This window comes from Paroedura picta, chromosome 4, assembly GCF_049243985.1.
Source record: "Paroedura picta isolate Pp20150507F chromosome 4, Ppicta_v3.0, whole genome shotgun sequence".
Lineage (NCBI taxonomy): Eukaryota > Metazoa > Chordata > Lepidosauria > Squamata > Gekkonidae > Paroedura > Paroedura picta.
Window position 1 is genome coordinate 1,536,236 of NC_135372.1, and position 215,254 is coordinate 1,751,489.

The following is a 215,254-nucleotide window of genomic DNA, read 5'->3' on the forward strand; positions in this document are numbered from 1 at the left end:
CTGCATTCCCTCCTGCGCTCTGGAGATGAGTCTGGGCTGTCCAGGGGTGTTGCTGCAGGTGGAGGTAATGCTGGTGCAGAGGGCATGGTGCTTGTCCGGCTGGGACCTGGTTGTGGCTCCCTATCGGGACTTGCCTCTCTAAGCAGCACCCTGCTGCTTTGCTCCAGCTCCTCCACGTCTTCCTCCGAGGGAGCTGGCAGAATGAGCTCAGGCAGTGGTGCAGAGGCACCCTCTGGAGACGGGGCCATGACACCCTGCTTCCCTTTTACACATGATATAAAGAGGAAAGGAACCCCTCTCCATTAAAAAAAAAACAGCTGGTTTTGCTGTTATTTTCTTAGTAAGAACAGAGATTTTTTTCTTTCTTTTTTGTAAAGCTCATATTTGCTACTGAATTTTGTAAAGCTCATATTTGCTACCGGCCCTCTCAATTCCTGGCAAATAGATGGGGAAGAAATGGAGATAGTGACAGATTTTATTTTCCTGGGCTCCAAGATCACTGCAGATGGGGAATGCAGGAAAGAAATTAAAAGATGCTTGCTCCTGGGGAGGAAAGCTATGGCAAATCTAGACAGCATCCTAAAAAGCAGAGACATCACCCTGCCAACAAAAGTGCGTTTAGTCAAGGCTATGGTCTTCCCAGTTGCCATGTATGGCTGCGAAAGTTGGACCATAAGGAAGGCCGAGCGTCAAAGAATTGAGGTTTTTGAACTCTGGTGCTGGAGAAGACTCTTGCGAGTCCCTTGGACTGCAAGGCGAACAAACCGGTCAGTCCTAGAGGAGATCAGCCCTGACTGCTCCTTAGAAGGCCAGATCCTGAAGATGAAACTCAAATACTTTGGCCACTTCACGAGAAGGAAGGACTCCCTGGAGAAGAGCCTAATGCTGGGAGCGATTGAGGGCAAAAGAAGAACGGGACCACAGAGAATGAGGTGGCTGGATGGAGTCACTGAAGCAGTCGGTGCAAACTTAAATGGACTCCGGGGAATGGTAGATGACAGGAAGGCCTGGAGGATCATTGTCCATGGGGTCACGATGGGTCGGACACGACTTCGCACATAACAACAACAAGCCTGTTTGCAAATGACTTTCCTTTTCTCGTTCAGTTTTTCTTCCAAAAGGGCCCCTCGCTTAGGTTGCAAGGCTGAAAAGCTCTTGGTTCAGCCGGAAGCTGCTGCAAGCAGCTGAGAAGGGGGGGTGTGGGGGAGGTACATTATGCACAGGCTGAGCACACCTGGGCCTGAGGGAGTTCCTGGTACAGAGCAGGAAGTGGGGGTGGGGAGGGGGGAGCAATCTCTCTCCCTTCTCACTGCGGGAGATGCTGGCTCTCTGTGACTCCAGCTGAGGGTGTGCCCTCACACCCAGAAACTAGGAGTCTGTGGCAAGCAGGGATCGCTTCAGCTGTGCATTTGTGTGGTAAATCATGCCCCAACACACTAAGGGAAGAAATGCCAGACACCCCAGTTTGGCCTGGACTGTGCCCCCAAAGGGATTGAGCGAGACCATGCTTTCCATGAAGGGAAGGGAAGGGAAGAGGGGAACTAGGGGGCAGAAGAGAGATTTCCTTGCCCCCTCTTTTTCTATAATGTCCGGGGGGTTGGCTTTTTCACTGCTTCTTTCCCATTTTAATGTCTTGTCATTCAGAGAGGCAGGAGGGCTTTTTGCCAAAGAAACAAACTGTTCTGTTTATGCAGTCTAGAGCATAACAGGCTGTAATCGGGATGCCAGCCTCCAGGTGGGACCAGGAGATCTCCCAGAATTATAGCTCATCTTCAGACTACAGAGATCAGTTCTGTACCGTATTGGCTGTCGGGCTGTTAAGGGTTAATTGAGCAGGGGTGTTCCCTCACTTTGGTGGGAAATGCATATGGAAATAGTGCCAGTTGCTACAGAGTGTTGTTGTGTGAGTTATTAAAGGTTCCTGCATTATCGACCTCGGCTGTGCCTTGTTCTTGGTATACACTTAAGGAGAAGAAGAGTTGGTTCTTATATGCTGTTTTTCTCTACCCAAAGGAGGCTCAAAGGCTGCTCAAGGACCGAGTGTTTGATTATTTGTTCCAAAATTTTGCCAGCTACAGATGTCAAGCTGGTGGGTTGATAATTACCCGGATCCTCCTTTTCCCCTTTCTTGAAGATGGGGACAACATTTGCCGCCTCCAATCGTCTGGCACCTCACCTGTTCTCCAAGAAGTGTCAAAAATAATGGACAGAGGTTCAGAGATGACATCTGCAAGTTCTTTTAATACCCTTGAATGCAGTTCATCTGGCCCAAAAGACTTTGTTTCATTTAAAGAAATTAGGTGTTTGTGGACCGTTCCAACAGTGATCCTAGGCCACCATCCCGTCCCCCGTGTTGTGTTACGTTTTTGCCACATTGATCACTATTTCCCTCACAAGAGAAGACGGAGGAGAAATAGGAGTTAAGCAGTTCATCCCTCTCTTCATCATCTGTTCTAATTTCACTTTCTTGTCCTCGTAGTGGTCCTATGGTGTCCCTATTCTTTTTCTTGCTTGAAATGTAACTAAAGAAGCCTTTTTTGTTATGTTTAGCCTAAGCTCATATTGAGCTTTAGCTTTTCTAACACTCCCCCTATAATTATTGATTATTTGTTTCTACTCATCCTTGGTAATAAGGCCTTCCTTCAATTTCCTAAATTACTTTTTTAAATTCCTCAAATAATTTGACAACTGTTTATGAAGCTACCTTGGCTTCCTTAAACTCTTTCCATCTTTCCTTCTCAAGCGAATTGTTTGTGATTGAGCCTTTAGTATTTCACTTTTAAGAAACTCCCAGCCCTCTTGGACTCCCAACTCTTTAAGTCTTTCTGACCACGGGACTTTACGCAACATATCTTTAAGTCTGTGAAAATCAGCTTTCCTGAAGTCCAGTCTATACTAAGGTGACCAGATAGTAACATTGGTAAAGCGGGACACCATTGACTGGGGGGGTTCTGGATTAAAAATTTGGTCTATACGGAGCAACAAATTTTTCATAGAACGCATAGAATGCAAAAATAGTATTGTAATATATATATACTAGTAAAAAAGCCCATTGTATGTCTTAAATACAATGGGCGCTAGCAGCGGTGCCGCTGGGGCCAGATCACTCACCGGGAGCCTGGCGTCGAGCTGGGGCTGCTGCAGGTCGGTGAGGAGCCGGTAGGTGTTCTGGCCCCGGCTGCCGGGCGGCTCCCAGGGTTCATGTGGCAGCGGCGGCCTCTGGGGGTGATTCCCGCCGGGCGGCTCCCAGGCCTTGGGCGGCGGCGGCGGGTTCTGCAGCGGGCTGAGGCGTCGGGTGGCGCTTCGCGGCTCTGGCGGTGGCGCGGCTGGCACTGGGCCAGCGTGGCAACTGAAAGCGGCGGCCGGTGGGCGGCAGGCGAGTGTGTCAGCGGGCGGCAAGGCGGCCCGCTGGCGAGAGGAGGAGGCGCAGCTCCTGCCGGAGATGCGTCCAGCTCGGCGGCAAGTGGGGAAATGGTGGATGTGGGCGGCGACTCCAGGGCGGGCCAAGTGGCCAATAGGGAGGCGCACTCCCAATTGGCCACTTGGCCCTCGAGTGGCACTCGGAGTTTTTATCCCGGACTGGTCCCGCCCTAACTCCTCCCCACAACCTCTTACTCTTTTATATAGTCCGTGGCGCCCGCGGCGGTGTACAGATATAGATATATATATATATATATATTAGTTACCAAAAGAAAGGGTCAAGCCATGTAATGGGTGTCACACAGGAAAGGACATCTTCACAACTGTAGTTTCCCCGCCCCCCCCTTTGCTCCCTCCAAATAAATTGGGATAGCAGTTTCCTTTGCCACATAGTGCAGCTTCAGACTTATCCTTCTCTCTGTCTGAAGAAGTGTGCGTGAACACGAAAGCTTATCCCCAGAATGAAACTTTGTTGGCCTTAAAGGTGTTCCTGGACTCAAACTTTGTCCTATTGCTTCAGACCAACATGTCTTTTGCAGCCTCAGTTTTCCCATCTGTAAAATGGGAATATAAGAGACCCACTGAGCTTGACATGTCATGAAAACTAAAGTCCTGGTTCTCTCCTGCACCCACCCTCTGTGTTCCTCAGGCTGACTGTGTGTGTGTGTGTGTGTGTGTGAGGGTTTGTTGGGGTGTGACTACAATCCTTTAGAAGGAAGGGGGGCTTTCTTCGGCGGTGGTGGGGAACCATATTGCGGCCTGCCCCTTGGAGATCTTCTGGCATGTCTCCAGCTGAGCCAAGAAGAGAGCCCAAAGAGGGAAGCAGCTCTTTGCCTTCTCTCTGTGGCAAAGGCTTGTGTGAGCATGGGTGGGTGACTGCGAGGTGTGCAGGGTGGGTGGTGCAAGAACACTCTGTTGACGCTACGATGGGTGTGCGGGGGCACACGACAGACATTCCTTCCCCCTGCCCATGTGCTTCACAGTCAGATCCTCTGCATCCCCAGGCACTTCATCAGGACTCAGGTTCCGTGCAGGGCCTTCCTTTGCTGCATCAGCCCAAGGTCCAGCTAGAAGAAGAAGGAGAAGAAGAAGAAGAAGAAGAAGAGGTGGTTCTTAGATGCCGCTTTTCCCTACCCGAAGGAGGCTCAAAGCAGTTTACAGTCGCCTTCCCATTCCTCTCCCCACAACAGACCACCTGTGGGGTGGGTGAGGCTGAGAGAGCCCTGATATCACTGCCCGGTCAGAACAGCTTTATCAGTGCTGTGGGGAGCCCAAGGTCACCCAGCTGGCTGCATGTGGGGGAGCGCAGGATCGAACCCGGCATGCCAGATTAGAAGTCTGCACTCCTAACCACTACATCAAACTGGCTCCCTAGGTCAGCATCCTTTCCCAAAGAGCACCCAGACCCCAAAAGCTCACATCCAAGGCAGGAAAACTGTCACTTTGTGCTTGCTGCAGGCATTTGGTTCTCAGGGGTACACTGCCTTTAGACATGGAGGTTCCGCTGAGCTTTTGGTTCCCGTGATGAGAACTTGTTGAGAGAGGCTTATCCCAGAAAAATCCCCTTTGAAAGCATCGTGACATTGTATCCCTGCTCGGCTCTGGAACGCATGAAAAGGAGAGTGCATCTGTTCATGCGCAGAGTGCCTTTCCCTTCCAAACCCATGAGATGAAGAGGGAAACTGCAAGGACTCCTGGGGGCCCCCTGGCTTTCTCCTCCCCCACTACCCCCTCCTTCCCTTTCCTGAAAGACCCCACAGCTTCTCCCCTTCCCCCGCTCCTTTCTCCAGTGGCCAACTGCTGGAGGGGATCTCCTGGAATCACGGCCTCCCAGATTCAGAGATGGATTCTTCAGTTAGAGGTGCCAGATTGGGAAGGGAAGCAATCTCAAGAGGGTATAAGGGCCATCCTGCAAAGCAGGCCTTTGCTCCACGGGAACTGGTCTCTGCCATCTGGAGATGAGCTTAATTCCGGGGACCCCCAGGACGCCCCTGGAGGCTGGCATCCCTAGTTCGAGTTCTTTCAGGTTGGTAGAAAGGTATGTCTTGCCGATCCCCAGCTCCAGTCGCTGGATTTAAGCATCCGAAGATATAAGGACATAAAAACAAGAGGCAGACTATTGTTCTTATTCCTGTATCACATTTCTGTCCTGTCCTTGGCCAACCGAAACCCAAGTGCCCGGACTCCGCTGGGAGAATATAGAAGAGATTTCAGGCTTGCTTCAGTTCTCTTGCTGGGCTGCAATTCTCAGGCCTCCCTCCCAGAAACAGCAAATGCTGGCAGGGGCTCATGGGAATTGTAGTCCATGGACATCTGGAGGGCTGCAATTTGACTACCCCTGGTCCACAGGCACACTGATGGTTCCTCACAGAGAAGGAAAGCGGCTCGTGTGCCCTTCTGGAGGCTCAGTGTGATGTATGCCTTTGCATGTCCCCCTGTGTGCAGATGTGGTCTGGAATGTGCAATAGAGAAAGAATTTGTCAGTGCTGTCTAAGGGTACATGTGTTTACGGGCAAGCTTTTAAGATTTCCCGTGTGTGGCTCCGTCATCAACCAAAAGGGAGGCTGCAAACAAGTCAGGAGGAGACGGAGGCTGGGAAGGGCAGCCAGGAAGGGCTTGGGAAGGAGTCTTTGGTGTCAGATGTGCGGCTGGCAACCAAGATCAAGGCAATCCATGTCCGAGTATTCAGCATTGCTATGTCTGGGTGTGAAAGTTGGGCAATTAACAACGCGGACAGGAAGAAAGTTGATTCCTTTGCAGCAGGCTGTTGGAGGAACGTTTTGCAGAAACCATGAACTGCCAGAAAGACAAATACGTAAATGGGTTTTGGACCTAATGCAGCCTGAACTTTCCTTTTGTAGATAACTTGCCTCTTTAGTTCCCATTTCTGTTGAAATATTCCTGAAGACTTAGATTGAAATCAGTTGTATCCCGAAGTTGCTTGACTTTATTTCTTGTGAAGTTACTTAAGAGCCTTCTATGCCAATGTAATTAACTTGTCTGATAAGAAACCTTTGTTATACAAGCTTTATGTGTGCCTTGCATTCATACCATGGGAGGGTATTTCCTAGTGTGAAGTGCTTAAGTTTGAAAAAAGAGACAGAACTGGGCTCAATAGAATTATATATTAAAACTACTTTGGGGTTTTGTGGCTTAATTTTGTTTTTTTTTGCTATTTTTGAACTCCGAGAAGCTAAGATAACCCAACTAAAATGATCATGCTTTGGTCACATTATGAGAAGACAAGAGTCACTGGAAAAGACAATATTTCTAGGGGAGCTCAACGCCTCCTTAGGCAACCCATTCTCTGTTGAATTACTCTGAAAAAAAATTCCTGATATCTAGCCAGTACTGTTCTACATGTAGTTTAAACCGATTATTGTGGGTCCTGTCCTTTGCTGCCAACAGGAACCTTTCCCTGCCCTCCTCCAAGTGACAGACTTACTGTCCCCTTTCAACCTCCTCTTCTCCAGGCTGAGCATTCCCAAGTCCCTCAGCCTCTCCTCCTAGGGCTTGGTCCCCAGGCCCCGATCACCCTCAACGCTCTCCTCTGTACCCTCTCAGTTTTGCCCACATCCTCTTTGAAGCAAGGCTTCCAGAACTGCACACAATACTCCAGGTGTGGTCTGACCAATGTGGCATACAGTGGGACTATGACTTCTTGTGATTTCAATGTGATCCCTCTATGGATACACTGGAGAAAGATACATACTCTGTGCATGCCCAGAGGGACTCTTCTTTGCTCCTCTGTGCTGTTTCCCCCACGGCTGAAATGTTCCAGGGCTGGCCCCCGAGTAAAATAAATAGCGAAATGCTTCTCTGTGTGAAATACACAACACACAAAGTCAGCCATAACAGAAGAAGGGGAAAATCTCCCCTGGAGGAGCAGCTTAGTCACTGAGTACCACTTGGCTGCCTCCCCAAATTCCTCCAGGGGTCAAGGAGCAGGCCCTTCTCCCTCCCCACCCTTTCCTGCTCTTATGCAAACAACTCCCGAGGTGCCAAATGTGGACAGAAACATGCCCTTTGCCAGTCTGGGAAGGGAAACCCTCTCCTGAGCTGACCCTTCCAGGGCCCCACACAGCAGCCGCTGCCCATGCGCAGACAGGCCTCAAACAGACCCCTGTTTTCAGCCACCCCGACTGTTCTGGAGACGTCTATCTTCAGAACAGCCCTGGAAATCCGATACTTGTCTGTCATGGTGGCAGGTTTTAATCTATTAATGCTGCTCGTTTGATTTATTAATGTCTGCAGAATTAATTGAATCACATGGCCCCTGAGTGGGGGTGGAAGTAGCACACTTGTCCTCACCCTATGCAACCAAGAGAAAGGACTCCTCCCCTGTGCAGGGAAAAAAATATTTCTGTAAATAATGGGGTGGGGGTAAAGAACTTTGACTTTATAAGGACTGATTCTATGTCGAGAGAGCTGAGAGTCAATTCGAGGGGGGAAAGGGGCAAGAAGGGGCAATCCATCTCCTCCCCTCTCCTTTGGGCCATGATGTCTGTGAACACCTTTTCTCCCAAACATTTTCAGAAAGTGGGTGGGGCTTTTGCCCTGCAAGGATCCCCATCTGTGGGATCCAGTTGGTTTAAATCAATCACAGTGGATTTAGCCAATCGTGCATGACCTCGGGTGATGCCTTTGTCTGCTTTCTGCATATGTTGGGGTTTTCTGAAGGGTTTCTCAGGCCCATTCCACACAAGGACCAATGTTGCCAATTGGTTCCTGAAAGCGGAAACGCTATTTTTAAAAGTGCAATCTCGGCGTTACGCATACCCGCCTTTGTAGTGGAATCCAGTAGCGTTTCAATCGTTTCTCACAGGTTTCCGGTCTCGCAAAAATCACTAGAAAGGAAGCGATTTTTTTCTGTGCTTTGTCCTGCCCCTGGCCGTCGATCAAGCGAACAGCCAATGGGCAGCTGTTATCATGCTCCCGAAAAGCCCCTTTCCCTTTAACAACAGGGTTTAAAAAAAAAAACAACAACACACGTTTCAACGAATATGCCTTGATTCCTCCTAACGTAGAGACCCATCTAGCTGGCGTGTGAGCTGGTGATTCATCGTTACCACGCTCCCCTGAGTGAAAAGAAAAATCCCCCCCCCCGCACGGGCGTGATTTTCAGCCAAAAATAAAGGGAACTTGCGAACAGGGGGCTGTGTTGTGCTTGGGGACTTAGGGGAGCTTTAAAGCACTTCTGTGGAGGGACTGTAGCCGGAGAAGCCTCGCTGGGTGAATGAAGGCTCGCCGGTTCGTTGCTTTCTGCTCGCTCCGAGAAAAAAAAAATGGCGATCGCTTTGCCGGAAGTTCGGAGGAGAGAGCCAGGGGGAGGGACTTTGCTGGAACCGCAACAATGGGAACGCACAGGTCTTTTTCACTAGTGTTGCAGATTGTTTGCAAGAGTGTATCGCTTTTCGGAGGGTGAATCCACTTTTCCCGATTTCCCTTTAAGCTCTACAACGAATCGCTTCTTGCGGGACTGTTTCAGGAGTGTGGCAGATTGTGTGCGACATCATGCGGAACTGCAAATTAGTAGCGTTTACAATTTGCAAGCCTTTTGCAACATTGAAGTCGTGCGGAATGGACCTCAGTCTTGCTGTCACCTGCTACAATATGTTCTCACTGCTGGGTTCAACGAGCTATTCCTTTGTCCTCTAGCCTGGTGTTCCACCATGGACCCATGGCTATGACACTGCGCATAAGCGGTCAGTTTGCACACAAAAGTTTATACCTTGAATAAAATGTTGTTGGATTTAAAGTTGCCCCTGGACTGAGACTTTGTGCTTGATTACTAGATGGGCCATTGGTTGGATCCAGCAGGGCTCTTGTGATATTCAAGCACTGAAGAAACATGTATCACAATGCATCAAATTCATCCACATACAAAAGACTTGTTTAAAACTGAGGGGGGCAAGATTAAAGGTTTGCAATGAATCCTACACATAAATAACCTTCCCCTTGCTCTGCTGTCCAATGAAATGGGCCAAGCCATGCCCTGAATTGCTTCTCTCTCCCCTTGTTGTTGTTGTTGTTGTTATGTGCGAAGTCGTGTCCGACCCATCGCGACCTCATGGACAATGATCCTCCAGGCCTTCCTGTCCTCTACCATTCCCCGGAGTCCATTTAAGTTTGCACCGACTGCTTCAGTGACTCCATCCAGCCACCTCATTCTCTGTCGTCCCCTTCTTCTTTTGCCCTCGATCGCTCCCAGCATTAGGCTCTTCTCCATGGAGTCCTTCCTCCTCATGAGGTGGCCAAAGTATTTGAGTTTCATCTTCAGGATCTGGCCTTCTAAAGAGCAGTCAGGGTTGATCTCCTCTAGGGCTGACCGGTTTGTTCGCCTTGCAGTCCAAGGGACTCGCAAGAGTCTTCTCCAGCACCAGAGTTCAAAAGCCTCAATTCTTTGACGCTCGGCCTTCCTTATGGTCCAACTTTTGCAGCCATACATTGCAACTCTCCTCTAGGTAATAATAATCCATTGAACTTTACATACATTCACAACAGCCCTGCAAGGTAGGGAGATGTTCTTTTCTCTGTAAAGTAGTTTGAGAGCATCCAGGGTTGTAAGCTAGACCAGGGCTCTGCTCTTTCATGCAGATGGGAAACCTGAGTCCTGCTGAGCGGTGACTGCAGCAAAGTCACCTGGGGCAGCTGCACATAAGCAAATATAGGCCCCGGTTCCTCCATAGTCAAAGCTAGAGCTGGGGGCGGCATTCTTTGAACACGGCCCGGGGGGGGGGGCACGGGCTGGCAGGCTGTGTCACAGTTCCCCAGACAGGCACCTGGCACCCGTGCTGGAGAGGTGGGGGGAAACCGTTCTGTGCCAGGCGCCCTGTGGGTGGTTGCGAGTTGCTAGCAAAGAACAGGCCGTATGCTCGAAAAGCGGGCCATTCAGGGTGAGAGCAGGACCGGGTATTGTGCACCCCTTCCTTTGTTCTCAGAGGGGCAAGGACTGGGCGCGGTGTCTCCTGGCAGCACATGGAGCGCATGGATGGGCCCCGCAGTTCCAGGGCCCCCGCAGTGCTGGACCATGATTGTTAGGGGGTCCTTCATACTTATGTGGCTTGAGAACTGCAAGAACGAAATAAGGGCAAGACGCATGGCCTGTTGCTAACCGAGCAGGCGCATGGCTCGTTGGGCCTGCATGCAGACCACAAGCTGCAGAACTGTGAAGGTCCCCTTAGACCAGTGGCTCTCAACCTTCCTAATGCAGCTCCTCATGCTGTGGTGCATAAAATTACGCAAGGGCTCTTTCACAGAAATTAAACCAGAACTGACCAATGGCGTGAAGATCCATGGTTCATGTTTGTCTTTAAATTGGCTTTTTTCCGGGGAGTCTCAGTTCAGTCCTGCCTCTTGTCCCACTATGCTGATCTCACTATTTTCCGCTGCTCCAGACAGACGAATGCTCTATCTCGATCTACCCCACAAGGCTGTTGTGTGGATGGTGTCCCCCCCTCCAGCCAAGCTGCTTGCCCTGCCATGACCCCTGTGAAAGGGTCGTTCAACCCCCCAAAGTCAGGGGTGGGCAAACTGTGGCCCTGCTGGCAGGAGCTCATGGGAATTGTAGTCCATAGACATCTAGAGGGCCACAGTTTGCCCACCCCTGCCCAAAGGGGTCCCGACCCCCAGGTTGAGAACCACTGCCTGAGATAATGGAGCATTGAGTCACCAAAATTCCTCCTCTCCCTGGCAGGGCAGCCCCACAATTCCTTGTGCAGCACAATGAACTGTGCCACTTCTGCTCTGTGCCACTTCTGCTCTGCTAAGCCCCATGAATCCTTGAACCTCAACATCCTTGACTTATTATGATGTATTATTATTTGACTGATTAACCAGGCCAGTCAGCTCATGGCGTTTCACAACAGAAGAATAAAATACAAGAAAACCATCCCAGCAACAATAAAAACCACAACCCCCCTCCCCAACCCCTTTGGGCCCATTAATATCACTGATTTATTGGTTTATTTGTTTTACATATTGGCCCCCCAGGGACCGGCTCAGGGCGGTGTAGACCAGAAAGAATAACAATACAAACAGAATTAGGTCACTATAAAAACATCTAAACCCATATTTCGTGACCAGCAGCAGCATCCAAATAGACGTTGTTAAAATAATTTCTATTCAGTGATTTTTTTCATGGGGTATTCTTTATGGGGGGGGCGGTTAAATCTGTGGGTTCATTTAAGCCCTTTATTGATCTCAGCGCTAAGGTACAGAGAACTGGGAAATCCCCCAGAAAACACCCCAATATATATAAACCTCAGACAACAGAAAAGTTCCACCTGTGTGTGCCATTGGACACTTTCACTTTAAACCAACTAGATCCCTCTGTTGGATCTGGCCACGCATCAGCCAACTGTAAAATCTACAGTCCCCGGCAAACCCACAAACACAATAGGGACGATATGATATTATGGGCCCCGCAAATCCTGAAACTCTGCTTAAAACCACCACAGCCAAGCTTGTGTGGACAGGGGTTTCCAGATACCAACAAGAGTTCCCCTGAGCATATGTCAAGTGCTGTCTAGCACTTATAGTCAATCCTTGTTCCCAAGAACCAGGATGACAGGTGTGGCTTTGGGGGGGACACATTTCAGCCCCCTGCACCGCCTCCTGTTTTAGAAATAACTCTGCCGGGGGTAGAAACTGCCCTCAAGCCTCCGCTAACTTACCATGACCCTCATGGGCTTTTCAAGGCAAGCGACAGTCGGCGGTGGTTGGCCAAGGCCTGTGTAGAAGAAGAAGAAGAAGAAGAGTTGGTTCTTATATGCCGCTTTTCCCTACACGAAGGAGGCTCAAAGTGGCTTACAGTCTCCTTCCCTTCCTCTCCCCACCACAGATGCCCTGTGAGGTGGGTGAGACTTAGAGAGCGCTGATATTCCTGCTCGGTCAGAATAGTGCCGTGGCGAGCCCAAGGTCACGAGCTCAGTGCCGTGGCGAGCCCAAGGTCACCCAGCTGGTTGCATGTGGGGGAGCGCAGAATCGAACCTGGCATGCCAGATTAGAAGTCCGCACTCCTCACCACTACACCAAACTGGCTCTGTAGTTGCGGACTCCCTTGGTGGTACTAACCAGGGTCGGTTCCTCTTGGCTTCCCAGGTCGGGCTAGCCAGCCTAGGCCATGCAGATCCAGATGAACTGTCTGGCAGAGGTGGTCCAACACGGTTTGCTCTCCCGTCGTGCTCTCCCACCCAGATATTTGCCTTGCTTCAGCTTCCACAATCTGATGAGAGCAGCCTGGCCTGGCCATGCTGATGTTGTCCGTGAGGGGTCCTTAGAGGCCCTTCTGTCCCACAGTGTGTTTTCCTCTGAGCAGGGAAGTGCTGCAGGTCTTGCACCAGCACCAGTCGGAGAGACAAACGTCCTTCGGCACACCTGTGCAGCATCCCTGCAGGGAGTCGCCCTGGTCTGTCCAAGCAGGACTGGCCCCACACTTGGACCGGAGACCCCAAGGAAGCCCACGGTTGCAACACAGAGGCAGGCCATGGCAGCCACCGTGGAAACCCCCTGCGGTGGCCATGAATCGGCAGCAACCTTCCCACCTCCTCCACGGAAACTGCAGGCTGCAGGTCAGTATGGTGGCCAAGCTCCAGGGCAGGCCTGGAGACGTCCCAGAATTGCAGCTGATCTCCAGATGACGGAGATCGACTCCCTGGAGGAAACGGCTCTTTGGAGGGTGCCCCCCACCCGGTCCCTGCTGAGCACCTTCCACAAAGCCTGCCTGTTGCACGGCACAACCTGGACCTCCAAGAATTCCCCACACCAGAGCTGGCGACCCTCTGGAAGAGTCTGGTAGCTCTGGGGGTACTTCTTTCTCAAGCTGCCCTGCGGGGATAATCAGGGTAGACACAAAGGAGGGGAGGGGAGGGGAGGGGGATTTTGAGCAGCAGGGATGGCAAGTGGGCCAATCTCCGGCTCCCCCTCAGTGGGGGGAAGCCAGCCTAGAATGCCATGGTGATGAAGTCAGAGCAGGGAAGCCCTCCCCCTCCCCAGCCTCCCCCCCCACGCATTCCCTGGGTAGGTAAAGGTCACCCACCGCCTTCCCCATGGGTGCCAGCCACAAGACGCTCTTTGTGCCAGGGCCCTGTGGCGGAAGACTCCGCCCCCCAGCACAAGTGGGGAGAAGGAAGGGGAGGTTCAGAGTCTTCCAGATCCCGGGAGGGGGGTCCCTGTCCTGCTTTGGTGTCTGGAGACCAGATGTGGATCAAGGCACAAAGAAACAGGCCCTGGGTTTTCTCTCTGCTCTCCTCGAAACACATGCCGTCTCATCCCTGGCTGGGCCGTGCTTTTGCACAGGGTTGTCAACTCCTGGAGGCTTGGAGGGGGGCCTGTGGGGGGACGTCAAAAGGGTGCAATACTATGGAGTTCACCCTCCAAGGCAGCCGTCTCCTGCAGGGGGACTGATCTCTGCAAATCCAGGAGCTCTCCAGGCCTCCCCTGGAGGTTGGCAACCTTAATTCTTTAGGACAACAGCAAGGCCCTTCTAGTCCTGCCTGCCTGCCTGCCTGCCACTGGCCTGGAAGCGTCTGCCCAACCGCAGAACTCTCAAAGGAAAGGGGGGAACGAACCCGCAGGAGAAATTACTCCCTATCTGTCCAAATCAGCTCTGTTTGCCTAATTGATGCCGGTTGCAGAGTCAGGCTTTTCTGGTTGTGGGTATGTCCAACACTGGTTGGGTCAGGGTTGTGGGTCAAACCAAAGAGGGGCGGTCTTGTGGCTGCCCCGTGCATCCTGCATCCAAAGGGAGACCGCTTGTGCAGCGGGAGGCCGTGTTCCACCTGCTGAGTGCTCTGTTCTCGCCCGCCCTTTTGCAAACTCCGGCTGGGCCTTTAATTGCAGCCTCCCCCGCCGAAAGGGGCGTGCACAAAAAGGTGGAGGGAAAGCGTCACCTGGGAGGTGTTTGTGCTCTCCTTTTGCGAGGCACGAGGGCAGAGCGGGGGTGGGGGGTGGGGGGTGGGGGGGGAGGCACAACTCCAGCAACGGGGACAGAAGGCCAAGCGGGAGGCAGCCTGGAACGAGATGGCTCTTACAGGACTTCAGAACCCGGGCCAGAAACACAGCACCCCAGGGCAGGGGTCCTGGGCACCCACCATCTTTCCTGGTGCCCAGATTGTTTTCAGAAAGCGGGGGGACGACCTGGTGGGGCGCCTGTCCAGTGATCTGAAGGGCTGGGCAGATCAAAAAGTGACAACTATTAACTCTAATCTCTCTGACTCCTCTTCCCCAGTGTGCTTTTGAAAAATATTCCTGGAGAGCCCTCTGACGGAGAGGCTGATGCTGTGAAGGTGCAAGGGGGTGGCAGGGGACAGTGGAGGAGCAAGAGGGTTAGAATCCTGGGGTTGGAAGGGACCTCCTGGGTCATCTAGTCCAACCCCCTGCACTATGCAGGACACTCACCACCCTATTGGGTGGTGAGTGTCCTGCATAATGCAGGGGGCTGGACTAGATGACCCAGGAGGTCCCTTCCAACTCTGTGATTCTATAATTCTGTGATTCCTCTTACCCCTTGCATGTGCTTTCTCTGTGTGGTTGGCTCTGCCTCCCACGTGGCCATTTTGGGGTTGTGCCTACCACCCAAGGTCAGAATTCAAAAGGTGCCCCCAAGTTCAAAAGGGTTCTTGCCCAAGAGGAAGGCCCTGGGCCAACAGAGAAAACCCTGTGCAAACCAGGGGGGGAAAACCCGTGTGGCTCCATAAATCCTGCAGGGTACAGAAAAATTTGTAGATTCCGGCTGGGGGGTCAACATTAAGCACAAAGAACAGTTCTTGTCTGCAGAATCTGCAATAATCATCAAGCCAACCCAAGACTAGTATCCGAGGTAATTTCTAGTTTCGTTGTTAGACTTCCTCAGTTTTGTAATGATGATTGCACATGACCAAAAAATTCAAGCAGAACTCAAGGTCTCTTGAAACAGTGCCCAAGGCAGCCACTGGCAGCCACTAATGCCTGGTGCTTTTCCAAAACGGTGGTCTCCCCTCCTTGGCTCTCTCTTTTGTCAAGGGGGCCAAAGCAGCCTCTGAAAGAGGGTAAAGGTAAAGGTATCCCCTGTGCCAGCACCGAGTCATGTCTGACCCTTGGGGTGACGCCCTCTAGCGTTTTCATGGCAGACTCAATACGGGGTGGTTTGCCAGTGCCTTCCCCAGTCATGACCGTTTACCCCCCAGCAAGCAAGCTGGGTACTCATTTTACCGACCTCGGAAGGAGGGAAGGCTGAGTCAACCTTGAGCCGGCTGCTGGGGTCGAACTCCCAGCTTAATGGGCAGAGCTTCAGACTGCATGTCTGCTGCCTTACCACTCTGCGCCACAAGAGGCTCTCTGAAAGAAGGTAGACATGGCTTAATGACCCAATTGCTCCTTAAGGCAGCAGCCCAGGGGGAGCTACCCATACATTCTGGACCTGGAAGGCAAGTGCTTAATGCCCACAATCGCCTGCTCGGGGTATTTCATGGCACTCTGCACATGTTCAGGGCAAACTCTCGCTTAATTATTCTTCACTTTCCACCTTCCAGTGGTTCTGGGTCTCAATTCCAGTGAGCCCCCCCCCACACACACACACATTCTCCTTTTGATGGGAAGAGCCATACAGGCTACATTACTCCCCACTCCTCCGCCCCCCTCTCTTTTTTTGTAAGGCCCGGGAGTGGGCACGATCAGGAAGCAGACAATCCTCGGCTTGGAGGCAGATGGGCAGCAGACCCTCTTCCGTGGCTTCGATCCGTGGCTCAGTTTACAGAGAAGATGGGAGAAGGAGCCTGTACCTCCTCCCTGGGTGGCCCCTGTAATTTCACAGCTGGATCCCAGGGAAGGCTGAAAGATCAGCCTCAGGCAGCTGGAGGTGGGGGCTCGAAGCTCAGCTGGGTCCCAGGGCTTGGCAGGGGGAGAGTCAGCCCTGGAGTGTCCATTTGGGGGGATCCCTCGGCAATCCTGGAGTCAGAGCTGGCCAGGAGGGAAGTGCCCAGTCCAAGGTTACTTTTTGGATTCTGACATTACCCCTGGACTCAGGCAGGCCACCCCACCATGTACCAGCTGAAGAGCCCCCCCCAAACTAAGACTGCCCCCTCCCAGGACCAGCCACTGGATCCTGCAAGGGCTCCGGCCTGACCGATCCCCCTGGCCAGGGGCCGCACCTGGGCAGTGTCCCCACCCAGGCTGGAGGTCACGGCTAGCTGACAGCTCCACTTCCAGGAACCTTCAGCCAGCCAGCCGAGGGGGGGAGGCGCCCCCCCCCCCGCAATCTGGAGGCCCCTTTGCAAACTGGCTCAAGGCCTCCTGATTTATTCTGCATGGGCACCAAAACAGCAGCCAGCCTAACCTTTCTGGGGCCACATCTGGAGCCAGTTACTGGATTTACGGCCTTCCATGGCGGGGGTGGGGGGGTGAAAGGTTCCTTGAAACCAAGCCAAGGTGGTGGGTGCCCGCCCACCCCCACCCCCACCCCCACCCATCCGCTCCAGATTGCCCTTCGCCTCTGGAACTCTTTTTAGCCAGCGCAACAGAGGTGGGGGAGAGGAGGAGGAGGACGGCTGGCTGGGGCTATATATATCTCGGATCCACAGGTAACGCCAATGCGTCATGTGCTCGCCTCGTGACGCAGCTGGCAGCGCAAATCCAAGTTTTGGGTGCGCATCAGAGGGTGTGTGTGCCATCTCTCGCCCTCTTTTGCAAATTCCGCTGGGCTCCCCCTGGCAAACAGTGTTCGAAGCCTGGCCTAGAGACCCTGCCTGGGAGAGCTGCCAACTTCGCCCCCTGCCCTGCTCTTGTGCTGTTTACTCTCTTCTACTCCTTTTTTTCCTGTAAGGAAGTCTTCTCCCTGGTCCGTTTCTAGGTGACCTTTGAGGGCATTTAAGCCGGTGGTGACACCAGTGCCAGAATCCCTCGCACCACCGTGGTCTGTTCAGGGCACTCTCAGGGGGGGGGGGAATGCACCGCCATTCTTTCTTTGCTCCCCCCCTACACACACCAAGGCTGGACTAGGATGCTGGAGACCACCTGGGTTCAATTCCCAAGGACTGAGCAAGGTTGGACGAGGCCCTCACTCAGCCTAAGCTACCTCTCAGGGTTGTTGTGAAGTGCACATGCTGGTAGGAGGGAGAGAGAACAGTGCATGCTGCTCTGAACTCTCTAGAGGAAGAAAGGTGGGGAGGCTGAGAACCCATTCCCATGACCTGTTCCGGTTGCCAGCTTTACTGCTCTGCCAGGGCGTTTGCCTTTCTAGCCCCTGCATAACCCTGGGACAAAAACCTTCACCAGCCAGATTTCTCTGACTCTGTTATAAGGAAGGAAAAGCATGACTTGGTAACACTTTTGCACATGAATGTATGTATAAATTGTGAGGTTCAAATGAGTAGCCGTGTTGGTCTGAAGTAGCACAATAAAATCAGAGTCCAGCAGCACCTTTAAGACCAACAAAGATTGATTCAAGGCTTGAATAAATCTTTGTTGCTACTGGACTCTGATTTTATTGTATAAAATGTGTCATCTTTTTTGGTGGGTTGCCTTTAAATTTTGAACCAGACCCCTACTGCAGGATGTGATCTGCAGGATCCAGTGACAAGCCTGGTCAGTGGATTTCTGTCGAATTGCATGCCATTAACTGAGCAGGCCCTTGCCCAAGGCAGGTAGGTAGGTTGGGTCAGTAGGCAAGACCTCTCCCGGGGCCCGTGAAGAGACGGTGGCAGGGGAAATTGGTTAACTCAGCCCTCTTGGGAGAAATGAGGCAGCATGTTGTGTAATTCTCCCCCCCCCCCTCCCTTCTGTCTGTCCCAACAAGAAGGTCCTTCCTGGGCCATGGTATGTGGAAAGAACTGTGGGGAGGGGCCAGCCCCCCTCCCCAGCCCAGGAACAAGCTGTTCTGGTTACAGCCTGACTTGGAAAGCCAAGGCTTCACCCCACCCCGACCTTCTTGAAGAGGGCGGAGGACATGGAGTGATGCGCAGGCCAGGCGAGTGTGTGTGCCTGTGCAAGGAAAGGCGGGCAGCTGCTCATTCTTACTCCCAGGAAGGGGCACTGAGGATGGGGGAAAGGCCTCCTGCTTTTCTGCCTGCCCCCACCCAGTTTTTGATCGAGGGTCAAACTTATGCACATGCTCAAAGCACTCGTGAGTCACAACACCAAGCCATTTTGGCCTGAGGCCCAGAACTCTGCACATGCTCAGAAGGATTTCTAAGTCACAAAGTGCTCCGGGACACCCCCTGCAATCCACTGGACCCTTAAGGCCCCTACTGTCCTCAAATGGCCACCCACAGAAACTTCACTAACACTCAAGGGGGGTGTTTGTGTGTTGTTTTGTCAGCTTGTCTGTCAGAGGCTTTGGGGTCTGCCCTTTCTCTGGGTGCTGGAGAGCCACCTATAACCTGGGCTGCCCACTCTGCATGCCAGTCAAGAAGGCCGGGCTGCTGGGCATGATCCAGTCTTCATCTCCCTGACTCCCCTGAAGAGCAAGCCTCGGCCTTAGGGGGTAGAGCAACGCTGATGCGACCTAGAGCATGTGCAGAGTGCCTCTCTCACCACCGGAGCAAAGCCTGAGCCCAGTGTCACCTAGAAGGCCGACTGCGCTTACCGCTGGCCGCAAGCTGTCCTGTGCATGGCTCTTGGGGGATTCAGTGCCCTGGGGCCGGCCACCCCCTGGGATCTCCGCATTGTCACCTGCGGTTGCACCCAGCACCCACCTGCACCCATGCAGGGCTGCCAGGCCAGGAGCCGGGGCTCTACCCAGCTCCGGGAGATTTGGGGGCCGAGGAGGCCGAGACCCTCAGTGGGGTGCGAAGCCGCAGCGCCCACCTTTCCTCCCGGGGAACTGAGCCCTGCAGCCTGGAGATGAGCCGTAATCCTGGGAAGGGGTCCCCGGGTCCCCCCGGGAGGCTGGCACCCCGCCTGAGCCTCTGAGCAACGCAGCTTTCTCTGGGTGCTGGAGAGCCACCCTCCGCGGGCGCGAGAGGGAGACAAGGCAGAAATCCAACCGGGGCAGCTTCCTTCCCAGCCGGGAGACCAGAGGCGCAGGAGGGGGCGGGGGCAGAAACGGGGGGGGGGGGCGAGGAGGTGTTCCCGGCCCGCCCCCCGCCCAATAGGAGCCGCAGGAGCAGCTGCACGACCGCGGAGCCGTTCCCATGGCAACTGCCCGGGGGCGACCGACGGCGGCATGAATGGGCGCGAGACGAAGGGAGGAAGGAATGAATGAATTTTCTGTACGGCGCAGCAAAGGAGGCGGCAAAACCCGCACCGGATCAGCCCGAGTAGGATCCGCAGACAAAGGGCTCAGCTTTAACGGGGGGGGGGGCAGGACGGCGCCTTTCGGGTGCCTCGGCTGACAGTTCGTCCGGAAGGGTTTTCTCCCGGTGCCTTTGAGGGGCATCTTGGAGGGCAGAAGGCGAAGCTTTTCCCAACAGGTCGTGGACGGAAGAAGGCAGGTGGGTCCCCCTCCGCCCCCCCCCCAAAAAAGGTGGCAAAGATGATTTCTTTAAGTCGTTTAGATACAGAACCGGGTCTTTAGAAACTGTGCAGGACCCACAGCCTAATCCTCTCGGTAATCCGCTTCGGGTTTTCCGGCCGACTTCAACAGACAGGCAATAGAGGGGGCGGCTGCGGCTGCCTTGGCGAGGCAATGCGGAAAACCAGGACCGGATAGCAGGTGCAGAGGAAGGGAAACCCGTAGCAAGGGATGCAGGATCATCTCCGGAGAATTATTGATCGGGCCCTCTCAGAGCACGTGGCATCTGACAAAGGGAATGGCCGCCTGCATGGAAGACCGGGAGGGAAAACAGGGTTGCCAGCCTCCAGGTGGGGCCTGGAGATCTCCCGGAATTACAGTTTATCTTCAAATTGCCGAGACCAGTTCCCCTTGGAGTAAACGGCTGCTTTGGAGGGCAGACACCGAGGACCCCGCCACCCCCAAACCCCCAGGGATTTCCCAACCGGGAGCTGGCAGCCCTAGGAGAGGAGTTACGAACTCAAGGCACTTGGCTTGGCTCAGCCTGGGGTCATCTCCAGGTAAACAAATCTGAGGGCCAGAAGAGAGCCACGAGGCCAGCCTGACCTTGTAAAGGCTCCTTCGTGTGTTTGGAGCTGAGGGCAGCACATATGTTTTTCATTGCGTCATCCTCCCAACAGCCCTATAAGGTAGGCCAGGCTGAGGGAGAATGACTGGCCTAAGGTCCCCCCCTGGAAAGTGTCATGTCAGGTGGGGATTTGAACCTGGTGCAGCCACCTCACCATCCTGCTGTGTCCCTGCTGGGACCGCTGTACCTTGTGCGTTATCCAGAGGCACAACCGCCGCCCTCCCCCCCATACACACAAATCTGAACATTTTGCCAGCATCTCTTGGCCTTTTGAACATGTGCTGCCCTTGAGGACTATTCTGATCGCCAACTTCCCATCTGCAAGATGCAAACTGAATAATAATTATTATTTTATTAATGCAACATGCAAAGGTGTTTGTTTCTTTCCTGCCTCGCCTTTCACCCCAGTGGGGACACAAAGCTGCTCACATTTTTCCCTTGCCTTCCGTGGCATTCTCACCGCCACCCTAGCAGGCAGGGCACAGGCCAATTGGGGACCCTCGCTGATCTTCCATGGACCCTGTGGGGATTCGAATCTGGGTCCCCGATCTACTAGCCTCACACGCGTGGTGATGGTCCCGGGCAGGAAAGCAGGCAAAGCATGGAAGCTGTAATGCAGCCCCCCTCCCAGCTGTCCCCAGGCGTGCGTGCGTCAGAGGCAGGCTGCCAAGATCCGTGGCCCCCTCTTCCCAAGCCTGCCCCTTCTCAGAAGACCTTCATCTGCAGCCTGCCGCCACCTCCGGAGGATATTTTTAGACGAGCCAAAGTCAAGCACTAAAGGGAAGGGAAGGGGGGGGGGAGAAGCGCACAGCTGGGCCTCCCCTGGGCAGCTGCAGTGCAAATTCTTCCCCTCTGCTGTGACCCTCTCGCCTCCCGGCATCCCAGCCCGGGCACAGGGCCACGCTGGCACAAACGGCCCATTCTCGCTGGAGCCAGGGCTTCCCAGCTGGAATTGGCCCCCTGAAAATGATGAAGGGAACCGTGGCAACGAGGAGGAGGACCTTTGAGCGTGGTTAGAGGGTCCTCCGTATCACCACCATTCCTCAGGCTGGGCGTTGACAATCTCCAGGTGGCAGCTGGAGATCTCCCGGGAGTAAAGCTGGAGCGATCAGTCCCGCTGGAGAACGTGGCTGATTTGGAAGATGGACTTTGCCCTCATGCCCCATTGAGGCCCTTCTCTTGTGCTCCAAAATGGCTCCACGGAACCTTTGGCTGGACTCACCCTTGCCGCCTTCAGGGTCCCACAGGATTCTTTTGCTATGACATACAAACTGGGATCAGAGTCTTAGATCAGAGCCACCAGCCGCCCCCTCTGCTCCCCGTGACGGTACCCAAGTCTGCTGCTGCCGCAGCCTGCTCTGTGAGGAAGGCCTTTCCCCCTGTCTCGCTGGTGGAATTGCAAACGCGGGTCCAACTCGCTCGCTCATCCTGTCTCATCCTGCCTCCAAAGCCTGCTTTTGTTTCCAAAGTCTAACCTTGTGACAAAGTGGGAAAGGAGTTCCTCTGAGCATGTGCAAAGTCCCCAACTTTCACCACTTACTTAAGTAAGCAGAAATGGCGGTGTGTGTAGCCTGGCTGGAGAAGCGCCAAGGTTCAAATCCCCCTCCAAAAAACAGCTCCCTGTGCAAGGGGTGTTGTGAGGATCAGGGCAGGGCAGAACCAGGCTCACCTCCGCCCCGAGATTCCTGGAAGAACGGTGGGGCTAAAGCCTCTTCTGGCCCGGAGGCTGGAGAAACACGGCTTTCGGGAATGGAGCCCAACCTCTGCCCCCGTGCTCTGCTGGGGAGCGGACATGGAACTCACGGAATCAACAGACTTGGGTAGGGAAGTGTCTCTCCAACCAGTGATACCTGGGAGAAAAGTGCCACTGCATCAGCAACACTGGATGACGCCTCGCCCCTCCCCTTTTGCTATAGGAGAGGGCCAATTGCCTGGCCTGCTACCTTTCTGCTTGCAAAGATAAATTGGCACCCAAAGTGAGGGGCTCAGGAAGTGCTTAATACTGACCAACAGGCAAGAGTTGGTGGGTGAGGTGAAGGAGGTGGGGACCCTAGGGGGAAGTGACCATGTCCTCATAGAATTCCTTTTGAGATGGGGAGCCAAGGAAGCTTGTAGCCAGACGCGGATGATGGATTTTTGTAGGGCAAACTTTAATAAACTCAGAGACATGATGTCATACCATGGACGAGAATGCTGGAAGGGAAGGGAGCATGTGAAGGGTGGGCGCTACTCAAACAAGAGCTATTGCATGCTCAATCAATGACTATTCCAGAAAGACGAAAACACTGCAGGAGCTCTAAGAAGCCTATTTGGATGAACAGAGAACTTCAAGAGGAACCAAGAAAGAAAAGGAAAATGTTCAGGAAATGGAGGGAAGGACAGAGCTCTAAAGAAGAGTACCTACAGGTTACTAGGCACTGTAGATCAATCATCAGAAAGGCCAAAGCTGAGAGTGAGCTAAGATTGGCCAGGGAAGCCCATTGTAACAAGAAAAGATTTTTCAGTTATGTGAGGAGCAAACGTAAAGTAAAGGAGGCAATAGGCCCACTGTTGGGTGCGGATGGACAAACTCTAACGGAAGATGCAGAGAAAGCAGAAAGGCTTAGTGCCTATTTTACATCTGTTTTTTCCCACAGGTCAAAGTGTTTAGGCACATCTAGAGATGGCCATAGCCAAAGGACAGTGTCTGGGTGGCAGGTTAACATGGATAGAGAGGTTGTCGAGAGGCATTTAGCTGCACTGGATGAGTTCAAATCCCCTGGTCCGGATGAAATGCACCCGAGAGTACTCAAAGAACTTTCCAGAGAACTTGCACAGCCCTTGTCCATCATCTTCGGAACCTCTTTAAGGACTGGAGATGTCCCGGAGGACTGGAAGAGAGCAAACGTTATTCCGATCTTCAAAAAAGGGAGGAAGGATGACCCGGGAAACTACAGACCAGTGAGTCTGACCTCTGTTGTGGGGAAGATAATGGAGCAGATATTAAAGGGAGGGATCTGCAAACATCTGGAGGACAATTTGGTGATCCAAGGAAGTCAGCATGGATTTGTCTCCAACAGGTCCTGCCAGACCAACCTGGTTTCCTTTTTTGACCAAGTAACAGGTTTGCTGGATCGGGGAAATTCGGTTGATGTCATTTACTTGGATTTTAGTAAAGCTTTTGACAAGGTTCCCCATGATGTTCTGATGGATAAATTGAAGGACTGCAATCTGGATTTTCAGATAGTCAGGTGGATAGGGAATTGGTTAGAGAACCGCACTCAAAGAGTTGTTGTCAATGGTGTTTCATCAGACTGGAGAGAGGTGAGTAGCGGGGTACCGCAGGGCTCGGTGCTCGGCCCGGTACTTTTTAACATATTTATTAATGATCTAGATGAGGGGGTGGAGGGACTACTCATCAAGTTTGCAGATGACACCAAATTGGGAGGACTGGCATACTCCGGAAGATAGAGACAGAGTTCAACGAGATCTGAACACAATGGAAAAATGGGCAAATGAGAACAAGATGCAATTTAATAAAGATAAGTGTAAAGTTCTGCATCTGGGTCAGAAAAATGAAAAGCATGCCTACTGGATGGGGGATACGCTTCTAGGTAACACTGTGTGTGAACGAGACCTTGTGGTACTTGTGGATTGTAAACTAAACATGAGCAGGCAGTGTGATGCAGCGGTAAAAAAGGCAAATGCCATTTTGGGCTGTATCAACAGAGGCATCACATCAAAATCACAAGGATGTCATAGTCCCATTGTATACGGCACTGGTCAGACCACACCTGGAGTACTGTGTGCAGTTCTGGAGGCCTCACTTCAAGAAGGACGTAGATAAAATTGAAAGGGTACAGAGGGGAGCGACGAAGATGATCTGGGGCCAAGGGACCAAGCCCTATGAAGATAGGTTGAGGGACTTGGGAATGCTGAGCCTGGAGAAAAGGAGGTTGAGAGGGGACATGATAGCCCTCTAAGTATTTGAAAGGTTTTCACTTGGAGGAGGGCAGGATGCTGTTTTTGCTGGCTGCAGAGGAGAGGACACGCCGTAATGGGTTTAAACTTCAAGTACAACGATATAGGCTAGAAATCAGGAAAAGGTTTTCACAGTCAGAGTAGTTCAGCAGTGGAATAGGCTGCCTAAGGAGGTGGTGAGCTCCCCCTCACTGGCAGTCTTCAAGCAAAGGTTGGATACACACTTTTCTTGGATGCTTTAGGATGCTTAGGGCTGATCCTGCGTTGAGCAGGGGGTTGGACAGGGGCATCGCATCAAAATCACAAGATGTCATAGTCCCATTGTATACGGCACTGGTCAGACCACACTTGGAGTACTGTGTGCAGTTCTGGAGGCCTCACTTCAAGAAGGACGTAGATAAAATTGAAAGGGTACAGAGGAGAGAGACGAGGATGATCTGGGGCCAAGGGACCAAGCCCTATGAAGATAGGTTGAGGGACTTGGGAATGTTCAGCCTGGAGAAAAGGAGGTTGAGAGGGGACATGATAGTCCTCTTTAAGTATTTGAAAGGTTGTCACTTGGAGGAGGGCAGGATGCTGTTTCTGTTGGCTGCAGAGGAGAGGACATGCAGTAATGGGTTTAAACTTCAAGTACAACAATATAGGCTAGATATCAGGAAAAAAATTTTCACAGTCAGAGTAGTTCAGCAGTGGAACAGGCTGCCTAAGGAGGTGGTGAGCTCCCCCTCGCTGGCAGTCTTCAAGCAAAGGTTGGATACACTTCTTGGATGCTTTAGGATGCTTATGGCTAATCCTGCGTTGAGCAGGGGGTTGGACTAGATGGCCTGCATGGCCCCTTCCCACTCGAGGATTCTGTGATTCTATGATTCTAAGTGACTTTGGGAGGGGGCCTCCTGGACCTGCCCAGGACTTCTTCCAAAAGCAAATCTTGGAGCTGCACAAAACTCTTCTGGCCGTATAGGCAGGGCAGGGAAGGAGGAAGGGGAAATGGCTTAGCTGAGGTTTCCCACATACAGTAAGGTCCTGGAGATCTATCTCCTGGGGCTACAGTGGCTCTCCAGACTACAGAGATCTGCCCCCCTGGAGAAGTGGCTCAATCCTGGAGCCAGACGGATGGGACAAGCATCTTGCAGAAACTTCAGGCTGTGATGGAGCCCTTCCCGGATGGCAGGCAGGCAGCCTAGGGCGTGGCGTGGGGGGCTGCCCTCCTCCTGCCTTTACGGACAGCCGCCCCACCCTGAGGCTGCTGGTCCTGGGGCCCGCCCAGCAGACCAAACCCCAAATGAGGTGGTTTTAATTACAGACCAAATCAGCCCAGGACGGGCTCCGCAGAGTGCTGACAATTCCTTCCCTGTTCTGCTGAAAGCCTCCGCTCTCTTCCCTTGGCACATACCATGCCACTGCACTGCAGGGAGGGCTGCCAACCTCCAGGCAGCACCTGGAAATCTCCCACCGTCACAGCTGCTCTCCAGGTGACCAAGGTTAGTTTTCCTGGAGAAAAGGGCTGCTTTGGAGGATGGATTTGAAGGCATTAGACCAGAGTTTAGGTGGGAGCTCCCGAGGGGCTACACGGTCTCTCCCAAAAGGTCAGACGGCCGCTGGCATCACTGGAGCCCCCGTCCCTGTTTTGATACAGGCCCAGCCTTTTTCTCCACAATGGAAATGATAAAAGATCAGTCTACTGATGGGCTGGCTCCCACATCTTCCCTCCACGCCCCACTTCCGGGGCTTCTCAAAGCCTGGAGAATATTTCAGGACAGAAGGTTGGGAAGGGCTGCGTTAGGCCCTGCTGAAGTCCGTCCCTTCCCCAAATCTCCTCTTCCCAAGTTCCATTCCCCAAACCTCCGGTATTTCCCCAACCCAAAGCTGGCAGCTTGGCACGCACACGTCCGCAGGACAAGCTTGTGTCATCTCTTGGCCAGGAGGGAAAGTTTCACCTGCTCAGTTTCCACGCCAGGTTCTGACTTCAGGGTGGTTTCAAACCAGGAATGCCCACTGATGCAGGGGTAGTCAACCTGTGGTCCTCCATGGACTACAATTCCCATGGACTACAATTATATAAAGCATTTACAGAAAGGTAAAAGAGAAAAAAGCGATCAGCTGATAAGTAATTATTTCATTGTCTATACATTGTCTATACAAGTATACCATACGTAGTGTAGTCTAATATTATCTAAAGAAATATATAGTCAGTTCCCATTGCATATTGGTCCTAACCTAACAGTTACTGCTGTCTTTCTTAAGAAAGTCCAGATAATCACTCCACTGTTCATCATATTCTTCCGGTGGTTTCTTCTTAACCATGTTAGTGAGTCTTGCCATTTTTGCTAAGTCCGCTAATTTGTCAAGCCATGTAGAGATAGTTGGAGTCTCAGTCGCCTTCCAGTGCTTTGCCCACACCAACCGTGCCGCCGTAGTTGCATGGAAGAAGAGGATTCTAGAATTTGATAAAGCACTTGGGTGGAAACTTAGCAACATAGATTCAGGCTTCATTGGGTATCGCATTTTAAATATTTCCTGTAACACCATATGTATTTTAGCCCAATACTTTTTTGCCTTCTCACAATTCCACCACATATGATAAAAGGAACCTATTGCTTTATTACATTTCCAACATTTATTATCAAACCTATCTGAGATTTTTGCAATGACCTTTGGAGTAATATACCATCTATAAAACATCTTATACCAGTTTTCCCTTAAAATCTGGCTGTTGGTTTGTTTAGGAATTTTGGTCCAAACTCGTTCCCATTCCTCCATAGCAATTATGGAGCCCAGGTTTTGCATCCATTTAATCATACAATTCTTTACTTGTTCGACTCAGTCTCGTATTTCAAAAGAAGTTTATAGATCTGGCCCTGTAGGTGTGGTTTTTTGAGCAGTAACATGTTTTCGAAATCACTAAGACGCGAGTTTTTGTCCACTCGAATCTCAAAGTCTGTTTTTAGTCTGGCTTTCAGTTGGTTGTACTCCATCCATCGTAGCTCATATCCTTCTTTGTTTAATTCTTGCAGACTCTTGAGCTCACCTGTTCTCGTTAACAAGTCCTTGTACATTGGGCATGTTATTCTTTTTTGTTGCTGTCTGGAAAAATACGCCTCTATTGGCGATTTCAATAAATATGATGAGGAGCAAAGTCTTTTTTTTGTATTTATTCCACACCCATGAGCCCTTGCTGATGCAAGAAATGCACACCTCTAGGCCATGCACCTCAACGGCAGAGTTTGTTTTTTTGATACAGATTTTTTTTTACAGATTGCATGTCTTCCATGGACTTATGTGCAGAAGTGCTGGGGTGTAATGCCAAGCGGGAAGTGTGCACATCGCACAATTGCCGGGCTGTTGCTCTAGTGCTCGTCCCAGGGTGGCCCACAACCCTTGCCTCTGGCTTCCTCCTCCGTCTCTCGCTGTGCCACTGGGTGTGACTCACGGGCCCACGGAGTTTGTGGTGAATCAGCCCTGGATCTCAGCCTCCCCGCGGCCACTCAGTGCAGGGCTGGCTTCTCCTCCGCCTCGCAGCGGCCGAGACCTCAGCTCACCCCCACGGTGGGAAGGGCTCCTGGGCCACAAGGCACGAGCACAGCCTCTGCGCAGAGACCCTGGACAGCCTTGCGTGGTCTCCCCTCCAAATCCTCACCGGGGCTTACCTTGCTTAGCTTCCAGGATCTGGGCCATCCTGCTCAGGACCCCCTTCCCACTAATTCAGGCCCCTTTGCAAACAGGTGTCATCTGCTTGCCTCTGCTTGAAAAGTGCCTCTGGGCGTACGCAGAGTACTTGTCTCCCCAGTGAGCAACCTAACAAATGTGGGACTGGGATTGGCCAAGCCGCAAGAGAGCAGTTCCAACTCTTGGCTTCGTCTTAAAAGAAGACGGGGACCGTTCCCGTGCAGCAGCCGGTGGAAAGGGGCTGGGAAGGCCTGGGGCTCTTGAAGGGCTGCCCACGCATGTGGGAATCCTCGTGCTCCTTGTCCTCCCTCTTCCCTCCCTCCCTCCCTCTCGGTCTGTCTGTCTCCCTCCTTCACGCACACACACTCACACACGCACTGCCGCCCACCCCGCCCATCTGGGTGTTGCCCGGCCTGGCAGAGGCACAGGGGAGGGGCGCTCTTCAAGAGCGTTTGGGGTGTATTGCCACAGGACCAACTGCTTCGCCATGGGAAATCTGCCCTGGGGTGGGGCGTCGGCACCGTGCCCTCACCCACAGCCCACATCCTGCGCCCGCTCCACTCCCTCCTCCTGCCAAACAACACCAGGGCAGACCTCGGCAGACAGACGGAGCTCCCCAAAGGCACCTCGGGCCACAGGGCGAGATTGCTGCAGACGGGCGTACTCGGGGTGCGCTCAGAAACACACCCGCTTCCTGGAGCTCCCTGGCTTATTGGTTGTACTTGTGGCCAAATGGGTGCTGTAACAGGCAACTTTCTACTGGGATAAGCCAGCTTGGTGTGGTGGTTAGGAGTGCAGGCTTCTGATCTGGTGCACCAGGTTTGATTCCTCCACATGCAGCCAGCTGGGGGACCTTGGGCTAGTCACAGCACTGATCAAGTTGTTCTGACTGAGCAGGAATATCGGCTCTCTCAGCCTCACCCACCTCACAGGGTGTCTGTTGTGGGGAGAGGAAGGGAAGGCGACTGTAAGCCGATTTGAGCCTCCATCGGGGAGAGAAAAGCAGCATATAAGAACCAACTCTTCTTCTTCTTCTTCTTCTTCTTCTTCTTCTTCTTCTTCTTCTTCTTCTTCTTCTTCTTCTTCTTCTTCTTCTTCTTCTTCTTCTTCTTCTTCTTCAGTAATCTTAGGGCTCTCTCAGCCTCCCCTCCCTCACAGGGTGTCTGTTGTGGGGAGAGGAAAGGGAAGGTAATTGTAAGCCGCTTTGAACCTCCTTCGGGTAGAGAAAAGTGGCATACTCTTCTTCTTTGTGGGCTCCTTGATGCACCGTCCTCTCTGATCCCCCCCCCACACACACACACTCAGCAACCATCTTCAAATGGGCCGTGGGGCAGTACAAGACCCTGCCTGGCTCCAGTCCAGACTGCTGCTGAGCGGAGCTTAGGGTGCCCAAGGGTGGCCGCTCGCGTGCACAGTTAAGCAGGGCAAGCCAAACTGTGGCTCTCCAGACATCCCTGGGGATTGTAGCCCTTGGGCACCTGGAGAGCCACCTCTGGCTTAGAGGGAATGCTCCTGAGAGACTCAACCCAAGCAGAGCTAGCAGGGGCTTAGCTAAGGTTGCCAACACCCAGGAGGGCCCTGGAGACATATCTGCTGGAATGACAACAGATCTCCAGAGATCAGCTCCCCTGCTTTGGAGGGAGGGCTCTGGGGACCGAACTCGCTGAAATTCCCCCACCCCCCAGATCCCCAGGAGTTTCCCGAAACAATGAGAAACCCTATGTACAACCCATGGTTCCATCGAGGGGGTCTCTGGGCAGGCTTCATTGTGTCCTGTGCCCAAGCCTTGCCTCTCAACGGGCAGTGGCTAAGAGCCTCTGACTCTCGCCTGGAAGCCCTGGGTTCAAATCCCTACTCTGTGCCATAGAAGGTTGCTGGGTCAGAACTAGAAATCCTTTACTGGCATGCAGAAGTAACACAATCAGTGTAGGATAAAAAGATGTCAAGGTCAAAGTTGAATGAAATGGCGGAATGAAAACAAAGAACAAGGAAGGAAAATATTAATTATGCTGCAATTGCCCCTAACACTTACCCTGGAGCAACTTCACTTTCTGTCATTTCCAAGGAAAGAAACTTTCAAAGGATTACGAAGCCTCGTCTTCTTCTTGCTTAACAAAACGGGGTTTAAGTATTTTGTTTGGGTGTCTGTGTAAACTGGACAATTTAAAAAAGACACCTGCCAGATAGTTTCAATGTGGCTTGTTTTTCATATTCTGTCTGAATATGCTACTTTTTGAAATCTTCCTGAAAGGTGACCCTGGGCCGACTTCACAGGGTTGTTGTGTGGATAAAGTGGAGGCAAAGAGAATAATGTAAGCTGCTCTGGGAGAAAGTCAGGATATAAATGAGTTAAATGATTGGCTGTGATTCCTGGCGGTATCAAAGGCACTTGGTGCATGCTCAGAAACACCTACTGACAAGGCCTGAAGATTGTCCTTCGTTGCAGCCCATCTCCTCCGCTCTACCCGCCTTTTCCCCCTCCTCCTCCTCCTCCATCCCCTCTCCCCCCTGCCCCTTCTCCTTTGTCTCTGGCCGCTTCAAGCTCAAGGGCGGGGTGGGGGGCTTTGCCCCCTTCCACGTCTCTCTCAGACGGACGACGGGGGTCCCTCAGCCTCTGTAGAGCTCCAGGGAGGGCTTGGGGCTCTGGTGGTGTCAGGCCAGCCGTGGGAGTCAGCTCGCACGGACGCACTGAGGCGGGGAGCCAAGGAGCCGAGGGGCACAATACCCTTCCCTTCCCTTCCTCTCCCCCTGCGGGGAAGCAGGAAGCCAAAGTCACTCCCCCCCCTCCTCCTCCTCCTCCTCCTCTCCCTCTCCCTTGCCCTTGCCCTCCCTCCACATGGGAGAGCGATGCTGACAGACGGCTGCATTTAAACATCACCGAGAGGCTTGTGCGCATGGAGGCCTGGGCTCTCAGGCACGTCTCCTGGAAGCGACAGGCCCCAGCACTGGGCTCATTCATCCTCCTCAGATCGGGAGCTTCGTTTCCCCAAAAGTGGGTCACCATATTTTAAAGCAAGGACGGCTTGTCAGCAGCCAGCCCACTGGAATGTCGCTCGGATTTTAATCGCGATGCTGTCAAAAGAGGAAACTTTGCTGCCATCTCATTAGTAAGGAAGGCAAAGGAGAAGGTTGTGCTTGTCTCTCCTCCCCCCCCCCCCGCCCCTCACTGGGTTTCATAGCCAAGGCTCTTGCTCTGCTAGGACTCGCAGAAAATCAGAGAGCCATAGCGTTGGAAGGGACCTCCCAGGGTCCTGTAGTCCACCCCCCTGCAGAATGCACGAAATTCACAACTACCTGCCCACCCACAGTGACCCCAGTTCCATGCCCAGGTGATGCCGCCCCCCCCAAAAAAAAACCATACTCTATGGCCAACCTGGCCTGGAGGAAATTCACCTCCTGGCCCCAAAGTGTTGATTGGCATTTCCCTGGGCATGCGAGAACTGAGTCAGCTTGGCCACGTTTTCTGGCTCTTCACGTGAGGGCTGGTCAGTGTTGCAAAGTACCTTTGTGGCTTTGGACTACAGTCAAAAGAACGGAGTAGCCCTGAGAGCGTAGAGCAGCGGTGGCCAGACTGTGGCTCTCCCAATGGCCGTGGACCACCATTCCCAGTTGGCGCATGGGAATTGTAGTCCGTGGACATCTGGAGAGCCACAGTCTGGCCACATAAAGTGTGGCCAGTTTTTAAGCCTAAACCCTATATTAGATCAGGGGTCCCCCCCCCAACACATGTTCAGTCATACAGAGCAGCATCTTGAATGGCAGGGGCAGCTGCTGCACAAGCTACATTGTGATAAATCTGCATGGCCAATCAGACGTCCAGTGGCCAGTTGGAATCCTTGCTGGGATATGGCCTCATTCGCTTTCACGTTGGATGGTCACTGGCTTGGGGATCCTGTTTGAACGGAATACATTTTCCCTGCGAAAATCTAGCATTTCTCTCCCCACCCCTTCTCCGGGCATACCAGGCAGGGAGGGGGAAGTCAGTCCAATTGCTGACCTTTATGTTAATGCAAATTGTTCTATCTGAAGACAATGGAAGGGCCAAGCTCTCCTCCTTCCTCCGAGCAGGAAATAGAGCCTGGAAAACTTTAGACCAGGCAGCCTCCGGGTATAATCTCTAGGAAACTCTTTGACTGAGCTTCACCTGGGCAGTGAGTGTAGGAAGAGAACTCGGGCCTGGCGGGGGCAGCCGTTTTGACCATGTGATTGCCTGGAGAGCTAGAGATCTGTAACTTCTTCTGCTAGAGGAGACTGTACTATATTTTAGCATCTGATCATGTATGTACGGCGAGAGACGGATTTGCATCTTTACCCAGTTCTTTTAATCCCTTGCTCAGTCTGGTGCTGTGCTGAAAGTACGCTTGTAAACGTTTTCCTTTTAATACATACTTTATGCTGTTAGTGGGTCCCTGTACCACACTGACCCCGACCATCTCAGAATCACTATTGTAAGAGGGACCCCAAGAGGAGGACGGCTGGAGGGGCAAGAAGCGATTCCTCCAAGGGTGCACCAGAGAATAAATTGTCCCCCGTGGAGGCCAAGCTCTGGACAGCAGGAGACTCAGCGGCAAGGCTACAGAACTGTAAAAGCTGAGAGTCCTGACTCTCTCAACAGGCAATTCTCCGTAAAGCTTACCTGAGAGAGAGAGAAAGAGAAGCTGGGGACCTCTTGTAGTGGGCAGCTTGCAATATGGCTTGCAGGCCCATTCTGCCACAGGGTGGAAAGGGGCATAGGAATGTTTCATATGAAATCATTGTTCCTGCTTCTCAAACCGTGCCAGCTTTGTCAGCTGTAAATCGTATTCCTCCAGCCTTTGAAGTGTACCCAGCCCCGGCCCTTGTGTTTACAAGCCTCTCCTCATGTCCTTGAAGGCTCATGGGAAAACAAGGCATCCGAGGGGCCTGGGTCCCGTGGCCTTTTTCACCCCGTTTGCGACTGCTTCAGACCAGAGGTGCCGACCCCATTTGCGAGGCTGAGCCCTGGGAGCCACAGAATGAAATGGCCGGTGCCAGAGTTAAAGGGCACAGGCAAACTCAATTCATGATATTATTCTTACTCAAAATACAAGCACAAGCGATTGATTCCCAGGAGTGAAAGCCACTGATGTCCTGAGGAACACAGGAGAGCCCCCAAAACTATTTAATCACACACAAGACTAGTCTTTCCCCCAAGAAATATAATAAAAGTACAAATTAGTTACTTCCATACAAATTAGTTACTTTTGGTATATACAGCAATTTTAGAAAGCGAGTCAGTGTCCTTGCAAGTAAATAAGGTAGTTTTTCAGCCTCAGCAGCTGAGCACAGCTACAATCTGCTTTTTTTTGTTTCTTCTCTTTCCCTGCCCTGCCTCTGAACGTCTCAAAGGAGCACACCAGGCTCCCCCCTCCACCGCCCCCTTCCCACCACCATCCATGACCCTGTGAGGTGGTCCAGGCGGAGGGATTGGCCCCAATCACTGTGGGCGGGCAGGTAGTTGTGAGTTCCTGCCTTGTGCAGGGGGTTGGACTAGATGACCTTGGATGTCCCTTCCAAGGGGGGTGGGCTTCTGATCCTGGCTTCCCCCCCATCCCCAGTTTCCACCCCTCTTGCATTTCCCACAAGAAGTGGTGGGGCTGAGGGGAAGGCCAGATGAGGAGTCTGCTTCTGAAACACCCAATGGGTGCTTTTTGTCCTGTTGTGACCCCTTCTCTTTCATGGGCTGAGAACAAGTGGGGGGAGAAGGGAGGCCACCATCCCCCCCCCCCCACACACACACACAGATACGTTATTTTACCATCACATCTTCCTGGGAAGCAAGATATGCCCACAAGTCTGCGATGGATGGGAAATAGTTAGAGGGCTGCCCTGCAGTCACATTCGGGGCCTGACGTGTCACGCATTCAAACGAGGTTTGTGCAGCTGCCGAAACCTGTTTGTAGTCCGTTCAACATCGCCCATATTTACATCGCAAGTTTTAATGCTTGTTTTTAAATTTCAACATGCAGAGAGATGTTTTTAATTTGTTATTACAAATGCTGTAAGCCACCATGAGCCCTTGGTGAAGGGTGGCATATAAATTGCGGGGAAGGGTGACATATAAATTGGGTAGATAAAATACATAATAAATAAGTCAAATCCACAGGTTTCTCTGAGAGGGTGACTGGCCCAAGGTCATCTGCGTAGCTTCATGCAAGAGCATGGACTGGGACATGGGTTTTAACCCCTACTCCTCACAGTCTCTCTCTCTCTGTAAATTCATCCAATCCCATTATAAAGCTAAGTAGACTAGCGACGGACAGAGGGACGGACGGTGGATAGTAGGTAGGTAGGTGGGTGGGTAGGTAAGTCCTCTTTATTACTTCCTCTTAGTACTTCCTCCTATTCCCTGGAGATGATCAGTTCAGTTTCTTTTCTTTTCTTTTTGGAGGAGGAGGGGAAGTATCAATGATGAAGAGATTTGTGGGACTACATCTGCTGAGTCAGGCTTGCAGAGAAACCCTGACTCAGCGGCCTGTCCTTATAGGCTGTGCAGGGGGTTTCCTTGTGTGAACACAAGATGAATGGAAGGGTGTTTCACATTTCCCCTGCGCCCTCAATCTTAAACAACCTCTTCCTTCTTTAATTTTGGAAAAGAGGGCGTGGGCGTCTTTCTCTCTGCCTGGGAATGACAGCCACAGCCTCTTAGGGTTTCTTCGGGCAGGGTCCAAACAAACTGAAATTTGCAAGCCTGGAGAAATCTGATGGGTTAGGCAGGTCAGCTAAAAAGTACCATGCCCCCCCCACACACACACAAAGAGACCCTCTCCCACTTCCAATTCAGACCTCATCAGCAGGAAATTTTCTGTGTTCCCCCCCCCCCCCAATTTATGTCAGAGGGCCTGGACATCACTCTAAGGGTGTGTAGGGGTTGTCTTCTTTCCCTCCTTTTACCTTTTTAGCAATACGCTTTTTGAGAGATTCATTTACAGCACTCAGGATCATGTCTCTCTGACTGGGCAGGACTCTGCTGTACCAACCAAATATCCCAAGGATTCCATCCACTCCTTAAATGTGTATGCTGACCTTCCCCCAAGGCGTTCAGGGTGAGGCCTCCCGTCAGCCTCAAACAGCCTGTGAGGTAAGCAGAAATGTTTAAGATCTGCATAGTTTTTCTCTGATGCCTTACAAGCTGCATTAAGAACAGCTTTCCTGGTGGCTTACTGATTTTTTTGTTTGTTTGCTTACTTTAAATGATGGTCCATTGCTCATGGCTTTTTAATGGTATTTTGTAAATTTTTGACCCCCCCCCCCCCCAATTTTTTCCCCAAGCTGCTCAAACAAGTGGTTTGGGGCAGCATAGAAATGGCCTACCCAAAAGAATCAGAATTTGCACTGAATGCTCCCTCCTGCCCCCATTTGAAACAACAGCCACCTTGGGACAGCTGCAGAAACAGCCCTGCAAGGGTGGCTTTCTCATCGCAGAAAAGATTTAAAAAATGCTAATCCCCATCATGTACATCAGGAAGCAGCGCATCTTCCGGAGGCGACGACCCTGACCGGCACTCCTGCCTCCCTCCGTTCGCAGGTCCAGATCCTGAACATGCTCCCCCAGGCTGACTCACGAGGTGCCGCCCCAGTTGTGTGGCCAGAGGGTGTGTCGCTAGGACCGTGCCCCTCGAACACGCAGATGCGCCGTTTGTGTTTCAGTCCATTGCCTGGAAATGTTCCGGCCTGCGGGGGGGCCGGCGGGGCGTGCGTCATTCAGCCCCTGCCCTGCTGCTGCCAAACGTCCCCAAACAGCCACACGATGGTGGTTTCGAGTTTGTTGATGTGAACAACACCCCCCTCCCCTCCCCAGCTTCCTTCCCTCTTCAGAGCACCACGCCCGGCCGGCCGGCGGCTGCAGGGTCTGCTTCCCACTAGGGGGTTGTGCAAGAAGAATAGGGTTTTCGAGAAAAGTCACAGGAACGCACACGGGCGGGGGGGGGGGGTGAGTCAGTTGGGTCTTGACTTCCCATGACTGTCACCTCGGCTGAAAAGTCAGACCAGCCCCAAGAGTTTCCTTCCTGTTTATAGCTTTGCCTCCCGCCCTGTTCTCAGGATGTCCTTTTAAAGCTGTTTTCAAAAGCAGGTCTGTACCTGGGAGCCTCTGAACACGTGCAGAGTAGTTTCCTGCCCCCAAATAAAAAGTTCTCTTGGGAGGAATAGGCACATTTAATGAGTAAGGACTTCTCCCCACACTAAACACACAGGCCTAACTGAAGCGGAGACCTGCATCGTGGAACTAAGAGACATGTAGGTTGCCAACCTCCAGGTGGGACCTGGAGATCTCCTGGAATTGCAGTTGATATCCAGTGTACCGGATCTGTTCTCCTGGAGAACAGAGTGGCCTTCATAGCATTATGCCCCACTGAGGTCCCTCTTCTCGCCCAACCCTGCCCCCCTCAGGCTTGACCCCCAAACCTCCAGAATTTCCCAACTCCCTCACTCTAGGTTGGAGAAAGAAGGGAGGTCAGCAAGGAAAGTCCAGAAGGTTCATCCTCTGGATCAACTATTTTCTTTAGGGGAACAGATTTAGCCATAGTCCAGAACCCCACTGCAATTCTGGGGGAACTCCAGCCCCCACCTGGAGGTTGGCAACCCTAGGCCTAGCCATTGGTATGACCTGTGGTGGCTAGGTGGAACCTCCATGTCTAGGGGCAGGAGATCTCTGAATGCCAGCTGCAATAACCTCTGCCAGGGAGTTTGCTGGGTGATCTTGTGAAAGGCACTCTCTCTACCAGCTTAACCTACTTTTGCAGGGTGGTTGAGCTCCCGGGAGAAATATGTACTAACTAGACGGATCCATTTCGCTCTCGAGGCGGCAAGCAATGCAAGATGCCTGTTCCTATGAAGGGGAATTGGGAGCTTTGCTAGACCTGAGCTGCTAGATAGCTCATGTTCAAAGGCTTGCAAGACATTGGCTAGCAGTTCACATTATCTTCTCTGGCTCTTCCAGGACACTCAGCTGGTCGCAGTCTTGCCCCAGCAGCCCCTAAGCCTCGGCTCCTTTGTTTGGCTGCAAGTCCTGTGGATGCCAGCCTCCCGGTGGGGTCTGGAGCTCTGGAACGATGACTGACCACAGAGATCTGATGCCCCGGAGGAAATGGCCGCTTGGGAGGTGGCGTCTGTGGCCTTCTGCCCCGTGAGGTCCCTCCCCCTCCCAAACCCCATCCTGGCGGGGATGTGAACTCCAAATCTGGAAATACCTGGAGGCTTGAGGGTAGAGCCTGGGCGAGTGGGATTTGGGGGGTGGAGGGGCCTGGGTGAGGCATCGTGCCACCCACCTCTCCAGGAGGAGTGGAAGAAACAGCTAACTCAAGGTCCAAGCCTTCCTGTGCATGCACATTGTATCGGAGGAAACATGTACCCAGAATTAAACTTCTTTGGTCTTAAAAGTGCCCCTGGACTTGGACTTTGCTCTCTAATAAAAGGGGGATGGATGCAGTCAGAATGGCCATAATCCCCCACTTGGTCTCTGGACCACCCCCCAAATCTCCAGGAATTCCCACTGGAGAACTCCATGGCCCCAATTTCCCAGTGGGCTGGAGGGGGCCGGCAGGTGGTGAAAAGGGCCTGGTTTGTGTCGGAGAGTTGCCGTGGAGACGCCACGGGCGGCCGCAGCCGTTGTGCGGAATGCAGGCCTGACGTAAGCCCCGGCCCCGGCAGCTGCGGCTCCCTTTGGCCCCTGCCTTTTGGGCTCCCCACCTCCTCTTTAGGCTCAGGGCTGCCTCCAAGCGCCTGCAGGAGCCTCAGCCGACCAGGCAGCCGACAGAACAGAACAACAGCGCCAAACTGTGTAGTTCCCTTTGGTGCCAGCCATGCGCCCTGGATCAGACCCCAAAGTAGCGCTGCCAGGGAATGGGGAGAAGGTTGCCTGATCCCAGCTGGGGAGGGAGCCCGGGAGGACCCAGCAGGGCCTCAGTGGGCTCCAAGGCTCAGAGTCCCCCCTCCCAAGCAGCCATTTTTCTCCGCCTTCTGGGCTGAGCTGAAATTCTGGGCAGTCTCCAGGCCCCACCTAGAGGACATGCCGGACGTGTCGGCTGTGCCACCGTTCCTCGGCCCCCTGCAGAAAAACGATCGGACAATAATGGCCCTGAAACTGCCAGACGTTTCTGATGTTTTCTACGGGGAGCACCAAACTATGAAGGTGTGGAAACATCGTTCATATTATTTTTGTCACTGGAAATGTGTTATTAACTGGTCCACATTCCGGCAAAATATTATTTGGGAATGAAGTTGCTACTTTGTGACTCTGGTTTTCCTGGTTGTCGCCTCCTTCTGCTTCTCTGCTGGGCCCTGGAAGTTGGTAACCATGAGCCAAAGTATTCTCCCAAGAGCCTCCTTGGGAAGAATGGCCGTCTTCAAGCAAAGGTTGGAAACACACTTTTCTTGGATGCTTTAGGATGCTCTGGGCTGATCCTGCGTTGAGCAGGGGGTGGGACTAGATGGCCTCCATGGCCCCTTCCCACTCTGGGATTCTAGGAGTCTAGTTCAGCAGTGGAAGGGGCTGCCTAAGGGGGTGGGGAGCCCCCCCTCACTGGCCGTCTTCAAGCAGCGGCTGGACAGATCCTTCTCCTGGATGCTTGAGGCTGATCCTGCACTGAGCAGGGGGTGGGACTGGATGGCCTGCATGGCCCCTTCCCACTCTGGGATTCTAGGAGTCTAGTTCAGCAGTGGAAGGGGCTGCCTAAGGGGGTGGGGAGCCCCCCCTCACTGGCCGTCTTCAAGCAGCGGCTGGACAGATCCTTCTCCTGGATGCTTGAGGCTGATCCTGCACTGAGCAGGGGGTGGGACTAGATGGCCTACATGACCCCTTCCCACTCTGGGATTCTAGGAGTCTAGTTCAGCAGTGGAAGGGGCTGCCTAAGGAGGTGTGGAGCTCCCCCTCACTGGCCGCCTTCAAGCAGCGGCTGGACAGATCCTTCTCCTGGATGCTGGAGGCTGATCCTGCACTGAGCAGGGGGTGGGACTAGATGGCCTACATGACCCCTTCCCACTCTGGGATTCTAGGAGTCTAGTTCAGCAGTGGAAGGGGCTGCCTAAGGAGGTGTGGAGCTCCCCCTCACTGGCCGCCTTCAAGCAGCGGCTGGACAGATCCTTCTCCTGGATGCTGGAGGCTGATCCTGCACTGAGCAGGGGGTGGGACTAGATGGCCTCCATGGCCCCTTCCCACTCTAGGATTCTAGGAGTCTAGTTCAGCCGTGGAAGGGGCTGCCTAAGGAGGTGGGGAGCTCCCCCTCACTGGCCGTCTTCAAGCAGCGGCTGGACAGACCCTTCTCCTGGATGCTTCAGGCTGATCCTGCCCTGAGCAGGGGGTGGGACTAGATGGCCTGGTTGGCCCCTTCCCACTCTAGGATTCTAGGAGTCTAGTTCAGCAGTGGGATGGGCTGCCTAAGGAGGTGGGGAGCTCCCCCTCACTGGCCATCTTCAAGCAGCGGCTGGACAGACCCTTCTCCTGGATGCTTCAGGCTGATCCTGCCCTGAGCAGGGGGTGGGACTAGATGGCCTGGTTGGCCCCTTCCCACTCTAGGATTCTAGGAGTCTAGTTCAGCAGTGGAAGGGGCTGCCTAAGGAGGTGGGGAGCTCCCCCTCACTGGCCGTCTTCAAGCAGCGGCTGGACAGACCCTTCTCCTGGATGCTTCAGGCTGATCCTGCGTTGAGCAGGGGGTTGGACTAGATGGCCTGGTTGGCCCCTTCCCACTCTAGGATTCTAGGAGTCTAGTTCAGCAGTGGGATGGGCTGCCTAAGGAGGTGGGGAGCTCCCCCTCACTGGCCGTCTTCAAGCAGTGGCTGGACAGATCCTTCTCCTGGATGCTTTGGGCTGATCCTGCGTTGAGCAGGGGGTTGGACTAGATGGCCTCTATGGCCCCTTCCCACTCTAGGATTCTATGATTCTAAGAAGGAACATAGAATCTTAGAATCATAGAGTCGGAAGGGACCTCCTGGGTCATCTAGTCCAACCCCCTGCACTATGCAGGACACTGTCAAACGTACAGAGAACTCACAACAGGCTTCTTAATGAAAGAAAAGACATATGTGTAAAGAAAACAGGAATTCATTCTCACAACCTTGAAGAGGTGACAACATTCCCGAGAGCCCACAACAAGATAAGGTTAACATAACAAAACTATTCACTTTTATAGCTAGCAAGACTACAGGGCCTGGAGCAAGCAGGCGCCAAGCAATATAAAGCAATATAACTGACATGGAGGAACTCAAGCTAATTTATGACAGAGATTCTACAATCCTGACAGACACTCCCAACCCTCTCGCTCCTCCACTGTCACCTGCCACCCCCTTGAGCCTTCACAGAATCAGCCTCTCCGTCAGAGGGCTTCTTGGCTTCCAAACTGCAGTGCTAGGAAAGAGCTATCCAAGATCAATGCAAATTTAATCGAGCCCAAATGTGAGCTTGTCTAGGCCGGGTATGCGGCTGGAGGGTGGCAGCTGGGTGGGACAGCTCTTCTGTGGACACCCTCTTCCCTCGTTCATTTTCATCCTGCCATTCCATCTCCCATGATTCCCCATTTTATCCTCATGACAACCTTGTAAGGTAGGCTAAGTGACAAACGTGTGCCATGCATGGGAGGGTCTGATTAGTATGTGAGGGATGGGGTTGGAAGACTTTCCCTCTGTACTGTTTTTTTGCTCTGAAACAAATCCAGGGGGACCAAGCTGCCCTTCTGGTGTGACCCTGAGAGGGTGGACCCAAGGTCCAAGTTCACTAGTTTTATTATAGTAACTACTACAACTTCTACTACTTTATTCTTATAGCCCGCCCTTCCCAGTTGGATCAGGGTGGTTAACAACTGGAATTGGATCAGGGTGGGTTGTTGTTGTTGTTATGTGCGAAGTCGTGTCCGACCCATCACGACCCCATGGGCAATGATCCTCCAGGCCTTCCTGTCCTCTACCATTCCCCAGAGTCCATTTAAGTTTGCACCGACTGCTTCAGTGACTCCATCCAGCCACCTCATTCTCTGTCGTCCCCTTCTTCTTTTGCCCTCGATCGCTCCCAGCATTAGGCTCCAACATGCAATTATGGCAGCAAAGATTTGAACCTGTCTTCTATTTATTTGTTTGTTTGTTTGTTTGTTTATTATTTAAATTTATATACCACCGTTCCCAATTGGACTCATGGCAGTTCACATAATAAAAGAATAAAAACACAATAAAGCCCATAAAAACCCATAGGTCGTCTTGCTACTATATGAGACTGTGGTAGGAAAAACCTTCCCTTCACCTTCAGCGTGGAGCAGCCATACCCTTTCCTGAAGCAAAATAGCCTAGCTATGGTAAAGACTAGACTACTATAGTGTGGTCTACATGGGGCTAACCTTGAAGACCTCTTCAAAATGAAACCTACAGCAGGTTCAAAATAAAGACATGACCCAGTGATCAAGTGGCTCCTATTTTGCAAGACTGAGGTTGGCTTCGGTTATGTTTTTAGACCCAGTTCAAAGTGCTGGCCTTGTTCAGACAACCAGGCTGTCTCTAGGGAATCCAGGGCTTCTGTCCGCATGCCTGTTCACTGACATCTTTGGAGAATCCCCCCAGTGCCCCCCCAACACAGCTGTGGTGGGTGTCCTATTCTGCAGGAGTGCCAGGTTTGTGGAGAAACCCCCCCCCCTGAGAGATTCGCTTGGCACTGCCCATTGAGATGCCAGGCCCAGATGCCAGGCTCTCTTGACAGGCATCGGGGATTGTCTGTTTTTGCCCCCCGTGTTGGATCATCCTGAGTTCACTCAGCCCCAGTTCTGGTCCCTTTGTGCTACACATTTCCCACAAATCTAAAAAGGCAGGGAGGGAATATTTTAGTACATTTACCCTCTCCTTTCTCCACGAACCAGATAAAATTATCTTTATTTTTTCCTGGGAGGATCTGTCTAGTACGTTTGTACCCATCACTGCACAGCGCTGGAAGAAAGGCCCAACGTGCCCCTCCCTTTCCCCATTTTTATCTTCACAGATACACCAAAGGTCGGTTAAACTGATTGGCCTACGATCACCCCGTGCTTTATGACCAAGGAGGGGTCTGAACCCGGGTGTCCTAGACGCTCTCAGCCGGTCTTCTGCCCGTCATGGTACGACTGACGTTAGCCTACCAGGACAGCTCTGGATTTTACGCAGCACCAGGGGAAATGCCCTCCGAGGGCCCCCTCTCTTAGGCATTGCCAGGCCTCAACCACGTCTGTCTCCCAAGCAGGCCTTGTAGGGGCATTTGGGGGCAACGTCTAATTTGCAGGTGGGAACCGGAGGGCCCAGTGTCTCCCATTGGAGCAGGGAGCTATTAGACAAGACTCCACCCATTTCAGCATTTCTGTGACCTGAGGTGGGAGATTGTCCCATTGCAGGAGAGGCAAAGGTGATCTCCTTTTTCCGAGCAGCAGACTTCTCTGAATCCATCCCTAGAAGAGCCTTGCATTCTGCTAATACACAGAGACGAGTGTCCCCCAGCCCCAGAGAAATTCAGCTTGCCAGGCTGGGCCATCAACATCAGCCTCAGATTGGCCTCCCTTCTGCATCGCACCCCCACCCAAGATTCGGGCTCTATGCCCATGGGTGCAACCTGTAAGATTGGTCTCTAGAATGGTTTTAACCCCCCTGAGTCTGCTCCGGCAGGGGGCGTGGCTTATGTGCCAAGAAATGAAATAAAGACCTCCCTGGGAGCTGCAGGGACCCCTCAGAGGCGTTCTAGGTGGACCGGACCTCTCTCGTCGGCCACTTCGGCAGGTGCCGTCTGTGGCCAAAGCTTCCTGCTGGCTCCGGCCTGCCTCAGCCTCCTCGGCCCTCTTGGTTCCCCACAGTCCGCCAGAAGAAGGCTCCTCTAGGCTGCAGGGATGGCGGCCTTTTCCTCCAGGCGGCTTCTTCCTTATCCTCCGAGCTGCCTGCGGGGGAGACGGGGGAGACGGGGGGCTCAGGACGTCCAGCTTCTGGGAGGGAAGAGGGTGTCGTTGGCGGGGCCCGAAACCTCACACCACGGGCGCAAAAGCCGTGGAAAGAGGTCCTGGGGCGGGTGAAGGAAGGGTGCAGCAGGAGGAACAGAGAGTAGCCTGGGAAAGTCTGTTACATCTAAAATCCTGCTGACCCCCCTTTCCAATCACCTAATTACATCTTGTTAATTATTATCGGACACCGCTTTGCCTCCTCTCTGAGCAGGAGACAGCCTAGACAAATTAATTTTAGTTTAATTCTGGATTTTAAAACATAACTGAAATTTTAACTTGTATATTTATATTATTACATATGTATACCACCCTAAGCTCCTGGGGAAGAACAGTATTTAAATACAATAATATATAAATGAAGAGGGGCTTCCTTTGAAGAAAATCCCCAGGTCAGGAGAGGAGGCACGGAGGGTCAAGTAGGGAGGCAGGAAGAAGGTCCATGGGGACCTGTGCGGGTGGGAGGGGGAGGCAAGGAATTGCTAAATCCAGAGATCCAAGTTGTGTCTTGCTTTGTCCCAGCATTACACATCAAGACTTAAAATAGCCCTATTATTATTTATTATTATTTGAATTTATTTCCCGCCACTCTTGGCGGAGGCGGCTCGTGACAGGTTGCAAGATAAAAATAACGATACACAGTACCCTAAAAATCCCACAGAAATTACAACAATTAACAGAGATTCAGAGTCCAATAACAAGCGTGGTGGGAAAGCAACCCCCCACCTACCCCTGCTGGGGGCTAGGGGAGAACTGCTGGCCACCACTATCAGAATGTGGTGGAATACCTTCCTTTGGGGGCCCACAGATCTCCTCTCTGCACTGGCCTCAACCGTAGACCTGATGGAAGAGACCTGTAAGGTTGGCCAGTGGTACAACCATTCCCCATGGGGCAATCTAACGAGATAATATGGGGTGAGAGAAAATGGCTGCATCTAGGGCCATCCTCTGGGGTTGGATTTGAACTCTCAGCTTTCCAGCTGGAGCCCCAGCCACTTGGAAGAGAGTCGCCCTTGAAAGGCCCCAGGGCCGGGCCCCGTTGCTCCTTTTCAGCTCCTTTATCTGCCGACCAACGTTTTGGAAGCATTCCTGGCAGAGGGCAGGGCTTAGGTTTCTTGTATGCAGAAAGCACTTCCCCCTGCGTGCATCTCCCAGGCAGCCAAGGGACGTGGCCAGGCTGGGCCAGCAGGATCTTGGGGAACCTGCTCCAATCCACCAAGTTTCTTTCCCTTTGGCTGCAAATGCCATGCAGTTGGTTGGGCCTCTGAACACATTTTTGAAAACCTCTCCTTCCCTCTGACATTTGTAGGGATAACACGAGAGAGGTCCAGAGGGGACCTGGGTGGAAACCCACACCTCTGGGGAAGGGGAGGCAGAACTAGAGAATCATCAGAGGACGAGATATACCCAAATCAGGACTTTTGCCCACTTGATTCCCTGTGTGAGGCCTGGCTTATGCTCTGCACGTCTTCACTGGATCTTAGCTGAATTTTAGGTCCTTTCTCTTCTCTGGGTACAAATCCCAGTCCTGGACTCGGGTCCCTGGAGATGATTTCATATTTATTTCTAAGTAGTATACTGTTGGATCTTAACATAAGGACAGCCCTGCTGGGTCAGTCCAGGGAGGGCCCGTCTAGTCCAGCCTCCCGTCTCCCCCAGGGGCCAGCCAGTCCCCTTACAGGGCGAGCCACAGGGTAGAGAGACCGAGGCCTTCCCCTGAGAAGACCCTCAGAAGAGCCCTGCTGGGTCAGTCCAGGGAGGGCCTGTCTAGTCCAGCCTCCCGTCTCCCCCAGGAGCCAGCCAGTCCCTCTGCAGGGCCAGCCACAGGGCAGAGAGGCCGAGGCCTTCCCCTGAGAAGACCCTCAAGAGCCCTGCAGGGTCAGGCCAGGGAGGGTCCCTCCAGTCCAGCCTCCTGTCTATCCAGCCACAGTCAGCCAGTTCCTCTGCAGGGCCAGCCACAGGGCAGAGAGGCCGAGGCCTTCCCCTGAGAAGACCCTCAGAAGAGCCCTGCTGGGTCAGGCCAGGGAGGGTCCCTCCAGTCCAGCCTCCCCCCTCAACCAGGGGCCAGCCAGTTCCTCTTCAGGGCCAGCCATGGGGCAGAGAGGCCGAGGCCTTCTTAAGGACCTCAGCAGAGCCCTGCTGGGTCAGACCAGGGAGGGTCCCTCCAGTCCAGCCTCCCGTCTCACCCAGGGGCCAGCCAGTTCCTCTGCAGGGCCAGCCACAGGGCAGAGAGGCCGAGGCCTTCCCCTGAGAAGACCCTCAGAAGAGCCCTGCTGGGTCAGGCCAGGGAGGGTCCCTCCAGTCCAGCCTCCCATCTCACCCAGGGGCCAGCCAGTTCCTCTGCAGGGCCAGCCACAGGGCAGAGAGGCTGAGGCCTTCCGCTGAGAAGACCCTCAGAAGAGCCCTGCTGGGTCAGGCCAGGGAGGGTCCCTCCAGTCCAGCCTCCCGTCTCACCCAGGGGCCAGCCAGTCCCTCTGCAGGGCCAGCCACAGGGCAGAGAGGCCGAGGCCTTCCCCTGAGAAGACCCTCAGAAGAGCCCTGCTGGGTCAGGCCAGGGAGGGTCCCTCCAGTCCAGCCTCCCGTCTCACCCAGGGGCCAGCCAGTTCCTCTGCAGGGCCAGCCACAGGGCAGAGAGGCTGAGGCCTTCCGCTGAGAAGACCCTCAGAAGAGCCCTGCTGGGTCAGGCCAGGGAGGGTCCCTCCAGTCCAGCCTCCCGTCTCACCCAGGGGCCAGCCAGTTCCTCTGCAGGGCCAGCCACAGGGCAGAGAGGACATCAGAAGACTCCTCCTGGATCAGACTAGTGGTCCATCCAGTCCAGAAATCCTGTGCCACAAAGTGGCCAGCCAGTTCCTCTGGCCAGCGAAGAACAGGGCAGAGAGGCCAAGAACCCCTGGCTCTGGGATCCAGAAGATTGCTTCCTCTGGCTCTGTCGGATCACCTTAGTCACTAGGGCTCGTAGTCGCTGATCCTTGTCCTCCATCAGCCTGTCTCATCCCAGGCACTTGAGTGTGCCCAAAAGGGAGATTTTGCATGGGAGGGACCGTGGCTCAGGGTTAGGGCATCTGCTTGGCTTGCCAGAGGTCCCAGGGCTCAATCCCCAGGATTTCCAGAAGAACTGCTGCCAGTTAGAAGACAGTTCTGATCTTGATGGCTCCAGCGGCCGATTCAGGATAGTGCATTGTGGCAGGCCCCTCTGTGGCCAGCATGCACAGCTGCAGTGCATGGGGTGGAGAGATCAGATTGTATAGGGCTGCAGAGGAAAGGAATGGGTTTCAACTACAAGTATAACGATATAGGCTAGATATCAGGAAAAAAATTTTCACAGTCAGAGTAGTTCAGCAGTGGAATAGGCTGCCTAAGGAGGTGGTGAGCTCCCCCTCACTGGCAGTCATAGAATCATAGAATCATAGAGTTGGAAGGGGCCATACAGGCCATCTAGTCCAACCCCCTGCTCAACGCAGGATCAGCCCTAAGCATCCTAAAGCATCCAAGAAAAGTGTGTATCCAACCTTTGCTTGAAGACTGCCAGTGAGGGGGAGCTCACCACCTCCTTAGGCAGCCTATTCCACTGCTGAACTACTCTGAGTGTGAAAATTTTCTCCTGATATCTAGCCTATATCGTTGTACTTGAAGTTTAAACCCATAACTGTGTGTCCTCTCCTCTGCAGCCAGCAGAAACAGCATCCTGCCCTCCTACAAGTGACAACCTTTCAAATACTTAAAGAGGGCTATAATGTCCTCTCTCAACCTCCTTTTCTCCAGGCTGAACATTCCCAAGTCCCTCAACCTATCTTCATAGGCTTGGTCCCCTGGCCCCAGATCATCTTCGTCACTCTCCTCTGTACCCTTTCAATTTTATCTACGTCCTTCTTGAAGTGCACACTACGTCCTCCAGAACTGCACACAGTACTCCAGGTGTGGTCTGACCAGTGCCGTATACAATGGGACTATGACATCTTGTGATTTTGATGTGATGCCTCTGTTGATACAGCCCAAAATGGCATTTGCCTTTTTTACCGCTGCATCACACTGCCTGCTCATGTTTAGTTTACAATCCACAAGTACGCCAAGGTCTCATTCACACACAGTGCTACCTAGAAGCGTATCCCCCATCCAGTAGGCATGCTTTTCATTTTTCTGACCCAGATGCAGAACTTAAATTGCATCTTGTTCTCATTTGCCCATTTTTCCATTGTGTTCAGATCTCGTTGAACTCTGTCTCTATCTTCCGGAGTATTTGCCAGTCCTCCCAATATGGTGTCATCTGCAAACTTGATGAGTAGTCCCTCCACCCCCTCATCTAGATCATTAATAAATATGTTAAAAAGTACCGGGCCGAGCACCGAGCCCTGAGGTACCCCGCTATTCACCTCCCTCCAGTCTGATGAAACACCATTGACAACAACTCTTTGAGTGCGGTTCTCTAACCAATTCCCTATCCACCTGACTATCTGAAAATCCAGATTGCAGTCCTTCAACTTATCCATCAGAACATATTGGGGAACCTTGTCAAAAGCTTTACTAAAATCCAAGTAAATGACATCAACCGAATTTCCCCGATCCAACAAATCTGTTACTTGGTCAAAAAAGGAAACCAGGTTGGTCTGGCAGGACCTGTTGGAGACAAATCCATGCTGACTTCCTTGGATCACCAAATTGTCCTCCAGATGTTTGCAGATCGCTCCCTTTAATATCTGCTCCATTATCGTCCCCACAACAGAGGTCAGACTCACTGGTCTGTAGTTTCCTGGGTCATCTTTCCTCCCTTTTTTGAAGATCGGCAGTCTTCAAGCAAAGGCTGGATACACACTTTTCTTGGATGCTTTAGGATGCTTGTGGCTGATCCTGCGTTGAGCAGGGGGTTGGACTGGATGGCCTGGATGGCCTGGATGGCCCCTTCCAACTCTATGATTCTATGATTCTCTAGTCTGGAGAGGAGCTGTCATTCCAGGGGATCCCCAGGCCCCACCTAGAGCCTGGCACCCTTACTTGGTCTGTGGTGTGTGTCTGCACATCGTGCCAAGTGCTCAACCCTTGCTTCCCAGACAAGGCCAGCTCCACCCAAGGTGTGGCCCAGCCCAACACACTCTAGGTGCCAGCCCCCCTCGTACACAAGACACTTCCAGGAAGTCCAGCAGGGTGGTTCTCCCTCCTACAGAACACCAGGCAGGGATGGGTTCTGCGCGCCTCCCCCTCCAATTCCCCAGCAGATTACTCTCAACCCCCCTGCAGAGAACCACTCCCCCTTCATGGCCTTTGTGTGTTTTTCAGATGAGTCAGTGGCACCCCAAGCAGGGAGGGCCCTTGGCAGTGGGAGAGAGACAGCCTGCCACCTCTCTTGGCTGGCTTGGCCAGACTCCCATCATGCACTGCTTAGTTCTGGCCAACCTTTTAGGCGGCAGGCTGCCTGGTGGGGCAAGCATGACCTTTGTAGAGGGAAGCACGGATGGGAACCTCAACCGAGAAAGGCCTGCCCTGAGGAACTGGCAGTGGAAATCTCAGCTAGGTTCTCGGGCTCTTGTCTCCGCGATCTGGCTAGAGTAGGCATTCTGCTCACACCGGCTGCCTGCCAAGGGCCCCGAGACACTGGAAGGGCTGGGCAGGTCTCCGGCCAAGCAGGGCTTCGGGTTGGCCTGAAATGTTGAAGCGGCACTATTAGCTTACTGCCTGACCCTCGCGATTGGCTCCACATTCCACGACGGCCATTCCTTTATTTCCGGGGCAACGGGATGCAGAACCTGCATTCTTGGGGCTTGGGAGGCACCATTAACCCTGCACCGTCCTGACTCCCTGAGGCAAAGCTGAGGCAGCGCAGTGCGATGGAGAGAGACTTGGCCCCGGGAGAAGAGTTTATGGCCCGAGATGATTCTCCTCTGTTTCAATTTGCTTTATTCATTCATTATATTTATATACCACCTTCCCTTGCAGCTCACAGCGGTTTACATGGGAATAGGTGCAACACAACTTGATGTAGGATATGGGAACAATCACAACACAGCAATGGTGAGTAAATACAACAATAGCAACAGTGATCTGAGCCCCCGGGGAGTGGGGTATATAAATATATAATGAATAAATAAATAAATAATAAATAACCTTGCAACTCTCCAGCAGCATTTTCATAGAGTCCCACAGGTGGGTCGATTTGGATTTCGTTCATGGGGAGGGGTTCCTGGGGGCCCAGCGGATGTTGGTTTTTTGGTCGACCTCAGCCAAACGCCTGGCGGAAAAGCTCTGTTTTGCAGGCCTTGCAGAACTGCGGTAGCTCTGCAGGGCCCTGATCTCTTCGGGGAGCTCGTTCCGCCAGGTGGGGGCCAGGACAGAGAAGGCTCTGGCCCTGGTTGAGGTCAGACGGGCGTCTTTAGGGCCAGGGACCACCAGCCAGCTGGACGTGGCAGAGCGTAGAGCTCCTTGGGGGCACAGACAGGGCGCTTCTGGCCAGAGCCAGCTGGGCGGGCAATTCCGAACCAGAGGAATCATCGTTTCGATTCTACACAAGGTGTGAGCTGGATTTCATAAGCTGAAATCGACCGTTCTGTGTTTGTGCTTTTAGCCACAGGGCTGGAAGCAGAGTGGTCGAGCACGTGGCTTGCACAGAAGGTCCCCGGTTGAATCCCCAGCATCTCAAGGGAAGGAACCTCTGTCTGAGACCCCGGAGGTCACCCAGAGAGGACAGTACAGCTAGTGTTGTGGTTGGCCAAATTTAGGGTGGCCAACTCTGAAGCCTGGGGGGACAGGTCTTGGGAGCCGTACAGTATCCCCTCCCTTGTCTCTATTAGAATCAATCTCTGTAGTTATAATGCCAGGAGATGCTCAAAAGGGCATTGCAAAGCAGGAAATACTATGCTGGAGTGCACGATTGGGGGTCAGAGCTGAAGAGCCTGGGGATTTTCCATTTAGAAGAGAGAAGGCCAAGGGGGGTTTATAAAATTATGCCTGGGGTGGAGAGAGCTGATCATTTTTTCCCCTTCTCCCAAAGGCCTAGAACTCCAGAGCTCCCTATGAGGCGGATGGGCAGGAGGTTCAGGACAGACAAAAAGAAATGCTACTTGACACAGAGAGCGATTAAAATCTGCTGCCAGAGGAATAGACAGCCTCAAAGGGGGAGAAGACAGATTCATGGCCGATCAGCCCCTCCATAACTACTAGCCATGGGGACTGAGGGGAACCTGCACGCTTAGTGGCACTCATCCTGTGCATGCTAGAACCAGGAGGCAACCTCAGGGCAAGGCCTCGGCCTCCCTGCCCTGCAGAGGAAACGCTTGGCTCCTGGGAGAGGCGGGAGGCTGGACTAGATAGGCCACTGGTCTGACCCAGCAGGGCTCTTCCGAGGGTCTTCTCAGGGGAAGGCCTCGGCCCCTCTGCCCTGTGGCTGGCCCTGCAGAGGAACTGGCTGGCCCCTGGGTGAGACGGGAGGCTGGACTGGATGGACCCTCCCTGGCCTGACCCAGCAGGGCTCTTCTGAGGGTCTTCTCAGGGGAAGGCCTCGGCCTCTCTGCCCTGTGGCTGGCCCTGCAGAGGAACTGGTTGGCCCCTGGGTGAGAGGGGAGGCTGGACTAGAGGGACCCTCCCTGGTCTGACCCAGCAGGGCTCTTCTGAGGGTCTTCTCAGGGTAAGGCCTCGGCCCCTCTGCCCTGTGGCTGGCCCTGCAGAGGAACTGGCTGGCCCCTGGGTGAGACGGGAGGCTGGACTGGATGGACCCTCCCTGGCCTGACCCAGCAGGGCTCTTCTGAGGGTCTTCTCAGGGGAAGGCCTCGGCCTCCCTGCCCTGTGGCTGGCCCTGCAGAGGAACTGGCTGGCCCCTGGGTGAGACGGGAGGCTGGACTGGAGGGACCCTCCCTGGCCTGACTCAGCAGGGCTCTTCTGAGGATCTTCTTGGGGGAAGGCCTCGGCCTCAATGCCCTGTGGCTGGCCCTGCAGAGGAACTGGCTGGCCCCTGGGTGAGACGGGAGGCTGGACTGGTGGGACCCTCCCTGCCCTGACCCAGCAGGGCTTTTCTGAGGGTCTTCTAAGGGGAAGGCCTCGGCCTCTCTGCCCTGTGGCTGGCCCTGCAGAGGAACTGGCTGGCCCCTGGGTGAGATGGGAGGCTGGGCTGGAGGGACCCTCCCTGGCCTGACCCAGCAGGGCTCTTCTGAGGGTCTTCTCAGGGGAAGGCCTCGGCCTCTCTGCCCTGTGGCTGGCCCTGCAGAGGAACTGGCTGTCCCCTGGGTGAGGAAGGAGGCTGGACTGGAGGGACCCTCCCTGGCCTGACCCAGCAGGGCTCTTCTGAGGGTCTTCTCAGGGGAAGGCCTCGGCCTCTCTGCCCTATGGCTGGCCCTGCAGAGGAACTGGCTGGCCCCTGGGAGAGACGGGAGGCTGGACTGGAGGGACCCTCCCTGGCCTGATCCAGCAGGGCTCTTCCGAGGGTCTTCTCAGGGGAAGGCCTCGGCCTCTCTGCCCTGTGGCTGGCCCTGCAGAGGAAATGGCTGGCCCCTGGGTGAAACGGGAGCCTGGACTGGAGGGACCCTCCCTGGCCTGACCCAGCAGGGCTCTTCTGAGGGTCTTCTCAGGGGAAGGCCTCGGCCTCTCTGCCCTGTGGCTGGCCCTGCAGAGGAACTGGCTGGCCCCTGGGTGAGGAAGGAGGCTGGACTGGAGGGACCCTCCCTGGCCTGACCCAGCTGGGCTCTTCTGAGGGTCTTCTCAGGGGAAGGCCTCGGCCTGTCTGCCCTGTGGCTGGCCCTCCAGAGGAACTGGCTGGCCCCTGGGTGAGGAAGGAGGCTGGACTGGAGGGACCCTCCCTGGTCTGACCCAGCAGGGCTCTTCTGAGAGTCTTCTCAGGGGAAGGCCTCGGCCTCTCTGCCCTGTGGCTGGCCCTGCAGATAAACTGGCTGGCCCCTGGGTGAGACGGGAGGCTGGACTGGAGGGACTCTCCCTGGCCTACCTAGCAGGGCTCTTCTGAGGGTCTGCTCAGGGGAAGGCCTTGGCCTCTCTGCCCTGTGGCTGGCCCTGCAGAGGAACTGGCTGGCCCCTGGGTGAGGAAGGAGGCTGGACTGGAGGGACCCTCCCTGGCCTGACCCAGCTGGGCTCTTCTGAGGGTCTTCTCAGGGGAAGGCCTCGGCCTCTCTGCCCTGTGGCTGGCCCTGCAGAGGAACTGGCTGGCCCCTGGGTGAGACGGGAGGCTGGACTGGAGGGACCCTCCCTGGCCTGACCCAGCTGGGCTCTTCTGAGGGTCTTCTCAGGGGAAGGCCTCGGCCTCCCTGCCCTGTGGCTGGCCCTGCAGAGGAACTGGCTGGCCCCTGGGTGAGATGGGAGGCTGGACTGGAGGGACCCTCCCTGGTCTGACCCAGCAGGGCTCTTCTGAGGGTCTTCTCAGGGGAAGGCCTCGGCCTCCCTGCCCTGTGGCTGGCCCTGCAGAGGAACTGGCTGGCCCCTGGGTGAGACGGGAGGCTGGACTAGATGGGCCCTCCCTGGTCCGATCCAGCAGGCCTCTTCTCTGCCTCCGATTTGGGCAGCCCAGTTTCCAATCCCCTCTCTGCCTGCTGGGGGACCCTGGGGCCAGTCACGCGCCCTCACCCGACCGGGAGGGGGGGGGCTAAGTCCGCCTGGAGCTGCAGCCAAGAGCCAGAGTCCGCCTTGTGTGCCAGGCCATCTTGCGGTGGAGGGGCGAGGGGGGGCAGCAACCAGGGTCTTCGGGGAACGGTGGTCTGGCGCCTGCCCCTGGCCATAGGGTGTGTGGGGGGGGAGGCGGTCATCCTCGTCAGGCAGGGGCCAAGCGGGATGCCTTCCCGGGTGCAAAGCTCCGTCCCGGCTGCCTCCTCCAGCCCCCCAGCCAGCCGGCGCCCGGCCCAGCCAGCCTGGGGGGGGGGGGGAGACCCCGGGCGAGGCCGCGGGGAAGGGGCGCGCAGGATCGGGGACGGGGGGAGGGGGGTCCCTGCTCGGGCCCCTCCTGGCAAGAGCGCGGCCAGCACCGCACCGGCCCCTCCTGCGTGCCGAGCAGACGCGCCCCACCCAGCCGGGCCCCGGTGCCAACCCCTCGGGAGCGCAGGGAGGGCACATCCCACAGCCCCTCCGCACCCCCCCCCGGGAAGCCCACCCGGCGCCTCGGCCCACGACCCCGCACGATCCGCCGGCACCAGGGCGCCCCCTGCCAGCCAGCCGCGGGGACGACGCGACAACGCCCCCTGCAGGGCAGACCGCCCGCCTCGCCCTCCGCCTCCCTCCCTCGGGCACGGGGGCTCCTTTCTCCAGGGGCCGAAGCCCCCGCCTGCTCCCACTGGCTGCCATTTGCTCCTCCGAACAGCCATTGCTGCCCACCTGGGCAGGTGAAGGCGGTGCCTGGCAGAGGGGAGGAGGAGGAGCCATCACCCCCCTCCTAGTGGGCCTCCACCTGCCCCTCCATCCGGGCGTCAACCCCTCCCCCCCTCTGCCCCCTCCTAAATTCCCTCCTATTCCACCCCCCCCCCCCGGGTGATCGCAGTTGCCCCTGGTGCCTCCAGCTCCCCCCTCAAGGCCTGCAGAGGAAGACCGGTGGGCTCTCCATGCGGGGCGTTTTTAGGGGGAGGCGCCCTCTGCTCACGGGAAGGGGGACTTGCCATGTATGTATTTTAAATAAATGTTTGTTCCCCTTGCCAGAATTTTTTTCTACTCTCAGAACCAAGTCAAAAAGCTACAAAACCATGATTAAGAATTCCACATATTTCACCAAGATCTCAAGCAGCTGCAATAAGCCTCTAACCAACCAAGGAGCTGACTGCAAAATCAGCCTCCAGAGACTGACCCGTAAGCAGTGTCCCCTTCTCTCCTGGCCGCCAGACTCCGGCCACTGGCTTGGAATTCGGAGGTTTTCCTGCCAGGTGACGACTTCTGCTCCAAACAAGAGCTGTGATCCCTCTCCCAGCAATTTTATTTCAACCACTGCTTGAGCATCACTGGTCAAAATGCGGGCTATTTTTTTTTTAGGGTTTGTTTTAGGGTTCCACTTGGATTTAAATTAAGCTCTGGCTCTTCTGTTAGGAATTATGTGCAGGAGAAAAAAAATCAGAGGCACTTTGAAAATAGTTTTGATCAGACAGACTGAATTTTCCTTGAACTCGTTTTTGTGGATCTAGTCACAGTCCTGTTGGAACTGTTCTCAGAACAGTTCTCTCAGAGTTCTCTCAGCCCCACCTCACACACAGGATGTGGGGAGAGGAAGGGAAGGTGATTATAAACTGCTCAGGGACTCCCATGGGTGTTGAAATCATCATCTGTTTATTTACCCATTCATCTGAGCCCCTCTTTTCTTTTCCATGGGGACTCAAACAACTTCCATCGCTCTCCTTTCCTCCACGTTACCCTCCCCTGCGAGGTACGCTAGGGCCTGCGAGAGTGTTTGAATGGTTTGTGGCAACCCAGTAAGGGCCCAGGACACAAATGTGAGCAAGCCAGTTCTCTACACAACCACACTTAAAGTTTGCTTTTCAAAAATCCCTGGAAGCACAATGTTTTCAAAACTCAGACTTCAGAATTCCCCCCCACCACACACACACACACACACACACACACACACACACAATTGGTCTATATCCCTCAATCCCATCTAAATACTCAAGAGAGAATCCGGAATGAGTTGACACGGGCGCACACGGGTGTACGTGCACACATGCACTCTCCCTCTCTCACACACTGTGTGCAAACCCCACAATCTGAGCGCTCATATTTAACCTTCCAAAGCAGCCCTTTTGCCCAGAGGGGAACTCATCTCTGTAACCTGGAGACCAACAGTAATTCCAGGAGATGTCCAGCCACAACCTGGAGACTGGCAACCCTATTTGTTGCAGGCATTTGGGAGGCCCCGGTGTTGACGCCCTGCTATTTCCAAATCCCCCAGAGATGCTGTCGAGGCCCCCAGCATTGCTTGGCTACTGCAGCTGAGTGGCTCTGGGGAAGCTAGTTCCAACTGGACCCTGGTGAGATGAGGAAGGTGACGGAGGACGGAGAGAATTTCCACTTGAGGAGACATACCTCGTCTCCAGAAGGCTGGCCAATCGGCAGAGTTACGCGCAGTTTGAATAGAATCCCAACGCTTCTGGTAGAAAATTGCTACTTTCTGTTTGGCCGAGTGATATAGAAGAGCTCTTTATCTCCTTGAGATTCGGAGATAAGGAAGGATTTGAAGGCATTTCTCAACATTCTTTTCATTGGTAAACAGTCGATATCCAAGCAGGAATGGAAAGGGTTGGCCTGTCTAACGCTCACTCCCTGGAAGAGTAGCAAGGAATCAATTCAGGGAACAGAGAAGGGTGACACACTGGTTGGCTCTTTCGGAAATGAAGCTGACGGGGAGTTCAGGAATTTACTCGTTTGGACTGCCAAAGAGGGAGCAAAAGGAAGAGTTTTCAAAAGAGGGCCAGATGAGTTGGGAATAGGGGCAGCATCAGGCAGTAGCAGAAGCAAACTCAGGGCCATTCCGCACCCGATAAATATAGTGAAATGCTTACCTTATGAAGACGCCATATTTTTGGCATTTTGCATGACATGGGCAACTTCCTGTGTCCATCCAGCAAACCTCAAGCAACATCTGCCATTTTAAAGTGCTAGTTGGGGAATCGCATAAAGTGGATTCCCCAACCTAAAAAGCGCAAACTACAGGAGAGCAACCAGCAGGCTAAAGAAATGGATGGGGGTGAAGAAGCACTATCTCCACCTCCAATGTCCTCCCCTCGCACCTGTCTCCCTCTCCCATCTCTTGGGGACTTTTTTTTAGAGCAAACTGCCTGGAGCAACGAATAGGCATTCAATTGTTCAGGCAAAGCCAAACATTACTTTCCCCAAAAGTTTTTGCACAAAGCATGTCTCTCTAAAGTCCCCCCCCCAAAAAAAATCAGGAACAAGATTTTTTTTAAATTTAATTCCATAAGGGATGGAAATAAAAAAGCACTATGCATATGCGATTAGATGCATAGGCGCTTCAACAGAGAACTGTTGATTAAAAAAAAATTAGCAGGCATCACAGGCCCTTGAAAACATTGCGAAAGGGGATTGGCTGCCTGGCTTGATTGACAGGTGGAAGACAGTTGTGTGTAAAGTGCATTGCAAGCATCACTTGCAGAGTGTAAGAAGCGCAAGAAGGCAGCAGATGAAAGTGAGAGAACCAGAAGGTGAGGAATGGCCAGAGGCGCGATAATTTTTAGCATTTCGCCATTTTGCTGGCATAACACTATATTTTTCAACGTGCGGAAATGCCCTTGTAGTTCTTTAAAAATTACTGTGAGGCCCCAATCCAGACAATATAAACCAAAGCAATAAATAAACCTCATGTAATTAAGACGAACAAGCCAAGGAATTCAGAAGGCTGATAAATTAAATATTGCTAGTGCGGAAATGGTTTGAGAAGAAGACAGATTGGGAGGGCTGGGGTCTTGAAGGGCATGACACTTATTGCCTTTGAGGGCATCCAGCTGCTGACATGCTTAAGAGCCATGATCTCATACTTGACCCATTGAGGCAGGAGAAAGAAGGTAATGCTGTTGCAAAAGACTTGGTTCCTCCTCACTTCGTGGACCCTGGAAGGAGGCCCCAATCCGGACACTGCTTATCTGCCCACAGGGTTCCAGACCAGGGCAATCACAAGGCTAGACTAATGGAATACTACTTTGCATGCAGAAGGTCTCAGGTTCAATCCTCGGCATAACCGGTTAAAAAGAAAAGAAAGGAAAAGGCAGGGGGGTTAGCAGAGGCCCTGTTGTCATAAACTGATAGAACCATAGAGTGGAAAGGGGCCACAGAGGCCATCTAGTTCCACCCCCTGCTCAGTGCAGGATCAGCCTCCAGCATCCAGGAGAAGGATCTCTCCAGCCGCTGCTTGAAGACGGCCAGGGAGGGGGAGCTCCCCACCTCCTTAGACAGCCCCTTCCACCGCTGAACTAGACTCCTAGAATCCTAGAGTGGGAAGGGGCCATGCAGGCCATCTAGTCCACCCCCCTGCTCAGTGCAGGATCAACCTCCAGCATCCAGGAGAAGGATCTGTCCAGCCGCTGCTTCAAGACCGCCAGTTAGGTGGAGCTCCCCACCTCCTTAGGCAGCCCATCCCACTGCTGAACTAGACTCACAGAATCCTAGAGTGGGAAGGGGCCATGAAGGCCATCTAGTCCCACCCCCTGCTCAGTGCAGGATCAGCCTCAAGCATCCAGGAGAAGGATCTGTCCAGCCGCTGCTTGAAGACGGCCAGTGAGGGGGAGCTCCCCACCTCCTTAGGCAGCCCCTTCCACTGCTGAACTAGACTCCTAGAATCCTAGAGTGGGAAGGGGCCATGCAGGCCATCCAGTCCCACCCCCTGCTCAGCCCCTTCTACTGCTGAACTACTCAAATTGTGAGAAAATCTTCCTGATATCTAGCCGGTATCATTCTGCTCGTAGTTTCAATGTATTACTGTGGGTCATCTCCTCAGCACTGGATCTTCCAGAGGCACCAACCGTTCCTAGCAGCACAGAGAGATCTCTCCCATGGGGTCTGCTGCAGCCACAAATACAATATCCCCCCACCCTCCAAAACATGTCATTTGAATTCTTGCCACCAGGTGGCACCTTCCACCAGTTCCCCCCTCCGCCCTCTCTTTCCGAGTCTGAGGGAACGGAGTCCAGGGACACCTTTAAGACCCACAAAGCTTTCTTCTGGGAAGAAGCCTTTGTGTGCCTGCACAGGTCTGCAGATACAGTGAAACACAAGTCCATAGAGATGGCTCCTGTCCCAGTGAGGTCCACGCGTGCTCAGAGAAAGCTTCGACCAGAAGAAAACATCGCTGGTCTTAAAGGTGCCCCTAGGCTCCAACTCGGTCCCCTTGCAACACGGCTGCCCCCCTGAACCATGACCCCTGAATCAGTCTCCAGATCTGGGGCTACCTTCAGCTGGCCAGATTAGCTGCAGCACTTTGCATGTAGTCTGCTTTCTCATCTACAATCCCACACTGCTGCTCCTCAGGAGGAATCAATGAACAGGATTATCAAAGGCTCCTGCAGACTTGAAGTGCCCCAGCCAAAGAGGAGGCTGCCCAGACTCTTTCTGCATGGTGGACGGGTCTTGCCTATTCCCACCTGACTCATTCATTCATTCATTCATTCATTCATTCATTCATTCATTCATTCATTCATTCATTCATTCATTTGATTTTTAGCCCACCACTCCCAAAAGGCTCGTGGCGGGTTACAGCAGATAAAAAAATCCCAATAACATAACCCTAAAAATATACAATCAACCATATCCTATCCAGCATCCAGGACAAGTGCAGCGACATAAGACAGCTACCCCCCCCCCCCAATAGCAACTCCGGGGGTGGACGTGGGAAAAGCGGATCTCGAGCCTCCAGCAGAAGGATCCAGGAGGGGCTCCAGATCTTCCTGGTGCTCTGGCCTCAACCATAAACCAAGCCTTTTGTTTGGGGGGGAGGTGTCTGTCTGTCTGTCTGTCTGTCTGTCTGTCTGTCTGTCTGTCTGTCTGTCTGTCCATGTGTGTTTAGGGATACATGTCCCTTCTCTCCACGGTATCAGATCGCTCAGCTTTCCCCCGGTATCCACAGAGGCCGTGGAAATAGCAGCCCCTGGGGACGAATGCCTGATGCCTCTCTGTAGGAGTTGCTGCAGGAGCCACATCCTGGCTGGTGACTTATGAAAAGCAAAGGGGGATTCTCCTCTGAGACCGGGTGGTCCTCTTGCATGTCTTGAAGGCAAAGCTTTATTTCAGGGGGGGGGGGAAGTGCTCTCATTAGAATTCAGAGGGGAAGCACGCCTCAAAACTACAGCGCATTCTGTGCAGCATTTGTGGTTTCGAGTAATTTTGAATAGTTGTGTTGCCTGACCTCTGCAAGGCTGTTGGGCTGGCAGCCTCATTATTGCGCGTTTTTAAAAAGATATTATAGCATTGGAAAGAGTGCGGAGAAGGGCAGGTGAGAATGATTAAGGGGATGGGACACCTTGACGGTTGGGGTGCTTCAGCCTGCAGAAATGATGGTTATGGGGGAATGTCAAAATCAGGCATCGTATAGAGAAGGCAGAGAAGAGGTACTTTTCCCCCTTGCCTGCAGGACTAGAATTCCCTGGATACACGATGAAATTAATTAGCCATGGACTAGGAATAGGTACATGGAACTGCTTCTCCACCTAAAGAGTCATGAATACATGGAATTCCTTGCCGAAGGAAGTGGTGGGAGTTCGTTTGTTTGGTTCATTCATTTCTAGGCAACCCTCCCTGCAGTGCAGGCTCGGGGTGCCTTACAAGATAGAGTTTATACAAAGTTAAAATCATTTTAAATAGTATAATGTTGTTGTTGTTAGGTGCGAAGTCGTGTCCGACCCATCGCGACCCCGTGGACAATGATCCTCCAGGCCTTCCTGTCCTCTACCATTCCCTGGAGTCCATTTAAGTTTGCACCTACTGCTTCAGTGACTCCATCCAGCCACCTCATTCTCTGTGGTCCCCTTCTTCTTTTGCCCTCGATCGCTCCCAGCATTAGGCTCTTCTCCAGGGAGTCCTTCCTTCTCATGAGGTGGCCAAAATATTTGAGTTTCATCTTCAGGATCTGGCCTTCTAAGGAGCAGGCAGGGCTGATCTCCTCTAGGACTGACCGGTTTGTTCGCCTTGCAGTCCAAGGGACTCGCAAGAGCCTTCTCCAGCACCACAGTTCAAAAGCCTCAATTCTTTGACGCTCGGCCTTCCTTATGGTCCAACTTTCGCAGCCATACATTGCAACGGGGAATACCATAGTATAATAGTGCTTCCATAAATAAACTAGCATGGCTATTCAATTATTTTGAGATCTGATTTCCCCCTGGTTGAAAAGGGGAGAGGGGGGGGCTGTTTTGAGGTCTGCTTGCCTCCCCTGGAAGTTGGTAACGCTACCTTGAGCACTGTAATGTCACAGCCAACGGCTGAGTTCCTAGTAATATTTGCACATAATACTGGGTACGCACAGAATGATACTCGATTCAAGTTATGTGCTTTGGAAAAGATGGGCTCTCAGAATCATAGAGTTGAAGGTTCATAGAATCATAGAATCACAGAATCATAGAGTTGGAAGGGGTCATAGAGGCCATCTAGTCCAACCCCCTGCTCAACACAGGATCAGCCCAAAGCATCCTAAAGCATCCAAGAAAAGTGTGTATCCAACCTTTGCTTGAAGACTGCCAGTGAGGGGGAGCTCGCCACCTCCGTAGGCAGCCTATTCCACTGCTGAACTACTCTGACTGTGAAACATTTTTTTCCTGATATCTAGCCTATATTGTTGTACTTGTAGTTTAAACCCATTACTGCGTGTCCTCTCCTCTGCAGCCAACGGGAACAGCATCCTGCCCTCCTCCAAGTGACAGCCTTTCAAATACTTCAAGAGGGCTATCATGTCCCCTCCTTTAAGACCGCTGCTTGGAGACTGTAAGTGAGGGGGAGTTCGCTGCCTCCGGAGGCAGGCGATTCTAGTGCTGAAGTACTTGGACTGTGAAAATTATTCTCCTGATATCTAGCCCTCCTTCAAGTGACAACATGGCAGATACTTGAAGAGAGCACTCCTGTCCCTTCTCAACCTCCTCTTCTCCAGGCAGAAGACTTCCAAGTCTCTCAGCATTTCCTCCTTGGGCTTGGTCCCCAGGAGGCCCCGGATCCTCCTCCTCACTCTCTTCTGCCCCCTCTCCATTTTGCCCACGTCCTTTTTGAAGTGAGGCCTCCAGAGCTGCACACAGCCCTCCGGGTGGGGCCTGACCAATGTTATACTAGGACATCCTGTGTTTTCAGTATGGTGCCTCTGCCTTCGCCTTCTTTACCGCCGTATCCCACTGCCTGCTCATATGTAGCTTAGTCCACAAGTACTCCAAGATCTCTTTGTGTCTCTCCCACCCACTTCTCTCCCTCCTGCTTCTCATTTCCGTGACCCAGATATAGAACTCTGCCCTTCTCCTGACTGGGTTGCATCTTGCTCTCATTTGCCCGCTTTGCTCTACCTACTCAACAAAACATAACATGGAAAACGTCCCTGAGCTTTCGTCCTAATTATTGTCTCCCATCTCCACTTTCCATGCAGAGCAGATGCCACCGGGAGGCATGCGTAGGAGTCCTGGATTTCAGCAATTCTGCACACCATCAGCAAGACGGGGGGGTGGGGGGGAACAATGTGCTTACTGGCAAACCTTGGTGGATTTAATTAGTGCGCCTCTCCGATCCTCTCGCCAGCCAGAGATGAGATGTTGCGGGCTGAAAGAGAGCCTGCAAGGTAGTATTCAAAACTGCCCTGGGAAACCTGGGGGTGGGTGACGGGGAAGACAATTAATCCCTGCCTTAATTACTAAAATGGGAGATTCCTGAGTTACACCCACATGTAAACCGCTTCCTACAACCTAGAAATTATCATCTAACACCTAGTGGGGATAGAGGACGTGAAACTGCCGTCTATGAAATTGAGCTGTTGGGCCGTCAGCGTTTTGGCATTGCCTACTCTGACTGACTCCCCAGGGTCTTGGGCCTTCTGCATCCCCTACTGACTGGTGATGCCAGGGCCTGAACCTGGGAGTTCCGGTTTGCCAACCAGAGGCTCTGCCACTGACCCACCGCCCCTCATGAATCCTTGCCATGTTCCTTGTAAGTGAATCATGGGCACACAGGAACAGACAGGAATCTGCCATGTACCAAATTGGACCATCATCAGGGTCAGGATCCCACTAAAAGAAGAATCCACTGGTTTTTAGTATGTATGTTTTGAAGAGTCACTGGCCCTGGTGGCCTTCGTAAGGGCAGAAAGGTGGAATGTAAATTTTGCAAGTTAGGGTCGAGAGAAGCTCTAGAACAGAAGTAGTCAAACTGCGGCCCTCCAGATGTCCATGGTCGACAATTCCCAGGAGCGCCTGCCAGCGTATGCTTAAAGCGTCTGCTGGCAGGGGCTCATGGGAATTGTAGACCATGGACATCTGGAGGGCCGCAGTTTGACCACCCCTGCCTCTTTCTCCATGGCCAGGCTGCCCTCTTGAGGACTGGCAGGCAAAAAGAGCTAGGCCTGGGACGTGCCCAACATTTCCCAGAGCAGTGGCTGCCACCCTCCAGGCAGGAGAAGTCCAACAAAAAGATCCCAACGAAGCCAAAAATGGAGAATAGGTCCAAAGAAATGACAGAACAATAAAAGTTTAAACCTTTAAAATCCAGGGTAGACTTTTTTTACAGGTTAGTGGTCTCAGGGTGGGAGCTGGAGGATGTTGGAGAGAGAGGATGCTTGGCTTTGCAAGGCGCCTGTTAATCCTTTCTTTGAACACATCTTATTTTATCCTCTATGCTTTTATGGTTTTTGGTAGGGATGAGCACTTCAGCGGCCAGAAGCCCCAGAGCTGGCATTGCGTGAGCCTCCTTCGGCTGCTCTGACCATGGACGTCCCAGAACTGGCAGAGCCTGTTGCAGCCCCCGATCCCTCCCCAGTGACCCCGACTCCTGCAGAAACGTGTCGTTCTCAGTGGGTCAGGACAAGACCCCGTCATTTGCAGGGCTTCATCAACTGCAATTCAAACAGCGGGGGCAGTTAACGCTTTGGGCGAAGTACGCATGATCCTTCCTGTCACTGGAACTGGCCAATGAGTTCTAACCAAGGATCTCACAAGGAGCCCATCGCAGGCTCGGGAGGGGGGGGGGACCTGGGATTGTATAGAAGTTTGGGTGGAGGGCTCTGTTTTTCTCAGTTCAGGTGGGGTGATCTAATAAAGAGCGGAGGGTTCATTCCACGAGCGGATCTACACTATTCAACAGAGGTCTTCCCCATCAGTTACTGCCTGGTTCTTTTAACTGGAGATGCCGGGGATTGAATCTGGGACCTTCTGCTTGCTGAGCAGCTACTCTGCTAGTCAGCCATGGCTCCTGGAGAGAAAGAACCAGGTGAATGTTATTCAGTACAGTTACTGGGCAGGGGGGAGAGAGCACAGACATTTGGGGGTCCGAATCTTTTTTGCCTTCCCCGGGGGCTCACATCACAGCTGTGCTTCCTCTAAAACTGGCATTGCTGGGGGAGGGGGTGTCCTCCTCGTTGCACTGTTTCCTGTAAGGATCTAGATGGCCCCTTCCTCCTTCTTTGCCATGAGAGCCAGCCTGGTGGAGTGGTTAGGAGTGCGGACTTCTAATCTGGTACACCACGTTCGATTCTGCACTCCCCCACATGCAGCCAGCTGGGTGACCTTGGGATCCTCACGGCACTGATAAAACTGTTCTGAACGGGCAGTGATATCAGGGCTCTCTCAGCCTCACCTCCCTCACAGGGTGTCTGTTGTGGGGAGAGGAAAGGGAAGGAGAATGTCAGCCACTCTGAGCCTCCTTTGGGTAAAGAAAAGCAGCATCTAATAACCAACTTTTCTTCAGTAATCTCAGGGCTCTCTCAGCCTCACCTCCCTCACAGGGTATCTGTTGTGGGGAGAGGAAAGGGAAGGTGTACGGAAGCTGCTTGGAGACTCCTGGTAGAGAAAAGTGGCATATGAGAACCAACTCTTCTTCTTCAGTAATCTCAGGGCTCCCTCAGCCTCACCCACCTCATAGGGTGTCTGTTGTGGGGAGAGGAAGGGAAGGCAAATGGAAGCTGCTTTGAGCCTCCTTCGGGTAGAGAAAAGCAGCATATAAGAACCAACTCTTCTTCTTCTTGCCTGTGCAGAAGCGTAGAGCAAACCTCTTCTCCTTCCCACCCATTTCTTTCTTTCCTTCTTGGACTACGGCCAAGCTGATTATAACGAAACAGCTGGGGCAGCGAGTCTTTGCCATTCTATATTTGACAACTGCTTGACCTATTTAAGAATCTTTCAGCTGTTATACAGCCAGGCAGGGGCAGCTGTTCCAGTACATATATTTTAATTTTTTTAATGTTTGCTTCCCCCCCCCCCCACTCTTTAAGATGAAATCGAATGTTGTGGTCTGGTTTACAAAATAGCGATGATGACCCCTTCAGATAAATTCTGGACCACAGAGAATGGAAACTGTAGGAAGCCAGGAAGTTCGGAGCAGGTGTCTCCTTTCCTTTGCTAATTTCCCCACTCAGCTCTGCAGAAGAGAGAAGAGATATAGGAATCCCCCCCACACACACACACACAGACACTCTAAAATCCATCTGCTGATGCTACAGAGAGAAAGAAGGGTATGTGGATGCTCCTTGTGTTCTGTCAGTGGAGGGGCCTGGGGATACAGCAAGAGAGCTCCTCCAGGGATCTTGCCGGAGGAACTTCTACTGTGGCTGCTTTTTTCTTCCACCCCCCCCCCCCTGCATGTCCCAAAATTAAAACTCTGGCATGTGGCCATCATGTTGCTTCAAATGAAATTCACATGGCCATGGATTTTATTGAAGATTGACTGATGATTTCTGTTAAGCATGCATGGTTTTTGAGTTACACAGAGCTCTTTCACAAATCATAGTGTTGCCACCTGTATGGAAATGCCTGGAATTTTTTTTTTTTTTTGGCGGGGGGGGGGGAGTAGAGCTTAAGAGGGTGGAATTTGGGGAGCGGGTAGAAGGACCTCAGTGGAGTAGAATGCCATGGAGTCTGCTACCCAAATCTTCCATTTTCTCCAGGGGAACTGATTTCTATAATCCAAATGTAAATCTGGGAGATTTCCAGCTGCTACTTGGAGATTGGCAACCCTATGGCATGTTCCAAGCTAAAATAATGGTATGGGCCCTCTTTATAGTTCTGAGTGTGCATGGTTTTAATTGTTGTTTTATTATTTAAACTCTGTTTTTAATTGTTTACATGTTTTAATGTTTGCCAGCTTGTGAACCCTTGGGTGGAAAGGCAGAGTAAAAATATTTTAAATTAAATACATTTTAAAAATCAAATTAGAGACCTAGCATGGTGTTGTGGTTAACAGCAACAACCTCTAATCTGGAGAGCTGGGTTTGATTCCCCACTCCTCCACGTAGAGTCAGCTCGGTGACCTTGAGCTAGTCACAGCCCTGTTCAAGCTGTTCTCAGAGCAGTTCTGTCAGAGCTCTCTCAGCACCACTTACCTCACAAGGTGTCTGTTGAAAGGAGAGAAAGGGAAGGCAATTGTCTTTAGGTAGTGAAAAGCAGAGTAAAAAATCAGCTTCTTCAAAATAAAGGAAGTGGAGAACAGATTTTTGAAGGGGTGCATTGAAGAGATAGAAACCGGCCTTTGTAGTCAAGCAGGGCAAAGTTAAAGCGGAAATTAAACAAAAATCTATCATAGTAGAGCTTACAACATTCCTGAGGAATGGAGCAGGGGGAGAATAAAATGTTCAGCCATGAAAAACAAAGCTGGAGGAATGAAATAGGAATGCAGAAAGAGACTCGGGTGGTTCTGTTTTATAGAAGCCAGAACTGTTGACGCTGCAAATTCAAGAACCTTTTTCTTTCTCTCTCCCCAGATTCAAAGGCCTCGTCCACCCATGCCTAGACTTCTCTTTCTGGAACTAGCCTTAGAGGCCTGGGGGTTGGAGCGAGGGCCACGGCATGCCTGGACATGAAGAAGGGGGCTACGTCCCTCAAGGGGTGTCTAGGGGCTCTCTCCTTGAATGTGAAGCCTCCCTTTGTCTGAGACTGGGATCTGCCCTTTGACCCTCCCTCTCTCTACATGGCCTTCCGTGGCCTCTTCGACAGAGACTGTGCCCTCCTGCTCACACACGCTTGATGGCAGACAGAGGGGCAGTTCTCTTTAAACTGGGCTTTGGACTGCGACACGGGTGTGAACTTCAAGAGGTTTACTTACGGTTCAGTCCATAGCCTGTCTTGCTGGGCCCTCAAATCAGACTCCTGAAAAACACAGAGGCAACCATTCTAAACATTTATTTAAAGACAATCACTAAAAAGGTAAAGGTAAAGGTATCCCCTGTGCAAGCACCGAGTCATGTCTGACCCTTGGGGTGACACCCTCCAGAGTATTGGCAGACTCAATACGGGGTGGTTTGCCAGTGCCTTCCCCAGTCATGACTGTTTACCCCCCAGCAAGCAAGCTGGGTACTCATTTTACCGACCTCGGAAGGATGGAAGGCTGAGTCAACCTTGAGCCGGCTGCTGGGATTGAACTCCCAGCCTTATGGGCAAAGCTTTCAGACGGCTGCCTTACCACTCTGCGCCACAGGAGGCTCTAAAAGACAATCACTAGAATAGATTAAAAGCAGCCATTTTTAACCCCCAATTTCAAGGCTGGATTTAAAGTGCAAATAGACGCCCTAACTGAGTTTGAAAACATCTTATTCCATGATAACCTCATTTACAAGGGCAAATGTATAAGCTGTTGTTAAAATATGAAACGGAAGATGAACAGGTTAAAAATTGTATGATCAAATGGAAACATCCCACAGAAACATCCCACAGGATGTGGGAATTATTGTGGGGCGAAACGATAAAACATGAAAAGATGTTAAATATTAAATTTCCGATGTATCCTGACTACATGCTATTAAGTATCATGCCTGTTCATATTCCTTGGAAGGCTGAAGATTTATTTCCCCATGCAACTACAGCGGCAAGAATAATTACAGCTAAGAATTGGAAACATCAGGATTCACCAAAAATAACAGGATGGCTGGATAAACTAAGAAAATTGTCTAAAGTGGCAAAGCTAACCAGCCTAGTGAATGGCAGACCAGAAGAAGAATTTAAAGAACTATGGTATTACTACATAGACTATATTCATAGATAGTGAGTGAATGAATGAATGAATGAATGAATGAATGAATGAATGAATGAATGAATGAATGAATGGCAAACTGTAACCAATGGAGGTCAATATTACTGTACTCTATCTTTCCACCTTTTTCTTTTATGTTATAAAATTAATAAACTCTCTCTCTCTCTCTATCTGTACATACATACATACATACATACATACATACATGCATGCATGCATGCATGCATACATACATACATACATATTCCACAGTGTAGACCTGCAGGGATAGAGGAGGCTGCTCCTGTAGAATTTCTGCCTACTGCAGGGCAGTTTAAAGGCAGAAAACTCAACTTCCCCTGTTTTCCTGCCTCCCACCCCATTTTGCATCATCCCAGAAGGCCAAATTTGCTCTGCGTGGGCATATTCCTCTATTTCTGATTGTATTAAGATTCAACAGTCTACAAGCCTGTTACTTGGGCCCACAATGCCAGGGGCCGAGCTTTTGCCTTCCTTTTCTGATGCCCAGCATCCAGTTCTGAATCCTGGGGGGAAAGTTGCCAATTCTACCTTTCCCCTGCAATATCCAGGAGCAGATATAATTTGCTACATTTGAGAAAACTGCTCCCAAAGCATAGAATCATAGAATCAGTTGGAAGGGATCTCCTGGGTCATCTAGTACAACCCCCTGCACTATGCAGAACACTCACATCCCTCTCGCTTCATCTACTGTCACCTGCCACCCACTTGAACCTTCACAGAACCAGCCTCTCCATCAGATGGCTCTTCAGTCTCTGTTTAATGCTACAGAAGCTCTGTGAAACCGCAAGCGTCACCTGTCACCTGCCACCCCCTTGACCCTTCACAGAATCAGTCTCTCTGTCAGATGGCTAGTCAGTATAAAAATTTCCAAAGATGGAGAACCCACCACCTCCCGAGGAAGCCTGTTCCACTGAGAAACCGCTCTGTCAGGAACTTCTTCCTGATGTTCAGACGGAATTTCTTTTGAATTAATTTCATCCCATTCATTCAGGTGGGGCAAGAGAGAACAACTCTGCTTGGCACCCTTTTATGTACTTGAAGATGGTTCTCAGATCCCCTCTCAGTCGCCTCCTCTCCAGGCTAAACAGACCAAGCTCCCCCAACCTTTCCTCCTACGTCTTGGTCTCCAAACCCCTCACCATCTTTGTTGTCCTCCTCTGGATATGCTGTTGTTTCTCTACATCCCTCTTCAACTGGGGTGCCCAAAACTGCACACAGTACTCCAAGTGAAGCCAGACCAGAGCAGAGTAAAGCCCCAGTATTAAATGTAGATGTCAGCATTCTGCCGGATTAACATCCTTCCCTGTGCCTCCAACGCTGATGTAGCAAAGCAGTCAGTTGCTGATTGGTCAGGGCGTCAGTTCAAGGGCTGCCTGGTTCCCGGTTGCCATTCCTTCAGAAGACCTATTTTTGCCCTCATTTTAGGATGTGTTTTAAAGTGACAGCGCTTCAAAAGCCCACACTTCTCTGAGCAGAGATTTGCCTCTTGGATTTACTTTCCCCTCCTCGTTCTCTGTGAGGCTGCTGCCTCCCCTCCCCTCCCCCTCCCCCTCCCCCTCAACGAACATGACTGTTTTGCACATCCTGTGGAACAACAGGACCACGAGAGCCGTCCTGGCCTCCTCAGGTGGGAGCCATCCCCAAGAAGGCACATCAACTGCTAAAGCTCTGTCTTATCAGCTTTACTTGATTTATATGCTGCCTACCTACATTGTTCTCCTCTCTCCCTTAATCGCAACAACCCTGTGTGGTAGGCTAGGCTGACTATGAGCAACTGGCCCAAGGTCACCCAGGGAGCTTCTATGGCAGAGAGGGGGCTTCCCAGTTCTGACTTCTCACTTCCCAGTTGGCTTTTCTATCTTTACTAGTGACAACTGACCGGTTTCTCCTAATGTCTACAGTATACCATAGGACAAGTGGAAGTCCTAGAGCGGAATGTCAGGATTGCTGCTGAACCCTGCCATGAGTTAGCATGAATTTCTCCATGATTGTTTGTCTGATCTTTTCCCTGCTTTGTTCTTGAGGCCCCAGGCCCATATATTATGCTTGCATGCCTGAAACTGTAACTATGTTCCTGCATCCTATTATCACAGGGAGCTGAGAATTATTTGTCTTTTGAACCTCTCGGCCGGGTCTGCCTTTTGTAACCATAACATCTTATCTTGTCCGGAGACGACCAAGGACGTGCGAATTGTAACACTATGGTTCATGGCACCTGCAGCCTCCTTTCCCCCCTCCCTTGGGAACTTTCAAGTTTTAGGCGGGAGAACTGCCTTGATAAGGGGAGGCAAATCTGTCCTCAGGCAGATTTGACTTCTTTAGCTTAGGTGTATGAAGTAACTTCTCAATAAACACTTTCTTTATTAAAGAAGCATTGTTGTGAGTTCTTGCAACGCTTGACATTAAGTCAAATCTCACAACACCTTTCCCCTGCCAACATGCAGCACGAAGGCAACACCTATGGTGAGCAGGACGAGGACCTGTACGGGGATTACAATCAGGACGAACTGCCCGCAACGGGCTTGTTTGGCTCGGGAATGGCAAGAGCCTTGAGTGAAGCGACCCCTGGGCCCTCAGAGTTCCTGGAGAGACACATCACCGAGCGCAGGCAGCTGTCGAAGTACGACCACCTGACTGGGGATGAGCTGTGGCCAGACAAACTGCCCGCGGGGGTCCCAGACCGTGGAATGGTGGTGACCCTGGAGGTGCAGGAGCTGCAGCAGAGAATCAGCCGGGTGACCGACTGGTTGCACACGGTGTTGGGAGAGCTGGCACCGGAATCGCAACGTGAGGCGAGGCGCCTGTTGCGGGAGCTGCAGGCAGACGCCCGAGGGCCAAACGGTCGTCGTTCGGGGGGGCACCCGACTCTTCGAGAACGCTTGGTGGCGGCTGAAGGCACCACGGCTGGGGCCGAAGCCGCAGCCCTGGCAGCAGCGGAGGCGGCGGCGCACTCCTCGGACGAGGAGGACGAAGAGGTGGACCTCGGAAGTGCTGCAGCCAGACGGCAAGAAGAACCCCAGGTGGGGGTTCGAGGAGAGGCCCAGGCCGGGGCAGATGGAGCCGGGGCAGCGCGAGCGTTGGTGGCGGCCGGCGCAGCGGCTGCAGGTGGCGGGGCGGCAGCAGCCGGCGCCGCAGGAGTGGCGGCGGCAGCAGGAGCAGCCGCGGGAATGGGGCACGGGGTGCACCCGCGCCCCCGTGGAGCGCGTCCAGTGGGGGATTAGGGCCCTGGCCGTCTACCCCCTCATCTCCGTGGAGTTGAAATGCGGAGCACTTACAAATTCAAGGCTCGCTTTTCGGGATTCCTGGTCCACCTCCAAGCCTACATGATGGACATGGGTTTTACGTTCCAAGACGCCGCCGAACGCATCCGGTTCGTGGGCGGGTGCTTGGAGGGAGAGGCCGCGAAGTGGTTTATGGATCTCTACCGCTACAACCCGAGGGCGGTGCGAAACTACAATCACTTCTTGAGAACCATGCGCCTGATGTATGTGGAACCGTTCGAGAGGGAGACGCCGGAAAAGCAGCTCAAGGCACTCAAGCAAGGGTCGAAGACAGTGGCAGAGTACGCCCGGGAGTTCAGGAAATGGTCTGCGGCGGTGCCGGATTGGACGGAACCCCAGAGGGTGAATGCTTTCGTGGGGGGACTCTCCGGGAACATGGCCAGCAAATGCCTCCACCTGGACGACCCAGCGACCGTGATGGGTTGGGTGCACCTGGCAGGGGAGATGGAAGGCCGTCTGCTCAGAGCAGCCGAGTTCAGTGGAAGCAAGGAGAAGGTGGGGGGAAAGACCTCAACCCCGAAGAAACCCAAACCGAAAGCCAAGGTGGACTCTAGCGAGCGGACTCACCGCCTCGAGAAGGGATTATGCCTGGGTTGCGGCCAGGCCGGCCACTTCCTTGCCCAATGCCCAACCAAAGCGGGGGTCGCAAGCCCAGCCGAAACCAAGCCGGCGGGAGGGGCGCCTGTTCAAGGGTCGGCGACGAAGAAATCAGTCCCCAAAAAGACCGTCAAGTCCCTACTGGCCCCGGCGGGGGTGGAGCCCGCGGTAGGTGATTCCAGCGACAGTGGCCCGGAGGACGGATCGCACTCCGGAGAGCCGTCGGGAAACGAAGACGACCTGCTGTGAAGGCGCCCCACCGGCAGGTCCAAGGCAGGGGCAAACGTTCGGTGAGTGACTCTCCTTTGGTTCTTTTGTCTGCCACCCTCATGGAACCCAACTCGGGGAAACAATTGGGGGTGCGCTGTATCGTGGACTCGGGTTGCACCAAAGCCCTGGTGAGCCCAGCGCTGGCCGAGACTTTGGGGGTCGGAAAGGTGCCTTTGAGGGAGCCCCTACCCATTACCCAGCTTGACGGGGAGTGTGCCCCGGGGGGGGAAGCAACAGTAAAAACGCTCCCCATGGACTTGGACATTGACAAACACTGGGAGCAGATTCAACCCCTTGTGGCCCCCCATTCTGCCTTCCCTTGCGTGCTGGGTCTGGACTGGTTGCGAGAGCACGATCCCACGGTGAAATGGAAAAAAGGGATTGTAAAGTTCTCCTCTCCGGGATGTAAGCGGCACCAGCGGCCCCCACCGGGCCCGGATGGGCTGGCTGTGGCCGCGGTAGCAGGGACTGGGGTGCCAACGCTCCCGAAGGAGTATCGAGGGTTTGAGGATGTGTTTGCGGAAGCAGAATGTAATCAGCTGCCCCCCCATCGCAAGACAGACTGTGCGATCGAACTAAAAAAGGGGGAGCCTCTACCCAAAGCCAAATTGTACTCTATGAGTCCGCGGGAGATGAAGGAGCTCAGGGAGTTCTTGGACAAAAACCTGGCTAGAGGTTTCATTCGGCCGGCCACCTCCCCCCTGGCGGCCCCGGTTCTTTTCGTGAAAAAGAAAGACGGTTCCCTCCGCCTTTGCATGGACTATCGCGGGCTGAACGCCGTTTCCACCTGCAATGCCTACCCCTTGCCGCTCATCAAAGACTTGTTAGGGCACTTGGGAAAGGCGAGGATTTTTACAAAGTTAGACCTGAGGGAAGCTTACTACTGGGTCCGTATAAAGAGGGGTCACGAGTACCTGATGGCGTTCAACCCCCCCCTGGGCCAATTTGAGTATACTGTCATGCCGTTCGGCCTAGACGGCACTCCGGGCATGTTCATGAATATGATAAATGAAATTATGCATGATTTACTGTACCAGGGGGTGTTGGTGTACATTGATGACATTTTGGTGTATTCAGACAAGCTCGCTGAGCACATGAAACTAGTCCAGGAGGTGCTCAGTCGGCTACGGAAGCACCAGCTGTTTGCCAAACTGTCCAAATGCGAGTTCCATCGGGAGGCGATGGAGTTCCTGGGGTTCAGAGTCTCCAAGGCAAGGATTGAGATGGATCCGGGGAAAGTGAGGGACCTATTGGCCTGGGAGCCGCCCAAAACGCGTAGACAACTCCAGAGCTTCTTGGGGTTCGCTAATTTCTACAGAACATTCATCCCCAACTTTGCCAAGGTAGCCCTGCCCCTAACAGACTTGTTAAAGACCAAGGAGGGGGGAAAAGCGGCGGGTAGACCGAGCGCCCCGCTCCAGTGGTCTCTGCTCTGCCAGGGAGCGTTTGAGAGACTGAAGCAACTTCTCCCTTAAGCATCTGCCTGGCAAACTGAACTTTTTAGCAGACACCCTTTCGCGCCTGCCGCAGTACAACAGCAAACGAGACCCATTGGTGGACACAGTGTTCATGCCCGCCCAATTGGGGTTGGCTGCCGTAACTCGCAGCAAAACAAAAGGGGGCAGTCCAGTACCTGGAGGGTGGGTCCAGAAGGAGGTTCTACAGGACGTGGAGTTTACTACACTGCGGCCCGCCCTGATCGACAAGGGGGGCCTATTTTTCAAAGACGAGCACCTTTACGTCCCCGCCGCGGTGTGGGGAGAGGTTTTGAAGTTGTGCCACGATGCAAAGACCGCGGGGCATTTTGGTTTTGTAAAAACTCTGCACTTGGTCAGGAGACACTACTGGTGGCCATCACTGAGGGGGGATGTGGAGAAATACGTGCAAGAGTGCCCCACCTGCCTCGCTTCCAAACCGCTGGGGGGCAGGAAGCGGGGGTTACTGCAGCCCCTGCCCACTCCTTCCTGTCCCTGGTCCAACGTGACAATGGACTTTATAACGGATTTGCCCCTGAGCCAGGGAAAAAACGTGATTTGGGTAGTGGTGGATGCTTTTTCGAAACAGGCTCACTTCGTCCCCTGCGTGGGATTGCCTTCAGCATCCAAACTTGCCTCCATGTTCATTACCCACGTTTTTAGACTACATGGTATCCCTAGGAGATTGCTCTCGGATCGGGGCCCCCAGTTCGTTGCCAAGTTCTGGCGGGAGCTTTTACAATTGTTGGGGGTGGAACAAGCCCTTACTTCAGGCTACCATCCAGAATCCAATGGGCAGACAGAACGAGTGAATCAAATACTGGAACAATACTTGCGCTGTTTCATCAACCATCAGCAGAACGATTGGGTCTCCCTCCTGCCTTTGGCCAAGTTTGCTTATAATAATGGGGTTCATGCTTTCACTGGGGTGTCCCCGTTTAAGGTGGTCTATGGAACTGACCTACTCGCGGCTCCCACCTGGGAGCTAGTTTCCCACCAGGCCCCTGATGTGACCAAATGGGCAAAAGACATTTGTGACGCCTGGCCATCCATTGTCTCCAGCCTGGAGGAGGCTAAACGGTCTTATAAGACCCATGCGGACAAGCGGCGTGCTCCTGCTCCGGCGTGGGTTGTGGGGGACCAGGTCTACCTCTCTACAAAAAACCTTCGCTGCCAACAGAAGTCCCGCAAATTGGGCCCCAAATTCGTGGGACCTTTCCCTGTCAGTAGAGTGATCAATGCTGGGACTGTTGAACTAGGACTACCAAAAACATACAGGAATGTGCATCCGGTTTTTCATTCCAGCTTGCTGCGACATGCCCCCCTGCCGGACGCCTGGCACCCTCTGCACTCAAAGCCTGTTCCAGTCTTTATCGACAAAGACACCCACTACGAGGTCAACCAAATCTTGGACTCTTGCATTCATAAGGGGAGGCTTCAATACTTGGTGGACTGGAAGGATTTCCCTTCAGGGGAGAGGGAGTGGGTGGAGGCTCCTGATGTAAAAGCCCCTCGCCTGCTTCGTGCTTTCCATCATGCCTTCCCGCTGTGCCCTCGGCCAGTTGATGCGGGGCGAGGGGTGGGGGCTATTTTTAATGCGGAGGAATGTCAGGATTGCTGCTGAACCCTGCCATGAGTTAGCATGAGTTTCTCCATGATTATTTGTTTGATCTTTTTCCTGCTTTGTTCTTGAGGCCCCAGGCCCATATATTATGCTTGCATGCCTGAAACTGTAACTATGTTCCTGCATCCTGTTATCACAGGGAGCTGTGAATTATTTGTCTTTTGAACCTCTCGGCCGTGTCTGCCTTTTGTAACCATAACATCTTATCTTGTCCGGAGACGACCAAGGATGTGCGAATTGTAACACTATGGTTTATGGCACCTGCAGCCTCCTTTCCCCCTCCCTTGAGAACTTTCAAGTTTTAGGCGGGAGGACTGTATTGATAAGGGGAGGCAAATCTGTCCTCAGGCAGATTTGACTTCTTTAGCTTAGGTGTATGAAGTAACTTCTCAATAAACGCTTTCTTTATTAAAGAAGCATTGTTGTGAGTTCTTGCAACGCTTGACACCGTTATAGGACTTGCATTTCTCCTAGACTCTATTGCAGCCATTCTCAAACTTTGTTTGGCTACGATCCTTTTAGGATCTTCTCAGTTTCCTCCCATCAAGCAAGGATATAACACAACACAGAGACAGAAAATTATTTATTATGAACACCAAGAAATCTTGAATGTTACGACATCCTGCAAAATCTTTTTAAAAGACTGCATGACATTAAAGTTTAAACATCTCCCTTGACCTTATCCGCGAGTTTCATGATATCGGGCTCCAGATTAGACAATGACAGTCTTGTCGCAATATCAGTTCTCTCCCTGGGTTTTATCCAGGAAACTGCCTTGCTGAATCTTCACTCAATCATGAATGTTGAGGGAAAGGCAATAAAAAAATTGGGGGGCTTTCCCCCCATAGTGCTGGAAATGCATTTGACAGACCTTAGGCTAAAAAAGGCCCAAGCTAAGAGTGAGTGAATTATACTCAATGTACTTTGCCTTATATACACACAAGACTTATTTTGAGCTCATTCGACCAGCAGAAGCATGGGTGTTCATTTTTTCCCTTGAATGCATTTGTGGTAACCCCCCACCCTGCTCTTTCAAAAGACAGTTGTTCCCCTCTGTGCTGTGGAGAGAGGGGAGGGGCGCCTAATCACTTCCTCACCCCCTTTCAAATGCTAATTGGCAGGCAGTGGAGGGGGGGGGAATACTTCCCAAAATTCCCTAGGCAAAAGGAGCTTCCTGTGGAAGGGGACAGGGAAGTCTCTGCTGCTGACCACAGAAAGAAAAGGGTCTCTTCTGCCTGCTGACCATCCAAGTAGGAGCTTGATCAGTCTTATAGGAGAAGAGGTGAGCAACCACCTTGGGTCATTTTGTCCTGGGTGAAACCTCCCACCGTGTTTTTATTTTGAGTATCCCATGTCTCTTGGCACATGGGGTTTAGCTCATCCCCTTCTCCCCCTCCAGCTATGGCGGTTACAGAGGTTACATCAGCAAGCAGCTGGTTTTTGGAGGGAGGTGAAGGTGCTGGTCCTTTTGGAAGACCAAAAGCAATGGTGCTGGAGACAAGTCACTGTGGCTTCTTTCCTGGATCATTTGTTATGTCGTTGTGAAACTGAGAGTGGGGTGTAAGGAGTGACCCTCACTGACCTCCACACGTCAATGGAGACCAACTTCAAAACGGATAACGTGCAACTTGTCCTGCCTTCTGTAACGTAGTTGAGTGTGGTGCTGGGAAAGGAGGGGAGCAGGGTGGAAATCATGTGATTTGGCCACCCCCTTTGCGATTTGGCCACCCCCAAGAGCATCCTTTGCGATTTGGCCACCCCCAAGAGTGTCAAACAATTGTGCATGGCCCTGGGAGATTTTAACTTCTGCATTCATGTTCTGGACTTTCTGGACTCTTTGGAAGCTCTTGAAAAAGGAGACTGTGTGAGACTGGTGTCTGGAGGAGGGTCATGGATTAATTCTTACACAGGAGGACAGAGAGTCTGTGGCCAAGGGGATTCTATAGGACCTGTACCACTGGGCCAAAGATGGGTGGTGGTTGGTGGATGGCAATCCCCTCCAACACCATCGTGAGCAGTACATTTTGCACCGGGCTGCATATCTTCGGATAGCTTAAGGTTCACATGCCTGCTGCGGATGTCAACTGGCAGACCTCCTAGTGTTCTCCCCTTCTGTGGGAGGTGGCCAACCTGGTCCTCCTGGGCTGAGAAATCTTGGTCTTTGACCTTCAAAATTGGGCCCAAGGGGGTGGAGGAGACTTTGTGTGAAGTTCAGCAAATAGTGGTATGGAAAAGACTCTGGCACTCTGTAGACTGATCTCTCTGGTACGTGATGCAGAGCCAGACCCCCCCCCTCCCCAGGCCTCTGTTTTGGGTCACAGGAGCCAAGGTCCTTCGTAGGTTGTTGACATAGCTTGAGTGCAACTAAGATTGGGAACGTGAGTGCCTTGAGGCCCAGGAGGTGATTATTCGGTAGTTCCTATGTATCCATGACCACGTCTAGCACAGGAAACGGCTCCTGCATCTCCAGTGCAGTGGTCCACTATGGCAGTGGGATGCTGTAGAAACTGTGGCCAAACTGTACTTTCTTCATAGGGAAGGAGCTCCTCATCATCTTGGTTGCTCTCTTCTGTACTTACGGAAGACCCCTCCACAGCTCAGTTTGCCAGACAAGTGCCCTCAGACCCAGTCATCCAAACAAATCCTGGAAACTCATGTTTTAAAAGGTTGTAGAACTTTTGCAGATCCCGTGAGAAATAGGCACAACTGTTTGTATGGCTTGTATAAAGCAATGTCATGCTTTCTGCCTGGGGGTACAAAAAGCCATGTCATACTTCATATCTGAGCACTAGATACAGATGAGAGATATTTGGATAACAGTCCAAAACAATAGTTATTAGAACCTCCCAAAACAGGGCCCTTAACCATTTTAAGTCTGTGTAGGTTCCTTTGCCATCTCAAGAATCACACTGATTTACACTTTTTATATTTTTACTGCAGCAGAAATATAGACACAGGGGCATATCCCAAATCTGTGTAACAGAACAAAGGACTGCATGAGGCTTTATAATATTCCATTGAAGGCAGGGAAGGATGATGTCCTTTGGGTCAAGTCAATAACCTGGGGTCTCCACCCCTTGCACATCCCACAGGACCATCCCATTGCCATTATGCTAAGTCACCGTGAAAAGGTTATAAAAGTTCTCTTGTTAATATAAACAATTACATCCGGCCTTGAGAATAGAACATATCAGCCTTGGTAACACCTTAAAACCGCCCGCGGCGCCACGGGCCCCTGTGGACGAAATAAAGCAGTAAGGGCTGTTGGGGAGGAGTTAGGGCGGGACGTGTCCAGGATAAAAACTCGGAGAGGGCCAATCAGGAGGCGCGAAGCGGCTCCTGATTGGCCCCCTCCGAGTGCCACTAGGGGGCCAAGTGGCCAATTGGGAGGCGCACGTAGCGCGCCTCCCTATTGGCCACTTGTCCCGCCCCAGACTCCGTGCCCATACTCCGTCCCCACATGGCTCGCTGGTGGGAAAAGAGCAGCCGTATCGAAGACCACCACCACCGAGCCATGGCCCTTCCCTACCGAAAAGCACTCCCCCCCAAGACTGGCCCTGTACCCTCGCCGCCGCCCAGGACCTCCCGCGCCCTTCCCAGCCCAACGACGGTCGGCCGTCCCACGCAGCCGCCGCCCGCAGACCCACATCGCCCCGCAAACAGCCACGCTGCCACCGAGCCGCTCCGCTGCCAGCCACGCACCTCCGCCTCCGCCGCACAAGCCTGCCCGGAACAAGGTTAGTCTCGCCGCCTCATCGCTGCCTCATCGCCGCACCTCCGCCGACCACGCTCACACCCAAAAATCACGGCCCCGCCCCGTCCGCTCGGTACCGCCTTCACAGCCGCCCAGCTGGACGAGGCCTTCTGCAGGCCCATCCGTGCCGTGGCCCCTGCGACCCGTGCGGCTGCCACACCACCAAATGAATGAATCACGCATGAGCACAGTTCGCCGCATGCGTTGCTTCCAAGCAAAGGTTGGATACACACTTTTCTTGGATGCTTTAGGATGCTTAGGGCTGATCCTGTGTTGAGCAGGGGGTTGGACTAGATGGCCTGTATGGCCCCTTCCCACTCTAGGATTCTGTGATTTCATTATAAATTCAGCTGGGTCCCTCCTCTTTTGCCACTTGACATTAGCCCAGTGTGCTTCCTTCATTCGTGCTGGGAAAGATGTCTCGCAGAAACGTGTGAAAGGGAAAGCAATCCAAGGGCATGATTCACAAGGAGCCACAAGCATGATTCAGCCACAACACAGGCAGCGTTTTGCATACGTTGTTCACAACAATCAGTAGGCCACTGAGGCCTTCAGGCAAAGGGTGCTCCAGAGACTGGCTTCCGAAGGGCCAAGGTATCTGAACATTGGTCAAAAAGTGCTTCCATACCTGTCTTGTGATGCATATTAATTTCTCATAATTTTAACCATCCTTCAGCAATTAGGATGTATCACACACTGGTACTTCGTTTTGGTGACAATTCCCCCCCTCCTCATTTTTCCCTTTTGAAGAAGATGCTGGGGACAAGGATGCAATTTTCAAAAACATTCCTAAGATTTCAGCCCTGAATTTTGGAGATCAAAATGATAAATATCTCTGTATAACAAAAATGCCCCCAGAGTGGGTGTTCTAGGACAAATCGTGCTGGAGTCATGGAAATGAGATTCCAGATATTAATGGTGCAGCTGAAGCGGAGTTTTACATTGCCCAATGGACTTAGAAGAATATAACTCTGTTTTAGGGCTGCATCCTTACACTGTGTTTAGATGTCACAACAAACATAGGTTTGTCTGCCATTGGCACAAAGGCTCTTTGCCCTCCTGCTCCTTCCTGCCGCGAATGCAGGTGCCTGAAAACACTGGAGTCTTTTTTCTCACTCACAAACCGAACTGGGATCCAAGTGAAGTTGAGAATCCTCTCCGATTTGCCCATTCCGAGTTCACAGCAAATGCAAACTTGATGCCAAGAATGCTAAATCTGGAAGCCTTCAATTATGCACCCCCACACATGATGAGAGGAGAGAGAGAGAGGCGAGATTGTGCCCAACGCAGACAAACAGAGTGCAGATATATTCACGTGTTTTATTGTGTTTAACACCATTCTAAGTGGCAAGGCAAGTATGTATGTAATCCTGAGAAAAAATGCAGAGAAACATCAGACAGGAGATACAAGTACACATCCCTATCCTGTTCTCTGAAGAAAGATGTATCCTATTGTGTATCTGACCACGGGTACAAAAAATGTTCATGTGTTATACAGTCTGTATTACTTGCACTTGAAATCCATGTTTTCTGACTGCTCACAGCCAGGGCATGGCTTTTGTTTACTCTGCTGGAGTAAATCTTAGACATGAATTATTTGAATTATTTGTGGACTTATTTATATATTTATAATTAAATTTCTATTTACATGGTTACTCAACATTTTATGAGATCCAGGCCCTGCCTATTTCCATATTTCTGCTGTTGTTTTTCCCCATCATAGAGTTGGAATGGACCTCCTGGGTCATCTAGTCCAACCCCCTGCACTGTGCAGGACACTCACAACCCTCTCGCTCCTCCACTGTCACCTGCCACCCCCTTGAGCCTTCACAGAATCAGCCTCTCCATCAGATGGCTATCTAGCCTATGTTTAAAAATCTCTAAAGATGGAGAACCCACCACCTCCTGAGGAAGCCTGTTCCACTGAGAAACCACTCTGTCAGGAACTTCTTCCGGAGGTTTAGACAGAATTTCTTTTGCATTAGAATCAAAGAATAATGTAGTTGGAAGAGACCTCATGGGCCATCTAGTCCAACCCCCTGCACCATGCAGGACACTCCCAACCCTCTCGCTCCTCCACTGTCCCCTGCCGCACCCTTGAGCCTTCACAGAATCAGCCTCTCTGTCAGATGGCTCTCCAGCCTCCTGAGGAAGCCTGTTCCACTGAGAAACTGCTCTAACTGTCAGGAGCTTCTTCTGGATGATTAGACGGAATTTCTTTTGAATTAATTTCATCCCATTCATTCTGGTCTGTCCCTCTGGGGCAAGAGAGAACAATTCTGCTCTATCCTCCATATGGCACCCTTTTAAATACTTGAAGATGGTTGTCAGATCCCCTCTCAGTCGTCTCCTCTTTAGGCTAAACAGACCAAGCTCCCCCAGCCTTTCTTCATATGTCTTGGTCTCCAAACCCCTCACCATCTTTGTTGCCTTCCTCTGGACATGCTCCAGTTTGTCTACATCCCTCTTCAACTGGGGTGCCCAAAACTGAACCCAGGACTCCAAGTGAGGCCGAACCAGAGCAGAGTAAAGCGGTACCATCACCTCCTGTGATCTGGACATGATACTGTTTGATACAGCACAAAATACCATACATGGGAAATCCCTGGAAATCGGGTAGTGTCTGTGGGTAATGAGGCAAGGACCTCATTGGGGTGTAATGCTATGGAATTTACCAAAGTAGCCAATCCTTATCCATTGTTCTTTTTAATATTTGTGAAACAGCCCTGGGGGTGGAGAGTGTCATGGCTGTCCGAGGTGCAGCTCTGCACCTATAGCTCCTGCCCTCCTTCCCTGGACGCTAACCAGATGCTGCAGGAGCCAGCATGTGAGACATAGAAAGCCCTGCCTAACCGCAAACCAGCCCTGATTACGTGTTATGACTCCTGCTGCGAGGGAGAGAGACAGAGAGAGCTGCCCAAAAGAGCCCTCATTCCCTGCTACAAACAGCCCTGATTACCTCCTATGGCTCCTGCTGCGATGGAGAGGGGGAGAGAGGGAGAAAATAGCCAAGCGTCAGGACCTTGTCATCATGGGTGACTTCAATTTCCCAGATGTGTGCTGGGAAACAAACTCTGCGAAGCGTCCTCAGTCATGCAACTTTCTGACCTGCCTGGCTGACAATTTCATTTATCAAATGATAGATGAACCCACAAGAGGTTCAGCCATACTGGACTTAATACTGTCCAACAGGCAAGAGTTGGTGGATGAGGTGAAGGAGGTGGGGACCCTAGGGGGAAGTGACCATGTCCTCATAGAATTCCTTTTGAGATGGGGAGCCAAGGAAGCTTGTAGCCAGACGCGGATGTTGGATTTTCGTAGGACAAACTTTAATAAACTCAGAGACATGATGAGTGTCATACCATGGACGAGAATGCTGGAAGGGAAGGGAGCATGTGAAGGGTGGGCGCTACTCAAACAAGAGCTATTGCATGCTCAATCAATGACTATCCCAGAAAGACGAAAACACTGCAGGAGCTCTAAGAAGCCTATTTGGATGAACAGAGAACTTCAAGAGGAACTAAGAAAGAAAAGGAAAATGTTCAGGAAATGGAGGGAAGGACAGAGCTCTAAAGAAGAGTACCTACAGGTTACTAGGCACTGTAGATCAATCATCAGAAAGGCCAAAGCTGAGAGTGAGCTAAGATTGGCCAGGGAAGCCCATTGTAACAAGAAAAGATTTTTCAGTTATGTGAGGAGCAAACGTAAAGTAAAGGAGGCAATAGGCCCACTGTTGGGTGCGGATGGACAAACTCTAACGGAGGATGCAGAAAAAGCAGAATGGCTTAGAGCCTATCTTACATCTGTTTTTTTCCCACAGGTCAAAGTGTTTAGGCACATCTAGAGATGGCCGTAGCCAAAGGATAGTGTCTGAGTGGCAGGTTAACATGGATAGAGAGGTTATCAAGAGGCATTTAGCTGCACTGGATAAGTTCAAATCCCCTGGTCCGGATGAAATGCACCCGAGAGTACTCAAAGAACTTTCCAGAGAACTTGCACAGCCCTTGTCCATCATCTTCGGAACCTCTTTAAGGACTGGAGATGTCCCGGAGGACTGGAAGAGAGCAAACGTTATTCCGATCTTCAAAAAAGGGAGGAAGGATGACCCGGGAAACTACAGAGCAGTGAGTCTGACCTCCGTTGTGGGGAAGATAATGGAGCAGATATTAAAGGGAGCGATCTGCAAACATCTGGAGGACAATTTGGTGATCCAAGGAAGTCAGCATGGATTTGTCTCCAACAGGTCCTGCCAGACCAACCTGGTTTCCTTTTTTGACCAAGTAACAGGTTTGCTGGATCGGGGAAATTCGGTTGATGTCGTTTACTTGGATTTTAGTAAAGCTTTTGACAAGGTTCCCCATGATGTTCTGATGGATAAGTTGAAGGACTGCAATCTGGATTTTCAGATAGTCAGGTGGATAGGGAATTAGTTAGAGAACCGCACTCAAAGAGTTGTTGTCAATGGTGTTTCATCAGACTGGAGAGAGGTGAGTAGCGGGGTACCTCAGGGCTCGGTGCTCGGCCCGGTACTTTTTAACATATTTATTAATGATCTAGATAAGGGGGTGGAGGGACTACTCATCAAGTTTGCAGATGACACCAAATTGGGAGGACTGGCAAATACTCCGGAAGATAGAGACAGAGTTCAACGAGATCTGAACACAATGGAAAAATGGGCAAATGAGAACAAGATGCAATTTAATAAAGATAAGTGTAAAGTTCTGCATCTGAGTCAGAAAAATGAAAAGCATGCCTACTGGATGGGGGATACGCTTCTAGGTAGCACTGTGTGTGAACGAGACCTTGGGGTACTTGTGGATTGTTAACTAAACATGAGCAGGCAGTGTGATGCAGCGGTAAAAAAGGCGAATGCCATTTTGGGCTGTATCAACAGAGGCATCACATCAAAATCACAAGATGTCATAGTCCCATTGTATACGGCACTGGTCAGACCACACCTGGAGTACTGTGTGCAGTTCTGGAGGCCTCACTTCAAGAAGGACGTAGATAAAATTGAAAGGGTACAGAGGAGAGCGACGAGGATGATCTGGGGCCAAGGGACCAAGCCCCATGAAGATAGGTTGAGGGACTTGGGAATGTTCAGCCTGGAGAAAAGGAGGTTGAGAGGGAACATGATAGCCCTCTTTGAGTATTTGAAAGGTTGTCACTTGGAGGAGGGCAGGATGCTGTTTCTGTTGGCTGCAGAGGAGAGGACACACAGTAATGGGTTTAAACTTCAAGTACAACGATATAGGCTAGATATCAGGAAAAACAGTTTCACAGTCAGAGTAGTTCAGCAGTGGAATAGGCTGCCTAAGGAGGTGGTGAGCTCCCCCTCACTGGCAGTCTTCAAGCAAAGGTTGGATACACACTTTTCTTGGACGCTTTAGGATGCTTTGGGCTGATCCTGCGTTGAGCAGGGGGTTGGACTAGATGGCCTGTATGGCCCCTCCCCACTCTAGGATTCTATGATTGTTATTATTATTAGTTATTGTATTTTATGGAAAGGCCGACCCCCTCTCCCTGGTGCTTCTCTCCCCCCCATCTTGAGGGGATCTTTCTCCCCCTCCCCTTTCCAAGATGGCGATAGCCCCTCCCCCCACCCACCCTCTTTGTTCGCTGCGGCAAAACCTCGCCGCATTGCCGTCAAGGGCGCGAAAGTAGGGCACCGCGGCCACGCCCATTCCCCGCCCCACGTGAGAGGGAAGGGACTCGGAGGCTGCCGCAGGAGGAGGGGGCGGAGCCATCGAGAACTTCGCCAATCAGCTCCCTCGAGCGAGGGCCAGCGGCTCGTTACCCTGGGCAACGGAATGTGAGGACCCGTATGTCGCCCAATCCCTTCTTTCGTTAGAACGCTGGAAATGGAAGGGGGGGGGGAGGCTAAATCCTCAGTCTTCCTCTCACGCCACCTTCCCCTCATGCATATTAATCGCGCCCTGGCCAATGGAAGGAGCCCATCGGGGTTACTTCATCTGGCAGGAGGCGTTGCCGCGTTCTACAAAGGCAAGAGCGTCCAGAGGGTGGGCGGAGCTTAGGAGGTGGTATATAAGCGGCGGCGCAGCCGAGCCGTTGCGTAGTTCGTGCTGGGACGTTGAGGCAGGTGTATCTGCGCGCGCTTGTCTGCAACCCACGAACCGGTGAGTGGCGGGAGGCGGGAAGGGGCGCGCGGGAAGGCTGGGGGCGGGGTCAGGGAGGACGGAGCGGCCCTTGGAGAGGGGAGGGGTCCAGCGGAAATCACGTGGCATCCGAGCTTGTTCGAGGCCCTTAAATCGTGGCGCCTTCTGCTTTCGTGGTAGAAGCTAGAAAGGCGGGGGGAGGGGGTAGCCGCCGCCGCCACCACTCCGAGATGCCTCTTTAAACAAAATGGCTTCTTGTCGCCTCCTCTTAAAATGGTGGTCGGAGAAGAAGCCGGTTAGCCGGGGCGGGCTTGGCTAGTCCTGCGCATGCGCTCGCCTCGGGCGCCCTCTGCAGGCGAAGGGCGCGAGACGAGGGGGCGCATGCGCGCTGGGGGTCTTTTGGTCGCTGGGAGGGGTCCGGCGGGGCTATGCCTGGAGGCTGATCGGTCTCGCGATGGGGCCGGATCCTGCGCTTGCTGCCTGCGCCTAATGAGGCTGTTTTTGACAGTGGCGCTTTTAAGGGCAGCCAAATCTGTGAAGCACGTTTTAGAGATTTGCTTGAAAAATAGAAGTAAAAAGTATCGTGCTCACAAGTCTTTCCTTTGAAAAAGTATGAAATGAAACCCAAAGGGAAGCACATTTCAAGATGGGCCGGTGTTGCCTTTGTCCACTGCTAAATGGAGTTACTGTTTGAGGCTGTCTTCTGCTTTTTGCCCCTGAAATAGCTGTTAGGCCATTGGTGCAGATTGCAGCAGTCAAGTGCTTTTAAAGTCGAAACCCTTCAGCCTTCAAGATCTGTGGCATCATAATGCAGAAGTCAATTTTGATGGCTTCCGGTTATCCAACAGGGATTTAAAGTATTATGAGTTTTCACAATTTTATATTGTGGGGCCATTTTGTTTAATTTGGTGCTTTGCTTACAGATAAAATGGCTTCAGATGAAGGAAAACTCTTTGTCGGTGGGCTCAGTTTTGATACCAACGAACAATCATTGGAACAGGTCTTCTCCAAATACGGACAGATATCTGAAGGTAAAAAATGGAAACGTTGAATCTAGGTTTCCGAAAGTTCAAAATGGGCAAAAAATATCACTGTGACTCTACATCTCAAGTGGGAGTTCTTGAGAGTGTGCTATTCTTTGTAGGAAGATGCATTAAATTGTCGTTTCTATCTTTCTGTTCCAGTTGTTGTTGTAAAAGACAGAGAAACCCAAAGGTCTAGAGGTTTTGGATTTGTCACTTTTGAGAACATTGATGATGCAAAAGATGCAATGATGGCTATGAATGGGAAGGTAAGATGCTCAGTATTGTAAAGATTTTAACAGAAAACAGGCTTGGACAGTTGAAAGGCCTGTCTTATGAGGATACATCTCCATTTGGGGGCCATGGGACTACTAATAACTATAGGTACAATTCAGAAAGACTTTGGATATGTGTGCATGTTCTAGCTATACTATTCTGGTTATTTCAGCGGCAGTATTTAATGCTGCTGTTGACACTTTTCAGTCTGTCGATGGCCGTCAGATCAGAGTAGATCAAGCCGGCAAGTCATCGGAAAACAGATCCCGTGGCTACAGAGGGGGCTCAGCTGGTGGCAGAGGCTTTTTCCGTGGTGGCAGAGGTCGGGGCCGCGGCTTTTCTAGAGGTAAGTGGGTTTGCTTCAACAAATACTATTTGCTGCTTTGATGGCGAACAAACATTTTACATTTTCCTGGGTTGTGTCCTCTCCCAGGTGCTGGTGGAGACAGAGGCTATGGAGGCAGCAGATTTGAATCCAGAAGTGGAGGATACAGTGGGTCCAGAGACTACTATGGTAGCAGGTAAGCAATTGTGTGTATCGTTTGTTACATTAGAAGTGTTGAAAGAGAATCCATGCAATTGTTTGTACTTAATGCACTTTTTAATTGAAATGGCTTTGTTTTCCATGTGTCCTCAGCCGGAGTCAAGGCAGCTATGGTGAGAGGCCTTCCGGAGGATCCTATAGAGACAGCTACGACAGTTATGGTAAGTCATAGATCACAAGGAGACGAAGGATACGCTATCACGGGATTGGTTGGAGCCTCTTTCTCACCTTGCAGTGGTAACTTGGAATGTATTGTAATGCTCACTTGGAGCATATAGTGCTGGAAAAAATTGCCTGTAAAAGTGCTGCTTACTTTGCAGGCCTCCAGGCATTTATGTTGCCCAAAAGTAAAACACTCATAATGCATGTGTAGCGTTAGCTGGACCCTAAAGGCAATCCAAGTCATTACATATTGCTAGCCTTTCTGAAGCTGGAATTTGTACCAGGAATCTCCACCAAAAGTCCAGAAGCAAGACTTAAAACATGAAAGGGGTGGGGTTAAAAAGACAGCAAGATAGCTTTTAGGAAGCCAGTAGGGGAGAAAAAAAATGCTGGAACTTTTCTGTGGTTCAGTGCCTTTACAATTGTGCCTGCTTCTTGTCCTCAGCTACGCACAACGAGTAAAAAACCTTCCTGACTCAAGATCGTCCTTCCAATGGCTGTATTTATAAAGATTTTTGGAGCTTCGCTGAAAACGTTCTTGTGTAGTCCATCTTTGTATTCTCACTTTTGTAGTAAAACTCAGTTCTGACCTTGTCAAAACACAGCCTGACAGCTTCTAATATGTGATGGTCTGTTGAGACTCAAAAGAAAGCTCTGGGTTTTTTCTCAAGTGTTTTAACTTTTTTTTTAAAGCACTTAAAAGTTTTAGTTCTTTATGAGCCAAGGTGTTGAGTTTTTTTTTTAAAGACTTGGAAGGTTTTGGGGCCCCCGTTTCAGTTCTGACTGAGGAGGGACCTTAATTCTTCAGTAGAAGCTGACCAAGCTGTGATCTCATTTTTTTTGTTTTTAGTACATCGTTTTGTAACATTCCTTTAGTGTAGCAAGCTGGATGTTGCAACCTGGGTATGAATTTAACAGCAACACCACCTTGATATATCTAAAGAGATATTGCTTGTATGTTCAACCTGCATTAAGATTTTTACTTGTATGCCATAAGACTTACCCAGAGATCTGCAAATCTTACTTCACAAGAGGTTCATGGAAAAAACATGTTTGTTTATATTGTCCTTTTTTTACTGGAAGATAGTATGCCTAATTCCATTGATGTTGTAATTTTGAAGTGGTAAAAGGATTTCTTGTACAGTTTTCCTTTGGCTTCACGAAGCCTATTAAAAGTCCATCTGAAACAAAATCTGCTCTTGAAATCTTACATCTTGCTGCACAACACAACTCTGGATGATCATTAAAAAGTGTACAGTAATAGTTAAGGACAAGCAGCATAGAGTAACTTGTTACGGGAAGTTAGACCAGCATCCGTGACACCCAGTAGACTAGCCTTAGTGAAACTCCTAATGCCAGTTGTAATAGTTTCTTAAGACGTAGTTAGAAACTGGTCACCTTTTGGTGGGTAGAAACAAGTCTAGAGGTAGTACATGCCCCCTGCCCTTAATGGGACTAGGTAATTTTGGCTGGAATTAATCCAACCTTTGAACTAACTTTGGAGATGTCACGGCTGTCTTTGGTAATGTGCTCCTAACTGTTTAGATTACAGAGCTTGAGGTAGCAGCATGATCAAGAGCCAGCTGACGGTTTGTTAATCTGAAAGCCAGCCAGATTTCAGTTTAGCATTTGAAACAGTCTCTCTGGGTCAGCTGCTGCTAGTGTGACCGTGTTCCAAGGCAGATCACTGTGACCTAATTTAGCTAGCTTTGTCGTTGCCTTCTAAGTTCTAAGAATTCTCTGCTAGCGTATGGAAAACTGCAGTGCCTTGGCGAAAAAGAAGTGTTGTGCCTCCAACAGAGAGAACCTCTGAGACCGAAAGCTGCTCTCTTGGCTAGTTCATATTGGGGATAGACCTGTAATTCGAGGTAACTCTTTTGCTCATGTCCGCATCCCTCCTCCTGTCGAGAGCTCATTTTTTTTGAAGTCTGAATGTTGACCCATGTGAAGTAGATGACCTCTGCCAATTTTGGTCAGCTAAGAAGGCCTTGTAAACTTTTTTCCTGTTATTAGAGTCTTTGGCTTGTGGCACAAATTTGACGGGTCAGAAGGGGGTGTGTACAGCCATCTTAAGATCGGGAGTGAATATCCCCCCTCCCTTGTGATTATGCTTCTCTGAAGTCATATTAACCGGAATGTCCTTGGCCATTAACTTGACCCTTAGGCCCACATTGTTCACCAGCAACCGTAGTGTGGGTTCAGGTGCCATTGGCCCACTTGTGGGGTGCTCCTTCATTCTTGGAATGGCTAGCCCACGCAGGGCTTCTGAGCTGCACTTGGGTTCCATAGATGGCTTGTGAAAAAGGCCTTGGTAGAAAACTGGTGCTTCTGTGTATGGGAGGGGGAAGTAGAAAGTGCAACTTTTCCGGCATGGGCATGGCTTCTTGTAACCTCTGTTTGTCTTGGCAGGTTGAAGAGGAAATGGAAAAGCACTGATCTTGAGCATGAGGACCAGCCTTTGGGGCCAAAAGGGGACCTTCAGCTTTACAAGCAGGTACTCGGCTTCTCAGGAGGACCATTTGTGAAGCAGTATTGGGAGCACTGAATCAAGATACAGTGATGTTGGCCCGGGTGATCTCCGTCAATCTCTCTCCGTAGGGGGACAGCCCGGTATGCTGCCTGGCCTTACAGGCGGTAGTTGTGTCTGAAAATGGACAACTCGCATTCTCACAGTTTTGGTTATCATAGCTATCCTGAAGCTTCTAGTGAGAGAGCTGAATTTTAATGATAGTTTGTCTTTGAACCCACCTCTGTCCGTTTTAACTCTTGCTTCTTTTATTTAGCCCTGAGCTGCTGGCAAGAAGACCAAGGAAGGGAAAATGGATGGCCGCAACAGCAACGGCAGAAAGTCCAGAGGATCCTGTGTTTTGCAGGCACCGGCCAAGTGGAGAAGTGCCAAGTTAATAAATAAACATGGGGCTAAAGCATAGTTGACTTTCCTTTCCTAAACACTTGGTGGTGCAGTGAGACATACTTGAGATTCACCTAATGCAGGAGACGACAGACGTGACCATTAGGAAGCCAACAATCTAGGGTGGGTAATGAATGTAGGAGCAAATGGTGGGAGGCAACTGGTGAAGACCCCCTTCAGGAAGAAAGAGTCCCAGCTCAGAACCATCGCAAGGTGCTCAAGTCTTCTCAGCCAGAGATCCTTAAGGATTCAGTGCTATTTGGGGAACTTGTTTTCTAGAGCAGGTAGCTTACCGGTTCTGCTCTTGATGGGCCCCTTCCCCTCACCTTCTGTGGTGCCACTGATGACTGTTGTTGGGCAGATCTCCTTGGTGTGCCCAGGGCGCTTCAGTGGTGCTGGCCTTCATCTGCAGAGGCTCTAATAGGGCTCACTTTGTGCTCAAAACCAACCTAGAGCACTTGAAACGTCTATGCAGGAGACCTAGCCATGCCACCTGAAATCCTCCTGCCCCATTGGTTATGCACTGCCCTTTCAGCAGAGTTGACTTGGGAGCCTCCTGTGTGTGTTCTAGACTTGAGGATGCTGGAAGTCTAAGTTAACTCCTTAGATGTAGTTTGGGAAGTAGACCAGAGCCTGGATTAATTTAACAGTAAATACAAAGTCCCTGCTGGCCCATTACTGCCTACAGTGCACTGGACAAGCACCCTGGAAAGGTGGTCTGCTGAGAATGAGCAGCCAGAGTGGCTGGTGAGTTGGGCCCCCCCCCCCCCCCAGCCTTGCCTTCTCTGCACTTGGGACTTGTTGAGAGACCTACAAAATATGTTCTCTGAACACTAGCAGGCAAACTGAAATTAAAAGTTCAAGTCTTCAGTGGGGCTGAGGTCTTAACTAGAAGAGGAGCAGTAAAATGACCATATATTGGTCCAATTTTTCTTCCGTTTTGGCAAGGTCGGTCTTTCTGTCCTGGTGGACTAGGGGTGGAAATTGGCTCAGGTGTGTAACCGTGTTGGTGTGAAGCAATAGAACTAGAAGCAAACTAAGTCTTAAAGCTGCTGCTGCTGCTGGACACAAACCTCATACAGTCGAAAGAGGAAACGCACCTTTGGGTGAGGGGCTCTGTCTGGCAAAAGTTCACTTTCAAAAACGACACTTGCCTCCCTAAGCTTAGAGGCAGCTGATCATCTAATTTCCCCCCCAGAGTGTGAATGTCTTCCCACAGCTGCCATGGGGGTGCAACCATCTTGGACTGCATTTACAGTCCTGGAGTAGAATCCAGGAACACGTGGAGGAAGAGCAGAATTTGTGGCAGGGACTCTTAAATTCAAAGCCTGCTGCAAATTTCGTTTCTCGTGGCTTCTGGTATCAGAAAGTGCTGCCTTGATCTAGGATCAGTTTTGTGGCTAAAACTCACCTACAAACCCTGGAAAACTAATTAGGCTTCACCTGTAATCCTAGCTGGAAGGGGACCTCCAGGGTCTTCTCGTCCAACCCCCTGCAGAATGTAGGACATTCACAGCTACCTGCCCACCGCAGTGACCCTAATTTTATCCCCAAACATGTCCTAAATGTATTTGGCTGCCCATGAAAAATTGGGTGTGGGAAGTGTCTGCCCCCTTCCTCCCAGCAGAGGGCACTTGGTGGCCACAGACTGGGCCTGCTGCATTTTGGGCTGGGAGGGCAGGAGTCCACATCTGGTCTGCTCCTGCCTGTAAAGGCCAGCCTCTTGTGGGCCTACAAGCTCCTTTGAGGCGCAAGGTTTTGTGTGCACACCCCCCCCCCTCCTTCAGATGCGATGCAGATACAGACCGCCCTGCTTTAGAGCAACCGAGCTCTGCCCACCTAAACCACGGCGCAGGGACATGCTCACGGAAAACTGCTTCAGATGAAACACAGCCGCCCACCAGAATCTCTCTTGGCGTTCGGATTTCCTGCAAGGACAGGGAGGGGGGGGGGGGGTTTCAGAGGTGGCCGAAAGCAGCATGTTCAGTGTTGCTCTGGGCTTTCCACAGTCTGGATGAAGATTGCCCAAATCTTGCTGAGGCATTAATGGGGGTGTTGAGGCAGGAAAGAGATTTGGGATTCACTCGGGGGGGGGGGTGCCTAGGGTTGTGCACTTCAGCTGCCAAAGTGGCCATCCCAGCCCAAAGCCAGTGCTGCCGTGCAGTGAGCTGCAACTTTCCATCATGGTTGTCTGGGAAGACTGCAGGGGTAGTCAAACTGAGGCCCTCCAAAGGCCCTGCCATGCTGGGCTCATGGGAATTGTAGTCATGGACACTTGGAGGGCTGCAGTTTGACTACCCCTGGGGAAGAGGATCAAAAGATACAACGATCTCTGCATCTTTGTGGAACCTCCAGGTGCTGAGACAGTCTATCCCTGAGCACGAGCTGCAGTGAAGTCCTGGGGACTGGATAAGGCTCTGGTTTGTCCTAGCTGGTGTGTGGCCACTGGAATGGTCTTGGAGACTTTCTGCCAAGGCAGCTTGCTTGTCAGCTGGGTCGCATGCACACAGCCTCACAGGGCCGTGAGGGTAAAACACAAATGGCGAAAGCCACTTTGGGGCCTCCATCAGAGAGAAGAGAATGCTTCTGTTCTAGCCCTCTTTATGGAAGGAATTTCAAAGCAGCTTACAATAGCCTTTCCTCTCCCCGGAACAGGGGGGTGGGGCTGAGAGAGCTCTGATAGAACTGGGACTGGCCCAAGGTCACCTGTCTGGCTGCAGGCGGCAGAGGAGTGGAGAGCCAACCCTGGTTTGCCAGATGAGGATCTGTTGCTGGTAAGCAAGGAGGCTGCTGGCTGCTTGTTTCCAGTTGGAAGCTGAAGGGACGCTCCACCTGCAGCCCTCCTGGGCCTTTGCCTCTCCGTTTCCCATTCAAAACACTCCCCCGCCCGCCCGCCCTGTTTACGGGGAGAGGCAGCTCTGCCCTTTGTTCCGCGGAGCTGCCGAGGCTCCTTTTGATGGCCCGCTTTAGACCCTCGCAGTGCAGCCCGGCCCAGCCCTCCCCAAGCCAAGGCCCGGAACCCCAGAGGCCAGGTCTTGCGGCCGGAAGGCGGCGTGTGCAGTCCGAGCGCCGAAATGTCCAGCTGGGACCTGGCTCGGCCCCCCCCCCCCCGTGCCCCGTGCCCCGTGCCTGGACTGGCCTGAGCCCCGTGCCAACCACACTCCGGCAGCTGGCACCCCGGGGGGGGGGAGCCCCGGTTCGGCTCAACGGCTGCCGGGTGGGCGACTGAGCGGGAAGGCGGCTCACGGGCCGCAGGGACGGCAAGCGGGGCAGCGTTGGCCAGGGAAGAGAGAAGGCCTCGCGGGGCCCCCTCCGCCCGCACACCCCAGACCCCCCCCCCCGGTCTACTCAGAGCGGCACGGAGGGTCCGGCCTTGCTGGAAGCGGGACCTCCTGCACGCCGCGCTGAGGCGCCTTCACTCGCGCCTCCTGCCCCGGGGACCGTGCTCAGACCGCGGGCCTCTCTCCGGGCCCCCGGCAGGCCATGCGGGGCCCCTGGGGCTCTTTCGCAAACGGCACATCGGGCAGAGCGGCAGGAGGCACCGGGCGGCCCTGGACGGAGGCCGGTGGACACGGAGGGGATCGGCAGCCAGCCTGCTTCAGCTGCTGCGCTCAGGGCCCTCCGGAGCGAGCCGGAGAAGACGTTCGGGTAAGCCCTCCAGGCCCCCCCGGGAGGTTGGCAGCGCTGTCTGCAGCTGCCTGAGGGGCTGGCGGAGCCTCCCCCGTCCCCTCCCCTCCCCTCCCGCCTCTGCCCGCAACGCGCTAGTCACGGCGGCGGCTGCTGGTGCTGGTGCTGGTGCTGGTGCTGGTGCTGCTGCCGCCGCCGCCCGAGGGCGCTAGCTGAGCCTCCGTGTTGCGCGGCAGTCTACCTCGGAGCAGCGCAGGCAGCCTGCGGGGGGAGGGACAAGGGCGGCGATCCTTTCCGTCCCGGGACTCCTCGTGAGGAGACCCCTTCCCATGCCCGGAGGCAGCCGGGGGGGCGCAGCGTGGAGCTCGCGGGGGAGGCCGGGCGGGCCACGCCATGGGGCACAGGCACCCCGGGGGGGAGGGGCTGCCTCCGAGTTTCCGGGCTCCCCCTCCCCTCCCCCCCCGGGAGCCCCGCCCGAGGCCGTGGCGCGAGTTGTGGTCACGCGGGCGCGGAGGGGGCGGGGCCTGTCCATTCATAAATCCTCGGCCCTGTGGACGCGCGCGCCGGAAGGGGGCGCCCCCAGGTGGGTCTTCGCGGGGGGCGAGGCGGGGGTCCGTGCCTTGGCTTCCCCCTAGGGGCGGGGGGGGGGTCTGGCTGGCGGGGGAGGGGGAGGGGGAGGGGGAGGGGGAGGGGGAGGGGGAGGGCGCGCCTCCTTTGCGCGCAGCTCGCTCTTTTTCCTCCCAGGATCCTGATTGGAGCCAGAGTTGGGGGTTCGGTCCCCCGCTTTTGGCTGACAGCAGGTGCCTTATGCTCTGACGTTGGACACAGAGGACTGGCCGGAGAACGCCTTCGGAGGGAGCCTCTGGGTCCAGATCTGGCCCCCAGGCGCCGCCCCGGGTGCCCCGGATTCGAGTTTCCTAGGCGCACCTGCCGCCAGAGCACAACACGGGCCGGGCGGTGCCAGCAGAGCCCTCCGTGGCTCCCGGCCTTGATGGCTTCTTCCCCTCCGGAGGCCCTGCGTGTTCTTTGCTCAACAATGACAGCATAGCCTGGGAGATGCAGTTCTTCCGTGAAGCTCCCCGGGAAGGCGGCCTGCCTGTCACAGCCTCGGGTTCGAAACCAAAACATGGCCTTCGTAGCGCTGGAGGCAGCCAGAATTGTGAGTGGGGGGCAGGGGGGGTGCTCTGAAGCAGGAGAGCCAAGTGGCCCTTTCTTGCAGGCCCACCCAGGGAATGCTGACCACCACTCTGGGGTCAGGAGGCGAGTTTCCTCCAGCCAGATTGGCCAGAGATTCTGGTGGGGGGGGGCATCACCTGGGCATGGAATCGGGGCCACTGTGGGTGGGCAGGTAGTTGTGAGTGTCCTGCCTTCTGCAGGGGGTTGGACTGGATGACCCTGCAGGCCCCTTCCAGCTCTAGGATTCTATGAAAGTTTGAGTCATGTGGCACCTTTGAGACCAACAAAAGTTTAATTCTGGGGATGAATTTTCATGACAAAGTGCATGCACACTAAAGCTTATATCCAGAATTAAGCCTTTTTGGACTCAAAGGTGCCACTGAACTCAAACTCGGCTCTTTTTCAAAAATACCTCTACTTTAAAAAATATAATAATATAGAATCATAGAGTTGGAAGTGGCCAAACACTGCTGAACAATGTAATTTATCCCCTAATATCCAGACCACTCTCCATGTAGTTTTAAGCCATGACTGTGGGTCCTGTCCTCTGCTGCCCACAGGAACCTTTCCCTGCCCTCCTCTTAAGTGACCACCTTTCAAATACTTCAAGAGAGCCCTCCTGCCCCCTCTCCAGGCTGAGCATTCCCAAGTCCTTCAGCCTTTCTCTGTAGGGCCCAGATACTCCTCGTCACTCCTCCGCGGACAAAAAGGAATCAATACATAACAAATTACGCATATCAAAAGTCATTATAGACTGCTAGGCATAGAACAGTAAATAATTCTCCCCAACATTCCCTTCAGTGCCACCCTCAAGACCCTCAAGGTAGTCCAACTGCGGCCCTCCAGAGGTCCATGGACTACAATCCCCATGAGCCCCTGCATTCACTGGAAGGGGCTCATGGGAATTGTAGTCCATGGACATCTGGAGGGCCGCAGTTGGACTACCCCTGCTCAAGACATTCCCTACAAAATACCATAGCCTTTACTTCAAACATTTAAATTTCAAATTTTAAAAAGGATGTATTTTTCAACTATATCACTCCATATCACTCCATTTTCTACATCAGGGATAGTAAAGCTGTGGTCCTCCAGATGTCCATGGACTACAATTCCCATCAGCCCCTGCCAGAAAATGCTGGCAGGGGCTTATGGGAATTGTAGTCCATGGACATCTGGAGGACCACAGGTTGACTACCCCTGTTCTACGTTATATATTTTTCGAGGTATTTCCTTCCAAGGTCTTTTTTTTGCTGTTTTGCAAGTCCACCATATACAGTAAAAGCTTCCATCGATCTCTTAAAATTTCCCAAATATAAATGCTTTTGCAATATCCCTTGGAATCCCAGGCCCTCTGAGAAACATGGCCTGCCAGTTTTCTCTTAACACCTGCCGTGGTAATGAGGTGAGGCCTGCACTCTGCACTTGCTCAGGGGCCCTTTGGATTTCCTCGCCGGTTGCTGAGCTCGGCTCCAGCATGCCACCGGCTGCCTCCCTCGGTGCCCCTCCAGTTCTTGCGCTGCTTGTCCGCCCAGAGTGGCGGGTTCCCACGCGTGAGCAGAGGGGTGCCCCTTCCCCTTCCCCTTCCCCTTGGCAGTGCTGGGCGTGGGCGAGCGGGGCACCCTCTGGGGTCTGTACCTTTGGGGGAGCAGTACCCCCCCTCGGGCACCCCTGGCAAGCCAGTCCTGCCTGTGCAGCTCCCGGCACACATGTGGGGGTGGGCCAGAACGCAGAGGGCCTCCCCAGCCCCCCCCCCCCCGTGCACGTCTGAGTGGCAGTCTTCTGGAAGGCTGTGAGTCAGCCTGCTGTGGGTGGGTTTCCGGGCTGCTTCATGGGGCTTTTATTTATTTATTTCATATTTCCATCTCTCTCGCTCACACTCTCCCCCCCCCCCCGTTGAACATGGTGGGGTGGGCGGCTGGCTGGGTGGGCGGCAGCGGGCGAGCCAATGGGCAAGGCGAAGCACCTTCTCTGGGGCCGGAGCGGAGGATGCAGGCCTGCCAGAAAGAGGGCAGCCATCTGACATAAGGCAAGCCGCCTGCCCGGGGAGCAGACGCCGGACCCCTCCTGGCTCCCTCCGCGACCCCGTTGCTCACCTTCCTCGCCCTCCTTCCGCCCGCTCTGCCAGCCTGCCTGCCTCTCTCCGCTGGCTCCGGAGCCGAGGAGGGGAGGGCGACAGGAGATGCCGCCCGAGGAGAGGCTGAGGCTGAGGCTGCTCTCCAAGCCGTGATCCTCCGAGGCGGGCGGGCGGGCAGGATGGAGAGCCGGGCAGAGGCGGCAGGGCCCTTTCCTCGCCTCCCTCCTCCGCTTGAGGTCTGATTCCGCCTCCTTTTCCTTTTGTGCCCGGCTGCTAGGGAGAGGACGATCCATCCGGCCGCGGACAATGAGCAATGAGTTGAGTCCGTGGGAGAACGCGACTGAAGGGGTGACGGTGAGTGAGGGGCAGGGGGGAGGGTGCCCTGGGGTCCAACCCCCCCCCCCGAGCCCCAAGTCCTCCTTGTTCCTGAATTAATTCCATCCCTCTTTCTCAGTTGCCGGGGGAAGGGTGGGGAATGGGGGGAGCCTGGGGGGTAGGCGGGCCAGCCTGCCAGCATTAGCCTGAACTTTTGGCTGGGGTGGGCCAGGCCGGATCCTGACCCTCTTGGGTGCCCAGAATGGGGTGGCCTTTCCTTCTAGGATCAGGGTGTGCTCTCGGAAGGGCTAAACCCTCCCTCCTCCCCAGGCCATGGGCTGGGATGCTACAGCCACCCCCCCCCCACCCCCCCACCCCCTTCAGGCATCTCTAATGGCAGAGGACAGAGCGGGAGGATCCGTGAGGAGGAGGCCTCTGCATAGCCAGGGGGATGGTGGGGAATCTCTTTGGAGCTCAGGAGGAGGAGGAGGAGGCGGAGGAGGTGACTCTGAGCATATCAAGAGTGTCTGCAGGTATGCTGTTTGTAATTTCTGCCGGCAGGCACTTTCTACGGAGGGTGGTGGCTGGTGACCCTGTGGGCCAGCCAGTCGGTCAGCTCTGTTATCTTTGGCTGGAAACCTCTGCAGGGGTGGTGTTGTGTTCACAGTGTTGACATAAGGCAGGGGAGGTTGGTCCCAAAGCTCCCTGGGCAACCCTGGGACCAGTTGTTATCTTCTGCCCCGGCCTACCTTGCAGGGTAATTGTGAAGATGAAACGGAGGACAGGAATACAGGGCCTTCTGCTTGGAGGGAAGAAAATGTATTGCGTGGTAAATACCCTTCTGGGTTTCCCCCTTTCCTGAGAAATCTTCTTAGCAAGTTGACTGATTTTACTAGGATAGCTGATCCCTTCTGGGCCTCCTCATTTTTGATCTGATGGATGATGGGGAAAGCAGAACAAGAGGGGACAGCTGACCCGAGGCAAAAGAGGCCAAGAATTTTGATTTTGCCACCTGCATAGGAATAGTCAATCTGGGTCAATTTTCTGAGAAGCAGTTTCCAATTCTGTCCCCCCCCCCTCCTCCAGGGTGTTTCCTTTCCTCCCTGGTCCCCCCTGGGGGGATGTGGATTAGGGTTGCCAGATCCAGGTTAGTTAGCCCCTGGAGATCTGGGGGGGGAGCCTGGTGGGAGGGCCAGGACCTCAGAGGGGTGCCACAGAGTCCCCCCCCCCAGCAGCCATTTTCTCCAGGGGGACTGATCTCCATGATCTGGAAATGAGCTGTAATTTGGGGGGGGGGGTTTTCTCTGTTTCACCTGGAGATTGGCATCCCTACACCAACTCCTTAAAAAAAGTTTTGGCTTTTGCATATTCTTTTCCTTTGGCATCTTAAAATGTTGGGGTGTGGGGGTGTGGCAGAGGATGCATGGAATGGAAAGCAGAGAGACTGGGAGTCTGCTTTGAACAGGGACTGCCTCTCCAGTGCTGGATTCCAGGCTGGTCAGAGCGGAAGGTTAATCCTCATTCATTTGCCGCCCCCCCCCCCCCCCCCGTGCCTCTCCGGTGAAGGCAGAGGCATTGCTTAGTAACCGGCTCCTGTTCGGCTGGGATTGGATGGAGGCTCTGTGGCCACTTCCATCTCACCTCTCTCCCTCTCTGAACCCAAGCTCCTCAGTTTTATGAATGGAAACCCAAATTGGTGCTTTGGAAAGCCGAAATCTTAAATTATGCAATGCACAACTATTCTGTTTGGGGGGGGGGGAGAAAAAATTATGCTGATGCTCATAGGGTGGGGCGAAGACGGATGTAGGTCACTGAAGCATCCTCTCTCAGAACCCTCCCCTGCAGAGCAGAATGTCCAACAGGCTGTGTTTCCTGACATCACTTCTTTGGTTGAATTGGGGCCACTCGGGAATAACAGTCCCTGTCAACAGAAGCCGCTGTTATTGCCACAGGGACCACTTTGGGGCCAGCATTTGGTTTGGGGACGTTGTACTCCTTTAAGCTGCAGTGTGTGTGTGTGGGGGGGTCTGGCCACGTGGATTCTTGCAGTGATCCTTTTAATAATTCGCTTCGTTCCTCTCTTCCTCCTGTCTCCTGCCCTCCCTTCCTCTGGCCTCTCTCCCTCCTTCCTGCCTGCCTGTTTTCCTTCCTTCCTTCCTTCCTTCCTTCCTTCCTTCCTTCCTTCCTTCCTTCCTTCCTTCCTTCCTTCCTTCCTTCCTTCCTTCCTTCCTTCCTTCCTTCCTTCCTTCCTTCCTTCCTTCCTTCCTTCCTTCCTTCCTTCCTTCCTTCCTTCCTTCCTTCCTTCCTTCCTTCCTTCTTCCTCTGGCCTCCCTCCCTCCCTCCCTTCCCAGCACTTCATCTCCCTGCCTCCCTGCCTCCCTCTTTCCAGCCTCATTCCCTCCCGCCTTCCCTCCCTCCCTTCCTGCCTGCCTTCCTTCTCTCCTCCCTCCTTCCTCCCTCCAGCCTCCTTCCTCCCTCACTCCTCCTTCCCTCCCTCCAGCTTTCTTCCCTCCCTCGCTCCCTTTCTGCCTGCCTTCCTGCATGCCTTCACTCCTTCCTTCTCTCCCTCCCTCCCTTCCCAGCACTTCATCTCCCTTCCTGCCTTCCTTCCTCCCTCCCTCCAGCCTCCTTCCTTCCCTCCCTCCCTGGCTCTCTGCCTTTCTTCATCCTCCTTTAATCCTTTCTTTCTTTCATTTTTGTCTGCCTTCCTTCATCCCCCTTATTTCCTTGTTTTCCCCATCCCTCTTTCTCTTCCCCCCTTCCTTCCTGTATTTTTTCTCTCCCTCCCTCTCTTTTCTCTATTCCTTCCCTTCATTTTTTTATCCTTCCTTCCTTCCTTCCTTCCTTCCTTCCTTCCTTCCTTCCTTCCTTCCTTCCTTCCTTCCTTCCTTCCTTCCTTCCTTCCTTCCTTCCTTCCTTCCTTCCTTCCTTCCTTCCTTCCTTCCTTCCTCCCTCCCTCCCTCCCTCCCAAAAACAGAATGGCTTCTGGGACCCTGGAGACTTCCTGGCCAGCCAAGGTTTTTGCCTCTTGGGCTAGGGCAGGGCCTTATGCCACGCCCCTGTGGTTGGTGCCTTCAGTCAATCCTAGTCTTGCAGAGGTGGCAGCAGAAGTAGTCCCTGCCCTCCGTGGAAGCTGCCTGTTGTCCTTCTGCCTGATCCCCTGGTCAGCCGTGACCCACACACAACCAGGGTTTTTCATAGGCATGCAGGGAGAGGTGCTCCTCTGAATTGCAACCTTGTTGCTGCATAAAAGGACTTTTAAAGGAGAGGAATGGGAAGGCGACTGTAAGCCGCTTTGAGCCTCCTTCGGGTAGGGAAAAGCGGCATATAAGAACCAACTCTTCTTCTTCTTCTTCTTAAAGTATTGAATTGTGGACAGGACTACAGGGTCCCTTGGCCACCAGAAGCCAGAATGATGCCGCGGGGTCACAGCCTTGGCCCTGTGTCATTGTGACTGAATTGTGGCTTTATTAGCTTCTGACAATACTGGCTGAGAGCAACCTGACCGGACACCTTGGATCCCATGCCGGCCCTCTGGATGCTTCATAGAATCATAGAATCATAGAATCATAGAGTTGGAAGGGGCCATACAGGCCATCTAGTCCAACCCCCTGCTCAACGCTGGATTAGCCCTAAGCATCCTAAAGCATCCAAGAAAAGTGTGTATCCAACCTTTGCTTGAAGACTTCCAGTGAGGGGGCACTCACCACCTCCTTAGGCAGCCTATTCCACTGCTGAACGACTCTGACTGAGAAAAACTTTTTCCTGATATCTAGCCTATATCGTTGTACTTGAAGTTTAAACCCATTACTGCGTGTCCTTTCCTCTGCAGCTAGCAGAAACAGCATCCTGCCCTCCTCCAAGTGACAACCTTTCAAATACTTAAAGAGGGCTATCATGTCCCCTCTCAACCTCCTTTTCTCCAGGCTGAACATTCCCAAGTCCCTCAACCTATCTTCATAGGGCTTGGTCCCTTGGCCCCAGATCATCTTCGTCGCTCTCCTCTGTACCTTTTCAATTTTATCGATGTCCTTCTTGAAGTGAGGCCTCCAGAACTGCACACAGTACTCCAGGTGTGGTCTGACCAGTGCCGTATACAATGGGACTATGACATCTTGTGATTTTGATGTGATGCCTCTGTTGATACAGCCCAAAATGGCATTTGCCTTTTTTACCGCTGCATCACACTGCCTGCTCATGTTTAGTTTACAATCCACAAGTACCCCAAGGTCTCGTTCACACACAGTGCTACCTAGAAGCGTATCCCCCATCCAGTAGGCATGCTTTTCATTTTTCTGACCCAGATGCAGAACTTTACACTTATCTTTATTAAATTGCATCTTGTTCTCATTTGCCCATTTTTCCATTGTGTTCAGATCTCGTTGAACTCTGTCTCTATCTTCCGGAGTATTTGCCAGTCCTCCCAATTTGGTGTCATCTGCAAACTTGATGAGTAGTCCCTCCACCCCCTCATCTAGATCATTAATAAATATGTTAAAAAGTACCGGGCCGAGCACCGAACCCTGAGGTACCCCGCTACTCACCTCTCTCCAGTCTGATGAAACACCATTGACAACAACTCTTTGAGTGCGGTTCTCTAACCAATTCCCTATCCACCTAACGATCTGAAAATCCAGATTGCAGTCCTTCAACTTATCCATCAGAACATCATGGGGAACCTTGTCAAAAGCTTTACTAAAATCCAAGTAAATGACATCAACCAAATTTCCCCGATCCAGCAAACCTGTTACTTGGTCAAAAAAGGAAACTAGGTTGGTCTGGCAGGACCTGTTGGAGACAAATCCATGCTGACTTCCTTGGATCACCAAATTGTCCTCCAGATGTTTGCAGATCGCTTCCTTTAATATCTGCTCCATTATCTTCCCCACAACAGAGGTCAGACTCACTGGTCTGTAGTTTCCCGGGTCATCCTTCCTCCCTTTTTTGAAGATTGGAATAACGTTTGCTCTTTTCCAGTCCTCCGGGACATCTCCAGTCCTTAAAGAGGTTCCGAAGATGATGGACAAGGGCTGTGCAAGTTCTCTGGAAAGTTCTTTGAGTACTCTCGGGTGCATTTCATCTGGACCAGGGGATTTGAACTCATCCAGTGCAGCTAAATGCCTCTCAACAACCTCTCTATCCATGTTAACCTGCCACCCAGACACTATCCTTTGGCTACAGCCATCTCTAGATGTGCCTAAACACTTAGACCTGTGGGAAAAAACAGATGTAAAATAGGCACTAAGCCTTTCTGCTTTCTCTGCATCTTTCGTTAGAGTTTGTCCATCCGCACCCAACAGCGGGCCTATTGCCTCCTTTACTTTACGTTTGCTCCTCACGTAACTGAAAAATCTTTTCTTGTTACAATGGGCTTCCCTGGCCAATCTTAGCTCACTCTCAGCTTTGGCCTTTCTGATGATTGATCTACAGTGCCTAGTAACCTGTAGGTACTCTTCTTTAGAGCTCTGTCCTTCCCTCCATTTCCTGAACATTTTCCTTTTCTTTCTTAGTTCCTCTTGAAGTTCTCTGTTCATCCAAATAGGCTTCTTAGAGCTCCTGCAGTGTTTTCGTCTTTCTGGGATAGTCATTGATTGAGCATGCAATAGCTCCTGTTTGAGTAGCGCCCACCCTTCACATGCTCCCTTCCCTTCCAGCATTCTCGTCCATGGTATGACACTCATCATGTCTCTGAGTTTATTAAAGTTTGCCCTACGAAAATCCAACATCCGCGTCTGGCTACAAGCTTCCTTGGCTCCCCATCTCAAAAGGAATTCTATGAGGACATGGTCACTTCCCCCTAGGGTCCCCACCTCCTTCACCTCATCCACCAACTCTTGCCTGTTGGTCAGTATTCCCGGGAGCCTGCAAGCCAGGAATGGAGGAAGCAGACTGCTAGTTCCACGGGTAGTGCTCAGGGGTAGACCTTCCCAGGAAAACGCAGGCTCAAAAGCAGTGAAGATTCTCTGTAGCCATTGGTGGGGTTTTCGGTGAGGCCTGAAAACATTTGCAAACCTTTCCAAACTCCCATTGCCGCCGGTGGGGTGGCAGCTTCCAGGGGGGATTGGGTAAACATTTAAGCTGACCCTGTGTTGAGCAGGGGGTTGGGCTAAATGACCTTGCCGGCCCCTTCCCACTCTGGGATTCTAACATTTGGAGCAGAGTTCTATCACTGGCTGTTGGTTGTAGTCTGTGGGCCCAGGGGCTCCTGGGAATTGTAGCCCATGGACCCCTGGAGAGCTGCAGTTTGGCCACCCCTGGTCTAGATGGAATGGTGTTTGGGGGGCAAGAGTGGGACGGCTTCTGCTGGTGGCTTCTCTCAAGGCCTTAGGTCACCAAGTTGCCACGCACTCTGTTTCCACAGTCTGGGATCTGTGCCTTTCTCGCCCTCTGCAGACGGTGCCCAGTGAGGTGACCTCCCAGGATGGGTACGTGCTCCTCCTAGTGCTGCTCTCCCTCTTCATCGGGGGCACCCTGGTGCTTCTCTTCGGAGTCCTGATAATTTGCCGGCATTGCTGTGAGACTGACCGTCGGCACTCCAGGTAGTAACGGAGGCTGGGCTGTCCTGGGCCTCCCCTGGTTCATGCTGAAACGGGGCCTGTTGGGAGGTAGACAGAGGGGGCCATTCTGGACCCAGCTGTGGCTGGACTCAGGGTGCCAAGGACTGCAGCAAGGAGAATTCTGCTGTGCCCCATCTCCTTGGGGCTGCTGACTAGCCTATGGGGAGTGGTAAGGTTCTCCTTGCGTTGGGGAGGCACCTCCAGGAGCGGTTTAAGGATTTGCAAGGCCTTTAAGGGCCCTAGCAGAGTACATTTGAGGGCTAGGGGCACAGGGGCCCCCCAGAGTGGAAAGGGGTGTCCTTAAAGAGGGTCGGGGGGAAAGAGAGAGGTGGTGGCCCTGACCCAAGGGGCGAAGGCACCGTCCCTGGAAGCCTGGGGCCCCTAGCACGTGCTGCATGTGCTCCCTGGATAAATCAGCCCTGGGCATGTCTCCTGATCTCGGCCCAGCACGTTGCTGCTAATTCCTCATAAAGATTTGCAAGCAGAAACCAAACTCGTCCCTTGGTTGTTTCAGTGGTAGACTGTACCCGCGCGTGGAGGTTCCATGTAGCCATGACAGTTCATCGTTGTTGTTTGTGTTAGCCTCCTTGAATGTGTCCGATCTCCTTCAAGCCCCCTAACCGGCCTAGCAGCTTTTGTGTGGGCGGGTGTCTGCACAGATATTGCCAGGGGTGAGCTCTGTTGCCCCACACACTGACCCCAAACACACTTTATCGCACCTGCACGGCACCCTTTGAGCCTTTTCTGCACTTCCCGTTTTCAGAGCCAGCGATGATCCGGAGAAAACCAACACAACCTACCTGGATGACTCGCAGCCAGCGCAAGGTAAGCGGCACGCTCCATCCTTTGGAGGAAGGCTTGGCGCCAGGGACTCGGTTGCTAGGATGCATCCCCATGGAAACCGTGTTCTTCCCTGCTCCTCCTCCTGCCTGCTTGCCTTTCCAGGGGCACGGAAGATACACTGGGCCAGTGTCTCCTCCAGAGGGAAGGCTGGATTCCACTCCAGCTGCATGTAGGAGACCCAACAAGAAGTCCAGGGAACGAAATTTCAAGAATTAAAGGGCCCTTCAGCAGATACCAAACCTTTGACTCTCAAAAGCTTCTGTCGGTGTGGTGTGTTCTGTCGGTGTGGAGTGGTTCAGTGTGTTGTCGCCACCTAAATGTGGGTTTGATTCCCCGCTCCTCCTCTGCATGCAGCCAACTGGGTGACCTTGGGATGGTCACAGTCATGTTAGAGCTGTTCTCACAAAGCAGTTCTGCCAGAGCTCTCTCAGCCCCACCTATCTCACAGGGTATCTGTTGCAGGGAAAGGTGATTGGGAGACACGTGGTGAAAAATGGGGTATAAAACCCCGAACCTCCCCCTTGGGGACTAAGGTGCAATTGGTCTTGAATCTGTGTCTTCCACCAACACAACTGCTGTCTGAAACCACAGTCAAGAATCATTTTGTTTAACATCTTGTGTTTCATAACTGAGGTTTTTAGGTGTAATCCGTCTCAAACACGACTCTGGAGACAGGGCAGAGGGATATTACGAATGAAAGGGGCAAGATGGTTGTCTCTGATACGGTTACCACATTTGGGGGAGGGAGGGGGAGAAGAAGAAAGCTGACCTGAATTCAATAAATTCTTTGTTAGACACTGTTGAGAGCCAGAAGGAGGTTCGGATTATAACTCATTTTCAGAGTAACCACTTTCCTCGGTAGCTCCCCCAAACTTATTCCTGATTAGACATGTTTCATGTAATATGAAACATGTCCTTGGAAACGTATACACTATTGTGATACACTTACCACTTATACAACGGTTCTGTTATCGTGATACAAGGATGCGTCTCATATTCTTGCAGAGAGATTTGTTTACTTGGTGGAAGACCCACTAGATCTAGGTATCAGGAACAGGAGGAAAGCTACTGAGGAAAGTCGCTATTCTGAAAACCAAGTTAGAATCCGGATCTCATTCTGGCTCTCGACATTATCTGATATGTGATAATAAAGATATGGAACCTTTGTAGCCTTTCACGTGGGCTTCCTTCTTCTTCTCCTGCGCCGCAAGGGGCAGTCAAACTGCGGCCCTCCAGATGCCCATGGACTACAATTCCCATGAGCCCCTGCCAGCATTTGCTTGTCTCGGTGAATGTCCAGAGGAGGCAGGTCACTCACTCTAGACAAAATGGCTGCTTTGCAGGGGAAAGTCGGTGGCTTTAGGCTCTGCTGAAGTCCTTCCCCAGACTCCGTCCCTAATTCTCCAGGGATTCCCCAGCCCACAGCTGACCATCCCGATCTTCAATGGGGCCCATAGCTCTCACACCAGAAGATCTGCCACAGCCCAGACTGCATTGCTCCTAATGGAGGCGGAGGATCACATTTCTTGAACATGCCGCTCTGTTTAAAACATTCCCAGCAAGCAGAAAGCCAGCTCAGGAGACAGTCTTACTGCTCAGCTACCTTTCTCTGTGCAATTAAAAAAAATGTAAAGGAACTATGAACTTGAAATCATCCACCTGCATGGCTCCTTGAATTTCAGCATCCGAGCTGGTTATGCTGGGAAAAGTGGGCCTTTGGGAGAGCCCCTTCGGAACTGGAGCCCTCCTGGGGCCGGCCAACCCCAACCCCAGGGGACAATGTCTTCTTCCTTCTGCCACCCTATGCAGACTGCAGCACCAGGTGAAGGGGCTCCTGCCCCCAGTGGACAGTGGCTTTGTTTAGTGGGCATTTCAAAGGGCCACACTGTCACCACCAGTCCCTGGCGGAGGGGTTGGTAATGGCCGGGGGGGTGGGGGAAGGAGCAGCAGAACCCAGTTATGGGGCTGCGGAATAATTCCAGTTGTGCCAGGAGTTTGATCTCCCCTCACAACAAGCTGCCAGAACTTGAACTGATTAAGGCGGTCAGCTGGGAAGCGGTTATTAGGGTCACTGCCGACTGCTGATAGTTTCATAGAATCCTAGAGTGGGAAGGGGCCACGCAGGCCATCTAGTCCCAACCCCTGCTCAGTGCAGGATCAGCCTCAAGCATCCAGGAGAAGGATCTGTCCAGCCACTGCTTGAAGAAGGCCAGTGAGGGGGAGCTCCACACCTCCTCAGGCAGCCCCTTCCACTGCTGAACTAGACTCCTAGAGTCCTAGGGTGGGAAGGGGCCATGCAGGCCATCTAGTCCCACCCCCTGCTCAGTGCAGGATCAGCCTCAAGCATCTAGGAGAAGGATCTGTCCAGCCACTGCTTGAAGATGGACAGTGAGGGGGAGCTCCCCACCTCCTGAGGCAGCCCCTTCCACTGCTGAACTAGACTCCTAGAATCCTAGAGTGGGAAGGGGCCATGCAGGCCATCTAGTCCCACCCCCTGCTCAGTGCAGGATCAGCCTCAAGCATCCAGGAGAAGGATCTGTCCAGCCGCTGCTTGAAGATGGCCAGTGAGGGGGAGCTCCCCACCTCCTTAGGCAGCCCATTCCACTGCTGAACTAGAATCCTAGAGTGGGAAGGGGCCATGCAGGCCATCTAGTCCCACCCCCTGCTCAGTGCAAGATCAGCCTCAAGCATCCAGGAGAAGGATCTGTCCAGCCGCTGCTTGAAGATGGCCAGTGAGGGGGAGCTCCCCACCTTCTTAGGCAGCCCATTCCTCTGCTGAACTAAACTCTAGAATCCTAGAGTGGGAAGGGCCCATGAAGGCCATCTAGTCCCACCCCCTGCTCAGTGCAGGATCAGCCTCCAGCATCCAGGAGAAGGATCAGTCCAGCCACTGCTTGGAGACGGCCAGTGAGGGGGAGCTCCCCACCTCCTTAGGCAGCCCCTTTCACTGCTGAACTAGACTCCTAGAATCCTAGAGTGGGAAGGGGCCATGCAGGCCATCCAGTCCCACCCCCTGCTCAGTGCAGGATCAGCCTCCAGCATCCAGGAGAAGGATCAGTCCAGCCTGTCGGGAACCCGCTTGCTAACTGAAAAAAAACAGGGTGCCCCTTTGAAGAAAACGTCACGCCAGGCCTGGTGAACGATACAACAGGAACAAGCTTTATTTCAGCAACGTGGAGTCCGCTGGTGTGGAGTAAGAGCTTCCACCGAACTCCAGGTGGAAGCTCCCTTTTATACAAAACCCACCTCCTTAGGCTGTATTGCCCCACCCAGTACTTGCGGAGGGAACATGCTGATACAATCATGACTCATGCACATATGCGAGGTTTTCCGGGGTTCCTGATGGCCCATTTTCCTGGAACAAAGGGCCATCTCCGGGCCCTTGTCAAAAGGTGGAGGGGGACATTGAGGTTCTTTAGCGGCCATTGCCCCCTCAACGATCGGGTGGGGCGCCCAGCTGCCGGCTTGCCTATGATCACCATGCCCTACCTCCGTGATCGCGGGCGCCTCTGATGGCGGGGTTCGGTCCCGTTCCCAAGCCACCAAGGACCGAACCACGACATTCTGCCCCCCCAAAGGTCCATTCTCCAACCCCCCGGGACGGCCAGGATACCGCTTGTGGAAACGTTCAGTGAGTCGGGGCGCAAGGACGTCCGCTGCCCAGACCCATTCCCGGTCCCCCAAAGCGAAGTCCTTCCATTCCACGAGGTACTGCAACTTCCCCCTGTGGAGTCTAGAGTCCAGGATATCCGCCACCTCGTGGTGCTCCCCCCCCGGCAGGACCTCGGGCGCTGGCGGGGAAAACACGGGGTGCCAAACGTCACCGTCCGGAGTTTTTTTTAGAAGGCTCACGTGAAAGACGGGATGGATGTGCCGGAGGTTCTTGGGGAGCTTGAGCTTGACCGAAACTTCGTTGATCGGGGCCAAGACCTCGAAAGGCCCCAAAAACCGAGGGCCTAGCTTCTTGCTGGGCAAATTCAACCGTAGGTTCCGGGTGGAAAGGTAAACTCGATCCCCCGGTCGGATCTCCTCAGCTGGTCGTCTCGCCTACTCGGGACTGAAAACTGCTCCGGGTCGGGGTCCGGGGCCCGCTCACCAGTACCGGGCTCGTCCTCGTCGCTGGAGACGTCCTCACTCGACGCGATCCCCTCCGCCGTTGTATTACCAGTCCCCCCGGGCCCGGCCCGAGCTTGCTCACGGGCTTCAGCTGCCTGCAAGCGCCTGGCCAAGTCCGCCATGGCCCGCCGCAGGTCCTCTAGGGATTCCTCAGGTCCTACCGGGCGAAGCGCCTGCCTCAGCTGGGTGTCCCAGGTTGGGGCCAACCCCCCAGACCTCGGCGCGCTCCCCGCCGTGCTTGGGAAACCCATGGCCCGGCGCCTTCCCTTGGCCGCCGCTGCCGAGGGTCTCGGGGTCCCGGACAGCTGCTCCTGGCCCCCCGATTTTCGGAGGAAATCTCCCGGGGACATTAAACTCATGTTCCCGGGGTTCGTGGGGGTCGAGACCGCCCCGTTGCTTGAAAACGCCATCTCTGGATCCGTCCCGATAAGCGCTCGGATGCGATGCCGACCCTGGAGTTCGGTGGGAAGCTCTTACGATGTCGGGAACCCGCTTGCTAACTGAAAAAAAACAGGGTGCCCCTTTGAAGAAAACGTCACGCCAGGCCTGGTGAACGATACAACAGGAACAAGCTTTATTTCAGCAACGTGGAGTCCGCTGGTGTGGAGTAAGAGCTTCCACCGAACTCCAGGTGGAAGCTCCCTTTTATACAAAACCCACCTCCTTAGGCTGTATTGCCCCACCCAGTACTTGCGGAGGGAACATGCTGATACAATCATGACTCATGCACATATGCGAGGTTTTCCGGGGTTCCTGATGGCCCATTTTCCTGGAACAAAGGGCCATCTCCGGGCCCTTGTCAAAAGGTGGAGGGGGACATTGAGGTTCTTTAGCGGCCATTGCCCCCTCAACGATCGGGTGGGGCGCCCAGCTGCCGGCTTGCCTATGATCACCATGCCCTACCTCCGTGATCGCGGGCGCCTCTGATGGCGGGGTTCGGTCCCGTTCCCAAGCCACCAAGGACCGAACCACGACACAGCCACTGCTTGGAGACGGCCAGTGAGGGGGAGCTCCCCACCTCCTTAGGCAGCCCCTTTCACTGCTGAACTAGACTCCTAGAATCCTAGAGTGGGAAGGGGCCATGCAGGCCATCCAGTCCCACCCCCTGCTCAGTGCAGGATCAGCCTCCAGCATCCAGGAGAAGGATCTGTCCAGCCATTGCTTGAAGAAGGCCAGTGAGGGGGAGCTCCCCACCTCCTTAGGCAGCCCCTTCCACTGCTGAACTAGATTCCTAGAATCCTAGAGTGGGAAGGGGCCATGCAGGCCATCCAGTCCCACTCCCTGCTCGGTGCAGGATCAGCCTCAAGCATCCAGGAGAAGGATCTGTCCAGCCAGTGAGGGGGAGCTCCCCACCTCCTCAGGCAGCCCCTTCCACTGCTGAACTAGACTCCTAGAATCCTAGAGTGGGAAGGGGCCATGCAGGCCATCTAGTCCCACCCCCTGCTCAGGGCAGGATCAGCCTCCAGCATCCAGGAGAAGGATCTGTCCAGCCCCTGCTTGAAGACGACCAGTGAGGGGGAGCTCCCCACCTCCTTAGGCAGCCCCTTCCACTGCTGAACTTGACTCCTAGAGGGGGAAGTGGCCCTGGAGGCCATTTAGTCCCACCCCCTGATCAAGGCAGGAGCCGTCCCCCCCCCCATCCCTTCCTTCTGAGTCCCAGTCAATGCAGAGAGGTTCTGTGTACTGTCAGGGTTGGGACAGGCAGCTGCTGGGCAGTGGGGACTCCCAGCGTGGTCACCCCCACCCGAGGCAGCTGCCCTGTGTGCCCCATGGCCCTTTGGTTCGGGGCGACTTTACTGTTGATGTGAAGAAGGCGGGATTAAAACAGACAGACGTGGAATGGGCAGAGCAGGAAAGGAATTGGTAGGGAAAAACGGGGCATTGGATTGTAAAACCTTTCTGCCGTTTGTAGCTGTGTACCCGTTGTGGGGCTGCTGGACCGACACCCCCCCCCCCCCCGCCCAGTGTGGTGAAGAGCGGCAGCTTCTAACCCCAGGTTTGATTCCCCAGCTGGGTGACCTTGTTGTGTTAGAGCTGTTCTTGCAGCCCCTCCTCCCTCACAGGGTGTCGGCTGCCTGGAGAGGAAGGGAAAGGCGATGGGAAGCCGCTCTGAGACTCCTTTGGGATAAAACCCAACTCTGCTCTGCTTCCCCAGACATCACCATCAAGATAGAGGACCCTGACTGCATGTCGAGTTCCAGCTTCCGGGATGCGGAGAGCGAGCGGTTTCTGTCCTCCGGAAGTGCCACGGGGAGGCGGGTCTCCTTCAACGAGGCGGCCCTTTTCGAGCAGAACAAGAGGGCCCAGGAGAAGGGCCGGAGGTAGGCCTGGCCGGGGGCTGCAGAGATGAAGCAAAGCAGCGGCTTTCTGGGCAAGGGGAGGGCCATCCATGCCGCCTGAGACCCTTTTACGAGCGGATGGCGGGATTTGAACCCGGGACCCTCTGAGAACAGAGGGTTGCGTTATGGGAATGGAGGTTCGGGCTCCTGGCCGAGGAGAGTGCCGGAAGCTGCGTATCACCCTTCCCTCAAAGGCTTCAGCTGTAGAATTGGCTGGAATTGAGCTGCTTTAAACTGGGATTGAGACCGCCGGAGCATGTGCAAAGTGCCTTCCTCTTGCCATGCTAGTCTGGAAGCAAGCAGACCACCTTCTGGGCTCGGCTGTCCGCTGTCGCTGGGGGGCGGGGGAGTCCAGAGCCGGGTCCCTTGCGGCACCGGTAATGAAGGCGAGGGGAGGGGAGGGGAGGGGGGAGATGTGGTGGCGGCTTCCCCCCAGCCTCACCTCAGTCTTCCCCTGCAGATACACACTGACCGAGGGGGACTTCCACCACCTCAAGAATGCCCGCCTCTCCCACCTCCCCTTGCCCCCTTCGGCTGCCCTCAAAATCATCACCATCCACGAGTGCGAATCCAACGAGAACAGCATCGCGATGACTCCTCGCCACCCTCCCGCCAAGCCCGGCCTCGCCATCTTCCAGGTGAGTGCCTCCCCATTGGGCTCAGGGCAGCCTGGGCGAAGGACAGGGGGCCGAGTGTGGGTCCGGACCCACAAGAATCTCGGGGAGAGGGGGCAGCACTGAGGGAAGCCCGTCTGCTGCCCCCACTTTGCTCCTCCTGAGCTGCCTCCACCTCTTGTGTCCATCAAACTCCTGGGCATGGAGAGGACCACAGTAAGTGCAGCCCCCTCCCCAGGCCTTGTCCCACAGCAACGGCTGCTGCAGGCTCACCCCTCATCCCTCGCTTGGCCTGAGATTTCAGCCGTGGAAGGTGGTGAGCTCCCCCTCACTGGCAGTCTTCCAGCAAAGGCTGGATACACACTTTTCTTGGATGCTTTAGGATGCTGAGGGCTGATCCCTTGTTGAGCAGGGGGTTGGACTAGATGGCCTGTGTGGCCCCTTCCCACTCTGTGATTCTATGATTTCAGGGCCCCCAACAGCTGGATTGATTCTGGGCCCCATGCTTGCCTTCTGCCTGAGGCCTCACAGTCACCAAGATGGACACTGAGAGGCCAGCATGTCAGGGAGCTTCCAGGGGATTTGCTCTCGTCTTTTGCATGTTATGCGTTCCAGCCCAAGCTTTTGTGCAGTGATAACGTTCACGACTTCTTAGGGCGTGGCTGTCAGAGCCACTCAGGTTGCTGCCCAAGTATGGCAGCATTCAGATTTCACAGAAGTCTTCATAGCCCTAAAAGACATCTGGAATCCTCTGTGGTTTGTCTCCCGCCCAGCCTCCTCCTTCCACCAATCCCTCCCAGGGTCCCCTGAGGTTGGAGGAGGAGGGGGGGGGGTCTCTCACCTGCCGCCGTGTCTCCCTTCCCTCCGCAGCCCCGAGGGAGCCCTCTGCCCCAGACCGCTCTGACCAGCCATGCCCTGTGCCCCAGTTCTGCGCTGCCGGGGGACACGTACAACTCCACTGTGGAGGCCGGCCCGTCCATCTCCTCGGATTCCGGGGAGGCGGCTTCGGTGAGTGACTCACGGGTGGGGGTCCCGGCCCCGGAGGGCAGCAGAGCCTCTCTCCCCGCCACACGGTTTGTGCGCAAGGCCTGGGGAGCTGGTGCTTGGCTGCTCCGGCACAGACCTCCTCCCTTGACCTCTCCTGCTCTCAGGTGGACGGTGCGGCCAGGAGTCCGAAGGGAGCCAGGGCTGGCATCTCCGCCCCCGTGGAGGCTGCCCCCGCCCCTGCCCAGGGCACCGTCCTGCATTTCTTCACGCGCTTGCGGCGCCATGCCAGCCTGGAGGGGGCGAGCCCTTATTTCCGGATCAAGAAGTGGAAGCTGGAAAGCAGCCAGAGGGCCTCAAGTCTGGATACGCGAGGTGGGGGTCATTGGAGTACGGGGGGGGGGGGGGGAAGGGGGGGCAGGAACGCACCCCAGGGAAGCTGCCTGCCAGGTGGACCCAAGTGGGGAAGACGGCAGCCTTTGTGGCGGGGAGGGGGGGGGGCAGGGAGGGGGCCTTCATGAGTCCTGCTTCCTTCTTCAGGTAGATCCAGACGGGTCAGTCTGTCTGCAGCAGGAGGGAAGCCGGAGTCCAGGAGCAGCTGCAAGACCAGGGGCTTCCGTGGTCCCCGCTGACTCCTTCCCTGCCCCAGAGGGTTCGTCTGGAAGGTGCTCCTGGACTCCGGCTCTGTCCTGCTGGTGGGGAGGGATTTGGGGGCCGTTGTCCTGAGCGCTCTCCTCTTGGTTGCCGCGGGCCAGGCTCCCCCAGGCGCCACCAGTTCCAGCGGCAGAGGGCAGCCAGCGAAAGCACGGACCAGGACGACCGGGAGCCCCACCAGTCGGGCATCATCCAGTTCATTGCCCGGACCGATGCCGTGGCCTTTCGACCTGTCGCCGGGCCGTTCTTGCCGGCCCCAGCGAGCCCCGCCCTCTCTCTCGGCAGGTATTTTTCTGTAGATAAGGGGGGGAACAGGGCCGGCCGGGTCCGGGAGGCAGGGAGCTCCGGCCGACGGGCCGGCAGATGCTTCTGGGGTGGCCTGTGAGGGGAGAGCCAGCCTGCCGGCAGTCGTGGCTGAGAGAAATACCCTGAACGGGGGAGGGACCTCGGGGAGGCTGCGGAAGCTGAAACTAAATATGCATTTTACAGAATGGAGCTCTGCTTTCATGTGGGGGGGGGGGAGACCAGTTGGAGGGGAAGAGTCAGTGCTGCCAGGTATCTTGGCCATGTATCTCAGGGGGAGTCAACCTGTGGTCCTCCAGATGTCCATGGACTACAATTCCCATGAGCCCCTGCCAGCGTTCCCCCTGATGTATCTGATAAAGGGCATTTTGACTCTTGAAAGCAGAACCCCCCACAATCTTCTTGGTCTCACGGGACCAAGACCCCTGCCCTCCTGTGGACCCTGGAAGCACTCCTGGCCCTCACCTGGGAGGTGGAAGAAGAAAGGAGCAGCCACACCCTCGGGATCCCTGGCTGCTTTCCAGCACCTGTAAGCATGTGCAGAGTGCTTTTGTCCAGGACTAGTTCTCTGCCTAAGCTGGAGCCACACACTGAGGGAGACAGTTGGTCAGGGTTGTCAACTCTGGGCTGGGGAGAACAGCTCTAACAGGACTGTGACTAGGCCAAGGCCACCCAGCTGGCTTCATATGGAGGAGCAGGGAATCAAACCCGGCATTCCAGATCAGAGGCCACCGTTCTTAAGTGCTACAGCTGGCTGGCTGGATTTGGAGTAGACCTCTCCCCTAACTGGGCAAGTAACGCTGCCCTGGAGTCTGGAGGGGACAAAGGTCTCCTTGTGAATTGTCATTTTCCACAGGTAACTTCTGTGTCCCGGTGGAGCCCCTGGACTGGGGAACCAAAGGGTTTGATGAGACTTGGGGGTCAGCAGGGTCTTAAAGGGAGAGGAGACTCAACGCTAGGAGCAAATCTCATTGGCAAGGACAAGGAGAAGGGTGGCCGAATTGTGGCTCTCCAGATGTCCACGGACTGCAATTGCCAGGGGCTCATGGGAATTGTAGTCCATGGACATCCATGGACATCTGGAGAGAGCCGCAGTTTGGCCACCCCTGCTTTGAACCTCAGACACAGTCTTCAAGGACTGCCCCCTCCCCCCAAATAAGAACCAGGCTGCCTTCTGCACCACACTTGCTTTGAAAAAGATGAAATGAAATGAATGGTGAACTCTGTAGGGGACGGACTCTGCACGATCTTTACAGTTCTTATAAAAAAAAAGAGGGGGGGGGAGCGGAAATGAGTTCTTGAGAGGGGAATATTTCCCTGCCAGCCTCTTTGTGTGCTTGATGGGAACTGGACCACTCACAAAATTGCCTTGCACAGGAGACCTCTGCTGCATCCATGTCAGTGTGGCTTACTTTGCAGGGTCTCGGATCGAGGTCTTTCCCGTCACCGAATGACTGGCCCTTTTAGCGGGAGAGGCTGGGGATCGGGGCCTTCTGCAAGCCAAGCAGGTGCTCTGCTCCTGAGCCACGGCCCATCCCTCTAAACTTAAAAACCAGGAGCTCCTTTGCCCAGGAGCCAGAACCGGCAGCTGCCTGCCCAGGGGGCCTCGATTCGGCTCCCTCCACGTGTTTTGGATCCTGCACGGAACCCGGGCGCTGACCTCGTGTGTTTAAGGCAAACTGTATCCGTGTCTTCTGGCTGCAGGTTAGAACCATCAGAGTCCGCCGCCCCCCCCTCTCCGGAGCCCCCGCCCTTGGACCAGCCGCCCACCCCACTTTATCACGATATCTGGAGCCTCCGGGCCTCGCTGGAGCTGAGCGCTTCGTCTGAGCAGGGGAACGGCCGCGAGTCTGTCCGCAGCGACGGCGGGGACAGCGTCTCCTCCTCCTCCGGGGGCGGCCCGCCCAGCTTCCCTTCCTCCCTGGCGGACGAGGCCGAAGGGCCGGACGACAAGCCATGGGGGAAGCCCAAGCAGGACGGCGTGGACGCGGAGGCCGGGACACGCAAGTTGTTGCAGATGGACAGCGGCTATGCGTCCATCGAAGCCCCCAACAACAGCCGCGTGGGCGAGGACCAGACCGCCTCGGAGAAGCGCCACTGTTTCACCAGCGCCGGCCGCAAGGCCACCATCTTCGAAAGCTTTGAAGGACAGGAGCCGGAAGAGGAGGAGAGAGGAGCAGCGGGGGGCCTGCCCCCCCACAGTCCTCTGGTCTGGGCCCCCTACGGGCAGATGTTCCCCACACGGGGGTCTCTGCCCCGGCGGGATTACAGCATAGATGAGAAGACGGACGCGCTCTTCAACGCCTTTGTCCGTCACGACCCTCAGTTTGATGAGTCGCCTCTGCGGGCAAAGCACCGTTCCCGGACACACCTGCGCAAGCAATGGCAGCGCACCAAGCAGTACAGCGACCCCGGGGTCCGCTACGCTCCCGCCCTAGAGAGGCACCGCACACCACTGCGCCGTGGCGACAGCGTCAATTGCCCCCTGGACGGGCGGTACCACGGCACTCTGCCCCGCATTATCAGCGCCAGCGACGAGGAGGTCACCTCCCCGGTCCCAGAAGCCAGTGACAAAATCCAGGTCATCGAGGAAGAACCCCCCGAGGAGCCCAAAACGACGCCAGACCCTTACGGCGACTGCCTCGGAGGCCGGGAGTGCCCGCCCTTGGGCGACCTCAGCATGGAACTGATGGACAAGATTGCCGGGAGGCTGGAGGACCCGTTTTATGGGCCTCTGAAAACACAGAGAGGAGGTCCGGAGTGTATCGTGGCCGTGGCCGTGGCGGAGGCCTCCCCTGACCCTAGCCCTGAGTAGGTGGGGCACAGTGGTGCAGCTCGCGATGGGCACAGCAACCGTCTCGCTCCTTCGGGCTGGCGGGGCTAGTGCAGAACTCACCACCCGGCCAGGGCGTAGGGCACGCCTGGGGCGCAAGTGCCCAGTGGCCGGTGAGCCATCCCGGCACGATTCCACCGCGGCCGAGGTAGCTGGTATCTCCTGAGGATACACCACGGGTGGTTGAAGGCCTCGGCCAGGAGGCCGTCTTGTTGGGAGTCCCTGATGGTGCCCGCTGCTGGTGATCCTCTCCGGGGGGAAGACCTGGCCCAGCAGGCTCTGCACACGAGCAGCCCCTGAGCCGTGGGAAGCAGGCCAGGTTGACCTCTGGTGTGAGCAGGTCGGAGGAAGAGGGCAGGAATGGCCTCCTGGAGCTGAGGCCGCTGCCCCCTTCTTGTTAGTGCCCGGGGGGGGGGGGCTTCAGCACCCCCAGTTCCCCCCGTTGTGGGATTGCCAAAGCAGGTGTTGACGTTGCACAGCCAGGAGGTTCTAAGGGACTTTTCCATATACTAATAATGAAGACGCCCAAACCTTGCTGAGGCCCCGAAGGTTATCTCACAAGGTAGAAGCTGGTTGTAGCACATATGGGGACCCCTGGACCCGCACTCTTTCTCTCGCTGGTTCTCTGCCACCGATTGTCTTGGCCGCCCTGTGGCTGGCTGGCTGGCTGGCTGGCGGTCCTTGGGGGGCAGGTGCTTTGCGGACCAGCCGAATCCCCGCCCCCTCCCCCCCCCCCGGTTCTGGAAGGGAGGCTGACTTGACATGGAGCCAGCCAGGGCGCTCTCTCGGAATGGGCTCGTTTCCCTGGGGCTGAGCACAGGTGGTCTGCATGGGCGTCATTTCGGGAGGAGACCAGGTGCTGGTGACGGAGACACCAGGAAAGGCAGCCTCCCCCGCCTGGCTTGGGCGAAGCATCTCCGCTGTTCCTCTGCCGCTTTGCCAACCTGTGAGAACCTCTCCCCGCCCACCCACCGCCTCGATGCCCTGCACCGTCTCCCCTGTCCTGGGAGGTGGTCAGCAGCCGCCCCATCCCACCAGTTGCAGAAGGGGCACGGTGCCCTCCCCCCCCCCCCGCGTGCATTTTCAGTAGCACAGTCATCTAGTGGGCTCTAGATTCCCCCCCCCAGCCTATTGAGGAGGAGGAGGGCAAGACCTCCCCCAACCCTGTAAAAATCTCATGGACTAGAAGGAAGTTGGGGGAGGAAGACTTTGCTGTCCCCGTAAGGCACCAGGGAGAGATTAGTTTATGAAGATAATGGGGGGAGGGGGCAGCACATCACTCTTCATTTCTCCCCCAGGTAGAGCTGCAGGCCTTTCCCCTCACTTCCTACTCTGCTGTCCTGGAAGGCCCCAGCTGAGCCAAGCAGATGCCGATTGTTAAATTTTGCGTTTGTTTATTTATTTATTTATTTTATATTTATTTCTACTGGGCAGGGGGCTGTTCCAAAGGGATCTTGTTGCTTCTTGAAGGGAGGGGACAGTCACTTGGGGTCCTCCCCCCTCCCCATTAGGTCTCAGGAAGGACTCCATGGAGAACGTTCCCTTTTCCTGCTGGTCCTTCTTCCCTCCCCTTGTGCTGCCTTGATATTTGCATGTGAATGAGGGAGGGAATGCTTGGATTTTACTTTTTTTTGGAGGGGGGTGTACAGTCCCACATCTCACTTTTATAATTTTAAAAAGTCTTATCTTTAATGTGCCAGTACAAACGGGAGGGGAGAGGAATGGATTTTTATGTTCGCAGAGAACAAAGGAAAGCTTTTGATGTACTGGGTGGGGGAGAGTCTAGATACAGGGGTAGTCAAACTGCAGCCCTCCAGATGTCCATGGACTACAATTCCCATGAGCCCCTGCCAGCATTTGCTGGCAAGGGCTCATGGGAATTGTAGTCCATGGACATCTGAAGGGCTGCAGTTTGACTACCCCTGAAAAAAAGCACCTCACCCACAAGGGTTAATCTTCACCCAAGTCCCTGTTCCTTTCTGCTAATGGGGTAGCAGCAAGAGGGAAATAGCTGCTTGCCCTCCTTCCGACACCAAGGCGGAAAACCCCCCTCCCCTTTGACAACGGACTTTATTATTAAAAACGACGTGCCAATGTTCTCTATGACCTGCCTGGTCTTTCATGGGGTGTGTGTGTGGGGGGGGGGGGGAACTGTATGTCACAAGCTAAATCTGAGCTAGGCCAAGGTGTGTTGGGGGGGGGGGAGATGCACAGCTGCACCTGCCCCAGACTGCTGCCTCTCTGCCCTCCCTGCAGCCTCTGCCTGGCCCTGCTCCTTCAAGCAGAAACTGCAGCTGTGGGCAGAGCCTGAACGAACAGCCCGCGTGATCGGCTACGGTGCTTCCCCAGGCCCTGCCTCTTGCAGAGGGCCACCCCCTCCTCTTTGGCCCCTTTGCTCTCATCTTGGGGGTGTGGCTTAAGTGACCCTACACAATAATGACCCCCCCAGATGCCCGGAGTCTCGCTCAGGTCTTGCCAACCGAGGCTTCCGCGATGGAGCCAACCGACTGCATGCTGGGCCCACCCTCCTTGAGACACCTTCGGGTAGCAAAACACGGGTTTAAAAACCTACTTCCTCTTCCTCCCCCCTCCCCCTGCCCATGAGCCTTGTGTCTCAGCCCTCTTGAAAAGGTTGTAATTTCCCCCCACCCATCATCCAAGGGGGAGGCCGGTTTCCTTGCAGGTCAGGAAAGACAGCTGCAAAGCAAGTCAAGAGCCCTCCTAGTTCCTGTTCTCCCAGATGCTGAGGTAGAGTATCCCTGGGCATGGAGGCTTCTCTCCCTGATTGGGGCTCAGAACAGCTTTCTACAGCTTCCTCCGCCTCCACTGAATCCCCACAGGAACAATCTCCTGGGGCAGGAGACACCGAGGGGCTCAAGGGCCAAGGCCCTGCCCCCTGCCCCACCAGCAGCCCTCCCCAACAGCGGGCTGGAGGGGGGCTCTGTGCAAAGGAGGCAGCCGGGACAAAGGCTCATGCAACATGAGGCAGCACTGCTGGGAGACCAGAATGCAGAGCGAGGGGAGGGATGATGTTGCCGCTCGATTGGAGGGGCTGGAGTCCCTGCCCCACGAGGAGAGGTGGGCAGAGGAGGGCCAGGGGTGAGAGGACAGCTGTGTTTAATGGCATAAAAGGTAGACACGGGGGGGGGGGGAGGAGGGACAACTTGCTGACTTTAGAGACGGGGAGCAGGAGCTATGGGTTCGAATTACAGGGAAGGAGGCTCCACTTAAATAGTAGGAAGCCCTTCTTGACGGGGGGGGGGGGGCTCTTCCTAGAATGGAAGCTGCTGCCTCAGAGACTGGTGGAGTCTCCTTCCTTGGAAGGCTTGTGGAGGAGACTGGATGGGCACCAAGGCAGGAGGTGAGGGGCTGGACTGGATGGCCCCTGGTGGACCCTCCCAGCACTGTGGGATTCTGACTCAGGATGGCGGGGGGGTGGTGGATGTGAATAGTAGCCATTTTATGAATTAAACCCGGAGAGCCAGCATGATGCAGTGGATAAGAGGGGCAGAGGCTACTCTGGAGCATCAGATGTGATCCCTCCCCCCCCCCCCCCACGCTCAGAGCTCCTCTGCCCTACCTCCTCACAAGGGGCTTGTTGCAGGGAGACAAAGGGAAGGAGCTTGTAAGCTGCTTCAAGACTCCTGCTGGCAGAGAAAAGTGGGATCCGGGAGCAGCTCTCCGTGCCGGGCACTGACTTCCGTCTCCCCCAGGAAGATGAGAGACGCAGCTTACAGGACACATTTCAGGCATGCTCCAAAGACCTCTTGCTCTCCTGCGTCCTGTGTTCGAATTTCCCCTCAGGACTCCAAAGTCACCAGAATTCTGTACAAAAACAAACTAGTCCTCGAGCACAGCTGGAGTGGGGAAGAGTCTGCTCGGACGAAGGGGCCTTGGGACCCTGTCCCTGTCCCACAAACCAGGCACGAGCCCAAGTCCATTTTAAGTTTATTTTCCTTTAAAAAAAGAAAAGGGGGGGGAGAAATGAAGGGCTCCTCTCCCGCCCTTCGAACAGCATGCAGGCTTTGCGTTTAAGAGAGCACCCTGGGCTCGGTTTTGTTTTTCATACCTGTTTTATTCCTCAAAAACCCCTCTATCGGTTCCTTTTTTTAAATTTCAAACACATCACAAATGTGTAAGGAAATCTAGATATATCGCAAATATAAACAACCACCAAAGAGGGGGAGGGGAGAGAAAGAAAAAAATATACTGGAGAATAGATCTAGCAGTAGTCGGCTACATAAAGTGCTTGGTGACGGCTTGCAGAGAACTTCTTGCACACGGAGGGGGGAGGCGGGGCAGGGATGAAGGGCCCCGCCCACGGGATACCCCCCCCCCCCAGGACAGGTATTCTTGGTGGGCCCAATGTCACGGGGGGGGGGGACGGGGGCTCCCTCTCAAGAGGAGGAGGAGGACTGGATTCTCCGTTTGCTGAAGAGGCCGAGAGCCAACTCAACTGCGATGGTCGCTTGGCTGGCTGGAACTTTGGACCGCGTCTTCTACGGATCATCCCCTACCGGTAGAGAGATGGGGCGGAGGGCGGTGGCAGCCAAGGACAGCAGGAAGTGTGAGGCCAGCTGTGAACAAGAAGAGGGAAAGGTCCACGTTTAGAAGCCAGAAGCTTGGTGGGGAGGCTGTTTTAGGCTACCGTGTCAGCTGGGAAGCAGACCCAAAGCCCCTTGCCCCGGAGCGGGGAGGGGGCAGCAGCTGTGCAGCAAGCAGGGTGTCCCGAGGCTCCCGGCAGTGCCTGGAGATGGCGGGGACCCACTTTTCACGAAAGGAGCCCCCCCAGGGAGGGTAAATTAGGGCAAAGGAAGAACAGGTCAGTTGAAGAGGCAGGAGGATTTGGAACTCTGCTTGCCTAAGTGCAGAATCTGAGGTGTCAGAAATGGCAAAAATACATCCCAGTTTCCATCAGGCACGGATTGTGGGGTGGTTCAGGGGACCAAAGGCTTGCACAGAAACCCTTCATAAAAACCCTGCAAAGCACCTCCATCCTCAGAAAACTACGACCTCTGGCAGAAGTGCTGATCTTGTGAGCTTAGGCAGGTGGCGAGTGGGTGGGCAGGAAGGGATGGGCCAGGGTTGGTCTCTTGTGGCCCTTCCTTTGCAGACCCAGGGAATCGCTGATCGCCACTGTGGGATGGGAGGTGAATTTCCTCCAGGCCAGGCTGGGTTCTGGAGATTTTTGGTGTGGGGGAGGGGGGTCAATGGGGCACAAAATTGGGGTCACTGTGGCTGGGGAGGTAGTTGTGAGTTCCTGCACTGTGCAGGGCATTGATAACCCTGGAGGTCCCTTCCAACTCTGTGATTCTATGACCGCTCAGTGGGGGGCTTCGGTGTGGGGGAGGAAACCAATTGCTTCCCAGCATCAGTGGGGTACACGCCCCCCCCCCCCCGGATAGCAGAAGCCCCCTGCGAAGGACACACATGCTCTTCTGAGTCCGGATGTCCCAGTGGAAGCGGCTCCACTCCACTTGGATGCTGCAGACTGGGAGGGGGTGCAGGCGAGGGGATGGATATATAAGGAGAAAGCTGTTTGTGAGCCAAGCAGAAACCCCCTGCAGAGCGGGGAGGGAAGATATCAGAGGCAGTGAATAATCTGGGGTCTGAACTCAATGAATCTGGGAGCCACTTCTGCACAAAACAGAAAGGGGGGGGGGAGAGATGACAAAGAGCCCGCAACAGCAGGTGAGGAAGGTGAACAGAAGGGGCTCATGCCAGGCAGTGGAGGCGCATGCCTTGCACACATGGGGACCATGCACAGCCCCCTCCCGTCCCAATTCTTCATCCCCTAAAGGCTCCGAGGCACTGCAGCTGCCCTCCCCCAGCGGATGCTCCACCCCCACATTTTGAGAAGCTTTTTTGGGTAACACGTCCCCATCAGCAGCACCCCCCCCCCCCAGCAGCTTTCCTTTTTATTTATTTACTTTTAGGATTTAAACCAGAGCTCCTTCTGTAGGCAGAACATTCAGACCTGGACGGCCCAGGCTAATCTGTGATCTTGTCAGATTTTGGAAGCTAAACAGGGTCTGGATGGGAGACCACACAGGACGTCCGAGGCCTCTAAGCCAGGGATGGCAGGGGCTCATGGGAACTGTAGTCCAAGGACCTCTGGAGAGCCACGGCTGCTCTATGCCCTGACACGGACGACCCAGGACTTGGAAGATGAGCAGGGTCGGGCCTGGCTAGGCCTTGGAGGGGAGACAGAGTCCAGGACGGCTACCCCCAGGCCAGCACAGGCAAAACCACCCCTTGCTTTGAAACCTTCTCCCCCAGGGCTGCCACAGGCCAGCTGCAACCGTCTCCCTCCCGCCCTGTTCTGCAAGAGGGCCTTCCCCCAAACAGAAGCAGACGTTCCTGCTACACCAGACCTCAGGAAGTGGGGGTGGGGGTTAGGAACAGATAGGTTCCAAAGCCCAAGGGGGGTTGGGGGCACATGTGTGTTTTCAATTCCAGGCCACAGGCCATCACACACCCGGCCTGGACCCAGCACCAGTGCTGCATAACCTGAACCAGGCTCCCTCGGGAGGACAGATCAGGACACTTGGAGGGGGTGGCCACGGGAATCTCCTGGCTCGCAAATAGTCATGGGGCAGCTGGCTGTGACTCAGATACTGCCCCCCCCACCACCAAGAGGGCTCAGGCAGGGGTGTTGTGGCAGGCCCCAGCCCAAAGAGAAGCTGTCCTATAAATGCTCCCACAAGCCAACGCCGACTGTTCCATGCAACACCCTGGAAAAGTACCTCTTCACCCATAAGGTCATTAACATCTGGCCATTCACCACTGCAGGATGTGGTGGCAGCTACAAGCACGAGCAAGTGCAGGAGAGGACTGCATGAATATCTGGAGCAGAGGCCATCAGGGGCTGTTCACCCCAAAGTCTACAGCAGCCTCTCTCAGCCTGTTTACCCTTGAGAAACCCCTGAAACTTTCCTCAGGCTTCGAGAAACCCCTGAAGTAGTACGATCCTGCAGAATACGGTTGGGAAGCAGAGCTGTGGACAAGCCCACCCAGGCCCCCTCCCCCTCCCCTTCCACCCCCTCCAGGCCCATCACTGGCCATTTTGTGAAGGCTGAAAAAGCCTGGTCTAGAGGGACACTCTGTTTCGGACAGATTCAAGCGGGTCGCCGTGTTGGTCTGAAGCAGCACAATAAAACCAGAGTCCAGGAGCACCTTTAAGACCAACAAAGATTTATTCAGGGCGGGAGCTTTCGAGTGCAAGCACTCTTCCTCAGACTATGTACTCCTTACATTGGGGGCCGTTAACCCCCGGTCTGCGGCCCGGTAGCGGGTCGCAAAGACCTCGGTAATGGGCCGGCAGCGGCCATGCCTTCCTCTCCCCCCTCCCTGCAGCGAGAAGCTCACCAAAGCGGCCGCTTTGCTTGTGGCCCGGCTAGCTTCTTGCTGCGAGGGGGGGGGGGAGAGGCAGGCGCGGCCGCTGGCATGCCGGCGGACACAAAGTGCATGCGCATTAGCGCTCCCTGGTGGTGAAAATATGCATGTGCTGCAGCTCCGCGCATGCGCATATACACCACCAGGGGCGCTAATGCACATGCGTGGCGCCCGGGCTGCCGGCTCTTCCCCACCCCCGGAACCGGTCCTCAACCATGACAGGGAATATATAGCAAAAATCAATTGAATAAATCTTTGTTGGTCTTAATGGTGCTACTGGACTCTGATTTTATTCTGTTTAGGACAGTCATGCTCTGTAGTCTGGGTACCTGGATTACAGAAGGTAGGGGGAAAAGTACGTTTCTCCTTTTCTCACAATATGAAGAAGAAGAAAGAAGAGTTGGTTCTTATATGCCGCTTTTCTCTACCCGAAGGAGTCTCAAAGCGGCTTCCATTTGCCTTCCCATTCCCCTCCCAACAACAGACACCCTGTGAGGTGGGTGAGGCTGAGAGCCCCAAGATTTCTGAAGAAGATTTGGTTCTTGTAAGCCACTTTTCTCTACCAGAAGGAGTTTCAAAGCGGCTTACAGTCACCTTCCCTTTCCTCTCCCCACAACAGACACCCTGTGAGGGAGGAGAGGCTGAGACAGCCCTGAGACTACTAAGGAAGAAGAAGAAGAGTTGGTTCTTATATGTTGCTTTTCTCTACCCAAAGGAGTCTCAAAGCAGCTTAGTTGCTTTCCCTTTCCTCTCCCCACAACAGACACCCTGTGAGGGAGGGGAGGCTGAGAGAGCCCTGATATACCTGAAGAAGAAGAGTTGGTGCTTATATGTCACTTTTCTCTCCCCGAAGGGGTCTCAAAGCGTCTTACAGTCGCCTCCCCTTTCCTCTCCCCACAACAGACACCCTGTGGGGTGGGTGAGGCTGAGAGAGCCCTGATATCACTGCTCGGTCAGAACAGTTTCCTCAGTGCCGTGGCGAGCCCAAGGTCACCCAGCTGGCTGCATGGGGGGGGGGAGCGCAGAATCGAACCCGGCATGCCAGATTAGAAGTCCGCACTCCTGACCACTACACCAAACTGGCTCAGTGAAAACAAGAAGCAGTAGACTTAGAACAGAGAAAAGGAAGTCCTTTTCAGCCAAGGACTTATTAACCCGTGGGATTCACAGCCGCAGGAAGTGGTGGTGACCACAGGCAGAGGTGTCTTCAGGAGGGGACTGGATGAACATCTGGAGCAGGGGCCAGGCTAGTTCTCTCTCTGTATTGTTCCCATTTTAGTATTTGTGCTGCCGAAGGGAGCAGTGGGCCATCTGTGTTTTTAGCCCCACAGCATAGAGGGAACACTCCCTCTGGAGCAGGGATGCTCTGTCTTCTGGGAGCTTCGGGGACAACAGAGGGAGGGCTTCTGGAGTTCTGGCTCGGCTGGCGGCCCTCCTGATGTCCCCTGGGTATGATCCAACGTGTATGATCCCTGGTATGATCCAACGTGGCTTCTTGTATGTTCTCCCCTCTCCACAAAGTGAAACCAGAAAGCCAGCTTTGCTAGCGCCAGGCCAGTGTGGCAGCCCAAGACGCCTTCCCCCAACCCGGGATCTGCCCTAGAAGGAAGCACCAGTGCTGGGGGAACAAATCAAGCCTGTCAAGGCAACCTCCCAACCCCTGCTGAGCCAGGGGGTCACTCGGCTGGCCCACACACAAGTGGTGCTGCTGGGTGGCTCCAGCAACCCATGTTCAGGTTCACCGGGTGGAGTTCACCAGGCAGGCCAGGCTGAGCCTGGGGTTCGGCTCCCCTAGTTTCCATGACAGTCCTCTCTGGCCCCCCCCCCCACCCAGACCCTTAAAGCAAGAAACAGAGCGGGAATGGGCACCTGTGGCAGGCGAGTCCCCCGGGGTCACTGCTGTTTGCAGGTGGAAAGTTTGCGGATCTTGCTGGTGGTGGAGGCGGCCTTGCGGGAGGGGTTGGAGGAGGCGCTGGCCCGCCTCTCGCCTTTGGCTTTGCTGCTCAGCTGCCCGGGCTCCGTCCCGTTCATGCACACCGGCTTGGGTAGCCCTCTGCTGCGGCTCTGCCCGTTTTGCCTGGCTTCCTCCTCGGGCACTTGTCCTGGAAGGCAGAAAGGGAAACGGTGCAGAAAGGACCGTGCAAAACACCCTCAGAGCCAGGGTTTGGAATTGCAGGGCCCCCATCGCAGCTCACAGCACTGATCCTCCCGCCCAGTGAGTCACAAGTCGCCCTGGACCGACTGGGCTAGCCCAGTTCTGAATGGCACAGGACTCTTCTTCACCTCTCCCCCGAGTGCGCAGGGAAGCAATAGGCTCAGGTGGTGAACTGGCTGTGCAGAACTCTTGCGCTGACTGGGTTCATGCTAGATTTGTTGCCAGGATTTTGGAGGAAGCAAAACGAAGAGCTGGGGATCGTGGGGCATCACTCAAAAATAGCCCAAACACCTGAGATCAAAGGAGAGGCCATAAAAACAAACAAGCATAACACAGGTAGGGCACCAAGGGGATCACAGGCGAAAAATGTCCCAGAACCAACGGAGAGAGAAGACCAATCTCAGTTCCTTGCGGGGAAGCCACGACGTACAACTGCCCCTGGGAGGCTGCTGAACGACCCAGCTGCTGGTGGCCATTAAAACCGAAGAAAGGAGGAGGCTGGGGGCGCCTTAAGGGCTACGACATGTTTATTCCCGCAAAGGACTGGCTCGAGCCCCTTTTATCCGTGGTCCATTCGCACACTCTCCACCCAACCTACCTCGCAGGAATGTTGTCAGGATAAAATGGAGAAGAATGCTGTAAGCCAAGTTTGTTCCCCACTAGATAAAAGCAGGGTGTAAAGATTCAGAAAGGGGGTGGAGGACCCGTCTACCAGTGGCTACCAAAGACAAGGGTGGAGGGGAACCTCCACATCCAGAGGCAGCCGACTCTGAGCCCCAGAGCCAGGAGGCAACCTGAGCAGAAGGGCCTCAGACTCTGTGCCGTTACTGGACCTCAAGAAGAACTGGTCTGCCCCTGTGTGAGGACCGCTGGGACAATAGAGCAGTGGTCATCAACTCCTGGTCCGTAGCCCAGAGGCGGGCTGAGAAAGCCTCGTCACCGGGCCGTGGCGGAAGAGAGGGAGGTGCCCCCCCCCCCACAGCGCGGCACTTGCTGGGCCTTCGCTCAAGGCCCGGCGAGCGCCACGTTGCGTGGAGGGAGGCGCAGCCGGCGGGTGCAAACGCGGAGCTCTGCGCATGTGCGTTCGCACGGAGCTGCTGCGTGTGTGCAGCGTCCCTCTCCCTTCCAGCCCTGCTAGCCTTAAAAAGGTTGGGGGCCGCTGCAATAGAGAGACTGGAGTACAAACTGCAGCTGCAAGCCCAGAAGAGACAAATGCCAGGTCTTCCAGGAAGCGGCACCAGACTCCTCCTGGTGTGGAGATAGGCCGCCATGCCTATGGCTCTGGCGAAAATGCTGATCTGGAGCAGTCCTTTCAGGACACGCAGGGACCCTGGAGGCGGCCCCCCCCCTCCTCTCCCCCCCCCCCACACACCTCAGCCCTTATTCAGCAGCCTAACTCTTAGCTTCCTTTTTAGTTTGGATGCCACTGAAACAGGGGAGCAAAATCCTTCTCTAGCTCAAGGCTTTCTGTTTTTCACCCTCAAAGAAAAAGCTGAGCCCTCCTTCAAGGCTGAGAGACGCTGCTTGGCTCAGCAGTCAGGCAAGAAGAAGCTGAACGCACTGCCCCCCCCGCCCCCCCCCCCCCCCGGATTCTGCAGAGGTAATTTTCACGCAGAGAAGAAAGGACGACAGGCCAGGCTTTCTGAAGCCGGGTGACTCAGAGAAGCGGTGGTGGCAGCAAAGGGAGATGAGGCGACTCTGTCTGATTCTGCCACCGGACGCACGACTCCTTTTGCCCGGCACACTCAGATGCCAACGTCATGGCAATTCCCTGCTCATGCCCACCGTCATCCCCTCCATCCGGGGGTGGGGCTGCCGCATGCTGGGAAGAAAACAGAACGTGACCCACAACAAGCAGAGCAGGATCCTTCTCTTCCTGGAAAGCGCCAACCCCCCAATGGCTTTGTTGCAAAGACAGCAGCAGTAGCTGCTTCCATGCCTTTCGTCTTCCTCTGCTGGGGCAGACCGCCAGCTTCTCTTTCCAATTTGTCAGCTTGAAGCGGGGGGGGGGGGAGCTGCCGCTTTCTACAAGGACAGCAGATGCAGCAGAACTGGCACTGGCATGGATCAAAATTCTTCCCAGGAGTGCATGATCTCCCTGCCTCCGCCTCAGAGGCTAAAAGAGGACGGAAATTCCTAGAGGAACAGTGGCGAAGAAAAGAATTGCAAATCCCTTGTGCTGGCTGCCCCACAGGACTTGTCAAAATACTTCCTGAGCTGCTAGTCCGTAGTCTCAAAAGCTTCCAAGGTCTCGAACTTTGGGCGAATTCCTTATTTGCTGCTGGTGTTTCTGCAGACAAAAAGGATGCCTGGGAGCTTCCAGCAGTGCCCAGGAGTCAAGGCCAATTCCTTCCCGATGTGGCAAGCCCCACCCATGTTGGGCGCCGTGAATGCAAGCATGGACTACCCAGGTTGCTTTAGGATGCTCTGGGCTGGTCCTGCACTGAGCAGGGGGTGGGACTGGATGGCCTTCATGGCCCCTTCCCACTCTGGGATTCTAGGAGTCTATGAGATTCCCACACCATCCGTTCTCACCCATGCTACCAAGTGGCTGGGCGGACTTTAGACTCTATGTGGTGAAGCAGCTATCTGGACTCCATCCCCGCCCCCCCCTGGCCTCCCATCCCTCCCTCTGCGCCATGCCATGCCATGCCTGCCCCACAGATGCTTGGAACTCCTCCCCCCGCCCCGCCCCTCTATTCCTCTGCAAAATAAGTATAGAAATCCACATTCTAAGAATATTTTTTTCTTTTTAAAGCAAATTTCTAGCTCTCCTGGTTCTCACTTGGACAAGCCACACAAGCTGCAGGGGTGGATGCTGTCCCTGCATGGATTCTTGCCCTTCCACACCCACAACAAAATTAATTATGCACAACAAGATCCACAGCTGCATGATTTATAGCAGTCCAAGAGCTTTAATTTGTGCTACAAAAGTCTACACACAAAACCCCTGGTTATGGGTAGAAGGCTGGAAGGTGCTGCCACGGGATCAAGCAGAGCTGGTGCTTTCAGCAGCAGTTCTCCACAGCTCCTTTGTGACGACAGAGGAACCAGGGTGCGGCTTGGAAAAAGCCACTGCGTCTTGTTTGGGCTTCACATCCCAGAAGCAAAACAGAACCTCCTGAGCCTGGTCTCACACACACAGTCGAGCGAGATCAGGGATGGCCAAACCATGGCTCTCCAGATGTCCGTGAACAGAGACTGGCAGAGACTCATGGTAATTGTAGTCCACGGACAACTGGAGACACAGTTTGGCTACCCCTGAATGAGAGGACAGAACAGACGACGTCACTGCTGACGGCAGAGGATACACCTTGGAATGCTTTCCAAGGCTTAAAAACCCCATGTACGCATGGTGAGAGCACAACATGTACAGAGAAGGAGGCACTCCCTGAGCTGCTACGTTTCTAGCTGTAGGGCATTCACCTGAAGGAATGTCCAGTGCTAGACCCACGTGCAGTCTGTGAGGCACAGTCTGTTCTACCTCCTTGAGGCCCTGCCAACCTTCTTCTCCTGCACACCTGAATCAGGTTTGGAACCTGTGCTGGTGGCAGTGCAAGGAACCGTTCTTAAAGAGCCGTTCTGAGAACGAGTGTCTGCAGAGAAGCAGGTGAGCAACCAGAGAATCACCTCCTCGCCCAGCCTCTCCTTCTTGGGCCCCCCCCACCCCACCCACCCACTAGCCCCTCCACACAGCCTCAGCTATTGTGTGGCATTTCTAGATGGAAACTGAGCCAGCTGCATGTGCCGGCTGCACTCCGTGTCTCCCTTTGGTGGATGGGGCATGCAAAGAGGTCAGAGGAGCTACCAAAGCCTTTGCTCAAATATCTTTCCTGCCTGCTGCTGGCGAAGTGCTTAGAGGGGAAAACCTGGGGGGCTGGAGAGTTCATCTGTCCCCACCCCCACCCCCACCCCAACAAGTTAACCCTGAGCGATTCAACAGCCAGCAGGCACTGGCCAGAATTATGGGCCACGAGACCCGTGACCTGCTGCCTGGGAGGAGAGAAGCGTCCCAGATTCAACCTGCTCTGACTAGCCTCTTTTTTCAAAGAAGCCTTTTAGTGCCCTTCAAAATGGAAAAAGAAAAGAAGAGAAAAAGCATTTCAAGGCTCAGCCAAGCAGTATAAATTTTTAAGTAAGTGTTTCAGGAGAAAGGAAGGAGAAAAAAGCTTTCGGCTTGAAGCTTCTTCCTCCCCTGATCAATGAAAGGCTGGATGAGTTTCCCTCTTCCCGCCCCCGCCGGTGACTCACTTGTTCTCTCTCTCTTCCCTGTGCTCCCCTCTCGGCAAACGGCAAGCGGATGGATCAGAGCACTTTGCAGACCGTTCTCTCTCTGAGCTGGGGGGTGGGGGGGGGGAGAAAGGGACCTCTCCCTTCTCCAGCGCAGCACCATGCCGAGAGCAGAGGGACACCCGCTCTCTCTCTCTCTCTCTCTCTAACCATCACATTCAGGGGGAGTCAAACTGCAGCCCTCCAGATGTCCATGGACTACAATTCCATTTGCTGGCAGGGGCTCATGGGAATTGTAGTCCATGGACATCTGGAGGCCGCAGTTTGACTCCCCCTGATCAAGTTTCTCGCCCCCATGCCTGCGAACTCAAACACTAGGAAATATTGGGGAGGAAAGCAGGCCTTCACCTGGTCAGAGAGTGCAGCTTTCATGCTCCACAGGGGCCACTGGTCCCTTTCCCAAACCGAAGAATGCAGGATGTGTGCAAACGGATTCATTTGTGAAATATATTCAGGGCACCAAGTCTGCCTTTCCCCTCTCAGTTTAGGTTCTCAGAATACCAACCAGCTGACAATCCCTGGCCCCAAGGAAATATGTCTGGCCTCAGCCAGGGCCAGGGCATTTTCTACCCTGGCCCCACCTAGTGGAATGACCTTCCAGAGCACATCTGAGCCCTGAAGGAACTAGCTCAGTTCCCCCGTAAGGGCCTGTAAAGTGAAGCCAAGACAGTGAATCAGGTAACACCCCCCTCCCCCCCCCCGCCCCTCAAAACCACTTCTCGACTGCAATCTAGTTCTAAGACAGCTGAGCCATAGAATATCCATCGGGTTGATGCTGACAATGTTGCAGAATTCAGTTTAAATCTTATTTTATTGTATGTCGTCCTATTTACATTAATGTCATTATAGTTACATGTTGAACAATGCCCTGAGCCAGTCCACTGGGAGGGCAGGAATCAAATTATTATTATTTACTAGTAATCAAGCCCGCTGTATTCTGAATATTCTGAATACAGCGGGCGCTAGGCAAGTGAGCCCCCGGCAGCTGGGCACAGGGCGGCTGGTGGGGGCTTGTTGGGCCCCGGCCTGATGCAGCGAGCACCCGCCAGCTACGTTGGGTGCTCCCTTGCCAGCGGCCTGACACGGCGGGAGGCGCTTCGCTGTGCGCGGCTCGCAGTAGCTCCGGGGCGGAAATCGGAGGGACCAATCGGCAGGCGCGAACGGGCCAATCCGGACCCTTCCACATCCCGGACACATCCCGCCCCTAAAGCCCTTACTCTTTTATTTAGTCCGCGGCGGGCAGTGTTCAGATTATTATTAACAACAACAACCAAGTCGTATCCTGCCTTTGCCAGTGTTTAAAATCGGCACAAAGGTAGATCTTCACCAAAGGAAGTTCTGAGGGCTTGCGGTCTAGTCTGCACATTCAATCCCTGCACAGGTGAGCTGCAAGGGGCCTTCCAGCCATGTAGGCCAACCCACTGCACCTCCTTGAAAAACAAACTCTAGAGCAGGGGTAGTCAACCTGTGGTCCTCCAGATTTATTTATTTTATTTATTTATATTTTTATACCGCCCTTCCCTACAGCTCTGGGCGGTTTACATAAAACATTTTGGAACATTTACATAGAACATTTACATAGCCCCTGCCAGCAAACGCTCATGGGAATTGTAGTGCATGGACATCTGGAGGACCACAGGTTGACTCCCCCTGCTCTAGAGCATCCCTGACAAACAAGCTCCCCTGGGATGCTTGGCCTGTGCTGGAGCCGTTTGGTGAGGAAGTTCTACATGGGACAAGGATTTTATCTGCACACACCAGGTTGCCCGACAGCCAGGGGAGGAGATGGAGAGTAGCCTCAGGGGACAACCTCTGGGGCTGGCTGAATCACGCCATTTGTTTTCATATGAATTCTGGATTGGGTTGGGGCAAGTGGGAGGAGAGGCTGGGCAAAGTCCAAATCAGCAGCTCTCAGCCACACACAAAAGGCAGCTGGAACTGCAGGCATTATGGGTGACTTCTTCTGACCCACTGCCAGTGGCCACCAACTGGATCCAGCTTGCCCCAGCCTTTGTCAGCTTCACTCCAAAAGGCCTTGAGTCTGCAAAGCACCCCATTTGTAACACCTCTGGGTTCAGGCTGCGGCAGGAGAATAAGATTCAAGCCCAGAAGCACCTCAGAGACCAACCCGCGGCACCAGGGAGCCAAAGGTCACTTTATCAGAGGCAAAGGCAGCAGCACCGTGTGCAACAGAACCAGCAGGCCATCACTGGCTAGAGCAGCCAGCACGAAATGGGCTCTGCTTGGCCACCCTCAGTCCATTGCAGAGGGAGACCACCCGGGCCAGAGGAGGGGAGACGTACCAGAGCCCACAACAGAGCAGGTTATGCAAATACAGCTTCCCAGAACTAAGTCCCCAGCTGCGATTTGAAGTGTGTCTTCTATCCTCCAGCTGTTCCTCTCCTTTTCTGGAAACCTCCTCCCATCTGCTCTTACATTTTCTCCCAGCGTTCTTAACCGCTTCACCGAGGCAGGTCCCAGAATGCAAAGTCATTTAATAATGTATTTACCTGGTTTGCTTGGGGCATGTCCTAATGGGCAGGGGGTGAACGTTTTACTTGGCTTTACTGCAACATGACTCCTCCCTTGACTGGCAAGAATGGTTTGGGACAGGGCAGCCAAACCGTTCATGTAGCGTAAGACATTCGTAGGGGCGGGGTGTTTGCTTCAGAGTCCCTGAGGCTTCTGACACCTCTGGGAAGGGGATCAAGTTCCCAGCCTCTCCCCCATCTTTCACATGTTTCTCTGCAGCAGTCACTTCTTTCATCAGCTTCTCTAAAAAACAAGGACTGGAAACCTTTTTTTTTAGCAAAAAGATAGAACCTAGCTAGCTCTGGAAAAACACTCATCCCAGAAGGCATTCCCCAGCTCTGGCAGCCCAAGATCCACCAGGTGAAAATGACTGAGCAGGCCCTTCAGCCCACCAAGCACTAGGCCTCCCCCAGATACTGAACACAGGAATCTCCCTTACCATCCACCAAACCATCCATCGCCTACTACTAGCAGCTCTCCAGGTAGGTTGATCTGGGTACAGAGGCTGGGGAGGACGGGGTACAATGCCCCACAACCCCCCCCACCCCGCTCCAAAGCACCCCCCACTCCTCCATGGGAACTGACCCAAGAAGTCTGGAAACCACCTATAATTTGGAGGGTGGGGGAGGAGATTTCCAGATCTCACCTGGAGGCTGCCAATGGTATCTCAAAGGCAGGGGTAGTCAAACTGTAGTCCTCCAGATGTCCATAGACTACAATTCCCATGAGCCCCAGCTACCATGGACATCTGGAGGGCCGCAATTTGACTACCCTGCTCTAAGGTCTCTGGTGTTTCTCAAGATCCTTGTAAGTGGAGGTGAACAGCTGCCGGCTGGGAGGGGCTTGAGTTACCCTTTTTCTGAGCCCTTTCTAGATGGATTTGAAAAGCCGTCAATTTAAATCTTCTGTTACTCGACCCAAGCTTCTGGAAGGAGTGGAGGCAGCCCCTCAGCTCAACCAACACCTGTTCAGGTGAGCCAAATTCCACCACCTTCTGCAGGTGGGATTAGCACCCATTTGACAAATACTATGAAATGGACTTGCAGAGGAGCCATTGGGTGAGTTTGGTTTTTTGAAAAAAGGTTTTATTTTGTTATTCAAGCTCAACATTTTAAAAAAAGAAAGAAAGCTTACTTACTAGGTTATGAAAGTTGCAAAGAACAGCTTAATGCAACAAGAACGGGAATGCAGTAACAATTTTTAAAGGACATACCCTTAACTGTGGGAGAGTGGAGATAAAGAGCTTTCTCATCACCCAGGAGAGGTGGTAGAACAAGGGAAAACAGGGCGGGGGGGGGGAAGACTAGCAAACCTCTTCCTGTAATTGCATGTCAAGCCCACTGACTGACAAGCTCTCTGCCAGTTCTCAAATGCAACCTTTGCATAAGTAACAGATAATGGCGAATGAATACGCTGTGGTGACGATCCCTCCTACCCCCGGAGAGGCTGATGCTCCCACTGCAGGGAGGGGAGGGCAAAGCGTTCAGATCCCCTGGACCATCAGGTTAGCTGGCAAGACAGACCTCTACAGCTCGGGAACCACAATAACTGAGCAAAATATCGCCCTGCGGCCGCACCGTGGGAGTCAGCCTGGTGTCCAACCGCCCCTCTGATTTGTTCCAGCCTTGGGATCGCCATACATGGTGCAGGGCCACGATATGCAATGGAGCAAGTGAAACCAAGGGGGGGCATAGTGAGCAGGGGACTTTCCAGCCCTTCCTCCCCCCACTAATGCAGCAGGATGGGAACAAGGAAGGGCACAAAGGGGGGGGGGTGGACCAGTGTTGGGGTGTTGCAAAGAGGAGAGCAACAGGAACACAGGGGAAGGGTGTGTGTGCGTGGGGGGGGGGTTCCTCTGTGTCAGAGACAGGCAGTCCATATGCCTCACAACTTGACAGGGCAGGAGGGAGCTCTAATCTACTGCAGAGAGCTGCTTGGTTTGGTCTCCAAAGCACGGCTGGGCTGCTGCAAAGGACGCCCCCTTCTGGAGAACAGTGAGGCCACCACTGAACAGGGGGCACACTTTTGCACCAAAGTCATGAGAATGTGGGGTGGGGGCTCCTCACACTTTCCCCCCAAGGGTCTGCCGCTGGTCCTGCTCTTCCCCCGCCTAACGCTCTGGGATTTATCAGGGCAGCCTCCCCTGGCATGGGAGCAAAAAGTGTGTGTGTGTGTGGGGGGGGTCATCCCCACATTGCTTGGGACGAGTAAGGACCAGTGCAAATCTCAGCTGGGTGTTGTTGGGTTTTTTGTTTTGGAAAGTTACGCCTGGCTGGAGTCTACCTGGCAGATTCCCCCCGCCCCGCTTGCCGCCCACTGCACACACTGCCCCCCACCGCCCAGCGATCAAGACCATTCTAGCTGGGGTCGGACCCAGCGGTTCCCTGGTTCTCTCTGGCCTCCTAAGCTACGCTTGTGGCTCCTTCCTCCTCCTCGGGGCCGGTCGTCCAGTCTGCATCTCCAAAGAGGCACGCCAGAGCCAGCAGGCCATCCTGATCTGCACTCGCCTCCTCCTCCTCTCTAAGCCCTGCCTCGAACACACCTGAGGAAGGCAACAGGGGAGCAATTAGGGGGAGCAAGGAGCAGAGCAAGTGCAAGCCTGGGGTGGGTGGGCCAGGCGATTCCCAGGGGCCTTTGCAGCCGAGACGCAAAGCCCTCCGCCGGCGGAAGACGCAGGCAAGGCTCTACAAGTGCGGCCATCCCGGCTCCCTGAAAAGCTCACTTCTGGCCCTTCTGCTTGTGAAAGACGTAATTGATCCCTATCTCTTGAAACCTTCCCTGGCGACAGATCAAGATGTGCAGCTCTGTTAGTCTGTCCGTTGCAGCAGAAAAGAGCCAGAGGCCGGGAGCACCTTCAAGACCAACAAGGTTTGTGGTTGGGAAGAGCTTTCGGGGGCCCCTGCTCACCTCTCCATCTCGATCAAGAGGGGTGGCTGCGCCAGGCTCACTGCAGCAGGTGCAAAGAGCAAAAGTCCAGGAGCAGCTTAAGGACCAACAACAAGGAGCTCTCGGGAGGCACTGCCTATGTCTTCTGATACTAAAGTTCTGTTAGCCTTTAAGGCAGGGGTTCTCAACCTGGGCGTCAGGACCCTTTTGGGGGTTGAATGGCCCTTTCGCAGGAGGTACGGCAGGGCAAGCAGCCCCACACACACATATTAGGAAATATGGCCCCAAGACAATTGGGGGGGCGGGTTGCGGGCAACCCCCTCCTTCGGAAGGAGTCTTTTCAGCTAGCAACAGGGGCGGAGGGAAGGATATGTTCACGGGACTGGAGAAATAACCTTAAGGGAGGCAGCCCCCAGCCACGAGAGCCTGGCATGACGGAGGAGCAGCTATTTTAAAAGCCTGTCTTCAAAATAAGAGCAGCAAAGAGCCGGGGACAACCCTCTGCCAAAGATACTCAACCCCTCCAAGATGGAGGTCCTGCGGGCTGGACCAGGAAGCGTGCCTCCCCTCCCTGGATGGGCTGCAGCTTGAGGCTGTACCCACCAGCAGGAATCTGGGGGTGATTTCTGACGCCTCTCTATCAATGGAGCGGCCCCAATGGGTGGCCTTTTCCATCCACGCCAAGCCAGGCTACTAGCGCCCTGCTTCTCTCACCCCAGTGATCCAGGCAACAGTCACTTCCAGACTGGGCTTGGGAATCGATTCTAGGATTCACTTCCCAAGCAGGCATTTCTCCAGGTGAACGGATCCCCTTCTTCGGATGCTGTTGAGCAGAGGCTAGAGAGCCATCCGACAGAAAGGCTGATTCTGTGAACTGGCACAGAGCGGCTGGACGGAAGGAACTGAGTCCATGCTTGGCTCTTGTGCCTCTTTCTTGCTTGTCCGGGAAAATCCTGGTTGCCACTTTGGGTAGAGAGACGAATTTCCTCCAGGTCAGACTGGCCAAGGAATTCTGGGGTTGGGGGGGGGCATAATCTGGACATGGAATTGGGGTCACTGTGGATGGGCAGGTAGTGGTGAATTTCCTGCATTCTGCAGGGGGTGGACTAGATGACCCTGGAGGTCCCTTCCAACTCTAGGATTCTGTGACTTCTGTAACTTGCTCTACATGGGCCTTCCCTTGTCCTTGATCCGGAAGTTACAATTGGTGCAAAGCATAGCTGTTAGGGTCATCACTAAGTCATCTTGGAGGACCCATATCCAGCCAGTGCTGAGGCAGCTGCATTGGTTGCCAATTCCATTCTGGATTGAGTTCAAGGTTTTGGTGTTACCCTTTAAAGCCACCCGCAGTCTGGACTCTGCATATCTGAGGCACTGCTTGTTTCCTTATGCCCCCTGCAGGGCCCTCCACTCAGCGGGTAGTGTCCTTGACCAAGGCCAGGGCCTTTTCGGTCCTGGCCCCAGCCTGGTGGAATAAGCTCCCAAAAGAGCTGCAGACCCTGACAGTTTTCATAGTTCCACAGGGCCTGCTGGACAGAGCTGTTCCACCTGGCATTTGGTTGAGGTCAGGCTGCAGAAGATCTTGGGTCCCCTTTTTCTCTTTTTCTTCTTCAGGAGGGGAGGGGAGGTAGAGGTGGCCCTGTGCTGAAATGCACCTTGCCCTAAGCGCATGGGGTCTCACCCCTCAGCATTTGCACAAGACTGCGGAGGCGGCACTGGGCCCGCACGTGGCCACCCCCCCCCCCATGCCTCCTTGACCGCGGACCCCAGCCAGTGCCTTCCAACAGCGGCGTTTCTACGGCAGCAGCGGAGGCCCCCTCCATGCACCAGGGCTTGTTTTCCTGCCTTCTGATCACATGACCACAGTAGGGCCCTCACGCTGGGCGTCCTTGGCAGAATCACCAGCCCAACCCAGTGTGGGTGGAAAGGTTTGCTCGAGGGTACTAGAGACTTAAACATCACTGCCCTGTTGTCGCCAGCCTAAAATAGCACGTTAAACTCTACCGCGGTGTGCAAACTCCGCCACCTCCGTCGTTCACGGTGCTGGAAGTCTGCAGGATTTACGCAGTGGGCAGGCTGCACAGTCGCCTGGTACAGTACGAGCCCACAGAGGGTCTGCAGAGGACCACAGGGCAGCTGCCCTGGAGAAGGCCTGCCAAGCGACCTATTATCTGAGTAAGGCGTAGTCCCAGGAAGGGGCATTAACTATCCCCGTGCAAAGTCCACCCCTCTCCGTTTTACACTGGAGCCAGTTCAACATGACAGCGACCCATCTCCGGGAGCCCCCTTACCTGGTACTGGGAAGTCCTGAGTGTAGATGATCTCGTCCTCCAAGTAGTCCTCTTTCAAGTCGTCGTCGTCCTCCTCCTCGTTGTAGCCGTGCAGGTCTTCCAGGTAAGGGACCACGGTCATGCTCCTCCACCTGTCCTTGGTCTCTGGGCTGGGAGGGATGGGGACCAGAGGCTCAGACTGTGGGTGCTTTTTTCTAAACCAGCTACAAGGGGAAGTGAGGCAAGGTTAACAGATCCTCAGGGGAGGGACCGTCACGAGCCCACTTCCCCACGGCCCCAAGGGTTGTCCCCAACCTTCCCTCCTGGTGTTTGGGGGGGGGGGGGAGGAGGAGGTTGAAGGAGTTGCCTGCATTTACTGAGACGTCTCCTTTGCTAGGAAGGCTCCTTTATCTAATCTCAGCCGGTTTTGCGTAGTCCTCTTTGAATAAGCCAAGCTGCCTCATACTGAACCGGACGCTTGGTCCTTTAAAGCCAGCCTTGTCTGCTTCCTGACACCCTGGAGGGGGAGCAGTAGGAGCCCAAGGGAAAAGAGCCCACCCCCCCCATCTCCAACTACAAGGTCTCTGGCACATCTTTGGTGTGTCACAGGTGTTCTAGTGAGGGTTACCTCCACCCCTTCTGGACAAACTCTGTTCCAAGAGCTCTGGCTAGTGCACAAGGGCTCCCTGCTTTCTCTGTCCCCTGCAACAGCTGAGCACTATGGACTTGTTTGCCCTCCATACTAGCACCCTGTCACTGGCTCTGTCCCACTGACCCCCAAGTCAAGGGAAGAGGTCAGAGGCTATGTGCAAGAGTCACACCCCAAACATCACCCAGTTGACCTTTCAATGGAGCGAGTTAAGGCTTCGCTTGAACCAGGCTCCCCTATTTCAGTGGCACTAGAGGCCCAATTCATGCATTCGGGGGGGGGGGCGCTCTGGCCACCCATCAGCCCTCTGTCTCGACTGGTGGCAAGGCCTCTGAAGCTTTTGGCGGCTCCAGGTGCATGCTGCTAACCAAGAGCCACCAGCTTTCAGGCCCAGGAAGCAATGGTTAGCGACCTCTGGCCTTACACCTGTCCCTTGACCACTCCTTTTGCTCTGCACTCGGCCCCCCATCACTGTTCTCCTCCCGCTGAGATTTATCTGGTGACACTGTCCCACACAAGAACAAAACTGCTCACTTTCACCCTAGTCTTCATTTGGTCACTTATGGTTATGAAACTGCCTTGTACTAAGTCAGGGCACTGGCCCACCTACCTAAACCAAGAGGACTAGACAATGCAATGGTAGTTAGCTGTGACCTTATAGCAGAACTTCAAGTCCAGAGGTAGTATACCATTAACACCTGGGATACCAACTGCAAAGAGCAGAAAAGCCAAAATCTATGTATCGTTAAGCATTTTCTTTTGACAGTACAAGACGAAAGGCTGAGGGAGTTGGGGATGTTCAGCCTGGAGAAGAGGGGTTGAGAGTGACGGGATGGCTCTCTGTTAAGTGTCTGAAAGGGTGCTACTGAAGAGGAGGGCAGGGAAAGGCTCCTGTGGGCAGCAGAGGACAGGGCCTGCAGTCATGGCTTTAAACTATAGAATCATAGAGTTGGAAGGGGCCATACAGTCCATCTAGTCCAACCCCCTGCTCAATGCAGGATCAGCCCAAAGCATCCTAAAGCATCCAAGAAAAGTGTGCATCCAACCTTTGCTTGAAGACTGCCAGTGAGGGGGAGCTCACCACCTCCTAAACTATGTGTAGAATGGTACCGGGTAGATATCAGGGAAGAATTATTCAGTTAGAGTAGTTCAGCAGTGGAAGGGGCTGCCTGAGGAAGTGGGGAGCTCCCCCTCACTGGCCGTCTCCAAGCAGCGGCTGGACAGATCCTTCTCCTGGATGCTGGAGGCTGATCCTGCATGAGCAGGGGGTGGGACTAGGTGGCCCATATGGCCCCTTCCCCCTCTAGGATTCTAGGAGTCTAGTTCAGCAGTGGAAGGGGCTGCCTAAGGAGGTGGGGAGCTCCCCCTCACTGGCGGTCTTGAAGCAAAAGTTGGATACACACTTTTCTTGGAAGCTTTAGGATGCTTAGGGCTGATCCTGCGTTGAGCAGGGGGTGGGACTAGATGGCCTGTATGGCCCCTTCTCCCTCTAGGATTCTAGGAGTCCAGTTCAGCAGTGGAAGGGGCTGCCTCAGGAGATGGGGAGCCCCTCCTCACTGGCGGTCTTCAAGCAGCGGCTGGACAGATCCTTCTCCTGGATGCTAGAGGCTGATCCTGCGTTGAGCAGGGGGTGGGACTACATGGCCTGCATGGCCCCTTCCCACTCTGGGATTCTATGATTTCTATGATTCTGGGAGCAGAAAAGCAGCAAAGCCATTAGGAGGGAAGGAAAACAGAATTTCACCCTAAGTGCCACTTTTACTTTCCTGTTCAGTATCACTGGAGATAAAAAAAAAACCCAACTCCTCCTAAGTTTAAACACAGCAATTGACAGCAAATGACATAATTTCGCCTTTACTTCTCAGGGTCCGTTTGACCCCAGTCATCAGTTCCCGTTAAAACTCAAGGTTAACTCTTTGGAGGGCTTTTTTTTTTTTACTGTTCCATTAAAAAACGGTAAAGTTTGCAGCTGGACACCTTTGGAGACTCGGCATAAAAGGAAGCGAGGGACAAAGGGAATAATCGAAAGGGGCGAGGAGACCCGGAGGAGCCCAAACCCTGAAGCTCATCAGTGGCTCTCACTGAATCCGTGTCCTGGTCTCCTCCTTGTCCTACTTACTGAAGAGGAAAAACAGGCTTTGGATAATGGCGGAAGCCTGCAGAACAGTGTCGATTCCTGCCCTTGGGGAGATTAAATCCAATCATCTGCATAGGGATCCAGGCTAATAAGGATGTGGAGAAGAAAGTGGGCAGGGACAGACAGAAGGAGAGGGGGGCAAACAAAGGCAGGAGGGCAAACAAAGGCAGCTGGGGAAGCTCTGGCCCTAAATCCCACCTGGGGGACTATTCAGCGGATACACATGGACCAGCTGCGGGAAGTCTTCCTTGCTGGTTTCCCTCCTGTCCCTTCAGATGCCCCCTTTGCGTGGCCAGGCCTCCTCCTCCTCCTCTCCCCTGGAAGACAAGCCCCGCAGGCAGAGGCCTTTTAACTGAAAACATGGGGGACTGAGCCTGGGCCTTTCTGCATGCCAGGCAGTGGCCCCTCCCCAGAGAAGCAACAGGGGGATGAGAGCGCAGAAAGACTCGCGGGAGGGGCATGCCCGTTCAGTGCCCGGAGGGAGTCAGAAGCCGCAGGGCAGGCAGCTCTACCCAATTTGAGAAGAGGTGGGTGGGTGCTTGACCGACACCTCCAAGACCCTCCCTGCCCCCGGGGCCAGAATCGTTTCCTGAGGTTGCATCGGGAGGTTCCCAGCGAAAGCCCTTCCCTTCCAGCAGGCTTTGCCAGCCCCAAATGCTCCCACACAGCCAGGCGGGATGGAGAATGCAGCCGATCCAGCTGCAAACAGCACACGTGTGGACTGCGTAGGGAAACGTCCAAGGATCAAGGCGGCCGACTGCGAACGGAGAGGTGTGTGGAGAAGGCAACCACTTCTGTGGCTGGCCTGGAGGCTTCCCAGCCAGCCTTCGGCAACGTGACGCTGGATCGGACAGCCACTTGGACGCTTGGACACAGCCACTGCGGAGCGCCTTCGAAAGGCATTAAACAGGGGCCACATTGCAGATGTAACGACATGGTTAAGCCCCTCACAACACAGCTAGCAAGAAACACATGGCCCAATCTATCTGCAGTCTGGCAGCAAAACCAGGAAAGGGTGCCGAGGAAAGGGATCGCTGCACGGTCCCATCCTAGTGTATGTCGGAAGCAAGTCGAGCAGCTGCTGCCCCTTCCCACAGTCGGTGAGATTGGTGCTCTTAGGCGTTCCTGGAGGCACAACGGGAAGCATTCCTGCAGGCACCAACAGTCTGGGGAGAACAATGCTGTTCTACTTTTCAAGACTGTCGTCAAGTAACGGACAAAGCTCACTGCAGCGCTGTAGCTGCCCTGGTTATCATGATAATGCTGCTCTTCCCGGCCCCCCCCCAATACATTTCCCCCCATACAATCATATATTTGACTCATTTTGCATCTTGCAAGGCTGCCCTGAGGATGCCTAAAAGCCACATAGCCAAGAACAATGTGAAATGTGTCACTTTCTGCTTTGGCCCCCTCCCCTCAACACCCTCTCTGGAAAAACAAACAGAGCTCCGGCAGCTGAGAGACCCTCCCCTTCTCTTGCCTTGCCTTGCCTCTGCCATGAGCCCACAGAGTGGGAAGTCACCAAGCACTACGCTTTGACTCCAATGAAATCTCGCACAAGGTCTACTGCCATTCCTGGGTTCAGCTGAGGTGCAGAACTAGACTGCTGAGGCCTTTCTTACTGGCCATCTTTAAATTGGAGTCCAGCCTCCCAGGGTGGCCAGGATGGTATCCCCGGCCTCCAGAGACTCATGCAAGGCTGAACGTGAAAGAACCCGCAAAGGAATTTCAGTAGGAGCTCTGGATGCCTGCATGCTGCACGCAGCTCTCTTTTAGGCCAGTTTTATTCCACTTCTGTTTCTGCACTGTGGTTTTATCTTTTTGTCACAGGCCACCTTCACTCCTACTCTTTGGAGAAAGGCAAGACAGACGGATTTTGAATAAATTAGTTGGAACTCTGCCTCCCCCCCAGACACAAACACACCTGAGAAAGCCAAAAACAAGTGGTTAAAAGGGGGAAAAATCACAAAAAGAGAAGAAAACAGGCACTCACTTGTGGTGTCTTATCTGTTGTATTGAAAATCTCTTGGCTGGATCGTATTCAAGCATTCCTAAAAAAGAAAAAAAAAGGAGGGGGGGAAACTTAAGGTAGGCGAGGTGTAGGCCGCTGTAGGGGGAAAGAAAAAGGTCCAGGGGCCACCCATTTCTCCTGCCCAGTGAAAGGCAAGGGCCCATGATGAGAAGGAAGAGGCTGTTACTGGAAGCCTGGCTGGCCTAGAATGCCAAGTGAGGCTGCAAAACACGATAGCTGGAAGCCAAAAACGGGCCGCTGCAGAAGAGGCTCACTCCTCCCAAGCCGGTCAGAGATGAGATGGTGGGTTCTCCATCTTTGGAGGTTTTTAAGCAGAGGCTGGAGAGCCATCGGACGGAGAGGCTGATTCTGTGAAGGCTCAAGGGGGTGGCAGGTGACAGTGGGTGAGCAAGAGGGTTGTGTGAGTGTCCTTCATAGTGCAAGGGGTTGGACTAGATGACCCAGGAGGTCCCTTCCAGCTCTATGATTCTAGATTTCCTGAGGCTAATGTCACCGTAAGCATTCCCGGCACTCAGGCCGGACCTAACTAGAATCCTTGGTTTGTTTGAACCCGAAGTTACAATCTTAACAACGGTACAAAGTGAGAAGACAAAAACAAAACTCCGCTACGTATGCAAGGCCAATGAAATGCTCATACATGCTGACAGAATCAGTACACATTTTATATCAAAAATGCATCAATTCATATACAAATTCAATGATTGAAGTGATAGGTGCAAAACTGCTTTTCCTTTTCCTGGCACAGTGTCTCACAGCATGGCCCCAGGCCCAGCTTACAGCACAAGAAGCTTCTTCAGACAGCACGCAGCGGAGAAGGATTATTACCACAGAATTATTACTGTTTCCCAGTTAGTCTAAGGACTGTGCAAGGTCTTGGATATATGAAGAAGCGCCTGTGAAACTGGAACTAGCTGGAATTCCTGTCACGTCCTTCGTGCATCTGCATGTTTAAGAATGTTGCTGAGTCTTTCCATGCAACAACTGCAAGTTTGTAAAAGGCAGTGCAGCTATGCACTGTAAGCTGAGAGCCAGTTTGGTGTAGTGGTTAGGAGTGCGGACTTCTAATCTGGCATGCCAGGTTCGATTCTGTGCTCCCCCACATGCAGCCAGCTGGGTGACCTTGGGCTCACCACGGCACTGATAAAGCTGTTCTGACCGGGCAGTGATATCAGGGCTCTCTCAGCCTCACCCACCCCACAGGGTGTCTGTTGTGGGGAGAGGAATGGGAAGGCGACTGTAAGCCGCTTTGAGCCTCCTTCGGGTAGAGAAAAGCGGCATCTAAGAACCAACTCTTCTTCTTCTTCTTCTGGGCATGGTGCCATGTTGTGAGACACCGTGCAGAAAAGGGAAAAGCAGTTTTGCATTGCTCTGCAGCTATCACTTTAATCACTGGATTTGTATATTAACTGAGGGGTTTTTGATATAAACATTTGTACTGATACTGTCAGCATTCTTTGGCCTTGCATACATAGTGGATTTTTGTTGTTTTTTATTTGAACTACAAGTTGCTTGTGAGCAGAAAAATAATCTGGATCCTGATCCACCTCCTCATGCCTCTCCTGCAAGGGGACAAGCCAGACTCCTGGCCAGAAAGCTGGCTGTGTTTGCGAGTAACAAAACAGAAGTACAGCAACACCTCGAACGCCTGCCAGGTTTATTCCTGAGCCTACTTCCTTGAGCCAGAGATCACTTCCTCAGATGTAAGGGAATCATTGAATCATAGAATCATAGAGTTGGAAGGGGCCATACAGGCCATCTAGTCCAACCCCCTGCTCAACGCAGGATTAGCCCTAAGCTAATCCTGCGTCCTGAGGAAGTAAAGAAAATAATTGTTTTCATTGTTACACAGAAAACTGCAGAAAGAGAAGGGGGGGAAAGGAGGAGCTGAACAAAGAAAGGCCTGTAATTGCAAATTACAGGGAAAGATTCTCTGGAGGAGGGCTTGAAGTGCAAGAGACTGATTTATTCAATTCATTTAAACCCCACCTTTCTCCCCAATAAGGTCCCAAAGAAGAAGATCTGTTGCTTCGTAACCTGATTTTCACTACCCAAATGAGTCTCAAAGTGGCTTCCAATCCCCTTCCCTTCCTCTCCCCACAGCAGACACCCTGTGAAGTAGATGCAGCTGAGAGAGCTCTGACAGAACTGTGACTGGCCCAAGGTCACCCAGCTGGCTGCCTGCGGAGGAGGAGTGGGGAATCAAACCCAGTTCTCCAGATTGGAGGCCGCCGCTCTTAACTGCAACGCCCTGCCGGCTCTCAACATTTTCCTTCCCACCAATGTTTCCCTCAACTCCATTCTATCCTCCCATCAGCTCAGCAAGGCAGGTTAGGCTGAGATTGTGTGACTTGCCCACGGTCAGCATGGCAGGGAGGGGAAGAGAGAGCTTAGAGGTTCTTCCTGCTCTCTCTTGTGGCGAAGGTAAGAACAAGGACAATCAACGAAGGCAAATAAACTCCCTGAAGAAGAGGCAGGAGGAACCCAAAGGCCGACCCACACCAGTCAAGGGACACAGTCTTGATACAGCCCGAACACGTGTCCATGGAACGCCTGGAGCTCAGCGTGGCTGAACCTACCAACCTCCAAGAATGGCTTCTGACCCTGGTTTTGCAAACACTCCAAGCAAGGCTGATGTTTGGACCCTGGTAACACTGACCGTGTGGCTGATTTTTACAAAGCAAATAACACTTTGCATTATTTGAAGTCAGCTCAAAGGATCAGAGAGACAGACACAGGATCCCTTGTCGCTCCCAATGTGCACAAATCCCTTATGCCCCCCCCCTACTGCAGCACGACATATGCCAATCATGCCCTCCCCCTCAAAAGCTTCATTGCCAGTCATCCCAACCACCAGCAGTCAAAGCAGGGTTGTGGGATGAAACACACACACACACACACACACCCCTCACACTTCTGTTGGAAGCACAGAAGCAGAAACCACTGAAGAGATGGACAGCCAGGCTCCTTTGGTTTGCTTCCAGGCCTGAGAACACCGGGCGCCTGAAGCATGCCTTGAGCTCCATGTGGGACCAAGAAGCTCCATTGCCCCCAATGTGGCAGCTGTGGGCAAAATAGCCTCCACCCCCCCCCCTGCCCCAGACATTTCCCCTGACATCTGCGTTTGCAGAAGGCAAGTGGGGCCAGGCAAGAGCTGCTGTGCCCCAGGGTTTCTGCTTGGCTGGCTGGATCCTTCCACCACAGCAGGAGGATCCTGGCAGCAGGACTGAACCTAAGCGGGATCTGTGCACAACCCGCATGAATCCGGTTACACAGAACTTCTGCCTTAAACACTTCAGCATTATTACTAAAGTTATCCATAACCTCCTATTTACAACTCAATTTGTTGTGCTACTTCAAACCAACACCGCTACCTACTTGAATCTATTTCCAAGTGTGCCTGCACACAAACACTTCTCTCTACCCAGAATAAAACTTTGTTGGTCTTAAAGGTCCCGCCAGACTCAAACTTTGTCCTGTGGCTTCTGACCAACACGGCCACTCTCCTGAACCTGATATTTTGTGGCTGGCCACATCTCCTGTGGCAGCCATGTCTTACCTGTGTCCACCACCGTGCCTCTGAACTCCGGAGATGCCTGAAGAGTCAGAAGGGCCAGGGACCCCTATGCTGCAGGAACATGTGGGGCAAGCACCTGTTCCACAGTGCACAACACATGGCACTCATGGGGTCTGGCAGGAGCCTCAAAACTCCCCGCCCTTTTGTGATGCCGCCAGATCCACCACTGGTCAGCTCCGCTAACTCTTCTTGGCACTGCCCTTCCCGCCTCTCAGGCGACCCAGGGCCCTGGGCCCTTGTCCTGGATTGCAAGCGACGGGAAGGACGAGGCAGGCCCAGGAGCAGAACAGCCTTGACGTTTCCCATCGCTATTAAAAAGAGTGGGCTCAGAATGGGAGGAGGAGGAGGAGGAGGAAGGCTACTGGGGTATACGGAGAAAGACAGCAAGCGCTGGTTCTGACGTATGGCTGGTCTCGCGGCCCTTTTCAGGCCTGGCGGCCCTCACAAATCAAGCGGAAGCCGCATCCAAGCAGGAGCTTCGGGTACAATCGAGCAGCTGCCTGAAAACGCCACATCAATGACCTCGACTGCAGCATTTACAGGAAACTCTCTCCCCTTGCCAGCCAAAAAAAGAGCCCTCTTCAAAGAGCCTGCCATTATTTGGAAGGACTCCAAGGGGCAACCAAGAAGGAGCCAGGCATCAGCTGCTCAGAAAAAACACAAACTGAAAAATTCACTCTTACATTAAAGAAAAAAGACACCAGAACCCACCTTGGGAGAGGTTGAGCAGAAAGGTCTTCCCTAAATGAAAGATAAACGAGCACTCAAGATCTGACCCGTGTTGTCAGCACTGGGCCCCTGAGCACAACCAGCCTGGGAAGCGAGATCTCAGGGACAGCCCACTCTGACTGCCTTGACCAGAGGAGCTCGTTTGGTGGGTACGCGAGAGAGGGCCTTTTTGGTGGCGGCCCCACAATCATGGAACAGCCTTACCCTCTGGCTCCCAATCTTTGGCAGACAGCTGAAGACAGCCTGACTGAGGTCCCTGTTTAATTACAGTATCAGCAGTCCTAAATGGTGATTTGAAATGACAGTTTTATGTATTCCATTTTATTATTATACATACATACATACATACATACATACATACATACACACACATACATACATACATGCTATATTGTAAGCTGCCTTGAGCTCCATAGGGAGGAAAGGTGGCTAATAAATGTTTGAAATAAATAAGCCCTCGTCCCACACCCCCTCTTGACTGCCCACACACCAAGCAGGGCCCTGGGCCAAAGAGGTTGCCTGCATGCCTTTAAATAGAGCACTTGGAATGCCTTTAAATAGAGCACTAGGACAGAGAAACAGGGAGAAGGTCATGCCCCTGGCAAGGAGAACAGCTTTGCTGGCAGAAGTCATGGGGATGCTGGGTGCCTTTCCTCCCCCCACTGCGATCACCAAGGCTGGCATCTCTGGAGTGACGTGCTGCAGGGAATGCGGGGGTGGCACACAGGGGACCTGTTCTGGGAAGCTGGGGAAGACAAGGGCTTTGTTTTTCTCTTTGCAATGAGCAATTCTCTCCTTCAGCAAAAGAACACTTGGAACAGTTGGCCTGTTGAAATCGGACCAAGTTATGCCCAGGGGACAGAGCGTCAGCAGTAGCCATGCTTGGCTGTGGTTTGGGTAGTTTCCGACACCTTCCGCTTGGGCAGGGAAAATGCTCGGATCGCACGGCCCTCGGCTCCCTTTCTGCTTCCGCCTGACACGCCTTCCGCTATTGCAGTAGATGCTGCCCAAACCGCTCCGGTGAGAATGCTCCTGCGGCACTGGGGCTCCCTGGGCCTGTTCCTGGGGCCACCGGCTGGGCAAAGGGCCTTGTTGGGGGTGGGGGTGTGAGAGAGAGAGAGTTGCAGCAGGTAGCCCCCTGCTGTGCCGAGAGAGATGAACCTGCTGGCCTGAACCCGTGAAGCTGTGTTTGCCCCATCAGGCAGCTGGTCCATCTAACACAGGAGTCGCCATGAGCCCCCGGCTGCCCACCGATCTCTTTCCTGGCGCCCAGGAAGTGTTTTTAGACGGGGGCCAATGATTTTTAGAAAGTGGGTGGGGCCAGCTGGCTCTTTTGCCCGGCAAAGCTTTGGACCGGCCACTGGAGATCTCATTGGCTGCACAGATTTTTTTAGAAACGTTGCCTTGGCAGCAGCTGCTACCACAGCACAAGGATCTTTACAGTATGACTGAGCGTAAGCGGTGTGTATGCAAAAGAATTTTTTTAAAAAACCAGAAAGCTAATTTTAAAAGGCATCCTGCTCAACGGAGCTTCTGCTTGAAATGCTAAAGAGTTACTACTCGAATTAGGCACAACCTCCCTTTGCCGATACTTGCAGCAGCCATTCTGGATTTGCATCCACCACCCTCTGTTAGAATCCCAAAGAGGTCCGCAGGCTCGGAAAAGGCTGGGGATCTCTGATCTAATAGATGGAGAACTCTGAAGCCCAATTTAGCCCACTCAAAATCAGACACAAAACTACCCCAGCCTTCCTGGAGGGAAGGAAAACATTATTCCGTGGGGTTCTTAGCATGCTAGAAACTCAGCCGCCTGTGAAAGGCAGCATGCAAGTCCTTGGAGAATTTTACAGGTCTGATTCAAATCCCTGGCAGCAAGTCACATTTTCCTCTGCAGTACTAATAGCACAGAAGGCATTTCTCCATTTTCTCTGTGTCATGCTGTCCTAGCAGGGGAGGGGGGGTGTCTCTGCTTCACCAGTTTGGGGATCTTTAAGAACTCTTCTCCCGGTCACCGGGACTCATGGGCTCCACTGACAGGTGGGAAAGGGCAACGGGGAGAGTTAAGTGGTAAGAGGGCTCCCCCTCTGAGGACCCAAAACCAAACTGAGAACACTGCAGGGTTGATCAGTTCTGCAGTTTTTGGATTTTTAAATGATTCACAGGAAGGTTAAGATACCTGTGTGTACATGGAAAGACACGGACTGAAGCTGCATCTTTTTCAAATGCCCAAAAGCAATCCTTTCTTGGGCAGAGGCCCTGCATTTGCCAGAAGAGCTACAAATTCAGAGCTTTGGGCCTGGCAATCTGCGTGGAGAAAAGGGGAGGACAACTACACCACAGACTGTTGTGCAAACACGAAGGTGGCATTTCCCCAAACTTCTGGTATCTGAAGCTTTTTTTTTCTGAATTAAAACTGGAGGCAGAATTCTCTTCTACAGCCAAAAGGGGGAAAAAGTTCAGTTTTAGCTGTGTGATGGAGAGTGTAAGAATCATTTCGCCCCTCCCAAAGTAGCTGATGATCCCTTTTGCGTCTGCATGAGTCACTGGCCCAGGCACGCTTTCTGACTGGGAAAGAGGCAAGCCCGAAGCAGTGACTCACAGGCGAGGCACCAGGCAGCCCCCTCCTGAGCGTGAGTAATGCGGCTACATCTTTACAGGCAGAGTAACTGAAAGCTCCCGTCACTCCCAATGCAATGCACAGACGCAGTACAATTGCCTATCCCACAGCGAAAGGGGTGGGAGGCAGGAGGCAAGCCCAGAGCTGCAGAATTATGCACAAATGCCAGGGGGGAGGCGCGGGGGGGGGGCGTTTCTATGAGTAGGTCCTTTGGGCCTCTCAGAGGATTCCTCAGCCAGTCAAGTTCTCTGGGCAAACTGCCTCGGCTGGGATCTTGCTGCTACTGCTTTGGTTGCAGGATCCTGCTGAGACTCGACTTCACAAGAGCCCCCCCCCCCCCCCAAGTCGCTTACCATTGAGATCTAGGAGAACCCCCCAAGTGGCTTCCCCCCTCTCAAGAGAGCAACTTGCTGAAGGCCACGGCAAAGCCTTCCCTGGAAAGATGATAAACTCCTTTCAGTCCCTGCTGGGATTTGGAGGATGGGGGTGGTAGAAAGTGCTGTGCAGTCACAGCTGACTTATGGAGACCTGGCAGAGGGGTTTCGAGGCAAGAGAATAGATTTCAGGCCCTGGTAGAGGAGGTGCAAGGGTCAACAAGGGAAGAGGTCCCAAAACAAATTCTAAGACAAAGGGAAGAGGCCACGGGGACAGAAGGAAATGGAGTTGAGAAGAAAAAAAAAAGGAGAGTACTGGTCATTGGAGACTCCCTGCTAAGAGGAATGGATCGCCATGTGGCTGGGCCCGACCCCCTAACCCGAGAGGTGTGTTGCTTGCCAGGGGCGAAAATTAAAGATGTTTCAGAACAGCTGCCCAAACTCCTCAAATCTACGGATCGCTACCCATTTGTGATGGTCCATGTGGGAACGAATGACATGTCCCTGAATACCATCGCTACTATTAAAAAAGACTATCAAGATCTGGGGAGGAAGCTCAAGCAAATGGGGGCACAAGTGGTATTCTCTTCAATCTTGCCTGTCAAGGGAAGAGGAATGCGTCGGGAGAGGAAGATAATGGAGGTGAATCAGTGGCTGTGTAGTTGGTGCCGGCAGGAGAGATTTGGTTTCTGGGACCATGGGATAGGCTTTCTTGAGGAAGGCCTACTAGCACCTGATGGACTGCACTTATCGAAGCTGGGGAAGAATGTGTTTGGCAGGAACCTGTGGAGATTAATCAGGAGAGCTTTAAACTAAAGCCACTAGGGGAAGGAGACGATCAACATAGGGAGTGTATGGAAGGAAAACGATCGGAGGCAGCCCAACCGGCAAGGCCAGCTCATGGGAACCAAAAGTAAAAGGATTCAGATGTCTTTATACTAACGCCCGAAGCATGGGCAATAAAAAGGAAGAGCTGGAACTTCTCATGCTGATGGAAAGGTATGATCTAGTAGGCATCACAGAAACTTGGTGGAATGATTCTCATGACTGGAATGTAATGGTGGATGGATATGAACTGTTCAGAAAAAACAGAATAGATAAAAGAGGTGGAGGAGTGGCACTGTATGTGAGGAAAGGGCTTACCTGTCAGGAAATTCTAGTGAAGGAGAGCATATCTACAGTGGAAAGCATCTGGGTGAAAATAAGCGAGGGGAAAACAAACAGTGTGGTGGTTGGTGTCTGCTACCGACCGCCTGACCAACGAGAGGATGTGGATGCTGCACTTTGTGAGCAGCTTGAGAAAATATCCAAGCGGCAGGACCTTGTCATCATGGGTGACTTCAATTTCCCAGATGTGTGCTGGGAAACAAACTCTGCGAAGAGTCCTCAGTCATGCAACTTTCTGACCTGCCTGGCTGACAATTTCATTTATCAAATGGTAGATGAACCCACAAGAGGTTCAGCCATACTGGACTTAATACTGACCAACAGGCAAGAGTTGGTGGATGAGGTGAAGGAGGTGGGGACCCTAGGGGGAAGTGACCGTGTCCTCATAGAATTCCTTTTGAGATGGGGAGCCAAGGAAGCTTGTAGCCAGACGCGGATGTTGGATTTTCGTAGGACAAACTTTAATAAACTCAGAGACATGATGAGTATCATACCATGGACGAGAATGCTGGAAGGGAAGGGAGCATGTGAAGGGTGGGCGCTACTCAAACAAGACCTATTGCATGCTCAATCAATGACTATCCCAGAAAGACGAAAACACTGCAGGAGCTCTAAGAAGCCTATTTGGATGAACAAGGAACTTCAAGAGGAACTAAGAAAGAAAAGGAAAATGTTCAGGAAATGGAGGGAAGGACAGAGTTCTAAAGAAGAGTACCTACAGGTTACTAGGCACTGTAGATCAATCATCAGAAAGGCCAAAGCTGCGAGTGAGCTAAGATTGGCCAGGGAAGCCCATTGTAACAAGAAAAGATTTTTCAGATATGTGAGGAGCAAACGTAAAGTAAAGGAGGCAATAGGCCCACTGTTGGGTGCGGATGGACAAACTCTAACGGAAGATGCAGAGAAAGCAGAATGGCTTAGTGCCTATTTTACATCTGTTTTTTCCCACAGGTCAAAGTGTTTAGGCACATCTAGAGATGGCCGTAGCCAAAGGATAGTGTCTGGGTGGCAGGTTAACATGGATAGAGAGGTTGTTGAGAGGCATTTAGCTGCACTGGATGAGTTCAAATCCCCTGGTCTGGATGAAATGCACCCGAGAGTACTCAAAGAACTTTCCAGAGAACTTGCACAGCCCTTGTCCATCATCTTCGGAACCTCTTTAAGGACTGGAGATGTCCCGGAGGACTGGAAGAGAGCAAACGTTATTCTGATCTTCAAAAAAGGGAGGAAGGATGACCCGGGAAACTACAGAGCAGTGAGTCTGACCTCTGTTGTGGGGAAGATAATGGAGCAGATATTAAAGGGAGCGATCTGCAAACATCTGGAGGACAATTTGGTGATCCAAGGAAGTCAGCATGGATTTGTCTCCAACGGGTCCTGCCAGACCAACCTAGTTTCCTTTTTTGACCAAGTAATAGGTTTGCTGGATCGGGGAAATTCGGTTCATTTCATTTACTTGGATTTTAGTAAAGCTTTTGACAAGGTTCCTCATGATGTTCTGATGGATAAATTGAAGGACTGCAATCTGGATTTTCAGATAGTTAGGTGGATAGGGAATTGGTTAGAGAATTGCACTCAAAGAGTTGTTGTCAATGGTGTTTCATCAGACTGGAGAGAGGTGAGTAGCGGGGTACCTCAGGGCTCAGTGCTCGGCCCGGTACTTTTTAACATATTTATTAATGATCTAGATGAGGGGGTGGAGGGACTACTCATCAAGTTTGCAGATGACACCAAATTGGGAGGACTGGCAAATACTCCGGAAGATAGAGACAGAGTTCAACGAGATCTGAACACAATGGAAAAATGGGCAAATGAGAACAAGATGCAATTTAATAAAGATAAGTGTAAAGTTCTGCATCTGGGTCAGAAAAATGAAAAGCATGCCTACTGGATGTGGGATACGCTTCTAGATAACACTGTGTGTGAATGAGACCTTGGGGTACTTGTGGATTGTAAACTAAACATGAGCAGGCAGTGTGATGCAGCGGTAAAAAAGGCAAATGCCATTTTGGGCTGTATCAACAGAGGCATCACATCAAAATCACAAGATGTCATAGTCCCATTGTATACGGCACTAGTCAGACCACACCTGGAGTACTGTGTGCAGTTCTGGAGGCCTCACTTCAAGAAGGACGTAGATAAAATTGAAAGGGTACAGAGGAGAGCGACGAAGATGATCTGGGGCCAAGGGACCAAGCCCTATGAAGATAGGTTGAGGGACTTGGGAATGTTCAGCCTGGAGAAAAGGAGGTTGAGAGGGGACATGATAGCCCTCTTTAAGTATTTGAAAGGTTGTCACTTGGAGGAGGGCAGGATGCTGTTTCTGCTGGCTGCAGAGGAGAGGACACGCAGTAATGGGTTTAAACTTCAAGTACAACGATATAGGGTAGATATCAGGAATAAATGTTCATAGTCAGAGTAGTTCAGCAGTGGAATAGGCTGCCTAAGGAGGTGGTGAGCTCCCCCTCACTGGCAGTCTTCAAGCAAAGGTTGGATACACACTTTTCTTGGATGCTTTAGGATGCTTAGGGCTGATCCTGCGTTGAGCAGGGGGTTGGACTAGATGGCCTGTATGGCCCCTTCCAACTCTATGATTCTATAATTCTAGGTTCAGAGCGGGTTTGCCACTGCCTGCCACCATCTGTGGCCTTCCATCTAAGGTCTCATCAGGGCTGACCCTGCTTGGCTTCCGAGATCTGATGAGGTCAGGCCAGAGTAGTTGAGGGGCAATTTCCCATGCCTTGCCTCTGTGCTGCAGCCCCGGACCTACTTCGCACCATCCAAGCTCTGACCAGCCCGTAGCTTCCTGGGCCATCCAAGTCAGCTGCTGCAGGGATCATTTTCATTCAGTTCTGTATTTAACAAGATGGCAGCTGACCTGGAATTATGTCAAGGAGAGGATGACAAATCAGAAATCCAACTCTGCCCCTCCCTCTAGAATCCTCTGAACCTTGAAGGGATTCAGCAGAGTTATAACCCCCCCCCCCTTGATGTTCTCCTGGAGGTTATTTTGGAGGAGTTGTTGCTCTTTTATTTGGGCCGATTTACAAAGACGCAAATTTCTGCATCTTGGGGAGGATGCAGCTTGCCCGTGGGAGGCCCAGCTTTCAGTTAAGTGGCAAGAGGGCTCCCCAATAACAGCCAAATAACAGCCAGTCCATTTACAATTCAGAGCAATCCTTTAAACCTGGGGGAGTCAAACTGTGGCCCTCCAGATGTCCATGGCCTACAATTCCCATGAGCCCCTGCCAGTGAACGCTGGCAGGGGCTCATGGGAATTGCAGTCCATGGACATCTGGTGGGCCGCAGTTGGACTCCCCCTGCTTTAAACATGTGAGTTATTCTGGGGAAGGATTTGGCCCAAGTTGGTGCATGAACACCTGTGTTTTTCACAGCCCATTACCCTGAGTGTTTCAGACAAGGCAGTTTTAAAAAGCTCAAAGTGAAATGCGTGCACACACAGCATACACAGTCTGGCAAGGAGAGCTGGCGCCAGCTGCCCAGAGAGCAGTTCTGAGCTACGTTTTTATGTAATGAATCTCGGTTAGATATTGAACCTACCGAAAAAGAAGAGAGAAAAGCAGGCACAGCTATTTTTGAAAGACCCAAATAGCCTTACAGGTGGCTCTGATGAGGCTGGGGGGGGGGGGGGGTTGTCAGGCACACTGGGAAGAGGGGGAGGACCTCTTAATAAGGTTGTTGCAAAGCATGCTAATAAGATTGGGATTCTTGGGGCTGGCAATACGAATAACCCGAACAAGTACTGCCACCTACAGCACAACTCTGGAAACACACAACCTCGGCCACTATAAATATGGTTAGGCAAATTCAGGGGAGGGAAAGTCCAGCTAGCAACAATTGTTCCTTCCCCTCCACCGCAGGCCCAGCATATCCCCAACTGTTTTCTTCTACCATCTTTCCTGCACAAACAAAGCTTGACTTTGGATCCCTCAGAGATTTGCTTGGACTCCCAGGACGCCTTAGGCACAGGAACAAGCGAGCTTTAATCCTGGAGAGCAGGGGTAGTCAACCTGTGGCCCTCCAGATGTCCATGGACTACTGGCAGGGGCTCATGGGAATTGTAGTCCATGGACATCTGGAGGACCACAGGTTGACTACCTCTGTGGGAGAGGGTCCCAAGCCCATGGCTTACTTGTTTATTTTGCAGACACCCTGACTCTGTCCCGTCTAGGGATCCAAACCACTCGCATTGTTCTCCCCTCCTCCATTCTATCCTTACGACAGCCCTGTGAGGAAGGTTAGGTTGAGGATATGTGAATCCCAAGGTCAACCTGGGAACTGCTTTGAACGCGGGTCTCCCTGACACTGGTGCAACATTCTGTCACACCACACCGGCTCTTTGCTGCTGTTCTGCCTTCCACACAAGCAGGACACACCCAAGAGATGCCTTGCTGAACTGCATCCCCCCCACCCCTGTAGCTCAAGCGATCAGCCTGTTTCGAGCCCCTCAAAAGGCTGCCACAAGAAGCGCTGAGATGCAGCTCTGTTGACTAAATGTGCTTAACGCCAACATAAAAGCATTTGGGTTTCCTTTTTTAAAAAATGCAGAAGGGGAGTTATTTATGCTCCGGCTTAGGCGCCGAGCCACAGAAATTCAGTGCGTGGAGGCTGGGAAGGAAGCCGAGTCGTGTCCTCAAAACTAGCACCGTCACTTTAGGCCCCGCCTCCTTGCCTTACACAAGGCTCTGTCGGGATTGGAGCTTCAAAGGATCAGGCTAATTTAAAAAACAAAACGAACAGAACTTCAGCTCCCAAACTCCGATGCCACAGCTGTTTCCTTTGCACTTTGGAAAACCTCTTCCCTGAAAGCAACCCTGACTGGAGCCGGATGGAAGGAGCAGCCCATCTCATCTAGGGCAGGGGCAGCCCAACTGCGGCCCTCCAGATGTCAGTGGAATACTATTCCCAGGAGCCCCTGCCAGCATTTTCTGGCAAGGGCTCATGGGAATTGTAGTCCATGGACATCTGGAGGGCCGCAGTTGGGCTGCCCCTGATCTAGGGGATCACGCCAAAAGCCCACCCATTCCAGCATACTTTCTCCAGCACCTGCTGACCCGAGACCTCATGAAAACAGTAGTTAATCTCTTCCCATTTGCTGCCATCATCTGGGGCCAGGCAAGCCTCTGACCCCGGAACTCCATTCTTTGCTACAGTTAACAACTGCAGAAGAAGCTTGAGGACTATCAGTTCCGGGTATGTTTTTACCCCGTCCTTCCTCCATGGGATAAAGTCTTAGTCCAGTGTCATCCTTAAGACCAAGGGAGTTTAATTCTGCATGGATGTGGAAGCTTCTACCCAGCACTGGCCTTAAAGGTGCCACCGGAGTCAAGCTCTGTTTTAGTGCTTGAGACCTGCCTGGCTCCTCATCGGAATCGACTTCCTCCCTGGAGTTCAGAGAGGCATATGTGGCCCTCCCTGCCTCATGTCATCCTCTCCTCCAGCCTGTGTTAGGCCGGGGAGGTTCAGGACAGCGTGGAAATGGGTCGGCCAAGTTTATTCGGTCATTTGACCCATCTAAATAATACTTATGTAAGGACTAATAGCAATAATAGGAGCCTACAGACGGACACTCCAACCACCACGTGACTCTGGCGCTCAGTTACAGGAGTCGCTCTGAGGGATCTGTCCAAAGCGAGTTCACTCAGAGCAACATTCTGTATGGGACTCTCCCAGAATCCTCCAGGCCACCATGATCAGCCCATCCTCTCATCCTGCTTCGAGAACATGGTTTCTTTGTTTGCAGTGAACTTTCAAGGCAGACAGAACAAGCATAGCCTCTATGTTGCCGGTTGGCTGGAAGAGAGATGACAAGCAGCCCCCAGGGAAGGCAGCCAGGAAATCCGACCTTCACCAGCGTCACTTGAGACCGCGCCCTTCTGCCAACGTTCACCTGCCGCCACCGGAAGATGACTCCAAGCAGCACAATCATGCTTTTATCAGGCCTTTCTGGGGATCGCCCACCACATCTTCCTAAATTACAAAGTGATAGCCAACATATCAGAGGGATCACCCCTAACACACAGGAATCCTTCCCTTGCCATGCTTTTAACAATCTCTAAATCCAGTTTTCTTTTATTTTTATGGCAAAAACTACAATGACTTTAAGTTAGAATCTTAATCTGGGGAGACTGGCATTGGAGGTTGAGAATCTGTGAAAGGCTACACCCTGAAAATATTCAAAAGGCCTGAAACACCCCCATTTCTTTCTCCAGCATTATGACATTGCTTTGGGGGCAGAGGGCACCTGTCCTTCAGGGTGGGGGAACCTTTCCCTTCAACAGGGGGTGGGGGATGGCAATCTGGTGCAGGAGATCGAGGCACTCACCTCTGAGTAGATCTGAGAGTGGCGGGCCACAATCCTCAGGAATCGTGTAGTCCCCTTTCCCAATGTTTTCAAATAACTTATAAATATTATCCCCCTCAAAGGGATAAAGGCCGGTCGTAATGTTGTATCTGTGAAGAGGAAAGAAGGCAAAAGAGCGCTGACAGGTTTATGGGGACTTAGGAAAGGGATCTGCCCTTCTCTGCTCCCCTCTGTATTTCCCTCACAATCAATGGGGCTTTTAAAAGAGGGACATGGAAGGAGGGCCAAGGGTGTGATGGCCAAGTTGGGGAAGGGAATGCTCTTTGCTAAGTGGAACTTTGCTAAGTTTGGTCACCCCATTGCCTTGCAATTAGAACAGAACAAATTGGGGGCCATTTAAATTTCTCCTGTAACCCCCCTTCCCTACACTACTTCTCTATGACACCTCCCCTCTCCCTCCTTCCTGGCAGCCCCCACAGCCTTTTCCCTCTCCCTCCCACACACCAGCCCGCCTTTCTCTACCCCCTTTTCAACTTTCCCATCTTTCGCCCTCCTGACAGCGTCTCCCCTTTTGTTTCTCTCCCGCCCACCTACCATTTCCCCCTGTCCCTGCTCTCTTCCCTTCTTTCCATCTTTTAACTTTTTAGCTCCCTGCTCTCCCTTTCCTGGAGAGGAACCAGGGCTTGGTTGGCTAGCTATCTGCAAGTGGCCAAGAGGTCAGAATGCGGCCTCAGGAGATCTCTGAGTATTCATCGCTTAAAGCGACTCATGCACCTTCTAGTATTTGGGTTTTTTAAACCACCAGCACATTAAGACTGCAGATTTTCCAGTGAACTTGAGACTTCCCTTTGATTTGTAGTAAAGGCCTCTCCTTCCCTGAGTCTCATTGTGAGGATTTTTTTATCTACACTTTAGGGCCTGGTATAGAATTGTTATGACCTTCCAAAATGTTATAAAAGTCCTGCATAGGGCAGGGGGTTGGACTCGATGACCCAGGAGATTCTAAACCTTGGGGGGAAACTTGGAAGAACTGTGTCCAATGAACCTTTCCCAGGGTTGTGTCTATTTCCTGCTCCCACAGACTTACAGCGTAACCCCTGCTGACCAAATGTCCACTTTGAAGCCAGAAAAGGTATCAAGGCCATTGGCGATTTCTGGAGGTTGGAAAGCTGGTGACCCCTGACTTGTCCGGCACACGTCATCCTCTGCAAAGGGATGCAATGCCTATAGCAAAGGGGTAATGAAGACAGATCAGAGAGGTCAAATGGGCGGGGGTGGGAGACTCAAGTTTCTTTATTAGAAATGCAAGTACCTCCTACACGGAAGACACAGTCAGAACTGATTCACAAGGCAGAGGTGATCAATATAGGGCAGTGGTCATCAACCCCCGGTCCGCAGCCTGGTAGCGGGCCGCGAAAGCCTTGCCACCGGGCCGAGGCAGGACGTGCCTGCCCCCCCCCCCCGTGCGGTCCTCGCCAGGCCATCGCTCAAGGCCTGGCAAGCGCTGCGCTGCGTGGAGGGAGATGCAGCCGGCAGGCGCAAACACGCTTGCGCAGAGCTCTGTGTATGTGCGTTTGCACGGAACTGCCGCATGTGCGCGGCGCCGCCGGGCCACCCTCTCCCTTCCACCCTGCTAGCGGTCCCCAGACTTAAAAAGGTTGGGAGCTGCTGATATAGGGAACTCAAACCAAGCACAGTTCAAAGGAGTCATAACAAAGAGATAAACAGTCTGGGCTTCAAGGGACGGGCGGATGTGGGAAAACTAGGGGGCACTAAAAGGGAGGAGGGGAGGAATATTTGGGGAGGCTGGGAAGCTTAAAATACAATGGCAGGAAATCAACCTTGGGGTGTCAAGTGAATGCATCTGGATTACATCAGGGCACAAAGGCCAGGCTAGATAAACTAACTTACAGCAAAATATAATCATGGCAGAAACACACAGGGGTTTCTGACAGTGGGTTTACAGCACATGCAAGTGGCAGATTAGTCCGTGTTACCTCCCTGAACCAGCTGTAACTGTTAATGAAGAGTCAAGAAAAAATATCTTGGCCCCCCTGCTAGACTGATCTTTAGATTGATATCCAGCCTAAAGGAGACCCAATGAACAATTTGACATCCCTCCTTTTCCAATATCCTCCCCAACATTTTAAACAGCTCCTTAGAAACCTACTTGTGCTATCTCAAGATCTGAGTACCTCAGGAGGACGGGCGGATGTGAGACACTCTTATGTGTCTCAATACAAAAATAGTAAAGTTTCCTTAGAAATAACCTCCAAGTATGCCAAGAATCACATTGTTTAGTTTTTCAGGACACAGAAGGATAGTTTTTAAAGGGCTTCTGTTTGTTCTCTCTCCTTATTTCACAAGACATGGGCACATTTTCCCCAGAATTTCCAGTTGTTAAGATGGTTCTTAAAAAGAAAAAAGAAAAAAAAGCAATAGCCTGGCCTCCACGAATGCCGCAGAACAGCATTCTTGCTATTCTTCTGGGATTGTTCTCCTTTGCGAAAGGACCCACCTATTTTTATTCCACTTTCCTTTGTGCGGCACACGCTGTCCTTTTTTTTATCCTCTCAACAACCCTGCAAAGTATTTGTTGTTATGTGCAAAGTCGTGTCCGACCCATCGCGACCCCATGGACAATGATCCTCCAGGCCTTCCTGTCCTCTACCAATCCCCGGAGTCCATTTAAGTTTGCACCTACTGCTTCAGTGACTCCATCCAGCCACCTCATTCTCTGTCGTCCCCTTCTTCTTTTGCCCTCGATCGCTCCCAGCATTAGGCTCTTCTCAAGGGAGTCCTTCCTTCTCATGAAGTGGCCAAAGTATTTGAGTTTCATCTTCAGGATCTGGCCTTCTAAAGAGCAGTCAGGGCTGATCTCCTCTAGGACTGACCGGTTTGTTCGCCTTGCAGTCCAAGGGACTCGCAAGAGTCTTCTCCAGCACCAGAGTTCAAAAGCCTCAATTCTTTGACGCTCGGCCTTCCTTATGGTCCAACTTTCGCAGCCACACATTGCAACTGGGAATACCATAGCCTTGATTAAACGCACTTTTGTTGGCAGGGTGATGTCTCTGCTTTTTAGGATGCTGTCTAGATTTGCCATAGCTTTCCTCCCCAGGAGCAAGCGTCTTTTAATTTCTTTGCTGCAGTCCCCATCTGCAGTGATCTTGGAGCCCAGGAAAATAAAATCTGTCACTATCTCAATTTCTTCCCCATCTATTTGCCATGAATTGAGAGGGCCGGCTGCCATGATCTTTGTTTTCTTGATGTTGAGGTTCAAGCCAACTTTTGCACTCTCCTCCTTCACCCGCATCAGCAGGCTCTTTAGTTCCTCTTCACTTTCTGCCATTAGAGTGGTATCATCTGCATATCTGAGGTTGTTGATATTTCTCCCTGCAATCTTGATCCCAATTTGTGACTCCTCTAATCCCGCCTTTCTCATGTGCTCCACATACAAGTTAAATAGGCAAGGCGACAGTATACAGCCTTGCCGAACTCCTTTCTCAATTTTGAACCAATCCGTGATTCCATGTTCAGTTCTCACTGTTGCTTCTTGACCTGCATATAAATTTCTCAAGAGACAAATAAGATGCTCTGGTATTCCCATCTCTTTAAGAACTTGCCACAATTTGTTGTGCTCCACACAATCAAAGGCTTTAGCATAGTCAATGAAGCAGAAGTAGATGTTCTTCTGGAACTCCCTAGCTTTCTCCATGATCCAGCGTATGTTGGCAATTTGACCTCTAGTTCCTCTGCCTCTTCGAAATCCTGCCTGTACTTCTGGAAGTTCTCGGTCCACATATTGCTGGAGCCTAGCTTGTAGGATTTTGAGCATAACTTTGCTAGCATGAGAAATGAGTGCAATGGTGCGGTAGTTTGAACATTCTTTGGCATTGCCCTTCTTTGGGATTGGAATGTAAACTGACCTTTTCCAATCCTGTGGCCATTGCTGAGTTTTCCAAATTTGCTGGCATATTGAGTGTAGCACTTTTACTGCATCGTCCTTTAAGTTTTTGAATAGTTCAACTGGAATGCTGTCACCACCACTAGCTTAATTGTTGCTCAGACTTCCTAAGGCCCATTTGACTTCACATTCCAGGATGTTTGGCTCCAGGTCAGTAACTACCCCATTGTGGTCATCAGGGATGTTAAGCTCGCTCTTGTATAGTTCTTCTGTATAATTTTGCCACCCTTGCTTAATCTCTTCTGCTTCTGTGAGGTCCCTACCATTTTGGTCCCTTATCACAGTGGTCCCCAACCTGCGGGCCGCAGCCCGGCGCCGGGCCGCAAAGGCCATGGCGTCGGGCCGCAGCTCCCTCTCCCCGCCCCCACCGCAGTAAAAAACTTCCCAGGCCGCAAGCTTGCGGCCCGGGAAGCTACTTACTGCGGGAGGGCGGGGAGAAGGAATTGGGGCCAGGCCGCGCCCGCGCAGCCTGATCCGCGGGCGTGGCTTACGGGCGCGACCCGATCCGCGGGCGCGGCTTCTGGGCGCGGCCCGATCCGCGGGCGCGGCTTCTGGGCGCGGCCCGATCCGCGGGCGCGGCTCGATGCGCGGGCGCGGCTCGATGCGCGGGCGCGGCCAGAAGCGTGGGCGTGGCCCGCGCGGGCGCGGTCCCCGCGGGCGTGGCCCGATGCCCTGCCTAATAAAGGTTGGGGACCACTGATGGGTATGATAACCCATCTTTGCATGAAACGTTCTCTTCATATCTCCAATTTTCTTGAAAAGATCTCTGGTCCTCCCCATTCTATTGTTTTCTTCTATTTGTTTGCACTGTTCATTTAAGAAGACATTCTTATCTCTTCTAGCTTTTCTCTGGAATTCTGCATTCATTTGGGTGTATCTTTCTCTTTCTCCCTTGCCTTTCACTTCCCTTCTCTCCTTAGCTATTTGTAAAGCTTCCTCAGACAGCCATTTTGATTTCTTGCATTTCTTTTTCTTTGGGATGGTTTTAGTTGCTACCTCTTGTACAATGTTGTGAACCTCCATCCATAGTTCTTCAGGCACTCTGTCTATCAAATCTAATTCCTTAAATCTATTTGTCACCTCTACTGTGTATTCGTCGGGGATATGATTTAGTTCATACCTGAGTGGCCTAGTGCTTTTCCCTACTTTCTTCAACTTAAGCCTAAATTTTGCAACAAGAAGCTCATGATCTGAACCACAATCAGCTCCTGGTCTTGTTTTTATTGCCTGTATAGAACTTTTCCATCTTTGGCTGCAGAGCACATAGTCAATCTGATTTCTGTGTTGACCGTCTGATGCTGTCCATGTGTAGAGTCGTCTCTTGGGTTTTGGAAAAGAGTGTTTGCTATGACCATTGTATTCTCTTGACAAAATTCTACCAGCTTGTGCCCTGCTTCATTTTGTACTCCAAGGCCAAACTTGCCTGTTATCCCGGTTATCTTTTGGCCTCCTACTTTAGCATTCCAATCCCCCATGATGATAAGCACATCATTTTTTGGCGTTGCTTCTAGAAGGTGTTGTAGGGCTTCATAGAACTGATCAATTTCATCCTCTTCAGCATCAGTGGTTGGGGCATAGACCTGGATCACTGTGATGTTGAATGGTTTGCCTTGGATTCGAACTGAGATCATTCTGTCATTTTGGGGATTGTATCCCAAGACTGCTTTTCCTACTCTCTTATTGATTATGAAGGCTACTCCATTTCTTCTGTGAGATTCTTGTCCACAGTAGTATACCTGATGGTCATCTGAATTAAATTCACCCATTCCTGTCCATTTTAGTTCACTGATTCCTAAAATGTCGATGTTCAGTCTTGTCATCTCTTGTTTAACCACGTCCAGCTTGCCTTGATTCATGGATCTGACGTTCCAGGTTCCTATGGAATAAAAATCTTTACAGCATCGGACTGTCTTTTCGCCACCAGTTACTTCCACAACTGAGCGTCCTTTCGGCTTTGGCCCAGCCGCTTCATTCATTCTGGCGCTACTAGCCGTCTGCTCATCCCCAGTAGCATATTGGACACCTTCCGACCTGAGGGGCTCATCTTCCAGCGTCATATCATTTTGCCTTTTGGAACTGTCCATAGAGTTTTCATGGCAAGGATACTGGAGTGGTTTGCCATTTCCTTCTCCAGTGGATCACCTTTTGTCAGAGCTCTCAGCTATGACCTGTCCGTCTTGGGTGGCCCTGCACGGCATAGCTCATGGCTTCACTGAGCTACGCAAGCCCCCTTGCCACAACAAGGCAGCGATCCTTGAAGGGGGAGCAAAATATACTAGAGTGTAACTGACCCCAGGTCATCCCAGTGATCTTCATGGCTTAGTTGGGGTCTTGAACACAGCTTCCGTATCCTAATTACTACACCATACTGCAGCGGTCCCCAAACTTTCTGAGGTCAGGGACCGCCTCCAGGGGGGAGGGGAGAGGCGACGGCCTGGGTGCTGTGCAAACACGCAGTTTGCATGCGCAATTTCGCCACCGGGACGCCGACTGGGGGTTGATGACCGCCGCCGTACTGGATCGGTCAGCAACTCAAAGTCAAATGCCTGACAAGGTTTCTGTTTGTAAACCAAATTACAGGCTAACGGCATTGAAAAATGCTGAGCACAAAAAACAAACAAGGACCGTCAAATATCAAAGCACAAATATTTTTGGCACACAATCACAATATAAAATTATCAGTGCACTAAATGCTGCACATTTCCCATAAACGGGCTCTCTGCTGTACCAAAGAGCTAAGTCTTCCTTCTTCGTAACATTTTGTTCCACCGACAGACAAGACCCTGGGGCATTCTTGTTTGGTTTACCTTAGTTCTTGCAATATCTCCAAATGCCTCAACCAATTATCTTGGATCTTCTCTTGGATGCACGAGGCAATTTAAAATGTTTCGGGACTTGAGGATACAATTAGACAGCCCGTTTCTGTGAAATGTGAGGCATTCAGTGCACTGTTCCGTTTACATTGTGATCCTGTGCCAAAGAGAGCCGCTCAGATATCTGACGGTGCCTCTTCGTTTTTTGTGCTCAAGGCTTCTGATTGGCCAGTGGATATTTGATTGCTACCATGAAGATCTTCGCGGTGTGACTGAAAGGAAGCACAGGCAGTCATTTGGGGGCTAGCTGTACCTCTTCTGTCAGCCCTTTTGGACCTGGGTCCACCACACTGTCCCAGAATTCCACAGGCTCAAAAGGTCTGGGGAGCCCCAGTTCATGGAACGAAGGCAGAATAATTCCCAAGTGGGACAGCAGCAGGGGCAACTCCCCCAACCCATCTCTTAAGACCTAGGTGGGTTCACACGGGTGATCACAGCCACCATTCCTTGAATGCCTTCTGGGACAAAGGAGGCCCGAGTACCACTGGGCCCAGCTGGCAGCACCCTGCAGGCCCTCCAGGGGAGATTGCTGTATACCTCTTGCTTTGCTGAGGCTACTACATCACTGCTGATGTCCTCCAGAATCTTCAAATCAAAAACCTTTCTTGGATCACTATCATTGTCAAACTGGAAGAAAAGCAGAACATCCTTGGCTGCGTGATGTGCTCAGAGCACATGGGGAGGGCTGGCGAGAGCAGCCCGAGAAGCCAAACGTACCTCTGCCACGCCCAGGTCAGATATCTTCAGCGTCCCATCGGTCGTTAGCAGGAGATTTCCCGGCTTGATATCTTTGTGGACGATGCCTTGGCTGTGAAGATACTCCAAGCCATCAATAAGCTGACAAAAGTACCTATTGGGGGAAGAAGAAACCAGAATTAAGAGGGGAAAGCAAATGGTCCCCTGGCCCTCCTTCCCTCCAAGGGGCTCATGGAAGCAAACCTCCTCCTCTCCTCCTCCTCCTCTGCCCTCCGCAACGGCTTGGCTCACCTTAGCAAGTGCTTTGGAAATGGTTGCCCTGCAAGCGGGCAAGGAGATGCCAGCAGCCAAAGCCTCCCTGGCAGAACAGCTTATGCGACCAGGGTCTTTTTATCCCCTCCCGAAATACTCGAGAGCAGCCAACGAAGCGGATGGGCAGGAGGTTCAGGACAGACACAAGGAAACACTATTTGACACGGAGAGTGGAATTCGCTGCCAGAGGACAGCATGATGGCCACAGGAATAGCTTTAAAGGCGGATTAGACAGTCATGGAGGACAGGTCTACCAGTGGCTACGAGCATAGTGACCTCCACGTTCATAGAAGCAGAGAGTTGGAAGGGGCCATACAGGCCATCTAGTCCAACCCCCTGCTCAACACAGGATCAGCCCAGAGCATCCTAAAGCAACATCCTAAAGTTCAGGGGCACTGAACTTCTGAGTCGCAGAGCCTGGAAGGAAAAGCCTCGGCTTCCATGCCAGATGGTTGTCAGCCCAGAGGAACTGACTGGCCACCGTGTGAGGCAGGAGGCTGCGCTAGGTGGACCACCGGCCTGATCCAACAGGGTCCTGCTTATGTTCTTCCCTTGGGCTTCTGTGGAGGTCTCCCATCCTAATAATAAACATAACTGAACTGCTTAGCTTCTATTAGCCAACAAGATCGGCCCAGCCTGGCAAGCCAGGTCATGGCTAGTCTGCAACAGCAGAGCAAGAGTCAACTCCAGTCGCACCTTCAAAGGGCAACAATTTTTTCCCCAGGATATAAGCTTTTATGAATCAAAATACACTTCCTAGGAAGAGACATTAAAAGTGAGCTTTTGACTCACATGAGTTAATACATGGAAATTTTTGTTGGGCTTCAACAAGGATAAGAATTCGAGTTCAGTCCCGCCTTAGTTCAGTCCCGAACAGGCCAGGAGCAGGGGGAAGTTCTCATCCCGAGGCATCAACAGCTGCCTCTCCAGAGCCTGGGAATTGTTCCCACCTTTATTAGAAAGGTATTGAACATAAAATGGCCAATGCTGGAATGCCCTTGTATAGATCTATGGTGCGGCCTTGCCATTCTGGTCATTGTATATCCAAAAGGTCATAGAAAACTGGAAACAGGACAGAGGAGGGCAACTAAGATGATTAGGGGGAGAGCACAGTCCCCAAGAGTAAGGGCTGGAGAGTGGGGCTTTTCAGTTTAGAGAAGAGACAACTAAGGGCGGACGACAACCTAGAATCACAGAGTCCAGGGTCACATGACAGAGGTTTATAAAATTATGTATGGGATGGAGAGAACTGACAATGAGAACTTTTTCTCCCTCTTCCAAAATACTAGAACTTGAGCGCATCCAACAAAGCTGATGGGCAGCAGGTTCAGGATGGACAAAAGGAATACTCCTATACACAGAGTGATTGCAATGTGGGATTTGCTGCCAAAGGAATAAGCAGCACTAAAAGGATTAAAGGTAAAGGGATCCCCTGTGCAAGCACCGGGTCATGTCTGACCCTTGGGGTGACGCCCTCTGGCGTTTTCATGGCAGACTCAATACGGGGTGGTTTGCCAGTGCCTTCCCCAGTCATTACCGTTTACCCCCCAGCAAGCTGGGTACTCATTTTGCCGACCTCGGAAGGATGGAAGGCTGAGTCAACCTTGAGCCGGCTGCTGGGATCGAACTCCCAGCCTCATGGGCAGAACTTTCAGACTGCATGTCTGCTGCCTTACCACTCTGCACCACAAGAGGCTCTAAAAGGATTAGACAGGCTTATTCTCCATGAATATATCAATGGCTACTAGCTATGGAGACTGAAAGGAACCTACACATTAAGAGGCAAGCAACCTCTGCACCCGAGCCAGGAGGCAACCTCAGGGGAAGGTCTCTGTCTCTAAGCCCTACTGCTGGCCCCCCAGGGGAACGGGTTGGCCACTGTGTGAGATGGGAGGCCGGTCTAGAGGGACCCTCCCTGGTCTCATTCAGCAGGGCTCTTACGTGCATCCTTGTTGCAAAGGAAGCCATCCTTGCTTGAGGGGCTGCCCTTTATCATCTTCCACACAAATGTCCGCTAAAGAGAGTTTAAGTCAATGTCATTGTCCAGTGGGGTCTGCCTCTTACTTCAAAAACCCAGCTAGAGGACTGGTGCGCCCAGCCCCAAGGAGGCTCCCTGCTTACTTACCCATGTGCCTGAAAGATCGGAAACTTCTTCTCTGGGACGCTATCCAACATCTCCTGCATGCCACATACACAGTACTCCATCACCATATACGTGAGAGGTAAAATTAAGGAATCATGCATGTCAGGCTGGAGATCCAGTGCCGTGCCATCACCAAAGGACACCCGGGATTGCAAGGTCTTTGCTTAGCATCTCCTGCAAGCACCGCAGAGACGGCAATGCAGGGCAAGCCAACCCCAAAGTCTGCAACAAAGTGCCCCAAATGCCACAGCTTGAGTAAATCACACAAACATGCATCAACCTTATTAAATTTGCAGATGACACTAAACTGGGAGGGGAAGCAATCACACCAGAATACAGAATCAGGATACAGGATGATCTTGACAGGCTGGAAAACTGAGCTAAAATGAATAAAATGAATTTCAATAGTGATAAATGTATGCATTTAGGAAGAAAAAAATCGAACACATCACTATAGGATGGGTGAGATTTGTCTTGGCAGTGGTAAGTGTGAAAAGGCCCTGGGGGTCTTAGCAGACAATGTACTGAACACGAGTCAACAGTGTGACCCAGAAACTAAAAAGACAAAGCATTTTGGGCTGTATTAAAAGAAGCAGAGTGTCCAGATCACGCGACTTGATGTTACCACTTTTCTCCGCTCTGGTTAGACCTCACTTGGAGTACCGTATTCAGTTTTGGGCACCACAACTGAAGAAAGATGTAGAGAAACTGGAGCATGTCCAGAGGAGGGCTACAAAGATGGTGAGGGGTTTGGAGACCGAGACATACGAAGAAAGGTTGGGGAAACTTGGTCTGTTTAGCCAGGAGAGAAGACAACTAAGAGGTGATATGACAACCATCTTCAAGTACTTGAAGGGCAGTCATATAGAAGATGGAGCAGAGTTGTTTTCTGTTGCCCCAGAGGGTCAGACCAGAATCAGTGGGTTGAAATTAATTCAAAAGAATTTTCAGCTAAACTTCTCCTGACAGAGTGGTTCTTCAGTAGAACAGGCTTCCTCGGGAGGTGGTGGGTTCTCCTATGTAAGTTTTTAAGCAGAGGCTAGATAGCCACCTTGCAGAAATGCTAATTTTATGAACTTAGACCGATGGGGGGATGTGCCAGTGTTTGTCTCTTGTGGCCCTTCCTTGAATAACCAGGGAATTGCTAATCAAGACTGTGGGATGGTAGGTGAATTCCCTTCCAGGCCAGGCTTGATCCTGGAGATTTTTGGTGGGATGGACATGAAATTGGGGTCACTGTGGGAAGGCAGGTAGTTGTGAGTGTCCTGCATAGCGCAAGGGGTTGGACTAGATAATCCTAGAGGTCCCTTCCATGATTCTAATCTGCCTATTTGTCCATGTAGGTCATGGCACCAGTGGGAGCTACAAACAGCACTCCAACCTCTGCCTGGAGCTCCCCGGAATTTCTGTTCAGTGGCAGATGTGTACATGTGCCCATGCACACCCACAGGCTTTTAATATCAGGGATTCCTGTAACCATGTTAAGTTCCATGTACCTTTACAACCTTAACGCTTGCTGAAAGCCAAACATCTCCAGGTTTTGACACTCTGCGCTTAAAAGAAATGAAAACAAATTCTGCGTGAAAGCAACAAATTTCGCAAAAGGAACCGCATGCAGTCTTGCCGGCTTTGAATCTTAAAAAGGAACCAGTGTGACCAAGCAGACTTCGCAGAGCCCATGACACAACATGGGGGGGGGGATGCAAAGCCACAAACCCCACCCAGTGCCACCTCCTCTGATGGGCAGCAGTTCTTCAAGGTATTGGGCTCTGCCAACCCAACTGCACTGGAAGTCAAAACATGCTTTTGAGATTTCCCCAAGACATTGCTGGGCTCATTCATCCTGGGGGGAGCATGAGGAGAAATCCTTCCTTCTGTTTTTTTTTTTAATACAAACCAGAGGAATACAAACCAGAACTCTGAGACCAGTTCTCCCCCACCACACACAAACTCACACACACTTTACACTTTGCTTACTTTAAATGGTAGACCTAGAATTTCGGGGGCATGGGAGGATTTTCAATCCTCTTGCAAGGTTGTTAGAATTGGGTGGGAAAGGCAGGGAATCCAACCCTTCCCCATCCACCAATGTCAAACACAAGCCAAAGTTCCCTCTTTCTCTCCCTCCGTAGCAGAGCAGGCACATCTGAACAGAACAGAACTGCTGAAATACTGAAACAGGCAATGGGCAGGGCAAGACCTGTGTAGCTCCAGAGAGCTACTGAGCGGGGCTTCCTGTGTGACTGAAGCGCCACTCATGGGCACAGCTTAGAGGGCACACTGATGCAGGTTTGGGAGACAAAGGCCACTGGTGTAGATAGAGGGAAGGAGCCCGCAGTTCAGTGGTGCAGCCACTGACGTTTATTCTCCAGTTAAAAGGGCAGCAGGCCATTGGGAAACACCTCCCTCTGCCCAAGGTCCTCCACTCACAGGACAGCACCAATGTCATGACTCAGTAGAAGGTTGCTTCATATGCAACGGAGCTGAGAGCAAACATCCCTCAACATGCAAATATGTCCTCTGCAGAGGAGAAATTATTGGCTTGGGATTTAGTCCCCTCCCACCTACCTGCCAGCAGGTCTTTGCGAGGGCTTCCGAACCAGGCATCTGGATGAGGCCAACATCGCACCCTTACCATCTCAACACACACACACACGCCCCACCTAGTCCCTTACCAGGCCCCCTCTCAAGCCAACAAGGGGACTCCCAACTGCCATGATTCAGGCTTGTGGGTGAAAGATCATAAGACGGCGCATGTGATCAGTATATGTTTACAGTGATCAATTGTTATGTCTTAACTATCTACTGCATGGGGATTTTTGTCATCTCTGTTGAAAGCCACCCGAGACCACGGCGATGGAGAGGAACGACTTGGAAACCCCAAAATAAATAAACAGAAAGAACCACTTGAGAATGTGTCTCTGCAACTCTGCTCCAAGTCAGTGTTTGAAATGCAGTCCCTTCCTTGAAGCCGCCTGGCTGGTCCTCTAGTTCTGCTTGCCGAGAGTCCTCTTCTCGTCTTCCCACCAGCCCCTCTGTCCCTGCGCTTAGAGTAGGATTCTGACTCAGAGATTCTCAATGTAGCACCTGCTTGCTACTTATAAAGGTAAGAGCAGCCTTGCTGGATGAGACCAGCGGTCCATATAGTCCAGCATCCTGCCCCTGACGCTGCCTCCTGGCTTCGGGATGCAGAGGCTGCCTGCCTGTGAACACAAGTTTCCCTTGAGTCACCACTGACAAGCCTCTCCTCCATGGAGCTATCTGATCCCCTTTTAAAGCTCTTGATGCCTGGGCCATCATTACATCCACTGGTAGTGACCTCCGCATTTTAATGACTTGTGTGTCAAGAAGTATTTCCTTTCTCAACTCTCTGCACCCCTTGCATAGCTTCATAAACATCATAAATCTTAGAGGTAAATTTCAAAAGGGACAGAAAAAGGAGGGCCAGTCATGCATCTCAGCAAAGGGGACAGAGAGGGAGAGACACAAGTCCAGCAGCAGCTTAGAGACAAGCAAGGTTATTGGGCCTTTGAGAGCCAATGCTCCCTCCACCCGTGACCAACTGATCAACAAAGCGACCCTCTGAACATTGAGACAGAGACTCTCTTGTACCTGGGGCCTTGCAACCTCGCCCCAACGGCTCCAACCACAATACGGAGGAGCCCACTCCCGTCTTAAAGTAAAGCACCCACCGTCTCAGGTAGGGTAGGGATCCTCGGACCAATTCCTCAGCCTTCAACTCTGCTGTTTTCAGCTGAAGAATTAAGACGGTGGGTCAAGTGGCTAGACGGGAGGTGAGCTATATAACAAGCTGCTAAAAATGCCTCTTGGAAGAATTAGAAATATTTCCAAAGTTGATTAGCAGCCACCCTTGGAAGATTTCTTGGCCTCACGATCAGCTGTCTGTACTGGCTGGCAGCCAGGAGTTCGGCTACTGCTGCACGGGTTCAGGGCTCACATGTCTACCCCTGCAGGGAGACAGTCAAGGGTTTTACCCTCCCTCTACCAGACTGAGAACTGAATGGCCGTAGACTGGAGCACCTATGCTGGGGAGAGACTCCCACCGTCAAAGGAAGAGCCGAAAAGACTACCTTCTGTTGTCGTTAGTCCGAGGACTTCTGGCCGAGCCACAGCAACCAAGGTTGACCAGCCAAGAGTCAATAACTGGACTGACCTGCAAAGCCCCCCCCCCCCTTGTGCTTAACATCTTTTGGAGAGTAGGATCCACCTCTGCTTTCCACCTGCCTAGTGGTCCTACCTCGGCTGACCTACAGTCTCTGCTCCTATCGACCCCAACTACCCTCCCAGAAGACATCTTACTCAAAGCAGTTCACATCTACTGGTTTAGCAGTGGGTCAGGGAGCTTGTTGCCAGCCCCTCCAGGAAAGAACAAGGGTCTAAAACAATTAGTCCCACCCAGTAGGACATTTCTTTTGTAAGGTTCTTTTATAGGTTTAACCATAGTAGAAAGGCAACTGGAGAGTCCTCAACCAGTGTGAGGTGATCAGGTAAAAGGCAAACTTAGCTTATAATGTCGTGTACTGTATTGCAGGGGCAGTCAACCTGTGGTCCTCCAGATGTCCATGGACTACAATTCCCATGAGCCCCTGCCAGCAAACGCTGGAATTGTATTGTATTGAGGGAAGGGAGCGGGATTGAGATAAGGAACTCGGTGGAGTGGAACAAGTAGAACAAGTAAGAAGCCATATGGACAGTGGTGAGGTCAGCCAAGGGCTGGGATCCTGGTGATTGGGGGATGAGGGAATTATGGGGGTGGGAGATGGTAGCCAAGGTGATGGGGTAGGAACTACAGTAAAGTTTGCTAATCGCCATCCTATCCCAAAAGATGCCAGTGGCCGAGTAAGGGAGGATTATCCTCTCTCCAAAACTGGTGTTGTGCAACACCAATCATAACATTACAACCCTCCATGACTTTCTTGCGGGGACCAGGCCTGCTTGACGGAAACCTGGGTGTGGTACCTCTACAAGACAGGTTGAGGGACTTGGGAATGTTCAGCCTGGAGAAAAGGTGGTTGAGAGGGGACATGATTGTCACTTGGAGGAGGGCAGGATGCTGTTTCCGTTGGCTGCAGAGGAGAGGACACGCAGTAATGGGTACAACGATTTTTCATAGTCAGAGTAGTTCAGCAGTGGAATAGGCTGCCTAAGGAGGTGGTGAGCTCCCCCTCACTGGCAGTCTTCAAGCAAAGGTTGGATACACACTTTTCTTGGATGCTTGAGGCTGATCCTGCATTGAGCGGGGGGTTGGACTAGATGGCCTGTATGGCCCCTTCCAACTCTTATGATTCTGTAATAATGGTCACCCCAGGACAGTTGGCTCCACTCAGGTTTCCAGACCTTCACCAATCCCAGAAAGACAATGCAGGGTGGCAACGCTAGTCCAAGATTCTTTTTCTTTCCGGGCACTCCCCATCCCAACGATCCCAGGAACTGAATGTGTGAGTCTTGCATGGGCCCAGTGGAGAGTTTGGCCACTTGCCTGTTGTACCGGCTGCCTGACGCACCAGCAGATGCCCTGCCAAGCTTATTGAAGTTGGTTGCGGTGTGGGCTATGAAGTTCCCCAGATTATCAATTCTGGGAGACTTCAAGGTCCATGTAGAGAAACTTTCTCCTTGCAGAGTTTGGACCGGGTCTCAGCCATGGCAACACTAGGACTCACCCAATTTGTTGTTGGCCCTGCACATCCGGCAGGCCACACCTGGATCTGATCTCTGGACAAGGCCCAGGTTTATCCCTATGCCAATCAGCTGGGGTGCCATGGTCAGACCATTACACCCTGAGAGTGAAGAGTGGATATATGCACACCCAAAGAGACTTATTCCAGAATGCTCTGAGGGACCCAAAGCCCCCTGCCAACTCAGTCAATGAACTAGTGAAGAGTTGGCATTAGGGTTGGGCACTTCGGCGCACCTTGGCCACTTCAGCAATCGCGGAAGCTCAAGGTGATTGCCAAAGCGGCCAAGGTGCACCAAAGCGCCCAATGCCTAGTTGGCATTGCTGACTCTCCGAAGCCATTGATGAGATCACTCCTCAATGCCCTCTCATCTCCCAACCACAGCCAGCTCCTTAGAATGCACCTGACCTGCGCAAGCAGAAACAGGAGCTGAGACTGCTAGAGACAGTCTGGCAAAAGACTCGTGACAAAGCACCTCATCAGATGCTTATGAGTGCTTATAAGATGGCAGTGAAGGCCACTACTAAGAAGGAATCCTCTGCAGCCTCCGTTGCGTCTGTGAGCTCATGCCCAGCACAACTGTTCAAAACATCCTTAGGATTGTCCCAAAGCTACGAATTGGATAGCAGCAGTGAGGCTTTTGCAAGCTATTTTGCAAAGAAAGTTTTGACGCAGAAAATGAATTGGAGGCCCCTCGACCATCTCGGCGTCCTACTCTGGACCACTTCGGCCCACTCTCTCCATGGCCCTGGCAGCTGCCTGGCCAACCGTGTCCTCTCAGCCCAGGTCCCTCATTGCTGGTAAAACCAGCAGTGAGGAGATCTGGGGCCCCTTCCAGGAACTTATCTGTGGAGGTGCAAATAAGGAAGGCTGCCCACCTAGCATTCTTCCGTCTGATCTAAACAAGACAGCTGGCACCTTATCTCTCCAAGCCGGCCTGAGCCAGAGTGACCCATGTGACAGTCACTGCTAGATTAGACTTCTGCAACTTGCTCAGTGCAGGGACTGGTCCAGAAACGCCAACTCACTCAAAATGCAGTGCTCAAGTCCTGACAGGGACTCAAGGGAAAGCACATATAACACCAGTGCTCTCCCAGCAGTATTGGCTCCAGATTGGAGACTGAATCAGGTTCAAGGTTTTGGTGCTAACTCTCAAAGCACTAAACGATCTGGGACAAGAGTATCTACGGGACTGTAATTTCCCTTACATTCCCCCAAGAGCACTAAGATTTTTGGATCAGCATCTGCTCAGGATTCCCAGTCCAAAGGAAATGAGATTGGCCCCGACCAGAGTCATGGCCTTTTTGAGCCTGGCCCCAGTCAGGTGGAATGTGCTCCCAATGGAGTTCTACAAGGCCTGTAAGATGGAGCTATTCCACCAGGTTTGTGGTGAAGGCCCAAAACAACAACCATTAATGAATGCTGGCCTCACCACTGAGGGAAAAGATCAGCTTTTGATCCCAAAAACCCTGTCTGTGAAAAATATTAGTTGGGGGAGATTAGATCTAGATTAATAAGATGGTGGAAGTAGCGTTGCTGAGCATTCCACCCAAGGATTAAGAACTGGATTTCAGAAGCCCATCTAATGGAATATCTTTGCCTGACTTGGGGTGAGGCGTCTGGGTCTAACTAAAACTAAGAAGCATGCATATTGGATGGGAAATATACTTCTGGGTAGAGCGTGTGTGAACGAGATCTTGGAGTACTTGTGGACTGTGAGCTAAATATAAGCAGGCAGCATGATGCGGCGGTAAAGAAGGCAAATGCAGTCTTAGGCTGTATCGAGAGAGGGTTCACATCAAAATCACAAGATGCACTTGTGGCACTGTGTACCACATTGGTCAAACCACACTTAGAGTCCTGCATGTAGCTCTGGAGGCCTCACTTCAAAAAGGATGTGGACAAAATTGAGAAGGTAAAGAGGAGAGCGACAAGGATGATCCAGGGCTTGGGGACAAAGGAAAGGCTGAGGGACTTGGGAATGTTCAGCCTGGAGAAGAGGCGGTTAGGAGGGCTGTCCCTCAAAGGTATTTGAGAAGCTGCCACTCACAAAAGGGCAGGGAGCAGTTCCTGTTGGCAGCAAAGGATTGGTCTCACAGTAACAGGATTAAACTACATGTAGAACTGTATCAGTTAGATATCAAGAAAAAAAATTCACAGTCAAGAGTAGTTCAGCAGTGGAATGGGCTGTCTAAGGAGGTGGGGAGCTCCCCCTCACTGGCCATCTTCAAGCAGTGGCTGGACAGATCCTTCGGGATGCTTGAGGCTGATCCTACACTGAGCAGGGGGTGGGACTAGATGGCCTGCATGGCCCCTTCCCACTCTAGGGTTCTACAAATCTAGTTCAGCAATGCAATGGGCTGCCTAAGAAGGTAGGGAGCTCCCCCTCACTGGTGGTCTTCAAAGAGCAGCTGGACAGATCTTTATCAAGGATGCTTTGGGCTGATCCTGCATTGAGAAGGGGGTGGGACTAGATGGCTTGTATGACCCCTTCCAACTCTATGATTCTATAATTCAATACAAAAAAAGAAAGGAAAACTTCACAACAAGAAACACAATGCAGACTCAAAAGGAGGAACACAGCAGGCCAGGATCCCAGCAAACACACTGGGTCAGCAACCCTGGGGGCACCACGCGCCAACATAAGAGGGTCCCTTCTCCATCCCTCTCTTTCCATGCAATATTTCCACCTCTAATGCCTCCAAAGTGACACAAGGATGTCCATTCTGGAACAACAACAGTGACAAGAAGGGTGCAGCCAGCAACATGGCTCTCCCCATCTGTCTGGCTCTCCTGAGGTTTCCATCAGCAGGAACTAAACCACTGATTCAGCAAAGTCATGGGACAGAGCCTGTGCCCCTCTCCCACATGCACAAATACCCCCACAGCTACTGCACAATCTATTTGAGGAGGAAGAGGTGCTGCCTTGCTCTGACCACAGTTCCATTCAAGGCGTGCATGTTTTGGCAGCTGGATGATATTTATAGTTGCCAGTGGCTTTGCCCCTCTCTCAAGTCCTCTGACACACACATGCTGTGGTACTGTGGAAACCCTCAGAGAAGAATTTGGGCACATTGTTTGTCATAGTCTACCTTCAGACTATGTCCAATCCTCTGAAGTGAGGCCCAAAGGCAGAGATCAGGGAGGGGTTGCTTGTGATGGGGACCACTCCAGGGGACCACTCTTAACTTCATTCACTGGGAAAGACCACAAACATTTGGGATCCTGGTTCATGCAGGAAGAAGTTGCCCCCACCCCCTCGCCAAAGACCCCGGAGAAAGGATATATCTTCTGCTTCTCTTCATTGTACAACACATCAACCAGCTGGATCACGTTTTTGTGTCGCAACCGCCGTAGGAGCTGTATTTCCCTGGAGGGAGAGGAGAGAAGAACATAACAGAGATCAGACCTGCCATCAGGAGCACCACCAAAAAAGCCAAGGAGATTCCTTCGTTTATGGTCTGGCAAAGGGAGCTTGGACTCTCAAAAGCTTATAGCCCCCAAATCTTGTTGATCTCTGTGGTGCTGCTGGACTGGATTAAAATCTGTTCTAACTGCAGACCAACAGGGCTACTCTCAGGAACTCCATTCCTCAAGGAAGTGTCATTTCCAGCATTCGGGAACAAACAAACGTCATGGGTATTTGTAGCTCAGCTAAAGAGCTCCCTGCTGTTTTCTATGGTTTTGTAGCTCCCCACTGGTGAAAAGCTTGGCAGGAATCACTTCCAACAGACTTTCTCTTTCCTTTTTTATGCCAATAAAGGCAATCTGACTCTTTCCTTTCTGCCTTCTTCTACCTACGGCCAACAGTAGTGCCTGGAACAGCAGTCAGGTCCCAAGCCCGGCTAAAGGACACCCCCCCACACACACACACCCAGTGCACCCTACAGTTTGTCACCTAATATTGCAAGCTCATTTCTTTTCAGCTAACAAAAACGGCATGCAGCTTGATTTTGAGCGGCAAAGGGTTCACCCCCCGCAAAAAAAAAACTTATTTGCAAACATCAGAGTCTGCATTTGGACAAGTCACAAACAGGCTGCTGGGTAAAACGAAAGCATCCGACAAGTCAGCTCTGAGTTCCTTGGGAGAAGATCCAAGCGGGATCAGCCCTTTGTTTTCACACACAAACTTGGGCTCTCTCTGGGCTTGGTGCCCCTCTCAGAGGGTCTGCGGTTGACCAAGGGCCTCCATGTCTGTGAGCCTCACTTCACTGGGCCAGACGCCAACAATCTCAAGCACCACGAGAGAACTGGGCCTCACTCAGAATTGGGCCAATTCACACCCCCCTGCAGCACAGACACAGCAGTTTGCTCCTGCAGAGCACAAAGGGTTCGGCCAGCTCAAAGCTCAGGGCAGACCCCTGCTCCGGAGGCCCTCAGCTGCCAAAGGCAACGCTTGCATTCAAACGTCTCCCAGACTGCTGACCCTCGTGGCACGAGTCCTTGGCCATTTCTCTTGCCACACACACGCGCGCGCGCGCGCACGCGCGCACCCCTTCCCATATTATGCTGCATGGCTCTGCTGCGCCACTTCAGCTAGCGGAGGCGTCATACAGCCGAGCAGAGGGCTCCACTGGCCTGTCCGCGGGGGGCAGCAAGAGGGAAGGCCAATGTACTGCCAGAACGAGAGTCATGCTGCTCAAGGGGACACCCTGTTCTGTGGGCTGCTGGCAGCCTTCTCAGGACACGTAGGCCCTCACTACTTGACCCCTCGGGCTCCCTCCCCAAGCCACAGACGGAGGGCGCCTGACACTCAGAGCAGGCAGAAGAAACGCCAACAAGCCTCCTCACAAATGCCGGCAAAACTCCCACCCTATCGTGTTGTTTAAGAGTTTGGGCACACACCCTTGGGCAGATGCTGGAAACAATCCCAAACAAGTCAGCCCTCTGCAGCATGCATTAGTACCCGCCCTTCTGGGGCCCAGTTCACCAAATGCAGAACACCATACCTGCCCAGGTGGCTAAAACATGGCATGGAAGTCGAGGTAGAGAGTCAAGTTTCAAGCCCCAGTTCATAGAATCATAGAGTTGGGAGGGACCTCCTGGGTCATCTAGTCCAACCCCCTGCACTGTGCAGGATACTCACATCCCTATCGCTCATCCACAGTCACCTGCCACCCCCTTGAGCCTTCACAGAATCAGCCTCCCTGTCAGATGGCTCTCCAGCCTCTGCTTAAAAATCTCCGAAGTTGGAGAACCTGCCACCTCCCGAGGAAGCCTGTTCCACTGAGAAACCACTGTTCCACTGAGTTCACATGATGCAAGCTCTGCTTCAAGGCTTCAGGGGAGATTCCTTGAATGATAAACCAAGGAAGTAATGACAAGCTTCCCAGGATGCAGAGGGCTGCTGCTGCCCAATGTACATCTCTTTCCTTGTGCATTCATGCCACTTTGGGCTGGGAAATTAGCAAATCTACAGAATATCTGGCTAAGGAATGCAGAAAACATGCCTGCCCCTTCTCAGCAAAGGCACCAGGTCAGTACAAGTATGCTGGCTACTCTGGCAAAAAGGGGACTCACTCTTCAGTCTGCGCTGGAAATGCAGGACCACCAAAAGCAAATGGCACAGTCCCTTCATTTGCCCTCTCTTGCCTTGCCATAGGTTCAAGTGTGCCTCGACGGCAGAGCTATCTGCGCCGGCAGCACGGACAGTGTCCAGGTGCACTGTGCTAAAACAGAAGAAGTTACAGCAGTCCCCACCCCAGTCAGCGAAGAAGAGGAGTTGGTTCTTAGATGCCGCTTTTCTCTCCCAGAAGGAGTCTCTTCCCACAACAGACACCCTGTGAGGTGGGTGAGGCTGAGAGAGCGCTGATATCACTGCCCGGTCAGAACAGTGCCGTGGCGAGCCCAAGGTCACCCAGCTGGTTGCATGGAGGGAGCGCAGAATCGAACCCGCGCATGCCAGATTAGAAGTCTGCACTCCTAACCGCTACACCAAACTGGCTTTGCGAAGCCGCAGAGAAGGTGCCGACGGAGCACCTTTTAGACTCTGCCGCAGATGCAAAGATAGCAACCATGGAGGGCTACAAATCAGTTAAGGACATCACTGCAAAGGACTCCTGAGGGGTTACAAGTTCATGCAGGGATCCCCTTGGCATATCATCACCATGACAAGGCAGGTTGCAGGCATCTGGAGGGTTGCCAGAAGGGGAAAGGGGAGAGGAGGATAAGCCTTCTCTTATATGGTGGTTTGTATTCTGCACCACATGAGCCTCTTGTGGCGCAGAGTGGTAAGGCAGCCGCCTGAAAGCTTTGCTCATGAGGTTGGGAGTTCGATCCCAGCAGCCGGCTCAAGGTTGACTCAGCCTTCCATCCTTCCGAGGTCGGTAAAATGAGTACCCAGCTTGCTGGGGGGTAAACGGTCATGACTGGGGAAGGCACTGGCAAACTACCCCGTATTGAGACTGCCATGAAAACGCTGGAGGGCGTCACCCCAAGGGTCAGACATGACTCGGTGCTTGCACAGGGGATACCTTTACCTTTACCTTTTTATTCTGCACCAGGTTGCTGTGGGGTTATTTGACGGTTGGTTTTAATATATTTTAACTCTACTGTACACTTGAATGTTGTGAGCTGCCATGAGGCGACAAAAAAGTCTAAAGAATAAAAAATTAAACATATAGAATTGGAAGGGACCTCGTGGGTCATCTAGTCCAACACTATGCAAGACACTCACATCCCAATTGCTCATCTGCTGTCACCTGCCACCCCCTTGAGCCTTCACAGATTCAGCCTCTCCGTCCGATGGCTCTCCAGCCTCTGCTTAAAAAAACCTCCTGAGGAAGCCTGTTCCACTGAGGAACCGCTCTAACTGTCAGGAACTTCTTCTGGATGTTTAGACGGAATTTCTTTTGAATTAATTTCATCCCATTTGTTCTGGTCTGGTGCAAAAGAGAATAACTCTGCTCCATCTTCTCTATGACAGCCCTTTAAGTATTTGAAGATTGTTATCAGATCCCCTGATAACCAGGGGATGAAGCCCTACAACACCTTCTAGAAGCAACGCCAAAAATGATGTGCTTATCATCATGGGGGATTGGAATGCTAAAGTAGGAAGCCAAAAGATAACCGGGATAACAGGCAAGTTTGGCCTTGGAGTACAAAATGAAGCAGGGCACAGGCTGGTAGAATTTTGTCAAGAGAATACAATGGTCATAGCAAACACTCTTTTCCAACAACCCGAGACGACTCTACACATGGACATCACCAGACGGTCAACACAGAAATCAGATTGACTATGTGCTCTGCAGCCAAAGATGGAAAAGTTCTATCCAGTCAATAAAAACAAGACCAGGAGCTGATTGTGGTTCAGATCATGAGCTTCTTGTTGCAAAATTTAGGCTTAAGTTGAAGAAAGTAGGGAAAAGCACTAGGCCACTCAGGTATGAACTAAATCATATCCCCGACGAATACACAGTAGAGGTGACAAATAGATTTAAGGAATTAGATCTGATAGACAGAGTGCCTGAAGAACTATGGATGGAGGTTCGCAACATTGTACAAGAGGTAGCAACTAAAACCATCCCAAAGAAAAAGAAATGCAAGAAAGCAAAAGGCTGTCTGAGGAAGCTTTACAAATAGCTAAGGAGAGAAGGGAAGTGAAAGGCAAGGGAGAAAGAGAAAGATACACCCAATTGAATGCAGAATTCCAGAGAAAAGCTAGAAGAGATAAGAATGCCTTCTTAAATGAACAGTGCAAACAAATAGAAGAAAACAATAGAATGGGGAGGACCAGAGATCTTTTCAAGAAAATTGGAGATATGAAGAGAACGTTTCATGCAAAGATGGGTATGATAAGGGACCAAAATGGTAGGGACCTCACAGAAGCAGAAGAGATTAAGCAAAGGTGGCATAATTATACAGAAGAACTATACAAGAGCGAGCTTAACATCCCTGATGACCACAGTGGGGTAGTTACTGACCTGGAGCCAGGCATCCTGGAATGTGAAGTCAAATGGGCCTTAGGAAGTCTGAGCAACAATAAAGCTAGTGGTGGTGACAGCATTCCAGTTGAACTATTCAAAATCTTAAAGGACGATGCAGTAAAAGTGCTACACTCAATAAGCCAGAAAATTTGGAAAACTCAACAATGGCCACAGGATTGGAAAAGGTCAGTTTACATTCCAATCCCAAAGAAGGGCAATGCCAAAAAATGTTCAAACTACCGCACCATTGCACTAATTTCTCATGCTAGCAAAGTTATGCTCAAAATCCTACAAGCTAGGCTCCAGCAATATGTGGACCGAGAACTTCCAGAAGTACAGGCAGGATTTCGAAGAGGCAGAGGAACTAGAGATCAAATTGCCAACATACGCTGGATCATGGAGAAAGCTAGGGAGTACCAGAAGAACGTCTACTTCTGCTTCATTGACTATGCTAAAGCCTTTGATTGTGTGGAGCACAACAAATTGTGGCAAGTTCTTAAAGAGATGGGAATACCAGAGCATCTTATTTGTCTCTTGAGAAATTTATATGCAGGTCAAGAAGCAACAGTGAGAACTGAACATGGAATCACTGACTGGTTCAAAATTGAGAAAGGATTTCGGCAAGGCTGTATACTGTCGCCTTGCCTATTTAACTTGTATGCAGAGCACATCATGAGAAATGCGGGATTAGAGGAGTCACAAATTGGGATCAAGATTGCAGGGAGAAATATCAACAACCTCAGATATGCAGATGATACCACTCTAATGGCAGAAAGTGAAGAGGAACTAAAGAGCCTGTTGATGCGGGTGAAGGAGGAGAGTGCAAAGGTTGGCTTGAAACTCAACATCAAGAAAACAAAGATCATGGCATCCAGCCCTCTCAATTCCTGGCAAATAGATGGGGAAGAAATGGAGATAGTGACAGATTTTATTTTCCTGGGCTCTAAGATCACTGCAGATGGGGACTGCAGCAAAGAAATTAAAAGACGCTTGCTCCTGGGGAGGAAAGCTATGGCAAATCTAGACAGCATCCTAAAAAGCAGAGACATCACCCTGCCAACAAAAGTGCGTTTAGTCAAGGCTATGGTCTTCCCAGTTGCAATGTATGGCTGCGAAAGTTGGACCATAAGGAAGGCCGAGCGTCAAAGAATTGAGGCTTTTGAACTCTGGTGCTGGAGAAGACTCTTGCGAGTCCCTTGGACTGCAAGGCGAACAAACCAGTCAGTCCTAGAGGAGATCAACCCTGACTGCTCTTTAGAAGGCCAGATCCTGAAGATGAAACTCAAATACTTTGGCCACTTCATGAGAAGGAAGGACTCCCTGGAGAAGAGCCTAATGCTGGGAGCGATCAAGGGCAAAAGAAGAAGGGGACGACAGAGAATGAGGTGGCTGGATGGAGTCACTGAAGCAGTAGGTGCAAACTTAAATGGACTCCGGGGAATGGTAGAGGACAGGAAGGCCTGGAGGATCATTGTCCATGGGGTCGCGATGGGTCGGACACGACTTCGCACATAACAACAACAATCAGATCCCCTCTCAGTCATCTCCTCTCCAGGCTAAACAGACCAAGCTCCCCCAGCCTTTCTTCATATGTCTTGGTCTCCAAGCCCCTCCCCACCTTTGTTGTCCTCCTCTGGACACGTTCCAGTTTGTCTACATCCCTCTTCAACTGGGGTGCCCAAAACTGTATACTGCCCTTCCATATGGCTCAGGCCATACTATCCAGTCAGTTGCATTTGCCCTAGCTAACTCTGACTGCTTGTTCAGATATGATCTTCACCAGCAACACCAACAGAGGTAAAGGTAAAAGTAAAGGTATCCCCTGTGCAAGCACCGAGTCATGTCTGACCCTTGGGGTGACGCCCTCCAGCGTTTTCATGGCAGACTCAATACAGGGTGGTTTGCCAGTGCCTTCCCCAGTCATGACCGTTTACCCCCCAGCAGCAAGCTGGGGACTCATTTTACCGACCTCGGAAGGATGGAAGGCTGAGTCAGCCTTGAGTAGAGACTGGAATAACAGTGAACCCTTCACAAACCCCTGGAAAACCACATGAGTACCAAGCAGGCCCCAACATGACCAGCCTGCACCAGCTATTTGCAAGCTCCACTGGTCAGGCACAGCCATTTTCTTTATTTGGAGCACCCAACAGGAACCTGAAAGAGGCATGGAGGGAGGAATCAACCCTCTTCCAGGCTGCAGGCACTCCAGCTAACAGGCCTGTTCACTAGAAGGAAGCGGCCATTCACAAGGAGTTGAATGTGCTGGCCTCCGTCCCAAGCAGGCTTCCTGGTATGCAGAGAAGCTCTGCAAGAAGAAACAGCAACTGAGAAGACTAGAGCAAGCTTGGAGGATGACTCGCAACGAAGCATCGAGAACATCTTATAGATTAGAACACTTATTATGAAAGCCTATGAGATGGTGGTGAAATCAGTAAAGCCTAACTTTTACTAGACTTGCACTGCATTCACGAACACACCCCCAGCCCAATTGTTAGGATGATGCAGCCATAGGGCCAACAAAACAGAGCTCTTCCGCCAGGCTTTTGGTTGACACCGGTGCCAGGGCCCCCCCTCAAACCTGGCCCCCTGTCAGGCAATTCTGACACATTACACACCCCTACCTAAAGATGCTGCCCAGCTGCTGTCTCCCTTCCTCACCTGATTTATTAGCCTGTGCACAAAGGACCCAGTTTTGACTGCTGTTCACCTGTTCTTGTTTATTACACCCTCTGTTCATACTGTTATACATGTCTAAACATACTAGTTAATGCTGTTCCATGTACACCACCTCAAGATGTCACAGTGAGAGATGGTATATGAATGAATGAATGAATGAATGAATGAATGAATGAATGAATGAATGAATGAATGAATGAATGAATGAATGAATGAATGAATGAATGAATGACAGCATACAGCCACCCCCTCATCTTGATGTATCTGGTTTGACTTCTTAATGCAATCTTCACCCGAGCAGCACCATTTTTCCTTTTACCCTCTGATCTTCTGAGATGGGGGTTCCCCAAAGTGGGTGGTTCACCCCCCCCAGGGGGCAGTGGAAGAATCCAGGCAGGAGGCGAGGAATTCTGGGGCAATGGGGGGGCAGCAGGCTGACTCTTCCTGCTGCAGGGGCATTTTCCTAGCGAGAGACGTTCCAAGGTGACTTGCCCTTGCCTGCCTCTGGGTAATGGAGACCCTGGACTTCCTTGAGGGTCTCCTGCCCAGCACGGACCGGGGCCAGCCCCGCTTAGCTTCCTGAAGGAAACGGCAACTTCACAAGGTGGCCTGGCTCCTGCTGAGCTCCTTCCCCTCCTCAGACTCTGTCCTTCCCAGGCTCCTCCCTAGAGCTCCATGAACTTCTTAACCCAGGGTGGGTTGGCAACCCTCCCCCTAAAGTCTCCACCTTTGGGAGGCTAGGAAAGCCTTCTCCTGCTTGCTCCTAGCCATGGGATTTTCCTCCTTCCCCTCAAACCACTGCACATGCACAACAACAACAAGAAGACATGTAGGCAATATTAGTGTGTTTTAAATTTGCAGTAGAACTAACACCAGGAAAGACACATATGTTTGTATATGTAGGGGGGAGGGGGGCAGGGAGGTGGCCTGGGAGCCAAGGGGGCAGCAGCCCAAAATAGTTTGGGAACCACTGCTCTAGTCTACGGGAAGGGTCTATGGTGCTTTGGCATCTGTCCTGAGGCCTGGGATAAGGGCAGGCTACACATCCTGGTCTGCCCAGTACAGGTTATTTCTGGAGAAAACAGGTACTCCTGAACTCTCAACAAAGCCCAGTCCTCTATCTGTTCAGCCATGCAACTGCTAAAAGTAGCCACTACGGCTTAATCCTGCACTTCCTACAAGGTGCTCAGGGCAGTGTCCATGGCTCTCCTCTTCCTGGTCTATCCTCACAACAACCCTTTAAGGTGGGTTCACCCAAGGAGACAGCAACTGCCCAATGACACCCAGTTAACATCATGGCAAAGAGCTCTGGTCCTAGCCTGATACACTAGCCTAATACACTGACCCACATACCATCCTGGCTCTCTGATACCTGGGGAGGACACGGACAGCCCATGAGCTTATTGCTCACCTGAAAAAGCAGAATGCCTCCCAAGGGGACTGAGGACACCTCACCCCGCCCCCCTTGCACATGCAGTCCTTTAATTCACTGCTTGAAAGCAGTCCCAAGGCTACCACTAACCCCAGCCAGCTCATACACGAAAGCAAGCATGGAAGACACCCCTTCCAGGACAACTGCTCGGTGCCTCATATAGAAAGTCCAGGCATCCAAACAAGGGTTTCTCTTCCTTTCTTTCCCCTCTGATCACAAGCTGGGGAAGTGTCATGTCAAAGCAGTAACTACAGCTGAACTCGCCTGGGGACCAGTCAGTAATATTTAATCAAGTGAAACCCTATTAACATTTTTGTTCCGTTAAAACTGTGCTACCTGAGGCCATAGTTCCCACTGGCTTCCTCGAAAGGAGAAAGCCACCCTGAACATTAACAGCAGCTCAAAGGGTTTTTTGTTTTTTAAAAACCCTTTACAGAACAATCTTATGCAGTTATGCTAGTCTATTAGTTTATTTATATTATTTATTATTTATTTGATTTCTATGCTGCCACTCCTAGACAAGCTAGGCCGCGGCAGCTTACAACATAAACTAAGTTAACAAATCGCTAAAAGGCCCGTCAAAAATTGTAGTTAAGTTTCAGACAGTGGTCTCTACGAAGCATGTAAATGCCTTATATCCAAAGCAAACATGATTAGCTTATACAAACTCTTGGAAGAAAGTAAACATAAGAGTCCCAGAGCACCTTGAAGGCCAACAAAGATTTATTCAAGGCGGGAGCTTTCGAGTGCATGCACTCAAAAGCTCCCACCTTGAATAAACCTTTGTTGGCCTTCAAGGTGCTATTAGACTCAATCTTTGTTGTGCTACTTCAGACCAACAGGCTACCCACTTGAATCTATCTTGGAGAAGAGGTCCATCACAGTGGATATTAGTCATTGTGACTAAAAGGAATCTCTATATCCTAAGGCAATTGTTCTCTTAATAACAAGCAAGTCACTGGTGTGCGTTTGGTGGGCCTTCTCTCACAAGCTAAGCCCTCCTTCTTGCCTTGGCTTCTGGGCTGGGGGGGTAAACAGTGGGGGATGGAAAGGGCATGTTGCTACATGTCAATGTCCTGTTGCAACCAATAACCAAGATGGCATAAGCACCACAGCCAACACTCTGAAAACTCTAAGGTGATCCAGAGGGTTTCCCAAGGGTCAGCTGATACCTGGACATCCTGTTAACACAGGGTATGGTGTCACCTCCACCCCTCATCTAGTCCCCAAAGCTCCCGGGGGTACCTGAGATTCCTAGCCAGGAGGCAACATCAGAGGGAACGTTGGCCTTATTTGCTGATCTTCCAGTGTAACTGGTTGCTGAGCTAATGGGGGACTGGTCTGATCCGACAGAGCTCTTGTTATGTTAAGACCATGTGTTCTTCTACCTGATCTTTTCGCATCTGCTATTTGGATTCATTTTTTTCCTGCTTTGCTGTGAAGTCACGGCTGCCTTATGGTAACCTTACAGGGTTTTCAAGACAAGAGGTCTGATAAGAGAGGCTGATGCTGTGAAGGCTCAAGGGGGCGGCAGGGGACAGTGGAGGAGCGAGAGGGTTGGGAGTGTCCTGCATGGTGCAGGGGGTTGGACTAGATGACCCAGGAGGTCCCTTCCAACTCTAGGATTCTAGGTACTGAGAGATGGTTTGCCATTGCCTGTCTCTGCACTGCAACCGTAAACTTCCTTGGTGGTCTTCCGACCCAAGTACCCACCATGGCCAACCTTCTTAGCTTCCAAGACCTGACAAAACCAGGTGGGCCTGGGCTATCCCAGTCAGGACAAAAAGAAAATGCATACAATGTAAAATTAACAGCTTAGCTTCGTTCACTATTTGGAAACACATGCACAGCTCTACAGGAGGCAAAAATCTGAAAGTCTGGTGTGGAAAAAAATCACAACATGCAAGTCTCTTTCTGGCATTTAAAATAAGCCGAAGGGATGGAAAGAAGCATGGCTCAAGACTTGTGAAAACAAAGCAAATAGAGGGAACCACACAGGTATTGCAAAAAGAGGCACATCACACCATGTGGCAATCTCGATTGCTCCAACAGGCAAAACCGCACAGACTGCCAAGGACGGACAAAATAAACTCTTCCAGCAGACTTTTTTTTTTTTTGCAGGGGGATCACTGCTTGAAATGGATACTGGTTCATTAAAGAAAAAGGGAATACAAGCTTGGCTTTATTGGCACAGCCTCACTGAAAACTGAAAACAAATTCACAGCCAGCTGCAGCACAGCTGTGGAAATCTATTTATTTATTTGATTTATAGACTGCTCCTTTCTAGTCAGTCTCGAAGCAGTTGACAACGTATAAAACATAGTTAAAACATAATAAATCTTAAACTAGTTTCAACCTCTTCATTTAATATTAAATATTAAAATATTGCTCCAACAAAATCCCCGATGAGGACTCAAGCAGTCTATATTTCCATTTCATGTCCCTAGTTCTGATGAGGGGGAGGGGGGGGCCGGTTCTGGCCTCATTGTGTGCTTGCAATGCAAACAGGAAGAGCCACCAGGTCAAGAGACAGGTGTTATATGCCGCTCGCCAGGGAAGCCATGTAGCAAGCTCTGGTGAGTAGATCAGGTCCTCTGCTATGAAGCCACTAACATGACCAGCACCAAAAATCATGCATAATCATGATCAACAATATTTATCTCCTTGGGAGGTCAGACACTAATGCTGCATGATTGGATTCTGCCCCCCCCCCACCATTTTCTTGAGAAATTATTTCAAGTTGCATTCTCATGAGGAAGAAGCAACACAACCTGTCACCTTTGATGCAGCCAGGTTGTTGTTGTTATTTGAATGTATTGCCCACCACTCTTGGCAAAGCCAGCTCGTGGCGGGTTACAAGATAAAATAAGTAAAATATAAATCCCCTTAAAAAAAACCCAGCAAGAACACGACAGACCAACCCCCCCCCCATTAGGTTACACTAGGGTGGGGGAGAACAGAACAGAGGGGCATGCATGGAGCTGGTGCAGGGGAGTCATGTACACTACACTCCACTACACACTGACCAAGTTTACTTTCAGAGTGAACCTGAGAGTCAGTGGTGGTCATGCTGAGTCTATACCAGGGGGAGCCAAACTGTGCTGGCAGGAGCTCATGGGAATTGTAGTCCATGGACATCTGGAGAGCCACAGTTTGGCCACCCCTGGTCTTCTATACCTTTCCATAGTTCTTATATCAACATACTAGGGCTTGCTAGTCAATTTGGTCACAAATCTGTGAACCAGGGAAAAAACAAGAAGCCATGGATTTTATTCTATTTTCCTCAAGAGGAACAGGTCAGGATCCCATGCTTTATCTGTTCCACTTAATATTTCTGGGAAGAGCTTGGAGGAGGAGCTGGTCTCATGGCTTATGTGCCACTCAGTGCTTAATACCCATTCAGGGTGGCTGTGCCGCCCCTGAGTGCCTCCTCCTCCAACCGGCATGTTCAGGAGCCAGCCAATTGCCTTCCGTCCCCCACCCCTGACCACCCCCTCCTCTTTCCACATCCCTCTGAGGTTCAGAGGCTGCAGATCCTTGCCACATGAGAGCTCCCCCTGTCGGGGAGCTCCCTGCCTGGGGTCCTGCAGCCTTTCCAGGTCTGGAGAGAAAGGGGGAGGCCACCCGCAGAGTTCTTCCATCACCACCTCCCAATCTAGCAGCCCTTGTATTCCTGAAGGCAACGGGCTTGGCCCCTAGTAGTACATAAGACAGAGAACAAAGGGGAGGGAGAAGAGGTCAGGGGCCCCAGCACAAACCAGTGTTACAGAAAACCAACCTCCCCTCTCCTGAACCAGAGTACGATATTGCTACCCAGAATGATTCACTTCAGCAGCACAGGAGGCCCCTCCTCCACCCCCAAATACGCTGAACCACCCCAACTTGCAAAGTTCCCAAATTTACCAGACATGCTTTGGAAGCATTAACTGCTGTACGAAAGGAGGGCAGAGAAGAGAGAAACAAAGCACAACGGCAGGAATTACACCCTAAGGCTCTCTCTTCTCAGGAGTGAGGTCTCAAATAGGTCTGTCTGAGCAGTTCAGGGCTAGAGAGAAGGCAAGCACAGACAGGGTCTGCCAACATCACACCAGGGTTACAGTCTCCAGAAACCGGAAGAGGTCAAAGGGCAACAAAGAGAACCATACCACCCACAGCTATCCTACATTGGCCTTCTACTGAGGTGCCACAAATATGAGGCATTATGGTCCAGACAGAACAAGAACTACGGATATGTGCTGACACAGATCAGGCACGCAGATGAAGGGTCTGCCAATTAACCACCTCGTTTCTAAACCACTGAAGACATCCAACTGTTACCTCAACTCTGATCATCACACTTAAATTCACTTAAGTCATACGGACAAACCTCCCCAATGGTAGATCAAGATGGGCAGTCCAGTTAGTCCGTTTGCAGCGGAAGAAAAGAGCAAGAGTCCAGGAGCCCCTTAAAGACTAACGCCGGGCAGGAGCGATCAGTGGGGGACAGATGTCACAGCCAGACCAGACCGCCCTCCCCCCCCCCCTCCAGGGCAGGAGCTTTCCTGAGTCAGGGCTCACTTCTTCAGACAGCTGAAGAGGGGGAGTCAAGGGAGTCTGTCTGTTGCTGCAGGAAAGAGTAGGAATTCAGGAGCACCTTAAAAATGAACAACATTTCTGGCAGGGGGGAGCTTTCCTGAGTCACGGCTCACTTCTTTAAATAATTGTTCCTAAGCAGCTATCTGGCTCAAAAAAGAAAACGACATCAGATCAGTGGTTCTCAAGCTCTAACCAAGGAGCCTCTCCCAGACCATGAACTGTCAAAAGTCAATCTAAGAAGAGGTAAAGATTGGGTTCTTGCATTGCCTGGAGTTGTGGGACGGCGCTGAAAGGGCTTTCAAGAGCCACAAAACAAGGGATACCAATACAGCCCAAGGACCCCAGCCACAAAATGGCAGCTGCCAAAGCATCTTGTGCCAAGCCATTCTTGTCTTGCAGTTCCCTGTCCTGCTCCCTTACCATTCTCAAGCCATGAACCTCCCCCTGCTCTAACTTCACTTTCCACCTCTCCGGAATTCTTGCAAGCCCAAGGACAAACAGTTGTGGAAACTGCAGGGCTGCCCCCCCCCCCCATGCAGGTAGACATAATCACACTGCAATGCTTCCCCAGGCTGGAAAGAAAATGGCACAGGTATAGTGAATGCATTTCCCACACGGAAGAACGGACTAACATAGGTATCCTAGACAGGAAAGACCTGATATAGGCCACAGGTGGTCCAGCCCAGGCCTACATCATGCATTCCCCAACAGACACCCCCTCCTAAAGTTGGTGGATGAGCTGAGGTTCTGAGCTATGTCAGGAGCAAAGTCTTAAGCTGGGAAATCCAAAGGGCAGGAGGGAAGCACAGCTTCCTTGACCAGGCAAGGGCAGAAGGACATACCTCTGGGATTTATAACAAGATTGGTCCATCCAGAGGCTTCATGCTGCCTGCCTGCCTGCCAGCCACCGAGGCCAACGCTGCACAACCGCATTAACAGGAGGCCTGGGAATGCACATTTATTTTTATTCATTTTATTTATATACCGCCCCTCACTGCGACCTCTCGCGTGGTGTACGTGAAGCAGTAGAATTAGTACAATTAAAACGGGAATAGTGATATGAACAGTAAGTGTAATAACAAAAATGGGCAAAGAGCAATCAAAACTTGGTGCTTTGTGCAGAGGCTAACAGATCAAGCGAGGGGGAGACAGCAGCTGGGTGGCAGATTTTGGCTGTGGTGTGTGAGGTATCAGAGTTACTTGACAGGGGCTGGGTTGAGGGAGGCCCTTGATCTTTCCAAGCAGATGTCTGAAGTGTTCTCTCTGCACTGTTCCCAGCCCAAAAAAAGCCATGAAGATGGCAGGTCCAGAAAGCAGCGCTGGAGAAGCAACTGGAGCATGGCAATCAGTCCATATTAAAGCAGAACAAGGTTTCCCTTGCACTCTTGCTCCTGAGCAACAGATGCTACAGAAGGCAATGGATGGAGGACAGAGTTGTCAAGCTGCAGCCAACTTATAGTTACCTTGCAGGGTTTACAAGGCAAGGGACTTGACGGGTCACTGCCTTCCTCTCTGCAGCAACTCTGGACTTCCTTGGTGGTCTCCCATCCAGGTGCTAACCAAGACCAACTCTGCTTAGCTTCTGAGATCTGATGAGCTGAAAAAGAGTTGGCCAGGGACCTCACCAGAATAATATTTCCACACAGCAGCATGAAATATTTTTGGCATATCGATAACTAAGCACCTGCAGCATCCTGCAGACCTAGTGACCTGAATGGGTACAACTCCTAAGCCAGAGAAAGAAGTACAGGTCCTCCCCACTTCTAAGCTGTCCTGCATCAGTGCCCAGGCAGACGGTCCACCATTACTCTTCCAGTTTACAGACTGAGGGAGTGAGGCTGAGATACACAAGTGCCCAAGGTCACCCAGGACATTCACAACTAAACACAGCTGGCAACAATGGTTACCACAACATGTCTGAATTTGCACTGAGAGAGTGCAACAGAGGGCCAAAGTCAAGGTTGGCTCTTCAGTGAGCAGAACTTCATGATGTAACACTCACAAAAAAGCTGTCTCAATTGTGGGTACAGTTAGACTTTTAAGAGACACTAACCAAGCACTGTTTTTCCTTTGCAGACTCCGCCTCCCCCCACCCCATACTCACTTTTTAACATTAGCTTCTCCATTGGGGATCCGACGCAGCTTCTTCTTCTTCAGGATTTTGACCGCTCTCCTACAGAGGGTTTCAGAGTCTAGCATCTCCTTGACCTTGCCATAGGATCCTTCACCAAGCAAATCGCCCATCAGGTATTTTCCTATCAGCTTGGCCCGTTTTCGGCGGGGCTGATAGATGACTTCTGTCGAGTCAATGCGGTGGATGAAAGTGTCCATCCCCACCGACATCAGTTCGCTCTCGGCAAACATGCCCAGCTGCTGGGGCTCCTCCAGATCCATCCTGGAAACAACTAGGCAAGCCTGTCGTTTCCCCACCACACAATCACCACCTCCACAAGTGTGTGCCAAAGGCTTGTCAATCCAGCGTCCGATTTTCAAAATGCTCCCTTTAATCCAAATTAGTTGAGGAGGAGAGGGGAATGAAGATCAGCAGAGGCAAGTAGGAGTTTTCCAGAAGATTGTACAAACTTTTTAAAACATAAAAGCCTATCAGATGTTTCCGTTAACCCAAACCCATTTCCTCAACCCTATAGTGCCTCTTTGAAAGGGGAAGGGAGATGGGAGAGTCACCCAAGCTGCTTTCAACTTCCCAGTCTTCTCCCTCTGCTCCAAGTCTTTCAGACCAACTTTTGTTTTCCTTTGCAAGTCCAAGCTTTTTGGATTCCTCAAGTTCTTAAGTCATCTTCAAAAGACTCCCGAGGTTTGAAATCAAAATGGCATCCAGGATCTCTTTACAGACTTTCCATTACTAGCAGGTCACAGTGGATCCCAATTCCAGACTGTGAACTGCAGGATCCAGGCCCCCTCTGCCACTCTAACCACCCAGGTATGACTCCGTCACAAGTCCTCTCAGCCGTTGGGAAGTTGGAACCAAGTCTCTTTGAAGGAATTTTCAATACTGATTTCAGCTGCTTCTCTTTCACCTTCCACAAAGGTTCGAAGCCTGCCGTATCTAGTAAGCACTTCCAGGGGCATCCTTCAACCACCTGGGGTCTGCTTGACACATGATGTGTCACCCCACTGCTCCAGGTATCAAGGCAGGCAGGCAGGCAGGCAATGCAAACCCTACCTGAGCCTCCCACAATTAAATACCAGCAACCAGGACAGGCTCAAACAGGCTTCTTTCAAGGCACGCTCAAATGAATGACTTACACCAATCCCCAAAAGGATCTAACTACCTTGAAACAGTCTCAGACTAGCAATCTTGGGGAAAAAATCTTATCTTTCAGCAACTCCAGGTATCTCTAGAAATGGTATTGCTCAATAAATCCAGTCAATGAAATTAAAGCCTGTTTCTAAACATACCGCTCCACATATAATCCTGTACTATTTCAACAGAGGAAGACTATACCACGTTCCAAAACACACTGCCAACACAAAATTATCCTTAACAAAAGGAAAGGAAAGAATGTAAGAAACGGGATTCTTTAATACAGTGCTGTTCTTCAGTCCGGTACTCAGCGAACGAGGAGGAAAAATCAGGACAGAAGAATGGAATCTCTCTTTCCATCCTCCCCTTCCTGAACCGCCAATTTTCTCCTCAGAGCCCCCTCCCAATGTTATGAGAAGGAAGCAACCTCACCCGAGAGCAGGGTCCTCCTTCGCCTCAACTCCACAAGGGATGCCATGGCAGCATGGGGGCGGGGAGAGAGGCGACCCTTCCTCTACTATTTGGGACGGTGAAGAGAGAGAGTCTCAGTGTCCCTGAATGCCACCTGCTGGCCAAGCACACCTGAAGACCCCGCTAGGGCAGAACCACCCAAGAGGCCGAGGAAAGGGGCGAAGCAGCAGCGAGGGGGGCCGGTGACAGCTCTTTGGCTCGGAGGGAATGGCGGCGGCAGCAGCAGCAGCAGGCGGGAGGGCGGGCGAGACGGGGCAGCCCCCCAGAGCCCTTAGCAGCCCCCCAACTCGATTCTGCCCCTGAAGGCCCGAGCCCCCCTTCAAGGCCCCAAAGAGCGCTGCCCCAGAGCGAGCCAGGGACGCCCCTCGCTCAAAGCGCCCCCTCCCCCACGCGCCCCCCAGATTCACGCGCCCCCCCTGCACATCCCCCCCCCGAGGGAGGCCGAGCCCTGGGCTGAGGCGGCGCCTTCCGAGGGGCCTCCCCGCTGGGCCTGGCGGGGCCGAGGACAACCCGGGGCTCCCTTCCCTTCCCTGCCTGCCACTACGCCGAGCCCCCCGCCTGCCTGCCTGCCCGCCGCAGCTAACACGCCGCCGCCATTTTGTTTACCTCCCCCCTTGCCCTCCCTCCCTGACACGGCACTAGCACCGCCCCCTCTCCCCAGGGCGCATGCGCGCGACCCGACGGGCTAACGAGCACCCCGGTCGCGTTTGGGTATGTTGTTGTCGTCCCCCTCCTTGGCCGCCCCTTCTGACTCCGCCCCCTCGGAGAGCTCGGGCTGCGATTGGCCCCCTCGGTCTCCTCCTCCTTTTGACTCAGCGAGAAGGGCGGCCGGCGGGAGTGAGCGGAGGGGATTGGGTGGGAGTGAGGGACGGGGCGGGGCCAGGTGAGGAGGTGGAGGAGGAGGGGCGATGGGTGTAGAGGTCACGGAGAGAGGGGAAGGTGTTGCCATGGGGACGGGGGTGCGCATTGAGGCGCGGGCCTAGTGCGGGAAGATGCTTCAGGGGAATTTTTATAACTCTGTAGATAGAGCTCCTCCCGCCCCATTTTTTAAAAAAGGGAATGTTAGGAATTGCTTTAATTTTTTTTAAACGAGGGAAATAAACTCCAACTTGCCAAACCATTAGAAGCCACCAAAATACAGGAAGATAATATAACAGTTACCATAAACATTTTAGGGCATATTTGTATTATTATTTCCGTGTTATTTTTATTGTTATGTGATGTATATTTGGCCCCGACTTTGAGAACTCAGGACAGATTACATTTCGCTATATACCCACAACCCCTATAAAAGTTTTAAATTGGGACAGTCTGGAACAGCTTTGCTGTATAATATAAAATGCTAGAACGGAGAGTGGGCGGGGTCAGTCCAAACTTTGGGCCAATTGGAAGGTGGACTGGCCCTGCCCCCAGTGTTTGAACCAACAATTCTATTCAATAAAATGATAAACTTAAATAAATATTGAGTGCTAAAATCAGCTAACATTTCTTTGGGTGGGGATGGGTGAGGGGTCATTCAGAAACTGAATTGTAGAATCTCAGCTTGAATTATATACAATTTATAATTTAGAATATATTTAAGAATGAAGGAAACTTATGTTTAGATCCAAATGATACTCATGTTATTGATGAACTAGGTGGAGCTACCCAAAGTCCTCTTAGATTTGATAACTGGGGTGGGTTATCGTGCTGATGGAGTTGATTACTAAGGCTGATTAGATTTGCTTTGCGGTTATTTTAGATTTTCCTCCCTGGGCCCCGATACCTTCCGTATTTGTGTTGACTGCACTGTGATGGCTTGGCTAGCTTTTATTTTCACTTTTGCTTTTGCTGTCTGTTTCCAGCCAGGGGCACATTAGCATGCCATAAGGAATGACTGCATTTTTAATGTTTACATCAGAGAAAACAATACCTTAGAACTCATGAAGCTTCCTTTGTCCAATTATTAGGCTATATATAGGCTAGATATCAGGAAAAAAATTTTCACAGAGTAGTTCAGCAGTGGAATAGGCTGCCTAAGGAGGTGGTGAGCTCCCCCTCACTGGCCGTCTTCAAGCAAAGGTTGGATGCACACTTTTCTTGGATGCTTTAGGATGCTTTGGGCTGATCCTGCGTTGAGCAGGGGGTTGGACTAGATGGCCTGCATGGCCCCTTCCCACTCTAGGATTCTGTGATTATTCTAGAATAAAATGCATGGATGTGTATTTGCTTTTTATTTTTATATTATTACTTTGGTTGACATACAAAACATGCATATTTTCATACCATGTGTTGGATCCATGAGTCTGAAGGAAGCCAGGACACTGGGAGCTCAATCAGCTGTTTATTGTGAGCCCAGCATGATGGTACAAAGAAGCAGAAGCTGAACCAAAGAAGCCAACCAACTGCAACTTATATACACAAGCCAGACAATAGATCTTCCTGCCAGTGTGCGCTATTGATCAATTTTGCTTTAAAGTGACTGGAACCAGCAGATGGGATCCTGCTGCAAACTGGTCAGTCACATTTCAGACTTATGATCCTGTTTCGGACCTCAAGCTCAGTCCTCAGCAAGTCTACAGACACAACACCATGACTCATAACATTTTATTTAGTCATTAACCAATATGAAATCCAAAATCAATTACAATAATTTATTATATCACGTTGGTGTTTGTGTGATTTGTTCATCTGTAGCAAGAACTGGTGTCCAACCTCTTTCAATATGGTGGACACAAGCCAGCAAAGAAAACATAAAACTATATAAAAATTAAATGAAACAAGTAAACTATGAATCAACCAAATAAGTAGGATTACCAGATGACCTCTCTTTTTGGTGTGTGTCATCTTTAGGCTCTTTTTTTAATGGATGAAAATGTCCTCTTGGGGTTGGAAGGATAGTAATATTCCTAGCTTGTAGTTATGACTATCTGTCACGGTGATCACTTGTTTGAAGCAGTCAGTTTAGGAAATACATTATCTTTTAGGAAATGCTTCCACATAGTCACAGAAGCATGACGGATAAGTGTAGGCTAAGCTGCCAATGAAACTTTGTATATTTAGGAAAACTCTACTTGGAGTATATGAAAAACTTTGTTTTTATATGAATATATAATTCATATAATTCATATAGAATGATCAATTCTCAAGCAATAAACTGAAGGTAAAGACTTTGAATAACTCTTACAGAAATTGCTTATTATACTTTAAGCCATGATTTGCATGGGTATTTCTACTACCTAAAACCCAGGATGGGCAAATAAGACTTCAATCTAGCAATTGGAAAAAAATGTTCTACAGGCTGGTGCATCAAAAATTGCCCTGTTTTTAATTAGGCTATTCATAAGTAGACACCTAATCTCATATCAATTTTTTTGTAAAGAGGGATAAATTGGAACCTGTCAAAAACAATCCTACAGAAATGTACCAAGCTTGTCTATATCTCTGCCAACTGGGGTCAACATTCCCTGCATCTGATAGAGTGGGCTCCAATCCAAAAGCCTATGCCGCTATAAATGTATTGGTCTTTAAAATGCCATCATACTTCATGCAACAAAATGCAACTCTCTCGTTTACAATCGGCAAGTTTACTATCACTTTCTCTCCCTCTCCCTATTATCCATGTATATATTCAACTCTTGAAGTGTCAGAGTACTAAATAATACAAAGAAATATCGATTTAATTTTCACATGTGATGAATAATTCCCCTTTCAATGCAATTTTGCAGTAATTTGCAGGTGGGTTTTGTTATTTCACACAGTAAAATCCAGTTGCAAGGTGCATTGAATGGGACTGAAAGTGCATTAGTAAGTGTTTGTGAAAGGGCTGTGCTTTGAAATCATAAGAAAGTTTATTATACTTTAATCTTGCATATTCTTACACTCCTTTTCCTGGTGTGCAAAGTCCTTCAGGTTCATCTTCTTCTGTATTTTGGGATTTTTCTTTCAAAAACAATATACATCCTGCTGTTCTCTTGTCTGTTAACCTCCATATTTGGTCCTTAATCAAATCATCACTTTCCTCTTCCTCAGCCTTCTTCCATTTTTCTGCTTCGTTATTTGGCAGTACAGTGCTCAAACAATTTCAATATGGTGCCCAATGGTGAGCCCCTCAGGCCAGAAGATACCCAACAAGTGACTGGTTCCAGCAAGAACCCAGGTGCTGATGCTGCCAATAGTGCAAGCAAGGGTCTGCACTTTACGAAGGTGTACAAAATAGCAACCTGGGATGTTAGAGGACTGACTCAAAGAAAACTGGAAAATGTCAGAAAGAGAAATGGTCAGGTTGAACATTGACCCCCTTGGCATCAGTGAATTACATTGGACAGATGATGGTGTCTTTCTTTCCGAGGATTTTACCATCTACTGTTCAGGACATGACTTCATAAAAAGGAATGGCGTGGCTTTCATCGCAAGCAAAACATTTTCTCAAGCAGTGGAAAGTTTTTCAATGATCAGTGATCAAATCATGACAATTTGAATTTGTGCTAAGCCAATAAATATCACTGCAGTCCAAGGGGCTTTTTGCACGGCTTCAAAATCGCACAATGGTTGCTAATTGGAAACGCTATTGATTTGCCTTAACGCACGACGTCGTAGACAATCTGCAACACTCCTGAAACCGATCAGCAAAAAGCGCTTCGTTGTAGCGCTTTCAGGGGAATCCCAAAAAGTGGATTCACCCTCCGGAAAGCGCTACACTCTTGCAAACAATCTGTAACACTAGCGATAAAGACCTGTGCGTTACCATTGTTGCGGTTTCTTCAAAGTCCCTCCTCCTGAGCCTGTCCTCCAAACTTCCGGCGAAGCGATCGCCATTTTTTTTTCTCCGAGCGAGCGGGGATAAACGCATCAGCGAGCCTCTTTCTGTTTAGAGGCTTCTCTGGCTTCAGTCCTTCACCTTTAGTCACTAAGCACAAACCACTGAAAAGCCCGTTTGCTGAAATAAAGTCCCTTTATTTTTTACACATTAATTCAGCCGAAAATCGGGCCCGTGAGAGGGGGGGGGGATTTTTTTTTATCACTCGAGGCAGCGTGGCAACGATCATACGATCAAACGACAGCTCACATTAGGCAGCTGGATGGGTCTCTCAGTTGCAACGAATCTACCTAGATTCGTTGCTATGGGTCTTTTTTTTTTTAAAAACCTTTCTTAAAGGGAAAGGGGCTGTTTGGGAGCATGCTAACGGCTGCCCATTGGCTGCTTGACGGCCAGGGGCGGGACGAGCTTGGCAATAGCGCTTCCTTTCTAGCGATTTCTGCCGAGACCGGAAGCCTGTGGGAAACGCTAAAAAACGCAACTGATTCCACTACAAAGGCAGGTATGCATAACGACGAATTCCACTATTTTAAATGGTGATTTTTCATTCCGCAAACAATTTGCAACAAAGATCCCCGTGCGTAAAGGCCCCAAGTATACACTCCAACAACTGATGCAACCGAGGCAGAAATTGAAGTTTTCTATACTGCCATTCAAGGTATTTTAAAACAAGTACCCAAGAAAGATGTCATTTACAAAATGGGTGACTTTAATGCAAAAGCTGTCACACAAGCAGAGAGAAACATTACTGGCAATGTCGGACTTGAAGGAAGGAACGATGCAGGTGATTGGCACAAATCTGACATGAAAATCAGTTTTGCATTATGAGTACTTGCTTCAAACAGCACAGACATCGCCTATACACATGGACAGCACCAAATGAGGGACTACACAGGAACCAAATCGACTATATCTTATATAGCTGACAATGGTCCAGTTCAACTCTTGCTGTCAAAACATATCCAGGTGCTGATTGTGGTTCAGATCATGAATTGTTAGTGGCTAATATCAAAACAAAACTCCACAACATCAAGAGAACATCAGGGTTAAGGAAGTCTGATGTAAATAAAATTCTGCTCCCATATGCAGTGGAGGTAAACATTGATTTCAACTATTGGACACAACAGAGAAGATGCCTGATGGACTGCAGCAAGAAATTCAATCGTTATCGAAACAGCAGTTAAAAACAAAAAAGCCAGAAAAAAATCAAAATGGCTCTCAGATGAAACTATAAGAATAGCTGAATGTACAAAAGTAACAAAAGCTGCAGGCAAAAGGGAGGATGCAAGAATATTAAATGCGGATTTTCAGAGGACAGCAAGAATAGATAGTGAAGCTTACTGGAATCAGAAGTGCAAGCAGTTAGAAGAAGATTACAAAAAAGGACACAGGATAAATGCTTTCACACAAGTAAAAAGGTTCCAAATGCCATTTGCTGCTCGTAAAAGTGTTATCAAAGTTAAGCAAGGGAAGGAACTGACTGACCAACAGAGCATTAAGAACAGGTGGTGGTAATACACCGAAGCACTGTACACATGCAGCATAGTGGTTCGCTCTCTTCAAAATGATAAAGAAATAGAAATAGAACTTGAACTGGCCATTCTTGAGGATAAGGTTAAACGAGCCTTGAGTCAATTGCCAAACAACAAGGCCCCAAACATTGACCTTATACCCATGGAACTGCTAAGATGTGTACCAATAAAAACCATTACAGCTTTGTGCCAGAAAATCTGGGAAACTAATAACTGGCCAGAGGAGTGGAAACAATCTGTGTTCATCCCACTACCAAAAAAGGGGGACTAAAAAAACTGTTCCAATTACCATACCCTCATTTCTCATGCTTAAAATCATGCAAAAATGCATAGCAACAACCATTGAGAAACAATTACCAGATGTTCAAGATGGCTTTTGATGTGGGCGTGGCACTCATGATCACATAGCAAGCCTGTGCTGGATTTTGGAAAAGTCACAGGAATATCAGAAGGATATTGTGGGAAGCTGAAGCTCTGCAAAATTTGGAGGTGCCAGTGCATTTGATCAAACCAATGCAGTTGCTCTATGCAAACCAAGAAGCCATTGTACTTACACCATTTGATGACACTGGTTCAAAATAGATAAAAGAATGTGCCAACGTTGTATTCTTTCCCCCTTTGAGAGCCAGTTAGGTGTAGTGGTTAGGAATGCGGACTTCTAATCTGGCATGCTGGGTTTGATCCTGCACTCCCCACATGCAGCCAGCTGGGTGACCTTGGGCTCGCCACGGCACTGATAAAACTGTTCTGACCGAGCAGTAATCTCAGGGCTCTCTCAGCCCCACCCACCCCACAGGGTGTCTGTTGTGGGGAGAGGAAGGGAAGGAGACTGTAAGCCGCTTTGAGACTCCTTTGGGTAGGGAAAAGCGGCATATAAGAACCAACTCTTCTTCTTCTTCTTCAGTAATCTCAGGGCTCTCTCAGCCTCCCCTCCCTCACAGGGTGTCTGTTGTGGGGAGAGGAATGAGAAGGCGACTGTAAGCCGCTTTGAGCCTCCTTTGGGTAGGGAAAAGCGGCATATAAGAACCAACTCTTCTTCTTCTTCTTCTTCTTCTTCTTCCTGTTTAACTTGTATTCTGAGATCATTATGAGAGAGACTGAACTCAAAGAATCAAACACTGGAATTAAGATTGGAGGAAGGAATATAATAATCTTTGGTATGCTGATCACACCACCCTCCTGTCAGGAACTAAGGAAGGCCTAGAAGAGCTGTTTACGAAGGTCAATGAAGTACCAATGCAACCTTGAGCTTCTCCAATGCTTGGCTTTTCTCCTTGATTAAGTAGGTTACTGCATCCCTTATCATTGATAACAGTTAGGATCTATTTGTTCCCACTAGGTGTCTCTGTCGTTGTTGGACCACATGCATCACTATGGATTAAATCTAGTGGGCGGCATAACTGGCTTGTCTCATGGCTCTTACTGAAACTAGTGGGTCTTGCTCCTTTAGCTCGAATGCATCACATACCATCTCTTTCAGTATTGCATTTGTTTATCTGTATGTCCTTGATCAGGTTCTGGCTCTTAGCTTGGGCAATAGCACTATCTTTATCTTCAAGATGTCTATGCTATAGCCAGGAATGTTTCTTATGACTGCAACATTTAGTCAGGTCTGTATTTTCCATATATGTGTCTAAAAGCATACAAATCCTCCTACACTCTCCCAGTATCAAGCAAGTCCCCTCTTTGCTTGATGAAATGTCTTTCTCCAAATTATGTCACCATCCCTCTTTTAACAAGTACTCTTATTGAAATATAATTGCAAAGTGTAGCGATTCTTGGCAATTGTCAGTTAGAACCTCTATAATTTGGCCATTTGGAATTCTCAGGCTAGATAGAATCATAGAATTGGAGTTGGAAGGGAACTCCATCTAGTCCAGCCCCCTGTAGAATGCAGGAAATGGCCACAAGAGCCAAGCACCTACACAGTCCCTTCTGCCCACCCATTTACAATCTGCCTAAATTCACAGAATAAGTATTTCTGTCAGATGGCTATCTAGCCTCTACTTAAAAACTTCCAAAGAAGAATAACCTACCACCTCCTGAGGAAGTCTTTTCCACTGAGGAATTGCTGTCAGGAACTTCTTCCAGATGTTTAGCCAAAAATTCTTTTGAATTAATTTAATCCCATTGGCACTGGTCCGACCCTCTGGGGCAACAGAAAGCTCTGTCCATCCTCTGTGACAGCCCTTCAAGAACTTATTCGTCTTCTCTCCAGGCTAAACAGACCAAGCTCCCTCAACCTCTTCCAACATTTCTCTTCCAACATTCTGGTCCATGGGATGAGTCGCATCATGTCTCTGAGTTTATTATACTTCACCCTATAAATGTCTAACAGACACTTCTGATTACAAATATACCTGTCTTAGAAGGAATCCTAGGAGGACATGGTCACTCCTCCATTTGCCAGTTCTTGCCTGCTGGTCAATATTAAGCTGAGTATGGCTGAGCCTCTGGTAGGTTCTTCCACCATTTGATAAATGAAATTATCACCCAGGCACATCAGAATGTTGCCTAAATTTGGATGCTTAGTAGAGTTTGTTTCATAGCACACTGCAGGGAAATTGATTACAGGTCCTGTGGCTCAGATGTTCTATCAAACTGTTTACGGAGGGCAGCATCCACGTCTTCATCCTGGTTTGACTGTCTAGCAGATGCCAAACATTATACTCTTTGTTTTTTCCTCCTTATCTTCAACCAGATACTTTCCAATGGAGTGTCACTCTCTTCCTCTAGTATCTCTAGACAGGCAAGCCCTCTCCTCTCATACAGAGCTTCTCCACTTCCTCTTTGACCTTTTCTGTTTCTCCTTCACCTCATCCACCAACAGGCAAAAGTTGGTGGATGAGGTGAAGGAGGTGGGGACCCTAGGGGGAAGTGACCATGTCCTCATAGAATTCCTTTGAGATGGGGAGCCAAGGAAGCTTGTAGCCAGACGCAGATGTTGGATTTTCGTAGGGCAAACTTTAATAAACTCAGAGACATGATGAGTGTCATAACATGGACGAGAATGCTGGAAGGGAAGGGAGTATGTGAAGGGTGGGTGCTACTCAAACAAGAGCTATTGCATGCTCAATCAATGACTATCCCAGAAAGACGAAAACACTGCAGGAGCTCTAAGAAGCCTATTTGGATGAACAGAGAACTTCAAGAGGAACTAAGAAAGAAAAGGGAAATGTTCAGGAAATGGAGGGAAGGACAGAGCTCTAAAGAAGAGTACCTACAGGTTACTAGGCACTGTAGATCAATCATCAGAAAGGCCAAAGCTGAGAGTGAGCTAAGATTGGCCAGGGAAGCCCATTGTAACAAGAAAAGATTTTTCAGTTATATGAGGAGCAAACGTAAAGTAAAGGAGGCAATAGGCCCATTGTTGGGTGCGGATGGACAAACTCTAACGGAAGATGCAGAGAAAGCAGAAAGGCTTAGTGCCTATTTTACGTCTGTTTTTTCCCACAGGTCAAAGGGTTTAGACACATCTAGAGATGGCAGTAGCCAGTGTCTGGGTGGCAGGTTAACATGGATAGAGAGGTTGTCGAGAGGCATTTAGCTGCACTGGATGAGTTCAAATCCCCTGGTCCGGATGAAATGCACCCGAGAGTGCTCAAAGAAGTTTCCAGAGAACTTGTCCATCATCTTCAGGACCTCTTTAAGGACTGGAGATGTCCCGGAGGACTGGAAGAGACCAAATGTTATTCTGATCTTCAAAAAAGGGAGGAAGGAAGACCTGGGAAACTACAGAGCAGTGAGTCTGACCTCTGTTGTGGGGAAGATAATGGAGCAGATATTAAAGGGAGCGATCTGCAAACATCTGGAGGACAATTTGGTGATCCAAGGAAGTCAGCATGGATTTGTCTCCAACAGGTCCTGCCAGACCAACCTGGTTTCCTTTTTTGACCAAGTGACAGGTTTGCTGGATCGGGGAAATTCGGTTGATGTCATTTACTTGCATTTTAGTAAAGCTTTTGACAAGGTTCCCCATGATGTTCTGATGGATAAGTTGAAGGACTGCAATCTGGATTTTCAGATAGTTTAGTGGATAGGGAATTGGTTAGAGAACTGCACTCAAAGAGTTGTTGTCAATGGTGTTTCATCAGACTGGAGAGAGGTGAGTAGCGGGGTACCTCAGGGCTCGGTGCTCGGCCCGGTACTTTTTAACATATTTATTAATGATCTAGATGAGGGGGTGGAGGGACTACTCATCAAGTTTGCAGATGACACCAAATTGGGAGGACTGGCAAATACTCCGGAAGATAGAGACAGAGTTCAACGAGATCTGAACACAATGGAAAAATGGGCAAACGAGAACAAGATGCAATTTAATAAAGATAAGTGTAAAGTTCTGCATCTGGGTCAGAAAAATGAAAAGCATGCCTACTGGATGGGGGATACGCTTCTAGGTAACACTGTGTGTGAACGAGACCTTGGGGTATTTGTGTATTGTAAGCTAAACATGAGCAGGCAGTGTGATGCAGCGGTAAAAAAGGCGAATGCCATTTTGGGCTGTATCAACAGGGGCATCACATCAAAATCACAAGACGTCATAGTCCCATTGTATACGGCACTGGTCAGACTACACCTGGAGTACTGTGTGCAGTTCTGGAGGCTTCACTTCAAGAAGGACGTAGATAAAATTGAAAGGGTACAGAGGAGAGCGACGAAGATGATCTGGGGCCAAGGGACCAAGCCCTATGAAGATAGGTTGAGGGACTTGGGAATGTTCAGCCTGGAGAAAAGGAGGTTGAGAGGGGACATGATAGCCCTCTTTGAGTATTTGAAAGGTTGTCACTTGGAGGCGGGCAGGATGCTGATTCTGTCGGCTGCAGAGGAGAGGACATGCAGTAATGGGTTTAAAATTCAAATACAACAATATAGGCTAGACATCAGGAAAAATATTTTCACAATCAGAGTAGTTCAGCAGTGGAATAGGCTGCCTAATGTCAGGATTGTTAGAAAACCCTGCCATGAATTAGCCTGAGTTTCTCCATGACAGTAAAGACTGATCTTTGTAGCTCTGTGCCTGGGGGCTCCAGGCCCATATATTATGCATGCTTGCTTGAAACCGAAACTATGTTGATGTAGCTATTATCTCTAGAAGCTGTGAATGTTCTCTCCTCTGAAGCCCTTGGTTGGGCCTGCATTTTGTAACCATAACATCTTATCTGGGCCCGGAGACAGCCAAGGACATGTGAAAAGTAACACTGTGTTTTATTGTACCTGTCTCCTCTTCCTTCCTCCCCTCCCTTGGGAACTTTCAAGTTTTGGGCGGGAGAACTGTATTGATTAGGAGAGGCAAATCTGTCCTCAGGCAGATTTGACTTCTCGAGTCTAGGTGTATGAAGTATCTCTCAATAAATGCTTTCTATTCAAAGAAGCTTGTTGTGAGTCCTTGCAACGTCTGACACCTAAGGAGGTGGAGAACTCCCTCTCACTTGCAGTCTTCAAGCAAAGGTTGGATACACATTTTTCTTGGATGCTTTAGGATGCTTAGGGCTGATCCTCCATTGAGCAGGGGGTTGGACTAGATGGCCTGTATGGCCCAACTCTATGATTCTATGATTTTAAACAACTCATATTTATCAACTACTGCATTGCAGTCATCAAAATCATTCCACCACTTCTTCCTGATGTTTAAATGGAATTTCTTATGAAATTAATTCAAAAGAAATTCTGTCTAAACCTCCGGAAGAAGTTCCTGACAGTTAGAGCAGTTTCTCGGTGGAACAGGCTTCCTCGGGAGGTGGTGGGTTCTCCATCTTTGGAGATTTTTAAACAGAGGCTAGATAGTGTCCTGCATAGTGCATAGAAAAATAGATGACCGATGAGGTCCCTTCCAACTCTATGATTCTATGATTCTACGTTTCTTTAATGGCTTCAGGCATTGGTATATAGGGAACTGAAGTCTCTTACCTTCATTCCCAGGTGAGTCCTCGGTATTTGGCCTCCTACATTGGACTTCTCTCCTTTTTACCATTGAGAAACTCCTGAACTATTATTCAGGCTTTGAGAAACCCCAGAAGTGGCGGGATCATGCAGAACATGGTTGGGAAGCATAACTGTGTACATGCTGCCACAACCTTCTCAACAGTAGCCGTCCCATGCAGCGGCCAGTCTCCATGTGTGGCCTGGAGCTGTCCCAGAATGAGAAGTGCTGTCCAAACGACAGAGGTCAAGAGCCGTGCTGGGGCCCCTCCCTGATCGAGCCTGCTAGAAAGAGCTGGCCAGGTGAGTGGGAAGTGAGACCCGTCAGGGGAAGCCAGTTCCCAGAAGCGGGAAGGGAAGCATTGATCAGATGTCTTCGGCAGAGCTCAGAAGACATCCGAGCAGGCGGGAGGCAGGGGGTAGGGGGTAGGGGGTAGGGGATGTATTGCATCGGCTGCGGCCGGTCCTTCACCACCCTCTTGTCCCCAGAGCCAGCCAGCCTGTCTCTTGCAAGAGGCCCTCCTGCGCCTTTGACCGACAGCTGCCTCCGCAGAAGGAAAGTGGGAGGGTGGCGAAATGACGTCCCCAGCAGAGGCCTTTGCGGACGGACATCACAGGATTATCAGGTGTGTCCCCTGCCAGAGCCCAGGTCGGATGAGCTCCTATTGCCATTGATTAAGTGGTGACTTCCTTTGTTTACATCCCGCCTTCCTCAATGGAGACTCAAAGCGTTTTACGTCGTCCTCCTCGCCTCTGTTACATCCTCACAACAGCCCAGTGAGGTAGGTTCCACCGAAGGCATGGGCAATCTGTGGCAATCTCCCCTGGCAGGCTTCTGTGGCCGTTTCCCAGAGCCTATAAGCACCACACCACTAGTGTCCACTAGTGTCCGCGTGGCCCATTCCTCAATGTTGGGTTCACCATCAGGCCTCAAAGGAATTGTTGAAGTCTATTTTATTGACCTCGGCCTATTTACTATTTGATATATTTACAAATTTATATTTATTTGTCTGAGGAATTGTGCGTGCATGCACGCGAAAACCGACACCTTGAATAAATCTTTGTTGGTCTTAAAAGTGCCCGATTGGACTCAAATTTTGTTAATATGTTTATTTCGTTCATAGCCTGGCTTTCTCATGGGGATGCAATGGGGGTGACACAGCATGAGTCAAAAACAGTCAACAGGAGGTGGCCAAGTGATGAAGTTTGCATGGCTGAAATCTGCCAGAACGCTTGTTCTGCAGGGGGTCCTCTCCAAGGCGGCTTGCAGTCACCTCCCTCTGGGCCAGTGGGGACGCGGAACTTCCTTGGGGGTCTCCCATCCCAGTGCTGCTGGCCAGGGCCAACCCTGCTTAGCTTCTTGAAGACGACGACAGCGACAGCCTCAGAAGGAGGCCTGGAGGGGATCGTAGTCCTGCTGAGCTCCTTCCCTCCTCAGACTCTGTCCTTCCCAGGCTCCTCCCCAGAGCTCCAGGAACTTCTGAACCCTCTTTGGAAGGCCAGAAAAGGCATCTCTTGCTTGTTGCTGACCATCTCTCTCACTCTCTCAACAACAAAAAAGTGTAGGCAATATACTGTGATTTGAATATGCCCTAGATCTAACATCAGGAATAGTCCAGCCTCCTGCTTGGTGCAGGATCAGCCTCAAGCATCCAGGAGAAGGATCTGTCCAGCTGCTGCTTGAAGACGGCCAGTGAGGGGGAGCTCCCCACCTCCTGAGACAGCCCCTTCCACTGCTGAACTAGACTCCTAGAATCCTAGAGTGGGAAGGGACCACACAGGCCATCTAGTCCCACCCCCTGCTCAGTGCAGGGTCAGCCTCCAGCATCAAGGAGAAGGATCTGTCCAGCCACTGCTTGGAGACCGCCAGTGAGGGGGAGCTCCACACCTCCTTAGGCAGCCCCTTCCACTGCTGAACTAGACTCCTAGAATCCTAGAGTGGGAAGGGGCCATGCAGGCCATCTAGTCCCACCCCCTGCTCAGTGCAGGATCAGCCTCAAGCATCCAGGAGAAGGATCTGTCCAGCCGCTGCTTGAAGACGGCCAGTGAGGGGGAGCTCCTCCTGGGAATACCCTACAGCAGTGGTCCCCAACCCCCAGTCTGGGCACCGGGACCGGTCCGTGGATCAGTTGGTACCGGGCCACGGACCCTCCTCGTCCTCCTCCCCGGCTGCTGCCTCGGGGGCTGCCCTGCCACTCTGCCGCCGGCTCACCTTTGGTGCTCTCCAGTGGCCACCATGGCTGGGGCTCCCCCTAGGTGTGGCACTGCGCAGCTGCTACTAGCAGCGCCCCCTAGTGGGTGGCGGGAAGTCAGGGGCGCCAGCGGGAAAGCAAGTGGAGCAGGGGCTCAGGCAGCGGCGACATCCTTCAACAAAAGACTACCCCCCCCCCGCTGGGCCTCAGTAAGATTGTCATGTGTTGACCGGTCCCCGGGGATAAAAAGGTTGGGGGCCACTGCCCTACAGCCCTTACGCCTGCCTTCCATGAGCTGCTGACAGGTTCAAAAAGCTGCTCGCATGCTTACCCCCCAAACCTACAATTTACATAAACAGTAGTGACACACCCTTCTTCCATTTCTCTAGCCCTGATAAGGACTATCTCAGCTATATCATAAACTCTGGTTTTATGAGAGCGCTTATCAAAAACTACATTCCAGAAAGGAACAAGCTGTTTTCTTTGCCTGGTCAGAACCAAAGACTTGAACCAGGACAGGATGTAGAATTATAGCCCATCCCTAATAACTGTATGATCAATCAGAATGTTGCAAGCATTTTCTTTACCACCTTCCTCCAAGTGACAGCCTCTCAAGTCACTTAAAGAGAGCCATCCTGTCCTGTCTCACCCTCCTCTTCTCCAGGCTGCACATTCCCAGGTCCCTCAGCCTCTCCTCCCAGGGCTTGGTCCCCAGGCCCCGGACCCTTCTCGCCACTGAACCCTCTCCATTTTGCCCACAGCCTTTTTGAAGTGAGGCCCCCCAGAACCGCAGAACTGGTGGGGTCTGACCTATGCGTTCTCCAGAGGGACTATGACGTCTTGGGATTTTCATGTGGTACCTCTGCTGATTCAGCCCAAGGCTGCATTCGCTTTCTTTACTGCCGCATCACACGGTCTGTTCATATTTAGCTTACAAGCCCACAAGTACCCCAAGATCTCATTTACACACCCCGCATGACTGCAGAATTGAAAGAACATGCATGTTCTGCCCGGCTCCGCAAAATATAAATAAACTGCAGCTTTCTGGCTCCAGGCTGACTTCAAGGGGAGACCGATGCGTGCATGACACGAGTCCAGTCTCCACACTTTCTAGGCCGTTAGATGGTCTGTATAGGGCACCCCTTCCGGGCTAATCGGAGTCAGAAGGAGGTGTCGTTTTGCAGCTACATTCATCGCCCTTCCCAGTGATAATGTTGGATTCAATATAGAAGAAGAAGAAGAAGGTTGGTTCTTAGATGCCACTTTTCTCTACCCGAAGGAGTCTCAGAGCGGCTGACAGTCACCTCCCCTTTCCTCTCCCCACAACAGACACCCTGGGAGGGAGGGGAGTCTGAGAGAGCCCTGAGATTACTGAAGAAGAAGAAGAAGAAGAAGAAGAAGAAGAAGAAGAAGAAGAAGAAGAAGAAGAAGAGTTGGTTCTTAGATACCGCTTTTCTCTACCCGAAGGAGTCTCAGAGCGGCTTACAGTCACCTCCCCTTTCCTCTCCCCACAACAGACACCCTGGGAGGGAGGGGAGTCTGAGAGAGCCCTGAGATTACTGAAGAAGAAGAAGAAGAAGAAGAAGAAGAGTTGGTTCTTAGATACCGCTTTTCTCTACCCGAAGGAGTCTCAGAGCGGTTTACAGTCGCCTTCCCTTTCCTCTCCCCACAACAGACACCCTGGGAGGGAGGGGAGTCTGAGAGAGCCCTGAGATTACTGAAGAAGAAGAAGAAGAAGAAGAGTTGGTTCTTAGATGCCACTTTTCTCTACCCGAAGGAGTCTCAGAGTGGCTTCCATTCGCCTTCCCTTTCCTCTCCCCACAACAGACACCCTGTGGGGTGGGTGAGGCTGAGAGAGCCCTGATATCACTGCCCAGTCAGAACAGTTTTATCAGTGCCGTGGCGAGCCCAAGGTCACCCTGCTGGCTGCATGTGGAGGAAGAGTGGGGAATCGAACCTGGCACGGCAGAAGTCTGCACTCCTAACCACTACACCAACTGGCTGTGTGTGTGTGTATTATTGAATTTATTCCCCACTGCTCCTGAACCAGCCGTCTTGTGGTATTTTACATCAAGAATCAAAACACAGTAAGCAACAACCAAAAACGAAACCCACAAACCCCCCCTCCAAGCACGCCCCCATAATGCTTAACTAGCCTGGCCAAATTCCGTGCCACAGGGAGGATGTCAGATGTTAGCCCAATAAAATGTTCATGTTTGGAGTTTGCGAGGAGGAACGGTATCAGTCTTCTGTGCCCCGGCCTCAACCAAATGCCTGGTGGGAACTGTGAGTCCATCAACAGGCCCCTCATTCCACCAGGTAGGGGCCAGGACCGAAAAGGCCCTGGCTAGGGGTACCTCATGTGAGCCGGGGATCACCAGCCTGTTTAAACTAGCAGGATGAAAGGCATCGGAAGTGATCCCTCAGATATGCTGGGCCCAGACTGCAAATGGCCTTGAAGGTCAAAACCAGAACCTTGAACTTGGTCTTCAACTGGCAGCCAGTACAGCTGCCTCAGCACCGGCTGGATATGAGCCCTCCAAGGTGTCCCCATGAGAACCCTTCCAGTCGCAGTTTGCACCAGCTGCAGCTTCTGGTTCAAGCTTCCTGTCTTTTTCCCCAATGGGGGCCCAGAGCAGTTTACATCGTTCTCCTCTCCTCTGTTTTATCCTCACAGAAACCCTGTGAGGTAGGTGAGGCTGAGAGTGTGCCTCCCAGCAAGCTGCCATGGCTGAGTGGGGATTCAAATCTGAGCCTCCCAGACCATCCTCCAACACTTGAACTACCACGCCGTTCTTGCTCTATGTCTTCAGAACAGGCAAGGAGAAATACTACAGGTATTTCCTGCATTCTGCAGGGGGTTGGACTAGATGACCCTGGAGGTCCCTTCCAACTCTATACTTCTATGTTTTCTAGGATCGCATTTACTCTGCATGCTAGGAAAAAGCTTCCCCCGTTGAAATCCTGCCTGTTTCTTAAAGGCGAAAGAAGTCAACATCTCTCATTTGATCTCCAAGGGTCGTTCTCCTTTTTTGGAAGTTTTTAAGCAGAGGCTAGAGAGTCATCTGTCAGAAATGCTGTTTCTGTGAGCTTAGGCAGATGGTGGGTGGGCGGGCAGGAAGGGATGGGCCAGGGTTTGTCTCTTGTGGCCCTTCCGGGCATCCCCAGGGAATTGCTGAGGGCCACAGTGGGATGGGAGGTGAATTCCTTCCAGGCCAGGCTGGATTCTGGAGATTTATGGTGGCCATGAAATTGGGGGTCACTGTGGATGGGCAGGTGGTTGTGAGTTCCTGCATTTTGCAGAGAGTGGACTAGATGACCCAAGAGGACCCTCCCAACTCTGCGATTCTATGATTCTAAATGCTGATCCAAGGGCCTGCCTGGGCCTTTGACCCACTTATCTGAGAACCTTTCTCCAAAACCCAGTTTGCACAGGGGGGGGGACGGGACTTACTGGCAAACAAACACAACCATGTTAACCGTTTGCACAAATATTCACAAGCTTCCCAGACCGGCCACAGCTCTCTGAATCCTTTGCAGCAACAGGATCCCCCTGAAGAATGAAATCTCTTCCACAGTGGAATGAAAAGGGGCACAGTATTTCAGCAAGGGGCGTGGTTGCCAGCCTCCAGGTAGAGGCTGGAGAGCTCTCAGAAATACAACTTCTTCCCAGACAACAGAGCTCAGACCCCCTGGAGAAGAGGGCTGTTTTGGAGGGTGGGATGGGTGACCCCCTCCCCCACAGAGGACCCTCCCCCCCTCTCTCTCTCTGTGGTCACTTGGGCAAGGCACCTGGTTGAGATCCCCTCCCCGCCCCATCTTCCACCACTCAATCTCCCGGTCCAGAGCTGGCAACCTCGGGGTGGGGGGTGGAGGAGAAGTCCTGCAGAAATGAAAAGGTGACCAGGCAAGAGACCTGGATCTGCAGAACGGGGCAGGAGCCTTCCCAGTCAGGCCCGAAGACGGCATCTCGGCTGCAATGCAGGCCAGCCGCTCCCTGCCCCTTGTTCCTTTTGGCCAGCCTCCTCCTCCCCAGGCCTGCCCGGCTCCCCTGCTTTGCTCCTTCATTGATCTGCGGGATATTTTTATCCTCCCCTTCTAAAGGTGTCCTGCTGGCTTGCCTGGGAGACCTTGCAGGAGGGACTGTAAATAGTTTCCATTATTTATGGGAGGGAGATAGGGAGGGGAGAGGAGAGAAACCAGCAGAACTGGTTGGATCAGCCTTTGTCCCCCCAGAGCTTCATCCCCCCAGAGCCTCCCTCCCCCCCCCCCGCAGCTCATGCATCCCCTAGAGACAGAAAGGCCGCCTGCCAGAGAGCCCCCCCCCCTGCTTGAGACTCAGGGTTTGTCACACTCTGCCATGAGGCAAGAATTAAACACCCTGTGCACAAGACCACAAAGGCAGTGCAGTGTGGTGGTTAAGAGCAGTGACGTCTGGGTGATCTGGGGCCAGTCATAGTTCTCTGAGAGCTCTCCCACAAGACCTCAGCAAACGCTGGCAGGGGCTCATGGGAATTGTAGTCCATGGACATCTGGAGGGCTGCAGTTTTGACTACCCCTGCCATAGAGAAAGGGTGGCCAAACTGGGGCTCTCCAGATGACCATATACTACAATTCCCATGAGCCCCTGCTGGTGTGCTGGCAGGGGCTCATGGGTATTGTAGTCCATGGACATCTGGAGAGCCATATTTTTGCCAACCCTGCCATAGAGCAAGGGACCCCAACAGGGTTCTGGGAGTTGTCGTGGCATCCGCCAACACCTTTCCTAGCAGGCGATTCTAGAAAGTGGGGGGGGGGCAGGTAGCTGCTGCCCAGTAGGGCTTCTTATTGCCCCCCGGAGATCTGATTGGTTGTGCACATGAAAATAACATTTCAGCAACAGCTGCTGCAACAGTGCTGCTGTCATCCTCCGTCTCCTTTCCCCCCGTGTAACATGTACTCCTCTTGGCCCCTGAACTTGGACTTCTGCTGTGCGTGGCTGGCCGGCTCCACCTCCTTGGGGTAGTGGTCGAGAGCAGTTCCTTCTGATCTGGCAAGCCAGGTTGGATTCCCTGCTCCTCCTTCACATGCCGCCAGCCAGATGACCTTGGATTCGTCACAGCCCTTTTAGAGCTGTCCCTATACGGCAGTTCTCTCAGTGCTCTTTCAGCCCCACCTCCCTCACAGGGTGTCTGTTGTGGGGAGAGGAAGGGAAGGCGAATTTAAGCCGCTTGGAGACTCCTTCGGGTAGTGAAATGTGGGGTATAAAAGCCAACTCTTCTTCTTCTTTGAGGACCGTCTTGTGGCCTACCTCCCACACTGATCCTTTTGTCAGAATTCCAAAGGGACCTGCAGGCTCCAAAGGTCTGGGGACCCTTCCATAAAGAGCCCATCCTCCAAAGCAGCTTTTTTTCTCACCTCTGTAGTCTGGAGATCATCTGTTATTCTGGAAGTTCTCCAGGCACTACCTAGAGGATGGCAACCCTCTTTAGAGGCATGATGCACTGTTGGCAGAAGTTCCTCCGGGCAGTAGAAACCCAACTCCTCCTCCTCCTCCTCCTCCTCCTCCTCCTCCTCCTCTTCTTTTTCTTCTTCAGAATTTCCGTCTAAACCTCTGGAAGAAGTTCCTGACAGTTCAAGCGGTTCCTCAGTGGAACAGGCTTCCTCAGGAGATGGTGGGTTCTCCATCTTTTTTTAAACAGAGCCTGGAGAGCCCTCTGACGGAGAGGCTGATTCTGTGAAGGCAAAGGGGTGGCAGGTGACACTGGGTGAGCAATTGAGATATGAGTGTCCTGCATAGTGCAGGGGGTTGGACTGCTTTTATGTAATAACTGGAGAAATACGGTTCTATGTTTGCGTTTTATTGTTTTAACAAAGTTTCGTAGGGGGCCTTGGCCCATATACAATAAATATTTAGTACTCCTGTTCATATTCACATACATGCAAACACGTGAGGCCCCACAAGACTTGCAGGTAGCAAGGAGGCTCCTAGCCCCCCATCACTGGGCCTGGTGAAATTCCACCCCCCACCACCCCCACACACCAAGGAACCTTGTTGTCAAATAGACCGTTTCTGCACTGGGAACTTCACTGCCCCACCCCCCTGTCAGGAGCACAGATCAGGGGCTGATGAGGGGCACCAGGCCAAATGCTCCCCCATGTGGGTGCAGGAAGAGGTGGGGCAACCTGCCACAACTAAAACTCCAGCCTGCAGCCCAGCATGAAACCTCCAGTGCATAAATGGTCATACTGAGGAGATGGGTGACCCCACCAGGCCACAGGTGCTTCTGCCTCCCTGAATGGAGGGTGAGCAGTGCCCAGAGTAGCATCCCCCAGACTCTGCTCCCGGCCACGCAGTACCCGCTAGCCCCCACTGCTACCCTTGCGCCAGGAGCCGTGGCCACCAGCCTCTCTGAGCCTGGGTGTGAAGCTGCGGCCTCCAACCTCTCCTGCTGCAGTGTCCTCATCAGCCATGCCCAGGATTGCAGCAGCTTCCAACCCATCTGGGCTTGAAGCGACTGCTGGCATCCATCAGGACTTTAGTTGGAGTGTCTCCCTTGTCCTCTGGGACAGAGGATGCGCACAGGATGAAGTTTTCCTTTTCCAGGGATTTACCGCGCACACACACACACACACACACACACACCATGCAGGTATCATGTTTTAATTTTCAGATTGCCCCAAGTTTGCTGAAAAATCGAATTCACCTCCACCTGGCCCCAGTTTGCAGATTTAGCTATCTGCAGTTGTGGGCTACGGGTGGATAATAGTTTAAGCCTTTAAATCAATGTTCTTGGTTTGTGGAGCTGTGATGGAATTCAAGACGCCTCCATCTCTGCATATCTGTCCAGTAAAAAGGCTGCTGTAGACCTTGGACCCCTGTCCTCTTGTCCAAGTTGGAAAGGAATAGAGAGGCCTTCTTGGAGCACAAGGGTTCCCTCAAGGGTGCCCTATGCCTCCTGAGACCTCCCTCCCCTCCACGCAATCTAATAGGGGCTCCTTTTCAATGGGCTCTCCAGCAGTGTGCCACGCAGAGAAGATGCACACGCAGACATACGTGCACAAGAGGTACACACCCTCTCACACAGCACAATCCCTCTGGAGCTAACCCATCCCAGCGGCCTTTGCAGAGTGGCTACTGGGGCCCGGGAAGACAGGCGGATCAGTTCTGCCCCCCCCCCCTGCTCTCTGGCTTAGTCGACTCGGGGATTTCCGAAAGCTGATCTCAACAGGAAGTGGCTCCCAGGGTTGATCCTCTGACCTTTGGTCGCGTCTAAACACAGAGCAGTGTTGCCAGGCAAAACGGCCCCTGCCCTGCAGTCGAGTGGACAGATCCCGTCCCCCCCTCCTGGGCGCCCTTCGAGGGACTCTCCTCTTTTCCAAGGGGGCAAAGCACGACTCAGCAGGTCAGAGACACTGGCCCCCACAGGGCATTTGAGGGACACCTTTCTCTGTTCCCTGCACACGCAAAAGTCGTGCAGAAGGCACCGATACATGATGGGAATCCCCACTCAAGTGGCGTTTCCCTTGGGAAGGAGAGTCCTCCTTGGGAGAGGAGGACAACCCGTCTCCACGTCCTGCGTGGGCAGACCCTCCCTGCGACTCCATGATCTCAGGGCCTCCCCAAAGGGATGGAGAATTAGCACCAGGGCCGCTCCCTCAGCCAGCAGGGCTCTCCAGCCAGCAGTGGCTCAGTGAAACAGCATTGGCTTGGCAGGTCAGTCCCGGCCCCAGCATCCCAGCTGCAAGCACCAGGCCGTAGCTGATGGGAAAGACTTCAGCCAGAGGCCCTGGACAGCTGGGAGGAGGCACAGTGGCTCAGCAGAAGAGCCTCTGCAGAAGGTCCCAGGTTCAATCACCAGCAGTCCTCAAGCAGCTGCTGGACAGATCCTTCTCCTGGATGCTGGAGGCTGATCCTGCACTGAGCAGGGGGAGGGATTAGATGGCCTGCATGGCCCCTTCCCACTCTGGGATTCTAGGAGTCTAGTTCAGCAGTGGAAGGGGCTGCCTAAGGAGGTGTGGAGCTCCCCCTCACTGGCGGTCTTCAAGCAGCAGCTGGACAGATCCTTCTCCTGGGTGCTGGAGGCTGATCCTGCACTGAGCAGGGGGTGGACTAGATGGCCTGCATGGCCCCTTCCCACTCTAGGATTCTAGGAGTCTAGTTCAGCCATAGAATGGGCTGCCTAAGGGGTTGGGGAGCTCCCCCTCACTGGCCGTCTTCAAGCAGCAGCTGGACAGATCCTTCTCCTGGGTGCTGGAGGCTGATCCTGCACTGAGCAGGGGGTGGACTAGATGGCCTGCATGGCCCCTTCCCACTCTAGGATTCTAGGAGTCTAGTTCAGCCATAGAATGGGCTGCCTAAGGGGTTGGGGAGCTCCCCCTCACTGGCCGTCTTCAAGCAGCGGCTGGACAGGTCCTTCTCCTTGTAAGTTCCTGGCCTACTTACCATCTGGAGGACCACAGGTGGACTACCTCTGAACTTGGGCATTTGCTCCACAGAAGGCACCAGGAGACAGCGCACTGGCCCTTCGCCA

General features: G+C 52.1%; 3 protein-coding genes across 15 annotated transcripts; 2 read left to right on the forward strand and 1 right to left on the reverse strand.

The window, feature by feature from the left end:
• Positions 1 to 83,636: 83,636 nt before the first annotated feature.
• CIRBP (cold inducible RNA binding protein) lies at positions 83,637 to 88,721 on the forward strand. 3 transcript variants are annotated; one of them, XM_077331441.1, is made up of 9 exons: positions 83,637 to 83,811; positions 84,714 to 84,821; positions 84,975 to 85,081; positions 85,296 to 85,434; positions 85,522 to 85,609; positions 85,726 to 85,793; positions 86,240 to 87,662; positions 88,204 to 88,288; positions 88,578 to 88,721. In XM_077331441.1, the coding sequence occupies exons 2-7, from the start codon at positions 84,719 to 84,721 to the stop codon at positions 86,254 to 86,256; spliced, it is 522 nt and encodes a 173-aa protein (XP_077187556.1). In that variant the 5' UTR covers positions 83,637 to 83,811; positions 84,714 to 84,718; the 3' UTR covers positions 86,257 to 87,662; positions 88,204 to 88,288; positions 88,578 to 88,721. The 3 variants fall into 3 exon arrangements, with proteins under 3 accessions (XP_077187556.1, XP_077187555.1, XP_077187557.1); XM_077331440.1 differs by having other exon boundaries at positions 86,240 to 88,288; XM_077331442.1 differs by lacking the exon at positions 86,240 to 87,662.
• A 3,127-nt stretch (positions 88,722 to 91,848) lies between these two features.
• On the forward strand, positions 91,849 to 117,243 carry CBARP (CACN subunit beta associated regulatory protein). Of its 7 annotated transcripts, none has more exons than XM_077331447.1 (11): positions 92,221 to 92,353; positions 93,161 to 93,491; positions 95,860 to 95,936; positions 102,291 to 102,436; positions 103,218 to 103,279; positions 109,569 to 109,734; positions 110,213 to 110,390; positions 111,237 to 111,374; positions 111,518 to 111,725; positions 112,106 to 112,289; positions 114,012 to 117,243. In XM_077331447.1, exons 2-11 carry the CDS (start codon positions 93,389 to 93,391, stop codon positions 115,120 to 115,122), a joined length of 2,373 nt encoding a protein of 790 aa, XP_077187562.1. In that variant the 5' UTR covers positions 92,221 to 92,353; positions 93,161 to 93,388; the 3' UTR covers positions 115,123 to 117,243. The 7 variants fall into 7 exon arrangements, with proteins under 7 accessions (XP_077187565.1, XP_077187562.1, XP_077187560.1 ...); XM_077331445.1 differs by having other exon boundaries at positions 92,223 to 92,353; positions 93,077 to 93,491; XM_077331446.1 differs by lacking the exon at positions 92,221 to 92,353 and adding an exon at positions 92,834 to 92,915 and having other exon boundaries at positions 93,077 to 93,491.
• A 1,833-nt stretch (positions 117,244 to 119,076) lies between these two features.
• Positions 119,077 to 192,667, reverse strand: STK11 (serine/threonine kinase 11). 5 transcript variants are annotated; one of them, XM_077331452.1, is made up of 10 exons: positions 190,669 to 192,658; positions 175,243 to 175,326; positions 166,243 to 166,332; positions 163,827 to 163,959; positions 157,360 to 157,496; positions 156,294 to 156,421; positions 141,448 to 141,505; positions 136,690 to 136,838; positions 124,405 to 124,637; positions 119,077 to 119,717 (listed from the first exon to the last, which is right to left on the reverse strand). In XM_077331452.1, exons 1-9 carry the CDS (start codon positions 190,956 to 190,958, stop codon positions 124,429 to 124,431), a joined length of 1,278 nt encoding a protein of 425 aa, XP_077187567.1. In that variant the 5' UTR covers positions 190,959 to 192,658; the 3' UTR covers positions 119,077 to 119,717; positions 124,405 to 124,428. The 5 variants fall into 5 exon arrangements, with proteins under 5 accessions (XP_077187567.1, XP_077187566.1, XP_077187571.1 ...); XM_077331451.1 differs by having other exon boundaries at positions 136,690 to 136,892; positions 190,669 to 192,655; XM_077331453.1 differs by lacking the exons at positions 119,077 to 119,717; positions 124,405 to 124,637 and adding an exon at positions 133,841 to 134,054 and having other exon boundaries at positions 136,690 to 136,892; positions 190,669 to 192,661.
• Between the last annotated feature and the right edge of the window lie 22,587 nt (positions 192,668 to 215,254).

Excerpts from the sequence above, each read along its gene's own strand:
- CIRBP (XM_077331440.1), top strand. The coding sequence starts at position 84,719 with ATGGCTTCAGATGAAGGAAAACTCTTTGTCGGTGGGCTCAGTTTTGAT. Across the intron at positions 85,435-85,521 it reads GGGCCGCGGCTTTTCTAGAG|GTGCTGGTGGAGACAGAGGC; the intron begins GTAAGTGGGTTT and ends GTCCTCTCCCAG. Across the intron at positions 85,610-85,725 it reads AGAGACTACTATGGTAGCAG|CCGGAGTCAAGGCAGCTATG; the intron begins GTAAGCAATTGT and ends ATGTGTCCTCAG.
- CBARP (XM_077331443.1), top strand. The coding sequence starts at position 92,726 with ATGGGGCACAGGCACCCCGGGGGGGAGGGGCTGCCTCCGAGTTTCCGG. Across the intron at positions 102,437-103,217 it reads ACTGACCGTCGGCACTCCAG|AGCCAGCGATGATCCGGAGA; the intron begins GTAGTAACGGAG and ends TCCCGTTTTCAG. Across the intron at positions 112,290-114,011 it reads CCCGCCCTCTCTCTCGGCAG|GTTAGAACCATCAGAGTCCG; the intron begins GTATTTTTCTGT and ends TTCTGGCTGCAG.
- STK11 (XM_077331451.1), bottom strand. The coding sequence starts at position 190,958 with ATGGATCTGGAGGAGCCCCAGCAGCTGGGCATGTTTGCCGAGAGCGAA. Across the intron at positions 157,497-163,826 it reads CTGACCTGGGCGTGGCAGAG|GCATTGCATCCCTTTGCAGA; the intron begins GTACGTTTGGCT and ends CCTTTGCTATAG. Across the intron at positions 141,506-156,293 it reads ACTCTCAGATCTACTCAGAG|GAATGCTTGAATACGATCCA; the intron begins GTGAGTGCCTCG and ends TTTCTTTTTTAG.